The sequence below is a fragment of the Stenella coeruleoalba genome (assembly GCF_951394435.1).
Source record: "Stenella coeruleoalba genome assembly, chromosome: 13".
In the NCBI taxonomy this organism is placed as follows: domain Eukaryota; kingdom Metazoa; phylum Chordata; class Mammalia; order Artiodactyla; family Delphinidae; genus Stenella; species Stenella coeruleoalba.
The window spans coordinates 5,276,824-5,565,181 of record NC_137159.1 but is presented as its reverse complement, the minus strand read 5'-3'; the positions used below and the strand labels follow the sequence as shown (position 1 = coordinate 5,565,181).

General features: G+C 42.5%; 2 protein-coding genes and 2 pseudogenes across 8 annotated transcripts; 3 read left to right on the top strand and 1 right to left on the bottom strand.

Moving 5' to 3' along the window:
- The first annotated feature begins 65,923 nt into the window (after window positions 1–65,923).
- On the top strand, window positions 65,924–153,760 carry IL1R1 (interleukin 1 receptor type 1). 5 transcript variants are annotated; one of them, XM_079940945.1, is made up of 13 exons: window positions 65,924–66,218; window positions 81,698–81,821; window positions 117,968–118,118; window positions 123,802–123,868; window positions 130,883–131,117; window positions 131,215–131,404; window positions 132,167–132,335; window positions 134,221–134,286; window positions 138,184–138,301; window positions 139,029–139,180; window positions 147,685–147,828; window positions 148,567–148,734; window positions 149,247–153,759. In XM_079940945.1, the coding sequence occupies exons 4-13, from the start codon at window positions 123,808–123,810 to the stop codon at window positions 149,663–149,665; spliced, it is 1,722 nt and encodes a 573-aa protein (XP_079797071.1). In that variant the 5' UTR covers window positions 65,924–66,218; window positions 81,698–81,821; window positions 117,968–118,118; window positions 123,802–123,807; the 3' UTR covers window positions 149,666–153,759. The 5 variants fall into 5 exon arrangements, with proteins under 5 accessions (XP_079797071.1, XP_079797070.1, XP_079797072.1 ...); XM_079940944.1 differs by lacking the exon at window positions 81,698–81,821; XM_079940946.1 differs by lacking the exons at window positions 81,698–81,821; window positions 147,685–147,828 and having other exon boundaries at window positions 149,247–153,760.
- Window positions 95,055–96,158, top strand: LOC307195891 (protein LSM14 homolog B-like; annotated as a pseudogene). The gene has a single exon. The product of its transcript is annotated as a protein LSM14 homolog B-like (transcript).
- Window positions 153,761–163,246: 9,486 nt separating the features above from the next.
- LOC307196561 (elongation factor 1-alpha 1-like) lies at window positions 163,247–213,936 on the bottom strand (annotated as a pseudogene). Its single transcript has 2 exons — window positions 213,869–213,936; window positions 163,247–165,842 (listed from the first exon to the last, which is right to left on the bottom strand). The product of its transcript is annotated as an elongation factor 1-alpha 1-like (transcript).
- Window positions 213,937–234,262: 20,326 nt separating this feature from the next.
- On the top strand, window positions 234,263–282,512 carry IL1RL2 (interleukin 1 receptor like 2). The gene is made up of 10 exons (XM_079940741.1): window positions 234,263–234,552; window positions 235,349–235,580; window positions 238,537–238,732; window positions 250,809–250,968; window positions 254,461–254,535; window positions 267,149–267,278; window positions 268,053–268,189; window positions 271,918–272,061; window positions 278,871–279,032; window positions 280,640–282,512. Exons 1-10 carry the CDS (start codon window positions 234,495–234,497, stop codon window positions 281,056–281,058), a joined length of 1,713 nt encoding a protein of 570 aa, XP_079796867.1. The 5' UTR covers window positions 234,263–234,494; the 3' UTR covers window positions 281,059–282,512.
- Window positions 282,513–288,358: the final 5,846 nt, after the last annotated feature.

The window sequence follows — 288,358 nt, the reverse complement described above, 5'->3', positions numbered from 1 at the left end:
TGGTGAGCAGTGAGTGCACAGTTTAGGCCTTGATGCTGGGACTCTCAGGAAGGAAGGAAGGGAGGGAGGGAGGGAGAAGAAAGGATGGAAGGAAGGAAGGAAGGAAAGAAAGAGAAAGGAAGGAAGGAAGGAAAGAAGGAAGAAAGAAAGAGAGAGAGAGAAAGAAAGAAAGAAAGAAAAAAAAGAGAGAAAGAAAGGGAATCGAAGCAAAAACAACTAAATTGTACTACAGAGGAGAGCATAGTAGCCACACATTAGGACAGCAGGCTTTGGGAACACAGAGGGGAGGAATGACCTCCAGAGCGGTGGTGTGTGTTGCTTGGTGCGAGGCTAGTAGGATGAGAACAGGGTGTGCGTCACAGAAGAAAGACTATTTAGTTCCTTCGTTTATTTATTCATTCATTCAACAGATATTAGCTTTCCCTTCCTTAGCCAGACATGTCCCCTGCCCTGCAGGCGTTTAAGCCTCATGAAGACAAACAAAGATCGCGTGGTGAGTCGGCTAAGACGTGACCTTGTGGGAAGTGTAAGGAAGGAGCGAGATGAGGGGCTATAATCGAGGGTGTCACCCAGTCAGGGAGGTCAGAGAAGGCTGTTCAAGGGTGAGTGAGGTTTTGGCAAGGCTGGGGGAGGGGGAGGCATCCCATCAGAGGAACAGGCTGGCCAGTGAGCGGGGATTGGGGCAGTGGACACCAGGCTCTTTGCCAGACGTTCTGAACTTGAGTTTTTGCTTAGAACAGTCCTGCAAGGTGAGAATTCCCTTAGTTTTGGTTCCCCTGAAAGTAAATTCTGAGACAGAGTGTTGGTTGCTGGTAGTTTACAGGGGAGGAGATTCCAGGGAGCAGGTGTGAGGATCCCAGAGAGCGAGAGAGGAGTTAAGAAACAGCCGTGCAAAGGGTAGTTCATGGAGCTCACCTGCTGTGGACAGTGTGGATCGTGTCCACCAGGGCCTCCTGAGAGGTGCATAGAAGGTCTCCCACAACTTTTTCCTTGAAAGAATGACACAGATGGAGTGAGGGCCCCTGAGACATCTGCTCCAGGTGTTATATGCAGCCCAAATGTTCGCTGCAAATAAACGACAGGGCAGGGGTTTGAACAAGGTGGGCTGTGACTGCAAAACTTAGATTTTGCCACTGTCCTGTTCACTGTACATTAAAACATAATTATCAAGCATGCAGTGAATTAAAATGGATGTTAAGGTCAGTGTTGATGTGGTATTTTCCTTTTTCATTATTTTTTAAATTGAAGTATAGTTGCTTCACAATGTTGTGTTCATTTCTGTTGTCCAGCAAAGTGATTCAATTATACGTGCATACAAATATATATATGTACACGTTCTTTTTCAAAATATTCTTCTCCATTATGGTTTATCATAGGATAGTGAGTATAGTTCTCTGTGGCTGTGATATTTTTCTAAGCGCCGTTAATCTCCCCAGGCCTAGCAGGGATGCTGAATCTGTGGTGCTGCTACGGTACCAGCAGAAGAGGTATCGCCACCCTGGGTGGTAGTGAGGGATGACGTCACATAATCGACAGAGCGAACTAACTGCCCAGTGAGGATTTAACCCAAGCATAAAATAGTGAAAGGGGTGGCAGTAGGATCTCTGGGAGGTTAAAGATGGTCGCAAATTCTTTGCTGCTTCTCCCAACGAGAGGAGGCATTGAACTCTCCTCCCCTCCACCTGGTCTGGCCTTAGTGACTGGCTTGACCAGTAGAATGAGGCAGAAGTAACTTTCTGGGAGCCCCAAGGCTTGCAAGGGGGTCCCTGCCACTCGCAGGTGGGCTGCTTGGATGGGACGCTTGCTCTCGGAGCCCTGAGCTGCCATGGGAGCTGTCTAACTACTCTGAGGCTGCTTGGCTAGAGAGGCCCCAGGTGAGCGGTTCTGGCGAGATGGACAGGCTCCAGGTGAGAGTTTCAGCCAAGTCCAGCTGTCCAGTGTCTCTGCCAAGGTGCCAGACACGGTAGAGACCCACCAGACCAGGCAACCTTCCGCTGGTACCACCAAGTCAGCTCTACTGACGCCACATGGGATGCCCATACTCTGACCCACAAAACTGAGATCAAATAACATACTTGGTATTTTGAGGTTTCGTTGCTCAGCCAGATAACTGGAACACGACCTCTGCTTTCCATTTCCTGTAGTCACTGCAGTCTTACTCTTCTTAGAAGGATATGTAGCATCTTTAAATGGCAGGTTGAAATTCAGCTCTTTGGACTAAGCTCTAATCTACACACCTGTAGAAGTCAATGGGGAATTTGGGTATCTCTGTGTCTCTCTCTCTCTTTCTTTCTGTGATTCATGTGTGGGATTTTGGATCAAGCATCTGTGAACATGCCCCAAGGGGGTGAAAGCACTTTCCATTCTCAGCTCTGAATGGTAAGTGGCAGACATGAGCCTTGGGAGCCAATATGTAAACACAAGCATGCAAAGCAGTAGAAACTCCACACAGCGTGGGGAGCCCTCCCTGAACACATGTAAGTAAAGCAATGATTACGGATGTGCCTTCTGAGAGGAAGTAGAGGAAGTCCCCTACACACGCATGAGTTCCATTCCAAGAGCTCATTCGTAAGTCTAATTTGTTCGTAAGTCCAGCAAAGTTGGCTTCAGTACCCAACCAACACAATCGGCTATATAGTACTGTACTGCGATAGATTTCTAATACTTTTCCACAAATAATACATAGAAAACAAACAAAAAATCAAACATGTTGAATCTCACAGTACAATATCTTGAAAAGTACAGCAGTCCAGTACAGCAGCTGGCATCCAGGGGCTGGCATCGAGCGAACAGGCAAGAAGAGCTACTGACTGGAGGAGGGAGAGGAGGTGGGAGATGGCAGAGCTGAAGGATTGTCAGCAAGAGGAGATGGAGGGCGAGCTGCCATTTCACTCACGCCTGACGCTGACGGCACAGGTTCTGCTTCCCTGCTGGATTCAAGTCTATCTATCCTCTTGCTTCCGGACACCCTGGGCTTGAAATAAAGATACTGTACTCTATACAGTACTGTACAGTAAAGCACACAAAAGCACAAGCACTTGTAGAGGAGGCACGCACGTGACAATGTACACCAGACACATGAACTAACTTACGTGATTGGACGTGTGAACGCCATGTTTGCCTCTTTGAAAGTTTGCAACTCGAAGGTTCGTATGTAGGGGACTTACTGTAATGCAGAAAGTAGAAAATAAAACTTGGGGAGATGCCCATGTTTAAGACACCAGGAGTCAGAGGAGACCTAGCTGAGAGTTGGTTTGCAGAGTTCGTGTCACGCCAGAGGAGGATGCCAGCAGAAAGCACTGGTGTCCTGTGCCACAGGGAAATCTGGGAGACTGGGGTGCAGACACCATCCTCACAGCTCCTCGTGACCTCAGCTATGTATCTATTTTTGGAAGAAAGACATCTTCTTTCACTAACTGTGCGAGTAATTTAGTGAGGTGTCCCACCTCTTTGGGGGCCAAGGCATGACATGGTCTTATCTATTTTTTCAGTGACCACAGCCAGCTATGTCCTGAGCAGCTCCTTTCCCACTGGGTGGGGAATCTCCCTAAAGACTCTGCAGCCATTCCATAACTTTCCAATAACGCTGGGTTACTGGGAGAGTCAGGTTCTGATTTCTAAGACTTTGTCTTGTTCATATAAATATTTTAATCTCATGATATATTTCTACCTTTTATCCACTCTTGCGAGTCTGTGTGTGTATGGGTAAGTATTGGTATGTATGTGTATGAGTGTGTGTTGTGAAGAGTTTGTGTCGTATATGTGTGTATTTGTATGTGTATGAGTGCGTGTTGTGTATGTGTGTGGTGTGTGTATGTGTTGTGTGCGTGTGTGTCGTGTGCTTGCGTATAGGGCTGAGTCTGTCATCTCACACCGGGCTGGTTTGTCTCCCTTGAACTCACCCCTCTGGGCTGGTTGGGGCTGATAGGAGGGACAGCAGAGCCCTCGAGGGGTGCAAGGGTGGCTGCCTCTGGCCAGGCTGCTGTCCTTTTTCTACTGGCTGTCGCCGCTTTCCCATCTTGCCCTGAACTGGCCTGGGGTCCTTTCGGGTGCTTTCCACCAAGTGCTAGCCATCTGGAAGTGGGAGACAGAGGGCGCTGGTTGGTTTCTCAAGGGTCCTGGGGAGGGTGGTCTCATTCTACATCTCCCCCCGCCCCACCGGTTTTTCTGATCATGTTAATATCCCCAACACCTTGATCTTTTCTGCTCATCACTCTGGACCACCTTCCCGTAGCCTGCCTCCCACTAGAAGGAGAATAAGGGTCTTCCTGAGCCCTTAGTAAGTTCCAGCCATCCTGACTGTTGAATGCTTGAAGTTCCAGCCCTTTCCTGTACGTTCCCTAATCAAATCCCCTCGACCGTGGAGGGAACAGAGGCTGAGAAGGGGAAAGACTGCCCAGGCCACACCCCCAGCCAGCGTCCGTGCCGGGGCTTCCCCCCAGTCCTCTGCCCTCTGGTCTAGCGTTTATTTGCCGTACCACATACCCATGTCCACAGTCAATCATTTGTGCTTCTGAGAACTTCCTTGAGTCTCATCCCGTCTTTTTCAAGATGTGCTAACCCGAGGTTCACACAATTCCCAAATGCGGCTGAAATCCGGTTTTGTGCTAACACAGGATGACAGCTCCTTTTGACACAGTGGCTTTGTTGTCCGCTGCCTCGGTGGGACAGTGCGTGGGTGTCACCAAGAAGTGGTCACAGTCACATCTCTTCTTGTGGTTATAATGAATCAGTTGGGCATGTCTATCTTATAAAAATAGTATAGGTGGCTTTTCTAAGTCATTTTAGGGAAAAGTGTCATCATAAAATGCTCCCAGAGAACTACAGCTGTAAGTTCTTGCCCTACGGCTCACTACTTCGGTGGACCTTCTTGGAGTTTACCGACTTGCCGTTTGATGACCTGGAAGAGTTGAGAGTCATCTGCAAGGCTGGGGATTCCTCCGTGAACTCCCTCATTTTAGACCACGTAGACGTATTCATTTATCCTGAAAGTTGGTTTTGGCCCCCAGGTTTCCTGTCTAGACTCGCTAAATGTTGGCTCTTCTACTGACTGTATTTTGAAATCATCAGGTTAGATCTGGGGCAGGTCTGAAGTAGGACCAGAATCCAGGGAGGAGGATGACTCCCAGACCAAGCAGTTTATCAAAAGCTGGGATTTCCACTCAGGCAAGTTAAGAATAGGCACGATAAGCATAGAGAAGGTGATTTAAATCAGATTTACTCAACGTACTTAGAACGTACTGGGGGTGTCACCTGATGTTTCACAGGAACAAAGACAATGAAATGGGTATTTAAATATCATTAAGGAAATGTCTGGGAGTCATTCAGGAAGAGGTGGCACCTACTAAAATACCAAAGTTTCAAGTCGGGTCTGAGTTAATCTTTCCACATCAGTAAGTACATATCTACAAGGTACTATTTTTCGGTGGGGTAAATTAATTTTTAATAGTTTGAGATGTATGTATACTGTAAAATCGTGGCATACTACGGTCTTAAATAAACCAGACTTTCCTGTGGGGATAAAACATCTCAGAGTAAGCCCAAGTCCTGGGTTCCCATAGTCTGTCAAGATCATTTTTAATGGTGTGAAGGATACCCCTTTGTGTCACTCTGCTGAAAACTATTTAACCAATCCCTATCGTAGGGTGTCAAGTTGTCTCTCATTTTTAATTATTATGAACAATGCCACGATAAACATTCTTGCCCCTTCCGACACCTATCTAATTGTTTCCTTATGGAAAATTCCCAGAAATGAAGCTGCTGAGCCCCCCGGATGTGCATTTCAAGGGCTTTAAATAAAATACCTTCAGAAAGGTCCTACGTGTTTACATTTCCGCCAGCAGAGATGCAGGTGCCCGGTTCTCCCTACTCTTGACGTTGCTAAGAAGACACTCTTCTTCTAGGGAAATTCAAGGTCAACGAGCCACAAAGCCCAGGAAGTGGAATTCACTCAATAAGTGCTTTTCAACATGCACATCCTGAGCAGAGAAGTGGATAACATCCTTATTTCCTCCCAGTTTCTGGTGTTCGCTTTCTCACAGCAAACACAGATGGGCATAGATGGAATGTGTCCAGTGTTTGAAACCAGCTATCGAGCGGCTGTGGCTATGATGCCGTTTGGTGTTGCCAGGCCTCAGGGAACCCTCAGCCTCTGGGTTTAGAAGGATCCACTCGGCCGATGGGGACCTTGGGACAGGCTCCGAGGGAACGCTGCTCCGGGGGCCTGTGAACCTTACCTGCCCCGGGCAGTCAGGGTTTGGGAAGACAGATCACTCCTGAGTCAACTTTGTAGGTTCTCAGCAGCAAAGAGGCAGCAGAGCAATGCATTTGTACCTGAACAGGGATCTCCTTCAAATTCTGGAAGAACTTGAGGGCAGATTATAGATTTTAATTAAAATAGTAATTAATTAAAATGGTAATGTAAAATAGTAATTTATATTTAATATATTTAAAATATTAATTTCTTCTTGGTAGCAATTTCTATATGAAACATTGACCAAGAGTGGTTGACCAGAGCATGTCTGAGAAGGAGTGTTAGGGAAACTAAGGCTGAGATTTTATTTACTTTCCACAACACCTTTTGCTCTGGGATCTGTTCTCTCTGCCTCCTCCCGCTGCCTTAATTCATTTTATATTAAAAAAAATCTGGCAACAATTTTAGCCTCAAAAGTGTCCTTCACCTCCAGCCATCCCACTTCCTTCCTGGCTTTCTCCCAAATGCACCAGACCAGGGAGATGGTGGCGTCCTGTGGTGGTTGTTGAAGTACTAGGCTAGCCTGGGTTCAAATCCCAGCTCAACCGTTACCTCTCTTTGCAACAGTGGTTCCTTAAAATTTCTGTAAACTGGCAGAATAATGCCTATTTCATAAGGTTACTTTGGAGATTAAATTAAATGAGGTACGCTATGGCGAATATCTCCAGAATAATGCTCCTTAGATGACGATTTCCAACTGTGTGTCTCTATAAGCCTAGGTTGTGGGAATTTTCAGATTACAATGATCTCTTGGTTTACTGGTTGATTTCCCAGACTTCTGGGGAATTATCATTTCTCTTGTCTCCCCCAATATCCTGCCTAGCCTGAAGCCCCCCTTCCAGGCATGGTACCCTCAGCAGATGTTGATGTGTGCTACCCAGACCCAAGCCCTGCTTGCAATAACCTCAGTTACTCGTTGCAAACCAGTGGTGGGTTTATGTGATGAGCAGATCAGAGAGGGTGTAATGAGAGCAGGTCAGTGGTTAGAACGCGATGGCCTGGAGAATACAAATCTGTAAAACTACTATAAAAGATATTTTTAAAGTGCAGATGGACTTTGCCCACCTGTTTCTGAAGCAGGAGAAGCAGCACACCACCTTATGGCACGTGAAAGATTTTAAAAGGATGTATGTCCCCACAGAGCAGGGAGCAAGCTCATAGAATAGCTTGTCTCCACACATGGTACAAATGGAAGAGGGGAGTTTGCTAACGATCTAGAAGTCAGGGAGAGAGCATCACAGCAGCGTGTGCTTAGCAGTTATTGGGAACATCTTGAACCTTCGGGTTGCCCTCTGGGAGAACATTCAGCACGGTGTCTCACAGTTGTGTCCTGAAGCCGCCGCAGACGAGTCCGTTCCTGGGTATCTCACCTTGTCTCCGAGCATCTCCTTCCTTTTGGAACCTTGGTCCAGCTGGTAAGCCCCTGCAGTTCTTGGTCTTCCCTTCTCTTCTTTCCTATAGTCTGGCTGTAGGCAAGAAAACAGTGAGCTCATACTTTTATATAGTTTATACTGAGCTCAGTTCATCCTTGCCACAACCTGTGAGAATGGCAGGTGACCCTTAACTGCTCCCGTGTAACTGAGGTTTAAGTAGCTCAGGGGACTCAGATCCTCAACTCTGGCCATTTCTTCTCATTTTACTGTAAGTTCCATCTTGAGGTGTGCTGACGTTTTACTAGCTGATAAAGCTATGGATTGCCATTGGAGAGAGCATTTACCTTTAAGCAGGTGTCTTTAGTGATGGTGCTGGTAGAGTTTTAGACAACATGGCATGGGCATGAGAGAGAGATTTGGGAGAATTTCCCCGGGTCCTCAGATCACAAGACCGCTTACTCACTTCTGAGTAGGGTGATGAATTACAGGGGCAGATCAAGGGTCTGTATGGCTTCCAGGAGATCCAATAAATGCTACAGATCCTCCTGTGTGGGGGGATAGGTGGGACTGTTTAAATCCTTTTAAGTCAAGCCAAAAATTGGGCTTCAGGCCAACAGCTGAAGGAAGCCAGTAGCTTCTTTGATCAAGATGCATGAAGTCTTCTGGGATCTCCCATCAAATGGCATTGTTTTCAGAAGCTGTCCTCCTGCGGGCCATTGATACCAAACAGTGCTTTGAAGGCGACTGTTGAGCCGTGACTGGCTTTCATTGTTCAAAACAGACTTGTGAAATGAAAATAATTGTGCTCTACCGAAGCCAAGAAGCTTAAGTAGTCATTTCTTCCCTCAGTGGAAGTTAACAGGAGGTTATCTTTAACACTCATTTGAGGCAAACTGAAACAACAGGGGCGATTATGGGAAGGGCTGCTGGCGTGTTCGTGAAGGCAAAGCTTGGTTTTCCCAGGACTGGGCTTTCAAGAGCCCCAGCCTGACCGATCAGTGCAGGCTAGAGGGCCTGGTTGGAGGCTCAGGAAAGACGTAGGGCCATTGCCCTTGTGTGGTTGAGGCCACGGGAGTCTTCAGGGAGGCTCACACTGAGGCTAGAAACTCCCTTTTGCTGTCCAGAGATGTTCAGGCTCCCAGGGGTAGGCTCCTTCTAACCAAATTCAAGAGGCTGATGAATTCCAGAACATCCATTTGTTAATTACAGTAGGCGTGTCCCTTCCCAGTGACTTATGGAGGTGACTGGGGGGTTGAATTTGGGATCCTGAAGGCGGCTTGGGGAACATGAAACCAATTCCCGTGGGAATTGGAGGCCTGATGGAATGTTGAGGCAGTGAAGTAGCCAATGAAGAGCACGGTCCCTGCCCCAGACTTCCTGGGACTGGGTCCCAGACCATGTTACACCGGTGACATTGACATACAGTTGCTTGTAATTGTCTCTTATGGTCCTTTTCATTTCTCTGGTGTCAGTTGTAACTTCTTTTTCATTTCTAATTTTATTGATTTGGGGCCTCTCCCTTTTTTTTTCTTGATGAGTCTGGCTAAAGGTTTATCAATTTTGTTTATCTTTTCCAAGAACAAGCTTTTAGTTTCATTGATCTTTTCTATTGTTTTCTTCGTCTCTATTTTATTTATTTCTGCTCTTATGATTCCTTTTCTTCTGCTAACTTTGGGTTCTGTTTGTTCTTCTTTCTCTAGTTGCTTTAGGTGTAAGCTTAGGGTGCTTATTTGAGATTTTTCTTGTTTCCTGAGGTAAGCTTGTATCACTACAAATTTCCTTCTTAGAACTGCTTTTGCTGCATCCCATAGGGTTTGGGACACAGCAAAAGCTGTTCTAAGAGGAAACCTTAGAACTTTCTTTCTCTGTCTCTCTTCCTTATCTATGGAATTGATATAATTTCATCAGGTTTGGTGTGAGGGTTAAATGAGAGACTCCACGTTAAGCATGAACAACGTCAGGTGCATGGTACCCACTACGATGATCTGCCATCATCGCCTTCCAGAGCAGAGGGCGGCAAGCTTTTTCTGTAAAGAATCAGATAGTGATAATTTCAGCCTTTGCTGCGTACACCGTCTGTATCGCAACTACTCGATTCTGCTGTTACAGCACAAAAGCAACCGTAGATAATATTTAAACAAGTGGACAGGGTTGTGTTCCAGGAAAAATTTATTTGTAAAAACAGGTGCTGGGCGGGACTCTATCCTTGAACTGTGGTTTATTGACCCTTCATCTACAGGATCGCTGTGGTAGTGGAACGCCAGGTGGTATTACTGAATAGGACTGAGGGGCTAAGAAGAGGAAGGTTTAATATTTCTCCTTAATACAAGGACCACCCTACCCTTTGGGAGGAGGGTGTGGGCAGATAGGCTGAAGCACTCATTCCCGTATTGCGAAGGTGACAAAATTTGATTCCCTTGGCCCTCATGTTGGTGCATTTTCCCCAACCCTGGGCAGCCCAGTGTTCACATGGGTGGAAAGAATCCACTCTGCTCGTTTGCCTAGGAGGGAGGGACAGAATTCCAAACCAAGGCCTGGCTGCCAGGGAGGGATATTAAAGGATCGTGGAGGGTGGAATCTCATTAGAGGGGATATTAGTGGTCAACTGTCAGAGACTTCTCTTCCCTCAACTGCATCATATCCAAGAAAGGTGGTGAATTCATAGCCAGCCTTGACCAAGAGCATCTTCCAGGGATGCTGGAATCAGAGCTGTCCTTAGACCAGAGGAATAAGCAAAACCCAAAGACTTCTTTCTAAATGTCTTTTCAGTCTCATAATGTTTTTTGCAAGTTTGGCCAAAAATTGAGCCAAAAGGAATCGGAGAAAGTTGCTTGAACCAAACTGGACCCCTCCGAGCCAGAGGATGCTGGGCGGAGAGCCCTGAGTTTGCGTGGGGAGAGGAGACATCGCAGGCCTGCTCTCAGCATTCAAAGTTGCTGCCTTTCGTTCAAAGTTGACTGCTCCAAGTCGCCCAGAGCGGGGGTCTGGGCAGAGCCAGGCTCCCTGAACAATTATACTTCCTCCTGCCCCCTTTCTGGGAAGCTGTGGTTTGGGAACTGTCTAGAAATCTGAGTCAGAAAAGTGAGGTGTGGGATTGCAGGGGAATCTTTAGTTTTAGGGTCAGGGAATCCCCTGGTTGCTGGCTGCAGGCCCCAGACACACATAAGTGGAAATTCGGACCTCACATTCCTGGGTGTATATTAAATAACTCAGAAATATCTGGACACGTGGTATGAGGGCCCGTTTGCAGCCTCGTTTTCAGCTTCAGAAACGCCAGGAGTGAGGCTGGCTGAGCTCGTGGTTGACCTGTGTTCCTGGACCACTTGCTTTCATCTTCTGAGCACGTCCCTTCTAGATGCGTAATTAACATCCCTTTGACTTTAGTCAGAGCTGTCTCGGCCAGGGTACAGTCCTTTCCCTTAAAAGTGACCTTTCATGCCTCAAATTTTACCCATTTTCCATAGGGCCAAGTGGATCCCAAATTCCCGAAGTTCGTTAATGTTATAGTGTCTGGGTGTGTGTGTGTGTGTGTGTGTGTGTGTGTGTGTGTGTGTGTGTGTGTTGTATATATGTGCATGTATGTACACGGGTACACACACACATAGGTATTGTTTAGGTGTTTGGGTTTTTTTGCCAGAATTGTCTCCTGTATTTTCTACATAGGAGGAGAGTTAGGGTAGTGGGTGCACGGCCCTTCATTTGCTTCTCTCAGCTATTCAGTGGGCCGCAGGTGTTGGTGAGCCCAAAGGCCATGGCGCAAGTTGCGGTGCCTTTTCTGACCTGGTCTTAGGAGTCCCCTGCCATCATTCCTGCAGGCCTGTCCTGACTTAACAGTTGAGACAAAGGGGCGTGAATCTCTAGCAGAGGAGGGTCACTTTGGAAGCTGCCCGTTCTGGCTTTTGTCACATCCCTGCATGAGGTGCAGGACCGGCACAGCGGAATTGGCTCTGTTCAGCTCCCATCTCTGACGACACTGCTTTCTTGCACTGCCCTGTGTGTGCCCTGGGCTGACATGTTGCTGCCATCTGGTTCAGCCCCATCTCCTCATGAATACCTCAGGAAGGCCTTGGACTCGGGGCTTTACGACCCTAAAAACCAAATGCAGAGGGTCAAAAGCCTGTGAAATGTGTGCGTCCAATTAGGAGTAAGGCACATGTGTGTACACACGTGTATGGAAACTGCCTGGAGAACCGGTGACATCTGCTGCCCTTGGGAGTGTGGCCGTGTGTCTGTCTTGCCCTGATCCTCTCCTCTGGTTGCCCTGGGTTGCTTCTGCACCCACACAATCCAGTCCATCTCCAGCAGACACAGTGGTCAAAAGGTTCTGCCTTTCTCTGTGTTGCTCAAAGGACATCTCTAAAGGGCTGGCCTCTTCTGCAGAATCCCATCTGCTCCATTACCTGTATTTCTAGTGCTCTAGAGACTGTGTTCTCACTTGTTCCCTCCCTTCCCCCTCCCCCGTCCCCTCCCCCTTCTCCTCTTCCCTCCCTCCCTCTTTCATTCATTCAGCTGTGACCATGTATGACTGTGTCCGGGGCTGTGGGTGGAGCCCTTTGCTCTCCATTGGCTGTTGGACGCTGTGTCAAATGCCGCAGGGCTCAGGCTGGGATTTCCTTCATTAGATGCGGCTCTTTTTCTTTTTTTTTATTGAGATATAACATTGTGTAAGTTTAAGGTATACAATGTGTTGGTTTGATAATTTAGAGCCTGCAGTATGATTTCTGCAGTAGCGTTAGCTCACACATTTATTATTTCTTTTTTTTCTTTTTTTTTTTTTGCGGTACGCGGGCCTCTCACTGTTGTGGCCTCTCCCGTTGCGGAGCACAGGCTCCAGACGCGCAGGCTCAGTGGCCATGGCTCACAGGCCCAGCTGCTCCGTGGCATGTGGGATCTTCCCGGACCGGGGCACGAACCCATGTCCCCTGCGTCGGCAGGCGGACTCTCAACCACTGCGCCACCAGGGAAGCTCTCAACTGGCTTTTTAAAAAATTATTCTTATACAATTTTTAAAGGTGACACTGCATTTACAGTTATTACAAAATATTGGCTATATTCCCCGTGCTGTACAATAAAAATAAATCCTTGGAGCCTGTCTTACACCCAATAGTTTGTACGTCCCAATCCCCTACCCCTCTATTGCCCCTTCCCTCCCACTGGTAACTAGTTACACATTTTCTTTTTTTAAACAATTTTTACATGTTTATAAATGTCTTATGTTTGGAAATATTCTTTTATTTTTTCCTCAAATCGTATTAGTATAGTTTTCTTTTAATTATTTTCCTTTTTTTCTCCTTTTTAAAAATTGAAGTATAGTTGATTTGCAATGTCGTGTTAGTTTCAGTTGTAGAGCAAAGTGATTCAGTTATACATGTATCTATCCTTTTTCAGATTCTTTTCCATTATAGGTTATTATGAGATATTGAATAGAGTTCCCTGTGCTCTCCAGTAGGGTCTGCTTTGATGTGGGTTCTAGGAAGTCACCAAGGAACTGACATGTCACTTGAGTAATCTTCCCCTGGCCGGGGATGCTTTGGTGAGGGTGGTTGTGTGTGTCAGGGTGGCAGTGACCTGGATGCCCAGAATAATTAGCTTTCTACCCAGTTTGAACCTTACGAAGATACAAGAACCTCTAAGCAGAACTTTCCTACCCTGCCAAGGGAGGGAGAGTTATCTAGGCTTTCCCCACCCAGAGCACAAGGCCACTTTTACGTCAAGCACCAGAACAATTTTTTAGAAGTTCTAATTACCCGAAGAGAGCTCTTTTAAGGGGAAAACAAATACACTCTTTAATTAACATATTTAATTCCATGTTTGCCATGGGCCCGAAGGGAAGTAATAACATTATGAGTACAAACCATGAGGTTTCACGGACAGCTGCAGGCTCCCATGTGCTAGTTTTTTAATTTTTTTTTAAGTTTTTATTTTATATTGGAGTATAGTTGATGAACAATGTTGTGACGGTTTCAGGTGTACAGCAAAGTGGTTCAGTTATACATATACATGTCTCTATTCTTTTTCAAATTCTTTTCCCATTGAGGTTGTTACAGAATATTGAGCAGAGTTCCCTGTGCTCTACAGTAGGTCCTTGCTGCTTATCCACGTTAAATACAGCAGTGTGTACTTTTTGACAGCATGCTGCCTGGCTTTCAGATCAGAGACCGTTGTGTGAACCTAAAAGGCACTTGGTTACCAGGCACTCGTGTGGACTTGGTGACGCGGACAAGGAAACTTTGCATTTCTGTCTGGATTCCTCGATCCAGGCACCGTGCAAACCCCCTTCACTGGGACAAGTCCTCTGAGCTGCTGTCACAGTCGTGTCAATACTCCTGTTTTTACGGACAAGCAGCCAGCTTGACTCAGAGGCCCATGGGCATCTCCTGCTGCGCCTTGGAGAGATTCCTGTACCGTGAGCACGCGAAACTCACACACAGCCCTACAGCCCTTCAGGGTCCTTCCTTCCCCCTCATCCTACTTCACTGTATAGAAACAAGTCCCCTGACCCTCCAGAAAGCGAAGATCTTTGTTCATTCTGAGCCATTTTACAGGGCACTTTCCCCCTATTCTTATGGCAATGAATTCCTTCCCTTTTGCCAGTTGGCTCCTGCAATCCCAGCCTCTCTAATTTTGCACCCAAACTGAGCCCTGCTTTCCCTTCTTATTTGCCCTCTCGATTGTTCTAAGCTTGTAGTCGTGTGAAAGAGTTCAGCTAATGGGCAGAAAACCCGAAAGGAATTCTATCTGCTTGGCTGGCTTGGGCTTACCAGCTGGGAGCAGCCCTGCTCCCTGCTCTGAAGGTGATTTTAGGGCGGCCACAAGGAGCAAAGGGCACGACTTCTTCATTGTGAGACACAGAGGGGGATGTGAGCAAAGCTTAAGAGGCTGGGGAGGGGAGAGGACCAGAGTTTAACTACTGTTTTATGGGATATGATCTGCTGTGACTTTTCCTTTCCCTTCTATGTGTATTTACGTGTGTGTATATGTATATATATGTATGTGTGTATGTGCCTGTCTATCTATTATCTATCTATCATCTATCTATCTAGCTATTATCTATCTATCTATTTATACACACATACACAAATGAATCAAAACCACGTAATTCAAGCCCTGCTTTCAAAGTGATGTTTTTAGACTTATCAAAACATTAAAACCAACTTTTAAAACAAAAGGAAAATGAAAGAAATCCTATTTTACAAGTGCAAGGAGGGACTTCCCTGGAGGTCCAGTGGTTAGGACTCCGCACTTTCACTGCCAAGGACCCGGGTTCGATCCCTGGTTGGGGAACTAAGATCTCACAAGCTGCAAGGTGTGGCCAAAAACCCCCCAGAAAACAAAAAACAAGTGCAAGGAATGTCTCCAGAGTCTCAGGGAGTCAGGATCAGGCAAAGCCCCAGCCTGTCGGCTCGCATCCCGTCTGCCCACCTGTTGCCCTGCAGGGTAAGCGTGTGCAGCTGGTCCAGGTCCAAGCTGAAGACAAGCTTATGGGCGGATAGAGATGCTTATGAGGCAAACTGCTTCCACAGGTGAACACGATCTGGGCTCTGTCACCGGGCAGTGCCTGGGTAACCCTGGACACATCACTTCCCCTGCTGGGCCTCAGTTTTCCCTTCTGGAAAATAAGTGTCTCTGAGGGACCCTCGAGTTCCTCGCAGAGACAGTATTCCGTGACTTATAATCACGGGGCTAGAATCTGAGATCTGTGGTTACAGGACGAGTGTCATCCTGATGGCCCAAATCTCACGTCACCACGGAGGATGATCACGTGGTCTTGACTCTATTCTGACGTGCAGAGGTGAGAATGGCAGGGATTTGGGGCTACTACACTTGCCTCCTGGATTTTCTTACCATTTCCAAATGAGACCCAGAGTAAACTGGGCTGGGAAATCACCACTGGGTCCCTAATTCCAGCTCCTCCATTGAAGAGCTCTGTGATCTTGGACACAGAGCTGTCTGTCACATTTACCCTCCTGGGGTTTCTCTATCAGAATAGGTGCCTTACAAGGTCATAGTTCAGGCTGTGTCTGTGGCAGCATCGGCTCAGACTGTCGTTCAGTAACCAGAAGCCTGTGATCATGATAATGTCTAACATACTGCATAGTGACCGGGGGATGCCTTGAGAATCCTGGTCCACAAGTAACAGCAGACTATAACTTAACAGCCATGATTTAACAACCTCTTATTAATAAAACATCTTGGTGAGTGCAAAGCAGCAATTAGATTTTCCAGAAAACATGTGACTTCAGTTTCTTGGAAGTGTTTTTATAGCTTCACAGCAATAAACATTTTCCTCATCTTGAATTAAAGGGCTGAGTGGGTCCACTGAGCATTCTCTCTTTTGGAAGTATTTCCTTTGGATAGCGTTCAAAACAACACAATCCTATTATAGATCAACATTTGGAAAGCCCCTGTTTTGACTGCATTTGACCAAGGACTAACTTCAAGTTTAGGTGGAACGAGCAAGCAATTTCTGTCCTCAACATACTTATAAAGGTAATATTTCATGATTTCTAGTTTATATACTTTTCATTTAGGCCACTTTTTTTACCCCCTGAATCATGGTCAAAATATACAGATGAATAAAAATATAAAACTTTTTTTTTTTTTTTTTGCGGTACGCGGGCCTCTCACTGCCGCAGCCTCTCCCGCCGCGGAGCACAGGCTCCGGACGCGCAGACCCAGCGGCCACGGCTCACGAGCCCAGCCGCTCCGCGGCATGTGGGATCCTCCCGGACCGGGGCACGAACCCGTGTCCCCCGCATCGGCAGGCGGACTCTCAACCACTGCGCCACCAGGGAAGCCCTATAAAACTTTTTATACATAATCCCACTTCTTATAATTGAGAACTTGTATTAGTAAACTTTTTTTTTTATTTGCAAGTGACAGCCATTCTCAAAGTAGCATGTGAGAGAGAGAGAGAGAGAGAAGGAATCTATTGGCTCTTAATACAGTAAAGTTAAGCAAAATCCAGGAACATGACAGCTTCAGGTATGGCTGGATCCAGGGGGCCAATAAGGTGCCTTTTCTTTGTGTCTCTTGAATAGGTTCTCTTCATGTGGTGGGCATATTAGCCTCTGGTAGGTCGAGGGGTACCTTATATTTGAATAGCAACCCACATGAGAAAAGATCATCTTCCCTATATCTCTGGCTGAAAGAGCTCAGAGAAGAGTCTGACCCGTCCAGCTTGTGTCTTGTGCCCCCCCCTGCACTAGTCACCGTGGCCATAAGGATGGTAATAATCTGATTGATCAGGCCTGGGTGGCATGTCCTTATCCATTGTACAGCTCGGATAGTGTGCCGCTGTATTACTGTTTCCTCATTTCTAAAAACAGAAGAATATTCTTCTGGCTTATTTCTTAAGGCTGTCATGCAGGTAAATTGTTTGATGATTGCTTTCCATAATGTGCTTGATTTTCTTGGACAACGGTGTTGCATTTCAATCAAATATGGGTGCAGGCGCCTGCAGGGTAAACAGACTGCTGGCTGGTCAGAGACTCAGGCGGGTCATCCTTCCACGGGATTCCCGGAGGGAGGGGGATGTGGTCTCTCTTCCCTTCTTCTCAATTTATGAAGGGCTTTCTGCTTCTGGGTTGGGTCCAGGGTTGCCTCCCTCAATAGGAAAGCCCCCGAAAACTGGGATGAGTCATCACTTTCTCGGGGCAACGCTGGGAGCTCAGTGCTTTGGTGTTAATCGAAATTCTCCTTTTCGTGAGATTTTCCCTGAAGATGTGGAAACAAGTGACTGGGGGGAGGGTGCGGAGAAATGAATAACACGATAACTCCTGAAAGGCTTGAAATGATCCCATATGTGTCTTCTCGCTTGGAGAGGCAGACGGGCTCTGTCTGTAGTGGAGAAGCTGAGGTGTCCCCTGAGCCACCAGGCCAATGTCGCACGTTCGTTGGGGCCCACCTGGAACCCTGACTCCTCCTCTGGCGGCTCATAGCCTCAGACACATTTGCACGCAGCTTCAGGGGTGAATTGGGGTAATTTATTTCCGCATTCTCCTTAGGAAACAGGCCTTCCATAATCAACAGAACTTCATACCACATATCCTAAAATTAAAAAAAAAACTCCTCTAAGCCCAAAGACCTTCAGTTTTATTCCCTTGAATAGACTTCATGACCCCTGGACGGACCTTGTATGTCATACTCACCTCTGTACTTCTGAACAAATAGTCCTTCCCCCTGTAATCAAATGTCCTTTGACCTCTTTTCAAATGTACCTGATCAGTTTTCCCTTTCCAGCAGGCCTTTGAAGTTTGTTTACGTGAGTGCAAGGCCTTCCCTCCCCTGTGGCCACAGAGCAATTCCGGGAAGGTTGGTGGGCGGTGGTTCTCTGGGCATCTCTGTGCATACAAGGATGTGTACCTGTGAGCAGGTGGGCCAAGGCCTGCAGAGTGAGGCTCCCTGGCTTTTCGCTGGAGGGAGTTTCCTCATTGCTTCCCATATGAGGCTCCCCAGGAGACAATCACAGCCACACATCAAAATTCCGAGTCTAGGATGTTTTCCTACAAAAAATCGAGCCCCTTCTTTCTTGACTGCCTCCCTCCACCCCAGGGGTTTCTCTCTCCTTGGATTTTTTTCTTTTCATTTTTTTAAACAGCTTTATTGAGATATACGCCGCATATCGTACAATTCACTCATTTAAAGTATATAATTTAGCGGTTCTCCTGTGCAGCCACTGCTGTGCACCGATCACTATAATCCATTTGAAAAAGCTTTTATCACCACAAAATAAAACAAACCTGTGCTCGTGAGCGGTCATTCCCTTTTCCCATCATCCCCAGCTCTAGGCAACCGCTAATCTACTGTCTATCTCTGTATGTTTGCCTGTTCTCGTCATTTCATATAAACGGAATCATGAAATGTGTGTTTTGCAAATGGCTTCTTCCACTTAGCTTAGTGTTTCCAGGTTCATGCATGAGGAACATGTATTCGTGTGGAGATTCCATGATTTGTAATTCTTTCATCACTTGACAGCCGGGTTGTTCCCGCCTTTGGGTCCTTGTGAATAATGCTGCCATGAACATTCTGTACAAGGTTTGTATGGACCTGGGTGTTCAGTTCTTTGGGTATATACCTAGGAGTGGAACTGCTGGGACATACGGTAACTTTATGCTTAATCCTTTGAGGAACTTCCAGGGTGTTTTACAAATTGATGGTACCATTTTCCCACCCTGCTGGCAATGTACGAGAGTTCTAATTTCTCCACTGTTTTCACCAGCACTTGTTACTGTCTTTTTGATTATAACCGTGCTAGTGAGTGAGAAATAGGGTCTCACTGTGGTTTTGATGTGTATTCCCCTAGTGACTCACGATGTTGAGCACCTTATCACGTGCTTATTGGCCATTTGTATACCTTCTTTGGAGAAACGTCTATGCACATCTTCCGCCCATTTTTAAATTGGGTTATTTGTCTTTATTGTTGAAGAGTAAGTGTACTTTTAAAAAAATTTTTTTATTTCATATCAGAGTAATGCTGGTCAAGTGTTGGCTCCGGACACCCAGGGCACATCACTGACCCGGGTGGGACAACGGGGACCTCTTCCAGGGCCTGTCGAGGTGGTGACAGAGTGTGCTGTTCTATCTGTAACGTTGGGATCTGGAGCCTGCCCTGCATTTAATGGACTTCATTAACCTTCCCATCCGTAAAATGGGAATAGTGTGTCGTTCTTACCAAAGGGTGAGAGGATCGAATGAGAGAAGCCCATAGAACTTTAGAGGACCGTCGTCCTCACCTCTAGCCCCTCCGTGAGGCAAGGCTGGATGGCGTGCTGCCTGCCGGCGTAAAACCAACTCACTGTCTTACGGGGACTTCTAAGATCCAGATACCTCCCTTCGTTTGTTCCTCACGGTGACCCCGTGCGGACGTTACGGTGGTTATCCCATTTTTGCCAAGGAAGAATCAAAGGTCGAGGGGGATAAAGGGACTTATTTCCAAACCTGCCCTTTTCCCACTGTGGTGGCACCGTTAATAGGTAGGCTTTTTCATGACATGTTCCAGTTCTGCAGGAAACTATTCAAAGTGTCAAAGAGCTTGTGAAGACATAAAGGGCTATTCGTACCTTTAAGCCAATTGGGGCAAAGAGGTAGGGACTGAATGATAGCCTCGTCTCCCTGGTTTCCTGATGGGGACACCAGACTTGTCAAGATTTGGGTGCATCTGAGACAAGATGCTGGGGAAGCAGACTAGAGGTGCTCCAGGAAGTGATGTTCTAGCTGGGATAGAACTTGGTTCTTCTCGTAGCAGGTGTCACTTGAAGTGGGGAAGATGACCTTCACCTTCTCCGCTGGCCTGGCCTTGTGTAACACCGAGTGGGGAATACTCTGGGCGTGTTTAGTTTGGCCCTGAGGCATCGTGAGAGAGTGGGGAGAGCAAAGATTTGGGAATCAGACAAACCAGTTAGAGGACCAGAGCTGTCACTCTTTGAGCTTCACCTTTCTCTTTTGTAAAATGGGTTTATTATATCTACTTTTGCATGGTTCTCGTGAGGATTCAGTGAGATTAAGTATGTCAAATCCTTTCACAGAAGACAGTCAACAGATGATAACTGACATTTCCCAGCCTCAACCCCCAAGCTCCTCCCTGTCTTCCCTTTCCCTCCCCCGGTCTTTCCGTCTCTCTCCCCCCCATCCCAATTCTACACCCCTTGGACAATCATTTGGCATCGCTGGGTCTCCTCAACTGTACACGAGAAATAGTAGAGTCGCTTTAGCAGTCAGGACGACTAAATCGATGCTCTCAGCCCCAAAGTGCGGTTTCCCTGAGTTCTCCGCATGGCTGAACTGCGTTAGGAGCAGAGGGTCTGAGTCACGGTCACCATCTCCATGGCTTCTCAAAGAGGCTTTGTCCTGCTGCCAGACTGACTGTAGGTGGCCACCCCCCCAGGATGTGTCATAGCAGCGGCGTTAATTCAGTCCTGCCCCTTATCCAAGACTCCACTTTCCGTGGTTTCAGTTACCCTGGGTCCACCATGGTCTGAAAACATTAAATGGAAAATTCCAGAAATAAACAATTCATCCGTTTTAAATCATTCGCCGTTCTGAATAGTGTGATGAAATCTCGTGCCGCCCAGACGGGAATCATCCCTTTGTCCTGTGTGTCCAGTCCCTTGGTCACTTAGTAGCCACTGGGTTATCAGATTACCTGTCACGCTATCTCAGTGCCTGTGTTCAGTGACCCTTATTTCACTTAATAACGACCCCCAAGCGCGGAGGAGTGATGCGATTCGCGTGCGCCGAAGAAATGCCGTAAAGTGCTTCCTCTAAGTGAAAGCAGGAAAGCTCGCGACTCAGTAAGGACAGAAAAAAAAAAATCGTATGCTGAGGGTGCTAAGATCGAATGCGAATGAGGCTTCTATCTGTGAAATTATGAAGTATGAAAAAAGAAATTCATGCGGGTTTTGCTACTGCACCGCAAACTGCAGAAGCTATAGCCACGGTGCCTGATAAGTGCTTAGTTAAGAAGGAAAAAGCATTAAGTTTGTGCAATGAGATACTTTGAGAAAGACCACATTCACACAGCTTTCATCACAAGATGTTGTTACAGCTGTTCTATTTTATTATTAGTTGTTGTTAACCTCTTACAGTGCCTGATTTATACATTAAACTTTATCACAGGTATTTCTGTATAGGAAAAAGCATAGGGTTCAGTAGTATCCCCAGTTTCAGGCATCCCCTGGGGGTCCTGGAATGTATCCCTTGCAGATAAGGGGGGGATGGCCATCATGGTCACCTGCGGGATTAGCCCGAGAACCCCTTTCTCTCCAGTGAGGACTCAGAACAGTGAGAGGACTTAAGAACCAAAGTCCAGAGAAGGGAATTGACTTGTCGAAGACCCCAAAGCCAGTGGGTGCCTGACCTGTGATAAACAGTAGCGGGGGACAAACAGTGGCACCCCTCAATGAGTACTTGAAATGGTGCGCGTCTTCTTGGCTTCACCTTGACCTTGAGCTCAGTGTTACAACATCGTCTGTTTGGGCTGTGATGTGGCCACTGGGAGTCGCCCCCAGAGAAGGTTGGGACTCTCCTTGGGCTGCATCCTGATGGGTAGAAAGACCACTGAACAGGGTGGGAGCTGACGCCTGAAGGCCAGTCTTCCTTCTGCGCTGCTGCCTCTTCTCTGGCTACTGCAGGTTTCCCCAGCTATAAAATGTGTTGGACAGAATAGATGGCCCTCATGCCTTTCTGTTGTTCGCTATTTTAGAATTGGAGTCCTTTGGTCATCTCAAAATATAGAAAAGAAAATGCAAAGCTATTGTGGCTGAAGTCAGGGTGGGGGGAAGGCGAGAGCCTCTCCCCCCAGGCACCCCCTGGGCACGCCAAGGAACCCTAGGGTTCCTCAGAGCCCACCCAGTCTGAGAACCACTGGATTGGAGGCCCTATAAGATGTTCTGGTTGTGCAAGTGTGTGAAACATGGGGGTGAGGAGGTGTGCTAGCGAAGACCCGCCCCTCCCCAGGGTCCTCCAGGGAACATCCATTGGCCACAGGCCAGCGGATTCACTTTCCCCTCCATTTCCTACCGAAGATGGTAGGTTTCGGGGTAAACAGAGGGTTACGACTTGAGTCTTTTCCTCAAAGAACTTCTCCCTAAACCGTCACGGTAACTGCTCTGTGAGTACTTGATGGTTAGATGAGAACACTTCTTTTGAGGTTTGCAGAAGCCAAAAAGCATGCCTGGAGCCCAGTGCTCAGAGAGACCTTTGACATTGTACCCAGAGCACAGGTTCATACGCATATGGACACAGCTGCAAACCTGCATTTATTCCATTCTCTGTTTCATTTTTTTAAAAAAATGCTGGTAGTGAGCCACTGTGAACACTGTGGACCCAAACTGGGGTGTCCTCTCCACCCCTGCTCCCCACGCTGCTCCCAGCACCTGCTTGACCCTGCGCGTCGGGCTCCCAGACTGGGAGCTGGAGATGCCGTAACCTCACTTCCAGTCAGTTGCCCACGGGGAGCCAGCTGGCCTCTCCAGGAGGAGCAGGTCTGGGTGTCGCTGGCGAAGAGACATTGACAAACCCTGAAGCAGTCCCTGTCACCTCCCCGACCCTGCTGATCTGGCCCTCCAGGCCCCATCCCCCAGCAGGCTGCTTTTGAGACGATCTCCAGCCAATGCAGCTGGGCCCAAGGTGTGCCCACCACACAGGGCAAATTTGTGTCTGCTTCTTGGCCCACGATGTCTAAAATATTTACTATCTGGTATGTTACAGGAAAAGTTTGCCCACCCCGGGGCTCTATGATAACAGGCAGTACATTACAGAATCCTGTAAATACTCAGCCACTTTGAATAACAATAAACAGTAGTATTAGCTACCATTTATTGAGGCTAAGAAAGGTTAAGTAATTTGCCTAAGGTCACACAGCTGCAAGTGGCAGAGTGGGATTTTGCAGTGACCGTTTGGCAGGAGAAGGGAATGGAAAATGGACTTGGTGCCCTGACAGGCTGATGGCGTGTGACTCTCACTTCAGCTTCTCTGGGGACCACGCTTGCTCCAGAGCTGCTGCAGGGACGGTGTCCCATCCCTCCTCATGCACCGGCCCTGGGGCGGCTGCCAGTGCTTATTTTTAATGACCGTGGTCCCGCGTCAGGACACTGTGGCTAGAAATTTCTATCTTTCCGGCCTTTTCGTTCCTGTGTGGCCTCCCTGATTTAGTGGTTCCTTTGTGACTTGGCTAATTCCCCTCCGGAAACTTGGTTTCCTCTTAAACTTCACTTGTGATTCAGGGAGGAGACCACTGTTTTTAAGGCTGCCCGGCTCAATTTCTGGTGCGTCAGAGTCACCAAGCCCCCTGCCTCTTGCTCGCCCCTGACTCATCCTTATGGCGCAGACACATCTCACTGGGCCTCGTTCAGAAATGTGCTGTTCAGTGGATTTTCCGGGAATCAGAGCTCACGGCTCTGGACACCCGGCTTTGGAAACGTGTGACTATTTTGCATGTGAATCTTTCTAAAATAAATTACACTGTGCCTCGTGTTCTTAAGCAGATCTCATTGCCCACACCTAACCCTGATAACTTAGTAAACCCATTAAAAACATTGGTTATCGTCTGTGCTGGGGCAGAAAGGCAGCCTGAGGTGCACCTTCTCTATATTTTTTCCTTCATTCTCCATAAGACCTGGAATCTGCGTCTGTTTCATGCCTCCCAGGAGGTGCTCACGGCTGCATGAGCGAACAGCCCCCACAGGAAACCCAAACCTCAGGTTCCATCATTCTTCACCTTCCTCTTTACAGATGAGGAAACTGAGGCACAGACGGGCTAAACCGTTTGCCCAAGGTCCCCAGGAAGCAGCTGCTCCAGCCTGGGTCTGAGAGCTGGTCACTTGCAGCCTCCTGACTCCATCACGCCCACTGCCTGGAGAATCTCTGGCTCCACATGGGCTGTTCGGTCCCGGAAACCACTAATCACTCTTTCAAAAAGATTTGTGGGATGAGTAAATAAGCCTTGAGCCCTTAAGAAATGTTATTTCCTCTCCTCTTCCTGACGGACTAAGCCCAGTGATTATTTTTCAACAGATAAAACTGCTGGCTCAGAAAGTTTGAAGCTTCCCCTCTTAATTCTCAGCCCCATTCCCAGTCCTGCCGCTGTCCTGACCCCCCGCAGCGGAGACGTCACTCCCTGGGGGTCTGAGCCCATCCTCGCTGTCTCCGGCTGCTTCTTATTTGGCCGCAGGGTAAGATGGAAGGAAACAGAAATACCCCAGGGGCAGAGTTAGGCCTCCAGAGAGGGGTGGCCACCCTCCCGCCCGGCGGGAATCTGGCCGGGCTGCGGCCCCAACAAGCTGTGGACAGGTTCCCGGTGGGTGGGGGGGGGGGCAGGTAGGGGCCTCCCTGCCAGCCGGGGAGGAGGGTGTCTGAAGACGGTGGCGGGCTGGGTGCACACGGGAGGGCTGCTCAGCAGTGGGGAATCCTGAGTCGGGAGGGAAAGATCTACATGTTTCCTGAGAAGCCAGGGTAGACTCTGAGTCACTGCCCACGCTGACCCCAGCTGACACACTGCACCAGGGCTGTGTCCGGGGCTCAGGGTGACAGCCCCACGAGCAGCTCCTTAACCCCAATCCCAGCCCTTCTTCGAGAACCATTTGCCACGTGCAGGGGTTGCTTGTCCATTCCCCAGACGAAAGCAATGTGCTCATCTCAGAGCTTAATTTTATTGTCCGTGTACCCTTAAAATCATACAGGATCCATGTCCCAGAATTTCGTATCAGTTCTTAACATCTCCAAGAGGAAGGCTGGGTGTAATGATGGAGAAACAGCTATACAACTGCTGGACTCTGACCTGGCTTCCAGGAAACTCTGCGCTGGGAGGATCTGGTTACAGAAATCCCCAGCCTGCCAGGTTTCATTTATACAAACCCTGAAGCGAGAGCCACACGGTTAAGTACCCTACAGAATTGCTTCCTTCTCTTAGGACCCGTTGCCTGTCACTGAGCGGGGACTTTTAATTGGATTTCTTAAGAGGCGTAGGCCGGGTCTATGCAGCAGGGTGTGTCGATCAAGTAATTTAGGGCCGACCGTGTCGTAGGTGATGCGACTGGAGGCTGGTGAGAGGCTGTCTTGCCCGGGGGCACCTCTGTCACCTGGTCTGATGCATCATTTCTGGTCTCGAGTAGGTAGTGGGGTGCCCTTGGGAAGAGGTTATGTGTCCAGGAAGGCTGGAATATCGCAGATGTGCCCTGCAGAGCCCCAAGGAAAGATTTGTTGTGATGCTGGCAGAGAAGAGACAAGATCGTGAACACGGGCTACTGTTGCTAGTGTCACCACATGCAAAAACACCGGCTCCCTGACCCCAGCCCCCCTCTTCTCTGTCTTGTCCAGAGTCATGTTCTGGCCACTCACCAAGTCCAGGTTTTGTGGTTTATCCAGTCCTGGTGCTCTCAGTCTTACAAAGTGCTGGCGCATCTGCTCCTAAAATGTACCTTCAATTTGTACTCTTCCCTGTGTCGCCCCTGCCTTAACCCAGGTCCCTCTCATTTTGGGGGGACCATTGCCCCACCTACTAACTGGTCTCCCTGCTTCTAGTTTAGCCCCATTCCAGCCAATCCTCCCCTGACTCCTTGTATAGCACACGTCTCTTTCCAACCGTCACCACCAGCAGTGGTCCTTGACCATCTGTTACTCTGCAGCCTGGGGAGGGTCCCAGTCAGGGGGAGCACCCTCCCGTGGGTGCTCCTTGGCCCTGGACCCCTCCTTCTCCTCTCTCTCCTCCCTCACTTCAGAAAACACAACAGCCTGCACATGAGGGACAGGGTCATGGCAGGGGTCACCTTGATCGAGTCCTAATTAGTAACATATTACTTGTGCCACGCTGCCTAGCTGTACCCACAGTAAGATGGAGCCCAGAGGTAGGGGTCACCGTCCTTTGCAGGGAACAGGAGGCCGTTCCCGAACTCTCCAGACCTACCTTTCTTTTGTGTGTTGTGTGTGCGTCTGCTTTCTTTCTTTCTTCTTCTTTTTTTAAATTAAAGTATAGTTGATTTACAATGTTGTGTTAGTTTCAGGTATACAGCAAAGTGATTCAGTTCTACATATATGAATACATATAGTCATTCTTTCTCAGATTCTTTTCCCATATAGTTTATTGCAGAATGTTGAGTTGAGTTCCCTGTGCTATACAGTAGGTCACTGTTGGTTATCTGTTTTATACATTGTAGTGTTTGTATGTTAATCCCAAGCTCCTAATTTATCACTTCCCCCAACGTTTCCCCTTTGGTAACCCTAAGTCTGTTTTTGAAATCTGTGTCTTTCTGTTTTGTAAATAAGTTCATTTATATCATTAAAAAAAATCAGATTTCACATATGAGTGATATCATATGATATTTGTCTTTTTCTCTGTCTGACTTACTTCACTTAGTATTTTAATTATTCCTTTAAGAGTAGGTCTCCCCCATCAGACTTCAGTGCAAAGACAGCTCTATTCACCTTTGCTGGTTGAGTGAACACAGTCTGAATAGAATCAGAGTCCCTGCCCTCACTCACTTTAAGTCAAACTGGCACATCCTGGGAAGATGCTGCTTAGTACCAGGTAGGGCCACCAACTGTCCCGGTTTGCCCAGGACTGAGGAAGTTCTTGGGCCAAAGGACTTTAGGAGTTACACCTAGGACAGTCCTGGGCAAACGGGGATGGTTGGTCACCCAGGGGATGTGGGTAGCTGACAGATGGCAGGTGTGCCATTTAGTCACAATTACACCCAAATGGAACTTTCTCTCTGTATAACTGATCTTTTCTTTTTTTCTGCAAAGTGTTTGTTTTATCAGCAACATTTGCTAAGAACTAGAGCATAGGATATTAGCAACTAGGAGTTATTCTTACATTTAGCGGAGAGCTACGTTTGCTCTCCGTGTTTTCCCTTTTCCTGTAGCTCCATTGGGACACTGGGACCCAAGCCAGGAAGAGCAGCAACCTCCCTCTGCTGCCCAGTGCGCTTCTCAGTTACCAGGACGCTCGGGTGACCAGGAAGGAAGGAGAAGGTTAGGCCCCCAAAGGCTGTGTCTTGTCCTGGGTCACGCGGCTAATCACTGTCAAAACCAGGGTTAGAATCTACACGTACTGACTCTGGCGCTGTTCCCGTTTTATCATGCTGCCCTCCTTGGTACCAGGGCTCTTCAGACTCTGTGTAACTGATCTCAACTTCGTTCAGGAATCCTTCCTTCTGCCGATGGTGGGAAACATCGGTCCTTCCAGTTCAAGGTAACTCAGGTCCTTTCAGTATGACGTATGTCCACTCAAGGGTTTGAACTAGTTCAAGATTCTCCATCTGCCCCTCCTCCCCTCTTCTCTGCCCCTGCTGGGAGCTGCCCGGGGATGCCTGTTGACCTGGTCACTGGGCTGCTGATTTGCGAGTGGCCTGCCTTGCCCTTGGTCTCATGTTCTTGGCGGAGGTAGCCCAGGAACTTTCCAGGGCCATTCTGTAGCGCGCTGGGGCTACTGGACCTCTGAGGCTTCCCTCCCGTTCACCCCAGTTTCCTTGCTGCCCATTTACAGGTGCCACGTTGGAGGTGGGGCTTCGATATAAGGTTTGCCTGGAAATCGAGACACTGATGCCCCCTGGACATGGCTGCCTCCCACCTCCACCTCCACCTCAGTCCCGAACCCAGTCATGTTCCCTCAGTACTTCTTGTATTATGTGCTGGCTGGAATAGGTACTTTTCTTGAGCAGTTGCTCTCTGGTTTATGGCATAAACTCTGTGCCCCAGGTTCCTAAGCTTTGGGCTCTTGGTATATAAGGATGTATTTCTTGAATTCCACCAAAGGAAAGCAAACATAAAAACAAAACCTTCTTCCGGCTCAAGGGCCAGACTTAAAAATCAAGCCTTTTAAGAAGAGCCTTTTGAAAATCAACTGGCTTCTTGATTCAATCCCTCACCTGCCCTCTCTGTTAGGGGACATCTGGTGGGAGTTGCCTGCTGCCTTAGCGGGAGGACGGTGGACTTGGTGGGGGGGGGGTGACAGGAGAAGAGAGGCAGCTCTGGAGGGTGGTTTGAAGGCTTCTTGGAGAGATGAGCCTAGAGCCTACCCGCTCTACAGAGGGGGTGACGGGTGGAGGGCCTGGACACTTGTTCCAGAGGGGTCTGGCGTCAACCCAAGTGCAGAGCTGGCTGAGCCTGGGGCGTGGAAACGCTGATAAGGCAGCCTGATCGAAGGGGAGGATGTGGGTTCCCGGGGAGATGCGAGCAGAGGGTGCTTGTGCAGTTCCCTGGAACGTTTGCCTCAGGTCACCCGTTGGTTTCTGAGAGGCCCAGATGGATGCCAAGGGAGGCACCGCCTCCATCCCAGCCGTGGAGTAGGGGTGATTATCTCCATTCGCAGAGAGGAAAGCCAGGCCCAACAAAGGCAAGCCACTAGTGTCAGGTCCCAAAGCAAAGCCTTCGACCATCCCACAAATACTTGTTGAGCACCCCCTGTGGGTCACATGGGAGGTCCATGAATCCCTGTCTCTCTTGTACTTCATGACATTTTCAAATAACACCATAGGACATGGCCTCCTTCGGTGAAAATCTGCAAGGAACTTTGATATCTTTCCTAAGTCTCTGTTGCACACACAATACGCACAAGAATCTTTCTCAGATTACAGGTACGTACACAGATGCACATACACCTGGGCGGGGTAGCTTCAAAGCCCAGCCCTGTTCAACATTTTACTTACAAGAATTGCTAGCCTGATAACTGACAACAGTAATTGACAACAATTTAAAACTTTATTGAAGGCTCTTAAAAAACATCATAGTGTGTGGTGTGGTGTGTGTGTGTGTGTGTGTGTGTGTAATATTCCTCATTTCAGAGCTGTGGGCTGCGATGGCAGGAGGCCCCAAAGCAGGGCTCAGAGCTCTGAGCTGCAGGCATGGGGGGGACTGCAGCCCTGGCTGGCCCTGTTTCTCTCTCCCCTCCAAAGAAGGGAACTTAGCCCGGAGCCTCCTGGGGAATGTGGCCCAAGACCTCACTCGCTGGCAGCTCCTCACTTGCATTTTTTCATGTTGAAAATGGGGGGGTGACGTCCAGTTTAAGGAAAATTCCAAGAGATTTGTCTTCATTAATCATCTGAAAAATGAGTAGGGCAGCCAGCTTGTTTTTCCAAAGCTTCTTATCAGCTGGCTGGGTAATGAGGCCCTTACAGGGCCTTCCTGGTTTCCTTGGGGCGTTCACGGCCGTGTCATTTCCAGGATAGGAGGCCCAGCATGGCCCCTGAGCTGGACTCAGGGAACGGCTGTTGCTTCCAGGGCGTTTGAAGAAATGTAATGTCAGAAGAGGCTTCACTGACCTCTAAGCAAAAACAGATTTCAGGAAAGGCTCCCTTCCCTCCGAGAAAATTAAATAACAGTAAGAACTACCATTGATCGGTCATTTCGTGCCAGACCCTGTGAGATGGTTTTTATTTTTATTACTTTTAGCGATCAAGACACACATTCTATTTCAAGACAGACAAGAAACTGGAGGAAGTGATCAAAGGCTAAGTAAGCATCAGGTTATGCAAATTGATCTTATGTAGAAAACTGAGATATCTGGAGACTATGGCATTAAAATCTGCTTTTAAAATCTCTGTTTAAAGATCTGTTTTTAGTATTGTAATTGAAAAATGATGTTACCTAGAGCACTTCAGAGTTCCCAAACTGAAATATATATTTATGCATATATATATATATTAAAAGTAACACATACTTATTGCTAAACCCTTAAAAACTCAGAAGTGTACACAGGTAGAAAGAAAAGCTTCCTGTTCCTCTATGATTCTAATTTCTATCTCTATCTAGAGCTCAATTTACTTTTTTCACTGAACGGTTGATACCGCGTATATGAGTCCCCGCCATTTTCCTGATTAATAATACCTGATGGAGATCTGTGCCTGACAGTGCGTATGCAGCAACTTTGACTTTGTATCACGTGCACAGTATTTTACTATATGGCTGTGTCATAATTTATTGAACCAGTTCTCTACTGATGGCTATATCAGGAGACATTTGGCTGCAAGTATCCGAAAGTGACTCAGTTGGGCTTCGTAAAGAAAAGTATTGGCCTTTGTGGGACTTCCCTGGTGGTCCAGTGGTGAAGACTCTGTGCTTCCAATGCAGGGGGCATGGGTTTGATCCCTGGTCTGGGAAATTGGATCCCACATGCTGCGTGGTGCAGACAAAAACTTAAAAAAAAAAAGAAAAGAAAAGAAAGAGTAAAAAATAAAGTGTTGGCCTTTGTAACTGAAGTCATAGAAATGGCGGCTTCAGGGTGAGCTTAATCCAGTGGTTCTAGCTCCATTGGTTGCTATTTTATCATTGGCTTTTCCCTCTGATGTGCCCTCCTCTGCATGTCGGCTTTTTTTGTAGAAGGTTCTTCCCTTGTTGGTGGCAAAATAGTTATTACAGCAACACCAGGCTTTACAGTTTCATATCAGGGTTACAGAGGAGGAGAGGAAAACGCTGCCCCTCACGTGGTGAGCAAGAATTGTGCAATTCACCCTGGTCGGACCCCTTGGTGCACGTGTCCTTTTTTTTTTTTAGTTTTTATTTTTTTAAATATTTATTTATTTATTTGGTTGCACCGGGTCTTAGTTGTGGCAGGCAGGCGCTCCTTAGTTGCAGCTTGTGGGCTCCTTAGTTGCGGCAGGCAGGCTCCTTAGTTGCGGCTCGCCAGCTCCTTTGTTGTGGCATGTGGGCAAGTTGTGGCATGCGATATCTTAGTTGCAGCATGCATGTGGGATCTAGTTCCCTGACCAGGGATCACACCCGGGCCTCCTGCATTGGGAGCGTGGAGTCTTATCCACTGCACAACCAGAGAAGTCTCCCATGTCCCCTTCTTTTTTTTTTTTTTTTTTTTTTTGCGGTACGCGGGCCTCTCACTGTTGTGGCCTCTCCCGTTGCGGAGCACAGGCTCCGGACGCACAGGCTCAGCGGCCATGGCTCACAGCCCCGGCCGCTCCGTGGCATGTGGGATCCTCCCGGACCGGGGCACGAACCCGTGTCCCATGCATCGGCAGGCGGTCTCTCAACCACTGAGCCACCAGGGAAGCCCTCCCATGTCCCCTTCTTGACCAATGACTGGTCAAGTGTCATCTTCCATGGAAGAGTCTGGGCCATACATCCTCCACAATGGACCCCTAGACTCAGTCCAAATCCTTCAAAATTGCAGATGCTGTTTAAAAAACCAGCCTTGTACTGTACACACAGAGCTGTTTATTTGTGCAATGACCAGTTTAGGATAAACTCCGAGCTATAAAATTGCTGGGCAAATGGAGGGCAAGGTTTAAATTTTGCTTGCTGCTGACACTTTGTCCTCTAAAAAAGATGTCAGCAATTTACTCTTATAAGAGCTATGCCTGATTCCTTCTACCTCACTTACTTGGATATTAGGAATCTTTTAGTCTCTGCCAAAACACATTCTTTTTGTATTATGCTGAGTTATATTTCTTTGGTTATTAGTAATCTTGAACATATTTTTCATGTTCATTGGCCGTCGTTCTTCTTCTTCTGTGAACTGTTTATTCATATCCTTTGCCCAGTTTGGGCTTGGACTTGTGGATACTTGTTAATTTAGTATGAGCATTAACCCTCTGTTGGTAGTATATGTTGCAAACCTTTTCCCTAAGTTTTCATCTGTTTGTTAAACTTTATTTTTTTCCCTGCGTCCCCAGGTTTTCACTTTCATGTAGCTGACGTTTTAAGTTGTTTTCCTTTACAGCCTCTGAGTTTTATATCACGCCGAGAAGTTCTTCCGTTGAGGGTTATGAAAATGTCCTTCTAGATCTTCTCTTTTTTTTTTTTTCATTTCAATCTCTGATTTATCTAAAATGCATTTGTTGGTAAGGGTGAGCTTAGAAGTTGGGTTTGCATCCTGGCCTGCATGACTCTCCAGCCACACTGTCCTCCCTGTCCTGGCTCCTCAGACATACGGTTCCCCTGTTTCCCGCCTTTGCAGACCTGGCCTTCACACAGGAGTATAACGCCAGGGACACGGACACACACACACACTCTCCCTCTCCCGCTCCCTCTCCCTCTCCCTCTCCCTCTCCCTCTCCCTCTCCCTCTCCCTCTCCCGCTCCCTCTCCCTCTCCCTCTCCCTCTCCCTCTCCCTCTCTCCCCCTCTCACCCCAGGGCTTCACATGTCAGGACAAGACCAGGGCTTGTGTCAAAGAGCTGCTGGGAGGCTGTTTTCCCAGCCCAGGGACTGGGCAGCTCCCTTCCTGGCCAGACCTCAGCTTGAGCCAAAGGGGCTGATTGGTCTGTTTGGAAACAGCTCCTGGGACGGTGGGTCTAACACTCCCTTTCTCCTTGGGTCTGGAATGTCATGATACCTTTTCCCTCTTGTTGTTTTTTCTAAATGTTCGTGTTTGATCCAGGCAAGCTCTGATGGGTCTCAATCTTAAGAGTGCATGAAAATCAAGCACTTGGAAAACTTAGTAAGACGCAGATTCCCAAGGCCCCATTCCTGGTGCAGTGGGTCTGCGGCCAAAGTGTAGAGACTCTGCATTTATTCAGTGCTGTGGTTCCCTGCACCCACCCGCCACCCCGTCCCACCAATTCACATGCTGAAATCCTAACTCCCAGAGATGCTGGTACTAGTAGGTGGGGACGTAGGGAAACAATTAGGTCATGAGGTGCAGACTTCATGAATAGGATTAGTGCTCATATGAAAGAGGCCTCACAGAGCCCCCTATCCTCTTCCACAGAACCTTGGGGAAATGGCTTAAAATACTGTGCACATGAGAACAACCTTTGGGGCCCTTTCTTGGATGTCAGATGGATAAAATATTACCTCTTCAATAACCAAGGTCTGGCATCCTCTTGTCTTTCCAAGATAGGAGACAACAGTGTTCTCTTTTAAAAGCCACTGTTTGTGATCAGCAAATCTCTAAGCTCAAAGAAAAGAGGCAAAAAGCAACCCTACTTACCAGTAAAAAGCATCTTCCCGTACAGGGTTTCATCTACCCTTTCTCAGAAGCCCCGGAAATTGACATCAGCGATGCCCCTATTTTACGATGAGAGGATGGAGGAACAAATAGGTCGAGTGACTTATTCTTGAGGTTAAACAGCTCCTAAGTAGCTCAGTCAGTTCTTGTACCTGGTTGTACCACTTCAAACCCACATTCTTTTCGCTTCATCAGTGATGACCAGCATGTGGTCTGCAGCTTTGCGACTTAACTTCAGATTTCATTCTTGGATTTAGTTTTGACGCTTTGCAAAGAAGTTCACATCTGAAGATTTTTGCTAGCTGTCTTAGTTATCTACTGCTTTGTCATCACACCTACCCACTCGCCCCTTGCCCTGAAATCCATAAAACAACAACCGTGTTCTCTTCTGTCGTGATTTTGTGGGTTGGCTGGGATCAGGTGGGCATTCCTTTTGCTCCACGTGACATCAGCTGGGGCCGTGGTCACGTGAGGGCTTCACTGGGCCGGCTGGGTTCAATACGGTCCCCTCCCATGGCTGGCATCTCGGCGAGGGAGGGCTCACGTGGCACGCTGTGATGACAGAGTCTCCCTCTGTCACCGTCATCTCAGAGTCTCTCCATGGGGTCGTTCTCGCACATTCTCTCCAGCAGGGTGGCCTGTTTCTTACACGGTAACGTAGAACTCTCCAAAGTACAGGCGTGGAAGCTGCTAGGTGTTTGTGAGGCACCGGCCCAGAGCTGGCACGGCATCACTTCCTGCCTCCTAGGAGTAAAGCACTCATCCAGATGCAAGGGGAAGGAAAACAGACCACCCTTCTCGAAGGGGACAGTGACAGAGAATTTGCAGCCTTGTTTAATCCATGGCAATATCTAACAAGGAGGGACCATTTTTTCCTAGCCATTCTGCCAAGTGAAAAGGTGGGACTGGTTTTCACCATGGCTCTCGATCAAGTAAAGCCACAAAGGAAGGGATTTATCATGGAAGACATGGCCTGCTCCAGATGGTGGAAGTTTTGATGTTTTTTATTTTCTTCTTTCTAAACATTTCTACATCTCATGAAGTTTTTCAATGCATCATTTTTATAATCAGAAAAAAATGCCATTTGCCACTGTATGTATGTATCTATGAATATATGTCACGATGTGCGTATCCTTCATACATTTCTTTTACTCCTTTTCTGATTTGGACCTTGGCAAAGTCGGTAGTCAACGTGGATTACCTTGCACTGTCCTTAACCATGTCACGTGACCTTGCCCAAGCCCCCAGCCTCCCCAGGACTTGCAAATAAAACATGGCGGTGATAGTGGGAGTTGGACTAGATGACCTCTAACGACCCTTCCAGCTGACATAGCTTCAACTCTTTGACCTCATCCAATCCAGGCAAAAACTTCTTTACTAAATCTTCTCTGTTAATCAGTTACACAAGTAAATATGTGTTCATTCAAGAAAGAGGTATGATGAGCATGTCATGACACTGGCTTTGTCCTAGACATGGTTGGCGCTGAGAGGGTCTTGGTACAGGGATCCTACACTTAGGAGCCTGTGAGTTGGTAAGGGAGATGCAGTGACGAACAAAATTGTAACAGATTTTGAAAAGCACACCGATAAAGGGAGATGCAGATTCAAATGCTGCAGAAAAACCAGAGGTGAGCACCGTCTGCTTGAAGAGAAAAGACACATTTTACCTCATTCCAAGGAGACTAGATTTCTTTGTTTTTGAATTTATTTTATTGAAACACAACATTGTAAATCAACTCTACTTGAATAAAATTTAGAAATTGTGTTTTATTGATGTAGAGTTGATTTACAACGTGTTAATTTCTGCTGCACAGCAAAGTGATTCATTTATACGTATATATACATTCTTGTTCATATTCTTTTCCATGATGGTTTATCACAGGATATTGAATATTGTTCCCTGTGCTCTACAGTAGGACCTTGTTGTTTATCCATTCTATATATAATAGTTTGCATCTGCTAGTCCCAAATTCCCACTCCCTCCCTCTCCCACCTCCCCTCCCCCTTGACAACCACAAGTCTGTCAAGGGGACTAGATTTCTACCTGTAGGGAGCTTGTCATCTAATATATTTATGTGTGTGTATGTGTGTGTGTGTATTATATACGTATGATTTCCGAGTCCTTGATTTCAGGACACCACTAAAGCACGAGTAGAAACACACAAATATTACATGCAACTGGTTTGCGGAAATCACAGAACTCTAGGGTCAGAGCTGTCTGTAAAAAGAAAGATTTAATACGTACATTAGCAGAGGACTACTCAGTGTTGAACAGTTTAACTTGGATCCCTTTCCTTCTTAGCAACGTTCTCAGGGAACGCACTGACAGCGTATTCCCTGAAGAGGTCGCTAGGAAGGAGAAGGAAGTTTGTTGTCATTGTTTTTAAACTTGCTTCTGTCACCTCTCCCACTTTCATATCTCCTGTGTTTTTCCCCTTGCCTTGAGGCTGTGACGCCACTCGCTCTGTGAGGTCGGTAGCTCCGCGTGAGTCGAGCACCTGCTGCCCCACTGTGCCTCCGGACCCACAGGCACCCCGAACCTTGCAGTCCCCCGGCGCCTGCCTGGACGCTGCTGACGGCCAGTGTGACGGGAGGCTCTGGCGGTGCTTTGGGCCGGTCACTGTCACCAACCTTGTACCCTCAGTGTGTTCCTTCCAGGCATTCGATTCCAGTCTCATCCTCAGCTTCCCTTTTTTGGCTGGACTTCTGTTCAGGTTGTGGGGAGCCTTAGGTCTTTCTTCTGCTTTGGCTACAGCCTGTAGGAACAGCCAGGGAACTGTCATTTCGCTATTTGGGTTTGTAGCTTCTTTTCCAAGCAGTGTGCCCAACTGCATTCTCTAGTGAAGCAATTCTTTCCCTGTTACAAACCTTTGTGTTTCTATACCAAGGCGGGCTCAGCTGTCATCCAGACATTTGGGCATAAACCCCCTTTACCTGCAGTTTTCCTCTGCCTTTCCCAAATGAACGTAGCCAGTAGGGCCCGGGGCTTTTGACTGAATGCCTCTTAGGACTCAGTACGTGTGGTTGTCATAACTATAGAAAAGATGCCAACAGACTCCGAGACCATAACGTTCCTTTAATAGAAAAGGATACGCAAGTTAAAGGAGAAAATTCTATAAAGCAGGAACTAACACAGATGACTCCAAATACAGTTCCCAAGTCCTCAGCTAACCTGAGGAGATGTTCAACTGTACGTATTAGTTCCAGGGTAATGTGAGGATTCTGCCAGACATGAGGAGCTCTTTGCCATTCACAAAAAGGTTTACGCCCTCCTGGATCTCCTCTCACATGATGGTTGGAGACTCACTACATGCCTACCCACTCACCAGCTGCACATTTCTGGTGCAAAACCACCCTGAACATCCCTGATTGTTTACTGCAGTCCCCAGAAGTGTCTTAAAGAGGTCCAGATGCCAGAGGTTCATGTTTTCACAAGGTATGTAGAGGGTATCTTGACAGATAAGAATGGAAAGGCAGGTTAAAGACTTCAGATTTTATTGGGGAAGGCTACAGGAGCCATCTACCTTTCAAGCAGCAAAGGGTGGTACCACTGGCTTTCAGAAGACCAATCTACGGGCACTGTGGACAGTGTATGACAGAGGTTCCCAACCATGTCAGCCACGATCTGCGCCATGAAGGGATTTATCAAGCACGTCTGAAATTTAGTGTAATCTGCAGTCGTCTCTCATATCCATGGGGGATTGGTTCCAGGACCCGCCGTGGATACCAAAATTCGAGGACGCCCAGGTCCATTGGTCGGCCCTGCAGTTGCTCACCTGTGGATCCAGCCAGGCGCAGATTGTGTAGTACTGTATGTACAGTCGGCCCTCGAACAACATGAGTTTGCACTGCGCCAGTCCACTTAACACATGGATTTTTTCCAATAAATACAACACTACATGGTCTGCAGTTGGTTGAATCCATTCATGCTGAGCCCTGGATATGGAGGGCCGACTATGGGACTTGAGTATCTGTGGTCCATGTCTGGGTCCTGGTACCAATCCCCCACATATACTGAGGGACAACTATGCTTATTAAAAAAAAATCCATGTGTATGTGGACCCGACCAGTTCAAACCCATGCTATTCAAGGGCCAAATGTAATTTCAAGTGATGTTATACTACTTTATGTATAGTATAGGAACCTTATACCACTTTCATTTCTACCATTCTGACCTTTATACTATTAGCATCACACTTTTTTTTTTTCTACATGTTATAGGCCTCACAATACATTGCTATTATTTTGGCTTCAAACAATTATCTTTTAAAGAGATTTAAATAATAAAAATATTTATGTACATGGAGTAGCCATTTCTGCTGCTTTTCATTCCTTTGAGTAGTTTCAAGATTTTATTTGGTATCATTTTCCTTTTGCCTGGAGCACTTCCTTGAACACTTCATGTTCTGTAGGTCAGCTGGTGATGAATTCTTTTAGCTTCCATGTGTCTGAAAACTTCATTTCCATTTCCTTTTGGAAAGATATTTTTGCTGAATAAAGAATTTTAGGTTGACAGTTATTTCTTTTAGTGCTTAAAACATACTGATCCAAGGTCTTCTACCCTGCATCATTTCTAATAAGAAATCTGCTGACATGCTTATCTTTGTTCCTCTGTTCTCTGAATAGCTTTTAAAGTTTCCTCTTTATCATGGATTTTAAATAATTTTATTATCATGTGCGTTGGTGTGGTCTTCTTCATGTTTCTTGTGCTAGGGGTTTGTTGCATTTCTTGGATCTGTGGGTCTACAGTTTCCATTATATTTGGGAAATTTGGGGCCATTATTTCTTCAAATATTTTTTCTATTACCCACACTTCCACCCCTGCCCTCCCGCTTCGGGGACTACAATTACATGTGTATCTGGATGCTTTAGGTTGTTCCACAATTCATCAATGCTCTGTTCATTTTAATCCATCTTTTTCTCCCTGTTTCATTTTGGATAGTTTCTATTGTTATGTCTTAAAGTTTACCAATCTTTTTTGTTTTTTTTTTGCCATGTTGAATCTGCCATTAATGCCATCCATTAAAAAAAAATAAATCTCAGATATAGTAGTTTTTAATCTCATTAAATGTGATTTGGATCTTTAAAAAGATCTTTTTTTATGTCTCAAGATGTTTGATATTTATGCAATGTAGTCATAATAATTTTTAATGTCCTGTTTATTAATTCTATAATCTGTGTTATTTCTAGGTCAGTTTTGATTGATTGGGTTTTTTCTTATTATGGGTTATATTCTCCTGCTTCTTTACATGCTTGGTAGTTTTTGATTGGATGATAGATATTGTGAATTTTACATTGGTGGTTAGACCTAATAGACATATATGGAATACTCAACCAAACTACAGCAAAATATACATTCTTCTCAACAGCACATGGAACATTCTCCAGCATAGACCATATGTTAGGTCAATATATTTAAAAGGATTGAATACATACAAAGCATGTTAAAATTAAAAATCAATAAGAGAAAGAAATTTAGGAAATTCACAAATGTGTAGAATTAAACAACACACTCCTAAATAACAAATGGATCAAAGAAGAAATTAAAGGATAAATTAGAAAATACTTTAAGATAAAATGAAGACACAATATATCAAACTTAAGGGATGCAATGAAAGCAGTACATGGAAGGAAATTTAGAGATGTAAATGACTATATTTTAAAATATCCCAAATGAATAAGAGACTAGCAAAGAAGAGAAAACTAGACCTATGGCAAGCAGAAGGAAGTACATAATAAAGATTAGCATGGAAATAGATGAAATAGAAAATAGGAAAAAATCAACAAAACCAAAATAGTTTCCTGAAAAGATAAACAAAATAGGTAAAACTTTAGTTAGGTTGACCAAGAAAGAGAGAAGACTTACTTTGTTAAAATCAGGAATGAAAAAGGGAACTTTACTAGTGACCCCATAGACGTAAAAAGTATTACAAGATAATATTATGAACAATTCTATGCCAACAATGGTATACAATTGCCATTTGATGAAATGGGCAAATTCCTAGAAAGACATTACCAAAACTGACTCAAAAAGAAATAGACAATGAATAGGCCTACAACAAATATAGAAATTGAATTAGTAATAAAAGAACCTTCCTATGAAGCAAAGCCCAGGCCCAGATGGCATTCGACTTCCAGCAAATATTCACTTCTAGCAAACAGTTAAAAAGTAGTTAATATCAATATTTAAAAAAACTTTCCCAAAAAATAGAAAAGGAAGGAACACTTGACAATTCATTCTATGAAGCCACTATTACCCTGATACTAAAACTAGACAAAGGCATGATAAGAAAAGTAAAATAAAAATCAATATCCCTTATATGTATAGTTACAAAAATCCTCAGCAAAATACCAGAAAACCAATAGAGCACCATATAAAAGGATTATATGCCATGACCAAATGGGATTTATCCTAAGAACGCAAGGTTGTGTCAACATCCAAAAATCAGTCAATATAACATAACATATTAATGGAATAAAGGAAAAAACCACATGGTCATCTCTATAGATGCAGACAAAGCATTTGACAAAATCCAACACCCTTTCGTGATAAAATGAAAATCAACAGACTAGGAATAGAAGGGAATATCTTTAACACGAAAATGTGCATCCATGAAAAGAATCACAGCTAATGTTATACTTGATGGTAAACAATGAATAGTTTTCCCCTAAGATAAGGAACAAGAGAAGGATATCTGTTATTACCACTTCTGTTCAACATTGTATTGGAGGTGCTAGCCAGAGCAATAAGATCAGACAAAGAAAAAAAAGCCATTCGTATTGGAAAGGAAAAGTAAATCTATCTATTAACAGATAACATGTTTTTGTATATAAAAATTTTTAGAGAATCCACAACAATATTAAAACTAATAAGCAAGTTCATCAAGGTTGTAAGAAACAGGATCATTATACACAATTAATTGTATTTTTATACATTAGCCATGAAAAATCTGAAGATGAAATTAAGAAACAATTCCATTTACAATAGTATCAAAAAAGAATACAATACTTAGTAACATTTAAAAGAAGTGCAAGATTGTACACTAAAATATAAAACATGACTAAAAGAAATGTATGAAAACCTCAATAAATTGAAAGACATTTCATATTCATGGATCAGAAGAGTTAATATTTTTAAGAAGGCAATACTTACCAAAGCGATCTACAGATTTATCACAGTCCCTATGAAAATCCGAGTTGCCTTTGGTGCAGAAATTGAGAAGTTGATCATAAAATCCATATGGAAATGCAAGGTATCCAGAGTATCTGAAACAATCTTGGAACAAAAATACAAAGTTTAATGACTTACACTTCCCAATTTCAAAAGCTAGTACAAAGCTACAGTATTTGAGACAGTGTGGTGGTATCATAAGTCTAAACATAAAAATCAATGAAATAGAATTGAGTCCAGAAATAAGCACTTAAATTCATGGTCAATCAATTTCTACAAGAGTGCCAAGACAATCCAACAGGAAAAGGATAGTCTTCTCAACAAATGGTGCTGGGACATATGGATATCCACAAGCAAAGAAAAAATGTGCACATCTACCTCACACCGTATCCAAAAATCAACTCAAAAGGGATCGTAGACCTAAATGTATGGGCTAGAACTATCAAACTCCTGGAGCAAAGCATAGGTGTAAATATTTGTGGTCTTGGATTGGGCAATAGTTTCTTAGATATGACACCTAAAGCACAAGCAAAAAGAGGAAAATTGCACTTCATCAGTTGTTCTGAGGCACACTCTTTTTTTTTTTTCCAGTGCCTGTGGACTTCTAAAAAAATTTTAATTTATTTTTTATATAGTAGGTTCTTATTAGTTATCTATTTTGTACATATTAGTGTATCTATGTCAATCCCAATCTCCCAATTCATCCCACCACCACCACACCACTCCCCGATGCACACTCTTAATAAAGTGAAAATAGAACCCATGGAATGGGATAAAATATTTGCAAATTATATGTCTGATAAGAAACTTGTAGCATAATATATTTTTAACTTCTTATAAGTTAGCATTATAACCCAGTTAAACAATGGGCACAGGATTTGAACTGCCATTTCTCCAAAGAAAGATATACGAATGGCCAATAAGCACAGGAAAAGGTGCTCAACATTATTAGTCATTAGGGAATGTAAATCAAAATATAATAAGATACCACCTCACATCCTCTGGGATAAATAAAATAAAAAAGACAGGTAATAACAAATGTTAATGAGGAGATGGAGAAATTGGAACACGCGTTCATTGTTGGCAGAAATATAAAACGGTGCGGCCACTTTGCAAAATAGTTTGGCAGCTCTCCAAAATGTTCCACGTACGGTTACCATATGACTCAGCAGCTCTACTCCCAGGTACATACTGAACAAAATTAACAACACAAAAGCCTGTACACCAGTATTCATAGCAATGTCATTCATGGTAGCTAAGAAGTGGAAACAACCCAAATGTCCGTGAACTGATGAATGGACAAACAAAATATGGTATATCCACACAGTGGAATACTACTGGGCCACTAAAAGAAATGAAGTACTATCAACACATATTACAGCATGGATGACCTTTGAAATCATTATGCTAAGTAAAAGAAGTTGGCCACAAAAGGCTGTGTATTGCATGGAATTTATATGGAATGTCTACAAAAAAAAATCCACAGAAACAAAGTAGTTTAGTGGTTGCCAAGGGCTGGGGAAAAGGGGGATGGAGCGTGACGGTTAATGCACATGAGGTTTCTTTTTGGGGTGATGAAAATGATCTGAAACTGGACAGCAGTGATGGACGCCCACCTCTATGCATATACTAAAACTCACTGAATTGTACACTTTTAAAAGGAAGAATTTCATGGTGCATGAATTATCTCTCACTAAAGTTTTCTTAAAAATAGGACTGTATGAGAGTACCTGTTTCTAAATGCAGAGGCTTAAAAAACTCCTATAGAAATATGCTGAATTAGCTGAAACTGGTTGAGGTTGGGGGAGTTGGAACCACACCCAGTGGCCTACCTGGCAATCTCCCAAGAACCAAAGATGAAGTCTTCAACCCTGCAACACACCAGAGCATCTATCCATCTGGCTCCACAATGGTTTCAGCCATTTCCCTAGAGATGATCAAGTGTTCATAATAGAATAAGGATGAGGATTGAGTTAGACTAATTGTACCCAAGGACAGGAAATAACAACTCCTGCCCATTCTCGGGTCAGGGGTTTGGGAAGCACCTCAGCTCCCAGTGTGTAACCCAGCTTCCTGCCAAGGAAGAAGCCAGAGATCCTGCCACCCCTGATTAGAAGCTCAGGGCTAATTAGACATGGGTGGCAACTTGGTGCTTGTGGGAAAATCACGGTGAACATGCAGGGGACTGCTACCCCGATGTTGCAATGGCCTCAGGTGGTCGTGGAATTGGGCTCACTGGCCGGGTGGCCCAGGGGTTCCTCTCTTGGTTATCTCAGTGGCTGTAACACAACTTCCCTGCCAGTCACTCATCGTTATTAACGGCCCATTTGCCTGCGACATTGGGAGTCTTCAAAACAGAGAAAGTGTAGTACCGTCTTTTTTCTTTCTTTCTTTTCTTTTTTTTTTTGGCCATGCTTTGCAGCATGCGGGATCTTATTTCCCTGACCAGGGATGGAACCTAAGCCCCCTGCATGGAGCGCACAGAGTCTTAACCACTGGATCACCATCTTTAAAGAAGCTGAGATGTGGGTCACAGATTGCTCCAATCAGTGATTCTCACACTCGAGCCTGCCTCAGAGTCTCTGGCAGGCACAGAATGCTAGGGCCCACCTCCGGGGTTTCTGAATTAGTAGATGTGGGACAGACACCTTACCACTTTGCCAGCCACGCACACACCTTTTTCTTTCCCTTCCTCCTTTTTCTTCTTTAAATTTCCTTCCATTTCTTTTTGGCTTTATAACTGATCTTTGTCTCCGTTTCCCCATCATGCACGTTGCCTTCGCGACCTTTTATATCTAATCCTTTCATTTAAATGTTACTTCTGGAAAATGTCTTTTTATGTGGCCCATTTTGCGCACAAGAGAGGAAAATATTAATCGTATCTTCTCAAAAATGATCGTCTTTTTTGTCCTGAAGCCAAGGACACATAGTGCATCTCGGGGTGCTCGGGACCAAAGGATGTTCTTTTCCCAGACATCGTTTATTTACCTGATATAAAAACTTTGGAATCAGAGTAAAGTAAAAGCAGTTTCTTGGAAATGATGCCACGATTATTCCGCACACTCAGCTAAAGTTAAGTGATAACAAGGGTGTTGGTTTTCCTGCTTTTTCCTGTTCAGACTGCTAGGACAAAAAGAACCTCTGGGAGTTTGGGGGAGAATGGATACACGCGTATACACAGCTAAGTCGCTTTGCTGTGCACCTGAAACTATCACAACATTGTTAGTCGGCTATACTCCAGTATAAAATAAAAAGTTTTTTTTTAAAAAGATGTATATTACGATAGGAAACATGACGGCTAAGGGCCCTATTGCAGTAACCCTTTGGCCTGAATGAAATAGAGCTTGCTAATAATACCTGTACTATGCGAATCCTGAGAAAAATCTTTTGATAAATTCAATCATCACCCCCGATATATCTTTTTTTAAACAAACTTTTCATACACTAAATTAGTAAACGTACATATATGTTAAGATCCACTTAAAAAACATTCAAAAGTAATTTGGCTTTTCCCACCCAACTTAGAAATTTTTATCTCAAGAACTTTTAAAACTTCAGCTTTTTACGAAATCAACACTTTAGATTCTACATGTGTATCTCTAGTACACTCTAGAGATGTTTAGGAGAAAAATAATTATCTGACAATATTAATTGTTGAAATCTATAAACACTTGTGCTTTGTTATAATACAGATAATGGAGTCAAGTAGCATCTAAAGAGATTAAATATTGCTGTTTCTCTAAAAAAAAAAAAAATAGAGCCTCTGGGGACAGAGTCCTAGACTTCCTTGTAAAGTTGTGGCATGGTTTTTCTCTTTCTTTCTCTTTAAGTGCTTCAAGTGAGCATGCCATCAATGGGGCCTACTTCAGAGAAAGATTTAGTGCTGGGAGATGTTGCTTATAGCTGCCTGGTCAGCGCAAGTGAGAGCTAAGAGTCCGGGCTGTACGATCGACTGGGTACCTTCAGAGATGGTTAGAGTTTGTCAGTGTTTTCTAACAACTCACCACGTGTTGAAAGTGGGGCTCTGCTCATGAAGAGCCACTTCCTCCCAGGAACTGCAGTTGAGGTTGGGGTTTGGACCTGTGCCAGTTTTGTGAGAGCACAGGAATGATGTCAGGGTGCAGGAGCCCTGGGGGGCTCCTCCCCTGGGACCATGAGCTTCTGCAAGGGCCAGCACATGTCGGCTCAGGGTAGCAATTGCTGACTGTGTCTGAGGACATCTCGTCCTGCTCTGGACTCCACGATTTCTGGCTACTGCATCAGGAGAGTAAGCTTCATACACTGACTCATTTCCACACTTTTGAGAACACTTTCTTTGAGTGGGTGTTTGGAAAGAAAATGCAAATAGATGTAAGTTTCCTAGCCGTCAGCTGCTGACTTGGACTGACAGTACCTAGAATAGAATCTGTTCTTTTCTTTTGGGGAGTCACCTTCTCCTCAAATGGATGCTTTGTTCCCCAAAGTGCTGGGTGTATGCATACCTGGATGGAGTGACATCACCTTGTGTATAATCCTACTAGTTCCTTTTTTATAAAACAGCTAGAAGGTCTGAGTGGTCAAGGGTAACCCCTGAGTGAATCTTGACACCAGTAGGTATGGACTCTTCCATCCCAGGCTGCTCTGGTTCAGTGTCTGATGCAAGTATCAGAACAGTTCAAAAGATCTGAGCACGGTTGATGATTCATTTAAGGCCTTTCCTCAAGCACCTAAAACTATAGTTACCAGTTATCTAAAAAATCTGCAATATAGGCTAGTGCTTTGTAGAAATGGAAATATGAATATGTACTTTAGCCAAATATGAATATATTAAATTAATATAATGTTAATTACATATAATTATATATATAATGTTATATATAATTATATAAATTATATATATATATGTATATATATATGAATATTTTGTTTTGACCTTACTACTTAGCTCTGTGGCCTTGGCCCAGGTCTCCTTGAGACTCTAAGTCTCAGTTTCCTTGTTGGCAAAACTAAGATTTAGTAGCTGTAACGTGAGGCTCAAATGAGAAACCTGAGCTGAAAAGCCCATTTAAATGAAGCCCAATTAAATTAAACACAGTCTATTGATGTTACAGAAAAGGGACAGTTACAGAAAAGTGAACTTATTACAGACAACTCCATGAGTTTTCACAAAATCAGGTTTTGGGAGTATGCTGAGATTTATTCGTCCAGCGTACTGCTGATGGGCACAGGTAATTTCTGGTTTGGGGCTACTATGTGTAGAGCTGCTATGCATGTCTTGTCTTGTAGTGAACATTACTACACTCTTCCATCGGTCATAAGCCCAGGAGTGAAATTCCTGGGTCGGAGGATGTGCATATGTTTCTGGGTGGTAGCTAGTAGTAGATACTGCCTCACTGTTTCTCAAAGTGGTTTTACTCCTCTGTACTCCCAGCAGGAATGTTGGAGAGCTCCATTTGCTCGAGATCTTTATAATATTTGGTATTTTCTCTCTTTTCCACTATTCTGGTATTTTCTCTCTTTTTCACTATTCCGGTAGGTGTGTCCTTGTATCTCATTCTGGCTTAAACTGCATTTCCCTGATGGCTAATGAAGTCGAACATTTAAAAAACGTATTTATTGCCATTTAAATATTCTCTTTTGTGGAGTACCTGTTCAATCGTTTGTTTGTATTTCTATTGTCATTTGTATTACTCCCAGCAGGAATGTTGGAGAGCTCCATTTGCTCGAGATCTTTATAATATTTGGTATTTTCTCTCTTTTCCACTATTCTGGTATTTTCTCTCTTTTTCACTATTCCGGTAGGTGTGTCCTTGTATCTCATTCTGGCTTAAACTGCATTTCCCTGATGGCTAATGAAGTCGAACATTTAAAAAACGTATTTATTGCCATTTAAATATTTTCTTTTGTGGAGTACCTGTTCAATCGTTTGTTTGTATTTCTATTGTCATTTGTATTTTTCTTATTGACTTGCAGAGGTTTTTGATACGTTCCAGATAAGAATGCTTTGTCAGATATGTCGATTGCAAATCCGTTCTCCAGCTCTGTGGACTGGCTTTTCACTCTCCTAATGGAATGGATGAACTGATCTTGACTTATGAATATCATTTATCAATATTGTTTCTTTTTTGGTTCAAGTATTTTCTGTCTTGTTTAATGAATCTTTGTCTACTCCCAAGTCATGAAGATTTTCTTCTATGTTTTCCTTAAAAGGCTTTCTTGTTTTACCTTTCACATTTAGATCAGCAGTCTGTCTATAAATGATCTTTGCTACGGTGTTAGGTGGTGGTTTGAGGTCTGATCTTAATTTTTCCATTTGATTTGTTGAAACGATTCATTTGTAGAAAAGAACGCCTTTTTCCCACTTGACTTCAGTGTCCTGTTTGGCATAATCTAGTAACTGTGTGTGAAGGAGTCTCTTTCTGGACTGCTCCTTCTGTTGCATTGGTCAGCTTATCTATCCTTGCACTGATACAATACTGTCCTAATTGCTCTAGCGTTAAAATAAGATGATACCTAGTAGGGTAAATCCTCCAGATTTATTCTTCTTTAAGATTGTCATGGCTACCCTTTGTACTTTATATTTTCATATGAATTTTAGAATAACCTGTCAATTCTTACAAAAACCCTACAGTTTGACTAGGATTGCATTGAATTTATAAATACATTTGGGAAGAGCTGACATATTTTACATTACTGGCATATCTCATTTTATTGCACTTTGCTTTATCATGCTTCACAGATTCTGTCGTTTTTGTTTGTTTGTTTGTTTTTTTACAAATTGATGGTTTGTGGCAATTCTGCAATGAGCTAGTCTATTGGCACCATTTTTCTAACAGCGTTTGCTCACTTTGCGTCTCTGGGTCACATTTTGGTAATTATCACATTTCCAAATTTTTCCTTATTATTATATTTGTCCTGCTGATTTGTGATCAGCGATCTTTGATTACTATTGTAATTGTTTTCAGGTGCCAGTAACCGTGACCAGTTAAGCCAGTGAGCTTAATTGATAAATGTGTGTGTTCTGATTGCTCCACCGACTGGTTATTCCCACATCTCTCTCCCTCTACTCAGGCCTCCCTGTTCCCTGAGACACAGCAGTATTGAAATTAGACCAATTAATAACCCTGTATTGGCCTCTAAGTGTTCAAATGAAAGGAAGACTCACATATTTCTCACTTTAAACTATAAGCTAAACATGATTAAGCTTAACAAGGAAGGCATGTCTGAAATCTCGGCTTCTTGCGCCAAACAGCCAAGCTGTGAACGCAAAGGAAAAGTTCTTGAAGGAAAATAAAAGTGCTACTTCAGTGAACACACAAATGATAAGAAAGTGACACAGCCTTATTGTTGATATGGAGAAAGTTTTAGTGGTCCGGATAGAAGCCAGCCACAACGTTGCCTTTTGCCAAAGCCTAATCCAGAGCAAAGTCTTACCTCTCTTTGATTCTGTGAAGGCTGAGAGAGACGAGAAAGCTGCAGAAGAAAAGTCTGAAGCTAGCAGGTATGAATTTGTGAGATTTAAGGAAAGAAGCTGTAGTCACAACATCAAAGTGAGAAGTGAAACAGCAAGTTATCGAGAAGATCCAGTAAGATAATTAGTGAAGGCGGCTGCATTAAACAGCAGATTTTCAGTGTAGATACAACAGCTCTATTTTGGAAGAAGATGCCATCTAGAACTTTCTTAGCTAGAGAGAAAGCTGACTTCAAAGCTTCAGAGGACAGGCTGTCTCTCTTGTTAGGGGCTAATAGAGCTGGTAAATGTAAATTGAGGCCAGTGGTCATTTGCCATTCTGAAAATCCTAGGACCCTTAAGAATTATGTTAAATTTATTCTGCCTGTGCTCTGTATATGAAACGACTAAACCTGGATGACAGCGCATCTGTTTACAACAAGGCTTACTGAATATTTTAAGCCCACTGTTGAAGCCTACGGCTCAGGAGAAAAGATTTCTTTCAAAATATTACTGCTCGTTGATAATGTACCTGGTCCCCTAAGAGCTCTGATGGAGATGTACAAAGAGATGAATGTTATTTTCATGCCTGTTAATGCAAAATCCATTCTCTAGCCCATGGATCAAGAAGTAATTTTGACTTTAAATCTTACTATTGAAGAAATACATTTCATAAGGCTATAGCTGCCACAGATAGCGATTTCCCTGATGGATGTGGGCAAAGTCAAATGAAAACTTTCTGGAAAGGATTCACCATTCTAGATGCCACTCAAAACATTCCTGATTCATGGGAAGAGGTCAAAATATCAACATTCACAGGAGTTTGTAAGAAGTTGATTCCAACCCTCATGGATGACTTTGAGGGGTTCAAGACTTCCTGTCTGAAGTAACTGCAGATGTGGTGGGAATAGCAAGAGAGCTAGAATTAGTAGTTGAGCCTGAAGATGGGACTGAATTGCTGCCATCTCAGGATAAAACTTGAATTGGATGAAGAGTTGCTTTTTACGGATGAGCAAAGGAGGTGGCTTCTTGAGATGGAATTTACTCCTGGTGAAGATGTGGTGAAGATTGTTGGCATGACAAAAAAGGATGAGAATAAACTTAGTTAATAAGTAGGCAGGGTTTGAGAGGATTAACTTTAATTTTAAAAGAAGTTCTACAGTGGGTAAAATGCTATCACACAGCACTGTAGGCTACGGAGAAATCATTTGTGAAAGGAAGTCAAGCTTCAGTGTCGTCTTATTTTGAGAGATTGCCGTGGCCGCCTCAACCTTCAGCAACAACCCCCCTGAGCAGTCAGCAGCCACCGACATCCAGGCCAGACCCTCCACCAGCAAAAAGATTACCGCTCGTTGAAGGCTCAGATGACGGTTAGCATTTTTTAGTAATAAAGTTAAGGTATGTGTATTGATTTTTAGACATAATGCTATTGCATAATCACACTTAATAGACTAAAGTATAGTGTAAACATAACTTTAATACACACTGGGAAACAAAAAAATTCGTGTGACTTGCTTTCTTGTAATATTTGTTTTACTGCAATGGTCTGGAACCAAACCAGCGATATCTCTGAGGTATGCCTATCCTGAGTCTATCAAGTTTTGAAGATGAAGTATATATTCTTTAATTTCCCTTGGCAAGTTTTGTGATATTTTTCACTGTGGAGAACTTACATATTTATTAGATTTGCTTTTAGGTGATTCCTATTTTTAATGAGATTATCCATGATGTCATTAAAAAATTTCATTTACTACTTATCTGTTGATCGATTATGTGTAGATTTATTTATTTATTTTTGCGGTACACGGGCCTCTCACTGCTGTGGCCTCTCCCGTTGCGGAGCACAGGCTCCGGACGCGCAGGCTCAGCGGCCATGGCTCATGGGCCCAGCCGCTCCGCGGCATGTGGGATCTTCCCGGACCGGGGCACGAACCTGTGTCCCCTGCATCGGCAGGTGGGCTCCCAACCACTGCGCCACCAGGGAAGCCCTCGTGTACATTTTTGAGTATGTCTCACAGGCTTCATATGCTCTTTTTTTTAATTTATGCATTAGTTTAGATATTTCCTGTTAAAATTGTCTGCCATTTCACTAACCCTCTGCTCTGCTGTGTTTAATCAGTTGTTAACTCATCAATTAAATTTTTTATTTCAACTATTATAGTTTTTCGTTTTAGACTGTCTTTTGGATTGCCTTTTATAGATTCCTGTTCTTTGTTGCTATACTTTATCCTTTTACCTACTTAGCCCATATTTTTCTCCATCTTTTGATATTAATCATAGTTGTTTTATAGTCCTCATCTGCTAACCATAATTTCTTGACCATCCGTGAGTTGATTCTACTGTCTGGTTTTTTTCTTGACTCTTGGTCCTCTTGCCTCTTCAGTAAGTTTTTATTTTTGCCAGACAGTTGTGCATAAGAGGCTCAGATAATGTTATTATTTATCAAGAGTGTTCCCTCTTTTTTTCTGTTAGGCAGGTGAAATGTGTAAGCTCAATCCAGTCAGATTCACAGCTTCAGAGACAGGTTGGACCCTGGTCTAACCCTGTGTCACGGTTGAGGCTTTTCTGGGCTTTTTGTAGAGAGCCTTAGGAGTCTCTGTTTCCCTAGTCCTGAAAAATTGTGAGACATCCACATATGTTCCCCAGAGACTCACAGCCCTACTTGCCAGTGTTCAGTCCCCAGAGATGAAAACTCTGACAGATGTCTTGAGGGGAAAATGGGTTATGAGCATGAGACAGGCCTTGTCTGTCTGGGAGGTTTTGACTTGTAATTACTTCAAGACTTCAGGGGATTTCTCTCTGCATTTGAAAAGTTTTCAGCCTTCTTTCCCAGCTACCTACCCTACCCAGGCCTCAGGAGATGTTTTATTTGGCAAACTGTCATGTGTGTGAGAGTCCTCAAATTTCTAACCTGGCAGTTGTCATATGTAACGATGAAAAGCTTTGCTGGTTTCTCTTTCCCCAGCAGCATCCTCTGTCTGAGCCCAGCTCAGTTCTCAGCTTGCATTCAGAATTGGTAGATGTCAGAGAAAAAATGGCTGGCAATTATGAGTTTATATTGTAATTGTTCTCTGTTCTCCGAAAGTCTTTTTCCTACTCCTTATTGCTTTCACGGCTCTCTGATCCTTTTAAAAATACAGCTTCTTAAATTTATTCATATTTATCCAGTGATTACAGCAAGATCTAGTGTACCTTTTATCTAGTATATCTTCCCCAGAAGTAGAAGTTCCTGACAATCTAATCTTGATATTCATTTCCCAACTGGTTATATGAACCCATGTTTCTCAGGGTTCCTTAAACCAAGTTTTTTTTTTTTTTTTTGGTCTTCCTTATTCATTTCTTCATTAATGAGATAAATAACAATCTGGCCTGTGCTAAAAATAACACTGAAAATTCTACGTTGCACACCACATACGAAGTCAGATAACAGAGCATGAGGAAGCATGTTTGCAATACTAGTTCCTCTAGAAGTGGAGCTCTTGTTCATTAGATGTGGAGCTTAACTGCACATCGGGGTGGTTGAGAGGGAAGAATGGGAGGCTAAAGTCCAAGTGAAGGCCTGCGAGAGTATAGGGTGGAGAGAGTTGGGGTCCAAGGCAAGATGGTTTTCCACTCAATCATCCCCAGTTCCAGGACTATGATTTTTTTTGCCGGCAAAGAGTATCTTGTCAATAGGCTCGTATTTATTCACGATCAAGTGAAATTTTGCTAAGATGCACTTAGAAAAGGAAACTGAGCCCAGAAAGGGAGATAACCTTATACTTAAAGCAAAGCTCCATAGAGATGTTGCCTAGAATGAGCGCATTTTGGAATGAGAGCAGTTTTGAAACGAGAGACTGAGTATTAATTGGTTTCCACCTTTTGTTTACTAAGAGATTGATGAGAAAATGATATTTGGTGTGATGGACTTATTTGTGATTCAAGTAACTTGAGGTAGAAACTTTGTCTGGATGTAGGGTCCTGTGGTTCAAACTGCCCAGCGTGGGTGGTGGTTAAAGGTGGTGGTGGCGGGCAGTGAGCGGAAGGTCAAGTGAAAAAGAAAAAAGAGCCATCATTTTACAAGACAGAAAAGAAAACAGCACCAGTCTAACTTATCTTATTGATGAAGTGAGCACACCCTGTAAAACCCTCGTGCAACACAACAAGATGAACAAACAACACACATAAAGCCTTGCGCAAGGTAATGCACGCTCTACGTAGGGCAGTTGATCAACTCCAGTTTTGCCACCCGGTTACCTAGAAAAAGGTATTAAGTGATCACTTCCAAAATTTTAGAAAGTTCTGATGACCAACAAGGATCTACCGTATGGCACAGAAAACTGTTCTCAATATTTTGTAATAACCTATAATAGAAAAGAATCTGAAAAAAATATATATATTATATATATATAAGTGAGTAACTTTGCTGTACACTTGAAAGCAACACAACATTGTGAATCAACTATCCTTTAGTTGATTTCAAAAAGACGTTTTTCAATATTTCAAAAAAATAATTTTTGTAAAAGTAAAAGAAAGAAAGTTCTGTGTTGCTGGGTATTGAATTTAGGAAATGACAGTATGCATAACTACATCAGAGATAAGAATATATGAGTCGGCCCCATAAATGTGGATCACTGTGTCTGTGTGTGAGGAGACGCTACATTTATACTAAAATGATTAAGGTGACACAATTTTTACACTTGATTGATTTCCAAAGAAATCAATCTACAAGCCCAGCAGTGGAGCTATATAGAAGCATATTTCCTAGGATAAATACTTTATTTCGCGAAGTGATAGCAGACGGTTCTCTGATACGCACACACTAACACAGAGATACAAATAGATCAATGGAATAGAATAGAGAGTCAAAAACAGAGGTACACACATATGGAAAACTGATATCTGACAAAGTTTAAAAAGGCAATGGAGACAGGATAGTTTTTTCAACAAATCATGCTGAAACAATTCCACATCCATATGCAAAATAAAAGCACACCCCCCAAAAATCTTTTGATCCATATTTCACTCCATCCACAAAAAATGTCTCAAAATGGATAATAGAACTAAATGTAAAACCTAAAATGATAAAACTGTTAGAAGAAAATGTAAGAGAAAACGTTGATGATCTTGGGTTAGGCAAAGATATATGTGCAAAAGCTTTGGAGTTTCATTGGGTCCCATTTGTTTATTTTTGTTTTTATTTCCATTTCTCTAGGAGGTGGGTCAAAAAGGACCTTGCTGTGATTTATGTCGTAGAGCGTTCTGCCTATGTTTTCCTCTAAGAGTTTGATAATGTCTGGCCTTAATTTAGGTCTTTAATCCATTTTGAGTTTATTTTGTGTATGGTGTTAGGGAGTGTTCTAATTTCACACTTTTACATGTACCTGTCCAGTTTTCCCAGCACCACTTACTGAAGAGGCTGTCTTTTCTCCACTGTATATTCTTGCCTCCTTTATCAAAGATAAGGTGACCATATGTGTGTGGGTTTATCTCTGGACTTTGTATCCTGTTCCATTGATCTATATTTCTGTTTTTGTGCCAGTACCATACTGTCTTGATTACTGTAGCTTTGTAGCATAGTCTGAGGTCAGGGAGCCTGATTCCTCCAGCTCCATTTTTCGTTCTCAAGATTGATTTGGCTATTTGGGGTCTTTTGTGTTTCCATACAAATTGTGAAAGGTTTTGTTCTAGTTCTGTGAAAAATGCCATTGGTATTTTGATAGGGATTGCATGGAATCTGTAGATTGCTTTGGGTAGTAGAGTCATTTTCACAATATTGATTCTTCCAATCTAAGAACATGGTATATCTCTCCATCTATTTGTATCGTCTTTAATTTCTTTCATCAGTGTCTTATAGTTTTCTGCATACAGATCCTTTGTCTCCTTAGGTAGGTTTATTCCTAGATATTTTATTCTTTTTGTTGCAATGGTAAATGGGAGTGTTTTCTTGATTTCACTTTCAGATTTTTCATCATTAGTGTATAAGAATGCCAGAGATTTCTGTGCATTAATTTTGTATCCTGCTACTTTACCAAATTCATTGATTAGCTCTAGTAGTTTTCTGGTAGCAACTTAAAAGCTTTTGCACAGAAAAGGAAACCATAAACAAGACCAAAAGACAACCCTCAGAATGGGAGAAAATATTTGCAAATGAAGCAACTGACAAAGGATTAGTCTCCAAAATTAACAAGCAGTGCATGCAGCTCAATATCAAAAAAACAAACAACCCAATCCAAAAATGGGCAGAAGATCTAAAAAGACATTTCTCCAAAGAAGATATACAGATTGCCAACAAACACATGAAAGAATGCTCAATATCATTAATCATTAGAGAAATGCAAATCAAAAATACAATGAGATATCATCTAACACTGGTCAGAATGGCCATCATCAAAAAATCTAGAAACAATAAATGCTGCAGAGGGTGTGGAGAAAAGGGAACACTCTTGAACTATTGGTGGGAATGTAAATTGATACAGCCACTATGGAGAACAGTATGGAGGTTCCTTAAAAAACCACAAATAGAACTGCCATACGACCCAGCAACCCCACTACTGGGCATATACCCTGAGAAAACCATAATTCAAAAAGAGTCATGTACCACAATGTTCATTGCAGCTCTATTTACAATAGCCAGGACATGGAAGCAACCTAAGTGCCCATCAACAGGTGAATGGATAAAGAAGATGTGGCACATATATACAATGGAATATTACTCAGCCATAAAAAGAAACGAAATTGAGTTATTTGTAGTGAGGTGGATGGACCTAGAGTCTGTCATACAGAGTGAAGTAAGTCAGAAAGAGAAAAACAAATACCGTATGCTAACACATATATATGGAATCTAAGAAAAAAAAAGGTCACGAAGTACCTAGGGGTAAGACGGGAATAAAGACACAGACCTACTAGAGCATGGACTTGAGGATATGGGGAGGGGGAAGGGCAAGCTGTGACAAAGCGAGAGAGTGGCATGGACATATATACACTACCAAACGTAAAATAGATAGCTAGTGGGAAGCAGCCGCATAGCACAGGGAGATCAGCTCGGTGGTTTGTGACCACCTAGAGGGGTGGGATAGGGAGGGTGGGAGGGAGGGAGATGCAAGAGGGAAGAGATATGGGAACATATGTATATGTATAACTGATTCAATTTGTTATAAAGCAGAAACTAACACACCATTGTAAAGCAATTATACTCCAATAAAGATGTTAAAAAAAAGATATATGTGACTATAGCACAATCCATAAAAAAAAAAGTTGATAAAAAATTAAATTAAAAAAAATGTCCTGCTCTTCTGAAGACACTCAAGAGAATGAAAAGACAAGCCACAGGAAACATTTACCAATCTTATACCTGGTAAAGGACTGGAATATACAAAGAACCCTCAGGATATACAGTAAGAAAACAAACTATCCAATTTAAAAATGGGCCAATGATTTAAACAGATGCTTCATCCAGGAAGATGTATGAACGGAAAATAAGTACATGACAAGATGCTTAACATCATTAGTGCTCAGGGAAAAATCTGTTATAATGGCCAAAATGAAAAAGACTAACCATACCAAGTGTTGGTGAGAATGTGGCGGACAAGGAACTCTCAAATAGTGCTGGTGGGCATGTGAAATGGTACAAACACTTCGGGAAACAATTTGGTGGTTTCCCCCAAAGTTCAAAATATACCTACTATCTGATACAGACATTTTACTCCAAAGTGTTTACCCAAGAGAAATGGAAGCCCACAAAGATTGTATACAAATGTCCAGAACAGTTTTACTTGTAATAGACCTAAAATGGAAACTCTCCAAATGTCCAGCAACAAGGGAATGTGTGAACAGCGAGTGGTACATCCATACAATGAAATACCACTCAGCACTAAAAAGGAACCAAGTATCCATACATACTACAGTATAGATGAATCTTAAAATAATTATGCAGAGTGAAAAAAGACAGACAAAATGAGCATACATTGTATGAGTCCATTCATACACAATTCTAGAAAATGCAGACTAATCAATGCTAACAGAAAGGCAGATCAGTGGTGGTCCGGGAGGGGCAGAAGGGATGAGTTGCAAAATGGTGTGAGAAAATTTTAGTGGTGATGGGTATATTCATTCTTTTGATTGTGGTGATGATCTCACACGCTTACACATATGTCAAAACTTATCGAGTTTTCCACTTCACAGCTGTTTCCCAAGAGTTTAACCTTTGAACTTTATCCTCTCCCTCCACCACAGCGTCCTTTCTTATTGCTACCTCATGAACCAGGTATTTCCTCTGAAAGTCACATATGTACAGTTCTTGCACAGTAGTAGTGATGATGCCATTTTTTATAGTAATAATGGGGGAAAAACGCCCAACCCGACTTCTGTTGCGGTAGAAAGAGTTTGCAGTGATGACAAAGAATGCAGGAAAGGAAGCTGACTTCTCCACTAGGGAGAAAAATTCCACTCGTTTATATTGCTAACCCTAACCCAATAAATTCTGTTTTATGACATTTCACTACAACAGAGTTTTCTTTTTTCTTTAAAATCAAGAAGACAAGAGAGAAGCAATGATTATGTTTTCATTTTTAAATTAGGAAATATTTGAAATTTTTAATGGAATAGAAGTAACATATGAAGGAGTTAAGCTAAAAAACCTGCACCCTTAGCAGGTCAATTCTGCTCACAGCCACTTGTCCAGAACTAGTTGGCCCCAAGCATACCACAAGGGAAGTGGTGAAATTTGGGGGGCACGTACACATTTAATAAGCGTGCATTGCCTCTGCCTTGTCATCTCAGTGTGGGCCTCTTTCTGGGCCCTTTATTCTGTTCCTGGTCTGCTTGTATATCCTCACACCAATTCTTTAATTGCTATAGCTTTATAATAAGTTTTGATAGTTGCTTTATGCAAGTGCCCTGATCTGATTTCCTTTCCCAGTATTTAAGAAAAGCTAGTTTTGGTCCTATCTCTTCAATTTATTTAAAATAAGCCTATAAATTTCCATTAAAACTCCTGTAGGATTAAATCATTAATTCTATTAATCAGTTTGGAGAAGATTGAAATCTTTGCGATTACTGTTTCTCTATCAATTTACTTCAGTTTTCTTTAAGGTTTTCCATTAAAGTTATATGATATTTTTCTACAAAGGTATTGCTTGTATTTTTGCCAGATTTATTCCTAGGTCCTTATAATTTTTGTTGCTAATAAAGATTTTACATGTACAGAAATATAACTCATTTTTGGATAGTAGTCTTATAACCAAGAGAGTAATCTTATTTATTGCTTGAAAAATTGGAGAAGTCACCCAGAATATCATTTAGGCAAAGTGTTTTCTTTGTAGAAACAGTTTATTACGTGGATTAATATTGCATGGAACTATTCAGATTTTCTATTTTTTTCTCTAGTCGGTTTTGATAAATCATATTTTTCTTGGAATTTATTCCTTTCATCTAAATTTTCAGGTTTATTGGCTTGAAGTGGTTCTTGGTATTCTCTTATTTTTAGTTCTTGCCACATATATGTATCCCTGTTCATTCCTTCATTCCTAATAGATTATGAAGTTTCTTTTCTTTCATCAGGATTGCTACAGGCCTGTCAATTTTATTAGTCTTTTTTTTTTTTTTGGCCTGTGTGAGAGCCTTGCTGATCTGCTGTACTTTATTCTGCTTTCCATGTCATTAATGTCTGTTCTCATATTTAATATTTTCTTCTTTTCCTTTCTTTAAATTTTTCTGTGTTCTTTTCCTAATTTCTTAAGTAGGGTGCTGAGCTCATTAATTTTAACCCTTTTTCTAATATATGATCTTAAAGCTAAAAGTGCTCCCTTATATACTGTTAGTTTTTTTGTATACTGTTAGTTTTGATATGTAGTTTTTAAAAAGTATAATTTAATTTTAAAGTATAATATAATTTAATTATATAAATATAATTTAATTTAGAAGTGTATGTTTACCTTTCCGAATATGTGAGTGTCTTTGTTATTCTCTCTAATTTAATTGCACTGTAGTAAGAGAATAGGGTCTGTGTCTGATACCAATAATTTGAAATTTGTTCTAAACTTGTGGTCTAATTTCAGAGTCAATTTTAATAAATAGTGCATGTGTCTTTCTTTTAGTCAGCCTGAATATTTTTAACATTCTTTTACCCCTTACTATGTTTTGATTTCCTTTCAATTGTTTAAAACATGTATATATTTGCTTTATAGTCTATATTTGATCATTCAGTATTTGAAGGTTTTCTTTTGTCAGCCTGGTTCTCTTGTTTTTTTGGGTTTTTTTTCTGTGAATGCTTAATAGCTTATATACTTGTATGTTTTAAAATTTTTGATTGTGAAATCATGTTTGTTTGACATCAATCAGTGGAAATTTTTTGAGGTCCATTTCTAGTGTCTTCCTCCAGGGAGTATTTACATTTCCCTCAGCCAGGAGACTTAGGACTACTTTAAATTGCCTTATGGCTTTTCAGAACGTATAAAAGTGTGTACAGTCAGGCTCTAACCCCTCACAAAGGTGTGGCAGGAGGCATGTATTTTCATGGGAGATGATAATTCTTTGTCAACCTTCACTTGGAGACAAGACTGAGACAACCAGTTTTCTCTGCTCTTTGTCTCTGGGGTTGTCTTTTATGAGTTCATACTTCTAGAAAGTTTTTATCCTTTCTGTGTTCTGTCTTTAAGTGTGAGATGCTTTTAATCTTACTCTTCATTCCATGTGGTTTAAATTTTTTTCCTCAGTCTATTAGCAGAGAGGTTCCTGAGTCCATTTGGTGGAAATCCCTGGTCACTAGTTTTTGATATAAGCCACTAAATACATCAATATTTGCATATAGGCATATAATTTATATTATATATGATTATATATATAATTTCAACCTTCTAGCATATAAAATGTTAATGATGACTGAACAAATAGTTTCTTTTCTTTCCACCTCTTTAGAAGAAAGATTTTTAAGGCAAAATCAAGCCAATATTCATTGGCTATTTAAAGAACCAAATGTGAAGAAACAATGAAAGTAAAAGAGTTATGATGCCTGTATGGACAGGGTGAGGGGAAGTTAATAATTGTGCCGGGTGATGAGACTTAGGGGGACATGTGAGTGTGGAGTGAGTCTGTGGGGGGAGCTGGAAGGGGTGCTCAGGTAGCCGAGTTGATTTTGTGCTGGTCCCCCGTACCCTGCTAACATTGGACATACATCGCCCACGTCCTCAGGACAGGATTCTGGCCCACATCCTGCTGTCTTTGACTGCAGGGTTCCAGAAAGCAGGGTTTTCAGAGCTGTATCCTCAGGCCAGTGCAGTACTTGACACCAGTTTGCAATAGAGGAATGTTGAACAACCAGAGGGTGGAGTGCCCGGGGGACAGGTAAACTTGTCCTGAGCTGGGACAGGAGCCCGGGCTGGAGATGCAATAGCACCCATCTTCCCGGAGGGAGAGGGTTGAGGCAAAGAGGTGGGAGAAGAGCCTCAGTTGACTTGGCAGGTGTGATTCCTGAGGAGTCGTGGTAGCTAGAAGTTAGGAGGAAGATGAGGATTCAGAACATGGAAGAAATGTTCAGAGAGGGAGACATAAAACCAGGGTAGAAGGAGATTGTTCACTGAGTCAAATGTTCCCAAAAGCAAATTTTGTTTTAGTTGTATTTATGCAGCACATTGGTTTTTTTTGTTTTATAAATTTATTTATTTATTTTGGGCAGTGTTGGGTCTTTGTTTCTGTGCAAGGGCTTTCTCCAGTTGCGGCGAGCGGGGGTCCCTCTTCATCGCGGTGCACGAACCTCTCACTGCCATGGCCTCTCCCATTGCGGAGCACAGGCTCCAGACGCGCAGGCTCAGTAGTTGTGGCGCACGGGCTTAGCCGCTCCGCGGCACGTGGGATCTTCCCTTTGTTAACCCATAACTATGTTTAGAGCTTTTTATTTTTATGATTTCTAGAATTGAAACAATATTTGCAGTAAGCTGGAAAGTTAATGTTTTTTGCTCATGAAATCTTCATCTAGGAGGATATAGGTCTAATAAACATGGGAAATGATGCTTTCTGGCTACACACACACACACACACGCACACGCACACGCACACCTCCCAACGCATTTGATGGTAAAGGCTGTTAAATTTAAGTGAATCGGCATGCTCTGTTGATTTCCTTGCACTGGATGCAGCGGTGTTTGTGGGCCATTTGAGCGTCAGCTACAGAAGGGGCAAGCGCATCTGCGTGTTCCATTAGTAGTTACTGAGTCTGTAATGTATCCTATAGATTTTTAGAGTTTCTATTAGAAAGAATGCATACCTTTGGTAAAATATCTATAGCATGCAGAAAAATATAACAAAGAAATCAACCCTGTATTATCAACAGCTCCTTCCTTTCCAAACAACCGCTGTGGGTGCCATGGATGTGTTGTCCATCCAGACTTTTATTTTTAAATTTTTTCTTTATTTTTTCTTTAAGTATAGTTAATTTACAATGTGTTAGTTTCAAATGTACAGCCAAGTGATTCAGTTATACATGTGTGTGTGTATATATATGTGTGTGTATATATATATATATATATATATACACACACACATATATATTATTTTTCAGATTCTTTTCCATTATAGTTTATTATAAAACATTGAGTAGAGTTCCCTGTGCTATACAGTAGGTCCTTTTTGGTTATCTATTTTATATATAGTAGTGTGTATATGTTAATCCCAAACTCATAATTTATCCCTCCCCCCATTTCCTCTCATCCAGACTTTTCAAATGTAGTGTGTGGATACAGTCTTTTTTCTTTTTAAATGTAAAATGAAAGCAATAGAGTCAAGACTGTGAAAAAGGGGTAATGTGTCAGAATAGGAGGTGATATGCAGTACCTGGCACTAAAAACGATAGTGATAAAAGCCATGTAATAGCATAAAAAACCACTTGTGATGTAATGTTAAATCAGAAGAGATTACAAAGACATACGTGCCAAAAAAGAAGAGAGTAGATGGAAATATTCCAAAATGCCAACAGTGATGGGAATTTGGCTGCAAGATCATGAAGAATGTTTGTCTTTTCTTTTTTCCTTCTTATCTTCTGTATCATGGTTATATTTTTCATGACAAAATATTTTAAAAATCTGTACTAATTGGAATGTTTCGAACCTTCCTACAAACTTAGTGACACTAGTTAACTTGTGTCAAAGAACAACCAAAGACAGTGTTTTCATGTAAAATTTAATGGCACAGTAAGTTGGGCACATTTATTGGACTGTTATTCATATTTAGAACTTGACACATAGTAAATATATCATCCTACCTTATTAAAAAACAATGACTTCCTCATTCACTGAAAGAGCTGAAAACCTCACCCAAAGTTCACAGATATATACAGTGAGGCACTGTGAACAGAGTAACCAAGAAAGGTGTTGAAGTTTGCAGACCTGAATTCTAGTTTTGGATTTGTCCCTACTGGCCCTGGTTTCCTGTTTCAACATCTCTGCGGTAGGGTCTATGGTAGGGTCCCTTGGCCTGATGGCTTCCAGGTGTACAGATATCAATCCCCTCGACCTATGGGCAGGGTGGAGGGCTTGGTTGGTCTTCTCTGGCCAAGAGCAGCCCTTGTTCTCATTTTCTCTGAGTGCCATGGTGAGAGAACATTTGGAAAACATTTCTCTGGAGGACAATCTCGAGAGTGACCGCCCTCCTTGTATGAGAAGTTATGCTTCTACCAGGGCAGCTGAATTCGCAGTCTCCCATCACACTTAGGGTTCACAGAGGACATCTTAGTCAATTGAGACCCTAACATTTGTTTGGTTGTGTCCTCCACCCATGCTTTTGCTTTTTGTGTGCCTTGTCCTGTACTTACAAAATGAGGTTTGGGAAGTAAGAACAGGACTTTAGATTTGCCTCTGTTACATTTCCTATTGTTAGATTTGGCCATGGCTCCATCCTCATGGAATCTTTTGGGATCCTGATTTGCTCACTCCGTGAATTCAAAGTCCATTTTAAGTGCTGGTCTCCCATCATGTGGTGAGCTGTGCCCGCATGTTGTAGAACTCACTCTGCAGCTCCCAATTCCCTTCCCAATCTCTGGCTTGGGTTTGTGGCCCTCTGTTGTCCTGCACTCATGACCCCTGGAAATATTACCACTTCCACACTCTCTGGGGACTTTTTGCCCATGCTCACTTGGTAATTTTTTTTGGCTTCAGATTTCTGTTTTGCTTTTTAATCCTGAATTTGCTTTTTTTGGCGGGGGGTGAATATATCCCTTCCAACCACCCTTACCTCCTCTACTCTTGACTTGCTGTAGCTGGAGGGTGACCGTGAACTTGTCCACATCCATCCTAGCTGCCACTTTCCTGGGAGGGAACAAGTATGGCGCCCGAGGTTGTCCACTGGTGACCACTCTTCACATTAACCCATTTGTCATGGAGTATGGGCGTTTAGGAAGGTGCCCAACTCTACTAAGTGTATTCGTCATCTTGCTCACAAGAAAGAGGTTTGAAATGCTTTCGTGAAATCCTGATTCATTAAATTCGCAGTATTCTGCCTAATCTCCACCTCTCTAACCCCATCAAATACAAGATGAAATGAGCTTCACCAGACTTGGTTCATTCTTAGTCACTTCACGCTTTCTCTTAGTGATCATGGCTTCATTAAGTGCTAAAGACAATCACTGTAATAATTCATCTAGAATCTTTCCTGTTCACTAATCTGTGCTTGCACAACCCCTCAGACCCAGTGATGGATGTGGGAGCTGTCTGGAGGTAGGCAGTATTAAGGGTTAAGTATTAAGTATTCTCCTAAGAGGCTTGGAAGGAAGCTGGAAGACAGAGTGTGACTTAGTGGTCTGGGAGAGTCATGGAGATGATCTGGTCTGTTTATGTGTCATTGCCTGGAACAGGGGTGGAATCAGCCAGATCCCCCCGGGGCATAACCACAAAGGTCACAGGCAGCCATTGTGTATAGCATGTTAACTCTTCAGCTGAAAGGGATAAGGGTTAAACTAACAAAATGTGCCCCTGCAAGGCACTTCAGAGAACATTTAGATCAGTGCTCCTCAAGCTTTACCGCTCACACGGGTCACGTGGGGAATCTTATTAAAATGCTGATTCTGGGGCTTCCCTGCTGGCGCAGTGGTTGAGAGTCCGCCTGCCGATGCAGGGGACACGGGTCCGTGCCCCGGTCCAGGAAGATCCCACGTGCCGCGGAGCGGCTGGGCCCGTGAGCCATGGCCGCTGAGCCTGCGCGTCCGGAGCCTGTGCTCCGCGGCGGGGGAGGCCACAGCAGTGAGAGGCCCGCGTACCGCAAAAAAAAAAAAAAAAAATGCTGATTCTGATTCAGTCGTTCTGGGGTGGGGCCTGAGAGTCTGCATTTCTAGTGCATTCCTTGATGATGTCTCTGGACTGTGGCCACACTTTGCGTAGCAAGGATTTAGATTATACTGTATGTTTTTCCAGATGTAGAAACTGAAGTGCAGAGAGGCGAAGTGGTTTCCCCAAAACCACGTCCATGAAGTTAGAGCAGCCTCTTTCATCCAGGTCTCCTGGGGCCCAGGTCAGTGTCTAATTACAAAATTAATTACCAAATTGCTGGACCTAGTAAAGCAGGGTTTACCAGCCTTTCTTAAGGACCCGTAGTATGTGACAGGACAGGCAAGGTCAGATTCCAGGCATGGACATGCTTGCCTGAAGGCACACACGCACGCACACATATGCACATGCATGCACACACACACACACACATTGTATGTGCTTTGCATTCTCCTTTCTCATTGATTATGATGTGTAGGAAACACATGGATTAAGGAAACACATGGAGAAATGGGTTACAGTCACATTAAAGATATTCTTAAATGCAGATCCATTCTGAATGTGTAAACTTTTCCATAAAAATCTTACGGGAAAATATGTGAGCTATTTCTGACCTATTAAATATAAATACAGATGTTTCGGAGTTCTGCAAAGACCATGTCGCTGATAAAATCACGTCATAATGACGTCTTCTGAGAGTTTCCATGGTAGAAGCTGTGGGCTTGGCTCAGTGAGTGCTGTGCTCCAGACTTTGTAAAGGACTTTGGAGTTTGGAGATTTTCCATGAACTTCTGGTACTGAATTTTTATTGCCAACTCTGACAATTTGTTTTCCCTGAACTCTGTCGGGGGGGACTAAGCAACTGACAAAACCCAGGCAGGAGTGTGTGTGTGCATGTGTGTGCATGTGTGTCTCCTTGTTGAGAAGTGGGAAAGAGGAAGGGAGACATCTGGAGTGGAAAAGAGGGTCAGAAAAATCCTGGAAACAAAATCTTTCCTCTCCACTAAATGTTCAGTAAGGATAAACTGATTAGGGAAAACTTGGGAAAACAAACTCCTGTTTTGGGGCAAATACCTAGGGTGGGTTAAGCCTGCTGGTGTCTTGTCCATGGCCTCCCTATCAAGTGGGTAGGAAGTTTCTTGGGGACAAAAGCTGGGTCTTCCTGATCTTTTGTTGTTGTTCTTCCAAAGAGCATTGAGAGGGTCTTGCCTTCAGTGGAAGCCAGAAACATCTCTTCAGTGAAATATCATTCACCTTCCAGCATGAGTAGCACCTGGCCAGCAACGTGGGCGGTGCTAGTGTGTTTCTAAGGATCGAACAGCTCAGATCAGCAAGGCTGCCCCTGGAGCTGGGTGTGGGTTAGGCTCCAGCGGCCTCTGCTACTCCACGTTGGAGGAAGGGTGGAAAGTTCCCCCGGCCCCCCGACCTTTGAGGGTATCTCAGCTTTTTCAGTGAGGTTATTTCTGTAGCAGTCTGTTGACACACCAGATGGCCTAGGCCTGAATAGTCACATGTAGGTAGGTTAAAAATGTCAGCAAAACCTCTACAGGAATGTTGCCTTAACCTCAAGACCATTCTGCTCATTCTTAATGTTGAAAGTCCTGTCTACCACTCAGGTGGAAACATTTGATCTCTCAATTAAAGCCCATTAGTGTCCCAATTAGTCACAGCTACTTATAATCATTTAGCATTGGAAACCATTCCCGGAGGCCCTCTGGAAAGGATACCGGGAAGGGTGAGGAAATTGCACTCCCCCTGAGGACATACTCCCTGTTCACAAATATTGATAAATAGCACAGGTCCCTGGAAAGACTCAAAGAGCAAGGCCAGGTTGGGTTCCACCCGGGCTCCACCCTGCCTGGCTGAGGGAATCTTGGGGAAAGTACTTACCTTTTCCATGCCTCCATTGCCTTATCTGTAAAATGGGCTTAAAGAATTTAAAGTTCCTGGAAAAACGCCTGATACATAATAAGTGCCCGCCCTTGCTGTCTGTGTTGTTATCATGGAGAGAAGACTTGGATTCAGAGCACGGAGCATCACGCCAGGATGCAGTAGGGGGTGTGCATGAGTGAACGGTGGTGAAGACCGGAAGTGCGGGGAGGGGGACGAAGAGGAGGGGGACGGAGTGTTGTGCGTGTTGTGACATCACGTTCAAGAGGAGAAGGGGAGACGGGGCAGGGTGGTGGCTGCAGAGCACGTGCAAACACAGATTTGAACGTTGTCTTCTGGAGAGAGTGGTGGCCCATCCAGGTTGGCGCGGGGGGTTCTTTTAAAGGGCAGTGGGACAAGGTGGACAGGCATGCGGAGGTAGCTGCAGGAGGGCCTTGGGTGCCAGGAGAGGAGCTTTGGCCATTTTGGTCCTTGCGCTGCAGACTTTGAGTACAGCTCTGATAGGCGGTGCCCGTGCTCTGTTGAGAACATGAATCTGGATGCCGGGCGCGGGAGGGGCCATGAGAGAGAAACAGAAGAGGGGTGCGGCAGCACAGTCCCTCGGGGATGGATCAGGCCGCCGCGAGTGGCAGCCAGAAGCTCTGGCTACATTTCCCCGAATCCTCCCTGCCCGGATGGATTTTGAGCCCAGGGGTGACTCTTGGGTCTCCTCGCCTCCAGGATGCTGAGAAGAGATCCCTGCAGTGTCCCCAGGGCACATGGCAGGGGCGGTGGGCACAGTAGGAAGAGGCCCTGCGTCTGAAACATGCAAAGACCTGAATGAAAGGTCCTGCAGCATCGCCGGGAGCTCCCATCCGTGGGTGTCATTACAAGAGGCTTGGGAGGTTGGCAGAAGAGCGAGGGCATAGGAGACCCCAGGCCTGGCCTGGACTGGTCCAGATTCTGATAACAGGAACTGTGACAGACGAGCTGTCTGTGGGCCAGCCTTGCCCAGGTTTATGGCTCAGTCATTTGAGAAGAGAGACACAGCCTGTGAACTGTTAGGAGTGAATGCTCAGTGGAGAGCGTGGTATTTCGAAAGGGCTTGGCACGTTTTCTGAATGTTTCTGGCTGCCTGCCGGGCTCAGAGTTTCCTGTTTCTAGTTCCCCACATGTGTCACAGCTGAGGATTAAAGCCCTAAGAGGCATCACCGGAGCCCACTTTCTCCTTTCTCTCAGCCTCTGCACAGCTGGGTCTCCTGACAAGCTGTGAGGCGTCCCTCTCCTACGTACAGACCAGACCCAAAGCTCTTTGGGAAAGAAAAGTGCAATTAGCAACTCCATCCAGGACTGACTTCTAAATGCACTTTTGATTTTAATAACCACCGTCAACTCAGCGGGCTCCAACCAGGGACAGAAACCCTGCGGGCTGACCCTGACTTACCACCTCCCTTGGGGCCAGCCGTTCCCAAAGCCTCCAACCATAAGGAAAGGGGACGGTAAGATGATTGATTTGCACTTTGGTTTTCGTTTCTGTATTTTTTTCCCCTCCTTTTCCCTTTGTTTACTTATACACTGATGAATTATTTAAGAGGGGCCAATGGAATCTGATAAAACTGACAATGTCATGCTGTTTGTTTAGACAAGATGTGAAGGATTTCTTGGAGTTATGTGGCCCTGTGGCCATATTTAACCCTAAGTGTGTCTGTGAGCCCTATTAAAAGATCACCTATGATTACATATGTTTTATTCCATGGAAGATTAACTATGAAATATGTGGGAGATATATTTTATGACTATATACTACCTATAAGGCATCAATAGTTATGTGTCTTTTGGTAAATCACGAGGTTTAACCAAAGGATGTTGTAAAGTTCTTTTAAAATGCTGTAGTAGATGTTAGAATTAAGACATTTTATGACTTTCCTTCATGCTTCTACAGTTCTAGAGGGACATAACCTGGGCCTGTGTTTGGCTGAAGGCATTGCATTGCTATAAACAGATATCACCGATTGCATTTAAAATTATAATATATTGTTTTAGCAAGATTTGTGCATGCTTCCTCCCATAAGAGCTTACAATGGAATCTTTTTTTTTAACGTCTTTATTGGAGTATAATTGCTTTACAGTGATGTGTTAGTTTCTGCTTTATAACAAAGTAAATTAGCTATACATATAACATATACCCCCATATCCCCTCCCTCCCTCCCTCCTAATCCCACCCCTCTAGTTGGTCACAAAGCACCGAGCTGATCTCCCTGTGCTATGAGGCTGCTTCCCACTAGCTATCTGTTTTACATTTGGTAGTGTATATATGTCCATGCCACTCTCACTTCATCCCAGCTTACCCTTCCCTCTCCCCGTGTCCTCAAGTCCGTTCCCTATGTCTGTATCTTTATTCCTGTCTTGGCCCTAGGTTCTTCAGAACATTTTTTTTTTTTTAGATTCCATATATATGTGTTAGCATACGGTATTTGTTTTTCTCTTTCTGACTTACTTCACTCTGTATGACAGACTCTAGGTCCATCCACCTCACTACAAATAACTCAATTTCCTTTCTTTTTATGGCTGAGTAATATTCCATTGTATATATGTGCCACATCTTCTTTATCCATTCATCTGTTGATGGGCACTTAGGTTGCTTCCATGTCCTGGCTATTGTAAATAGAGCTGCAGTGAACATTGTGGTACATGACTCTTTCTGAATTATGGTTTTCTCAGGGTATATGTCCAGTAGTGGGATTGCTAGGTCATATGGTAGTTCTATTTGTAGTTTTCTAAGGAACCTCCATACTGTTCTCCATAGTGGCTGTCTCAATTTACATTCCCACCAACAGTGCAAGAGGGTTCCCTTTTCTCCACACCCTCTCCAGCATTTATTGTTTCTAGATTTTTTGATGATGGCCATTCTTACTGGTGTGAGGTGTTACCTCATTGTATTTTTGATTTGCATTTCTCTAATGATTAATGATGTTGAGCATTCTTTCATGTGTTTGTTGGCAATCTGTATATCTTCTTTGGAGAAATGTCTATTTAGGTCTTCTGCCCATTTTTGGATTGGGTTGTTTCTTTTTTTGATATTGAAGCTGCATTAGCTGCTTGTATATTTTGGAGATTAATCCTTTGTCAATTGCTTCATTTGCAAATATTTTCTCCCATTCTGAGGGTTGTCTTTTTGTCTTGCTTGTGTTTTCCTTTGCTGTGCAAAAGCTTTTAAGTTTCTTTAGGTCCCATTTATTTTTGTTTTTATTTCCATTTCTCTAGGAGGTGGGTCAAAAAGGATCTTGCTGTGATTTATGTCATAGAGTGTTCTGCCTATGTTTTCCTCTAAGAGTTTTATAGTACCTGGCCTTACATTTAGGTCTTTAATCCATTTTGAGTTTATTTTTGTGTATGGTGTTAGGGAGTGTTCTAATTTCATTCTTTTACATGTAGCTGTCCAGTTTTCCCAGCACCACTTACTGAAGAGGCTGTCTTTTCTCCATTGTATATTCTTGCCTTCTTTATAGAAAATAAGGTGACTATATGTACATGAGTTTATCTCTGGGTTTTGTATCCTGTTCCATTGATCTATATTTCTGTTTTTGTGCCAGTACCATACTGTCTTGATTACTGTAGCTTTGTAGTATAGTCTGAAGTCAGGGAGCCTGATTCTTCCAGCTCCATTTTTCTTCCTCAAGATTGCTTTGGCTATTCGAGGTCTTTTGTATTTCCATACAAATTGTAAATTTTTTGTTCCAGCTCTGTGAAAAATGCCATTGGTAGTTTGATGGGGATTGCATTGAATCTGTAGATTGCTTTGGGTAGTATATTCATTTTGACAATGTTGATTCTTCCAATCCAAGAACATGTTATATCTCTCCATCTGTTTGTATCATCTTTAATTTCTTTCATCAGTGTCTTATAGTTTTCTGCATACAGGTCTTTTGTCTCTTTGGGTAGGTTTATTCCTAGGTATTTTATTCTTTTTGTTGCAATGATAAATGGGAGTGTTTCCTAATTTCTCTTTCAGATTTTTCATCATTAATGCATAGGAATGCCAGAGATTTCTGTGCATTAATTTTGTATCCTGCTACTTTGCCAAGTTTATTGATTAGCTCTAGTAGTTTTCTGGTAGCATCTTTAGGATTCTCTATGTATAGTACCATGTCATCTGCAAACAGTGACAGCTTTACTTCTTCTTTTCCGATTTGGATTCCTTTTATTTCTTTTTCCTCTCTGATTGCTGTGGCTAAAACTTCCAAAATTATGTTGAATAATTGTGGTGAGAGTGGACAACCTTGTCTTGTTCCTGATCTTAGAGGGAATGGTTTCAGTTTTTCACCACTGAGAACGATGTTGGCTGTGGGTTTGTCATATATGGCCTTTATTATGTTGAGGTAAGTTCCCTGTACACTTACTTTCTGGAGGGTTTTTATCATAAATGGGTGTTGAATTTTTTCGAAAGCTTAAACCATTAGCCAGACTCATCAAGAAAAAAAGGGAGAAGACTCAAATCAATAGAATTAGAAATGAAAAAGGGGAAGTAACAACTGACACTGCAGAAATACAAAGGATCATGAGAGATTACTACAAGCAACTCTGTGCCAGTAAAATGGACAACCTGGAAGAAATGAACAAATTCTTAGAAAAGCACAACCTTCTGAGACTGAACCAGGAAGAAATAGAAAATATAAACAGACCAATCACAAGCACTGAAATTGAGACTGTGATTAAAAATCTTCCAACAAACAAAAGCCCACGACCAGATAGCTTCAGAGGTGAATTCTATCAAATATTTGGAGAAGAGCTAACACCTATCCTTCTCAAACTCTTCCAAAATATAGCAGAGGGAGGAACACTCCCAAACTCATTCTACGAGGCCACCATCACCCTGATACCAAAACCAGGCAAAGATGTCACAAAGAAAGAAAACTACAGGCCAATATCACTGATGAACATAGATGTAAAAATCCTCAACAGAATACTAGCAAACAGAATCCAACAGCACAATAAAAGGATCATACACCATGATCAAGTGGGGTTTATCCCAGGAATGCAAGGATTCTTCAATATAAGCAAATCAGTCAATGTCATACACCATATTAACAAACTGAAGGAGAAAAACCATATGATCATCTCAGTAGATGCAATGGACTCTTAAATGCTTGAGCATGGTTGCTGTTGTTGCTGTTTGTTTTTATTTTTATTGGGCTCTGGAAACTTATTCCCTTTGCTGGGCCTAGGGAATCACTCAGACATTGGGACTGTCCATCACCCCCAGAGCAGAGGCCTGTATAGCTCAGGGAGCCCTGGTCAGCCTTCACTGTTTTGAGCATGCTTCCTCAGAGGCTTTGAAAATGTTACATCTGGAATTGCAAGGAAGACTCTAGGCTCTCAGGGTTTGGTCAACATTGCCTTGTATTTCTTATTGGACACCCTTGACCTCTCTGTGTCCTATAATAATGTTGTTGTGTGAAAGAATAAGAAAATGGGACAGAATCTGAGATATTAAAGAAAGGAAGGAAGAGAACAAAAATGAGGTTAAGCATTCAATTCAATTCAACTTAAAACTTCCTCTTCTTCTTATGCCAAATGTGACTTTGCACTGTGCGTGTGAGGGTGTGAAGGGCTGGATGGTGGGAAGGACATTTCAAAAGGTGCAGTGAGTGACTAGCTGGTTTGGTGAATCACCATGTCCACCCACAGGCAACTGGAGGCCACCATGTGTGTGCTGGGGGCCGGGGGGAACTCTGTGCTCACTGAAAACGTGTGGATAGTTGGGGAAAGGGAGGAGACATACCATCTGGAAGGAGTAGGGACACTTCTCAAGATGAATTTGATCTTCTTAATAGTGATGATGAATTTTATTTTATTTTTATTTAAAAATGTATTTTTTAGAGTTTCTTCAACATTTATTCCAATTTGCTTTATATTATTATACTTCTAATAGTTTTTCACAGTTATTTAAATTTAAAAGTTAACTTATAAATTAGTGCATTTTATTTTTTAAAAAATTTTTATTGGAGTATAGTTGATTTCATGTTGTGTTAGTTTCAGGTGTACAGCAGAGTGAATCAGTTATACATATATCCACTCTTTTTTAGATTCTTTTCCTATATAGGTCATTACAGACTGTTGAGTAGAGTTCCCTGTGCTATACAGTAGGTTCTTATTATCTATTTTATATATAGTAGTGTGTATATGTCAGTCCCAATCTCCCAGCTTATCCCTCACCCCTCCTTCCCCCCAGTAACCATAAGTTTGTTTTCTACATCTGTGGCTCTATTTCTGCTTTGTAAATAAGTTCATTTGTTACCTTTTTTTAGATTACACATATAAGTGATATCATATGATAAAAATGTATTTTTTATTGAAGTGTTGATTTAGAATGTTTCAGGTGTACAGCAGAGTGGTTCAGTTATACACATATATCTATTCTTTTTAAGTTTCTTTTCCATTATTGGTTATTACAAGATATCCAGTATAGTTCTCTGTGCTGGAGAACTATACAGTAGGGCCTTGTTGATTATCTATTTTATATATAGTAGTGTGTATCTGTTAATCCCAAATTCCCAGTTTATCTCTCCTCCCCCACCACCTTTCCCCTTTGGTAACCATAAGGTTTTTTTTCTATGTAAGTCTGTTTCTGTTTTGTAAATAAGTTCATTTGTATCATTTTTTTTAAGATTCCACATATAAGTGATACCATATAATATTTGTCTTTCTCTGTCTGACTTTACACAGTATGATAATCTCTAGGTCCATCCATGTTGCTGCAAATGGCATTATTTCATTCTTTTCTTATGGCTACATAATGTTCCATTGTATAAATATACCACATCTTCTTTATCCTTTCATCTGTCGATGAGTAGTGATGAATTCTGAAAGATGCTTATGGCCTGTCTCTACTCAACATTCAGTTGTGTTTTTTTTAATTTATTTAATTTATTTATTATTTTTGGCTGCATTGGGTCTTCGTTGCTGTGCACGGGCTTTCTCTAGTTGCAGCGAGTGGGGGCTACTCCTTGGTGTGCTGAGCGGGTTTCTCATTGCGGTGGCTTCTCTTGTTGTGGAGCATGGGCTCTAGGCATGTGGACTTCAGTAGTTGTGGCGCGTGGGCTTCAGTAGTTGTGGTTCAAGGGCTCTAGAGAGCAGGCGCAGTAGTTGTGGCACGTGGGCTTAGTTGCTCCGCGGCCTGTGGGATCCTCCCGGACCAGGGCTCGAACCCGTGTCCCCTGCATTGTCAGGCAGACTCCCAACCACTGCACCACGAGGGAAGTCCCCACATTCAGTTTTTAATCTTTAACCTACAAACCCTTTGGGGCTCTGTTAACTTGCTGAGGAGAGAAACTCCACAGGCGAGGTCACGGAGTGGCTAGGATCCACTTCTGAAATATAGCCTTTAAAAACATACACAGACAGAACATGCTCATGGTCAAAAATAAAATTAAAAAAGAATACATAGAGGGCTTCCCTGGTGGCGCAGTGGTTGAGAGTCCGCCTGCCGATGCAGGGGACGCGGGTTCGTGCCCCGGTCCGGGAAGATCCCACAGGCCGCGGAGTGGCTGGGGCCGTGAGCCATGGCCGCTGAGCCTGCGCGTCCGGAGCCTGTGCTCCGCAACGGGGGAGGCCACAACAGTGAGAGGCCCGCGTACCGCAAAAAAAAAAAGAATACATAGAGATAAATGAAAAAGGTGAAACATAAAAACCTAACATTGTGAGATAAATACTGTTAGTGTTTTGGTGGGTATGGTTTTCTCTGAACACGTTTACATTTTTGACAAAACATGCTTGCACTGTACATGATGTTTTATCACCTGCTTTTCCCTTTCAGCAATATGCTGTGAGCGTTTTACCATGCTAATGTATTTCTTCCTACAAAAGCTTTTTAATCACATTACACAGATGATGTGTTAAATCATGTTGGTATATTTGATGTTTTTCTTTTCTATTTTTAACATTCCCCAAACTAACATTCCTATAGGGAAACCTATGCCTCTCTTCCTGATTATTTCCTTGGAATAAATTCCCAGAGGTCAAAGGGCACGAGCATATTTGAAGGTCTTGCTTCTCTTACTAAATTTTTCTAGGAAAGCACTAGTCGTGTATACTCCCTCCAGCACTGTATGGACACCCTTTTCTCACACTTTCACCAGCATTGGGTTTTTCACCTTTTTTTTTTCCTAAAGTGTACTAATCTGGTAACTGGCCAAGAGTATTTTGTTGTCTTAATTTGCTTCAAGGCCACTTTTTGTGAAACCTTCTGGCTTCCCATTCTGCCCCTTTAGGCTCAGCTTCTTGTCTTTTTTTGGTTACATTATCAAACCAATCCTCTCTCACAGTAACTTTTGCCAACCTAATTTCTGAGGCCTTTGACCTCATTTGATGTCTCTCAGCAAGTCCGCCCAGAGTGTGTGGGAGTCAAATGCTTTTGCTCTGACTTTTTATTTACCGTTTGAACAACTGAGCGCAAACCTCGGTCTTTATGATTTGATCTCCTTTTATCTCTACAATTTAGAGGTAAAAGGACTGACTTTCCACTCCACCACATGATCCTACTGGGAAGATAAAGAGAAAAGCTAGAGGAATGTTCTTTAAATAGAAACAAAGTAAAAATACCAAATGGTACTATTACTAGTGTTAATATGAAGTTTGCTTATATTATAGCCTTACCTTATAGAGCATCTAGTTTTGGGAGAGCTGCGTGCTGACATTTTGACAATGTCTTCTAATTCTAAACTTGGAAGGTTGTGCGTGTTACAACATGTTTCTTGGTTCCTAGATTCAGTAGCACGTGGACATACTTTAGATTAAAAGCAGGTTTTATTTTGTTGCTTCTTTATCTCACCTGCACATGGGATAATATGCCATTCTTCTCATATTGCATTTTCACCATCCACTTGCTTCACTCTGATCCCCAGTGAGAGCCTCTGAAAGGTAGGGGCTGGTTTGATGTGTTTCTCTCTCTCCTGGGCCTGGTTTGGGGTCTGACACCCTGTGAGGGCTTGACGAACGTTTCTCGCATGAGTCAGTGGAAGGGAGCTAGGAACGTTTTTACCCAACTCTGCAGGGAAATGAACATCCCCAAAAGGAATTACAGAGGATTTAAAAATGGAGCTTTATCTGGGACATATTGATTGTTTTCTTGGTTTAGTTTAGTGTGGGTTGGTTTCTCTTTCTACTGAGTAAGACTTTAAAGCTCTTAATGGATGTTAAGCAAATGAATACAAACCCAGGGTAGACTCAGGAAAACGGAGATCGCAGCTTTTGTTAGTGCGAGTCTCATGGACTTGGCATGTATGGGAAGCTTTGCAGGAGGTACAGAGTTTCACTCTGACCCTCAGCTCAGTGGTCGGTTGTTAATATTGGGATCAAATGAACATTTCGCAATCGTTTGAACCTGGTATTGAATAAGTAATGATGATGGCAAATAACCAACAGAGCACTTTCTACATGTGAGACCTGGTTCTAAGTGCCCTGTGTACGAGGTAGTCTTTATTATTATCTTACTTTGCGACTAAGAAATGTAAGTGCAGGGACATGATTTGCCTAAAGTCACATCAGTACTTAGTGCACGACTGGGCTTCATGACACGGTCTCTAGCGAGAATAAAAACACATAGCTTGCGTGCTTTTGAATAGATGACACACAGTTTAAAAGGCTTTAAAAAGGTTATTCAGCGAAGTCTTTCCCTCTTTCTCACCAATAGGTTGATAGTTAATAGTTTCTTCCACCTCTTCGACACTGTGTTAGTCAGGGTTCTCTCTCTGGAGAACCAATAGGAGATTGATATATATGTAGATATGTAGGTATCGATATAGCTATATCAATCTCCTCTTGGTTATATGTGTGTCTATCTGTCTATATGTATCTGTCTAGGAATAGACTTATTATAAGGTGTGGATTGGCTTATGCCATCATGGAGGCTTGAGAAGTCCCAGGATCTGCCATCTACAAGCTGTAGACCAAGGAAAGCAGATGGTGTAGTTAGAAGGTTGAGAGTTAGAGAGCAGTGGTGTAGACACCTGTCTCGTCTGAAGGCCTAAGAACCAGGAGTGCCAAGGGCAGGAGAAGACCGACATCCTCACTCAAGTTGTCAGGCAGAGTTCATTCCACCTTCCTCTGCCTTTTTGCTCTATTTAGGCCCCCAAAGGATGGGATGGAGCCCATCCACACTGGGGAGGGCCATTTGCTTTACTCAGTTCACCAATTCACGTGCTAATCTCTTCCAGACACACCCTCACAGACACACCAGCTATCTGGGCATCCCATGGTCCAGTTCGGTTGACACATAAAATTGATCATGACACATGCCAGTGATGTACACTCATCTGTACCTGGTTCCAAATCTGCGTCTAACGAGCTGCAGACTTCTAAGTTGTTTGCAGACTTCTGCCATTACAACCAATGTTGCAATGAATAACAAACAGCCATGCCTGTGTCGTTTTGCAGAAGTGCTAGCAAGCGTATTTGTTGGCTAAATTCCTAGAAGTGGCACTGCTGGCTCAGAGGCTTGTGTGCGTTTGTGATTTGCCCACCCACCTCCCATCAGGTTATAACAGTTAACAACTCTGCCAGGAATGTTTGAGAAAATGTTTCTCTACACGTATGTCGACGCAGTATGCTACCAAACTGTGTTTTGTTTTTTGTTGTTGTTGTTTTTTGTTTTTATTTTTTAGCTTTGGTGATCTTATAGGGGGAAGAGGTTAACTCTGTGTGTTTTCGAATTTTTCATATCTCATATCATTGCTGAGGGGTTTTTTTAGAGTATTTTTTTATTTTTTAAAATTTTTATTGGAATGTAGTTGATTTACAATGTTGTATTAGTTTCAGGCATACAGCAAAGTGAATCAGTTATACACATACATGTATCCACTCTTTTTTAGATTCTTTGCCCATATAGGTCATTGCGGAGTATTGAGAAGAGTTCCCTGTGCTATAGAGTAGGTCCTTATTAGTTATCTATTTTATGTATAGTAATATGTATATGTCAAGCCCAATCTCCTAATTTATCCACTCCCCCTTATCTCCTGGTAACCATAAGTTTGTTTTCTACATCCATGACACTACTTCTGTCCTGTAAGTAAGTTCATTTTTACCCTTTCTTTGAGATTCCACATATAAACGATATCATATGTTTGTCTTTCTGTGTCTGACTTACTTCACTCAGTATGACAATCTCTAGGTCCATCCATGTTGCTGCAAATGGCAATATTCCATTCTTTTTTATGGCTGAGTAATATTCCATTGTATACATGTACCACATCTTCTTTATCCATTCCTCTGTTGATGGACATTTAGGTTGCTTCCATGTCCTGGCTATTGTAAATAGAGTTGCAATGAACACTGACGTGTGTGTATCTTTTTGAATTATGGTTTTCTCCTGGTATATGCCCAGGAGTGGAATTGCTGGGTCATATGGTAGTTCTATTTAGACTTTATTTTTTAAGAGCAGTTTTAAGTTTACAGAAAAATTGAGAGGAAGGTACGGATATTTCCCATATACCCCCTGCTCCACACGTGTATAACCTGCTCCATTAGCAGTATGCCCCACTCCCCAGAGGGATACATTCGGTACAACTGATGAACCTACACGGACACGTCATTATCACCCAAAGTCCGTAGCTTACCTTAGGGTTCACTCTTGGTGTGGTACATTCTATGTGTTTAGACAAATACAGAATGACGTGTATGCATCATTATGGTATCATACAGAGTATTTTCACTGCCCTAAAGGTCCTCTGTGCTCTGCCTGTTCATCCCTCCTCCCCCCCGCCCCCTGGCAACTGCCGATCTTTTTATTGTCTCTATAATTTCACCTGTTCAGAATGTCATATAATTGGAATCATACGTTATGCAGCCTTTTCAGATTGGCTTCTTTCCCTTAGTATTATTCATTGAAGGTTTCATCATGTCTCGTCATGGCTTGATAGCTCATTTCTCTTTAGCACTGAATAATATTCCATTGTCTGGATGGACCACTGGTGATTCATCCATTCCCCTGCTGAATGGTATCTCGGTTGCTTCCAAGTTTGGACAGTTATTAATAAAGCTTCTATAAACATCCATGTGCAGGTTTTTGTGTGGATATAAGTTTTCGACTCCTTTGGGTAAATACCAAGGAGAGTGATTGCAGGATCGTACTGCAAGAGTATGTTTAGTTTGGTGAGAAACTGTCAGACTGTCTTCCAAAGCGGCTGCACTGTTTTGCAGCCCCTCCAGCAGTGAATGAGGGTCCCTGGTGCTACACATCTTTGACAGCATCTGCCGTCAGTGTTGTGGGTTTTGACCATTCTAATAGGTGTGTAGTGGCATGCAGATTGTTTTAAAACCGGCTGTGATCATGACGATTGTTTTCTGAGCCTCGTGGGTGTCCAGCCATGGGATGCTGCAGTAGGGCAGGGCACACAGAGGGGCCGGGCAGTAGCCCAAGTCGAGTGTGTGATGAGCGTCGTGAAAGACACAGATGGCTGCTGAGACAGTGGCTAAGGGGCTGGGTCTACGTTACCTGGTGATGGGGGGTCCTTGTGAGGAGGCGTGAGGTCTGAGGCAGAGGGAACAGCGGCACTTGAGCCCGGGGTGGGGGGGCAGGAGAATGGGGCCAGATCATGGTGGCGTAGACAGAGATGGGGCCATGGTAAGGAGCTTGGGTTTCATTCTGAACTTCCCAGTCACAGGCTGGGGAGATGGTGCCAGAGTGTGTACAGTCTTACCTCCCAGACCACAAGTGCTCACCTGTGTGATATTAGGGAAGCCCAATCCCTGTGCCCGAGCACTGGGGGCCGTCGTTGTATTTACCATGAGAGATGGTGGCAGGGCGGACATGTCCTGGCACGCAGGACACTGTGCTGTCTCGCCCAGCCCTGGATTCCTGGGTGTGTGACAAGCGACAGGTGCTTTGCCTGAACGTGGCCGTGGAGACATTCCACAGGCACGCACTCTGCCTCTCCCAGGAATGAAACGAGGTGTACAAAGGGCATTCTTACTCATCCCCTCACGCTTTGCTAAATTAACTGAGGGTTCTGAGAAATGATTCATGAGCGTGCAGTCCGGACTGAGCCCCGTGCTCGGTGCTTCCGGTGCCGAGAGGAGTCGGAGGATGGGAAAACACAGAGGAAGAAAGTGAGCAGCGGCTTCTTACTTTCTTACTTACAGTTTCGAGACAGAATTAACATCAATGATCAAAAGGCAGGCGGAGGGGGCAGCAGAGAGGCCCAGGCGCCTCTGGTTCCAGATGAGAACCCCGGCCTTGCAGACCACTGCGGGGGCCTGTTTGGTGCTGGGGAGTCCATGGGGCTGGAGCTTCTCATGTCCTTCTCTGTAGGTGCAGGTAGGGTGTTCCTTCTATGTTTAGAGGTGAAGAATCAAGAGCTTTCCTCAAGGCCACGGGGTGGGCCAAGGGTGGAGCTGGGACTAGCCCCTGATTCTGAGCTCCCTGAGGATGCTCTCCAGGCATCCCCAAATGGAGCAAAATTCCTCAGCCTCATCGCTGGGGAAGGCCTGGAGGAGAGGCGCTCTCTCTGCCCCGCATCCTCTTTCACTTTGGCCCCTCTGGTTCCAGTATCAATGGGCAGCTTGGCTTCCGAGCCTGTAGCACTGGCAGAGCCCTGCAGAAGGGCTGGGCCACACCCTCACGTGCCTGATGGTTCAGGCTGTAAGCCCAGAGTTGCTTCTATCTTGGGAAGGAACATAGGGGACCGAGGTCAAGTATTGTTGGTCGGGCTCTCAGGCCCCTATCTAGGGCACAACTGGTGATTAGAGTGGGGATTAGCGCGTGTGCGTGCGTGTGTGTGCGTAGGTGGTGTGTCTGAATGAAGGCTTCAGGACCTGCTGGCCCAGAAGATGTGTTCAGGGTTGCAGGTTTCCATGGAGATAGGACCACCTGGGCAGGAAGTGGGACAGCTGTGAGATCAGTTAACACCTCAGCTAGCTTTGCTTCCTGGTCCAGGGAGAAGAGGGCAGGCAGGGTTTGCTCTGGAGGAGGAGGGATTCCACAGATGAGTTCCAGATGCTCAACTCAGACAGAGTGGCCCAATCCAACACAACATGGGGTGGGGTTGGGACTTGTCTAGTGGTAATGATAAGGAGGTAAAAGAGGCACAGCCAAAGGGATACTTACAAAGGAAAAGCCCAGAAAACATATTTAGAAAACTTGAACGGGGCTTCCCTGGTGGCGCAGTGGTTGAGAGTCCGCCTGCCGATGCGGGGGACACGGGTTCGCGCCCCGGTCCGGGAAGTTCCCACATGCCACGGAGCGGCTGGGCCCGTGAGCCATGGCCACTGAGCCTGCACGTCCTGAGCCCGTGCTCCGCAGCGGGAGAGGCCGCAGCAGTGAGAGGCCCGCGTACCGCAAAACAAAACAAAGACAAAACTTGAACGGCATCTGTGCTAATTGTAATTAAAATAAACATTTCAGGATTCATAGATTTTTAGGCTCTTGGTTTTCCGATATCTGTGTTCAATCTGTTCATGACAATGACTAAAATTTCAGTGAGAATATTAGCAAGTTTGACGTCTGAAGGCTTCAGACATTCTCCGAATCAATGAACAAATGAATGATGATGTTGCTATAGAACTAGGCGATGGCGTGATTGTGTCTTTTGTGGAGGTTTGCCTTTTTTGTCACTTGAGGGGAAATTATTGGAAGTGGACACACTTATACATTATCCTCTTTTTTCTGAAGATGCTGAACTTCCTGGCTGAGGTAAGCAGTGTTGGTTTGTTTGACTGTATCCACTCAGCCACTTACGCCAACGATATATTCCAACATGGCTGCAAACCCAACACATTCCACAGCCATGAGTATGACCCCAGAGGTTGATGTGGTTTCCCTCATTCAATTCCTGGACTCAGTGAGAGGGCAGAACTTGACTGGAAATCATGGGACAACTCTTCTCAGATCATTTATTACCTGGATTTCAATTGCTGGTTCTTTGACCACATCGCTCTGGGCAGATCTGCCGCTGTCCTGAATGAACCAGGGTCAGCTGTCATCTGGCTCCTCCTGGCGGCGTCTAGGTGCTTTACAGACATTACCTGTGCTCTGTACAGAGGTTTTGCTGTTTTCAATTTGTCCCAAAGGAAGATGGGGGGCAGAGCTAGCAGATTTAGGCAGGTACCATCTCCAGATGGTGGCAGATGAATGACAGAGTCAGGATTTGAACCTGGGTCAGTTGGGCTCCCAAACCTCTTCGCGTTTCACTGTGCTGATATGATAACGGGACCCAAAGAAGGGAAGTGCTAGTCGATGAATAATTCTTTTTGAGATGTATTTGAACTCATATTTCTATGAGTGTCGAAGCTTTCAGAGTTCGTTCACGGGAGGAACATGATTAAGGCTCCCTTCTACCATTTCTTATGGGAATTTATCATCCAAGCTGGCACCTGGTACCTGTAAGCTAGTTTTTAAAGAAGGCGTTCTGTACAAGGGTTATTTTCCAGCCTCTGAAATGGTCTGTAGATAATATTTAAGCTACAACCAATACAATACATATTATAAAGTAAAAATTCAACTATAATAGGAACTCAACAGATATTTCTCTGGAAGGATTAAACATACCCTGCCTGAAATAGGTGGGAGAAACCTGGTTTCACAGATTGTATCATCTATCTGTTAATGAATGATCTGTACATCAATAAAAGAACAGATAACACATGTTAATGAGTATGTGGAGAAAAGGGAACCTTTGTGCACTGTTGGTGGGAAAGTAAATTGGTGTAGCCACTTTGGAAAACAGTGTGGAGGTTCCTCAAAAAATTAAAAAATAGAGCTACCATATGATCCAGCAATGCCACTTCTGGGTATATATCCGAAGGAAATGAAATCAGTATCTTAAAGAGATACCTACACTTCCATGTTCATTGCAGCATTATTCATAATAGCCAAGATATGGAAATAATCTAAGTGTTTGTCAACAGATGAATGGATAAAGATGTGGTACATACTGGACATACAATAGAATACTATTCAGCCATGAGAAAGGAAACCCTGCCTTTTACAAGAACATGGAAGAAACTTCAGGGTATTAAGCTAAGGGAGATAAGCCAGACAGAGGAAGACAAATACTGTACGATATCACTTATATGTGGAATCAAAAAAAGCTGAACTCAGAGAAACAGAGAGTAGAGTGGCGTTTGCAGGGGCTGGGGAGTGAGGGAAATGGGGAGATGTTGGTCAAGGTACAAACTTCCGGTTATAAGAATAACAAGTTTGGGGATCTAATGTTCCGAATGGTGACTGTAGCTAATATATTGTATTACATACTTGAAAGTCACTAAGAGAGTAGATCTTAAATGTTCTCACCACAAAAAAAAGAAGTGGTAATTATGTGATGGGATGGAGGTGTTAGCTAACACTCCATGGTGGTCATATCTGACAGTATAAAAATATATCAAATCAACACGTTGTACACCTTAAACTTACACAATGTTATATGTCAATTATATTTCAATTAGGCTGGGAAACAAACAAAAAAATAATAACCTGTTAAACAATATGCAAAAAGTCACAGCATTTCTTTCCTGGGGAGAAAATATATGATTCTAGCCAGGGGTGATAGAATGGGTTCTTTGACTTGTTGATTTAAAAAATCTCATGTGATACTTGCCATGACAACCTCTTTTGAACAAATTTCCCTCAAGGTTTAAGCACTTCTCTAGAATATCGCAGTGGTTTGCTGAGCTGACTCATAGGGAGAAGGAGAGGTTACATTTTTGCAATTGTAATCATGTGGGAAATTACACCCCACATCACTCAGCACACTTGAATATTTCTCATCAACCTCGAATTCTGAGATTTATTTAACTGCAAGATCAGAGTTCTAGATTTTCTTTCCCAGTTGAAATGTTTAAGAAATTTAGGTAACGTGACATAATATATAAAAACTAGGTTCATAGGAAAGTGAAAAATGTTGGGAGGGTGGCGGAGGAGGGGTGGTGGAGACAGACACTTCCTTTAGTCTGGAACTGATGTCCGGATCATGAATTATTGTTCCAGGGAAACCTGCTGTGTGTGAGTAAACCCCTGAAGTTGGACTCTCTTCCTCTGCCTGGCCCCTGTCGGCCCAGTCGGTGTAGAAAATGGTGTTGCTGCGTTAGGGGACCCACTCAGCTACGTACAGGTACCTACTATGGTCAGCCTCTGTGATCTAGGCCAGCCTTTGTCGATCTTGACCGCACGTTGGAATCACCTGGGGAGCCTTAAGAACTACCAGGTACCCGGGCCCCACCCCCCAGACGTTCTGATGGCATAGGTCTGAGATGCAGCAGACCTGGGCAGAGGGATTTTTTAAAAGCTCTCCGGGGGCAGGTGTTATAATGTGGCCTGAGAATCACTGACCCGGGAAATAGACAGCCATAATTTCCATAATTTACCCAAGTCAACGAGAAGCTGGCTAGAACAAGGCTGTCCTGAGTGATTGCCACATCCCTCTGCTGGGGGAATTTAGGTCCATTTCCCAGAATACTTTGTTCCTGAACATGGTCACAGGTTCTCTGTCCCGTCCGTGTGGTTTGAATTTTCTAAGGGACAGTGGGTGTGAGTAGTGTAAACGGAGCCGCTGTCATTTATTCGGCTAAGATTTAAACATCTGCTCTGCTCAAGCTACGGTCAGTAAGGGAAAGAGCTTACCTTTCAGCATGTGACGAGTATCAGGGAGAGAAGGACTCAGCCCTACGGAGTCCGGGGTGCTGGTGCCACCAGGGACGGGGAGGTGAAGCCAAGGGCTCACAGGAGGTGGAGATAGTCACCCGTTTCCCCTGGTTGGAGGGGTGGGAAAACCCTAGGACACCCTCTGAAAGGAGCATACAGTATTGAGGCTGGGCCTGGAGGACGAAGGAGGAAGAAGGATAACAGTCTGGGCAGAGGGAATGAGGGAACAATGGAGAAACTGGCAAGGAGGCTGCTTTGCGATTTGACCTCGGCCAAGAAGCATCGAGGCAAGGAGGGGAACTTGTCAGAAAGATGGAGTCAGGGAGGCCAGGAGGGTCTGGAATGAGAGCCAGTGGTCTGGGCTTCATCCAGGGGAGTGGGAGCCCTGCGGGGCTGGGTTCTGACTGCCAAAGCCCAAGCAAAGGGCAAGTAGGGGCTGGCCTAGCACTATTTATCCAGCTAATGTGGGTGCTTTGGAAGAAAAGTCTGTGTTGGTCTAACCATCTCATTTGACAAAGTGGGAAAAACACCCACGTAGGCTCCACACGTCAGTTTTGTGTCCACAGGGTGGTGGGTTATTGCATTAGGGTAGTTCAGACTTTTCCTGATTGCTGCCTTATTCATCTCTCCTTTTCTCTAGCTTTGAGCACTACTTCCTTTCTTCTTCCCCAGTCCTCCTTCTGAGGGGGAAATTGAAGAGCCTCCCACACATATAATCTTGTTGCCTCCAGTAGTGACAGTGAAACTCTGAGTATAAAAAGATTCTCTGGTCGTTAAGAGGCCTGATGGTTCGCACGGTATTTACTTCATTCTTGGCCACGTTGACTCTTAAGTAAATATGGTAACTGCTTGTTTAAAAATTCTTTTCACAATACAATAATAACATTGAAAGGTCAGCCAGGTTTTGGCTCAGATGGCCAACATGCTTCTGCCAGAGATGTTTCTGGATTAATTTTATTGCTTCTAAATGTTCTTCAATGCATTTTGAGAATTTTATTTATGAGAAAGTGCTGTTAGTGGTTCTGTCTAAAAGGGGAGAGGAGGGAGAGCGATTTCCCTATAATTGAGATCACTTTGTCTAAGTCTGATTTTGAATTATCTCAGAGGTAGAACAGATTGGTGGTTACCAGAGGCAGGGGGCGGGGAGGGGTGAAATGGGTGAAGGGGTCAAAATGTGCAAAGTTCCAGTTATAAAATAAATAAGTCCTAGGATGTAATATACAGCACGATAACCATAGTAACTGTGGGTGCTGATGGTGGTTCACTAAACTTATTGTGATCATTTCAAAGTATATACAAATATCCAATCATTATGTTGTACACCCGAAACTAACACGTCAATCATATTTCAGTTTAAGAAGCATTTATTTGCATTGTGTTGGACACATTAGAGGATTCCTCCCCTCCCCTCCAGCACACACACACACACACAGAAGGAGGATGTTTATGGTCCTGAAAACTCTCGGGTTCACTTTTTCTCCCATTGGCAGAAAAGGGTGAAATCACGTTAGCAGACTTTCTGTGCTGGGTCCTAGTGTTTTCTGTATGACAGGGCTAACATTTTTCTAGATAAACTTTGCATGTCTGTAGTTTCTCGGTTCTACTTCTTACTGTTCTCACATTAATTCATAACCCCATTGCAATAAGTGTTTGACCTAGTTTGAAAGAATCTGGTCATAAAGGAGGAAGGAAAAAGTCACTTCTTAAAGGTAAGGCTTGTTTATGTGCGAATCTTAGATGTGTGACACAGTCGGGAGGTAAAATACTGAAAGGTCTTAGTTTTCAACGTTGGGCAGTGTTGTCTCATAGCTGCACCTTTTCTCATCAAACCGCAGGTCCAGTTTTGGACTGGGAAGGCATCCTTACTCCAGGCTTGAAACTGTAACATGTCCCCTACCTATCTTGGGGGACCAAAATTAGCAGCAGAAAGCACCTACTATGTGCCAGCTACAGCAATAAGCACTTTACCTGTATGTTCACCGTCCTGGTCGGGCGGGCTCTGGTTTCCCCATGTGACGGATGGGGAACTGAGGCTGACGAAGCACCATTGGGATGGGTGGAGCTGGAGGCACCCTGAGCCTCTCCTGTCTATGGGCTACTGTTGCTCGCGGCATCCCCGGCACACACATTTGTGGCTTAGCTCTCCTGTTGACATAGCAAAGTAAAGTACCTGCATATGTTTCTGTTAGTTACCTCCAACTCTCAGATCTCTGAACAGCTGTCAACGTTTCACTTGTCACTTCTGCACTCACAGAGCCACCTTTGATTCTCCATCCTAACTTTCACCTGGCATGTTCCCTGCTTCTTTCTTTGTTTAGGTGAATCTCACCTTGTTCCAAAAAGGACTTGAGGCAGCTTGTTTAAATGTTTGTCCAAGTCTGTATGGCCCCTTGGGGATGTGTGAAATAACGCTTGTGTGCGGGGGACACTGCTGGGCAGAAAACATTTACTCTGAGCACTTGAGCTTCAAGAGTTAATCTCATTTATTCGACCTTGAGAAAGTGCTAACACTGCTACCTCCTGGGAGTTTTTCCTTACAATCGTGGTAAAGAATATGTTTGGAAAGTATCAAGAAAAGAAACGTATATATATATATATATATATATATATATATATATTCCTTTAAAGCTATACAATATATACTGTATATATGTGTATACACACACACACACACACACACACACACACACACACACATTCTTTTAAAATTGCTCAGAATAAGTATACAGCTCAGCTGGGACCAAAGAAACGTTTATCAGAGGGTAATGGTAAAAGCTGTAACTACGTGCCATAGTGAGATTGGAACTTTCCTTCAATCATTCAAGAATATCTAGTTAAAACATAAGCTCCTTACTGCACTTCAAAGATACGCCTTTGACCACAGAGGGTTTTTCCTCTCAAAACACTTTGTGCTGTCACGCAAAACGGGGATATTCACTATGGAAGCCAAATTGCACTTCCTTTGATCCGCTGAAAGTTAGAAAATAAATTTCATGCTGTCGGCAGGTTATTGTTTTAAACTTCACTGCATCAGACTAACTTCTGGACAGAAACCCCGATGACACAGTTGCACAATGTGACTGTAACCTTTACTGAAGCACCAGGTGTTGAGAGACACACAGGTACACCTGGTGCCAGGTGGTCCTCTCGGCCCTGCAGGAACAGAGTCTAGAGCATCTTAAAGAAATTACATCATGAGAGCAGACCCCGAGCTCTTGATTGTAAACAGCTCTCATGGTCATAAATCCCTCCTCAGAGCCTGCGGGGGGCGCCTGCGGGAACTTGGGACCCCCAAGTGTTGTCCTGAAGTGTCTTACCCGGGACCCCCCACCCCCACCCCACCCAGGTCTTGAGGCTTTCGTTCCGTTCACCACCTCCATGTGGGCGTATTTTGCCTGGTTGCTTGGCCCCATCAGCCTGCATCTCTGTCCTGGGGGCTTTAATGTGAAACGTGAGAACATTTCAGCACGGAGACTTGGATGCGTGTGTTGGGTCAGCACGTGTGTTGTGCGTGGCAGGTACTGTGTTTGCCGTGTGTATGTTGTGTGAGTGCGTGGTTTTGCGTATGTGGTATGTTGTGTGACTTTTCTGTGTGTGTTGTGTGAGGGTGTATTGTCTGCTGTATGTGTGTATTTTCTGTGTGTGCTGTGTAGGCCGTGTGTGCTTTGTGAATGTCTTGTGTGTTGTGTGAGTGCCCAGCGCCAGGCATGCATTTCACTGGGTGCTCGGTAAACATTTATTAAATGAAGGAAAGGACACAGTTCCTGCCCCGCGAAGCCCATGGTGCAAACTCACAGGCTGGGCTGTCAGGTCCTCGAGGACACGGCCTACCTCGTGTTCCTCCTTCTGTCCTCAGGGTCCTTCAGAGGGAGGCGACGCTGGCATACACAAGTGTAGGGGCGCCGGTGGGGATGGATATTGTGTACCTGGACATGGTTTTGCTCGCAGGCCCAGACTCCTTGAGGCAGACACTTATTTTCCAGGTTCGCGTCTCACATCCCGTGGAAGTCCCTTCTTTATTACGGTCACAGTGTACTATCGGTTCACCCCCTGCGGAATGTAGGCTCCACGGTAGGGCTTCTGTGTGATTCGTTCTCGTATCCGTCCCAAGTAGCTAGAACATTGCCCGGCAGGTAGTGTGTGCTCCGTAAATATTTACTGAATGAATACATGCCAGGATTAATGAGTTCCAGCATACTCGGTCCAGGTCAAGGTTTTTAGCCCAGGGCAGGCATGACTATGTCCGTCACTGAGTTTATTTTAAATCTCAGTAACTCTTAGGACCTGGCCTTTCAGGGCAACCCCTCCGGCTGCCACTGGCCCTCTCCCTTATGTTGGTGTGGCATCTGCAGGGGTTGTGGAGAGGTCCCAGCCTGCCCCCCTCAAGGGGAGTTGCCTCATCCTGCCGGGTCAGGTGGTAGCCCCCGTCCTTGGGTCCCTGTGGCCTCCTGTGTCAGCTGTGGTGTGACAGGTCTCACTGGGTGTGGGCCATGAAGCTGCTCGGTGCCAACAGCTGTGGGCCTTGCCATTGCACCAGATGTGAGGCTCCTGGACTCCAGCTTCCTGGTCCCAGGAGCTCTTGGTCGCTTCTCCCACTCTGCTGGTGCCCCCGGGCTCTGGGATCCTTCTGTGCCTGGCTGGAAGCCGGGTCTCACTCTGCGCCCACCTTTCTGGGGCAGTTGCCACCTCCCAGGCTCCCCCGGGGGAGGAAGCCACGAGCCCAGTGACCGTAGGTTTCTACCCCCGCTTCCAGACTTGACCGTCAGAGCCCAGCTCTTGCTTCGTCCGTTTTCTCTTTCTGCGGCTCTTCCCATCGGCCACAGGCCGTGCCCTCCTGGGCTGGGTGGAAGCCCTCCCTGTTCTAGTCCAGCCCAGCTCACTCTCTGGTGTGTGGGTCCACTCTTCCCCTCTGACTCTTGAGAAGTAAAGCCCAGTTTGAGGAGCTCCAATTAAATCCCTCTTGTCTCTCGGCAAAGCCTGGCACATTTTCCACCACATTTTAAGATACATCTTGCAATAGATGATAGGTCATAGTTACTTGTCAGCATTTTCTTTCTTCCTTTCCTACTGCACCTATGACAATTAAGGACACTTGGCATAGGCAATTGTCTGGCCATGGCCTTAAACTCTACTCTGGAGTTTTAAGACAAGCAGTACCTTCTTCGTTCTAGCCTCCGTCTTCTTCTCCCCAAGGTAATGGATGCCTCTCCTGCAAAGGTAGGAAGCTATCAGGCAACCAGAAACAATTAAAGGGTGACCCAGAAGAATATACATTGTTTAATACTTTCAAGAAATATAATTCCCTTTCAAGAAAGATCACCCTTTTAATCAGTATAAATGGCATTAGACCACCTTCATGCGATAGGCTGGCTTCCATGCTGTATCCTGGAATACAGCTAAAGAGAAAAAAGAGCCTGGGGCTGCCGTGGAGTAAGACGCACGGACCCCTGGATAAATGCGACAGTGCTGTGCACCAGTCACAGCCGCTGAGAAGTGCTGATGCAGAGTGGGGATGAAGGTCCCCAAGACGGACGCCATTAAACACTGGACCCAGCCTACTGTCTGATTCCTTGGTCATTAAGAACACTTCTGATGCGATTGTGGTTTCCCAATGTGTCCTTCCTGGAAGAAGAAAACGTGCTGTCAGTAAATAATAATAGCTTGTCCCTTTGGAAGTTATAGGTTTTATTTAAAGCTAAATAGTCAGAGTTCCTTTCTGGACTGACACATCTGCCTCACAAGAACAGTATGCGTGTGAAACACCACAAAGCCTGATTTCCTGAGTCTGTACAATGAGAGCCAGGCCCGAGGGCCCAGTGGATCCAGAGGTGAAGGCCGTCTTTCAGGACACTTTGGGGTTAGCTGGACGTCCTCTTTAGGAACAGGTTAACCTCAAACAGTGCCTTTCCTGGCAAACTTCTATACTTAGGTCAGAGCTTTCTATGTCAGTTCTCTCTCTGTCTCTGTCTCACACACGCAGACACACACATACACACAATAATGAATGAGTGGACATGAAGTAGAGAGGGACCAAACTGTGTAATAACAACCAAATCTGAGAAAAAATTCACTGTGAAGAGTGAGATGCACTCAGGTAGATGTTGGTGATAACAAGCGATAGGACTTGGCAATGGCAAGAACCATGAGCTTGTTGAAATGAGCTGCCTTTGCTCAAGCAAAAAAAAAGAGAAATTGTAGCCAACCTTCAGGGGTGCCACCTAGCTTCCGCAACAGCCTGGGAGGTTGCCCGGCAGAGCCTGAGGGGTCTTTCTCTCTTCTTATCTCCATTTCTTGCTTCTCTCTTTCTATGAAAACTGCCTTTCTTTGCATCTCTGGTTCATATAGAGGAAAACATAGCTGCCCCGCGTGTCCCAGATGAATTTCTAAGCAGAATAGCACCTTCTTTGTGTTGACTCCAACCGAGACTCATAGGATGTGTGTTTCAGGTTGGATGCAAAGTTCTGGGGAGAGAGAAAGTGAATGCTCTAGCTTTGGGCCTAGCAAACGCTCTTGGCCCAGCCAGCCATGGCCCAGGGTATCATCCCTTCATCCCTAGGGCCACATCTATAGACAGGAAGTGGCGGAACAGGGAAGTTGGTTCCCTTTCCTGAGAAATAGGTGTACACTGACTAGACACCAACCCAAAGACATTATATAAATGGAGCAAGGCTGAATGCGGCCTTGAGTTAAGTATTCGAGTACATTCAGTCTGTTTCCTTAAGGTGACACTGCATTCCAATCCAAGGTGTGTTGATTCAGAAGATAACCTAGTAAAACGCCAAATTTCATCAGTCAAAGATATTTAACCTCAGACATTCCAATGCCGTGCTATTCTTATTATATGTAAAATTGTATTTATATCTTATTGGGAAAAGCATCATCAGCCCCACTTTGAGAAGCAAGCTGAGTTTTCTCATAAATGCATTTAGCTTTTTCATAATGACGTATTCCCAGAATGCTAGGCTTAAAACAAATTTGAGTAAATCAGAGCAGAAGATACCATAAATGTTAATGGCAAATGAAAAGGCTGGGGGAAATCCTTATGAAGTATATCAATACTTTACGTATACACAATGATGTGAATCCCAACCTCCTAATTTATCCCCCCACCCCTTCCCACTATCCCCTTTGGAAACCATGAGTTTGTTTTCTATGTCTGAGTCTATTTCTGTTTGGTAAATAAGTTTATTTGTATCAAGTTTTTTAGATTCCACATATAAATGATATCACGTGATTTTTGTCTTTGGCCTACTTAGTACGGTAATCTCTAGGTCCGTCCGTATTGCTGAACATGGCATTATTTCATTCGTTTTTTATGGCTGACTGGTGGTTTGTTTTGAGGGATGAGTTAAGAGGTTTGGATCAGTGGTTCTTGGCTTCAACAGACTTAATGCTCCTTTCCTTAATGCATATTTTATAACATTCTCTTTACAAACTTATAATGAAATTCACTGATAACGTATTCTATCTATACATGACATTAAACACGTAACTATATTACACTAAGCATAATGTGAAGGAGAAATGAAAGCTATTCCATGTTCAGTTCAACATGGACATTTGTGGGCACCACTGAACAGGGAGACAGAAGCCGTCAGGTGTGCAGATACGCACAGACAAGTCTGTAAGGTGGTAGCCGCAAAGCCAGATGGAGATAGTCTGTCCCTCTCTGGAGCTTCAGATCTCATGCGTGGCGGGGCCATCAGTGACTTTTCCCATGATGAAAAATATTTTTTTTAATTTCAGGAAGAAAAGTTCTACTTCCCCTCAATTTTCATGGCAACTGCATTTCTGCAAAATTCAGTAGGTAGTAAAACTGCACAAAAATACTTCCTGTTTCTATGAAAAACAGAGTTAGGTTCCAGGCTCGGATTCTACCTACATTCAGGTTGTGTGGGATGTTTGAAAAGTTGGTAGGATGGGGGGCAGTTTGTTGTGCAGTGATGTCCTGGGTGTTGCAGAACCTCTAGAAGCCCCAGCTTCTGTCCACTAAACAAGGCACCCTCCCCAACACAGGCCAACCAAAGTACCTCCACCTCCACTTAAAACTCCCCTGGGCCATGTCCTACCTCTCTGGAGGTCTCAGAGTCTCGTAGTCATGGCTTGGAAGGGTCCTTAGTGGTCTTCTCGGCTTGCTGGTTACCAAGGGTTGGTCTGGGGAGCAGTTGGTAGCTCTTAAGACATACAGATAACCAGGCACCACCTGTAGAGATTCCACTCAGGAGGCAGGACTCTAGAATGTCCAGGAGACTCTGGTGCACAGCCAGGTTTGGCACCTCCTGACCCAGGTATCCCTCGCTCTTATTCATGGGGTCCCCTTCCCATATCTGGGGTCAGTGGCTGCCCAGCCTGGGCTTGAAGGTGCCATGCTTCAGTAAATAGCATCAAGAGAGTCACTTCTCTTCCCAGCCCACTTGTCAGCCCAGGAGGCAAGCCAGGATTGGAGCAGCTGGTCTGATGCACACATTCCTCCTCTGGGCCTTTGCCTGCAGCAGCCCTGGAGATGGTGATTCAGACTTCAGCTTTCTCTGCTCTGCTCATTCCCCCACTGAATCAAGGGTGAGAAACACTTTGCTCCAGGTCTCCATCCTTTGAAGTCCCATTGGCTGAGTCAGCTCCCCAGCTACCTTTAGAAGGATCCAATACAGAAAAGTTGTCCTAAAACTCAAGACCTGTACATTCATGGACAGTGCCCGGTGAGACAAAACAAAGAGAGCTGAAGAGTCCTATCAGGGCTGTGAAAAAGAGCTGGACAAGCAAGACAAAGTGTTGTTAAGTGGAAGGGATGAAAAATACTGAAATCAAGCACAAGAGTTTTCAAAGTGCAGAGTTAAATGATTGGTTCATTTATTCATCTTACATAATGCAAAATGCATCTACTACATATCAGGCTTTCTTCTAGATAATGATAGTACGACAGTGAATAAAACAGACCACATACTAGTAGAAGTAGAAGTACAAGTAGATGGTTAATAAACAAGATCATGACGAATATGTACAGTAAGTTAGATGGTGACATGCTGTGGAGCACCAGTAGGGACTTCAGTAGGGTAGGAACGTGCGTGCATGCGTGTGCCTGTGTGTGTGTGTGTGTGCACACGTGTGCACGTGACATCTTATGGCTTGGGATATCTATTTGGCAATGAGGAGGGGAATTTCTTTGACAGTGGTGATTGGGAGTTTAGTTGTGTAGGAAGAACGGGAAAGAGAGATTGCAGTTGTTAAGACAGGAAATGATTCAAGTTTGGGTAAAGTTTTTTAACAATGAGAAATGAAGAGAAACAGAACCACTTTAGCATGGCAATAATTACATTTCTGGGTTTGCGTAAGGGATGTTGAGAAACTTCTGGTTGCAAACCAACGTTTTGTTTCCCTGAAGCCCTTCGCAGTCTTGGAGTACTGTTTAGATTTCGGTTCCTTAGAGTTCTTCGTGATATGGACTAAATTCACCGTCCTATCCCATGGAGACCAAGCTGTTTGTACATCTCACACCTGATGACTTTAGACTGGAGTATTTGTGCAGAAAAACCCTGCTTCTTAGATGTGGTTTTGATTGGTGTCTTTGGAATGAGGGCCTTATCAGCTGTGGTGTATATACTAGTGTATATAGTCTTTTTGCCAGAAATATTGACCCACCCTTTACCAGAAATATCCCTATCCCAAAATATCACATTAGGAGTTTATGGATAATAATGCTTCAGTAATATTTGCTTATTTGTATAATATTCGGTTAAAAACACTCTCAGGCATATTCATTACCTGTAAGTCTCTCAGTAACTCTGTGGTTATCAGGGCAGGAATGTTATACCCTTTCCACAGATTCAAGGAGGCTGAGCGAGTTACCCAAGTGTGTATGACAAATAATGATCCTCTGTACTGTTGACTATGTATGTGTCAGACAGTGTTTAAATGCTTTTTACATATTAACTCATTCAGTCCTCACACACAGCTCAGTAAAGTGGAGACTGTTTATAACATCATTTTACCATCAAGGAAACAGACACAGAGAAGCTATGACTGGCTCAGCCACACACAGCTTGGATATGGTGGAGCTCAGAACCACCAATGTCTACACTCCGAACCACCAGGCTATACTCCTTTTGTTCTGGAAAGCAGATCTCCCAGCTGCTACCTATTTTAGGGAGTTTTTAACTTCACACACAACATCACCACAACGGTGACAAATGTTGGAGCAGTAAAGGGCAGCAGTGTGGATGGGAAAGACCAACAGTTTTGGAGAGTGACCTGAGCTCCAGTTCATTTGGTTATTTTGCAGTTGGGTGAGTTCCTTAAGCTCCCTAGAATGTCTGATTCTGTCTATGAAATAAGGGGATAGTGATGCCGCTCACAGCATGGTGAGCATTCGATGGGTGTCCTATTAAAGCATCTAACTTACTGTCGGACGTGTAATAGGTGCTTACTGCTTGTACATTTCCTTCCTACATGAAGGATCGTCACTAGGCTTGGGTCAGAGGAACAGTTAGGGACACGGTAGTGAAGTAAACTGTAAATGGCGCTGGCTGTTTTGCATAGCCTTTGAGAAACTCAGGGTGGGACTTGTGTAACCTAAGAGAGCAGCTCAGGTCGCGGTGGTGAGCGAGGGCACGGTTCCTCATGGGTGAGGCTTAGAGGGGCTGCTCTTCAGTGAAATATCATTTCAAAGTCTGGGTAACAGGTGAAGCAGCTGGTGCGGGGGTGATTCTCCCTTCTGACCTCTTGATCTGCCCTTGGTCCTTGCTCCCGGGAAGATGCTTCCCTGAACTACATGGTGGTCTCCATAGGGCTGCCCAAGCTTTAGGTAGAACAGAAGTTCTCAACTTTTGATTTAAGGACCCCTTTCACTCTTCAAAATTATTGAGAACTCTACAGAGATTTATTTACGTGGGTTAACTATTGATATTGACAGTGTTAGAAGTGAACACAAATTTTAAAATGAATTTTTATTGATCATTCAAAAATAATAACTTATTACCTGTTAACATAAGTAACATCTCTTTTATAAAATAATTAGATTTTTGGGCTTCCCTGGTGACGCAGTGGTTGGGAGTCCGCCTGCCGACGCGGGGGACATGGGTTCGTGCCCTGGTCCGGGAAGATCCCACATGCCGCGGAGCGGCTGGGCCCGTGAGCCATGGCCACTGAGCCTGTGCGTCTGGAGCCTGTGCTCCGCAACGGGAGAGGCCACAGCAGTGAGAGGCCCGCGTACCGCAAAAAAAAAAAAAAAAAAGATTAGATTTTTAAAACAAATAGAAAAAATAGACTTTTTTCTGGTATTATTTTACATTGTTTACATTGTTCTGGAAATCTCTTTATATCTGGCTCAACAGGAGACAGATGAATTCTCATGTCTGCATCTGCATTCAGTCTTTGAGGTATTATACATCATGTAGCTTTTTGCGAGAGAATTTGTGTGGAAAAGGCACAGATCATCTTTGAATTAGTATCAAAGTAGTTTTGACCTTATGGACCCCTTGGAAGGGTCTCAGGGACCTTTGAGGACCACTAATGTAGAATATCTTTTTCTCTTTAAACATCTTTTTTCAACATTCTTACAATTTCTTCTCAACGCCTCCCTCCTGATGCCTGTATTCAAGTGATCATGATGGATAATAATTCTTCCTTCAGCATTCTTGGCTTTGGCAAGACTGGAGATAGTGGATTCAGAGGTCTCCCTCCTTCTCTCCCTCCTTCCCTCTCTCCTTTCCTCTTCTCTTCCCTTCCTATCCTCCTTCCTTGCTTCACAACCTGGGGAGTTTTTCTGGTGCCTCCCGACTGGTCTCTGTGCGTCTAGAACCTGGCAGTTGCCAGGTTGTGTTTTGCTTGACATCATTCACAGTCTACTTCCTTCCTCAAAATTCTTGGTCTTGTCTGACATTTATTAATTCTGGCTTTTGTTTTATAAATATTTCAAAAATGTTTCCAACCCCAAATTTTTTTGAGATGTGTAAAGAATTTGTGGCATGTTCATGGCAGAGGGTAATATCTGCGAACTTCAGAAACTATGCGGCAGAATTCTGCTGCCAGCCAAGACTGAGTCACTGGGCCTGGATTTTCTTTCTCACCAGAGACAACAAGGAAAAGCACTCCATAAAATACATGAAACCAGAGGTTTTAAAATACTGGACATCAGCCAGTGAAGGACAGTGGTCCCTGAGAGGAAAACAAATGAGGTGGACCTTATGAATGCTCTTGGTCACCAACTGAGAGAATTTTCAGGCCATGGGAGGGTGTCCAGCCAGTTCCCTGGGGAAGGGGGATCCAGGGAGAGTTCGCCAACTTCCTGAATGGGTGTGATGGAGCTGAGAGCCAAGGGAGACCAAGGTGGCTACAGTTCACAGAAAGGATGCCAGAGGAGAGGGAGCTGGAGCAAGAGAGAACGTCAGATCTGCGGAAGGCCCCCTTTAAGAATCAGCAGAGGGCTGCGTGCCGTCGCCCAAGTGAGGTCCTTTGGTACTGAAGACCGTCCCACAGATAGGCCTGCACCCCCCTAGAGAGGAAGTTTATGAGTACATCATCTTCTGGGGAAGTGACATCAAAGACATTACTGTGGGGCTTCCCTGGTGGCGCAGTGGTTGAGAGTCCGCCTGCCGATGCAGGGGACGTGGGTTCGTGCCCCGGTCCGGGAAGATCCCACATGCTGCGGAGCGGCTGGGCCCATGAGCCATGGCCGCTGAGCCTGTGCTCCTCAACGGGGGAGGCCACAACAGTGAGAGGCCCGCGTACCAAAAAAAAAAAAGACATTACTGTGTGCGAACCTCCGAAAGCTCAGCACGCGCTCCCTGCTATTGTTCAGTCTTCCCTGGGCCCGGCCTCCTCCTTCCAGCCACATGTGCCTTCCAGCCCCTTCCGAGGGATGCCGCCCTACAGCCAGCTGGCCGCCAGCTCCCTGCTCAGCCAGCAGCCTACCGCTTCCTTGGGTTTAGGAGCTGGCTTTCCGGCTGTCTCAGTCAGCAAGAGCCCCATGGTGGAGCAGAGGCTGTCCAGACTGGTTCTCTTGATAACCTGAACACCGAAAAGCTGTTACCTGGCAAGGGCACCGCGGGGATGCAGCTCAACGGGTGCCCAGCCCCCCCAAGCAGCAAGGCTGCCAGCGATGTAGCTCAGCCGGCAGCTGGGCAGACTCAAGGGCAGGTGAATGATGAGAACAGAAGACCTCAGAGGAGGCGGTCGGGGGACAGACGAACAAGGAATGGGTCCAGAGGGCAAAGCCGTCCAACTACCGTCAAGGAAAACACAATCAAGTTTGAAGGCGACTTTGACTTTGAGAGTGCAAATGCCCAGTTCAACCGAGAGGAGCTGGACAAAGAATTTAAGAAGAAACTGAATTTTAAAGACGACAAAGCTGAGAAAGGGGAGGAGAAGGACCTGGCGGTGGTGACCCAGAGTGACGAGGCGCCTGCCTGAGGAGGACCACCTGGGGCCCAACTGCTACGATGACAAATCCAAGTCCTTCTTTGACAACATTTCCTCCGAGTTCAAGACCAGTTCCAGGCGGACGACGTGGGCTGAAGAGAGGAGGCTCAACAATGAGACCTTCAGGGTGTCGGGAAGGTTTCTTTGTGGCCGTAGTTTCCGGGGTGAATTTCGAGGGGGCAGGGGCAACGGTGCAACCCGTCGTAACCCGACTTCCAAAGAGCTGGGACTGGCCGGGTGTAAGGAGGCAGCTGAAGGCTCTTGCTGAAGCGGCACAGACGCCAGACTGTGTCTACGAGGATGCTGGAAAACGCTGCACTTACTGCGGGAGTCGTGGGTCACTTTGTTTACTGAGTTTGGAAAATTCCCATGCTACTGCTTATGTTTTGGACTGAACTGAACTTGGACGTGGTCTGAGTTACAACCACTTTTTTGGGGGGACGCGTATATGGGAAACCTCTTTGAGGTGTCTTGGCCTATTTTTCCTTTTTATTTGTGCACAGCCCGACTCTCAGGTTTTGGTACTTTGCAGAAAGGTTTCTAGAGCGAAAGCGTGATCCTCACTTTGTGACCTTTTTTGGACAGCTTTGGATTTTTAACGTGGAACCAAGTCCCATTTGGCAAATGTGGCAGCCAATCGCATCTCTGTAATCCAAGCGGCCTCTGGTGCTGCTGGCCTGGTACCCACTGCCACAGGCGGGGCCTAGGAGCCAGGCATGGCCGGCATGGGGGCATGGAAAGTGGGGTGTCCCACGATCATGTTGTAGAAGCAAACCAGACGACCCTGACCTCAAGGTAGAGGGCGGGGTCGGGGGTGCTGGAGGCGTAGGATGGGGCCCTGAACGGGAGGGAGCTGGGAGCTGTCACTTGGAGTGTGGCTTCCGTAGGAATCCAGGCTGGGGGTGAGCGCCCAGGACGAGCTCCTCTGCGGCGTCCCTCTCCCTCCTGCCCTCTCCCTGCCAGTCCCTGACCCAGGCCAGTCAGCGTTGGACTCTGGCCGAACACTGTTCGGTGTCTCATCCACTTGGAAATGAGCCAGTCGTTTTTGTTTTTTTTTGCAAGGTCGGTTGACCGAGAACATATTTCCTCTCCATTGTAAATAGTTCTGTGTTTTTGTTTTACTGGTGGGTGGGGAATATAAATTTGTGGCATGAGCAAAGGGATCAGACCTTCAGTAGAAGCGTGCGTCCCTCTGACAGGGCATTGTGGTGAGCATAAGTGCCTTGGTAACTAAATCCCTTTAAGTAGGCGGAACGGTTTTAGTTCTGTGTCGATTAAGTTACTGTAAAAGCTTAGGTTTATTTTTGTAGGAATTAATGGCTAAGAATTAGAACATAGCAACGCGGCTGCTCTGTTGGAGCAATGTAAACTTGTAATTATAAACAAACATGCAAACCTTTAACACTCTCTTCTTCTCTGCTCTGAAAATAAATAATCTTGTTGACTCTGTTAAAAAAAAAAAAAGAATCAGCAGAGTACCAATCTGCACATGTATGCGAGGAAATTACCTGAGGCCAGAAAAAGTACCGCTCTGAAAGGATTAGATGGTGCAGAAGGCCAGGAATAATTTCTATTCCTACCACCCAGGCTGGAAAACCTAATTTGCAGGCATTTGGTAGAGGACTAAGAAGGATCATGCTTCAGCAGTGGGGCAAAATGAACCCTAGACCCAATGCTGCTGTGCCCCTGCCTAACAAGGCACAAAGCAGCACCCCAAAATCATCAAACATTTCCAAGAACTCAAATGCATCCCAGAACACAAAAATACCCAGCGTCCAGCAAGTCAAAATCCAGAATGTTTGGCATCCAATAAAAAAAATTCACCAGGTATACAAAGAAGTAGGAAAATAATGAGGAGAGAGATCAGTCAATCAAAACCAGCTAAGAACTAACACAGGTGTTAGAATTAGCAGACGAGGACCTTAAAGCCGCTTTTTATAACTGTATTCCATATGTTCGAAGAAGTAAGTAGTGGATTGGAAGATATGAGAAAGAAAGACCCACCTCTAACTTCTAGAGATGAAAGCTACCATGTCTGAGACGAAAATATACTGGATGAGATTAACTGCAGGTTAGACACTGAAGAGAATAGATGAATACATTTAAAGACACAGCAATAGAAACTATCAAAGTGAAACAGAGGGGAAACAAACAAACAAAAGAACAGAGCATCAGTGAACTTGGAACAGTTTCAAGGAGCCAAATACACATGTAACTGAAGTCCCCCAAAGGAAGGGAGTAACAGACGAAATATTTGAAATTAGTGACCAGAATGTTTCCAAATTAGATGAAAATGATAAACCCATAGATCCAAGAACCCCAACAAACACAAAAATAGCGTTTCATGGTAACCAAATTGCTTAAAGCCAGTGATAAAGAATAAAATCTTAATAAAAGATTAAAGATTAAATTAAAATTAATTAAATTTTATTAAAATCTTAATAAAAGCCAGAGAATAAACACACTTGCAGAGGAATGAGGACGACAAAATGGCAGATTTCTTACAGAAACCATGCAGACTAGCAGACTTTGGAGCCTTATTTATAAAGTACTGAAAGGAAAAAAAAAAACAAAAACCCTGTCAATGTAGAATTCTATACACACTGAAATTATCTTTCAAAAACAAAGTTAAACTGTTTCGAACATAAAAGGCTGAATTCATCACCAGAAGATCTGAACTACAGAAACATTAAAGGAAATCCTTTAGGCAGAAAGAAAATGATGATAGATAGAGATATGGATCTATTCAGAGGAATAAAGACCATGGGAAATGGCAATGGAATTATTACTTAAACTTCTTTAGAAGAAAATGGACTGTTTAAACAAAATAATAATAGTACAGTGCAAGGTTTATAACATATGTAAAAGCAAAATGAGTGACAAAAATAGCACAAAGGCCAGGCAGGGAGAAATGGAAATGTAGTATCGTAAAGAGAAATTTTCATCACAAAATGTCTATTTAAAAAAGAAGAGGGGGCTTCCCTGGTGGCGCAGTGGTTGGGAGTCCGCCTGCCGACGCAGGGGACGCGGGTTTGTGCCCCGGTCCGGGAAGATCCCACATGCCGCGGAGTGGCTGGGCCCATGAGCCGTGGCCGCTCAGCCTGCATGTCCGGAGCCTGTGCTCCATAACGGGAGAGGCCACAGCAGTGAGGCCATGTACAGCAAAAAAAAAAAAAAAAAAAAAAAAAAAAAACAGAGAAGTGTCAAATCATAACTTCAGCTTCCACTTTCAGGAACTAGAAGAAGAAACATTACACCCAAAGCGAGCAGAAGATAAGAAATAATAAAGAACAAAGCAGAAAGCAATTAAGTAGAAAACAGAAATACAGTAGAGAAAATCAATGATACTAAAGCTAATACTTTGAGATCAGTAAAACTGATAAAGCTCTAGCCAGAATGATTAAGAATAAAAGATAGAAGACAGAAATATCAATAGCAGAAATTAGGTGATATCACTGCACTACAGTAAAAATATTAAAATGATAATAAAATATTAGGAACAAAATTATGCAAAAAATATTGACACTTAGATGAAATGGACAAATTCTTTGAATGACACAAACTACCAACCTCACTCAAGAAGCAGGAGATAACTTGAATAGCCCTCTATCTATTAAAGAAATTGAATTTGCAGTTAGAAATCTTTCCACGTAGAAAACTTGAGGTTTAAATAATTTCCCTGGTAAATTCTACCAAACACGTTAGGAAGAAATAATATCAGTTCTGCATAAACTCTTCCAAAAAATTGAAGGGGAGTAAATATTTCCCAACTCACAAGTTCGTCCCAACTCTAAGAAGCTAGTATTACTTTGGAATCAAAACCGAAGTGAGAGAGTGACTTGGACATATATACACTACCAAATGTAAAATAGATAGCTAGTGGGAAGCAGCCGCATCGCACAGGGAGATCAGCTCGGTGCTTTGTGCCCACCTAGAGGGGTGGGAGGGAGACGCAAGAGGGAGGGGATATGCAGATATATGTATATGTATATCTGATTCACTTTGTTATACAGCAGAAACTAACACAACATTGTAAAGCAATTATACTCCAATAAAGATGTTAAAAAATAAAAACACCTTAAAAAATATACCAGCACAAGAAAAGAGAGCTATAGATCAATATTCCTCATGAACACAGATATAAAAGTTTTAAACAAAATAAAATCTAATCCAACAATGTATAAAAAGGCTAATACACCATGGCCAAGCAGGCTTTATCCCAGGAATGCAAGGTTGGCTTAGTATTGGAAGATCAAGAAATGTAATTCACCATATTAATAAAACTAAAATAGAAAAACCATATATCATCTCAACAGATGCATAGAAATCATTTAACAAAACCCAATGTCTATTCCTGATAAAAATTATCCAAAAATGAGGAATACAAGTATACTTCCTCAGCCTGATGAAGGGCATCTATGGAAGATCTGTAGTTAACATCATACCTGATGGTAGAATACTGAAAGCTTTCCCCTAAGATCAGGAACAAAGCAAGAATATCCACTTCCCTCATTTCTATTCAACATTGTACTAAAGGATGTAAAAGGTCAAGTAAAAGAAACAAAAGGCATCCAGACTGGAAAAGAAGAAGTAAAACTATATTTGCAGATACCATGGTGGTCTATATAGAAAAGCCTATGGAATCTATTTTAAAATCTACTAGAACTAATAAGCGAGTTCTGTGGGCCACAAGATCGATGTACAAATATCAGTTGTATTTCCATACACTAGCGTTGAAGATCCAGGATTGGCATTTAAAAGCAATACCCTCTACAGTAGGATCAACAGTATGAAAACTTTGAGATAAAATAGAAGACTTACAAGACCAGCATGTGAGGTGGTAGCCGTGGGAGGCTGTCCTTCCCTTGAGCCCATGGTGGGCGAGGCACTGCTCTTGTCTTCTGTCCCTGCTCCCTGCCCTCCCTGGCTTATGCCGCTCTCTCTGCAGAGACTTTTTCAAGATCTTTCCCAAATCACTGGCTTTTCCCGGGTCTTTCAGGTACGTAGCTCACTTCTTCTATACATGGAGCAGGGAAAGCAGAAAAAGCACTTGATCCTTTTCCAGCCATCACCAGTTCATTCCTGAGATGCTTTCCTTTTCATGAAACAGCATGGGGAAAGAAAACTCTCATCCCAGGAAACTTAGGGCTTTCCTCTGCATTCAAAACAGGATGCCCTGGGACCCCTTCTTCCTGCTCTTAGGAAAGCCTGGGTTCTAGGTGGGCACCTTCTCTCAGACTGTTTCTCTGTGTCATTATTCCCATGGCCAGGTTGAGTTGGGCAACACCAAGTTACTTGATAAACACATGGTTAATATGTCAAAGCAACAGGAAAGCACTGTAAGTGATTATTATTTCTTAGAGAATAACAGAAAGGAATGACAAAAATATAGAGTGTGGTAAGACTTTTCAATTTCGTTTACTAGCATACTTGCATTTAAAATCTTTGGCCTTTTTATTTTAAATTGAAAGGTAATAAATGTTCTGCTGATTTTATGATCCTGTGAGTAGGGACTACAGTGTTGCCTCTGCTAGAATTCATTGCGGGGCAGTAGAAGTATGGAGTGATACTTGCTATAAAAACTCTCCACCCTCCTCCTTAGCTGGTCTGTTGACTACTTCTGACATTCAGGGTATTGCTATGGTTGATGTGAGTGTTTTGGGACAGGGGGTGGAGGGATTCCCTTCCTCCCCCACAAAATACATGGTTTTGTATTTTTTATTTCTCTAGTAAATATAAAATCTTATATTTACTAGAGAAATTAAAAAATACTTATATTTACTAGAGAAATAAAAAAATATAGATTGGAAATGATTATGGGCAAAGCATTATATTGGTGAATGTCATGTAGTTATAACAGTATACAAACTGAGAACATGAAATATAGAGGGAAGGTGTGAAGAGGTAGGGTTGAGCTGAGCCATGAAAGGCAGTCTAAATGATGACCTGGCTGATTGAGAGGAAAGACGGACGTATGAAGAGGTTTCTTGCTCAGGTATAGATTTAAAATGAGCAGATTGTCTATTTTGGATGAAAACCAGCGGGCCAGAGAAGGAGCCCCTATTCCAGAGGCCTTGAATTGTCTAGGCTTTAGAGCAGCAATGTCCAATGGAATATTTTGCAGAGATGGGAACGTTCTATGACTGTGCTGTTCAATATGGCAGACACTAATGATGTGAGGCTACTGAGCTCCTGAAATGTGGCTAGTACATCTGGGCAACTGGATTTTTAATGTTATTCAATTTTTAACTATTAAAACAGCTTCATGTTTCTAGAGGCTACACGTATTGGATAGCACAGATCTAGAGGAATACGAGAGGGAATCTTTAGTCCTGAGAGCCCATGCAGAAGTCACACTCAAGGGATCTTCTGTGTCTCCTGCCCAGGACTGGTACCAAGTCTGGATCCTGCATCTTTTATGCCGTGATTGGGAGATTGGGATCGTAGGCTTCTACCACTGTCACTCTCAGAAAGACTCAAGGCTCAGTGACATTGGCCTCCTCCGAGGACAGTACCAGCTATGTTCTTGACCATAGGCTGAGCTCATCAGCGGGTCTAACCATCCCAGAGTTGGGATAGCTCAGCATCCACCATCAAGGCTCTCAATTCAGTGACTTACTAGTAAGGACGCAAGAGGCAAAGAAGGAATCAGTGGTACCAGGGCCTCTTCTCCCACCCCTTGGACACAGCTCTCCTCCTGCCTCAGGGGAACAGTGATTATTATTGGAGTAGCTCACCAGCTGCCGGGTTATTGCCAAATTGTTTGTTCTGAGGAAAGACAAGAGCAATGAATAGGTGAGTGTTAATACAATCTTTGGATATTAGAGAAATGGTTCAACAGCTCTGGCGCTCCTGAGTCTGCCCAGATTTTCTTTCTGCTTCTACTGTCAGAAGTCGTGGCCTGCTCTCACTCTTGCAAGTACCTTTGCTGGCAGAGGCTTACTTCCCACGGGTCACACTATTTCTTGGAAAACCATTAAAGGACAACACTAGAAACTAAATCATTCTTGCAGTTAGCATTTGCAAAGTACATGGTTACCTCTTTTACCCAAGATGGTATAGGTAAAGCTAAACCTATTTGACTATCTCGTAACTCTCATTTTTCCTTTATTTGCTGGTGAGACAGTCATCATCTTAAGGAACCCTGTAACTGGGTAGTGTTCAGAGGTGAGGCTGGAGAAGGGAGATAGGCATCATTTTAATTCATGGAGACTTTGCATGCTGGGCTGACTCTACATGGTGCAGGATGGGCCATGGAGAATCATAACACATTCCTGAGTGTGGTTATTGCTTTGCCTGTCTGTTATTGTGCTACAAACTCAGTGACTTAAACAACAGCGTGTTATTATCTCTCACGGTTCTGTGGGTTGATGGGACTCAGCTGGGTGGTTCTCCTTTGGGGCCTTTCCTATGGATGCAGTCAGAGAGCAGCTGACTAGGGTTACTGGCTTAACATCCAAGATGGCGCTCCCATGGCTGGGGTGGGTTCTGGCTGTCAGCCGGAGCTGTGGACTGGGGTGCGTCCATGTGGCCTTTATGAAGCTTAGTGTTTCTAATAGTGTGGCCGTCTCAGGAGAGTCATACTTCTTACCAGGTAGCTTTGGGCGCCAGGAGTGAGTGCTCCAAGAGTCCCAGAGAGAAGCTGAAAGGTGTTTGATGCTCTTGCCTCAGAAATTTCAATTCCACCTTATCCTATTGGTTGGCATTGGTTAAGTCACTGGTTCGGGGGGGCCAGAGTCAAGGGGAGGGACTCTGACTTCGCCCCTTAATTAGAGGAGTGAAGAATTTGCAGCCATCTTTAATGTACGATAGCGATCCTATTAAAAGGAAACCACTTAGAGAAATGAAATTGGCAGTTATATTCAGGAAGTATCAGAGTTGAGAGGCTGCAACATGAAAATCTGGATTTTGGAAGGTGCTTGGGGAAGAGGGAAAGTGACAAAATTTAGGGATGAATTATAGAAATTTGCAGAGCACCAATGGTGGTGGGACCACGTAGAATTACCAGGAAAGACTGTTAGATTTAAAACTGTGTTTAAGGAAAGCAGTACTTTTGTTACATAGCTTGCACCTGACTAAGCACAAAGGTTTCAATTGGCCCTGCTTGGATGACGTGGGAAGCTGGTAATGGCTGCCTTTTGGATGGGGATGGATGATTTGGTCATTGGTGCCTTCAGTGTTCTGTTTTGAAGCAATCATCAAATCAAAGACAGCTGGTAGAAAAGAAAAGGCCTGCCAGTCTGGTTCTGTTAGGTTACTAACAGTTCTTGGAAGTTACTAAGTCTACCAGCCTCTGGAACTTGCTGTGCACTTTCTGTGTTAACATGGGAAAAACCGGGTACAAGGAGCCTCTGTGGTCATTTGCCTTCATTGAACAAGATGAAAGCTGTAGTTGGAACTAAGGCTTGGCAGGGCAATGTCTATCTTTTCTTCTTCATAAAAGAGGTTAAGAAATAGTTTATTGTCTGTGGAAGTCTTATGATAGTTTATACTTTCTCCCCAGCTCTCCTCTCTAGTTCACACGTGGCTGTCTGATTGGTAGAGGTCTTACAAAATCAGAGGAACTTGGGCAGAAAGATGATCACAGAAGCCCACACAAGACTGCATAGAGAACGATTAAAACTGCGAAGTATTACATGGAAAGAGACATAGGTTTAAAAAGTGATTATTTGGAGCTCAGTGGATGGAAAATGTGTGAAAGGAGCAAAAAACTAGACCATAGAAGGAAGTCCATCTAGGACAGTGGTTTTTAAATCTATCTCAGGGAACGCTGTGGTTCTGTGAGCAGTTACTGGCAGTTCCATAAATAACAAAAAGATAGGCGTAGCCAGAGTCACAGAGGCGCAAATGTAATTGAAAAAAAAATTTCCCACAACTGAAGTCAACTTAGCTCATGAATCCTCATTTGCATCTGAGGCCAGAAGAAAATCTTGCCAATGCAGAGTTGTTTAGTCTCTGCTGGGTCAAGGCTCCGTCTCTTTGGGGAAACAGCACAATCTATTCAGAATTTTCCCTCTTCAAGTGGCTTTTTTTTCTCTGGACAGTAACTGGGGCTCTTCAGGGGTGGTGGAGATGGAGGTATGGACTGCTTGAGGCTTGTCCTGGCATCTGGATACGGCTTCTGCCTGCTGGCCAGTCCTCTGGACTTACAGCCCTCAGCTGAGATCCTGCTTGCCCTACTGGTCCCCAACTGCAACGGCTCATCTCAGTCCGTCTGAAGCCCCCTTGGAGGGTCTGGGACTCTGAACATTCGAGGATACACTGGACTTAGTGAGGCAGCCTGGCCCCAGGTTCGGGCAGTTCCGCTGTCGGGCTGCCCCTCGGAACAGGCCATGCTGGACCCCGGACTTTGCCATGACATGGGCGGTGTCCAGGGCTACGCCAAGGGGAGCCCAGGGATGCCTCTCTCTTCCAGGGTCCCCTCAGTCTCTTCTCTTGGGAGGAGGCTAGGGTGTCTCTTGTTTGGCGGTGGTGGAGAATGGGGGTGCTGGACCCCCTCTCAGCGACCTTCCAGGGTCAGTAAACACCAGGGGTCTCCCCTCTGCTTTCCTTCTCACCTGCTGGTTAACTCTGCTTCTTTGGGTGGGAAAAATACCTTTCATTCTTGACATGACCGTACATCCTTCTGAACTTGATGGTTTATGATATAAACTCAAGGCTCAGAGTTCTCCAGCACTTTGGCTTTGGGGATTCAAGGAAACAATCACACAAATGCTCCCTCTTTAAAGCTGCCAAAGCTAGTGGGAATGTTTATAATGGACAGTCCTTCAAAGCGTCATGCCTCATAGGCCGTGGGGAATGCCTTGTGTTTCAGATCACCAGAGCATGCTGTACTGGTCAGTGGGGTGCTATTTCGTGTGCATATTAGCTATTCCTCCAAGGAGGGTCATGTGATCTGAGCAGCTTGACAGGTCGGGGAGAGGCTGAAAATCCTCAGGGATATGGTCTCTCTTAAGGAAGGTGGCCCGGGGTGGCAGACGGTCAGGTCTCCCAAAGGATAAGTTTCAGAGGTGGGAGGGTAGTGAGGGACACACACTCCAGGAGGGGTCCCGAGGCTCTGGGTGTTATTTCTGTTCCTCGTACGGTTTTGTCGAACACACCTGTCCTCATGTTCATGAAGTGGTCTCTGAACTGAAGCACACGCCCGCACCCAGAGCACTTGTGCGGTGCTGAGACCAGAGCAGAGAGTGATGTAGGGTGACAGTCTCCACCCCGTGAAGACCCTCCAACCCAGGGTGGAGTGAGGCAGGTGGACACACCTGTTACCTAGGAGAGGAAGCAGAGGGAGGAGAATCCAGGGAAGGTGGTCAGCATCGCTTTGTGAGGGAGGAGATGAATTCATGGTCCCAGTAGAGCAGTGGCTATAGGTGGGAAGGTCAGGTCTTCAGATCCCATCCCTATAACGGGGGTGTGTTTGAGGGTCCCACCTGGGTTTAGGGGCCCCGGTGTCTAGTGGAACAGCTGGGGTAGGGGTAGGTGGGAAGCATCGAGAACATAAAAGAAAAATAAAAGGAAAGTATAATTTTTTACTTCTACATTATTGCACAAATCAATTTTTCTTTCTACTTGTGAACTATTCAGAAATCTTCATTGTATAACGAGTAAGACAGTTTATCGCTTGTGAGATAGTTCTGCGGTGTCGAACTGTGTTAGTTTCATTCATTGCCACTCGGACACACTCACTGAAGTATTTTCAGGTGGAGGATACGGAGGGAGGGCATCACTGTAGGAGCTTGGACGCACACTTGTTCACAATCCTGCGTGCGCGTTGGAATCATCTGGGAGGTTTAAAAACCCTGAGGTTTGGGCCTCGGCTGCAGAGTTTCTGAAGGGACTGATCTGAGCGTTGGGAGGTCCAGATGCCCTCGGTGATTCTAACATGTGGGCCAGGTTTAGAGAACGGCCACCTAAACAGGAATAAACTAAGAGATGGGACATGTGATGAGTTCTCATAATACTATGTCACCAGCCCCAGATGTGAACCAGTTCCTCTGAGAAAAAGGAACCATACATGTTCTAGGACCAGCTAAAATAAAAAGTGAGAAAATGTCATCATTCGAGAGGTCGCAAGGCAGCATTAGGGCAGAGGCGCTGTTGCTGCTGTATCGTTTATGCTTTTTTCCATCGCAGAATTATCTGGGGTAGCTGAGGCCCAGGTTATCTCAATTCTTGAGTTTCTTGGATATCAAGGGATGGGTTAGGGAAAGGAGTGCCTGCCCAGCCTGGAAGGGATACAGGAAGGGGTGGTGTGTTCTATTAGAAAGGAAACAATCATCATTTACTCAGTGTCTCCTGGAAGGATGGCCTAGGTGGTTCTCAAAACAAGCTGGGGTCCAGTCACTTGCTGGAGGTACGGCCTGGAAGGGGAAGGGCCGCTTGGAGCCAAGCGCGCGCTGCCAGGACCCCAGCATCCTCCCCTCCACCCCCCCCCCCCCCCGAGGTCTAGGTGTGACCCATTCACTGCATTCCTCTGAGTTCAAAACGAACCGGTGGGGTAAGTAGGTTTTAAGCTTAAAAGCACACGAGGTCTGGCCAATAAGTCTGGTATCAAGACTGTACCACTTGCACTGCTGCTTGCCCATTCAGGCGCTTAACTGTAACAATAAAAGTAGCAGGTGATTCGTGTAGTATCAACTCCGCGCCTGGCCCAGGTTTACAGCATTAAATCCTTTAATAGCCCCAACCGCTGCACGAGGTGCATGCTGTTAAAATCCCTTTCGCAGAAGAGGAAACGGAGGTTCGCAGAAGTTCCGACTCGACCAAGTTCACAAAGCTCCGGAGGCTGGCCGCCGGTCAGGCTCGGGGACAGAAGTGTGAGTGTCGCTGGAGCCTGGGAGCCCGGCGGGTCGGCAGCTCCGTTAGAAGTCGTGCCCAGGGACCCCGCCGTGGAGGGGGGCAACCGACTGGCGAGGTCTCGGTGAGTCGCTCCATCTCAGTCCGGGGGGAGCGCGCAACAGCCGTCCGGGGCCCCTCGCGGGGACGCCAGGGGCACCGGAAGGGGCTGGCGGTCTTCCCGTCTCCCGAGTGGGGCGGGGTGGGAGCCGTCCGCCCCCGCGGAGCCCGAGCCCGAGCCGGAGCCAGAGCCGCGCCCGCGCTTCCCGGGCGCGAGGGCGGAGCCGGTTGGGGCGCACAGCCCGGCCCGGAGCGCGGGGATGTGATTCTCGCCCGGCTCCCAGGGTGCCCCCGCCCGGCCGGCCTCCCCGCTCGCCGCCCGCGGGGCGCCCAGGTAGGAGGACGCTGGGGCGCGGGGCCGGAATTCAGGCGGGTAGGGTTTGCGGGGGGGCGGGGGGAGCGACTGTGGCCTTGGCACCTTCGCGGAGTCCCCTTTCCCTGTGCAGCGCGCAGAAAGCGTCCTTTCTGTTACTCTTGGTTGTCAGTTTGTTGTGTAAGAAGGTGATGGTAGTTTGATTTGTGGGTTTATTTTTATTTTTTGGGGGGGGGGGTTTGTTTTTATTCCTGTGTGAAGCGGGAGTAAAAGTTGTTCAAATCTGTCTTTGGGGAACTTGGCAATCTTTCTGGAGGGTTGTTCTAGGGTGTGTCTGTAAATTGCATCCAGGCGTTTTAATCCGGCCAAATTCAACTGATTTGGGAGTGGCCCTCTTTGGGGTTTAGGGTCAAAAGTGTTGTCTTCTCAAGAAGATAAGGTATGAATTCCCTAAACACAGTGGGGAAGGGTACCTTGTGGCCCCTTCAGATGAAGGATGATGCTGGGTGGTGTAGCTACGGACACCAGGAAGACACTCCTTCACAACAGGCACGTCCGGCCCTTTACAGTTTATAAGGCCCTTTACACTTTTTTTTGACTTCAGATCTTTTTATTTGAAAGTATTTTGTATTTGATTTGTGTTACCAACACCCTAAGTAAGTTTCTAATGTAAAGACAAGTTTGAAAAGGTACATTATTACATAGGAAGGGAGCTTTAAAAAGATATGGACCAATCCTGAAAGTAGCATGGCATGGAGTAGTTATTTGACACTTCCTAGTTTAGCACGTTGTCCATTTTATCCATATATATTATTTATAAGGTGCCCCAAATAGAAGGTTTAAAATTAGGTTAGTAATTATTTGTTTTAATAGTTCACATTTATTTAATGAAAAAGTAGTTACACTAGATGTCTTTGTATGTGTTTAGGTACATTTGCACATCTGCATGTGTCTGGAACTATTATATGTATATACACGTGTATAAAGTTCCTGACACAAACCTGAATTCTAGGTGTCAACCCTCCACTTTTTAAATAGGAAGAACCCGGGGCTTGGAGCGAATATAGCGCCACAGAATGACGATTCCAGTCGAGACCTGCGGGACTCCAGAAGCTTCTAAACCGCACCACTTTCTTCTTGCACGCCTGGGGGGTCACATCCGCTCAGTGTGGTCACACACTGTACGGTTCTTTTAGATTTACTTAAAAGACAGATGTGGAAATAGATAGAACTGGGGTCTAACTGGTGAATAGGGAGATCCCATTTCTGAGCTCACATCTAGCCAGTGGGTGGGAATCCAGTGTGGCCTCGCCTGACCCGGAGGATAGAACTGGGGGGACGCCCGGCTGCAGCCCCCAGGGGGCTTGGCTGCTCTGCCTGAAGCAGAAACCAGCACATCTGGGGCCTGCAGGTCCGCTCTCTGCTAGGAGCCTCCGGGTTTGGGAGCCTCCTCGAAGCCCCTTTACACTTTCTGCTCTTCTGTCCTCCCAGCAGTCTTGTGAGAGACATGCAGTTATCACCCTCATGCTCCGGCGGAGGAAGCAGAAGCTTAAACAGGGTGGTTAACTTGTTGGAGGGCTGGCATCTGGAAGGAGACAGAGGCCTCTGGACTCCACACCCTATGGCTTCTACTTTATGGCGTGATCGTTCCCAGTGGTCCTACCTTCCAGGGCGTCTGGAAGGTGGATGTGCAAAATGGGACTCTGGGACCGTTAAGAAAATGAGGAGAACTACGGGTGGTGCTGGGGAAGGCGGCTACCATTTCCCCACCCAGTCTGCTATGCAGCTCCAGGCATCTTCTTCTCTCTGGACTCCTTTCAGTTTCTTATCTAGTATATCCTAGTTAGTATTTCATTTAATGTTCTGTATTCGTATCCTACCTTAAGTTTTGTGCTAGACAGAAACGTGGGGCCTTTGGGATGGGATTTGATGGAGAAGGGGTGTGGCCGTTGTGTGGGAGCCCTGATTTATTGTGTCTTGTTTGGCTGGGTGCCATTCTGCTGTGTGTGGAGCATCTCGCGCACCTGAATGTCCTCAGGGGGCCTCCCTGCGGTTCCAGGAATGATTGACCTGAATTCTCACGTGAACGTGGCAGAGGCAGGAAAAACCCTCCCTGTTTCTAATAGGCTCTGCGGGGCCCTTTGTGGGCTTTCTTTTATGGCTCTGAAACACGCAGCATCTTGAGTAATTCCTTCACTGTTGGTGAAACACTATTCAATTTTAGATTCACTTAACAAATGTTTATCGGAGGTCTACTGTGTGCCGGGGACCGTTCCATGTACTGAGGATAGAGCAGTGAACAAGATAGATGCAAATTCCTGTCCTCTAATGGATGGGAGTCCTCTGGGTGAAGTCACAGGACCTTGGAGGTCTCTCTGCATAATGAGGTTCTTGGAACTTTGCCCCCTTGGACAAAGTGTGGGGAAACGGACTGCCCTCAGGCAGGACGTCGGTTGATATACTCTGGCTCAGCCATGGCCTTGGACCAGGACAGATGGAGAGCCTGTGACTGGGATGCATCGGTGGGAGGTGTGTCCACCTGGACGTAGGTAGAGAGGTTGTGGAGAGAACATGTCATTGATCCAAGTGGCGAAGCTGGACAATTGCAGTGAAGCTACCATAGCATAGCGGGTAGGGGAAAGCAGAGGTTATTATTACTGTGGTACGTGATGGACTCAGTGTGCACTTGCCGCTTTGAAGGACAGAAGTCATCAGGGGCTCTGCCCCATGATGCTCCCCATTTGCTGCTGTCAAACTTGCTTGCGTCTTCCTCCCTTGGAGGTTAGGTGGGCCGACAGGATCTGCACTGTCAGCAGCTTTGCTCCCTCTCTGCACCCACCCGCCCCATTGCCTGCCGGGGCCCCAGGCAGCGCTGCTGCAGCCTCCTGGCCGTGGCGCGCGGGGGCTTGCAGAGTGATCTCCCTAAGTGTGGGAAGGGGCTGGGTTCCTCGAGGCTGCGGGTCGCCGGTGTACCTTTGGATTCGGCGCTGGCCTCTCTTTTATGCGTGCGGCAGAGTAACAGACAAGTTTTTCATTCCTACCTGTTCTGGAAAGGATTTGTAAGATGCTATGAGTTAACAGTGGGAAGAAAGTAAAACAAGAATGGAGACAAAGAGGAGTCTAGAAATGTATAAAAGGTAAAGCTGGATGACCTATGTGCTTGTTTTTATTGGAGTTGACTTACAATAATTCAGGTGTATAGCAAAGTGATTCCGTTATTCATATATATAGATATTCTTTTTCATATTATTTCCCATTATGGGTTATTACAAGATATTGAATATTGTTCCCTCTCCTTGTTGTTTAACTGTTTTATACGTAGTAGTTGTGTATCTTGTAAGGTGACCCAAGCGGGGCTGCAGGGGCAGAGGAAAGCACAGTGCCCGTCCCTGCTGGCTCCTCTGCACCCCCCAGGGCCCTCCCACTGCTGCCGGACCGACGGCAGAGCAAACTAACGAGCATCTCGGGGTGCGCCCGGGCCCTGGTGTTTCTAAAGCCCCCAGGGTGGTTCTAGCGAGTAGCCAAGGCCGACAGCAACAACACACTTTCCTGCAGGCAGTGGGAGTGGGGACACCTGGCAGAGAACAGCTGCACGTGTCTTCGAGATGAAAAGGAAGTCCTCAGGGGATGCAAAAGCATTCCTGGTAGAGAGAAGAGGGAACTCTCTCCTGAAGGTCCCCATTTAAGAGGTACAAAGAGCGAGTTTCAGGGCATCTCTTGAGCGACCCCCGCTAAAAGTGCAGTTGGGTGCATTTCAGCGGGACTCAGGGTGCCGTCGATGGGGGTGGAGGAGCATCTTGGCACGCCGGGCTCTGCGCCTCTGGCTTCCCGAACCAGAGAACGCATGGATCCCTGAAAATACAGCCGATGGCTCCTGACCAAGAGTCAAATTCAGAGTTAGCTGCTGTCGCTTTATTTTTATATATATATATTTTTAACATCGTTATTGGAGTAAGTTGCTTTACGATGGTGTGTTAGTTTCTGCTTTATAACAAAGTGAATCAGTTATACATATGTCCCCATACCTCTTCCCTCTTGCATCTCCCTCCCTCCCACCCCTCCAGGTGGTCACAAACCACCAAGCTGATCTCCCTGTGCTATGCGGCTGCTTCCCACTAGCTAGCTGTTTTATGTTTGGTAGTGTATATATGTCCATGCCACTCTCTCACTTCATCTCAGCTTCCCCTTCTCCCTCCCCATATCTTCAAGTCCATTCCCTATGTCTGCGTCTTTATTCCCGTCTTACCCCTAGGTTCTTCATGACCTTTTTTTCCCTTAGATTCCATATATATGTGCTAGCATACCTAAGTGTCCATCGACAGACGAATGGATAAAGGAGACGTGGCACATATATACGATGGAATATTACTCAGCCATAAAAAGAAACGAAATTGAGTTATTTGTAGGGGATGGACCTAGAGTCTGTTGTACAGAGTGAAGTAAGTCAGAAAGAGAAACAAATACCGGATGCTGTCACTTTAGACCAGTGCTTGTCACCTCATTCGAAACCCAGCACCCCCTCTGAATGCGAACACGGTAAACACCCTTTTTACAATTCCAAAATGATACAGTCAAACTTACCTACAACATAATTTCCAAATAATCAATATAACAGTAGATGTAAAGAATAAGTAAAGTAATTTGGGTTAAAATGGTGTGTTCTGGTGTGCGAATGCTTGGGCAGAGCCCCACCAGGACTTGTGGGGTCAGTGGTGCTTTATGCAGACCGAGCGTGAGGACATGGGGCGCTGCCCATGATGAGGTCTGACTCCTGATCAAGGTCTAAGTGGAGGTCAAAGGCCAGTCCTCCCTCTGTTATCACAGTGGTTGCATCCCCCGGAAAATTCAGGGGGATGCAACTGTGCCAACAAAATATATATTATCTAAGTGGAGCGTGGAGTGGGGTGCTAGGCCCCCAAAGCGGTAAACGATGCTGCTGTCGCCACGAATGTCTGCAGGACCCTGGAAGCCAAGGAGGATGAGGGACAGGTCTTCGCTGGGTAGGGCCGTTCCCGATGTGTAGCGTCCATTGTCTCCGCCACTAAATGGCTACCCAAAGGGTCCCCTTCCCCACATTTGCAAAATGTGCTCCCTCAGGGGAAATGCTGGCCCCATGGAGAACCACTGCTTTCACTGCATCACTAGGTGGTAAGCGATGAAAACGCCAATGCAGGTGTGCACCCTGAAATAGCAGGGCACTCACAGTAGCAGGTGTGAGCTGGCCAGTGGGGGCATGCGCGTGAACCGTCAGAGGGTCGCGGAGGAGGTGATAGAAATCAGACCGGTGAGGGCCGCATGCAGCAGGGTGGGGGGGTGGGGTGAGTGCTTAGAGGTACCCGGGAACTTTAGGAGGGATGGAAACGGTCTATATCCCAGTGGAGGTGCTCCTGGTATATACAGTTGGCACAGTTTCTGGAATTGTACACTTAAGATTTGTGTGTTTCATCATATGCGTGCTTTACTTCAATTAAGAAAACCCCAAAAGAGTGAAAACACTGGAAGATTCTTGTAGAGACTGTCTGGTCCTCTGAGACTCACCTGTAGTCGCCACTCTGAGAAGTAGGACTTCTCAGCCGACGAGAAGGCAGTGCTCGGGGCATTCTGTCTCTCACAGTTGACTTTTTGCAAGTCCTGTGTGGCCGGACTCAGTTCAGAGCCTTTGGCAAGTGTCTGCGCTGGGGCTGTGCTTCAGGGTGAGATTCTGGAAGGGGCAAGGCAGTGCGCTTAAAAGGTCACCAGGGGTGGAGACCAGAGTCACTCCCATCACCGGGTCTGGTTTCTCTTGTCCAGGAGCCCAAGGAAGGCAAAGTGGAGACCTTGTCAAACTCCAGCCTAGCGGTCAAGCCCACTCCTGTCTGTAGCCCTCTTGTGATGGTGATCACTCCCTCTCTGCCTCATTTTCCCCTTTGCCCTTAAAACCCACGTGACACCACCAATCTGGTGGCTTTGAGCCGTGTAAGAGCTGAATAGCTTAGATTTCCTAGCAACACCAGAAACCTCTGTGGCTATTTTTACTTTATCTTCATGTCCTGTATGTGATACCCTTATGATGAAAAAAAAAAAAAAAGCAACTTTCCTTGCCCCGTTTGGGTAAATAAGTCAAATAGTTCTGTGAGCTAGGCTTTTGGATCTGTCCCCCGAGAGGAAAATCACCAACATTTCAGGGTTTTTTGGATTTTTTGAGAGGATAAGTGTTCCTTTTCCCTCTGTGGTGGGAGTGGTTTTGTATGCTCAGAGTCGTGGAAAGCTTTTTCTCGGGGGAAGATCCGTGACAGTCATGCCGACCACATAGTCAGGGTTTAGGATGTCTGTGTGTTTTTCATCTCTGCAGAATGGGAACAGTCATCATGTCATGTCAGGGGGCACACCGTGGCGACCACCAGGTGGTCACGTTCACGTTCTCCTTCCCCGTATGGAGCCGTCCTGGGGCCCCGTCCATCCTTGGGGCTGGGCTGCTCTGTGTGTCTGGGCTGGTGGGTGTGAGTCTGTGGGACCCCAGTGCTTCTGTTTCTCGTGGTTGGGACGGAATGGAGATGACCGTGGTGCTTCCGTAAGATAGTGCCTCGCCGAGTTTACCTCCAAAATGCTCCTCTTGGGAAGCGAAGAGTAGACGCTCAACCCAGCACTCCACAGTATCACCTTAAGAGAGAGTTCTTTGCCTCATGTTTTATCTCTTGGAGACCTTTCTTTCCTCTTCATGACATAGCCCTGCATCCTCTAATATAAAAATGATAGCTCCCCCTAGAAAAGCTTCAGGGAGAATCCTTACCCCTGGAAGACGGGCTCTGAGATCCCTGGCCGTCTGCAGCTTCTCTGGGCAGGTATTCATGGCTCTAGTTTAAAAACACAAGGACTTGTGTAAGCACAGAATTCTAAAGTATTTCCCACCATCGTGTAGTTCCCTGGCTTTATGAGTTCCGAAAACTGACATTTTTGGTCTGAATAATATCGACTGTTTTATAGCTGGTTGAATGCTGTAACAGGTGAACATCATAATCATGAACTTCATTTTAATACCGTCATCCATTCCCTGTGCACGTCTCCACTGATTTTCAATAGAACATGTGGGTGGTGCCATTTCACGAGCTGAAGAACCTGCCTTACAGCCCTTGCTTTCCCCATGGGCTCATCCACTGTGCCTTCTTAGTTATAGGTGAATCAGTTGGAACGTCATTCTCTGAATATTTTCCCATGATGTCCGATATACATGGAGGCCACGTTGATTAATGTTTGGGATGAGAAGTTGTAGGAAATAATGCCGTCCGTGTCTTTACGCGGCGCTCAGTGTGGAGAGTGAGTAGGCGTGAGGTGGAAACGTGGAAAGTACCGTTAGGATTTCCTTTTGTATTTAGGAGGCGGGGCTCTGCTACTTAAGGTCCCTGGAAGAGGATGGGGCCCCTAGTGTTGTCATGTCTCTCCTTGGGTTTCTCCAGAAACTTCCCTTAGACCTGGCAGGAGAGGTCCCACCCAGGCCCTGTACTTTGGAGGGTTCTGTTCTGTTTCTCAGAGCCGGCTGCTGGCCTCGGCATGGCTAGGAGTCTGTAGGGCCAAGAGGATGGTCCAGGGGCCCAAGAGCCCTGGAATTCCCTGCCCAGATAACCTGGACTTGGATTCCAGGGCGTGTGCAACCCTCTTTCCTGGGTTGTCCACTGGGGACTCCACCGCCTGAGGGCCTCCCTGGTCTGCAGAGTGGCCAGGGCCAGACGGGAGGATGTCTGCCTGTATGCACACTCAGGGCCCTCACAGTACGGGATGGAGCTGGGGGCAGGCCGGGGAGTCAGGCTTGGAGGTTACTGTAGATAGAACTGCTCAAGCCCCACTGGGCACTGCCCCCCGTAGACCCTGTGTGGGACGGTGCAGCCCGGACCCTGGGCCCACGCAGCAGTGTGTCTTCATGCATCTGGAGTGCATCTGCTGTGCGCCACCTCAGTCCTCTGCGTGGCTTCTGTCCTGGAAGGCAAGAGTCACAGAGAGGGGGAATTCCTCAGAAACACGAAGGAAATTCCTTAGAAACAAGAAGGAAATTCCTCAAGAATAGGAAGGCCTTACTAGATGCTCTGTGGCCACGAACTAGGAGCACATGCCCTGCCCCGCCCTTCACGGGGGCTCTGGGACTTGTGGAAATCCCTCGGGTTCTTAGGACAGCACCCCACCCCCATGTCTCTTTTCCTTTGTCTGCACTGGGTGTGGAACTTCTTGCAGTGACAGGAAGGCGCTATGGATAAAGTCAGTCCTTCCCGGAAGGGGGGCTTTGGTTGGGGCCAATACACTCACTGTAAATTCTGATGCTTAATCTCTGTTCTTATAAATGAGCTCACGTTGAAGTTTCTCATTCTGGGTCTAGGAGGAAATGGCTCTGTGCCTCACATTTGTACTTTTGCTTTGTCTTTAATAAGCCACTAGCTTTCTATGTATGTTCCATGTACCACATAGGCATGCTGTGATGTACTAGTTTCCAAACGGTATCACCAAAAGGCAATGGGAGCTGGGCTTGGGGCGCTCACAAGGGCTCACTTTTGCAGCGAGCGTCGTAGAAAGTCGCGCCTCGTGTTTCCACTCCACGGTGCACTGTCGTGAGCGGGCCAGGCTGCTGGAGGTGGGGTGAGTAGCCGAGGCCTGTTGACCTAGGCCCCCCACGACGGCCCTGGGTCGGGCAGCGGGGTACCTCAGTGCACTGCTGCACCCCTGCGCATCAGCTGGAAGCTGCTGTGGAGAGGATGTTAGCAAGTCTGGGAAACTTCATACGTGGCATAGGCATCGCTGCATCGAGGCAGGAAAGGGGTTAGAGGGCTGTGGGGTGTCCTTCCCTGCAGAAGGTTTCCTGGACCTTCCAAACAAATCTGGTCCGCTTGCCCATCCACCCCTCCCCCAGTCTGTTAATTTCTCCCAGACGTCGTCCACGGGACTGCCATCAGCTGCGGTCATTCTGGGCCACACGGCTAGAGGTGGGGAGGGCCCTTTGCTGGGCCTGCAGACGGGAATATCTGGGAGGCTTGTCTTTGATCTTGTGTCCTGTTATGATTCATGATGGTGAGCTCTGACACCCTGATGGGACGCCCTGTACTTTCTCTTAAGTCCAAAGTGAATAACAAGGGTGGCAATTAGCACATTTAGTCTAAGAAGAATGTTTGGCGTTGAATTAGGCTGTTTTATCCACTGGGCATTAAAAGGCCTTATAAGCTTCTCAGAGGCCTAAGGAAATGATTCAGACCTGAGAAAAAAATATGACACTCCAAAACACTAAAAGGAAGCTGCAAAACCAGGGAATGAATGGTGAAACTTCTAGAGGATATCACAGTAGGGCATTCCCAGCTCAGCTTTTTAGAAGTTATCTTAAGTTATGTAATTTGGAATGCCAGTGTGTTAATATGCTTGGTGCAAAGGAAGAGTGAAGATTCTGAGGGGATGACTGTTACTAAACAGGGCCTGGAAGGTTTTCCTGGCATCTGGTGTGTTTCCCTGAGCATTATTCTCCAGGTGCGTTAAGTGGCCAGGTGCGTTAAGAGGTGGTTTGACTCATCCCTGTGTGCAGCAAAGTGCCAGGTGTGTGCGTTTAATCAAAATGAACTAGAGGTTGTCATATAGATGCTATAGATACTACGTATAAAATAGATAACTAATGAGAGCCTACTGGATAGCACAGGGAGCTCTACTCAGTGCTCTATGCTGACCTACATGGAAAGGAAATGCAAAAGAGGCGATATATGTTTACGTAGAGCTGATGTACTTTGCTGTACAGCAGAAACTAACACAACATTGTAAAGCAACTTTACGCCAATAAAAATTTAAAACAAAACAAAACTAGGGGTTGTCAGCCTCCGTATTCTTCACCCCTGACTTGATTTTCTCAAAGGACTGTGGAACACGTGCTCTTTAAACAGGTGACTCACCTTTGTAAGCCTGTTTTGTTTCGTTGGACCCTGTGAGATCCGTGTGGTGGTCGGGGACTTGACGTTCCTTGTTCCAGCTCATGCCTGTGTGTGCATTTCCTTCCCCAGGTAGATGCGCCCCCTGAAGATGGTGACTCCTTCCTAGGGAGCAGGTCACTTCCTACGAGACAAGGCCTCCTCCACAGTTACTGGGCTGATTCACCCCAGGGGCCCGCCGGCCTTTTCTCGTCAACAGCTGAAGTCCTCCACTCTGTTTCAGGTAGTTCTGGACTATTTCCCATTGTATACAAAATATTTTGGTTTTGGCGGTACATTTTTCTTTGGGACATCTCTGACTTCTGAAGGGGTCTGTGAAGCCATTAAGAAGCACTGCTGGGCTTCTCTGGTGGCGCAGTGGTTGAGAGTCCGCCTGCCGATGCAGGGGACGCGGGTTCGTGCCCTAGTCCGGGTAGATCCCACATGCCGCGGAGCGGCTGGGCCCGTGAGCCAGGGCCGCTGCGCCTGCGCGTCCGGAGCCTGTGCTTCGCAATGGGAGAGGCCGTAACAGTGAGAGGCCCGCGTACCAAAAAAAAAAAAAAAAAAAAGCACTGCTCACCCGGTTTCTCAGGGTTGCCTCCCCCTCAGCTTCAGCTGTGACCATGTGACGGTGGCTCCCAGTGCAGGTCTGAGCTGCCTCAATTCCAGATCGTCCCGGGTTCCATGCCCACGTCACTGAATTTCCACCTCACAATCGAATTCTTGATTTCTGTTACATGGTCTCAGGAGACCCAGGCCGGTGGTGCCGTGAGCGACACCCCCAGGCATCTCCTCGGCTGTGTGGGTGCCGGAACCTTCCCTCCTCACCTGCCCTGCCCTTGCTGGTCCCACCTGAGGGAATCAGGGCCGGTGGGTCCCAGACCCCTTCTCTGGCTTGCCTCTGAGTGGGACTCAGATATGCCCCCTTCCGTCTGTCTGTCACTGCTGGCCACTCATGCCTGCATCCCTGCTCGTCTACAGCCCTTCCCCAGACACCTCTCCCGTTTATATTCCACATGAGTGCCAACATTTCCTTAAAAGATGAAAATCTGATCGCGTACCACTCTGTGGCTTAAAACCATTACGCGACTGTCTTGCCACCTACAAACGGCAGCCCCAGCTGCTCAGCAAGGCTCTTCGTGTCCTGGGCACTTTCCATCTCTCCAGCTTTGCCCCTTGGCACCTCACTTTTTTTTTTGGCCGCACCCAGCACGTGAGATCTTGGTTCCCCGACCAGGGATCGAACCTGCGCTCCCTGCAGTGGAAGCGCAGAGTCTCAACCACTGGACCGCCAGGGAATTCCCGGCGCCTCACCTTTGACTTATGCTCCGGAACATGATGAATCTCCCCCATGCTCTCCCCACCGTGAGGCTCACCTGGTCCAGAAGCCCTCCTGCAGGGCGCATTAGGCCCTGTCTTCCCTCCTACCCAGGGCGTCTCTCTCCCCATGGACAGTCAGTCCCGCATTGTGGTGTAACTCTGCAGACATGTCCACTCTCCCTGCTGGCTGGGGAGCTCCTCGAGCCCCTGGGTCATTATTCCTAGTTTTGTTCCCAGGACCGAGTGTACACACAGGCATGTAGTAGATCTTCAACATACAGTTGTGGTTTGGCAGCAAATGAATAAAGAAATGAATGGATACCTGAGAACATTTTACCAAAACTTACATCTCTCATCAGAGCACAGGGTGACTTAACGATAACTAATTCAGAGTGTGACCATTTGCCAATGTTCTAAACCCTTCACGTGTGACAACTCACTTAATCACAGCCTTCAAGGACAAATACTGTTATCATCATCCCCATTTTGTCCAAAGGGGGAACTGCGACACAGAGGCTGAACTTTTATCCAGTGTGCCACTGATGGCTATGTGGGATGTATTGCGTGATCACATGTGGCTGACGGCTGAATTGTGACCATCTTGAAGAGCGGGCTCTTGTTTTATATTTCACTTTATTTATTTTGAATTTTAAAAATTATTTTTGTCTCTGGCACTAGCATATACAGCCTGGTATACAGGCTGTATAGGTTGGTATACAGCAGAACACAAATGTCGCTGAGGGATTTTCTGATTTGCCCAGCCTTTCAAGGACTAGCAGGGTGAAGGCTAGTCAGGTTTGGCTTCACCCTTGGAATTTTGTATCATTTTGGGACCTACAGGGGGTTTTGTTCATTTTTTTGTTTAGTTTGGCCTTGGATGGTACGTCTTTACCTGCTTCCTCTACACTGTCCGCACTCATGGGACTCTTAACCCCCATCCCATGGCCTGGAGCCAAACCCCTTGCCCTAGGATCCTGGAGACTGACAGGGATTCAGAAGGTCCCCTGCTGAGGGGAAGGGGCTTCTCTCACCCCCCTGCTTTTTTCCCAGAGCAGTTCCAGGGCAGGCGAAGTAAAACCTGGACCCCTGGGGCCGGGCTCCTGCATTCTATGGACTATTAGATAGGAAGGGGTCTATAGTCACCCAGCTCATTGCCAACTGTGCAGACGAGGAAACCGAAGCTCAGGAGGAATTGTGTCCAAGGTCGCACCGTCCTTGGACTTGCAATTCTTAAACGTTGTTTGCCCACAATTAATTTGGAATTACATCTCCAGACACACTCTGTATGAATTCAGCCTGGCACCTTCCTTGTCTTCTCCCCCGCCCACTCATCGAACAAGCCAGAGCTTGTGACTAAATGAACAAACACCTGGCAGAGTTCAGTTGATTTTGTGGTGTCTTTAATAAACTAATGTGAGTAATGGATTGGCCTGGAACAGGTAATCGGGAAATGTTTTAACCCTTTATTTACTTCCTTCTATCATAGAAATTTAAAATACACCTCCTCAGGGTTACAGAAATAGTTAATAAGCCAGACTGCAAGACGTCAAAGCCTCCCATCTTATTTAATAATCTGAATACAGGGTTCAAGGTAAATATGATAATAATACTCTTAATCTAGACTAATTTGGGAGAAGGCTAATTTATGTGAGTAAAACGTCAGAATTACAGGATACTTAGGGAATGTGGTCTCATGGCTCTGAGGGAGGTTTCAAGGCTTGAATCAGGTATAGGGATCACTGCACTCATGCTGGGGGTAAACTGAGGAGAATGCGGATGGGGGTGTCTCTCACGCTTAGATTGTCTTCTTTTTCCCTGCATTTGCAGGCAGACCTCAGAGATACTGTGGGTTTGGTTCTAGACCACCACAGTAAAGCTTATATTGCAATAAAGTGAGCCACACGTAATTTTTGTTTCCCAGTGCATATAAAAGTTATGTTTACACTATACTGCGGTGTGTTAAATGAGCAATAACATTATGTCCAAGAAAGCAATGTACATACCTTCACTAAAAAATACTTCATTGCTAAAAAATGCTCACGGTCACCTGAGCCTTCAGCGGGTCATCATCTTTGTGCTGGTGGAGGGTCTGGCCTGGATGTCGGTGGCTGCTGACTGCTCAGGGTGGTGGTTGTTGAAGGTTGAGGTGGCCACGGCAATCTCAAAGTAAGACGACACTGAAATTTGCCACACTGATTGACTCTTCCTTTTGCCTGGACACTTAGAGGCCATTGTAGGGTTGTTAGTTGGCCTGATTTCAATAGTGTTGTGTCTCAGGGACTAGGGAGGCCCAAGGAGAGAGCTGGGGGTACAGCCAGATGGTGGAGCAGTCAGAACACACACACTATTTATCAGTTAAGTTTGCTGTCTCATATGGATGTGGTTCGTGGTGCCCCCAAAACACATTACAGCCGTAACATCAAAGATCCCTCATCACAGAATAACGTAAACATGAGAGTAACGAAAAAGTTTGAAATATTTTGAGAATTACCAAAATGTGACACAGAGACATGAAGCGAGTGGGCGCTGTTGGAAAAATGGTGCCGATGGACCTGCTCAATGCAGGGGTGCCACAAGTCTTCCATTTGTTAAAAAACACAGTATTTGCAAAGTGCAGTGAAGCGAAGCGCAATCAAACGAGGTATGCCTGTATTTAAAAAACACACTGTCCCTTTTTTTTTTATACCTTTTAATACCACTTCTTAAGTAGAACATTTTCCAGCTAATATTCAAATGATTGCATGTTACTAATATCTGGGTTTGTGATGTCTTAGTTAAAATATTTTGTTTGCAATTAACTTACGGCTACAGAAAAGAATATAGGCAAATTTCATCTTCTGTAAAATGAAAAGGACAGCGTTTTTTTGAAGCATGAAATTATGCGGTCTGCCCTGGACATTGCCCCTGAGGTCGGGTCGCGGGGATAGCTGTTTCTTTAGTTCATTTTTTCACTCATTCTGTGAGCACTTATCAAGGGCTTCTGAGTTCCCAGCACAGTTCTGGAAGCTGTGAGTGCAGTGATAGGCGGGTCATGGTTCCTGCCCACATGAGGCTCCCTGTCCTAGGGTAACTGCAGTGAAAAGTGCGAAGGCATTAACACAGGTTGCTGCAGGGGCCCAGAGAGAGACGGTCTGGCCAGGCAAGGGTTCTGGGGGCTCCCTGGAGCTGGTGGGAGGAGGGTGACCCCGGCTGAGACCTGCTGGGTGGGGAGGTACCTTCACCACCAGGTGAAGGGTGGAGGGAATAGCAAAGGCAAGGGCTCTGAGGTTGGAGAACTGGGCAAGGTGAAGGCTGACGTATGAACTGGGCATGGGGAGAGGAAGGTGGAGGGTTGAGCAGTCAGAGCCTCAGCACAGAGGACCCGTGTGCTTTGCTGAGGGGTGCGGACTGTTTGGGGTGCACTGGGGAGCTGGTGAAGGTGCTTTGAACCGATCACTTGGTAACTATGAGTTTGTAAGATCCCTGGATTGAATAGAAGCAGTAAGTCCATAGGCAGAGAGACTGATAAGGAGCTAGTTGGCATAATTAATCCAGGAAGGAGCTGGTGATTGTTGAGCTAAAGAGGCATCAGCAGTGGGTATGAGTGAACCGGGCTGGTCTGGTGATCTCCGGAGCCGGACTGTTCAGGGCTGGTGAGAACAGCTCTGGGGATGGCGGGTGTCAGGGTCACTGAGCCTGGGTCGCTCGTTGGGTGGGTGGGAGTGTGGCAGTGCTGTCCCCGTCACTAAGGTGGGGAGCATGGCTGGTGCAGAGAATGAGTTTGGTTTGAGGCCTGTGGAATACTAGGAATTCATAGGTTGTTGAATAGACTTGTGCATAAGTTCACTGGAAGCACGAGATTGGAATTTATTGCATGTAGTTGTAAGGTCCCCCTTCAGGAGCACTGAACAGGAACGTTCAAAAAGGTAAAGGGGGCCGTACTGAACATTAACTTAATTTGGGCCTGAGAAGTTTAGAAAGGTAGGCAAAATGGAGTGCTTTTTTCCTTTTTCATGCTTATTATAGAAATTTTAGATAAAAAGCCCCAGAGAAGGGGCAAACCAACCAACCACAAGAAGCAACCCAATTTTGATATACTGTTATTATTTCTTTTAGTCTTTCTGGTGCATTTCCATGCAGCTCTACCATTTCGTACAAACGGTTTAGTGTCTTACTTTATAAAGCGAAGGTGTGAGCTTTCGCAGGATCTAGAAGTATGGGGAGACTTTGCAAGTGGGTCCTGGCAGTGGGTACATTCCAGGTGGGGAACACATCCATGTAAATAGAGGCAAGATGGTTTAGGGTCTAGTGGGTAGTCTATTTTGGGTGTAGCATAGATTAGATTTGGGGGAAATTTAAATGGAAATGAACGTTGGGACAGTTGATGGAAGTTTTGTTGATCTTAAGTTGTGTGAGTTCGTCCCCAGTTCTGTTAAAAATCTTCATTCCCCTTTTCCCCAGTTTGCGTCCAGAAGCATGATCACATTAAGTGATGTAGGGAGACTAACCCATCAGTGTGACTTGCGGGTACGGGTGGGACCGGGGGGGGAGTCCGTGTGTGTAGTTTTAGAGATGTTTGGGGGAATAGTAACATTTAAAATTTTTCTTTCATTCCTCTGTTTCTCCAGGAGAATATGAAAGTATTATTCAGGCTTGTTTGTTTCATAGCTCTACTGACTTCTTCTCTGGAGGCTGGTGAGTTAAGCATTTCCTTGTGTTCCTGTCTGCTAAGAAAATCTGTTATTTAGAATACATGAAGTACCTTGCTGAACAGAGTCATTTTTCTTACGTGTGTCTGTGGATGCCCAAGTCACAGAACTGTATTGCTGGATGTCCTTTCAAGATCTTTACTTTTCATTCTCTCATTTATACATCGGGAAACTGAAGCCCAGTGAGGTTAAGAGCCCAAGGTCATGCAGCTAGTTTCAGAGCAAAAGCTATAGTCCACGTCACCAGTGTCTAGTCCAGGCCTCTTCCCATTTGGTTGCTGCTTGAAGAGTGTAATATGGGAGATCCTGGCTTTCATTCAGAAGAGGTGTTAAAAGCAGTCTTTATGAACCACAGCTGGCAGTTCTGTGTTTTCTCCATTCATTCATTCTTTCTCTTCCCCTCTCCCTCTCCTGCTGCGAACGTATTTAGCTCCTGCGCCAGGCACTAGCTGCTGGGGCTACAGTGGTGAATAATCCAGACAGAAATATCTGCCTGGGGTTTACATTCCAGTGGGGGAGAGAGACAGTACATTACATAAGTAAAGATATATTGTGTCATATGGCGATAAGTGTGGAGAGGAAAAGAAGCAGAAAAGTAAAGTATTCACTTTGGGGATTTTTTGATAGTGTGGCCAGAAAAGGCCTCACTGAGAAGTTGACTTTTGAGTTGAACCTGATGGAGCGGGAGGAGGGAGCTATATAGAGATCAGGTTGGGGGTGGGGAAACATTCTAGGCAGCACGTGCCAAGGCCCTGAGGCCGGGAGTACTGGCATGTTCCAGGGGCTGAAATCTGCTGTGGCTGGAGCAGAGGGAGTGGTGAGGGATGTGATACAGGGTGAGGTCATTCAGGTAATGGGGGGCGGTGGAGGTTTGACTGTGTAGAGAGAACCTTGTAGACCTCTCTAAGGATCTTGGCTTGTACTCTGAGGTGGGAAGACTGTGTAGGTTCCCTGTTTAAAACCAGAGAGGTGATCTAACTTTCCTTTCTGTTTTTTTTGGCCATGCCGTGCGGCTTGTGGGATCTTAGTTCCCCGACCAAGGATCGAACCCGGGCCCTCGGCAGTGAAAGTGTGCAGTCCTAACCACTGGACCGCCAGGGAGTTTCCATATTTTAAAGGCTCATTCTGGTTCTTATTACTGTGAACAGATCCTAGGGAGGCAAAGGGAGAAACAGAGAGGCCAGTTAGGAGGCCATTACGGTGATCCAGGCAAGCTATGATGGTAACTTATTCAAGGGTGACAAGGAGTGAGTCGTCGGAGTCTGGATATACTTTGAGGACAGAGCCAGCAGGATTTGCAGAGATTGGATGTGGGTGTGAGAAACAGAGAAGAATCAAGGATGACTAAGGGTTTCAGCCCAAGCGCATGTAAAGTGGAGTTGCCGTTGATGGGAGGGGGGAAGGTCACGTGTTCAGACTGAACATGTTAAAGTTAGCTGTCCATTAGATGTCTAAGTAGAGATGTTGACTAAGCAGTCTGGAGCCAGGGGTTGGAAGTATAAAATTGGAGACCTTGGCAAGCAGCTGCTATTAGAACCCTGAGACTAGATGGGTCTACCTGGGGAGTGAGTGTGGTTAGAAAAGAACTTCAAGGAGTGAACCCTGCAGCCCTCCAGGGATGGGCGGTCAGGCTTCCATTCATCCAAGAACCAGTGAAAGACTGGCCTGAAAGGTAGGAGGAGAACCAGACAAATGTCCTGAAAGCCAAGTGAAGAACGTGTTTCAGGGATGAGAATAACACGTGTCCAGTGCAGATGTGCTAAGTAAGCTGACGTCCGAGAGTTGTCGATTTGATTTAGCAACTTAAAAGTCATAGGTGACTTTGATCAGAGCAGTTTTGATGGAGTGGTGGAGCAAACCCCAGATAAATAGGAGAGTGTGTTGAGCTGAGACCTTAAGGTTTACTCTTTTATCACTGTTATTATTGCTACTGTTACTCCTCGGAGCTAAATACTTACCAGTCCTCCATCAGTGCAGGTACCTTGCTGAGTGCCTAGCCACTTTTATTTCCATTTCTGTTTTTAAATAGCTTTATTGAGGTTATAATAGACATAAAATAAACCACACGTTTAAGGTATACAATTTGATGTGTTGACATACATATCCACCCCTGAAACCATCATCACAAGATAATATTGAATTGAGTATTAATTGGTTTGGAGAGAACGGGGCAGCTCAACAATATCAAGTCTTCTGATCCATGAACAAAGTATAGACGTCTTCATTTTTTTAGATCTCTTAAAATTTATTTAAATAAACTTATTTTGTAATTTTCATTGGATCAGTCTGATGCATCCTTTGTCACATTTATCCTAAATTATTCATATCTTGATGCTATTGTAAAAGGCATTTAAAAAAATCCAGTTTCTAATTGTTCTTAGGTAATATAGACACACACATTCAAATTTGCATATTCATATTGTATCCTACAACTTACAAACCCTGTAGGTCTTCGGTAGATTTCCTAGCATATTCTGTATAGAGAATCATGTTGTCTGCAAATAGAGACATTTTACTTTTCTCTTCAATCCGTATGCCATTTCTTTTTCTTGCCTAATGCACTAATTAGATCTGCCAATACAATGTTGAATAGAAGTGGTTAGAGTGGATATTCTTACCTTGTTTCTAATCTTGTATATGATAGCTGTAAGGTTTTTATAGCTGTCCTTTATTAGCTTTAGGAAGTTCCCTTCTATTCCTAGTTTTGTTTTATTGTGGTTTTTGGGGGGGGATGTTGTGTACATCAATGCACTGTCCTTTTTTGATATATTGTAGCATTCAATTTGCTAAGATATTTTAAAGAAATTTTGCATCTATGTTCACGATGAAGACTGTTTTGTGGTTTTCTTTTCTTGGAATGTCTTTGTTTGGTTTTGGAATTAGAATAATACTGACCTCTAGAGTGAACTGGGAAGTGTTACTGACTCTTCAGTTTTCTAGAAGAGTGTGTGTAAAACTGGTGTTGGTCCTTCTATGAATATGCCAGTGAAGCCATCTAGGCCTGAAATTTTTTTTGTTGTTGGGAGGTTTTTAACTACACTTTCCGTTTCTTTAATACCTGTAGGGCTATTCAGGTTATCTGTTTCTTCTTCAGGCAGATTTTATAGTCTGTACTTTCAAGGAATTTGCCCATTTCATTTAAGTTGTTGAATTTATTGGCATTAGGCTGTTCATAATATTTCCTCATTACTCTTTTAAAATCATTTGAATGAGAGATGTCACCTCTCTTTTTTTCCTGATCAGTATGGCAGGAGATTTATCCATTTTATTGATTTTTCTGAAAGAACTAGCTTTTGGTATCTTTGATTTTTTTCTCTATTGTTTTTGTTCTCCATTTCATTGGTTTTTCTCCTGGATCTATTACTATCCTCTGCTTACTTAGAGTGTAATTTTTTTAAAAATTTCTTAGATGGAATCCAAAGTCATAATTTGAGATCTTTTTTTTTCTTATACATTTAGTGCTATCAATTTTCCTCTAAGTATTGTTTCCTTTTCATGCCGTATGTTTTGATATGTTGTGTTTTCTTTATCATTCAGGTCAAAAGACTCATCTCCTAATCTCCTCCTTTATTTCTTCTTTTTTTTAAAGTTGATTTATTTATTTTTGGCTGCGTTGGGTCTTTGTTGCTGTGCTTGGGCTTTCTCTAGTTGTGGCGAGCAGGGACTACTCTTCACTGTGGTGCACGGGCTTCTCATTGCGGCGGCTTCTCTTGTTGTGGAGCACAGGATTTAGGCATGCGGGCTTCAGTAGTTGTGGCACGTGGGCTCCATAGTTGTGGCTCACAGGCTCTAGAGCACGGGTTCAGTAGTTGTGGTGCATGGGCTTAGCTGTCTCGAGGCATGTGGTATCTTCCCGGACCAGGGCTCGAACCCGTGTCCCCTGCATTGGCAGGTGGATTCTTAACCACTGTGCCACCAGGGAAGTCCCCTTTATTTCTTCTTTGATGCATGGGTGATTTTTTTGTTTGTTGGTTGGGTTTTTTTCAGCTTTTAAATACATGGGTGAATTACTAGATATTTTTCTGTTACTGATTTCTAATTTAATTTCATTGTCAAGAGAGAACATACTTTGAATTCTTTTAAATTTGTTGACTGTTGGGTTATAAGCAGGAATATAGTACATCTTGGTAAGTTCTTTTGTGTGCAGTTAAAAAGAATGTGTATTCTGCTGTTGTTGGGTAGGAGTTTTTGTAAATATTGATTATGCCAAATTGGTTGATAGTGTTGTTCAAATCTTCTATATCATTACTGATTTTCTGTCTAATTGTTGTACTTGTTCTACCAATTATTACGAGGAGACTGTTGAAATCTCAGACTATAATTGTGGGTTTCTCTATTTCTTTTTGCAATTCTATCAGTTTTTGCTTCATGTATTTTGAAGCACTGTCAGTAGGTGAGTAAATGTCTAGGATTACTGTGTACCTCCTGACAAATTACTCCTTTATCATAATTTCATGACTCTTTTTAATCCCTGTTAATATTTTTCACTGTAAAATCTACTTTGACTGATAATAATAAACATTCAAACTTTCTTTTGATTAGTGTTAACATGATATTTCTCTCCCCTCCCCGTTTTTACTTTTAACATATTTGTGTCTTTACACTTAAAGTGTGTTTATGAGTGAGTTCGTGTGTATGTTAGCATATAGTTGGATCCTTCTTTCTTTATCCGGTCTGACTATCTCTGCCTTTCAACTGGGTTGTTTAGACCATGAAAAAAATATGATAATATGTTCGGGTTTTATTTTAGGATCTTGTTTTATTTTCACCTTGTACCATTAATTCTTTGTTATGTGTTTTCTCTTTTCTGCTGCCTTTTGGATTGAGGATTTTCATGATTTATTTTGTCTTCTGGGTTGGCTTATATTAATAACTTAAAAAATAACTACTCTAGTGCCTATGGTATCCATCTATGACTTATCACTGTTTACCTTCAGGTGATACTATACCAATTCACAAATAGTATAAAAAACTTAAAACAGTATATACCTGCTTCTCCCTTCCTGAACTTTGCCTTATTGTTTCCATACATTTTACTTCTTTATATGTTATAAATCTCAAAAGACATTATGTTTGCTTTAAATATTCTGTTGTTTTTAAAGAGACTTAAATAATAAGAAAATTATTTTATGATCACCCAGGTAGTAAACATTTCTGGTGCTATTTATTCGTTTATGTAGATTCATTTTTCATCCGATGCTATTTTCTTTCTTTCTATAGGACTTCCTTACATGTTTTGGCAGTATAGGTGTATGGGTGATAATTTTTGTAGCTTTTATAAATATGAAAAAGTCTTTATTTTGCCTCCTTCTGAAAAATTCTAGGTAGATGATGTTTTTCCTTTTAGTACTTATCTTTATTCTGCCCTCTTCTGGCTTGTATTGTTTCTGGCAAGAAGACTGCGTCATTTTTGTCTTTGTTTGGTGTGCTTTTCTTCATGCTTCTTATGCTTGGGTTTTATTGTGATTTTGGGGTCTGTGGCTACATCATTTTCATAAAATCGTGAAAAATTTCAACTTGTATTTCTTCAACTATTTTTCCTGTTCAACCCACCTCTCCTATTCTTCAGGGATTCTCATTACATGTATTGAAGTTGTGCTGCAGCTAACTAGAATCCTGTTTATTTCATTGTTATTTTTCTCTCTGTTTAGTTTTGAAGAGTTTCTAATGCTATATCTTGTAATTCACTAAGCTTTTCTTCCTGCAGTGTCAAACCTGCCATTAATCACATCCTTTTTTTTTTTAAAGCCAGCATTGTAGTTTTCATCTCTAGGGGTTTGATTTAGGATTTTTAAAATAATCTCTTTCATTTCTCTACTCAACATGCTTGATCTGGCCCCTTGAACAAGGGGAAAACAGTGATAATAACTATTTTAATTTTTTCCATCTATTCTCTGTGTCATTTATGGGTCAGTTTTGATATGACTGATTTTTTTTCTCTTTATTATGCTGCCTCTTTGCATGCCTAGTAATCTTTGATTGGATGCTAGATATTGTAGATTTTACCATGCTGGGCATTGGATATTTTTTTTATTACTAAAAACGTTCTTGAGCTATGTTCTTTTACAGGGTTGTTACTTGGAAATAGTTGATCCTTTTAGGTCTTGCTTTTAAGCTTTGTAAGTCAGGAGCAGAACAAGGTTTATTCTAGGCCTAACTTGCTCCATCTACTGAGACAAAACCCTTCTGGGTTCTCTACCTGGTGCCCCATGACTGATAAGATTGTCCATTCTGGCTGTTGAGAACAGCCACCATTCCCGGCACGTGTGCGCTCCGGGTATCATCCACTCTAATTCTTGTGGCAATTTTCACTCTGGCCTTGGGGAGCTTTCTTTCATGCTTCTGCTAATTGATACTCAGCTGAAAACTTGAGGGAGATCCTGTAGACCTCCAAAGCTTGCTTACTCTCTGTGTGCAGCTGTAATCTCGCTGGTACTCTGCCCTCCACTCTCTTGGTTGACCTGGATTCCCTGCTCCATCTCCTCAACTCAAGAGAGAACACTGGGTTTTGCCTGCATTTCCTCCCAGCAATGTCAGGGCCTAGAATTGCTCTCTACACAGTAATTTGGGAAAACCCTAGGGCTCGCCTCCTTTGTGTCTTTCATTCCCTGACGTTCGATGTCTTGAACATTGTTATTTCATACACTTTGTGCATTTTTTAGTTGTTCAGGTGGGAGGGTAAATAACGGTTATTCCATCTTTTTACTGAAGCAGCCAGCAGCCAGTGTCCTGCTACCTTATCCCCAAGTTTTAGCTGAGTAAAGAGGGGAGGAGAGAGGTTAAATAACTTGCTCAAGGACACAAGTAGTAAGTGACATCCTGGATTTGACTAGAAATCTTTTAGACTTCCAAGATGATTCTCTCAATCATAAGGCTACTGACACTCTCACGTATAACACAAATTAATGTATTTAATAGTTGGTGTGTTTATATTTAGATATTACATTAAGAAACTGACTAATTTCTTACAGAAATGACTTTCCCTTTCTCCCTTTTAAAGATAAATGTGTGGAACGTGAAGAGGAAGTTATTTTAGTTTCGTCTGCACATGAAATTGATGCTCGTTCATGTCCTCTTATCCTAAGTGAACACAAAGGCCCTATAATTTGGTATAAAAATGACAGCAAGACACCTGTATCTACCGAAAGAGACTCCAGGATTCATCAGCACAAAGATAAACTTTGGTTTGTTCCTGCGGAAGTAGAGGATTCAGGATATTACTACTGTGCAGTGAGGTAAGAAAGGAATTAATATGTTACAAACGTGCGTTGTATGTACCTGCAATAGTTAAGGACAAAAATCTTCTAATAAACCTATTTTGATTTATTTTAGCAATTCAACTTACTGCCTCAAAACTAAAATAGCTGCAGAGTTTGTACAGCATGAGCCTAACTTGTGTTACAATTCACAAGCCGTCTTTACACAGAGACTACTGATTCCAGGAGATGGACAACTTGTATGTCCTTATTTGGATTTTTTCAGAGATGAAAACAATGAGTTACCCCAAATACAGTGGTATAAGGTAATTTTATATTACATATGGCATTCTACTCATCTAGCAAATAAAATAGTTTTCTATCACAGACAATAGGATGAATCTGCAAAGCGCTTTTTCCTTTGGCATGTTATTTTGCCTGAGTGGTGAAATTTAATAGGATGTTTTTAAAAGGTTTTAAGACTGTACACATTTAATTTGCAGCTTAACTAAAAAGACGTCATTTTTGTTTAATAAGGTAGAGCTGAGAAAAGTATAGTAAAAGATGTTTAAAGATAAGGATGATTATAAATTTAGGGTTTTTAAGAAATAACTATTTGTTACAAAGATACTATTTTGTGTTTTATTACAAACATTAAGTGGTCCTTGGATAACCTAGTGGTTCCTCTAACTGTCTGAAAGGCGACTGGCCAGCACTCCATGGAATACATCATATTCTGGTATCTTTGATCTACCTGGCTTGTTGGAGCTTACATGGAGAGTCATCTTGTAGAGGTTAAAAAATACAAAATAATATCAGTGAAGAATGGAAGTATAGCATTACTAAGCAGCTATGGTGTTAGCATTCTTTCCTCAAATGTGTTTCTCTTGCAGAGTAAGTTTGTCTTCACTTGTCTTCAAAGTGCAAGCCTCATAGGCATAAAAATGTAAATCCTGGGAATGTAATTATGACTTTGCAAAAAAATGCAGTATTAAAACTTGTATGCAAGGAACCTTTCTATTCGTATACGTACGAATATAAATATGAATTAGTGGTTTTCAATACTTCCTTCCTCTCCCTCTGTTTAGGACTGCAAACCTCTACTTCTTGACAATATAAACTTTGTTGGAATAACAAATAAACTCATCATCACGAACGTGACTACGGCGCATAATGGGCACTATACGTGTCATGCATCCTACGCACACTTGGGAAAGCAGTATCATGTCACCCGGGCGATAAAACTCATTACTCTAGGTGAGTCAGAGCTCCAATCCTAGGATTTTAAATCCAGGAAGGCCCAGAGACCATAACTCTAATATCACCTTCACTGTGTATGGAGGGACTAAATCCAAGAGAAGCTTGATGACTTGCCAGAGGTCACCTGGCTTTAGTTTAGTTTTTGTTGTTACGTGCTATGTATGTGTTTCTCATTCCTACTTCAGAGGCAGTGCTGATCAAACAGACAAGGATGAGCTATGTGTTCCAGCTGAACTCGGAGCATGTTCTTTGGCCTGGCTAGAGCTGCTTCTCCAGAGGGTTCTCTGGAGAGGCACTGGAGGAACGACAGTTCTGAGATCCCTCACTTGGGCAGTCTGAGTGTCTAGCCATCACTGGCGTGATGGATGGATGCTAATGAACTTTGGCACAAGCTACACTCTTGTTAGATCTCTGTTAGTCCAGTCGCTTAACTTCTCTGAGGCTGTTTCCTCCTCTGTAAGAAAATTCAAGCTTCCAAGCTTGCTGCAAAAGCGAGAGATCAAGTGTGCTCAGCTTGCGGTCCTGTGCCTGGGGCCAAACAGATGAGAAATGAGTAGGTGCATGACGATTATTCTTGTTAGTCTTCCTGAGGCTTCTATTAACCATATTCCATATTAAAAACTACAACAAAATAAAACCAAGGCACTCCTACAAGTTACCCGGGGATGGGCAGAATGCTCAACCTTTCTGTAAATACCAGGGTTTTCTAAGCTTTCAGTAAGATAAGAACAGAGTTCGTTTAACCAGGACTTTGAAAGTCAAAGCAGTCTCTATCAGTAATTACTCTGGGGCAACAGGGATAAACAGGGCCTATCCCAGGTAAACCCAGATTATGATCACTTTTCAGAGAGCTATGTTTTCTCAATTCTACAATAATTCATTTTTTCTTCAAAGGTTAATTTTATTGTCTCAGAATCAATTCCTTCCCTACATCCTACAAGCATCAATGACTCGTAAATTTCAGGAGTCCTTGAATCACAGCCATCCTGAGTTCCTGAGCAGCCCCTCTCTGGTCATTGTGGAGCTCTGATTTGTTTTCCTTGGGGTACTGCAACCAGACCAGCAGACCAAATTTTAGGGAAAACAGGCACTACAGAGTTTTAAAAATAGGCCAAATGGGTTTTAAATACTTTCTGCCATCCTTTCTGATCCCTTAGAATCCCATAGAAATAATATACTTAATCAGATGTGAGGTTGTATTTTGTTTTCTTCTAAAGGTGGATTTAGAAATATTTATTGGGCATCTACTATGTTTCAGGCACTGTTCTAGGTATACATTAGGGAACAAAGGAGACAGTATCCTGCCCTGATGGAGCTAACATTTTTTTTTTTTTGACTGTGGCAGAATAAATACTGGGCATTCAAATTCATAGTTTCTCAGGCTTGGCCCCAGATAGGTCAGATTAATTTCTGGAGCTCCTTAGTATTTTTATGCTTATTTTAATAAATTATGCCAAAATGTTTGGCATTCTTCAATAATGGTGGCTTTCACTCTTGGGTCATTGTGAAAATTACTAAGTACAAGCACGTCTACCAATAGATGGCCTTCTGGTTAATAAGTCCCTTTCCACAACGACTCGTTTTTCCTGATTTGCATGAAGAGGGGCACTTGTCTGGAGCCCCAGGGCCTGGTGACGTGCGGGGTGTTTTTTGCAGCACCAAACTCTGGGTTCAGAAGGGCCAACTCTGTGGGTTCTGCTGTGGTCTCTTTGTCAGCCTCCTACCTTCACCTCTGGCCTTCTGTTTCCTGCTATATATGCTTTGGCCAGTAGAGGGAATATCGGGCAGATGCCTTGTAGTATATTTTTGGTAGATTTTGCCAAGTGTGGTCATCACTTGAGATTCTGGTCTATGAGAGACCTTATGGATGTTTTTCTTTCAGTGAAATCCAGGAACAAGAGACCTGAGATTGTGAGTCCAGCTAATGAGACGATAGAAGTGGTCTTGGGTAAGTGGGCTACAATCAGGATATGCTGAAATCAGTAGTTGTTGCACTCGAGATTAAGATAAACTACCTTTACTGCACACAACCTAAGCTGTTTAGTGGATATATATCTAAAGTTAGAGGGAAAGTGGCACAGATTATGTCTTAAATGTTTCTTTGGATTTCTTGCCTCTTACGGCAAACATCTAGCCATGTCTGATTGGCCCACCCTTACTTTCCTATGGACGCTTATTACTGGTGAAGCCATCAGCCAAAGACCAAGTTCAGGGACTTCCCTGGCCGTCCAGTGGTTAAGACTTCGCCTTCTAATGTAGGGGGTGCGGGTTCGATCCCGGGTTGGGGAACTAAGATCCTACATGCCTCGCGGCCAGGAGACCAAAACATAAAACAGAAGCAACTTCAATAAAGACTTTAAAAGCAGTCCACATCAAAAAAATCTTAAAAAAAAAAAAAAGACCAAGTTCAGTAGGCCTAGGAATAGGAAATGTAACTTACTTGGATGGAGTTCTTATGATCAGAGTTAAGCTTTTAGGTAGAAGAAGAGGACTACAGGCCAAAAAGACAGTTATTCTAGAAAATTATTTTTCCAAGTTAGTGATAATGTTCATTTTAAGAATGAAGATGTAACACGATAAGCATTCAGATCTAAGCTATGCAATATGATAGCCACTAGGCATGTGTGGCTACATACGTGTAAATTTAAGGAAATTTATTTAGTTTAATTAAAAATTAGTCCCTCAGTCAAGGGCTGAAGAGTGACATGTGATTAGTGACTACGTATGGGACAGCACAACTACAGAACATTTTTGCCAACGCTGAAAGTTCTGTTGGAAACCACCGGTCCAAACATAAAAACAGATTTTTGTATCAGAGGATCCAAAATGAGGCTGGCATATAGAAGTCTGTAATAGTAACTGCATGAAGACAAAGAGCAATTGTACAGAGATTAGAAGGTAAAATGTGTGACCTCTGAATTCTGTACTTGGCCAAGTTGTTCTTCGTGGTGGAAAGTAATGTAAAGACATTCGTAGATGTAAACAAAGATGTGAAAATTTTAAATATTGTCCCGTAGAATCCAGAGCAGTGTTTCAACCCTTTTTTCCCCCATTGCTCCCCTGTAGCACCTAACAAGCCGTTTTTTCCCTCATACTCGTTAGTTGCTCAGGTATTTAATACCCAGATGTGCACTGTGGCACTTTGAAAGGCCACACACCACTGCAATAGCTAAGCTTCTCTTGCTCTCCTCGCCAAGACACACATTTCGCCCTGTTGAGAAAGCATGCTCGAGGAATGTACACGTAGAGCTCTAAAGCCTAGATTGGATCTACAAGTCTAAGAAGTTCACATTAGGAAATAATAATTTTCATATATCACATTGATCAGAGGCCTGATCACCGTGGCATATGAGTATCCTATAATCAGACATTTATTTGATAAGATTTCATATTAATTACCAATAAAATGACTTAGAAAAATAGGAATTGAGGGATACTTTCTGCACTTAATAACATCAATTCAAACCAATCGTCACCAACATTTTTAATGGTGAAACACTATATAGTGTTAAACCTTCTACAGGTCTAGGCCTTGACGTGTTCCAGAAGTGCCCACTAATGCAAAGATAAAAGAACCAAGGCATGCTGACTGTAGGGGAGAAAAGAACTGTATTATTTTCAGATCATATAATGATGTATCTACAAATATTATTGTATTGACCAGATATAAAATTAATATTCTAAAATATGCCATAGACATGTCTATAAGATAGCTTAGCAAAACCTTTAAAAATTATATTGGATTTATAAGGAAGAAAAAACCAACCAAACAAAACCCCCACAAATTCTGACCTATAAATCTCAAAAAACTGGGAGATTTAAAGCATACATTCTTAAAGGGATGGGGAGATGTTGTCGGCAATGGGGAGAAAATTGGTTCTTAGGAGGTGAAAAAAATCTAAATCAATAGATATAGTGTATATCTGTGGTATTAAAAATTCACGGAGAGTTAGGCAACTGGGATAAAAAAATCCAAAAAAGCTCCAAAGGGAGCAATAAAAACAATCTCTCAAGAAACACAAATTTAAGAAAAACTGTAATAAGGATGTGTGTTTTTCCTATATGAAAAACTGGAAATTGTAAAGATATGGACTCTCAACAGTAAGTTACAGTTTTAATGGAATTCCAATAAAAATATGAATGGGCTTAAAAATTGTCAAGTGATATTGAAATTCACCTGGGAGAATAAAATGCTGAGATTACTAAGATAATACTGGGAAGAAAAGCTAAATGATATGAATATTTACCCTAAAACTGCAATAATTAAGAGTGTGGTACCCCTGGCGCCAGTATACACATTCAGATCAACCTAGAAAGTCCCAAATAATTATTTTATAATTCTTACGTAACTGAGGAAGAGATTTATTATTCAGTAAGAGATTCTGGAATTATCAGTCAACTATTTGGATAAAAACATTAAGTTAAAGCTTTCTCTCATACCATACCCAAGTTATATTCTAGACAGATTAAAGAACTAAAACACTCAAACTACAGCAATGCAAACATCATATATACCTGAAAGAAAAAAGTACATGGAATATTTTCCTGATTTGATGGTAGAGAGCTTTTCAACAACAAAAAAAAATACTGAGGACGTAGTATAAAACAATTGTAAATTTGGCCAAATAATAAAAATATATACACTAAAGAATTTCCATAAACAGTAACAAAATGAAAACAAGCTCTGAAAGATATTTGCGGTAGTTTTCATGTATGATAAAGAGTTACTATCCTTGATAATTAAAGAGCTTCCATGCATCATAAGGTTAATAATATGAGAATGCAGCTTAGTAATGGCCATTAGGAATAATAAGCAATTCTTTTCTTAAAAATTTATTTGTTCTATTTATTTTTGGCTGCGTTGGGTCTTCGTTGCTTTGCGTGGGCTTTTCTCTAGTTGCAGAGAGCAGGGGCTACTCTTCCTTGCGGTGCACAGGCTTCTCACTGCGGTGGCTTCTCTTGTTGTGCAGCACCGGCTCTAGGCACACGGGCTTCAATGGTTGTGGCACATGGGCTCTAGAGCACAGGCTCAGTAGTTGTGGCGCACAGGCTTAGTTACTCCGTGGCATGTGGGATCTTCCCGGATCCTGCATTGGCAGGTGGATTCTTAACTACTGTGCCACCAGGGAAGCCCATAACAAGCAATTCTTAAAAGAAGGGCAAATGAACACTAATTCACCATGAGCTCAAGAAATGCAGATGAAAATTTAAATGGAATTTTTTTCTTCTCTCAATTGGCAATGACTAACCAAAAACACTTGGTATCTGGGGCTTTCGGGGATAAATGACTCTTGCATACACTGCTGGACAGAGTGCAGACTGGTGTAGTCTCCCTTGGGACAGGGCGTTTGGCTTTTAAAAGTATGTCTCTCTTTTAACTCAATTCTTCCAGATTTTTATTCAGAGTAATACTTCAGGATATGTACAATGTTGACGTACAGGAACATTCATTGGAATGTTAATCATAATAATGGAAAATAAGAAACATTATGTTTAGCAATAGGAAAGGAATTCATCATAGTATGTCTGTATGATGGAATAGTAAACTGTCATGAAATAGCCTATTTTGGAAGGCTAATCACGTGAGCCGAAATTCTCAATGTACAATAATTACAAATAGTAGACAACGACACCCCATTTTAAAAACTGCATACGTACACAGAAAGGTAAGGAATGAGCTACGTAAAGTTACTAATAGTGCTTATCTCTCGGTGGTGGATATAAGGGCAATTTCTGCTTTTTGCTTTCCTGTAATTTAAAATTTTTGTTCAACAGTCATTTATTAATCTAGATAGATCAGGTGAAAGTCCATTAATGTTACGATTCAAAATCCATTCCTTTGCAGGATCCTGGCTCCAACTCATCTGCAATGTTACCGGCCAGTTAAGTAACTTTGTCTACTGGAGGTGGAATGGGTCAGGAATTAAGGAATATGAGCCTATGATGATGGAAGAGTTTACATAGTAAGTATGCCAAGAGCCAGACATTTTGGTATTAAATTTGGTATTAAATTCCATGTCATACGTTATATAACCGTTATGATTGAATCTAGTGGCCGTGATCGAGTTGGTCATTGATTGGTCCTTAACCCTTTGCTGCCCATATTGAGTTTTGCTAAGCTCAGCAGGATTCATAAGATCTTGTCCAATGAAGGTGACGATACATGTCATTACGGTACAAATTCCAGACCCCTTGGAAGGCTTTCTCTTAAATTCAGTTAAAAATGTTGCAGCATTCCCATGAAGCAATTGTCCTGAATTATCCTTCATGTCATTCCATTTTTAAAGTAGTTTAGAAAAGACCCATTAATTGTGGCCAAGAATCAGGCACTCCCCTGCTCAGGTCTCTGACGGCGTCCTATTACTTCTTAGCATCACCTGCAAACCCTTTCCCATCTGTCCCAATCTACCCTTGTTTCATATATTCTTCGTGCCCCATGGAGACCAGAATGCCTAGGTCCCCATTTTCCTTCTTGGAAGCTGGTAATTTTAATTTTATTTCTCTGTGCTACTGAGTCTTTTACTAACAGTGGTCTTAGGGCTATGAAACATCAGATCAGTCTTGCTAAAAGCCTGATTCTTATACCTGTGCTTAGGGCTGGTGATTATTTCTGCTGTAATGATAAACCAGGGATGCTTATCGTATCTATAATTGATGCCATTTATACAATTTTGTTACTCTTTTGAACAGCGTGCAGAATCCTTTAAACAAAAGAAAGAGTGCGGTCATCGCACGGCTTAATATTACAGCAGTGGAAAGTAAATTTTTTCTACATCCATTTATCTGTTTAGCCAAGAATACAGAAGGAAGGAGTACAGCATATATCCAATTAATACATCCAGGTAAACAACACAGCTATTTATTTGAAATGCAATTTTGTTTTCCTGTAGTAAGATTTCATGACCTTGAGGTTTACAATGCTATTTCCTCTGCCCAGAATGCTCTTAGATTCCTCTTAACCTGGGGACTGCCGTTCCTTTTTCACTTCCCAGCTGAACTATATCTTCTTCTAGGAGGTTGTGCTGTCCTGCTGCCTACTCTTAACCCCTCTCTCTGCCCCGTAGAGCCTCTGCTATGCATGTCCATATCTATCTTAGTTTTCTTTACTTGAATATAAATTCTGTGATGTTGCAGATAATTACTAATCGTTCTATTTCCAGAGCTAATAGAGCTAATAGCAACTTAAGTCTGGTCATCCTCGGTACCTAATCAATAGTTTTAGGTAAAGCACTACATGATGAATGCACAGGGGAAGCCTAAATATCCACTTTCCAGACAGGATGTCAGAAGTTACTGGTTTTCATGAATTCTGTAATCAAACACAATATTGGCAGTATTTGTGTTTCTGCTCACTGATTCATTTTTCTGCCTCACTTATTCTGCCATTGATCCCTTCTACTGTATTTTTCATTTAAAGTTATGGTATTCAACTCTGGTTGCCTCTATATTTTCTAACTTTGTGTTCAGAACGTCTTATAGCTTTTTGCTCTGTGCATCCATTCTTTCCCCAAGTTCTTGGATCATCTTTACTATCATTATATTGAACTCTTTCTTGGGTAGATTGCCTGTCTCCACTTCATTTAGTTGTTTTGCTGGGGTTTTATCTTGTTCCTTCGTCTGGAATGTATTCCTTTGCTGTCTCATTTTGTTAACTTTCTATTTGTATTTTTATGTATATGGAAGATTAGTTATGTTTCTTGGTCTTGGAGAAGTGGCCCTCTGTAGGGGATGTCCTGTGTGTCAGTACACTCCCCTCTTGCTACCCAGTGGCCTGGGACCAGCTGGTCCCAGGGTAGCTTCTGACCTGTTTGTGTACTCAGTTCCACAGGCTGTGGGATGATAGTTTTCTTGCTTCTGGGGGGTGAGGCTGGTTTAGGGGCTTATGCAGGCTTCCTGGTAGGAGGGGCCAGTGCCTGACCACTGGTGGGTGCCGCTGGGGCTTGGCCCTCTGGGGGGCAGGGCCATGTCAAGGGGAACATCTAGAGCTGGCTGTGGGCTCAGGAAATCTTTAGGCAGCCTGTCTGCTGATGGGTGGGGCTGTGCTCCTGCCCTGGGTGGTCGTTTGGCCTGATGCAGCCCAGCACTGGAGCCTACAGGCTGTTGCAGGAGGCCAGGTCTCGGTGCCAAAGACCCAAGCAAGATAACTTCTCTATCAAGAGTTCACGCAGATGAACACTCCCAGATATGTCTGCCACCAGCTTTTATGATCCCAGAGAGAGCCACAGCTGCCGCCTGCCCAGCAGACCCTCCAAACCAGCAGGTAATGACTCCTATGGAGTCACTGCTTTTGCCCTGGGTTTTGGTGTGCACAAGACCTTGTGTGCCCTCCAAGAGTGGAATCTCTTTCCCCCAGTCCTGCGGAGCTCCTGCAGTGAAGCCCCATGGGCCTTCAAAGCCAAATGCTCTGGGGGCTCTTCCTCCTGATGCCAGACTCCTAGGTCAGGGAGCCTGATGTGGGGCTCAGAGTTCTCATGCCTGTGGGAGAACTTCTGCAATATAATTATTCTCCAGTTTGTGGGTTGCCCACCCGGGTGGTATGGGATTTGATTATATTACGAGTGTGCCCCTCATACCATCTCATCATGATTTCTTCTTTAATTCCTTGGATGTAGAATGTCATTTTTGGTAGGTTCCACTCTTTTATAGATGGTGGTTCAGCAGTTAGTTGTGATTTTGGTGTGCTCGTGAGAGGAGGGGAACTCAAAGTCCTTCTACTCTGCCATCAAAGGCTTCAGTGATTCCTCATGGCCTACTGGATATTTCAAGCCTCTTACAGACTCCTTCAAGTGTTATTCAGCTTTCTCCCCCTCCTCATTTCACTGATACTCTGCAGCATTTGCCAACTCTCCTTAAAATTCTGCTCTTTGCTTCTTGTACTTTCTCTTACTTCATTGTACCCTTATTTCCTTTGCTGTCTCCTTTTCTTTTTCATTGCACTAAAATTATTTTCCTCACAATTTCACCATTAGAGTTCCTTATTTGCCCCATTAATAGTCTGTAAAATTGGTCTTGAGACCACTTATTTTCAGAATCATATAGGTTGCTTTTAAAAGTTCAGACTTATCAACCTACATGGGGCTGCAAAGTTAGATTAGGAAGACCCAGTGGTGGAAGCCACTGCTAAAGAACAGAAAAAAGAATGAGAAATATGAGGACAGTTTACAAGACCTTGGGGACAATGTCAAATGCACCAATTATAGGGGTCCCAGAAGAGAGAGAGAAAGGACCTGAGAAAATAATTGAAGAGATAATAGCTGAAATTTTCCCTAACATGGGAAAGTAAACAGTCACCCAATTCCAGGAAGCACAGAGAGTCCCATACAGGATTAAAATCAAGGAGGAACATGCTGAGACACATGGTAATCAAACTGACAAAAATTAATGATAAAATATTAAAAGCAACAAGGGAAAAGCAGAAAATAACATACAAGGGAAACCACATAAGCTTATCAGTTGGTTTTTCATCAGAAACTCTGTAGGCCAGAAGGGAGTGGCACTGTATTTTTACAATGATGTAATGGAAAAACCTACCACCAAGAATAATCTACACAGCAAGTTTATTCTTCAGATTTGATGGAGAAATCAAAAGCTTTACAGATAAGTAAAAGCTAAAAGAATTCAGTACCACCAAGCCAGCTTTACAAAACATGCTAAAGGAACTTCTATAAGCAGAAAAGGAAAGGCCACAACTAGAAACAAGAAAATTATGTAACGGGAAAGCTTACCAGTAAAGGAAAACATACAGTAAAGGCAGGAAATCATAGACACACAAAGATATGAAAACCAGTAATCATGAGGAGAGTACAAATGCAGGATATTTAAAATGCATTTGAAATTAAGAGATCAGCAACTTAATACAACAATGTATATATATAGCCTGCTATACCAAGACCTCATGTTAACCACAAACCAAAAATCTACAATAGATATACACATAAAAAAGGAAACTAACACTAGAGGTAGTCATCAAATCACAAGAGAAGAGAACAAAAGAGGAAAAGAAAAAAAAAGTCCTACCAAAACAAATCCAGAACAATGAACAAAATGGCAATAAGAACATACAGACTGGCTGAATGGATACAAAAACAAGACCCATCTATACATATATCATCTACCAGAGACCCACTTCAGATCTAGAGATATATACAGACTGAAACTGAGGGGATGGAAAAAGATATACCATGCAAATGGAAATCAAAAGATATCAGACAAAATAGACTTTAAAATAAGGACTGTTACAAGAGACAAAGAAGGACACTACATAATGATCAAGGGATCAATCCAAGAAGAAGATTTAACAATTGTAACTATATATGCACCTAGCATAGAAGGAGCACCTCAATATCTAAGGAGAATGTTATCAGCTATAAAAGGAGAAATTGACAGTAAGGCAATAATAGTGGGGGACTTTAACACCCTACTTACATCAATGGACAGATCATCCAGACTGAGCATCAATCAGGAAACTCAGGCCTTACATGGCACAGTAGACAAGATGGACTTAATTATAAGAGCATTCCATCTGAAAGCAGGGAATACACATTCTTTTCAAGTGCACATGGAACATTCTCCAGGATAGATCACATGTTGGGCCACAAAGCAAGCCTTGGTAAATTTAAGAAAATGGAAATCATATCAAGTATTGTTTCCAACCACAACACTGAGATTAGAAATCAACTACAAGAAAAAAACTGCAAAAACCACAAACATGTGGAGGCTATATAATATGCTACTAAAGAACCAATGGATCACCTGAAGAAATCAAAGAGGAAATAAAAAAAAAAACCCTAGAGACAAATGAAAAAAACATGTCCATCCAAAACCTCTGGGATGCAGCAAAGGCAGTTCTAAAAGGGGAGTTTATAGTGATACAATCTTAGGAAACAAGAAAAATCTCAAATAACCTAATCTAATACCTAAAGTAACTACAGGAAGAAGAACAAACAAAACCCAAAGTTAGTAGAAGGAAAGAAATCATAAAGATCAGAACAGAAATAAAGAAAATTGATAAACCTTTAGCCAGACTCATCAAGAAAAAAGGGAGATGGCCCAAAGTAATAAAATTAGAAACAAAAAAGAAGTTACAACTGACACTGCAGAAATACAGTGTCATAAGAGGATCATAAGAGACTACAACAACTAGCTATATGCCAATAAAATGGACAACCTAGAAGAAATGGACAAATTCCTAGAAAGGTAGAGTCTCCCAAGACTGAAACAGGATGAAATAGATAATATGGACAGACCAATTAAAAGTACTGAAATTGAATCTGTGATTTTAAAACTCCTAACAAACAAAAGTTCAGGACCAGATGGCTTCACAGGTGAATTCTACCAAATATTTAGAGAAGAGTTAATGCCTATCCTTCTGAAACTATTCCAGAGAATTGCAGAGGAAGGAACACTTCCAAATGCATTCTATGAGGCTCCCATCACCCTGATACCAAAACCAGACAAAGATGCCACAAAAAAAGAACATTACAGGCCAATATCAGTGATGAATATAAATGCAAACATCCTCAAAAAATACTAGCAAACCAAATCCAACAATACATTAAAAGGATCATACACCATGATCAAATGGGATTTATCCCAGGGATGCAAGGGTTTTTCAGTACCCACAAATCAATCAGTGTGATACACCACATTAACAAATTGAAGAATAAAAACCATATGATCATCTCAAAAGATGTAGAAGAAGCTTTTGACAAAACTCAACACCCATTTATGATAAAAACTCTCCAGAAAGTGGGCATAGAGGGAACATAATAAAAGTCATATATGACAAACCCACAGCTAACATTATAATCAACACTGAAAAGCTGAAAGCATTTCCTCTAAGATTTCCTCAGGAACAGTACAAGGATGCCCGCTCTTGCCACTTTTATTCAACTTAATTTTAGGATTCCTAGCCAGAGCAATCAGAGAAGAAAAAGAAATAAAAGGAAACCAAATTGGAAAAGAGGTAAAACTGTCACTGTTTGCAGATGACATGATACTGTACATAGAAAATGCTAAAGATGCTACCAGAAAACTACTAGAACTCATCAGTGAATTTGGTAAAGTTGCAGGATAGAAAATTAATACACAGAAATCTCTTGCATTTCTATACACTAACAATAGATCAGAAACAGAAATTAAGGAAACAATGCCATTTATCATCACATCAAAAAGAATAAAACACCTAGGAATAAACGTACCTAAGGAGGCAAAAGACCTGTACCCCGAAAACTATCAGACACTGATGAAAGAATTTGAAAATGACACAAACAGATGGAAAGATATACCATGTTCTTAGATTGGAAGAATCAATATTTTCAAACTGACGGTACTACTCCAGGTAATCTACAGATTCAATGAAATCCCTATCAAACTACCAATGGCATTTTTCACAGAACTAGAACAAAAAATTTTTAAATCTCTATGGAAACAGAAAAGACCCTGAATAGCCAGAGCAATCTTGAGAAAGAAAAACAGCTGGAGGAATCAGGCTCTCTGGCTTCAGACTATACTGAAAAGCTACAATCATCAAAACAGTATGGCACTGTCACAAAAACAGAAATATAGATCAATGGAACAGGATAGAAAGCCCAGAAATAAACCCACACACCTGTGGTCAATTAAACAAAGGAAGCAATAATATACAGTGGAGAAAAGACAATCTCATCAATAAGTGGTGCTGGGAAAACTGGACAGCTACATGTAAAAGAATGAAATTAGAACATTCTTTAACACCCTATACAAAAACAAACTCAAAATGGATTAAAAACCTAAATGTAAGGCCAGATACTATAAAACTCCTAGAGGAAAATATAGGCAGAACATTCTTTGACATAAATCACAGCAATATTTTTCCCGATCCATCTTCTAGATGCCAATAAAAGCAAAACCAAATGAGACCTAAGTAAACTTTAAAAGCTTTTGCACAGCAAATGAAACCATAAACAAAGTGAGAAGATGACCTATAGAACTGGAGAAGTTATTTGCAAATGATGCCTCTGACAAGGGATTAATCTCCAAAATACACAAATAGTCATACAACTCAATAATAACAAAAAAACCCAATCAAAAAATGTGCAGAAGACCTAAATAGACATTTTCCCAAAGAAGACGTACAGATAGCCAACAGGCACATGAAAAAATGCTCAACATCACTAATTATTAGAGAAATCAAAACTACAATGAGGTGTCACCTCATTCTTGTCAAAATGGCCATCATCAAAACATCTACAAATAATAAATGCTGGAGAGGGAATGGAGAAAAGGGAACCCTCATATGCTGTTGGTAAGATTGAAAATTGGTACAGCCACTATAGAGAACAGTATGGTGGTTCCTTAGAAAACTAAAAATAGAGTTACCATATGATCCTGCAATCCCACTTCTGGGCATATATCCAGAGAAAAGTATGATTCAAAAAGATACATGCACCCCAATGTTCCTAACAGCACTATTTAACAATGGAAGCAACCTAAATGTCTATCAACAGATGAATGGATAAAGAAGATGTGGTATATATTTGCGATAAAATGTTACTCTGCCATAAATAGAATAATTCCATTTGTATCAACATGGATAGACCTAGAGATTATCATACTAAGTGAAGTAGACCAAACAGAGAAAGACAAATATATGTTATCGCTTATATGTGGAATCTAAAAAAAAAAAAGATACAAATGAACTTGTTTACAAAACAGAAATAGACACACAGACATAGCAAACAAACTTATGGTTCCCAAAGTTGGAAGGGGAGGGGGGGATAAATTAGGAGTTGGGGATTAACATATATATACTAATATATATAAAATAGATAACCAACAAGAACATACTGTATAGCACAAGGAACTATATTCAATATTTTGTAATAACCTATAAGGGGAAAAAATCTGAAAAAGAACATATATATATATATATATATATATATATATACACATCTAACTGAATTATATATTTTATTTGTATATATAACTGAATCACTTTGCTGTACACCTGAAACTAACATGACATTATAAGTCAGCTATACTCCAATAAAAAAATCTTAAAGTGTTTGTGAAATATTTTAAGGTAATTTGTAGTTGAATTAAAATACGGTATTTATGAACGTGTACATGGAAGAAAATCTAAAAGAACCTATGGACAAACTATTAGAATTAATAGCTAAATGAATTTAGCACGATCACTAGTGTATATGTTTAATATATAGTATTTCTATGTATTTCTGCAAATACCAACAACAAATAGAAATTAAGTTTAAAAAATAACATTTACAGTAGCATCTAAAACTATCAAATATTCAGTATATAGGAATAAATCCAGCAACAGCTGTTCAAAATCTGTGATACAAACTAAAAATACATTATCGAGATAAATTAAAGACCTAATAGATGGAGGGATATACGATATCCACGGATTGAAAGACTGAAATACTCAGTATTATAAATATGTTAGTTCCCTTCAAATTAATCTACAGATTCAAAACAGTTCCAGTCAAAATCTCAGCAATATTTGTACAGGTGTGGGTGGGCATTTGTGTGGGCATGTTGTTGTGGGCACGTTTATCCTAAAGGTCATATTGGAAATGTAAAGGGCCAAGACAAGTCAAGGTGGTCTTGAATAAAAACAAATCGCGAAGATTTACACTTCAGATATCATGATCTTGTACAAAGCTACAGTAATTAAGACTGTAAATGTGAACTATCAGTTGGGCCAATCGGATATTGATCTATCTTGAGTTCCACTTCATAGCCAGTTCAACTGCAGAAGGATCAATGACTGAAATTGGAAAAGCAAAATAACAGAGCTTTCTGGATGCCTCCTTGGCCCTTGACATTTTGAAGGCTCCTTCCTTCTCTCCTCTCCTCCCCCTTACCTCTCCGCATGAACTCCTCTGCAGTCATCAGATGAATAACTAGCCTGTGAAGCTGGGAGGATGTGGAAGTGTGAAACACTGTCTGGCATCCCTAAACCCTTTTCTCCTTTCCTCCTGTCTTCAGCTTGCTCCACCTGACTCTCCTACTTTTGTAGGTTCTTGAGTGACTCTGACTTTACTCATAGTCCTATGGAGTGCTCTATCCTATGGTCTTTGGTATTTTTTCTATGTTATTACATACGACTTATGTGAAGATTTAATACAACGCACCTTAGTTTTATACAGTATCCATTCTCAATGCCTTTGTACATTAGTATTCATTAATAAAAGATGATAATGAATGGGTTAATACTGTCTGGGATTTGGGATTACAGGCCAATCCCAAATATGGTTTCTCTGGGATGATAATGTTTAATTTGCTATGCTCAATTTTTAAATTCTTTGGGTTCTAATATTTTTTCCCCTCTTTTCTGCTGTAGTCCCTGACTTCCAGACGCCCACAATTGGTATATTTGTCATGTTAACATTGGTAATTACATGCTCTGTTTTCATCTATAAAGTCTTCAAGGTTGACATTGTGCTTTGGTACAGAGATTCTTTCTATGATTTTCTCCCCAAAAAAGGTACAATTTTGTATTCTATGCAGTATTTTCTTGTTGGGATAGTTAAGAGATGTAAAAGCTAACTAAGAGGGGTTTTATTTAAATTTTAAAATGAAATGTGGCATATACAAAATAACATAATTATACATAAATATAGTTTCTTAACCAAATAGACTGAATAGTATTATTTTCTAAGTTACTGCTCTGGTGTTCATCATGGTGGGATAAACAGGCATTTAGAGCATCTGCTGATAAATCCAGTTATTCAGAAGCTGTGGTTGAGGACTTGCTCTGTGCTGGGTAGAACACAGATCACCCCATGATTTGCCATCAAATGGAAGAAATGATGTAATTTTCAGGCATCAGGGAAGCACTCTCTCTTTTGTTTAAACCTCACAGAAAACTAATACTACACTAATATATAGAAGGAAGAATGGATAGCATTCAGGGCTTAGACGTTTGGGGAAGATGAGAACAGTGAGATAAGGGTAGAGGGTAGTTCCATACTGAGGGGTAAAGAATGTTTGCATATGAGGGGACCATCGAATAATATAAGAAGAACTTTGTAGTAAAGCAGAATAAATGTAAACTTGTAAGAAGATGAACACTTTAAAAAGGCATTATACTTTTGGTGTTGTTGCTTCATACCATTGCACACAAAATTAATAATTCACTATGAAATGCATGTTTGCGATACTGACTTTACCAAATCTCATTTTTTTTTCTTTTGGTTCTAAATATATTGCATTTTCTCTTTAGCTTCAGATGGAAAGACGTATGATGCGTACATACTATGTCCAAAGACCCCTGGGGAAGGGTCCACCTCTAACTCAGATATTTTTGTGTTTAAAGTCTTACCTGAGGTCTTGGAAAAACAGTGTGGATATAAGCTCTTCATCAGTGGCCGAGATGACTATGTTGGGGAAAGTATGTATGCAGTGGAAAAAGTAATAGTCTTGTAAAACTAATTTAATTACTAAACTTGGGTTCCCTCTTTCTGGGTGTACATATCTGACAATTTTAAGAGCCTCTTAAGTGGTGCATGATGACGACTTTCATATTAAATGCAAAGTGTTTACTTTTCTCATATTCTTTTGGGGCAACAATTAACTGAGTTTTATTTCATTTTGGAAAACGTAACTAGTTAGATCCAGTAGTTACTTTACAGCTGATGGTAAAATAGGAGTGATATAGATCCAGTGGTTTAACAAGAAAGTTTATAAATTTCTACTTAAAGTACTCTGACCCCTGCTCACCTTTTGTGGGTCAGTTTTTGATCTATTCTATAAAATGAGAAACTCCTTCAATCTTAGGTAAGGCAAGAAAAAAAGAGCATTAGGAGACATAGGCCATGGGGTGGGAAGAACCTTGAGGGGTTTTGGTTCTGGAGGGAATGATTGTAAGTTGAAAGTTTACTTGCTGTGCTCCGTGTTTTTCAGGCATTGTGGAGGTTGCTAATGAAACCATAAAGAAAAGCAGAAGACTGATTATCATTTTGGCCCGAGAAATATCAGGATTCTGCTGGCTGGGGAATTCATCTGAAGAGCAGATAGCCATGTACAACGCTCTCATTCAGGAAGGAATTAAAGTTGTCCTGCTGGAGCTAGAGAAAATCCCAGACTATGAGAAAATGCCAGAATCCATTAAATTCATTAAGCAGAAACAGGGGGCCATACGCTGGTCAGGGGACATTAGAGAAGGGTCGCAGACTACGAACTCGAGGTTCTGGAAGAAGGTCAGGTACCACATGCCGGTCCAGCGGCAGCCGCCTTCAGCCAAGCACAAGCTGCTGTCCCCGGCCACTCAGCGGGACTCTAAGGAGAAACGGCCACTGGAGGTCCACGTGCCCCTCGGGTAGCAGAGAAGCTTGGTCAAGAGTTCCTTGGTGATTCCTGTCTTCAGGCATTGCAGGCGGGGCTGGGCCTCACTGACTTGTACAGTCATACCACACACCTGTGTAGTCCCTTATCCCTGAGGTCACCTAGAATTGGATTGTTAAGGGAGCAGTAAGTGGTGACAGTTGCCCTGTGGCCAGGGCAACTCAGAGCAGAGGGCTTGGGAAGTCCTTTAACAAGGCAGCAGATGCCCTGTCTGAATGTTTGAACTGCTGAGAAAAGGCACTGAGGCGGCAAACAAGAGGAATGAACGTGCAGGAAATCCCTTCTATAGACAGCTTTAGGAAGTCACCCACAGTCTGAGGGCAGGGCTGTGGCCCAGTCTGGGGACAGCAGGGTCACTGGTCCTCGAGCGGTTCTCTTGGACATTGCTGCAGGCACAGTGAGACCCGTACTTCCCAGGGAAATTAGACGCATTCTTGGAGAACTTTCCATTTGCCTTGCACTTCCCATACCCCTTGACGGCTGGCAGTCACTTTCCAAAGATGGAATTTTACTTCACAGACCTTTAAAACTGTCATTTCAATGAACAAAGGAATTCTCCAGTATTAGAAGGGTTTGCAATAACCTTAGCTTTCTGCAGGAGAGAGAGAATTTCAAGAGCAAGAGTTGCAAAGAATTGATCCACCTCTTAATGCCTTCCCCCTGGAATGACCATTCGGTTCCACCTTATTCTTCTGCATTTTACTTGACTCGTACCTTCTTTGGAAGGACAACTTCCAAGTCACCTCCTCCTTATACTCTGTCATACACACACGGCCCCAGATGAACCATCTTTCCCACAATGCTGCTGTGATCTCATCCTGTCCTTACTAGAATACGTCCACCGGCTCCTCCTGGTTCAGGAGCTAAAGCCCATGTTCTCCCACTTAGCATCTCACCACCCCAACACAGCTGGACCCCTCTTGGTCCTGCTCTGCGAATCCAAGTTGTACACCTTCATACCTGCCCCCAGTGCCCCTCCATCTCTGCCTCTCCTTCCTGTCTCCTCACATTTTCTCCAGCTGACCAGAATTTTACTGAAACTCAAAATTTACTCCAAGTCACTTCCTCCAAGAGATTTCCCCAAGAAACTGCCCTAAGGCACTTGCTCTCTTTTTCTCAGTCTGATTGTACTTATTGTTGGCTGTCACTTTATGGGAAGTTTGTTCTGTCTCCAGCTAAGGAGCCCTGCTCTCTGCAGGAGAGGTGTGGGTGTGTCTCTTTGTCAGAGGTGCCTTCAGAAGTAATTTGCACATATAACAGATTTGTGTAGTGCTTTATTGTTTAAAAATGTCCGCAGATTATCTTATTTAATTTTTGAAAATCTCTTTTAAGGTTTCCTCTAACCTCTTTCCTTTCAGGCCTTGCCCATTAATTAGATTTTACTGCACTATCTGATGGTAAATTTTTTGTTTGTTCTGGTCAGCCTAACTGTTTAAGTTTGCAAATGCAATGAAGTGTTTCATTTCCAGTTGTTAAAACTGGCTTAGCAGAATTTTTATTTTCCCCCTTCTGCCTCTATTTTATTTGCAATGAAAGAAAGGGTATTGAGCCATTTTTTCAATGATATTTTTTGTAAATTATATTTGTACTGGTTAATGATGAAGGGTTTTTAAAAAATTTGTTTGTATAATTCTGTAGCAGATACCAAATATTTTTATATAGTAAGATGCCAGATTCATGGACAGCACGTATCATTGATCAATGGACTGTATTTATTTTCCAATAAAATTGTCAAAACCTGGTATTGACCGTTCTCCTTCAAATCTGTTCCTTTGCCGGCCCTCTCCTGAGTTTACCTGCACACTCCCAGGTCCCATAGAGGGTGAGGACACTCTGCCTGGGGAGGTCAGAGACCATTAGCTAACCAATGAGGGCTGATTCCCCTTTGTAGCCCCAGCTGTACTCCATCTGTTTGCTTGCTCCTAAAATGGATTAAAATGTGAGTCTTATTAACCCTTTACCAGTCCAAAAACTGGTCAGGGCAACCATTGTATAGACTTTTACATTTTCACCAGAAGGCCAAGACCCAGCTCTGCCCACCAGTGGGCAGACACTGGCCCCTCCCACCCAGAAGCATGAACAAGCCTCTAGACGAGCCTCACCCACCAGGGGGCAGACACCAGATGCAAGAAAACTACAGTCCTGCAGCCTGTGGATATGAGTTCCCCAAGCACAGGTCAGAACCTACCCTGGGACCAGCTGATCCCTGGCCGTTGGGTGAAGAAAGGGAGTGCACTGATGGGACACATAGGACATTCCCTACAGAGGTCCACTTCTCCAAGTTTGAGAAACATAACTAACCTTCCACATACATAAAAATGCAAACAAATTTAGATGAAATGAGAAGGCAGAGAAATATATTCCAGATGAAGGAACAAGATAAAACCCCAGAAGAACAACTAAGTGAAGTGGAGATATGAGAAGTAGTTCAGAGTACTGATCATAAAGATGATCCAAGAACACGGGAGAAGAACAGATGCACAGAGTGAGAAGCTACATGAAGTTTTTAACAAAGAGTTAGAATGTATAGAGACAACCAGAGCTGAAGAATACAAAAACTGAAATGAAAAATGCAGTAGAAGAAATCTATAGCAGAATAAATGAGGCAGAAAAACAGTAAGTGAGCTGGAAGACAGAGGGGTGGAAATCACTGCCACAGAACAGAAAAATGAAAAGAAATGAGGACAGTCTAAGAGACTTCTGGAACAAGGTCAAATGCACCAACATTTGCATTATAGAGGTCCCAGAAGAGGAGAGAGAGAAAGGGCCTGAGAAAATATTTGAAGAGATAATAGCTAAAAACCTTCCGAACCTGGGAAAGGAAACAGTCACCCAAGTCCAGGAAGCACAGAGAGTCCCATACAGGTTTAACCAAAGGAGGAACATTCCAAGACACACAGTAATCAATTGAACAAAAATTGATAAAGGAAAAATATTAACAGCAACAAAGTAAGATATAAAGGAATCCCCATAGGGCTTCAGCTAATTTTTCAGCAGAAATTCTATGCCAGAAAGGAACAGCATGATATACTGAAAGTGATGGAAGGGAAAAACCTACAACAAAAATACTCTACCCAGCAAGGTTCTCATTCAGATTTGACAGAGAAATCAAAAGATTTACGAACAAGCAAAAGCTAAAAGAGTTTAGCATCACCAAAGCAGCTTTACAACAAAATGCTAAAGGAACTTTTGTAAGCAGAAAAGGCCACAACTAGAAATGAGACAATTAATGAAATGGGAAAGTTGCCTGGTAAAGGCAAACAAACAGTAAAGGTAGGGAGTCATCCACACACAAATATGATATGAAAAACAGTAATTGTGAGAGGAGAGTACAAATGCTGGATAGTTAAAATACATTTGATACACACTACTATGTATAAAATAGATAACAATTGAGGACCTACTGTATAGCACAGGGAATTCTACTCAGTACTCTGTAATGACCTATATGGGAAAAGAATCTAAAAGAGTGGATATATGTATATGTATAACTGATTCACTTTGCTGTATAGCAGAAACTAACACAACATTGTAAATCAACTATACTCCAGTAAAAATTAAAGAAAATAAAATGCATTTAAAATTAAGAAGTAACTTAAAACAATCATGTATATACAGAGATTGCTATACCGAAATCTCATGGTAACCACAAACCCAAAATCTATAATAGATATACACACAAAAAAAGAAAAAGGAATCCAAACACAACACTAAAGATTATCAACAAATCACAAGAGAGCAAAAGAGGAAAGGAAAAATAAGACTTACAAAAACAAATCCAAAACAGTTAAAAAAAATGGCAATAAAAAATACATATTGATAATGACCTTAAATGTAAACAGATTAAATGCTCCAACCAAAAGACAGACTGGCTGACTGGATACAAAAACAAGACCTGTATTTATACTGCCTACAAGAGACCCACTTAAGATCTAGAGATGTATACAGACTGAAGGTGAGGGGATAGAAAAAGATATTCCAAGCAAATGGGAATCAAAAGAAAGCTGGAGTAGCAATACTTATATCAGACAAAATAGACTTTAAAATAAAGACTGTTCCAAGAGACAAAGAAGGACACTACATAATGATCAAGGGATCAATCCAAGAAAAGGATTTAACAATTGTAAATATATATGCACCCAACATAGGAGCACCTTAATATATAAGGGAAATGTTACCAGACATAAAAGGAGAAATTGACCGTAGGGCACTAATAGTGGGGGACTTTAACATCCCACTTACATCAATGGATGGAACATCCAGACTCAATATCAATAAGGAAACTCAGGCCTTAAATGACACAGTAGACCAGATGGACTAAACTGATAATTATTGAGCATTCCATCTGAAAGCAGCAGAATAAACATTCTTTTCAAGTGCACATGGAACTTGTCCAGGATAGATCACACGTTGGGCCACAAAGCAAGCCTTGGTAAATTTAAGAAAACTGAAATCATATCAAGCATCATTTCTGACCACAACACTATGAGGTTAGAAATCAACTACAAGAAAACAAAACTGCAAAAATCACAAACATGTGGAGGCTAAATAATATTCTACTGAAGAACCAGTGGACCACTGAAGAAATCAAAGAGAAAACTCAGAAAAAGCTAGAAACAAATAAAAACAAAAACGTGTTGATCCAAAATCTTTGGGAGGCAGCAAAAGCGGTTCTAAGAGGGAAGTTTATAGCAATACAATCTTACCTCAGGAAACAAGAAAAGTCTCCAACAACCTAACCTTACACATAAAGTGATTATACAAAGAGGAACAGGCGGAGATCACCTTCCTCCCCACAGATACACCAGAAATACATCTACACGTGGAACAACTCCTACAGAACACCTACTGAATGCTGGCAGAAGACCTCAGACCTCCCAAAAGGCAAGAAAGCCCAGACGTACCAGGGTAGGGCAAAAGAAAAAAGAATAAACAGAGACAAAAGGATAGGGATGGGACCTGCACCAGTGGGAGGGAGCTGTGAAGGAGGAAAGGTTTCCACACACTAGGAAGCCCCTTCGTGGGCGGAGACTGCGGGTGGCGGAGGGGGAAGCTTTGGAGCCGCAGAGGAGAGCGCAGCCACAGGGGTGAGGAGGGCAAAGTGGAGAGATTCCCGCACAGAGGATCAGGGCCGACCAGCACTCACCAGCCGGAGAGGCTTGTCTGCTCACCCACCGGGGCGGGCACAGCTGGGAGTTGAGGGTTGGGCTTCGGTCGGAGCGCCGGGAGAGGACTGGGGTTGGCAGGATGAACAGAGCCTACAGGGGGTTAGTGCGCCACAGCTAGCCGGGAGGGAGTCCAAGGAAAAGTCTGGACCTACCGAAGAGGCAAGAGACTTTCTCTTCCCTCTTTGTTTCCTGGTGCGCGAGGAGAGGGTATTAAGAGCGCTGCTTAAAGGAGCTCCAGAGACGGGCGCGAGCCGCGGCTAACAGCACGGACCCCAGAGACGGGCATGAGACGCTAAGGCTGCTGCTGCTGCCACCAAGAAGCCTGTGTGCGAGCACAGGTCACTATCCACACCCCACTTCCGGGGAGCCTGTGCAGCCCACCACTGCCAGGGTCCTGGGATCCAGGGACAACTACCCCAGGAGAACGCACGTCATGCCTCAGGCTGGTGCAATGTCACGCCAGCCTCTGCCACAGCAGGCTCGCCCCGCACTCCGTGCCCCTCCCTCCCCCCGGCCTGAGTGAGCCAGAGCCCCCGAATCAGCGGCTCTTTTAACCCCATCCTGTCTGAACGAAGAATAGATGCCCTCTGGCAACCTACATGCACAGGCGGGGCCAAATCAAAAGCTGAGCCCCTGGGAGCTTTGAGAACAAAGAAGAGAAAGGGAAATAACTCCCAGCAGCCTCAAAAGCAGCAGATTAAAGCTCCACAATCAACTTGATGTACCCTGCATCTGTGGAATACATGAACAGACAACGAATCATCCCAAATTAAGGAGGTGGACTTTGAGAGCAAGATTTATGATTTTTTTCCCCTTTTCCTCTTTTTGTGAGTGCATATGTGTATGCTTCTGTGTGAGATTTTGTCTGTATAGCTTTGCTTCCACCATTTGTCCTAGGGTTCTACCCGTCCATATTTTTGTTTTGTTTTGCTTTGGTTTTTAATTATTTTTTCTTAATTGTTTTTTATTTTAATAACTTTCTTATATTTTATCTTACTTTATTTTATTTTACTTTATCTTTTTTCTTTCTTTTTTCCTTCCCTCCCTCCCCCTCCCTCTCTCCCTTCTTTCTTTCTTTCTTCTAATTCTTTCTTTCTACTTTTTCTCCCTTGTATTCTGAGCCGTGTGGATGAAAGGCTCTTGGTGCTGCAGCCAGGAGTCAGTGCTGTGCCTCTGAAGTGGGAGAGCCAACTTCAAGACACTGGTCCACAAGAGACCTCCCAGCTCCACATATCAAATGGCGAAAATCTCCCAGAGATCTCCATCTCAACACCAGCACCCAGCTTCACTCAACAACCAGCAAGCTACAGTGCTGGACATCCTATGCCAAACAACTAGCAAGACAGGAACACAAACCCACCCATTAGCAGAGAGGCTGCCTGAAATCATAATAAGTCCCCAGACACCCCAAAACACACCACCAGACATGGACCTGCCCACTAGAAAGAGAAGATCCAGCCTCATCCACCAGAACACAGGCACTAGCCGCCTCCACCAGGAAGCCTACACAACTCACTGAACCAACCTTAGCCACTGGGGACAGACACCAAAAACAATGGGAACTACAAACCTGCAGCCTGCAAAAAGGAGACCCCAAACACAGTAAGATAAGCAAAATGAAAAGACAGAAAAAAACACAGCAGATGAAGGAGCAAGATAAAAACCCACCAGACCTAACAAATGAAGAGGAAATAGGCAGTCTACCTGAAAAAAATTCAGAATAATGATAGTAAAGATGATCCAAAATCTTGGAAATAGAATAGACAAAATGCAAGAAACATTTAACAAGGACCTACAAGAACTAAAGATGAAACAAACAATGATGAACAGCACAGTAAATGAAATTAAAAATACTCTAGATGGGATCAATAGCAAATAACTGAGGCAGAAGAACAGATAAGTGACCTGGAAGATAAAATAGTGGAAATAACTACTGCAGAGCAAACTAAAGAAAAAAGAATGTAAAGAACTGAGGACAGTCTCAGAGACCTCTGGGACAACATTAAATGCACTAACATTCAAATTATAGCGGTTACAGAAGAAGAAGAGAAAAAGAAAGGGAATGAGAAAATATTTGGAGAGATTATAGTGGAAGACTTCACTAATACGGGAAAGGAAATAGTTAATCAAATCCAGGAAGCACAGAGAGTCCCATACAGGATAAATCCAAGGAGAAATACACCAAGACACATATTAATCAAACTGGCAAAAATTAAATACAAAGAAAACATATTAAAAGCAGCAAGGAAAAAACAACAAATAACACACAAGGGAATCCCCATAAGGTTAACAGCTGATCTTTCAGCAGAAACTCTGCAAGCCAGAAGGGACTGGCAGGACATATTTAAAGTGATGAAGGAGAAACACCTGCAACCAAGATTACTCTACCCAGCAAGGATCTCATTTAGATTTGACGGAGAAATTAAATCCTTTAAGACAAGCAAAAGCTGAGAGAGTTCAGCACCACCAAACCAGCTTTACAACAAATGCTAAAGGAACTTCTTTAGACAAGAAACACAAGAGAAGGAAAAGACCTACAATAACGAACCCAAAACAATTAAGAAAATGGGAACAGGAACATACATATCGATAATTACCTTAAATGTAAATGGACTAAATGCTCCCACCAAAAGACACAGATTGGCTGAATGGATACAAAAACACGACCCATATATATGCTGTCTAAAAGAGACCCACTTCAGACCTAGAGACACATACAGACTGAAAGTGAGGGGATGGAAAAAGATATTTCATGCAAATGGAAACCAAAAGAAACCTGGAGTAGCAATTCTCATATCAGACAGAAGAGACAAAGAAGGACACTACATAATGATGAAGGGATCAATCCAAGAAGAAGATATAAGAACTGTAAATATTTATGCACCCAAAATAGGAGCACCTCAATACATAAGGCAAGTGCTAACAGCCATAAAAGGGGAAATCGACAGTAACATATTCATAGTAGGGGACTTTAACACCCCACTTTCACCAATGGACAGATCACCCAAAATGAAAATAAGGAAACACAAGCTTTTAATGAAACATTAAACAAGACAGACTTAATTGATATTTATAGGACCTTCCATCCAAAAACAACAGAATACACATTTTTCTCAAGTGCTCATGGAACATTCTCCAGGATAGATCATATCTTGGGTCAGAAATCAAGCCTTGGTAAATTTAAGAAAATTGAAATTGTATCAAGTATCTTTTCCGACAACAACACTGTGAGACTAGATATCAATTACAGGAAAAGATCCATAAAAAATACAAACACATGGAGGCTAAACAATACACTACTTAATAACGAAGTGATCACTGAAGAAATCAAAGACAAAATTAAAAACTGTCTAGAAACAAATGACAATGGAGACACGACGACCCAAAATCTATGGGATGCAGCAAAAGCAGTTCTAAGAGGGAAGTTTATAGCAATACAATCCTATCTTAAGAAACAGGAAACATCTCGAATAAACAACCTAACCTTGCACCTGGAGCAATTAGAGAAAGAACAAAAAAACGCCAAAGTTAGCAGAAGGAAAGAAATCATAAAAACCAGATCAGAAATAAATGAAAAAGAAATGAAATAATGATAGCAAAGATCAATAAAACTAAAAGCTGGTTCTTTGAGAAAATAAACAAAATTGATAAACCATTAGCCAGACTCATCAAGAAAAAAAGGGAGAAGACTCAAATCAATAGAATTAGAAATGAAAAAGGAGAAGTAACAACTGACAATGCAGAAATACAAAAGATCATGACAGATTACTACAAGCAACTCTATGCCAATAAAATGGACAACCTGGAAGAAATGGACAAATTCTTAGAAAGGCACAACCTGGCAAGACTGAATCAGGAAGAAATAGAATATATGAACAGACCAATCACAAGCACTGAAATTGAAACTGTGATTAAAAATCTTCCAACAAACAAAAGCCCAGGGCCAGACGGCTTCACAGGTGGATTCTATCAAACATTCAGAGAAGAGCTAACACCTATCCTTCACAAACTCTTCCAAAATATAGCAGATGGAGGAACACTCCCAAGTTCATTCTATGAGGCCACCATCACCCTGATACCAAAACCAGACAAGGATGTCACAAAGAAAGAAAACTACAGGTCAATATCACTGATGAACATAGATGCAAAAATCCTCAACAAAATACTAGCAAACAGAATCCAACAGCACATTAAAAGGATCATACACCATGATCAAGTAGGGTTTATTCCAGGAATGCAAGGATTCTTCAATATACACAAATCAATCAACGTGATACACATTAACAAAGTGAAGGAGAAAAACCGTATGATCGTCTCAATAGATGCAGAGAAAGCTTTTCACAAAATTCAATGCCCACTTATGATTAAAAACCCTGCAGAAAGTAGGCATAGAGGGAACTTTCCTTAACATAATAAAGGCCATATATGACAAACCCACAGCCAACATCGTCCTCAATGGTGAAAAACTGAAAGCATTTCCACTAAGATCAGGAACAAGACAAGGTTGCCCACTCTCACCACTCTTATTCAACATAGTTTTGGAAGTTTTAGCCACAGCAATCAGAGAAGAAAAGGAAATAAAAGGAATCCAAATCAGAAAAGAAGAAGTAAAGCTGTCACTGTTTGCAGATGACATGATACTATACATAGAGAATCCTAAAGATGCTACCAGAAAACTACTAGAGCTAATCAACGAATTTGGTAAAGTAGCAGGATACAAAATTAATGCACAGAAATCTCTGGCATTCCTATGCACTAATGATGAAGAATCTGAAAGTGAAATCAAGAAAACACTCCTATTTACCATTGAAACAAAAAGAATAAAACACCTAGGAATAAACCTACCTGAGAAGACAAAAGACCTGTATGCAGAAAATTATAAGACACTGATGAAAGAAATTAAAGATGATACAACTAGATGGAGAGATATACCATGTTCTTGGATTGGAAGCATCAACACTGTGAAAACGACTCTACTACCCAAAGCAATCTACAGATTCAATGCAATCCCTATCAAACTACCACTGGCATTTTTCACAGAACTAGAACAAAAAATTTCACAATTTGTATGGAAACACAAAAGACCCAGAATAGCCAAAGCAATCTTGAGAAAGAAAAACGGAGCTGGAGGAATCAGGCTCACTGACTTCAGACTATACTACAAAACTACAGTAATCAAGACAGTATGGTACTGGCACAAAAACAGAAATATAGATCAATGGAACAGGACAGAAAGCCCAGAGATAAACCCACACACATATGGTCACCTTATCTTTGATAAAGGAGGCAGGAATGTACAGGGGAGAAAGGACAGCCTCTTCAATAAGTGGTGCTGGGAAAACTGGACAGGTACATGTAAAAGTATGAGATTAGATCACTCCTTAACACCATACACAAAAATAAGCTCAAAATGGATTAAAGACCTAAACGTAAGGCCAGAAACTATCAAACTCTTAGAGGAAAACATAGGCAGAACACTCTATGACATAAATCACAGCAAGATCCTTTTTGACCCACCTCCTAGAGAAATGGAAATAAAACCAAAAATAAACAAATGGGACCTAATGAAATTTCAAAGCTTTTGCACAGCAAAGGAAACCATAAACAAGACCAAAAGACAACCCTCAGAATGGGAGAAAATATTTGCAAATGAAGCAACTGACAAAGGATTAATCTCCAAAATTTATAAGCAGCTCATGCAGTTCAATAACAAAAAAACAAACAACCCAATCCAAAAATGGGCAGAAGACCTAAACAGACATTTCTCCAAAGAAGATATACAGACTGCCAACAAATACATGAAAGGATGCTCAACATCATTAATCATTAGAGAAATCCATATAAAAACTACGATGAGATATCATCTCTCACTAGTCAGAATGGCCATCATCAAAAAATCTAGAAACAATAAATGCTAGAGAGGGTGTGGAGAAAAGGGAACCCTCTTGCACTGTAGGTGGGAATGTAAATTGATACAGCCACTGTGGAGAACAGTATGGAGGTTCCTTAAAAAACTATAAATAGAACTACCATATGACCCAGCAATCCCACTACTGGGCATATACCCTGAGAAAACCATAATTCAAAAATAGTCATGTACCACAATGTTCACTGCAGCTCTATTTACAATAGCCCAGAGATGGAAACAACCTAAGTGTCCATCATTGGATGAATGGATAAAGAAGATGTGGCACATATATACAATGGAATATTACTCAGCCATAAAAAGAAACGACATTGAGCTATTTGTAATGAGGTGGATAGACCTAGAGTCTGTCATACAGAGTGAAGTAGGTCAGAAAGAGAAAGACAAATACTGTATCCTAACACATATATATGGAATTTAAGGAAAAAAATGTCATGAAGCACCTAGGGGTAAGACAGGAATAAAGACACAGACCTACTAGAGAATGGACTTGAGGATATGGGGAGGGGGAAAGGTAAGCTGTGACAAAGTGAGAGAGAGTCATGGACATATATACACTACCAAACGTAAGGTAGATAGCTAGTGGGAAGCAGCCGCATAGCACAGGGAGATCAGCTTGGTGCTTTGTGACTGCCTGGAGGGTGGGATAGGGAGGGTGGGAGGGAGGGAGACGCAAGAGGGAAGAGATATGGGAACATATGTATAACTGATTCACTTTGTTATAAAGCAGAAACTAACACACCATTGTAAAGCAATTATACTCCAATAAAGATGTAAATAAATAAATAAAACGAAGAGGAACAAACAAAACCCAAAGTTAGTAGGAGGAAATCATAAAGATCAAGCAGAAATAAATGAAATAGAAACAAAAAGAAAAGCAAAAATCAATGAAACGAAAAGCTGGTTCTTTGAAAAGAGAAACAAAATGGATTAATCTTTAGCCAGACTCATCAACAAGAAAAGGGAGAGGATTCAAATGAATAAAATTAGAAATGAAAAAGGAGGAATTACAACTGACAACACAGAAATACAAAGGATCATAAGAGACTACAACAACTAACTATATGCCAATAAAATGGACAACCTAGAAGAAATGGATACATTTTTAGAAAGGTACAGTCTCCCAAGACTGAAACAGGATGAAATAGATAATATGAACAGACCAATTACAAGTACTGAAATTGAATCTGTGGTTTTAAAAGTCCCAACAAACAAAAGTTCAGGACCAGATGGCTTCACAGGCAAATTCTACCAAATATTTAGAGAAAAGGTTATGCCTATCCTTCTGAAACTATTCCAAAGAATTGCAGAGGAAGGAACACTTCCAAACTCATTCTACGAGGCCACCATCACCCTGATACTAAAACCGGACAAAGATACTACAAAAAAAGAAAACTACAGGCCAATATCCCTGATGAATATAAATGCAAACATCCTCAAACAATACTAGCAAAACAAATCCAGCAATACATTAAAAGAATCATACACCATGATTGAGAGGGATTTATCCCAGTGATGCAAGGATTTTTCAGTATCTGCAAATCAATCAGTGTAATATACCACATTAACAAATTGAATAATAAAAACCATTTAATCATCTCAGTAGATGCAGAAAAAGCTTTTGACAAAAGTTAACACATATTTATGATAAAAACTCTCCAGAAAGTGGGCATAGAGGGAAGCTTCCTTAACATAATAAAGGCCATATATGACAAACCCACAATTAACATCATACTCAGTGGTGAAAAGCTGAAAGCATTTCGTCTAAGATCAGTAACAAGACAAGGATGCCAGCTGTTGCCACCTTTATTCAACAGTTTTGTAAGGTCTAGCCACAGCAATCAGAGAAGAAAAATAAAAGGAACCCAAATTGGAAAGGAAGAAGTAAAACTGTCACTGTTTGCAGATGACATGATACTATACATAAAAAATCCTAAAGATGCTACCAGAAAACTACCAAAGCTCATCAATGAATTTGGTAAAGTTTCAGGATAGAAAAATTAATACACAGAAATCTGTTGCATTTCTATACAGTAACAATGAAAGATCAGAAAGAGAAATTAAGGAAACGATCCCATTTACCGTCTCATCAAAACCAATAAAATACCTAGGAATAATCACACCTAAGGAGGCAAAAGACCTGTACTCCAAAAACTGTAAGATGCTGATAAAAAATTGAATACAACACAAACAGATGGAAATATAGCATGCTATTGAACTGGAGGAATCAATATTGTCAAAATGACTATACTACCCAAAGCAATCTACATATTCATTGCAATCCCTATCAAACTACCAATGGCATTTTACACAGAACTAGAAGAAAAAATTTGTATGGAGACACAAAAGACTCCAAATAGCCAAAGCAATCTTGAGAAAGAAAAACCGAGCTGGAGGAATCAGGTGCCCTGATTTCAGACTATACTACAAAGCTACAGTAATCAAAACAGTATGGTACTGGCACAAAAACAGACATATAGATCAATGGAAGAGGAAGGCCCAGAAATAAACCCATGCACCTATGGTCAATTAATATACAACAAAAAAGGGAAGCATATACAATGGAGAAAAGATATTCTCTTCAATAAGTGGTACTAGGAAAACAGAACTGCTAGATGTAAAAGAATGAAATTAGAACATCCTCTAACACCATATATAAAAATAGACTCAAAATGGATTAAAGACCTAAATATAAAACCAGTTAACCAGTTACTGTAAAACTCCTAGAGGAAAACAAAGGCAGAACACCCTTTGACAAAAATTGCTGGAGTATCTTCTTGGATCTTTCTCCTAGAGTAATGAAAGAAAACAAAAATAAAGAAATGGGGACTAATTAAACTTAAAAGCTTTTACACAGCAACAGAAACTGTAAACAAATGAAAAGACAACATACAGAATGCAGAAAATATTTACAGTTGATGTGACTGACAAGGGATTCATCTCCAAAATATACAAACAGCTCATACAACTCAGTATCAAAAGGCAAACAGCCTCATCAAAAATGGGCAAAAGATCTATGAAGGTATCTCTCCAAAGAAAACATACAGATTCCAAAAGGCACATGAAAAGATTCTTAGCATGGCTGATTATTAGAGAAATGCAAATCAAAACTACAATGAGGTATCACCTCACACCAGTCAGAATTTCCATTATTAAAATGTCTGCAAATAACAAATGCTAGAGAGGGGGTGGAGAGAAAGGAACCCTCCTACACTGTTGGTGGGTGTGTAAATTGGTGCAGCCACTATGGAGAACAATATGGAGATTCTTTAAAACTATAAATAGAACTACTACGTGATCCTGCAGTCCTGGTCATCTATTTGGAGAAAACCATAATTGAAAAAGATACATGCACCCCAATGTTCATAGCAGCACTATTTACAATAGCCAAGACATGGAATCAACCTAAATGTCCATCAATAGATAAATGAACAAAGAAGATGTGGTGTATATACATACAATGAAATATTACTTGGTCAAAAAAAAAGAATGAAATAATGCCATTTTCAGCAACACGGATGGATCTAGTGCTTATCATACTAAGTGAAGTAAGCCAGACAGAGACAAATATCATATAATATCACTTATATTTTAAAAATCTTTAAAAAAAAGATACAAAACAAAAATAGACCCACAGACACAGAAAAATTTAGGGTTACTAAAGGGGATGTGGGGGGACAGGTATAAATTACGATTGGGGGATTAAGATATACACAGCACTATATATAAAGTAGATAACCAACAAGGACTACTGTATGGCATATATATTTATCTGAATCAACTGACTGTATACCTGAAACTAATGCAAAGTTGTAGTTCAACTATATTTTAATTTAAAAAAAGAGGGTATTGGGGATAATATTCATTTAGCTTTCTGAACTTTCTGGGCAGACCTGGTGCCTTGTCAACTCCAGCTGCCTTCTCGTCTGCTGCTTTGATGACATCCACAGTTACTGTCTATCTCATGTCATGAACAGCAAAACAAACAAGAAGGATAGTCATAGAGGTTCACAACACACATGGGCTTGCCAAGAAGCATATCAACAATGGCAACATCACCAGATTTCAAGAATTTGGGGACATCTTCCAGCTTGTTTTTCCAGACTGATGATCAATCTTCTCTTTCAGCTCAGCAAACCTGTAAGCAATGTGAGCTGTGTGACAGTCCAGCACAGGTGAATATCCAATGCTGATTTGTCCTGGATGGTTCAAGATAATCGCTTGAGCTGTGAAGCCAGATGTTTCCACCGGTGGGTCATTTTTGCTGTCACAAGCCACATTGCCATGACAAACATAGTTGACAGACATGCTCTTGACATTGAAGCCCACATTGTCCCCCGGAAGGGCTTTACTCAAAACTTAATGGTGCATTTCAACAGACTTTACTTCAGTTCTAACAATGACTGGAGCAAAGGTGACCACCATGCCAGGTTTGAGAACGCAAGTCTCCACTCGACCCAAAGGGACAGTACCAGTAACACCAATTTTGTAGACATCCTGGAGGGGCAGATGCAAGGACTTGTCAGTTGGACAAGTTGGTGGCAAGATGCAATCCAGAGCTTCAAGCAGTGTGGTTCCACTGGTATTGACAACTTTACAGATGATTTTCCATCCCTTGAACCATGGGCACGCTAGCACTTGGCTCCAGCATGGTTCCACCATTCCAGCCAGAAATTGGCACAAATTCTACTGTGTCACAGTTGTAGCCAATTTTCTTAATGTAGGTGCTAAATTCCTTAATAATTTTCTTGTATCTCTTCTGGCTGTAAGGTGACCAGTGGAATCCATTTTGTTAACTCCGGCAATTAGTTCTTTCATGCCCAGAGTGTTAGCCAGAAGGGCATATTCTTGGAGATACCTGCTTCAGCAACAATCAGGACAGCGCAGTCGGCCTGGGATGTGCCTGGAATCATGTTTTTGACAAAGTCTCTGTGTCCTGGGGCATCAATGATGGTCACATAGTACTTGCTGTTCTCGAATTCCCACAGGGAGATGTCAATGGTGATAACATGCTCATGTTCAGCTTTCAGTCTGTCCAAGACCCAGGCATACCGTAAGCAGCTTTAGGCAGGAAAGAGCTCTCTGCAGGAGACACCTCTTGTCCTGTCCCTAACCTTAAACAAAGCACCTCCAGATTCTACGCATCTCCAGCCCTAGCACACCTTTCAAATCTTTGGATCACATAATACCTTCCTAATCTGTTAGCTCTTTCCATAGAGCAAAGAAGTAGAAATGAAGAATAAGTAATTAACAGATGATGAAATCTCTTCCCTGGCTTTCCCTTCAGTAATCTTGTGAAAAAGCTGCGTGAACAAGATAGCATCTAAAGAAAAATCACAAGAAGTCTATAAGCCTGCAGAAGAGCCTGCATACAGAGGGGCATGGTGACCATTCTGATCCCCTATCTCAGTGATTAACTGAGATTACACCCTTTTACCCTTTAAAAACTTTCATGGTCAAGCAGAATCTTTGGAGGTGGGTTTTGGGGGACACTGAGTCCACCATCTACCCAGATAGCTGGCATTCTGATGAAAAGCAGCTTTCCTTTCTACCAACATCTCTCTCTCGTGTATTGATTTTCGAGTGGCGAGCAGCTGGATCTGATTCGGTAACAGATGTTTTGGCACCCAATGTGGAGCTGAACTCTCATGATATTTGGGTCCTCTGGGCTTCCTGGAGTAAGGCCACCAGCCACAGCCATGCACCAGGACAGTAGTGATGAGTCAGCTGCTTGTGGCTAGCTGGCCTTCGTGGGGAAATTTCTGGGGAGGTCTCGGCCGCTGACTAAGCCAATTTTTTAGACTCTCCTGGTCTCTTTCCTGCCTGACACCAGCTGCCTTTTTACTTCCGGTTGATAGAAATGAAACTTGCAACTTTAAGAGCTGATGGGCTCTAGATCTGGGTAAATCTGCTGGAGCTAGCACCAGCCAATCTCTCTTACCTGTTCTGTGGCAGCTCGCTGCCCTTTGACCTTGATGAGTGTCAGTCTTCCCTGCCCTAGAGTGTCAATTCTTTAAGGAAGCAAAAAAGGTGAGATTCCAAATTGGTCTCTCCACGGGCTTGAGGAGGATTTGGGTTTGTGACCAGTCTGGTTTGTGAATTTGTGTTTCGTGTCTATCTTTTGTCTTTTGAAATGGGAAAGATTTTTGTTATGAAACGATGACTAAGAGAAAGATGGTATTTTATTGTAACATTGTGTGGCCACAATACTCTTTAGACTCTAGAGAAAAACTGGTTAACATGAAACTCTTTTTTTTTTTTTTTTTTTTGCGGTACGCGGGCCTCTCACTGCTGTGGCCTCTCCCGTTGCAGAGCACAGGCTCCGGACACACAGGCTAAGCAGCCATGGCTCACGGGCCCAGCCGCTCCGCGGCATGTGGGATCTTCCCAGACCAGGGCACGAACCCATGTCCCCTGCATCAGCAGGCGGACTCTCAACCACTGCGTCACCAGGGAAACCCAAGATGAAACTCTTTTGAAACTCCAAAACAGATTCCTTTCCTTATATATGCAATTAGAAAAATCTAGCTTGGAAAAATATCTCTTTAAATTCTGATCCTTAGAGAAGGGCCTTTCTGGGAGAAGTTGTTTTTACCCTTCCTGTGCCTTTGAGATGTAGATGATCTACCTGGGCTCTTAAGAGCTTATATAATCAACGTGTGATCCTTGGACTGAAGGCTTCATCAGCCAAAGTTTAGTTCATAAGCCTTCTAAGGGTTTATCAAGAACAAATAGTAAAGCCTTTATCATCTGAGCAAGCAACGTTTATTCCTTTGTAAACTAGTAAGTTTATATTGTAATACCTGATTCATAACTGAGTTTTTAAATTTATTTTTAAATTTTTAATTTTTAAATGTATTTATTTTTGGCTGTGTTGGGTCTTCATTGCTGCACGCTGGCTTTCTCTAGTTGCAACAAGTGGGGACTACTCTTCATTGCGGTGCGCGGGCTTCTCATTGTGGTGGCTTCTCTTGTTGCAGAGCACGGGTTCTAGGTGTGCGGGCTTCAGTAGTTGTGGCTCGTGGGCTCTAGAGCACAGGCTCAGTAGTTGTGGTGCATGGGCTTAGGTGCCCTGAAGCATGTGGGATCTTCCTGGACCAGGGCTCGAACCCATGTCCCCTGCATAGGCAGGTGGATTCTTAATCAGTGCACCACAAGGGAAGTCCCATAACTGAGTTTTTTCAAGTGAACCATGAGAGCTCTAGTGTTGTCTGTTTATATGTCTGAACACATTATACATATGAAATATATCTACCTCTGGAAAATATTATCAAAATTGAATCTATAAAGAGCTCTACTTAACTGACTTAAAAGTAAGCAAGCACTTACAAATTAAATATAAAAGTAGCTAGACAAAATGGCTTTCAGGTTCATGTGAACTGGGAATTATTCAATATTAAGTTGATATCTGGTATTAAGGTTAGTTTAAGTTTGCTGATCTAATGTAGAAATGTCTTTAGAGTCATGAACATTAAGTATAATACTTTTATTATACTTGGATTTAATAGAAATAACAAACAAGACCTTGTTACATCTGTTGCAAATTTGTCAGCAAGAAAATTAAATTATTGTGATAAAATTCTTATAAGTAAATTGAATGCAAATGAGGCAAGAGTTTTTGGGTGAATTGTTTAGAAATGATGTTTTAGACATGTGTACTTAAACATAATAACTCCACATATTTGGTAAATTGAAATCTTAGAGTTATGCCAAATTGAGTTAAATGATGGAAGTTTAATAACTAGGTCATTCCCTCCCAAAAAAGAAATATTGAAATATTACCTGACATTGGCTTCCCTTTTTGGAAAAACTAAAAGTGTTCAGAACTATCGATGAATATGTTTGGTCCCACCCTTAGATATTCTCTATAAGAAAGCACCTATATTTAGAAATTATTATTGGTATTTATGTTTGCCAATCTATTGAATGCTAATGTAGAACACAGTTCATAATTACTTATTTCTTAGTTTTCACTGGAAACTAAGATTTTAAGAGTTGAGGATTCTATCTTAATCATGTAGCTAAGGCTACTGGAAATAATAAAGAAATACATTTCAGTATACAGTAGGAAAGTAAGATGTGTGTTTTAAAAAAGGAGGTATAAAGGATGGAATTACATTTCATTAAGGAAAAAGTAATTTTGTCTTAGAGCTGGTTGTCTCTAGATGGGAAAAATAAGGGACAAACTATTTGGATACAGAAAGTGATGGAAGTTTTGTGGAAAAGGAATCCTAAGAAAAACGGTTTGTGCATGGATAGAATTGACCAAATTTAGATTTAATTCAATTTAGTAAGCAGATTTTGTTGTTAAAAGTAAGCTGGGGGCTTCCCTGGTGGCGCAGTGGTTGAGAGTCCACCTGCTAATGCAGGGGACACGGGTTCGTGCCCTGGTCTGGGAGGATCCCACATGCCGCGGAGCGGCTGGGCCTGTGAGCCATGGCCGCTGAGCCTGTGCGAACGGAGCATGTGCTCCGCAACGGGAGAGGCCACAACAGTGAGAGGGGCCTGCATACCGCAAAAAAAAAAAAAAAAAGTAAGCTGGTACAAGACTGGAGTTTAATTTTCTCTCTGTTAAGGGAAGAAGGTTTTCTTGGAGTGTTGCTCTTGATAACAGATTGTGTGAGTTTCTGTGCCTTTAAGTAATTTTTTTGAAAACTTTCTTAAAGCCTTTAGTTAAGTGAATAAGTAATATTTCAGAGTGACCTCATGTGTTTTAAAACCTTTCTGATATATTTAACAAACTTCCCAAATATCAAATTCTAACTAAACTTCTTTTAACCTCCAGCTAACTCTGAGATGTGCTTGCTTCAAAGGAACCCTGAGACATATCAGAGAGGAATGTAAAACTAATTAGGCTTATTTGGTATGTTAAAATTACTTGAGAAACATTCTCAACTGATTGGAGATGAACTTTAGGTTATATAAGTAAATGTCATTAATATAGATATTCCAAAATTTATATGAAATTCCTAAAATCTGCTATGCCCTGATATGTTGTCATAATTCTAGGTGTTATCTTAAAATGTTGCATGTCACAACATCTTGGTTAAGCTCCTTTGTAAAAAACTTTGTAATTATATCTCTAACCTTGCATTTTTAAGCCAGTTGCCATTCATAGACAGTTATGTTTTGCAAAGCATCAGCTTCTTCATCTTCAGGAAGATTCATGGAAAATGACTTTGACAAGTACAGGTAACTGAAAACTTTAAAGCATACAGCTAAAATGGGTAAGAAATTTTAAAGAGTCTAAGGGAAACTGATTTCACAAAACTAAGCAAAAAAGATTACATAGAGAGGAACCATGATGGCGGAGTAGAAGGATGTGCTCTCATTTCCTCTTGCGAAAACACCAGAATCACAACTAGCTGCTGGACAATCATCGACAGGAAGACACTGGAACTCACCAAAAAAGATACCCCACATCCAAAGGCAAAGGAGAAGCCACGATGAGATGGTAGGAGGGGCGCAATCACAGTAAGATAAAATCCCGTAACTGGTGGGTGGGTGACTCACATACTGGTGAACATTTATACCACAGAAGTCCACCCACTGGAGTGAAGGTTCTGAGCCCCATGTCAGGCATCCCAACCTGGGGGTCTGGCAACAGGAAGAGGAATTCCTAGAGAATCAGACTTTGAAGCCTAGTGGGAATTGACTGCAGGACTTTGACAAGACTGGGGGAGACTCCACTCTTGGAGGGCACACACAAAGTAATGTGCGCATCGGGACCCAGGGGAAGGAGCAGTAACCCTGGCGGAGACTGAACCAGACCTACCTGCTAGTGTTGGAGGGTCTCCTGCAGAGGCGGGGGGTGGCTCTGTTTCACCGTGGGGACAAGGACACTGGCAGCAGAAGTTCTGGGAAGTACTGCTTGGCATGAGCCCTCCCAGAGTCTGTCATTAGCCCCACCAAAGACACCAGGTATGCTGCAGTGTTGGGTTGCCTCACACCAAACAACCAACAGGGAGGGAACCCAGCCCCATCCATCAACAGTCAAGTGGATTAAAGTTTTACTGAGCTCTTCCCACAAGAGCAACAGTCAGCTCTACCCACCACCAGTCCCTCCCATCAAGCCTCTTAGATAGCCTCATCCACCAGAGGGTAGACAGCAGAAGCAAGAAGAACTACAATCCTGCAGCCTGTGGAACAAAAACCACATTCACAGAAAGACAGACAAGATGAAAAGGCACAGAGCTATGTCTCAGATGAAGGAACAAGATAAAACCCCAGAAAAACAACTAAATGAAGTGGAGATAGGCAAACTTCAAGAAAAAGAATTCAGAATAATGATAGTGAAGATGATCCAGGACCTCGGAAAAAGAATAGAGGCAAAGATCGAGAAGATGCAAGATATGTTTAACAAAACGTAGAAGAACTAAAGAACAAACAGATGAACAATACAATAACTGAAATGAAGACTACACTAGAAGGAATCAATAGCAGAATAACTGAGGCAGAAGAATGGATAAGTGATCTGGAAGACAGAATGGTGGAATTCACTGCTGCTGAACAGACTAACGAAAAAAGAATGAAAAGAAATGAAGACAGCTTAAGAGACCTCTGGGACAACATTAAATGACACAACATTCGCATTATAGGGGTCCCAGAAGGAAAAGAGAGAGAGAAAGGATGAGAGAAAATATTTGAAGAGATTATAGTTGAAAATGTCCCTAACATGGGAAAGGAAATAGCCACCCAAGTCCAGAAGCACAGCAAGTCCCATATAGGATAAACTCAAGGAGAAACACACCAAGACACATAGTAATCAAACTGGCAAAAATTAAAGACAAAGAAAAATTATTGAAAGCAGCAAGGGAAAAATGACAAATAACATACAAGGGAATGCCCATAAGGTTAACAGCTGATTTCTCAGCAGAAACTTCACAAGTCAGAAGGGAGTGGCATGATATATTTAAAGGTATGAAAGGGGAGAACCTACAACCAAGATTACTCTACCCGGCAAGGATCTCATTCAGATTCGATGGAGAAATCAAAAGCTTTACAGACAAGCAAAAGCTAGGAGAATTCAGCACCACCAAACCAGCTCTACAACAAATGCTAAAGGAACTTCTCTAAGTGGGAAACACAAGAGAAGAAAAGGACCTACAAAAACAAACCCAAAACAATTAAGAAAATGGTCATTGGAACATACATATCGATAATTACCATAAACGTGAATGGATTAAATGCTCCAACCAAAAAAAATAGGCTTGCTGAATGGATACAAAAACAAGACCCAAAAACAAGACAAGTCTCTACAAGAGACTCACTTCAGACCTAGGGACACATACAGACTGAAAGTGAGGGGATGGAAAAAGATATTCCATGCAAATGGAAATCAAAAGAAACCTGGAGTAGCTATACTCATATCAGATAAAAGAGACTTTAAAATAAAGACTGTTACAAGAGACAAAGAAGGACACTACATAATGATCAAGGGATCAACCCAAGAAGAAGATATAACAATTATAAATATTTATGCACCCAACATAGGAGCACCTCAATACATAAGGTAACTGCTAACAGCTATAAAATAGCAAATCGACAGTAACACAATAATAGTGGGGGATTTTAACACCTCACTTATACCAATGGGCAGATCATCCAAAATGAAAATAAATAAGGAAACAGAAGCTTTAAATGACATGATAGGCCAGATAGATTTAATTGATATTTATAGGACATTCCATCTAAAAACAGCAGATTACATGTTCTTCTCAAGTGCGCATGCAACATTCTCCAGGATAGATCACACCTTGGGTCACAAATCAAGCCTTGGTAAATTTAAGAAAACTGACATCATATCAAGCATCTTTTCTGACCACAGCACTATGAGGTTAGAAATGAATTACAGGGAAAAAAACGTACAAAACACAAACACATGGAGGCTAAACAATACGTTACTAAATAACCAAGACATCACTGAAGAAATCAAAGAGGAAATCAAAAAATACCTAGAGACAAATGACAATGAAAACATGATGATACAAAACCTATGGGATGCAGCAGAAGCAGTTCTAAGAGAGAAGATTATAGTTATACAAGCCTACCTCAAGAAACAAGAAAAATCTCAAAACATTCTAACCTTACACCTAAAAGAACTAGAAAAAGAACAAACAAAACCCAAAGTTAGCATAAGGAAAGAAATCATAAAGATCAGAGCAAATAAATGAAATAGAAACAAAGAAAACAATAGCAAAGATCAATAAAACTAAAAGCTGGTTCTTTGAGAAGATAAACAAAATTGATAAACCATTAGCCAGACTCATCAAGAAAAAGAGGGAGAGGACTCAAATCAATAAAATTAGAAATGAAAAAGGAGAAGTTACAACAGACACTGCAGAACTACAAAGCATCCTAAGAGACTACTACAAGCAACTGTATGCCAATAAATGGACAACCTGGAAGAAATGGACAAATTCTTAGGAAGGTATAACCTTCCAAGACTGAACCAGGAAGAAACAGAAATTATGAACAAACCAATCACAAGTAATGAAATTGAAACTGTGATTAAAAATCTTCCAACAAACAAAAGTCCAGGACCAGATGGCTTCACAGGTGAATTCTATCAAACATTTAGAGAAGAGCTAACACCCATTCTTCTCAACCTCTTCCAAAAAATTTCAGAGGAAGCAACACTCCCAAACTCATTCTATGAGGCCACCATCACCCTGATACCAAAACCAGACAAAGATACTACAAAAAAGAAAATTACAGACCAATATCATTGATGAATATAGATGCAGAAATCCTCAACAAAATACTAGCAAACAGAATGCAAGAACAAATTAAAAGGATCATACACCATGATCAAGTGGGATTTATCCCAGGGATGCAAGGATTCTTCAATATATGCAAAATCAATGTGATACACCATATTAAAAAATTGAAGAATAAAAACCAGATGATCACCTCAATAGATGCAGAAAAAGCTTTTGACAAAATTCAATACCCATTTATGATAAAAACTCTCCAGAAGGTGGGCATAAAGGGAACCTACTTCAACATAATAAAGGCCATATATGACAAACCCACAGCAAACATCTTTATCAATGGTGAAAAATGGAAAGTATTTCATCTAAGATCAGGAATGAGACAAGGATGTCCACTCTCACCACTGTTATTCAACATAGTTTTGGAAGTCCTAGCCACAGCAATCAGGCAAGAAAAAAATAAAAGGAATACAAATCGGAAAAGAAGAAGTAAAACTGTCACTGTTTGCAGATGACATGATACTATACATAGAGAATCCTAAAAATGCCACCAGAAAACTACTAGAGCTAATCAATGAATTTGGTAAAGTTGCAGGATACAAAATTAATCCACAGAAATCTCTTGCATTCCTATACACTAATGATGAAAAATCTGAAAGAGAAATCATGGAAACACTCCCATTTACCATTGCAACAAAAAGAATAAAATACCTAGAAATAAACCTACCTAGGGAGACAAAAGACCTGTATGCAGAAAACTATAAGACACTGATGAAAGAAATTAGAGATGATAACAACAGATGGAGAGATATACCATGTTCTTGGATTGGAAGAATCAATACTGTAAAAAAGAGTATACAACCCAAAGCAATCTACAGATTCAATGCAATCCCTATCTAATTACCAATGGCATTTTTTACGGAAGTAGAACAAAATATCTAAAAATTTGTATGGAGACACAAAAGACCCTGAATAGCCAAAGCAGTCTTGAGGGAAAAAAATGGAGCTGGAGGAATCAGACTCCCCGACTTCAGACAATACTACAAAGCTACAGTAATCAAGACAATATGGTACTGGCACAGAAACAGAAACATAGATAAATGGAACAAGATAGAAAGCCCAGATATAAATCCATGCACCTATGGTCAACTAATCTATGACAAAGGAGGCAAAGATATATAATGGAGAAAAGACAGTCCCTTCAGGAAGTGGTGCTGGGAAAACTGGACAGCTACATGTAGAAGAATGAAATTAGAACATTCCCAGCACCATACACAAAAATAAACTCAAAATGGATTCGAGACCTAAATGTAAGACCGGACAGCATAAACCTCTTAGAGGAAAACATAGGAAGAACACTCTTTGACATAAATCACAGCAAGATCTTTTTTGATCCACTTCCTAGAGTAATGGAAATAAAAACAAAAATAAACAAATGGGACCTAATGAAACTTCAAACCTTTAAAGCTTTTGCATAGAAAAGGAAACCATAAACAAGATGAAAGACAACATTCAGAATGGGAGAAAATATTTGCAAACGAATCAACAGACAAAGGATTAATCTCCAAAATATATAAACAGCTCATGCATCTCAATATTAAAGAAACAAAAATTCCAATCCAAAAATGGGCAGAAGACCTAAATAGACAGTTCTCCAAGGAAGACATACAGATGGCCAAGAAGCACATGAAAAGCTGCTCAACATCACTAATTATTAGAGAAATGCAAATCAAAACTACAATGAGGTATCACCTCACACCAGTTAGAATGGGCATCATCAGATAATCTACAAACTACAAATGCTGGAGAGGGTGTGGAGAAAAGGGAACCCTCTTGCACTGTTGGTGGGAATGTAAATTGATACAGCCACTATGGAGAACAGTATGGAGGTTCCTTAAAAAACTAAAAATAAAATTACCATATGATCCAGCAATCCCACTACTGAGTATATACCCAGAGAAAACCATAATTCAAAAAGACACATGCATCCCAATGTTCATTGCAGTACTATTTACAATAGCCAGGTCATGGAAGCAACCTAAGTGCCCATCAACAGATGAATGGGTAAAGAAGATCTGGTACATATATACAATGGAATATTACTCAGCCATAAAAAGGAATGAAATTGAGTCACTTGTAGAACCATGGATGGATCTAGAGACTGTCATACAGAGTGAAGTAAGTCAGAAAGAGAAAAACAAATATCGGATTCTGAAGAAGATGGCAGAAGAGTAAGACACGGAGATCACCTTCCTCCCCACAGATACACCAGAAATACATCTACACGTGGAACTGCTCCTATAGAACACCCACTGAATGCTGGCAGAAGACCTCAGACCTCCCAAAAGGCAAGAAACTCCCCACGTACCTGGGTAGGGCAAAAGAAAAATGAAAAAACACAGATAAAAGAATAGGGACAGGACCTGCACCAGTGGGAGGGAGCTGTGAAGGAGGAAATGTTTCCACACACGAGGAAGCCCCTTCACGGGCGGAGACTGCGGGGCGGTGGAAGGGGGAGCTTCGGAGCCATGGAGGAGAGCACAACAACAGGGGTGAGGAGGGCAAAGCGGAGAGATTCCCGCACAGAGGATCGGTGCCGACCAGCACTCACCAGCCCGAGAGGCTTGTCTGCTCACCCACTGGGGCGGGTGGGGGCTGGGAGCTGAGGCTCGGGATTTGGAGGTCGGATCGCAGGGAGAAGACTGGGGTTGGCGGCATGAACACAGACTGAAGGGGCTAGTGCACCACGGATAGCCAGAAGGGAGTCCGGGAAAAAGTCTGGAGCTGCCAAAGAGGCAAGAGACTTTTTCTTCCCTACTTTTTTTTTTTTTTTTTGCGGTACGTGGGCCTCTCACTGTTGTGGCCTCTCCCGGACTCGCAGGCTCCGGACTCGCAGGTTCAGCAGTCATGGCTCACGGGCCCAGCCGCTCCGCGGCACGTGGGATCTTCCCGGACCGGGGCACGAACCCGTGTCCCCTGCATCGGCAGGCAGACTCTCAACCACTACACCACCAGGGAACCCCTTTCTTTCCTCTTTGTTTCCTGGTGCGCGAGGAGAGGGGATTAAGAGTGCCACTTAAAGGAGCTCCAGAGACGGGCGCGAGCCGCGGCTAACAGCGTGGACCCCAGAGACGGGTATGAGATGCTAAGGCTGCTGCTGCAGCCAACAAGAAGTCTGTGTGCGAGCACAGGTCACTATCCCCACCTCCCCTCCTGGGAGCCTGTGCAGCCCGCCACTGCCACGGTTCCGTGATCCAGGGTCAACTTCCCTGGGAGAATGCACGGTGCGCCTCAGGCTGGTGCAATGTCATGCCGGCCTCTGCTGTCGCAGGCTCGCCCCATAACTGTACCTCTCCCTCCCCCTGGCCTGAGTGAGCCAGAGACCCCGGCGCAACTGATCCTTTAACCCCATCCTGTCTGAGTGAAGAATAGACGTCCTCAGGTGACCTACACGCAGAGGCAGGGGGATATCCAAAGCTGAACCCCGGGAGCTGTGCGAACAAAGAAGAGAAAAGGGAAATTTCTCCCAGCAGCCTCAGGAGCAGCGGATTAAAGCTCCACAATCAACTTGATGTACCCTCCATCTGTGGAATACCTGAATAGACAATGAATCATCCGAAATTGAGGAGGTGGACTTTGAGAGCAAGATTTATTATTTTTTCCCCTTTTCATCTTTTTGTGAGTGTGTATGTGCATGCTTCTGTGTGAGATTTTGTCTGTATAGCTTCGTTATCACCAATTGTCCTAAGGTTCTGACCGTCCGGTTTTTTTTCTTAAAAAATGTTTTTTTCTTAATAATTATTTTAATAACTCTATTTTATTTTATCCTACTTTATTTTATCCTCTTTCTTTCTATTTTTTCTCCCTTTTATTCTGAGTGTGTGGTTGAAAGGCTTTTGGTGCTCCAGCCAAGAGTCAGTGCTGTGCCTCTGAGGTGGAAGAGCCAACTTCAGGACACTGGACCACAAGAGACCTCCCAGCTCCACGTAATATCAAACGGTGAAAATCTCCCAGAGATCTCCATCTCAACACCAGCACCCAGCTTCACTCAACGACCAGCAAGCTACAGTGCTGGACACCCTATGCCAAACAACAAGCAAGACAGGAACACAGCCCCACCCATTAGCAGAGAGGCTGCCTAAAATCATAATAAGTCCACAGACACCCCAAAACACACCACCAGACGTGGACATGCCCACCAGAAAGACAAGATCCAGCCTCATCTGCCAGAACACAGGCACTAGTCCCCTCCACCAGGAAGCCTACACAACCCACTGAACCAACCTTAGCCACTGGGGACAGACACCAAAAACAAAGGAAACTACAAACCTGCAGCCTGCGAAAAGGAGACAGCAAAACAATAAGATATGCAAAATGAAAAGACAGAAAAACACATAGCAGATGAAGGAGCAAGGTAAAAACCCACCAGAGCTAACAAATGAGGAGGAAATAGGCAGTCTACCTGAAAAATAATTCAGAATAATGATAGTAAAGATGATCCAAAATCTTGGAAACAGAATAGAGAAAATGCAAGAAACATTTAACAAGGACCTAGAAGAAATAAAGAGGGAACAAGCAATGATGAACAACACAATACATGAAATTAAAAATACTCTAGAAGGGATCAATAGCAGAATAACTGAGGCAGAAGAACGCATAAGTGACCTGGAAGATAAAATAGTGGAAATAACTACTGCAGAGCAGAATAAAGAAAAAAGAATGAAAAGAACTGAGGACAGTCTCAGAGACCTCTGGGACAACATTAAATGCACCACCATTCGAATTACAGGGGTCCCAGACTAAGAAGAGAAAAACTAAGGGACTGAGAAAATATTTGAAGAGATTATAGTTGAAAACTTCCCTAATATAGGAAAGGAAATAGTTAATCAAGTCCAGGAAGCACAGAGAGTCCCATGCAGGATAAATCCAAGGAGAAATACGCCAAGACACATATTAATCAAACTGTCAAAAATTAAATACAAAGAAAACATATTAAAAGCAGCAAGGGAAAAACAACAAATAACACACAAGGGAATCCCCATAAGGTTAACAGCTGATCTTTCAGCAGAAACTCTGCAAGCCAGAAGGGACTGGCAGGACATATTTAAAGTGATGAAGGAGAAACACCTGCAACCAAGATTACTCTACCCAGCAAGGATCTCATTCAGGTTTGATGGAGAAATTAAAACCTTTACAGACAAGCAAAAGCTGAGAGAGTTCAGCACCACCAAACCAGCTTTACAACAAATGCTAAAGGAACTTCTCTAGGCAAGAAACACAAGAGAAGGAAAGGGCCTACAATAACAAATCCAAAACAATTAAGAAAATGGGAACAGGAACATACATATTGATAATTACCTTAAATGTAAATGGACTAAATGCTCCCACCAAAAGACACAGAATGGCTGAATGGATACAAAAACAAGACCCATATATATGCTGTCTACAAGAGACCCACTTCAGACCTAGAGACACATACAGACTGAAAGCGAGGGGATGGAAAAAGATATTTTATTCAAATGGAAACCAAAAGAAAGCTGGAGTAGCAATTCTCATATCAGACAAAATAGACTTTAAAATAAAGACTATTAGAAGAGACAAAGAAGGACACTACATAATGATCAAGGGATCAATCCAAGAAGAAGATATAAAAATTGTAAATATTTATGCACCCAACATAGGAGCACCTCAATACATAAAGCAAATACTAACAGCCATTAAAGGGGAAATCGACAATGACACAATCATAGTACGGGACATTAACACCCCACTTTCACCAATGGACAGATGATCCAAAATGAAAATAAATAAGGAAACACAAGCTTTAAATGATACATTAAACAAGATGGACTTAATTGATATTTATAGGACCTTCCATCCAAAAACAACAGAATACACATTTTTCTCAAGTGCTCATGGAACATTCTCCAGGATAGATCATATCTTGGGTCAGAAATCAAGCCTCGGTAAATTTAAGAAAATTAAAATTTAAGAAAACTGAAATCATATCAAGTATCTTTTCTGACCACAACGCTATGAGACTAGATATCAATTACAGGAAAAGATCTGTAAAAAATACAAACACATGGAGGCTAAACAATACACTACTAAATAACTAAGAGATCACTGAAGAAATCAAAGAGGAAATCAAAAAATACCTAGAAAAAAATGAGAATGAAAACACGATGACTGAAAACCTATGGGATGCAGCAAAAGCAGTCCAAAAGGGAAGTTTATAGCACTACAATCCTACCTCAAGAAACAGGAAACATTTCAAATAAACAACCTAACCTTGCACCTAAAGCAATTAGAGAAGAACAGAAAAACCGCAAATTTAGCAGAAGGAAAGAAATGATAAAGATCAGAGCAGAAATAAATAAGAAATGAAGGAAATGATAGCAAAGATCAATAAAACTAAAAGCTGGTTCTTTGAGAAAATAAACAAAATTGATAAACCATTAGCCAGACTCATCAAGAAAAAAAGGAGAAGACTCAAATCAATAGAATTAGAAATGAAAAAGGAGAAGTAACAACTGACAATGCAGAAATACAAAAGATCATGAGAGATTACTACAAGCAACTCTATGCCAATAAAATGGACAATCTGGAAGAAACAGACAAATTCTTAGAAAGGCACAACCTGCCAAGACTGAATCAGGAAGAAATAGAAAATATGAACAGACCGATCACAAGCACTGAAATTGAAACTGTGATTAACAATCTTCCAACAAACAAAAGCCCAGGGCCAGATGGCTTCACAGGGGAATTCTATCAAACATTCAGAGAAGAGCTAACAGCTATCCTTCTCAAACTCTTCCAAAATATAGCAGACGGAGGAACACTCCCAAGTTCATTCTATGAGGCCACCATCACCCTGATACCAAAACCAGACAAAGATGTCACAAAGAAAGAAAACTACAGGCCAATATCACTGATGAACACAGATGCAAAAATCCTCAACAAAATACTAGCAAACAGAATCCAACAGCACATTAAAAGGATCATACACCATGATCAAGTGGGGTTTATTCCAGGAATGCAAGGATTCTTCAATATATGCAAATCAATCAACATGATACACCATATTAACAAATTGAAGGAGAAAAACCGTATGATCGTCTCAATAGATGCAGAGAAAGCTTTCGACAAAATTCAACACCCATTTATGATAAAAACCCTGCAGAAAGTAGGCATAGAGGTAACTTTCCTCAACATAATAAAGGCCATATATGACAAACCCACAGCCAACATCGTCCTCAATGGTGAAAAACTGAAACCATTTCCAGTAAGATCAGGAACAAGACAAGGTTGCCCACTCTCACCACTCTTATTCAACATAGTTTTGGAAGTTTTAGCCACAGCAATCAGAGAAGAAAAGGAAATAAAAGGAATCCAAATCGGAAAAGAAGAAGTAAAGCTGTCACTGTTTGCAGATGACATGATACTATACATAGAGAACCCTAAAGATGCTACCAGAAAACTACTAGAGCTAATCAACGAATTTGGTAAAGTAGCAGGATACAAAATTAATGCACAGAAATCTCTAGCATTCTTATACACTAATGATAAAAAATCTGAAAGTGAAATCAAGAAAACACACCCATTTACCACTGCAACAAAAAGAATAAAATATCTAGGAATAAACCTACCTGAGAAGACAAAAGACCTGTATGCAGAAAATTATAAGACACTGATGAAAGAAATTAAAGATAATACAAATAGATGGAGAGATATACCATGTTCTTGGATTGGAAGCATCAACATTGTGAAAACGACTCTACTACCCAAAGCAATCTACAGATTCAATGCAATCCCTATCAAACTACCATTGGCATTTTTCACAGAACTAGAACAAAAATTTTCACAATTTGTATGGAAACACAAAAGACCCAGAATAGCCAAAGCAATCTTGAGAAAGAAAAACGGAGCTGGAGGAATCAGGCTCACTGACTTCAGACTATACTACAAAACTACAGTAATCAAGACAGTATGGTACTGGCACAAAAACAGAAATATAGATCAATGGAACAGGATAGAAAGCCCAGAGATAAACCTATGCACATATGGTCACCTTACCTTTGATAAAGGAGGCAAGAATATACAGAGGAGAAAAGACAGCCTCTTCAATAAGTTGTGCTGGGAAAACTGGACAGGTACAGGTAAAACTATGAAATTAGAACACTCCCTAACACCATACACAAAAATAAACTCAAAATGGATTAAAGACCTAAATGTAAGGCCAGACACTATCAAACTCTTAGAGGAAAACTTAGGCAGAACGCTCTATGACATAAATCACAGCAAGATCCTTTTTGACCCACCTCCTAGAGAAATGGAAATAAAAACAAAAATAAACAAATGGGACCTAATGAAACTCCAAAGCTTTTGCACAGCAAAGGAAACCATAAACAAGACCAAAAGACAACCCTCAGAATGGGAGAAAATATTTGCAAATGAAGCAATTGACAAAGGATTAATCTCCAAAATTTACAAGCAGCTCATGCAGCTCAATAAGAAAAAAACTAACAACCCTATCCAAAAATAGGCAGATGACCTAAATAGACATTTGTCCAAAGAAGATATACAGATTGCCAACAAACACATGAAAGGATGCTCAACATCATTAATCATTAGAGAAATGCAAATCAAAACTACAATGAGATATCATCTCACACCAGTCAGAATGGTTATCATCAAAAAATCTAGAAACAATAAATGCTGGAGAGGGTGTGGAGAAAAGGGAACACTCTTGCAGTGCTGGTGGGATGTGAATTGGTACAGCCAGTATGGAGAAGAGTATGGAGGTTCCTTAAAAAACTACAAATAGAACTACCATATGACCCAGCAATCCCACTACTGGGCATATACCCTGAGAAAATCATAATTCAAAAATAGTCATGTACTACAATGTTCACTGCAGCTCTATTTACAATAGCCAGGACATGGAAGCAACCTACGTGTCCATCAGCAGATAAATGGATAAAGAAAATGCAGCACATATATACAATGGAATATTACTCAGCCATAAAAAGAAATGGAGTTATTTGCAGTGAGGTGGATGGACCTGGAGTGTGTCATACAGAGTGAAGTAAGTCAGAAGTAGAAATATAAATACCGTATGCTAACACATACATATGGAATCTAAGGAAAAAGTAAATGTCATGAAGAGCCTAGGGGTAGGATGGGAATAAAGACACAGACCTACTAAAGCATGGACTTGAGGATATGGGGAGGGTGAAGGATAAGCTGTGACAAAGTGAGAGAGTGGGATGGACATATATACACTATCAAACGTAGGGTGGATAGCTACTGGGAAGCAGCCGCATGGCACAGGGAGATTAGGTAGGTGGTTTGTGACCACCTAGAGGGGTGGGATAGGGAGTGGGGGAGGGAGGGAGACGCAGGAGGGAAGAGATATGGGAACATATGTATATGTATAACTGATTCAATTTGTTGTAAAGCAGAAACTAACACACCATTGTAAAGCAATTATACTCCAATATAGATGTTAAAAGAAATCTCATATATTAACGCATGTATGTGGAACCTAGAATAATGGTACAGATGAACCAGTTTGCAGGGCAGAAGTTGACACAGATGTAGAGAACAAACGTAAGGACAGCAAAGTGGGGAAACCGCGGTGGGGTCGGGATGGTGGTGTGCTGAATTGGGCAAGTGGGATTGACACGTATACACTGATGTGTATAAAATTGATGACTAATAAGAACCTGCAGTATAAAAAACAAAGAAAACAACTGATACTAAACTTTCTGTGGGTTATTTGTATGGAAATATGTTAATATAAATGTTTCAGACATTACATGAAATTTCTAAAAATCTTATATGTTCTGGTATAATGTTATGTCATAATTCTAGTTATTACTTTAAAATGTATATCTCAAAAATAACTAAATTTCCTTGTCAATTGCATTATTATGACCTTTCATCAACTCTTTAACCGTGGTCATTTTTAAGTCTTTTGTCATTTACAGAGAGTTCTGGGTGTACTCTGATGCTGTTGCAAGTATGTTCCTATAAAAGGGTTTCATCTTCAAGGAATTCATGGAAAAGACTCTGACAAGTACAGGTTTCTGGTAACTGACTATACTGCTGAACTGAATAAGTATTTTCCGAACTCTAATGGAAAACTGATGAATTCATAAAAGTGCTAACAAAAGATCAAGATGAAAAAAAATTACATGGGAGTGAGTGAACTGATGAGGATGATTATAATTTTTATGACTTTCTGTTTGGAAAAAAAAAAAATCCCACAAGGACTCAGAGGCAAAAAATATACAAATCAACTTTCATTGCAAAGTAAAGGAGCTATTACAGTGGAGGATTACTGGACTGAATGTCAATATTATGACATAGTATGAGTGTGTTTCATGTTTGGTAACTGCAATCATTGTTGCTTTTGTTGTGATCATACATTTACAATGCTTGGTGTCAGTTTATTTATTTTTTGTAAAAATAAAATACAGTGTGTGTGTGAAAAAAAAAAAGAGATAAAACAGTCTGAGGGGCTTCCCTGGTGGCTTCCCTAGTGGTTGAGAGTCCGCCTGCCAATGCAGGGGACACGGGTTCGTGCCCCGGTCCGGGAAGATCCCACATGCCGCAGAGTGGCTGGGCCCGTGAGCCATGGCCGCTGAGCCTGCGCGTCCGGAGCCTGTGCTCCGGCAACGGGAGAGGCCACAACAGTGCGAGGCCCGCGTACCACAGAAAACAAAGAAAAAACAGTCTGAGGAAAGGGTAATGATTAAAATTTTATTATCAGAAAAACAAAGAACAAACAAACCAAAAAAAAAAAGAGATTACATAGGAGTAAAGTGATGAATGTGGTTATATTTTTGGTTTTGTCTAAAATATTACTGGCTTTTAATCTGTGTTTTTCCAGGTAAAAAGAAAACTTTCTCCTTAAGGTAATTATGACTTACGGGAATTTGGTAAATTATACCTTTGTAAGGAAAACTGAAGCAGTTTTCTCTCTACCTGATCCCTCCTGAAATTGGAAACTCTTAGTTCCAGCAGCTTTATCAGATAAATTAGGAAGGCCACCTCCTAACAGGTTCAGAAATCTCAAGGTATTTGGGGGACCTCAAAAAGGAAGGAATTCACCCAAATTTGTAAGATAAAACCTGTGACTAGCCCTTGGTGTGGTTTTCCTAAAGGCCTTTTCGAAGGTTCAATCTGAAGACTCCTTATGGAAAGTTTCAGCACAATCAGTTTAAAAAGAGCCTATGTGATCAATTAATCACTCATTTTGCAAACAAATAATTTTAGTTTGGCTGTATTTGGTAGAAATGAGGATAATTTTAGAGAGAAGATTATGTTTCAGTAGATATTAAAGTCTAGTTTTGTTAATTGTGGTCTGTATTTACTAAGATTCACATCCCAGATAGTTCCTTGCTGTTAGGTTATATTGTTGCAAAGTTTAATGGAATTAGTAAGAGGACACTCTAAGTTTGTTTCTGAAGCTTATCTCAGTAATCTGTCTTTGGATGGAGATGAGATGCCCCATGACCTGCAACCAGATGATTATGCATAATTTAAAGGACTATCTCCAACCTAGATGGAAGGACTTTTATCAGATACTCTTAACTAGCTCATGCACAGCAAAACTGAAAGGAATTGAGTCTTTGATTAATATTTCCACTCAGAAAGGGCCTCTGCACTGGACTGGCCTATAGAGAGGATTGTTGACGTTAATATCACCTTAAAACAATGCTCAGAGAGAGGAGAAACTATCAGACCAGGATAGGAAGAAGATGACCTCTGAAGTGGAGAGCTGACCCAAGATGCTGGACCAGGCTTATATATCAATTACTTTGATAATTGCTCACACATTTGCTTATGAACCAACTGTATTTCACAATCTTATGCAGAGCTAAATTTGACCCGATTGGGAGGTTTATAGTCAATTAACTATACCCAGTACTTCTTGGTTACCTTGGTGGATTTTTCCACTCCATGGCTCTTACTGGCTAGCCCTTAGGGAATTTATTCTAGGAGAAAGAAATTATAGTTCTGTTCAGGCCACTGTTGACATTATTGGCCAATAAATAATACCTGCTTTGATCCTGGTCATAAATGTAAATTTTCTTCTAAAGTTACTCAAGCTCAATCACAGCAACAAGCAAAATTTCAGCCAAAGAATAGAACCTCCCACAATTATGGGATGGATTTATGTGGTTAACCCCAGGCTATGGTCATTGAAGTTTAAAGGCTCCCTTATGCTGGGAACAATTAAACCACACTAAGGATATCCAGCCTAGTAACATTAGGAAATTGGGCTGGGTGCCCTATGGACAATGCCAAGATATAATTTCCCTTAAAGATAAGGTTTGGTACAGAATAGACTAAGTCAGATGACCTGGGGATATATTGGGCTGCACCTAATGGAAGTTCTTAACTTAAATTCTTACTTATGACCTTAGTAATACTGCTAGCTATATTGTTTTCTATATTTCCTATTTTACAAAATTCTTGCTTCTCGTATTACCAAATGTATGACAGACTGATAAAAATAATGATGACTAGGCAACTTGAAACAGTTGATCAGATATATAGTTCTATGTAAGGTCAGTGATTGTAATAGTGTAACTCTAGATATGAGAAGAAGCAACAAGAGGGAATTCTTTCCTGGGCCGTAACAGACTAGCAGGACAGGTGGTCCAGAGACTTTTGGCTACTGTTAATAAGGCCTAGTCCAGTAATAGCACATTGAGTGGCCTATTAACAAAATCCTCGCCTGACCTAGGAATGAACATTCCTAGCACCATGGGACGAAATGGTCATGAAATGCCTTCCAAACCATGGTCGAACTTATGACCATGAGGGGGCCCTGCGACCAAAACTTGGCACTAGGTATCTGCCTCTGCAAGGATTGAGTCACAAGCCACTGCATTTGCTGCCCTTCAGCACACCCCGAAGGGAGTTCAGGGTGGAGATCAGCAACGAGGCACTCCGTGTTCTGAGAAGAACTGGCAGGACAGGCCTTCAGACAGTGAGATATTCTCAGGAGAAGCTTTCATGAGCCCAAATTCTTGCATCTCCTCATATCTAGAAAAGCACTAAAATCATTAATGGTGACACCTGCTTTGTCCATTAAGGAGAGAAATGTATTGTACAGTCAAAATGGAGTAGCTGTGGTTCAGACATCCAAGGTAAAACTGGGTGGCCATTGTGGATGTCATTTCATATACAATTCTGTATTGCCAAGAACTTGAATTCCCTGAGTTGTGTCAGACTCAGATACCACCAGCCATTCTGAAAGCAGTATCTGCTGGTGAAACTGAACAGGACCCTGTGGGTTCCTCGGTCAAGTTTATGATTAACCTCTCTATCCAAAACGTTACTCCTTTTTTTCGGTCTGCGCCTGTCCCTCCTCAGCATTGAGAAGTATCAGAGAAAAGGGGGGATTAGAACTGAGTAGAACCCTGCGGGCCCCCCATCCAGTATGGAGACCTCACCTTGTCTCCTGACTCTTGTTTATAGAAAAGCCGAAGTCTCCCAGGCCTCACTGAGTCACAAAACAGCAGGTTGAAGCAGCTAATGATTAGGAAGATTGAGTCACAGCGTCTGACGCACATTCCTGAGTTGTTTTACAGATACTGTAACTGCCAACAGAGGGAAAAAGCCAACTGCATGATGACCAGACTGCAGCCATGACATAAACTGCTCTATCTTGAGCAGTACTGAGTCTAGGGCTAGCACAATTCCAAGAACGGCCTTAAGAAAATGGGATTAACACTATTGCTCATAATAATCTATACCTTTGTGGGCATCAAAATAATCGTAGCTTGTTCTTCCAGTATATGTAAACGGGCAATTACAACTGTGAGCAAAGAGATGCCACAGACCCACGTTGACATCTTCCATGCTAAGAATACCGCGCCCTAAATCGGCAGGAAGAAGTTACAGAAGATGGACTTTCACCCACAATCCCATAGAAATGGAATAATGTTCTGACAAGGGGGATTTTTGAGCAGCTTTTGGCAGGAAAGCTCTCTTTGCAGGAGGTCCCTTCGTCTTGTCACTAACCTCAAACCAGGCGCCCCCATGCTCTACTCATCTCCAGTCCTAGCACACCTTTCAAATCTTTTGATCACACAATATCTTACCTAATCTGTTGGTTCTTTCTGTAGAGATCAAAGTAGAAATGAAGAATAAGTAATTAACAGATGACCAGATCTCTTCCCTAGCTTCACTTTTAGTAATCGTGTGAACACACTGTGTGAACAAGATAGCATATGAGAAAAATCACAAGAAGTCAACAAGCCTGCACACCATGGGAGACGGCGACAACTCTGACACCCTATCTCCATGATTAACTGCGATCACTTCCCTTGTTCCTTTTAAAAACTTCCATGGCTGAGCAGAATTTTCAGAGGTGGTTTTGGGGGGACACTGAGTTCACCGTCTACCCAGATTGCTGGCGTTCTGATGAAAAGCAACTTTCCTATCAATCTCTCTCTCATTGACTGATTTTCGAATGGCAAGCAGTCAGATCAGATTCGGTAACAGCACTATTCAGACCTTTTCTGTCCAGGTGGGATATACCTCTACCTATCCTGAAGAAATGGTCACGAACACCAGCAGGAATCTGAAATTTCCTGCAGCTCAAGGCATTCGAGTCCAGTCCTTGGTGGTGCAGGTTCCTCTGAGGAAGCTTAAGAGCACTCTTTGGGTTCTTTTTAGCACAAATCATACAATTCTGAGTGACTGGCTGGCTGGTCTGTTGTAGGTTAGGCCCCATTATCTATTTTTGAATCCATTAAGGTGGCATCTCTCCCAAAATAGGTACAGCACAGTGTCCAAGAGTGCCTCAGGAATCAGAACAATCGTACACTACATTTTCAGCCAGGTGAGGTGGGAGCCAAGGGAAACCCCACTCTTTGCCCTTTTCTGACTCCACTGGCTGGTATTTTGACAAGTCAATCTGTGGGAGAAGTGATCCCCTTGCCTCAGAGCATATTGTTTTTGATTAGGTGTCCCAGTGTCCCTATTTATTTAATGGGTTTCGTACTGGCCGTGTGTTTTTGGCCCTCCCTTGGGCGTTGTTAGCACACACATCTGTTCTTACCTTTTCACAGACCTCGGAGGAAAGTGTTCTCTCTCTTTTCCTGGGGTTTTCATGAGCACCATCTGCAGGCTTAAAGCGTGTTTGGGTGGGACTCTGATGTCAAGCTGCTCTGGTGAAAAACTTCAGGGTGAGGTCTATCAGAAAGCTAATCACCTCGTTCTCTACGGGCAGTTTTACCCTGGACTCCTACAGGGAATCAGGTGCCTCAAGTCCAAGGGAGCCCCTGGACCTCTGAATTCATCAGAGTGTTCCTCTCTTCCTACCCTGTGAGAGGCTCTCATCTTTTATTGTTTTTCATCTTATGATTTCGCCTAGGGTAATCTGATTTCCAGCGTTCATGCAGTAAGGAACAGGAAGTGCACTGCTCCTTCCCCAACAGTGGCTACCTCTCTTCGGGTTACTCACCCTCTGGGAATCCGGTGTTGCTGCCCAGAAAGTGCATTTTGTTTTGCATCTTCTTTCTTCCGTTGTTATTCCCTATTGAACACTTTAAAAGCAACGTCTACCAATTGAGAAGGGTTCACTCCAAATGTACCATCTAATTTTTGCAACTTTTCTCCTGATATCTGAGGCACTTTACCTCCGCCCCCCGCAAAGAAGGTCAAATGTACCATTCTAATATTTCCAGGGGCTTTGGGATCTGAGTTAGTATAATGTCTGCAGTCTTGATAAAGCTCTTCCAAAAATTCAGAGGGGTCTCCTTTTTGGGCTGAGTTTCTTGAATTTTTCCAACGGCTTTTGCTTTGGTTCCCCTTTTTCAAAGACCTGCACTAATAAGTAGTTCTCCAACAAAGGCATTCTTCCTTCATTGGCGTCTCAATTTGGTTCAGCTGTCAAGTTGGCTTCAGGTGTAGAGGATCCTCCCTATAAGGAGGGTTGCGATCTTTCCAACTAAACGAGTCTGAGAAACCCAGCCAGCTGGTCATTTGCATTTAGGTCCCTATGAGATGATGGCATAAGGGACATTATTCTGCCCCAGGAGTGTCTCCTGGCCAAAACTGGGCGCCCTGTTGGATCTTAGATGGTAATACCAGACACCATATCCCTGTGCTCCAGGAACTAACACAGGATTTTCTAACTGATCCCTAGAAGGAGGGATAGTCCTGATTGCCAGGGTCAGGAATTGGGGCTGGATAGACATGGAAGGTAGTGGAAGGGTTGGATATATTGGAATAACATCTGGAGTGGCAGGGACAGCTAGCTCAGCTGGAGGAGTTAAGGTTTGAAGCAATATACCCTCACTCTCACTACCTTCCCTTTCTTATTTTCCCTGATGTAATATGATAGCAGAAATGCTTGTACATAAGGAATTTCATCATTCTTTCCCACTTCATTACAGAATAGCAACCATAAAACCATAAACAGCAATTGATAATTTCTAACCATTAAAAGGATGCCTTTTTGCCTAGGCATCGACCAACTGGGTTGAATTCTGGGCTGGGACTTTTGGAGATTTTAGGAACCAAGTGGAACCTTTCTCTTCTCCTCAGGAATGTCCCACAGCCAGGTCTTTTTTCCTTTTCTATTCCTTTCCTCCATTTGACATCAGTAAAAGTTTTAAACATCACAAAATTGATTTGGCTATAAATGGAGAAACAGTACCAAACAAAATGAAATGAAGAAACAAAAAGACAAACAGAAAATACTAAATAAACCCTCAAGTTTGGTCTTGGGGTTTTCCAGATACCAATGACACAGGAGACCATAACAATGTAATGAACACAGCAAGGGTAGCAGTAAATGGTGCACAGGGTCCCAAGATAACCCCCTAAGCCTCCTGTGGAGATCCTAACTGTGGCCACACATTATTACAATAAAATATCATCTTCTAACTCATGGGTTCATGGTTATAATCAGATCACTTATCCAAAATGCACATCAGAGTACTTTCTTTAGAGATGGGGAATGTTTCACCTACCTTTAAAGACAGAAATTCAAGAGAAACACAAATGCTAGCATACAAAGAAGCAAACTAAAGGCTCCAATCAAGATGGCAGAACAGAAGGACATGGAGCTCACCCCCTCCCACAAATACATCAAAAATACATCTACACGTGGAACACTTCTTACAGGATACCTACTGAACACTGAAAGAAGATCTCAGGCACCCAGAAGTGTAGGAAAGATCTCCCCGTAACTGGGAAGGATGAAAGAAACAGCAACAACAAAAAAGGAGGAAGTGGGATAGGACCTGAGCCCCTGGGAGGGAGCTGCAAAAGAGGAAAGGTTTCCATATCTTGGGAAGCCCTTTCACTGGCAAGGAGATCAGCCGGGACAGGAATGGAGTTTCAGAACTAGGAAGAGGGTGCAGCAGCCAGTGTGTGGCAGGCAGAACAGAGACAGACTGGCCCAGGGGATACTTGCTAGCTCACTGCAGTCTCCGGGCCTAGATGCGCACCTTTCGGTATGTGCTAGGGCTAGGTGCTAAAACCTGGGTTTCAGAGAACAGACCTGGGGAGAGGACTAGGGTTGCCTGCTCAGAGCTAGCCTGAAGGGGCTGGAGTGTGGTGTGTGCCCTGACTGGGTGTGTGTGTGTGGAAGAAGCCGGGGCCTGCCATAGAAGTGAAGCGCCGTTGTTAAGGGGAGCATGAAGGGAGGCGTGGGGTTTGCTTTAGCAGCCTGTGTCTGGGTGCCACCTCTATGAGCTCTGGGAGTGCACACGTGCCAGTGGTTTGCCCAAGCACAGAGGTGGGCCTGAAATCAGAGTTGAGCCCCAGGGGCTGCATGACTTAGGAAGCAGGGCTGAAATCTGAGTCCTATTTCTCAGCTGTATGATCCGAGGACTTATGCCACTGCCACAGGCTTTGTAAACTCCGCTCCTGTGGGACATCTGAGTGGACAAAGTGTGCTCCCGGGGCTGGGATGGGTCCAGCCTTAGCATTCGTAGGCTTTTTGGGTGCATGTTCACGGTGGCAAGGCTGTAGTCTGGGCTACTTCCATAGCTCCCTAGGTGGGTCCAGATGTGCGACTACTACGGTCCTGATACCTGACTTCAGTTGATTGGTGCCCACAGATCTATGCTGGTGGCTTCTGAACACAGCACCTGAGGGACACCAGGGCTGATTTCCTGAATTCCCACAGTGGAGGCAGGGCTGAGGGCAGTACCAACATCAAGGGACTTTGTGAGCCCACATAACAGGCTACAGGTGACACCACAGAGCACACTCCCCTGTGGACAGCTCCTGTGGAGGAATACTCAGTGGCTCCTCACCCAGTAGGAGTGCTACAATCCTGCCTACCTCACATTGCAGCTTAGAAACAGATCTGGGGGCTCCTACTCCAATATCTAGGGAGCACACCCTGAAACTGACAGGGCAGTGATAACTGCAGAGCCAAGAGGAGGTCCCACTCAATATCCAGTGAGAGCTCTGGTCACTACAACACCAGTCACACAACCTGATGTAATGGAGGTAATGGCTAGCACACAGGGAAGATGCAGCAGGTGTCCGTACTAAAAACAACCCTTGTGACAAAACAGTAAACCCACAAAGGCTATACAGGGATGCTCTCACATAAAAATAGCCCTCCAAGACCAGAGTAGATAATTGTTTCTTCTAAACTCGGAGTAAGAGAAATAAGTAAAATGAAGCAGATGAAACACTCCCAATGAAAAAATCAGGAGAATTCTCCTGAAATAACAATGAAACAGACCTCTTCAGTATAATAGATATCGAGTTCAAAAAGGAGATAATGAAAATACTGAAGGATTTAGGAAGAGCTTTTGACAGAAATACAAATTACTGTAAAAAAGAGCATAGAAACTATAAAGAGTAACCAAGAGAAATTAGAAAACTCTTTTGCTGAGACAAAAGCTGTGCTGCTAAAGGCAATAAATAGCAGATTGAATAATGCAGAAGAATAAGTGATCTAGAACATAGAATAATGGAAATCACCGAATCAGAACAACAGACAGAAAGCCAAATGAAAAAAAAATGAAAGCAATATAAGAGGCCTATGGGATAATATAAAGCATGCCAATCTATGCATAATAGGGATCTCAGAAGGAGAAGAAAGAAAAAAGGGGATCAAAATGTATTTGAAGAAATTATGGCTGAAAACTTCCCAAACATAAAGAAGGAAACAGATATTCAGGTACAGGAAGAACAGATGGACCCAAACAAGATGAATCCAAACAGACCTACACCAAGACATTATAATTAAAATTGCAAAAGTTAAGAATAAAGAGAGGATTCTAAAGGCAGCAAGAGAAAAACAGAGCTCATTACAAGGGAACCCACATAAGGGGGTTTCTCTACAGAAATCTGCTGATTTCTCTACAGAAACGTTGTACGACAGGAGTGGCAAGATATATTCAAAGTCCTGAAAGGCAAAAATCTGCACCCTAGGATACTGTACCAGCAAGATCATTTAAAATAGGAGAGATAAAGAATTTTTCAGACAAACAAAAACTAAAAGAATACAGCAATACTAAACATACCCTAAGAGAAATATTGAAAGGTCTTCTTTAAATAGAAAAGAGGCAAGAATCTATAGGAAAGAGAAAAATCACAATTGGAAAGTAAATCACTTAAATGAGCCAGTAAACAGATTTAAAAAAATGTTTTTTAAGTTCTGTGAAAGTGATGATAACCACAATAACAGCAAAAGGATAAACATGAAGATGTAAAAGAGGACATCAAAATTAAAAAATGTGGGGGAAGAGAGTAAGAAAATGTAGATTTTTTTTTTTCCGGAATATGTTTGAGCCTATATGACTATCAGTCAAAACAAGTAGACAGGGCTTCCCTGGTGGCACAGTGGTTGAGCATCTGCCTGCTAATGCAGGGGACACGGGCTCGAGCCCTGGTCTGGGAGGATCCCACATGCTGTGGAGCAACTGGGCCTGTGAGCCACAACTACTGAGCCTGTGCGTCTGGAGCCTGTGCTCCGCAGCAAGAGAGGCCGCGATAGTGAGAGGCCCGCACACCACAATGAAGAGTGGCCCCTGCTTGCCACAACCAGAGAAAGCCCTCGCACAGAAACGAAGACCCAACACAGCAAAAATTAATTAATTAATAAATTCCTACCCCCAACATCTTCTTTAAAAAAAAAATAGTAGACATAAGAAGGGGTTAACAAACTTGAAAAACAGGGTAACCACAAATCAAAACCATACAACAGATTTACAAAACCCAAAAAGAGAACACAAGCATAGTACAAAAGAAAATCATCAAACCACAAAAGGAAAAAGAAAGGTAGAAGAAACTCAAAATCAATGGGAAGACAAGGTTTAAAATGGCAACAAGTACATATCTATCAATAATTACCTTAAATGTTAATGGACTAAGTTCTCCAGTCAAAAGACAGAGTGGCAGATTGGATTAAAAAAACCCAAGAACCTAACATATGCTGCAGGAGACTCATTTTAGGGCAAAGGACACACATAGATGGAAACTGAAGGGATGGAAAAAGATATTTCATGCAAACGGAAATGACAAGAAAGCAGGGGTCACAGTACTCATATCAGAAAACAGACTTTCATACAAAGGCTATAAAGAAAGACAAGAAGGACACTGTATAATGATAAAAGGATCAATACAAGAGGATATTATACCCATCAACATATATGCACCCAATGTAAGAGCACCTAAATACATAAAACAAATACTAACAGAAATAAAGGGAGAAATTGACAGGAATGCAAAAATTGTAGGAGATATTAACACCCCACTCACATCAATGGACAGATCTTCTAGACAGAAAATAAATAAGGCAACAGAGAGCCTAAATGATACAACAATAAGACTTAATTGAAATTTTTAGGACATTACATTTTTAAAAAACCCAGAATACATATTCTTTTCAAGTGCACATGGAACATTCTCTAGGACTGACCACATATGAGGGCACAAAAAAGCCTCAACAAATGTAAGAGAATGGAAGTTATTTCAAGCATCTTTTCTGACCACAACAGCATGAAACTAGAAATCAACCACAGAAAAAGAATCAAGAATAATAAATGATTACATAGAGACTAAACAACATGTTACTAAAAAACCAATGGGTCAATGATGAAATCAAAGAGGAAATTTAAAAATATCTTGAGACAAATAACAATGAAACACAACCATATAAAGTCAATGGGATGCAAGAGTTCTTAGAGGGAAGTTCATCTTGATACAGGCCTTCCTCAGGAAACAAGAGAAATCTCAAATAAGACAACCTAACCTACCACCTAAAAGAATTAGAAAAAGAACAAACAAAACCTTAAGTCAGCAGAAGAAAGGCAATAATAAAATCAGAGAGGATATAAAATAGAGATTAAAAGAATAGAAAAAAAATCAATAAAACCAAGAGCTGGTTCTTTGAAAGGGTAAACAAAATTGAAAAACCTCTGGCCAGGCTCACCAAGAAGAAAAGAGAGAGGACCCAAATAAGCAAAATAAGAAATGAAAGAGGCAAAATTACAAATGATACCAACCACAGAAAATTTAAAAAAAAATAATACTATGATCAATTATATGCCAGTAAACTGGACAGTCTAGAAGAAATGTATGGACAAGTTTTTAGAAACACACAGCCCACCAAAACTGAATCAGGAAGAAATAGACAATTTGAACATACTGATCACTAGAAGTGAAACATAATGTGTAATAAAAAAAAAACTCCCTGCAATCAAAAGTCCATGACCAGATGGCTTCACTGGGCAATTCTACCAAACATAAAAAGAAGAACTTTTACCAATCCTTCTTAAACTCTTCCCAAAGAAGAGCAAATGCTGTCAAAGATATTCTATGAAACCACTATCACCCTGATACCAAAACCAGACAAACACCTAAAAAAGAAAAATACAGGCCACTATCTTTGATGAATATAGATGCAAAAATTTTCAGCAAAATATTAGCAAGTCAAATCCAACAGCATGTAAAAAAGATCATACACCATGACGAAATTGGATCCCTTTTAAAATCACATTAAGAAGGATGTCCAAGGACAAATTGGCAGAGTAGAAGGACCTGAGTTCACCTCTCTTGAAAACACCAAAATCACGACTAACTGCTGAACAACCATCGACAAAAAGACTGGAACCTACCAAAAAATTATTCTACTTCCAAAGAAAAGGAAGCCACAATGAGACAGTTGGAGGACCGAATCTGTAATACAATCAAATCCCATACCTGCCAGGTTGGTGACCCACAAACTGGAAAATAATTATATCACAGAGGTTCTCCCATAGGAGTGAGAATTCTGAGCCCCACATCAAGCTCCCCATTCTAAGGGTCTAGCATCAAGAGGAGACACAGAGCATCTGTCTTTGAAGGCCCGCAGGGCTTGATCACAGGAGCTCCACAGGACTTGGGGAAACAGAGACTCCACTTCAGGGGGGCACACTCAAGGTACAGTGCATATCAGAACCCAGAGGAAAAAGTAGTGACTTCATAGAAGACTGGACCAGACCTACCTTCTGGACTTGGCGGGTCTCCTGGGGAGGCATAGGGCTCACTGTGTACACAAAGACAGTGGTGGCAGAGGTACAGGGGAGTACTCATTGGTGTGAGCTGTCCTGGAGGCTGCCATTTTGATGCCAAGACTTGACCCAACCCAAGAGCCCATAGGCTCCAGTGCCAGGACACCTGAGGCCAAACAACCAACAGAGCAAGAACACAGCCCCACCCATCAGCAAACAGGACGTTTAAAGTCTTCCTGAGTCCCCAGCCACCTCTAAACACACCTCTTGACATGGTCTTGCCAACCAGAAGGACAAGACCCAGCTCCACCCACCAGTGGGCAGCACCAGTCCCTCCCAACAGGAAGCCTGCACAAGCCTCTTAGACCAGCCTCACCCACCAGGGTGCAACATGAGAAGCAAGAGGAACTACAATCCTGCGGCCTGTGTGACCACAAACACAGGAAGTTAGACAAAATGAGATGGCAGAGGAATATACTCCAGATGAAGAAAAAAGATAAAACCCCAGAACAACTAAGTAAAGTGGAGATAGGCAATCTATCTGAAAAAGAATTCAGAGTAATGATAGTAAAGATAATCCAAGATCTCAGAAAAAGAATGAAGGCACAGACCAAGAAGATACAAGAAATATTTAATGAAAAGCTATAGCATATAAAGAACAGATGGAGAATACAATAACCGAAATGGAAAAATACACTAGAAGGAATCAATAGCAGAATAAATGAGGCAGAAGAACAGGTAAGTCAGCGGGAAGACAGAATGGTGGAAATCACTGCCACAGAACAGAACAAAGTAAAAAGAATGAAAATAAATGACAACCATTTAAGAAACTTCTAGGACAACATTAAATGCACCAGCATTTGCATTACATAGGTCCCAAAAGGAGCAGAGATAGAAAGCCTTGAGAAAATATATGGAGAGGATAGCTGAAAACTTCCCTAACATGAGAAAGGAAACAGACACCCAAGTCCAAGAAGCACAAAGAGTTCATATAGGATGAACCTAAGGAGGAACACGCTGAGACACATAGTAATCAAATTGACAGAAATTAAAGACAAAGAGAAAATATTAAGAGCAACAATGGTAAAGCAACAAATAACACACAACGGAATCCACATAAGGTCATCAACTGATGTTTCAGCAGAAATTCTGCAGGCAAGAAGGGAGTGGCACGACATATATGAAGTGATAAAAGAGAAAAGCCTACAACCAAGAATACCCAACCCAGTGAGGCTCTCCTTCTGATTTGATGGAGAAATCAAAAGCTTTACAGACAAGCAAAAACTAAAAGAATTCAGAACCACCAAACCAGCTTTACAACAAATGATAAAGGAACTTCTCTAGGAGGAACAGAAAAGGCACAACTAGAAACATCAATTATGAAAGGGGAAAGCTCACAGGTAAAGACAAATATACAGTAAAGGTAGAAAATGATCCACATGCAAATATGATCTCAAAACTAGCAACCCTGAGGAGAGGAGAGTACAAATGCAGGATATTGGAAATGAATTTGAAATTAAGAGGACAGCAACTTTAAAAATCTTGTATATATATCAACTGCTATTTCCAAACCACATGTTAACCACAAACCAAGAATCTACAATAGATACATACACCAAAAAGAAAAAGGAGTCCAAACAACACAAAAGACAGTCATCAAATCACAAGAGAAGATAACTAAAGAGGAAGGGAAGAAAAAAGTCCTACAGAAAAATCCAAAACAACTAACAAAATAGCAATAAGAACGTATATACTGGTAATTACCTTAAATATAAATGGATTAAATGCTCCAACCAAAAGATACAGACTGGCTGAATAGATACAAAAACAAGACCCATATGTATGCTGTCTACAAGAGTCCCACTTCCGATCTAGGGACACATACAGAATGAAAGTTTGTGGATGGGAAAATCTGTTCCATGCAAATGGAAATCAAAGAAAGGTAGAGAAACAATACTCCTATCAGACAGAATAGACTTTAAAATAAAGACTGTTACAAGAGACAAAGAAGGACACTATATAATGATCAAGGGATCAATCCAAGAAGATTTAACCGTTGTAAATATATATGCACCCAACATAGGAATACCTCAATATATAAAACAAATGCTAACAGACACAAAAGAAAAAATTGACAGTAACACAATAATAGTGGGGGACTTTAACACCCCACTTACATCAAAGGACAGATCATCCAGACAGGACAGATCATCCAGACAGGACAGATCAATAAGGAAACAGGTCTTAAATGACACATTAGACCAGACGCACTTAATTGTTATTTATAGAGCATCCTATCTGAAAGCAGAATTCATATTCTTTTCAAATGCATGTGGACAATTCTCCAGAGTAGATCACATGCTGGGCCACAAAGCAAGCCTATGTAAATTTTTAAAAAACTGAAATCATCAAGCATCATTTCTGACCACAACACTATAGGTTAGAAATCAAATATAAGAAATAAACTGCAAAAAAACACAAACACACGGGGCCTAAACAATACGATACTAAACAACCAATGGATCACTGAAGAAATCAAAGAGGGAATAAAAATACCTAGAGACTAGTGAAAATGAAAACACATCAATCCAAAATCTATGGGACGCAGCAAAAGCAGTTCTAAGAAGGAAGTTCATAGCAATACAAGCTTACCTCTGGAAACAAGTAAACTCTCAAAACTAACCTTACACCAAAAGCAACTAGACAAAGAAAACAAACAAAACCCAAAATTAGTAGAAGGAAAGAAATCATAAAGATCAGATCAGAAATAAATGAAATAGAGACTAAGAAAACAACAGAAAAGATCAATGAAACTAAAAGCTGGTTCTTTGAAAATATAAACAAAATTGATAAACCTTTAGCCAGACTCATTAAGAACAAAAGCAAGAGGGCTCAAATCAGTAAAATTAGAAATGAAAAAGGAGAAGTTACAACTGACACCACAGAAATTTGAAGGATCATAAGACTACTACAAGCAACTATATGCCAATAAAATGGACAAACTAGAAGTAATGGACAAATTCATAGAAAGGTACAATCTCCCAAACTCAACTGGGAAGAAATAGAAAATATGAACCAACCAATCACAAGTACTGAAATTGAATCTGTGATTTAATACTCCCAACAAACAAAAGTTCAGGACCAGATGGCTTCACAGGTAAATTTTACCAAACATTTAGAGAAGAGTTAACACCTGTCCTTCTGAAACTATTCCAAAAATTGTAGAGAGAGGAATACTTCCAAACTCATTCTATGTGGCCACCATCAGCCTGATACCAAAACCAGACAAAGATACAAGGAAGGGAGAAAGGGAGGGAGGGAGGAAGGGAGGAAGGGAGTGAGGAAGGAAGGGAGGGAGGGAGTGAGGAAGGAAGGGAGGGAGGGAGTGAGGAGAGGGAGGGAGGGGGAGAGGGAGAGAGAGGGAGAGAGAGGGAGAGAGAGCGAGAGAGCGAGAGCGCGAGAGAGAGCGAGAGAGAGAGAGAGCGAGCGAGAGAGAATGAGGGAGAGAGCGCGAGCGAGAGAGCGCGAGGGAGAGGGGGAGAGAGGGAGAGAGGGAGAGAGGGAGAGAGGGAGAGAGGGAGAGAGGGAGGGAGGGAGGGAGGGAGAGAGGGAGGGAGGGAGAGAGAGAGAAAGAGAGAAAGAGAGAAAGAGAAAGAGAGAGAAAGAGAAAGAGAAAGAGAGAGAAAGAGAGAGAGAGAGAAAGAGAGAAAGAAAGAAAAGACAGAAAATTACAGGCCAATATCACTGATGAACACAGATGCAAAAATCCTCAATGAAATACTAGCAAAATGAATCCAACGATACGTTAAAAGGATCATACATCATGATTAAGTGGCATTTATCACAGGGATGCAAGGATTTTTCAATATCTGCAAATCAACCAGTCTGATATACCACATTAACAAATTGAATAAAAACCATATGATCATCTCAATTGATGTAGAAAAAGCTTTTGACAAAATTTGATGCCCATTTATGATAAAAACTCCCCAGAAAGTGGGCATAGAGGGAACTCACCTCAACATAATAAAGGCCATATATGACACCCACAGCTAACATCATACTCAATGGTGAAAAGCTGAGAGCATTTCCTCTAAGATCAGGAAAAAGACAAGGATGTCCACTCTTGCCGTTTTTATTCAACATAATTTGGAAGCCCTAGCCATGGCAATCAGAAAAGTAAAAGAAATAAAAGGAATCCAAATTGGAAAAGAATAAAAACGTCACTGTTTGCATATGACATGATATATACATAGAAAATTGTAACGATGCTATCAGAAAACTACTAGAGCTCATTAATGAATTTGTTATAGTTGCAGGAGACAAAATTAATACACAGAAATCTGTTGCATTTCTATACACTAACAACAAAAGATCAGAAAGAGAAATTAAGGAGCCAATCTCATTTACCATCGCATCAAAAAGAATAAAATATCTACGAATAAATGTACCTAAGGAGGCAAAACACAGGTACTCCAAATATCATAAGATGCAGATAAAAGAAATCAAAGATGACACAAATAGATGGAAAGGTATACAATGTTTCTGGATTGGAAGAATAAATATTGTCAAAACGTCTATACTAGCCAAAACAATCAAATGACTCAGTGCAGTCCCTACCAAATTTCCATGGCATTTTTTGCAGATCAAGGACAAAACACTTTAAGATTTGTATGGAGACCCCAAAAACCCCAAATAGCCAAAGGAATCTTAAGAAGAACAGAGCTGGAGGAATCAGGCTCCATGACTTCAGACTATACTATGAAGTCAAAGTAATCGAAAGAGTATGGTACTGGCACAAAAACAAAATTATAGATCACTGGAACAGGATAGGAAGCCCAGAAATTAACACACACATCTATGGTCAATACTCTATGCAAATGAGGCAAAAATATACAATGGAGAAAACACAGTCTCTTCCTTCAATAAGTAGTGCTGGGAACCTTGGACAGCTACATGCAGAAATATGAAATTAGAACATTCTCTAATGTTCTTAAAAAAAAACACCTCAAAATGTATTGAAAACCTATGTAAGACGAGATACTATAAAACTCCTAGAGGAAAACATAGGCAGAATATTCTCTAACATAAATCATACCATTGTTTTCTTAGTTCAGTCTCCCAGGCAATAGAAATAAAAGCGAAAATAAATAAGACCTAATGGAACTTATCAAATTTTGTACAGCAAAGGAAACCATAAACAAAATGAAAAGACAAGCTACAGATTGAGAGAAAATATTTGCAAATGATGAGCCTGAAAAGGGATTAATTTGAAAAATATACGAACAGATCATTCACTTCAATATCAAAACACTAACAATGCAATCAAAAAATGGGCAGAAGATCTAAAGACATTATACCAAAGAAGATATAATGATGGCCAAGGAGCACATGAAAAGATGCTCAACATTGACAGTTATTAGAGAAATGCAAATCACAACTACAATGCGGAATCACCTCACAATGATCAGAATTTCCATAATTAAAATGTCTGCAAATAAATGCTGGAGAGGGTGTGGGGAAAAAGGAACCCTTCAACACTGTCACTGGGAATGTACTTGGTACAGCTAATGTGGAGAAGAGTATGGATGTTCCTTAAAAATTACAAGAACTTTATTTATGAAAACCAAATAGAATCACAAACTCAAAAACTAAGAAAACAAACTTATGGTTAAAAAATGGAGAAAGGTGGTGGGTAGGGATAAATAAGGAGTTTAGGATTAACATACACACACTACTATATACAAGATGGAAAATCAACAAGGACCTACTGTATACAACAGGGATTCAACTTAATATACTGTACTAACCTATATGGATAAAGACCCAGAAAAAGAATAGACATATGCTTATGTATGAGTAAATCACTCTGCTGTACAACTGAAAACAAAACATTGTAAATCAACTCTACTCCAATATAAAATAAAAATTAAAAAATGATTGGAAAATGTTATGTTATGCATATTTTACCACAATCCAGAAATTTGATAAAAACACATAAAAATAAATACTTCAAAATAAACATGAACACATAGGTGAAAGACTTATATACTGAGAACTATGAAACATTAATAAAGGAAATTGAAGATAATTCAAAGAAATGCAAAGATATTTCATGCTCTATGACTGGAAGCTTTAATACGGTTAAAATGGCCATACAACTAAAAGCAATCTAAAGATTTATTGCAGTCCATATCAAATTACCCATGACATTTTTCACAGAACTAGAACCATTAAGCCTAAAATTTATATGCAACCATGAATGACCTAGAATCGCCCAAGCAATCCTGAGGACAAAGAACAAAGCAGGAGGCATAACCCTCCCAGACTTCAGATAACACTATATAAAGCAACAGTATTCAAAACAGTGAGGTACTGGCACAAAAACAGACCTATGGATTAACGGAGCAGAATAGAGAGCCCAGTAACAAAAGCACACAGCTATAGTCAATTAATCTTCCAACAAAAAAGCACAAACATACAACGGGGAAAAGATAGCCTCTTCAGCAAGTGGTGTTGGGAAAGTTGGAGAGCTGCATGTAAATCACTGAAATTAGAAACCACCCACACACCATACAGAAAAAGGAACTCAAAATGGCTTAAGGACTTAAATAGGAGACATCACACAATAAAACTCCTAGAGAAAAATGTAGGCAAAACATTCTGACAGAAATGGTACCATTGTTTTCTGAGTTCAGTCTCCCAAGGCAATAGAAAGAGAATCAAAAATAAACAAATGGGACCTAATCAAACTTATGACCTTTGGAACAGCAAAGGAAACCATTAACAAAATGAAAAGACAACCCACAGAATGGCAGAAAATATTTGCAAACGATATGATTGACAAGGCGCTAATCTCCAAAATATACAAACAGCTCATTCACATCAATATCGAAAACACTAACAACCCAATTAAAAAATGGGCAGAAGATCCACGTTTCTCCAAATAAGACAGATGGCCAAAAAGCACATGAAAAGATGCTCAACATCAATAATTAACAAAACGCAAACTAATGAGGTACCACCACAAGGATCAGAATTTCCATAATTCAAATGTCTACAAATAAGAAATGCTGGACAGGGTGTGGAGAAAAAGGAACCCTCCTATGATGTTAATGGGAATGCACAGTGGTACAGCCACTATGGAGAACAGTAAGGAGGGTCCTTAAAAATTAAATGAACTTATTTACAAAACAGAAACAGACTCAGAGACTGAGAAAACAAATTTATGGTTACCAAAGAGGAAAGGTGGTGGGGATAGGTAAGTTAGGAGTTTGCAATTAACATATACACGCTACTGTATACATAAGGCATATTCAACAAGTACCTAATATATGGCATAGGGAACTCAACGTAATACTCTGTATAAACTATATGGGAAAAGAATCTGAAAACGAAGAGACATAATTGTAAGTAAGTCACTTTGCTGTACAACCGAATCCAACACAATACTGTAAATCAACTACTCCAATAAAAATTTTAAAAATTAAGATCATAAATGTTATATTATGCATACTGTAATACCACAATAAAGAAATCTGCAAAAAGTAAAATAAAATACAAAAATATTGCATCAAAATGAATAAAATACTTAGGAACCAACCTCACAAAGGAGGTCAAAAACTTATATGCTGAGAACCATAAAACATTAATAAAGGAAATTGAAGATGATGCAAAGATATCCCATGCTTCTGGAATAAAAGCATTCATATTTTCAAAATAGTCATACTACCCAAAGCAATCTACAGGTTTAATGCAATCCCTATCGAATTACCCATGACATTTTTCACAGAACTAGAATCAATAAGCCTAAAATTTATATGCAACCATGAATGACCCAGAATCGCCCAAGCAATCCTGAGGACAAAGAACAAAGTGGGAGGCATAACTCTCCCAGACTTCAGACAGTACTACAAAGCAACAGTATTCAAACCAATGAGGTACTGGCACAAAAATACAACTATGGATGAATGGAACAGAATAGACAGTCCAGTAACAAACCCACACAGCTACGGTCAATTAATCTTTGACAAAGAAAGCAAGAATATACAATGGGGAAAAGTATCTTCAGCAAATGGTGTTGGGAAAGTTTGACAGCTGCATATAAATCATTGAAATTATGACACACCTCTCCCCCATACACAAAAGGCAACTCAAATTGGCATAAGGTCTTAAATAGGAGACCTCACACCAAAAAACTCCTAGAGAAAAACATAGGCAAAACATTCCCTTACAGAAATTATACTGTGGTTTTCTTAGGTCATTCTCCAGAGGAAATAGAAAAGCAAAAAAAAAAAAAAGAGGACATAATCAAACTTCTGCATCCTTGCACAACAAAGGAAACCACAAACAAAATGGAAAGACAAACCACCAAATGGCAGAAAATATTTGCTAATGATGCAACTGACAAGGCACTAACCCAAAATATACAAATACCTCATTCACATCAATAGCAAAAACACTAACTACCCAATGAAAAAATGGGCAGAAGATCTTAATAGACATTTTTCCAAAGAAGACATACAGATGGCCCAAAAGCACATGAGAAGATTCTCAAAATCAATAATTAGAAAAATGCAAATCAAACCTACAATAAGGAATCACCTCACAATGATCAGAATTTCCATAATTAAAATATCTACAAATAAGAAATGTTGGACAGGGTGTGGAGAAAAAGGAACCCTCCTATACGGTTGGTGGCAATGTAAATTGGCATACCCATCAAGGAGAACAGTAAGGAGGGTCCTTAAAAATTAAATGAACTTATTTACAAAACAGGAACAGACTCACAGACTGAGTAAAGAGACTTATGGTTACCAAAGGGAAAGGAGATGGGTAGGGTTGAATTAGGAGTTTGGGTATAACATATACACACTACGATATACAAAATAGATAATCAACAAAGAGCTACTGTATACCAGGGAACTGTTCTCAGTACTCTGTGTGTCTTATATGGAAAAAAAATCTGAAAAAGAATATATATATATATTTTTATATATATATGTAAATCACTTGGCTCTACATGTGGAACACAATATTGTAAATAAACACTATTCTAATATAAAATAAAAATCTTAAAAAATGATTAAGATGATAAATGTTATGTTATGCATATTGTACCACAATAAATTTTGAAAAAAATTGAAATGAAATTTTAAAAAATCATATCAAAATAAAGTACTTAGAATTCAACGTGACCAAGGAAGTGAAAGACTTATATGCTGAGAACTATGAAACATTAATAAAGGAATCTGAAAAAGATTCAAAGAAATGGAAGAATATCACCTGCTCTTTTATTGGAAGCATTAATATTGTTAAAATGGCCAGGAAATCTACAGATTTAATGTACTCTCTATCAAATTATCCATGACATTTTTCACATAACTAGAACCAGTAAGACTAAAATTTATACAGAACCATAAATGAGTTAGAATTGCCAAAGCAATCCTGAGGACAAAGAACAAAGCAGGAGGCATAACCTGCCCAGACTTCAGACAACACTGCAAAGCTACAGTAATTAAAATAACGTTGCACTGGCATAAAAAATAGACCTATGGATCAATGGAACAGAACAGAGAGGCCAGCAATAAACCCACACACCTATGGTCAATTAATTTCCAACAAAGGAAGCAAGAGCATACAATGGGGAAAAGCCGGTCTCTTCAGCCAGTGGTGTTGGGAAAGTTGGTCAGCTACATGTAAATCACTGAAATTAGGACAACCTCCTCACCCCTCCACACACCATACGAAAAAGGGAACTCACAATTGTTTAAGTACTTAAATTGGAAACATCACACCATAAAACTCCCAGAGGAAAACATAGACAAAATATTCTGACAGAAATCTTAGCACTGTTTTCTTAGGTCAGTCTCCCAAGGCAATAAAAATAAAAGCAAAAATAAACAAATGTGACCTAGTCAACTCATGAACTTTTGCATGGCAAAGGAAATCATAGTTAAAATGAAAAGAGAATCCACAGAATGGCAGAAAATATTTGCAAACGATGCGACAGACGAGGCACTAATCTCCAGCTCATTCTTCTGAAATGGAAAAACAACCGAATCAAAAAATGAGAAGATCTAATAGTTATTTCTCCAAAGAAGACATACACATGGCCACAATGCACATGAAAAGATGCTCACCATTGATAATTATGAGAAATGCAAATCAAAACTACAATGAGGTATCACCTCACAACGTTAAGAATTTCCATAATTAAAATTTAGACAAATAATATATGCTGGAGAAGGTGTGGAAAAAAGGAACCCTCTTACACTGTTGGTGAGAACGTAAATTACAGCCACTATGGAAAATGGAATGGAGGTTCCTTAAACTTTTTTTTTTTTTTTTTTACCGAGTCCAAACTTGTAGTACTGTAGACAGGCCAATAAATCAAGCTGTGTGTTGTTTGGGCAAGAAACAGGGACTTTATCTGGAAACCAGCTGACTGAGAAGATGGTGCAGACTGGTACCCCAAAGAACCACCTTGCCTGAGTTAGAATTCACGCTTCTTTTATACAAAAAGGAGAGGGAGTAAAGTCAAACAATTCCAGGTCAGCCTCCAGAGGGGATGTGTTAACTTCTCCTGTCCTGTAGGCATTCACAGGTGGGCCTGGTCAGGATGTCTCCTGTGAGCTGACCAGAGATATTTTTAGCTTAATGATCATTACCTGGGAGGCAGGGTTCCCAGAAATGGACCATGATGTATAATTAACGCTTACAGGCAACACCTATTTAGTGATTAACTTAGAATACAAAGGATTTTCCCTATGACAGAAAGTCTGTGTCCAATATCTGAGATAGAATCTCGAAAGATATTTTCTTAATTTTACCTCTTGATCAGTACAAGTAAGAGTAAATTCGTTTAATCCAGAAATGAATCTTTTTCAAATTCTGGGGATTGGGGAGTGGAGGGAGAGGAGGGCAGATCGTCCTGGTGTCAGCTTCTAAAAATGATAATAGCTTCCATTTAATCCAAGTTTAGCAAGTCAGGATCTGGCTTGGTGTTTACGATACAGCTGGTTTCCCAAACATTCATTGAAGGGCTAAGTATAAATAGCATACAGTTAGAAAATCAGAGATTCCCATAAGCGAGTTTGTCAGAAGAAAACCTTTTCCCCTTTGAGGCAAGAATCTGTGAGTGTGGTGACTTTGGCTTAATGTGGAGGCCACAGAGAGGGTAGCAGGTGGGGAAGAGAATGATCTGGGGGTAGAAGGGGGAAGTCCTTTCTTACTAAAATAAAACGCCCAAGTGAATCATGACCGTAGTAAGAATTCAAAAAAGAGGGAAAAAATAGACCACCCCTGAAAAAATGTACATGGGGAGATAGCTGGGAGGGACTATTTTTGGTGTACTAACATTTACTTTAACAGCCAAAGAGAGTGTGTGTGTGTGTGTGTGTGTGTGTGTGTGTGTGCGTGCGTGCGTGCTGGTTTTAGGGAGGAGAGCTACAGGAAATAGATGACAATATTTAAAGTGAGTATTAATCTTTTAAACTGAAAACATGCTCATCTTAACATGCACGGCTCAGATTTCTTCTAAGGAAGGTCTGGCTGTTTAAAGTTCATAGATCCTGTAATGTTCACCTTAAATCTGCAGCCCGAACACATGGCAGCAGTCACTAAAAACTGCAACTGTCAGACCAGTTGAGCTTGGAGCACCTGAATCATGGAGACTCACAGGATCCTGTTGACTTGCTCTGGGCTCAACCAGTGGGGAGATGAATTTACTCAGAGTGAAAGTCAAGGAAACTCATTTTTCTCGGAGGCCTTGACCAGAAGTCATTCAAGTGTCACTTAGTTCCTGCTTCTGGGTCTGGGATGAGCTGCACTGATACCAGTCTGTGGTGTTCACTGGCTTTCCTTTCATTTAACACATCCTGGAATGAGATTCCTCGGACGTCTTCAGTGAGAGTGTATCACATGTTTAATGGCCCTCGTGTGAACCCATTTCTGCCTTTGCTCGCGTGGTGAATCCTGTCTGGCTACCCACATTTTTCCCTCCTCAGCCATCTCACATCGCTTATCCCGCTTAGCCTGAGACACACTCCTTCTCATTTGCCTCTGTAGCTGTCGACAGTGGCCATCTGTTGAAAGACTTTATTGGTGCATGCTATCCCATAATCCTACCTTCCACACTACGCTTAATTGCTTCTGAATTCTTAGTTGCCTAAAACTGGACCCCAAATTCCTCCCTCAAATTCCAAAACAGGGGAATATATTTGCTTTCCAGTTGAAGTTTGATTGTTTTAAAAGTGCTAACGATGTGCCTAACATATTAGACACTGAGAAAATTACAAAGTTGCAAAACCCTTAATCTCTCTAGTCACAGAGAAACCAACTCATTATGATAGAGGGTCTTAACTCCCCGACTGAAATACTGAGACTTTATTATTTGGAGTTGGTATATAGAAGCTCTTGGATATTTTTGAATGGAAAAACACTAAGGCATAAAGAAAGTGTTAACAGAGGGGCAGGCATTATTATGCAGGCAAATTAGAAGGGAGTAAAGGGTCAGAAAGAGAGGTCTTGAGGAAGCTGGTATAGTAATCCTTCTGTGAGCTGACTGTATTAAAAACATTTTTCTTAAATTTTAAAAACCCTTTTTATATTGTAGAAGCAATACTGGCTTGAGAGAACATAGAAATTCCTGAATATTGTGAGGGAGAAAAATTCACCCATAACCTCACAAGTTAAAGATAATTATTAACATTTCATTGTCTTTCTATGGATATAATTGAGACCATATAATACATGCATTTTAATCCCTAACTTTTTTTAACTTAGTAACAATATTCGCCCACATTATCTGAAATATGATCTATGAATGATCACTTTATCGAGTGGATGCTCTATACTTTAGCTTTCCTGCTTTGGTTGTACATCTAGATTATTTCCAGTTTGTAGCTATCAGGGGTCAAAATGAAGTAGTCATCTTTACCCAAATATCTCTGTCCACTTCCCTGATGATTAGCTTAGCATAGATTCTTAGGATCAATGGGCCAGAGGGCAATGGACCTTTAAGTTCTTCACTAATTGTGTCCATGGAGACATTTGCTTTGCCTTCCCACAGGAAGCGTGACACTGAAAATAGTCACTGTGAAGTCTTTGCCAACTTGATAGGGTATCGCTATGATACATACTTTTTTCAAATTAAATAATTCAGCTCAAAGTTTCACTCAACACTGACAGTTCCTGGGGGGCAGCCCTTGCCCCCAAATTTGCCATAACTCTCAGCTAATTAGCAAGAGGGCTGAGAAGGGAGCCCAGATGTTTTGCCTCCCAGATAAATGACCTCTTTCACCAACCATTGTTATGAGATGACATTGACTAAGGATAAACCTAAGACCCTTCACTTACAATAAGGAACATGCCTAAGCACAAGTGCAGAAAATACGGCTTAGAGGCTAGAAATGTGGAAAAAAAAAGATTAGTGTCTTAGTGCACAGTAATGTCAGAATGAATGAATGTGGAAAAGCAAATCAAAACACTTACAAGCCCAATGAGACCACAGGTGATTTTAACACAAGCCTAACATTTAGAATGTCAGGGATGAAGTTCCCGTGTCCTCCATGTCTGAGAGGCCAGCAACGGAGTGGCTGTGAGGCCTGCTGAATCCTCTGGCTGCAGGTACTAGGTCTGGAGAGAAGGAATGTTGCAGGATCTTTGACAACACTGGATGCGTCGCAATGTAGAAGACTGGGTTCTTCTTTCTATGGACCCAAAGGGTGGAACAAGAATCCCTACGTGGCTGAGATCTCCCCTTCCTGTTAGGAAGCAGTGACTTGCTTCAGCTTGTAATGGGCTGCCTTGGAGGGAATGAGTTCCCTCAAGCCTAAGCTGAGTCAACTCCTGCAGGACTCTGAAGAGATCTGAACACTGGATGTGAGATTAAACTAGGTGATTTGTGGGCAGGACGTCTCTAGAGGGGAGCTGTCCTGAGCCAAGTCAACTGGTGCTGGTAGGTGGATGGGGTTGCTGTGATGGCTGTGTGAAACACAAGTCGTTAAGTTGTAAGGGTTGAAAAATGTTGGTTACTGCCCCGTGTGTAGGAGGGTGCTCACTACTCTACACAAGTCATAGCCAAACCTTCGGTTCTATTCAGAACCTCTGATGTTGTGAATTTGATTTAAGATAGATTGATATGAAGAACTCTAATGTATCCCAAATGTATCCCAAATGTAATCCCTCTAATGTATCCCAAATGTGTCTCCATGTGTGCATGTCCACTGTCATCAGGCTACACCTGCCACATCACCTCTTCCTTGGTCTACTTCAGTAGCCTCCTAACTGGGGCCACGTTTCTCCTCTTGCCATCTCACCCCTCAGGACCAGTTCTTCATACAGCATCCAGAGTGAACTTTCTTTGAATTTTTATAACCTACATTTTAGAAGAGAGCTCATAAGTGAATAGCTCCTTGAAGCTTCACAGACACTCCCATGCCACCGGCATCGAAATCAAGAAAGGGAGATGATCAGCACGGAAACATCACTGTCATGTTCCCACAAGTTACTTATTACCCCTGCCCCAAGGGAAACCACTGTTCTGACTTTCAACAGCATAATTTTTCCTGTTTTCGAAATTTATGTAAATGCAACCAAGTAGTATGATCTTTTTTCTGTTTTCTTTTGTTGTACATTTTATCTGAGATTCATCCATGAAATTCATCCATACTGTTGCTTGTGTTTGTATGTAGTTGTTTCTCATGGTGCTATAGTATTCCACTGTGAGAATCTACCACACCTGTTTTATCCATTGTATTGTTGATAGGCATTTGGGTAATTTTTACTTTTTGACTCTTATGAGTACTATTCCTATGAACATTCTAGCAAATGTCTCTTTTGGTGAACGTATCTATGCATTTCTATTTGGTGTATCTGTCAAAAATGGACTTGCTGACTTAGCTTTAGTAGAAATCACCAAACAGAGTTCCTGAGTGGTCATGCCAATCTGTACCGCCACTGGCAGCATATGACAGCTGCAGTTTTTCCATATCCCCATCAACACTTAGTATTGTCAGCCTGTAATCATAGCCATTTTGGTGGATTTTTAACGGTCAGAGTGACATTTTAAAACTGTAGATAACATTATCTCTCTGTTCTGATCTAAATCTTCTAACAGCTTTCAATTTTGCCTAGAATAAAATCCAACCTTCTTCCTATTGCCTACAGGCCCCTGTACGGTACAGCCCTGGCTACTCTCTGACTTTATTTACCCAACGCTTGCACATATTCACTGTATTCTGGTCACTGACTTCATTTCTGTTATTTAGAAATTTCCACACTCTTTCTTCCTTCAGATATCTTGTCACAGTGCTCCTTCTATGAAGAGAAGTCTCCCTCAGATGTCTACCTGGGGATCTCCTTGTCATTCCTCAGGCCACAATCACTTCTGCAGTGAAGCCTCCCCCATCACCCTCTCTACCTCTTCATCGTATTTCATATCCTCATGGCTCTCACCAACCTGAAATCATCTAAGTGCTCTTATTCAGTGCTTTTTCCCCCACATCTCTCACCTCCCCCCACCCCCCCCCACACACACTAGCCACTATACTGTAAGCTCTGAGATTGTCTGTCTTCTGTCCAGCTGTTTCCAACACTTGGAGTGTCATCTGACACAAAGGAGGAGACTGGATAAATATTTGATGAGTGAGTGAATGAACTGAGGACTGGAGCTGAGGACCCCAGGAAACTAGATGTGTTAGCATCTCCCTCCTGTCACCCCTGTTGCTTCTTCCATCTCTAGAAGTTCATTTTATTCCAGCAACAAAAGTCAACTGCAGAATTGCTGCTGTGTATTCTCAAGCCTCCCAGAGAGAAGGAAAAAAAAAAAGGTAACACGCTTGAAGGTATAAAGATCTTGGTAGGACCCCACTCCCCCACACTGAGTTTTGGAACATTTGGCTATGCCCTGTGGACACATTTCTGCTTCATTCTCACTGGGAAACTAGTTGAACATTATGTTTAATGGGAAATCAGTAATTTAGTTAGAAAAAAAGTTAATATACATTATATTAAATATACATTTGTATATGAAAGCTTTGAAATATGTTGCCTTGCTACTCTTCTGAATATGCATCACATCCTTGTCTGAATATCAAATGAATTGAATGTAAAATTCAACCAATCCAAAGTCATCGATGCCTCCATCACATACAAACCATTGCTTCACACCTGCTCTCAGGATGAGGTAATGAATTAGTAGAGGAATTGTTTCAGGTGATTAAAAAAACTCAAAGAGTCCATTATCTATGGCTTGTGACTAATGGTATGAAGTTCTAAGAATATTCTCATTGCAAAAATATCTGCAATATTAAATACTGTGGCATGGAAGTGTTGGTTGTAGGATGATGGTAAAGAACTCAGTACTCATCAAGTATCTATTATTGTCAAGCACTCTTCTAAGGAGTTTTTACAATTACCACCCCTGAAAAGTGGGTCTATCATTGCTATGTTATAGATAAGTGGTACTGCTGGGTTTGAACTCCCTTTCAGGGAGAGAACAGTGAGCTACAACTGTGCCTCCCTTTGAAGGTAACCACATAAACTATCAGAGGTCGAATATAACAAGTTCTCTACAAATTGATGAGAGGAAGACAAACAACTAGGTGGGTGAAAGGGAAAAACATAAGGAATTTCAGAGGACAAAGGTGAACATAGGCAAAGGTGTTCCATCTTCCTAGTAATCAGGGAATTGTAAAATAAACGCACACAATAGCTTTCCCATCATTGGACTGGCAAAAGCTGGCACAGTGTGAAAGTCTGACATTACCAAATATTGGCAAGAACATGAAAAAATGAAACGCTTATCCTCTAAAGGATACTAATGTAGAGAAAGCTAGGGATCCCCTAATACAGTCAAAGGTCCATCTACCCAGTGTTCCTGCATTTTCACTCATCAGACAAGCTCTCAAAAACCCACACTAGAATTCTAGAGAAGATGACAGAGTAGAAGAACCTTGAGCTCACCTCCCCTCATGAGCATAACAAAACCACAACTGCTCTACAACCATCGTTAAAAAAGACTGGAACCTAACAAACAAGATACTCTATACCCAAAGATGATGAAGAAACCACAATGAGACGGTAGGAGGGGTACAATGACAATATAATCAAATCTCGTAACACATGGGTCAGTGACCCAAAACTGGAGGATAATTATATCATAGAAGTTCTCCCACAGGACTGAGTTCTGAGTCCCACGTCAGGATCCCCAACTTGGGGTTCTGGCATTGGGAGGAGAAGCCTTCAGAGCATCTGGCTTTGAAGGCCAGCAAGACTTGGTTGCAGGTGCTCCACGGGACTGGGGGAAACAGACACTCCACTCTTGCAGGGTACACACAAGTTCTAGCATGTACCAGTCCCCAGGGAAAAAGCAGTGACTTCATAGGGACATAGGCCAGACCTACCTGCTGGTCTTGCAGGGTCTCCTGAGGCGGCAGGGGGTAGCTGTGGCTCACAATGGGGAAAGGACACTGCTTACAGAGTTATCAGGGAATATTTATCAGCATGAGCTGTCCCGGAGGCCTACATTTTGCACAAGGACCTGACCCCACCCAACAGCCTGAAGGCTCCAGTGCTGAGATGCTTCAGGCCAAACAATCAACAGGGAGAGAACAGTCCCACCCATCAGCAGACAGGCTGCCTGAAGACTTACGAGCCCACAGCCACCTCTAGAAGCACCACTTAACAGGACCCGGTCCACAAGAGGGTCAAGACCTAGCTCCAGCCACCACTGGGCAGGCACCAGCACCCTCACACCAGGACGCCTGAACAAGCCTCTAGACCAGCCTCACACACCAGGGGGGCAGACACCAGAAGCAAGAAAATTATGATCCCACAGCCTGCAGAAATGAGTCTGCAAACACAGGTGAGAACCTACCTGGGACCAGCTGGAACCTGGCCCTTGGATGACGAGAGGGGAGTGAACTGCTGGGACACATAGGACATCCCCTACAAGAGGGCCACTTCTCCAAGGACAAGAAACATAACTAACCTTCCATATACATAAAAATACAAATAGAAATTTAGACAAAATGAGACAGCAAAGGAATATGTTTCAGAAAGTGGAACAAAATAAAACCTCAGAAGAACAACTAAGCGAAATGGAGAAAGCAATATACCTGAGAAAGCGTTCAGAGTAATGATTGTAAAGATGATCCAAGAACTCTGGAAAAGAATGGAGGTATAGCAAGAGAAGTTATAAGAAGTTTTTAACAAAGACTTAGAAAATATAAAATACAAACAAAGAGAGTTGAAGACTACAGTTACTGAAACGAAAAATACACTAGCAGGAATCAACAGCAGAAAAATTAGGCAGAAGATCAGATAAGTGAACTGAAAGACAAGAGTGGTGGAAATCACTTATGTGGAACAAAATAAAGGAGAAAGAATACAAGGAAATGAGGACAGATTAAGAGATCTCTGGGACAACAAACACACCAACATTTGCATTATAGGGGTCCCAGAAGGAAAAGAGAGAGGGAAAGGCTCAGATAAAATATTTCAACAGATAATAGCTGAAAATTTCCTAATGTGGGAAAGGAAAGAGTCACCCAAATCCAGGAAGTACAGAGAGTCCCAAGCAGGACAAACCCAAGGAGGAATACACCAAGACACATAGTAATCAAATTGACAAAAATTAAAGTTAAGAGAAAAGACTAAAAGCAACAAGGGAAAAGCAACAAATAACAAAGAAGAGAATCCACATAAGACTATGAGCTGATATTTTCGGCAAAAAGTGCAGGCCAGAAGGGAGTGGTACAATATATTTAAAGTGATGAAAGGGAAAAACCTACATCCAAGAATACTCTAACCAGCAAGATTCAGGATTCAGATTTGATGGAGAAATAAAAAGCTTTACAGAGAAACAAAAGCTAAAAGAACTCAGCACCACCAAACCAGCTGTGCAACAAATGCTAAAGGAACTTCACTAGGCAGAAAAGGCCAAAACTAGAGACAAGAAAATTTAAAAATGGGAATGCTCATCAGTAAAGTCACACATAAAGTAAAAGTAAGAAATTATCTACAAATAAATATGACATATAAACCAGTGCTCATGATAGGAGAGTGAAAATGCAGGATATGAAATGCGTTTGAAATTAAGAGATCAGCAACTTAATACAGTAATGTATATATATAGAGAGAGACTGCTATATCAAAACCTCATGATAACTGCAAACAGAAAATCTATAATAGATACACACACAAAAGGAAAAGGTATCCAAACACAAAACTAAAGAAAGTCAAATCACAAGAGAACAAAAGAGGAAAGGAAGAAATAAGACCTGCAAAAACAGGTTGAAAACAGTTAACAAAATGGCATTAAGAGCATACATATTGATAATTACCTTGAATGTAAACAGATTAAAGACTCCAACCAAAAGACACAGACTGTGTTAATGGATACAAAAATGAGACCCGTATATATGCTGTCTACAGGAGATCCACCTCAGATCTAGAGACACATACAGACTGAAAGTGAGATGATGGATAAAGCAATCCTAAGCAAATGGAAATCAAAAGAAACCTGGAGTAGCAATACTCACATCAGACAAAATAGACTTTAAAATAAAGACTGTTACAAGAGACAAAGAAGGACACTTCATAATGATTAAGGGATCAATCCAAGAAGAAGATATAATAGTTGTAAACAGAGACGCACCCAACATATGAACACCTCAATATATAAGGTAAATGTTAACAGCCATAAAAGATAAATTGACAGTAAGACAATAATAGTTGGGGACTTTAACATCTTACTTACACGAGTGGAGAGATCATCCAGACAGAAAATCAATAAGGAAACACAAGCCTTAAATGACACATTAGTCCAGAAGGAATCATTGATATTTATATAGCATTCCTTCAAAGGCAGCGGAATACACATTCTTTTCAAGTGCACATGGAACATTCTCCAGGATAGATCACATGATGGGCCACAAGCAAGCCTTGGTAAATTCAAGAAAATTTAAAGGTATCAAGCATCTTTTCTGACCACACCACTATGAGATTAGATATCAACCACAAGAAAAAACTGCAAAAAACACAAACACGTGGAGGCTAAACAATATGCTACTAAACAACCAATGGATCACTGAAGAAGTCAAAGAGGAAATCAAAAAAATACCCAGAGACAAATGAAAATGAAAACAGAATGACCTAAATCTATGGGATGCAGGAAAAGCAGTTCTAAGAGGTAAGTTTAGAGCAATACAAGCTTACCTCAGGAAACAAGAAAAATCTCCAACAACCTGTCTTTACACCTAAAACAAGTAGAGAAAGAAGGAAAAACAAAACCTGAACTTAGCAGAAGAAATCAGAAAGCTCAGAGCAGAAATTTTAAATGAAACAGAGATGAAGAAAACAATACAAAAGATCAATGAAACTAAAAGCTGGTTCTTTAAAAAGATAAGCAAAATTGATAAACCTTTAACCAGACTCATCAAGAAAGGGAGAGACTCAAATCAATAAAATCAGAAATGAAAAAGGAGAAGCTACAATGGACACCACAGAAAGACAAAGGACCATAGTAGACTACAAGCCATTATGTCAATAAAATGGAAAACCTAGAAGAAATGGACAAATTCTCAGAAAGGTACAATCTCTCAATACTGAACCAGGATGAAAGAGAAAATACAAACAGGCCAATAACGAGTACTGAGATTGAATCTGCTGAAAACAATCTCAACAAATAAAAGTCCAGGATCAGAGGCCTTTACAGGTGAATTCAACCAAACTTTTAGTGAAAAGATAACACCTATCCTTCTGAAACTATTCCAAAAAGTTGCAGAGGAAGAACACTTCCAAACTCGTCCTACGAGGCCACCATCACCATGATACCAAAACCAGACAAAAATACCACAAGAAACTACAGTCCAATATCCCTGATGAACATAGATGCAAAAAATTCTTCACAAAATCCTAGCAAACCAAATTCAACAATATATTAAGAGAATCATACACCACGATCAAGTGGGATTTATCCCAGGAGTTTAAGGATTTTTCAATATGCACACAATATTGTGGACGTGCCTGCACGTCCGGAGCCTGTGCTCCACAACGGGAGAGGCCACAACAGTGAGAGGCCCGCATACCGCAAAAAAAAAAAAAAAAAAAAGAAACAACCCAATCAGAAAATGGGCAGAAGACCTAAATAGACAGTTCCCCAAAGAAGACATACAGATGGCCAAGAAGCACATGAAAAGCTGCTCAACATCACTAATTATTAGAGAAATGCAAATCAAAACTGCAGTGAGGTATCACTTCACACCAGTCAGAATGGACATCATCAGATAATCTACAAACAACAAATGCTGGAGAGGGTGCAGAGAAAAGGGAACCCTCTTGCACTGTTGGTGGGAATGTAAATTGATACAGCCACTATGGAGAACAGTATGGAGGTTCCTTAAAAAACTAAAAATAGAACTACCATATGATCCAGCAATCCCACTACTGGGCATATACCCTGAGAAAACCATAATTCCAAAAGACACATGCACCCCAATGTTCACTGCAGCACTATTTACAATAGCCAGGTCATGGAAGCAACCTAAATGCCCATCAACAGATGAATGGATAAAGAAGTTGTGGTACATATATACCATGGAATATTACTCAGCCATTAAAAGGAACGAAATTGAGTGATTTGTGGAGCCATGGACATATCTAGAGACTGTCATACAGAGTGAAGTAAGTCAGAAAGAGAAAAACAAATATCGTATATTAACGCATGTATGTGGAACCTAGAAAAATGGTACATATGAACCAGTTTGCAGGGCAGAAGTTGAGACACAGATGTAGAGAACAAACGTATGGACACCAAGGGGGGGAAAACTGCGGGGAGGTGGGGATGGTGGTGTGCTGAATTGGGCGATTGGGATTGACATGTGTACACTGATGTATATAAAATTGATGACTAATAAGAACCTGCTGTATAAAAAAACAAACAAAAATCAGCTTGAATTTTACATCTGCTTTTGCATTTGATCTGGTGTATTTCCACACATCATGTATCCTCTGGAAAACCCTGCTGTACACTTACGAGGTGAGAGTAAAAAAAGGAAAATATCGTCTTAGTATTACCACAACAATACTTTTGATCTCAGGCACCTCCTGAAGGTGCCTATCTCCATGGGGTTCTGGACCACTCTTCCCAAACTGTTTACGTGTAGGATAAAAGAAGCAAAGGAGTTATCACCATTGGATAAAGCAAAACTTTCCATGTGTTTAACCAGTACTGGCTGTTTAACCTAGTATTTAAGCAGTGTTAACAGTCAGACTCCAGAACTGAGGTGGGTGGGATGGCCAAAACCTCCAAGCACTGAACTGGGAGTCAGTTCCAGTTCATGTGCTTTTTCAAAGTAGTTGTTGTTCAGTGTTTTTGTGTGCCATTGTCAAGCAGTGGGAGAAGAAAGTTGAGCCGTATCCCTGGGGAAGAACCAAAGAATTTGAGAGATAAAAATGACCTTTAAAAATAATCTAGTCGTAACATTTTAGACTTTTCAGAATTAAAAAGTACCTGAGAGGTCATCTGATCCAATCCTTACGCTTTGTAATTATTAGTAGTACTTGTGATGTACAGCCTAAGTGCTTTACGTACAGTCAGCCTCTCTTTCTCGTGTTACTTTGATCTTTACTGTTTCTTTTGAATGTTTTTTATAGTAGACAATGTCAAACATGTACCCCATCACCCACCTAGTACTACCCCTACTCCAGCCTCCTCCCTAGATTATTGGATGCAAATTCTAGACATTTTATATCTACAAACACATCCATATACATCTCTAAAAGATAAGGGCTTTGAATAACCATAATTCCATTCTTACACTTAAAAATTTAACAATAATGCTTTAATAGCATCAAAACCCAGTGAGTGTTTGCATTTCCCCAATTGTGTCATACATACATATATTATTTTCTAGTGTGTTTGAATTGGGATGCAAATAAATTTGTACAGTACAGTTGGTTGCTTTATCTTTTAAGACTGTCCATCTCTTTCTCTTTTTTTCTTTCGCAATTTCTTGTAAAAACTGAGTCATTTGTCTTGTCGAGTTCCCTTGAGTCTGAACTTTGCTGATCACATCTCTGTGGTGCCTTTTAGCATGTTCCTTTCCCTTCTGCATTTCCTTTAAATTGGTACTTAAGTTTAGAAGTTTGCTCACACTTCAAGAGTGGTAAGTACTTCTATCAGGAGGTACTGACTCTCTTTTTGTGATGTCAGTAGCTATTAATGATCTTTGCTTAGATCCATTAAATCATAAAGAGCTGCAAAATAGTGATGTTCTAATCTGTTATTCTTTATTTATTAGATGGAATTCTCCTATAAAGAGAAACTCTCCCTTATCTACTATATGATTACCCAGTGGCATAGTTCATATAAGAAAGTCAGGATGAATGCTTGATTCTTTCTTCTGAGTCATCCATTTTCAGAATAGTGAACTGGTTCACTAGCATTCGTCAGTGGTGACCGGTTAGGGTTTTTTGTTTTGCTTTGTTTTTGGTATCATTATGAATGCCTATATTTAAACATTTTTTAATATGCTTCAATCCATTGCTGTTATCGTTGTACATTATTCCTTACCTAGTAATTTCACATGTTTGTTCTTCTAATAGAGTAAGCTTGAAGATGAGCACGTCTTAGCTTTGTGTCCCTGGTGCCTAGCACATGGCTTTCAATGTTAAGTGAAAAAAATATATATATAACCTCCCACAATTACGGGATGGATTTATGTGGCTAACTAACATCAGGCTATGGTCATTAAAGTTTAAAGGCTCCCTTATGTTGGGAACAATTAAACCACACTAAGGATATCCAGCCTAGTAACATTAGGAAATTGGGCTGGGTGCCCTATGGACAATGCCAAGATATAATTTCCCTTAAAGATAAGGTTTGGTACAGAATAGACTAAGTCAGATGACCTGGGGATATATTGGGCTGCACCTAATGGAAGTTCTTAACTTAAATTCTTACTTATGACCTTACTAATACTGCTAGCTATATTGTTTTCTATATTTCCTATTTTACAAAATTCTTGCTTCTTGTATTACCAAATGTATGACAGACTGATAAAAATAATGATGACTAGGCAACTTGAAACAGTTGATCAGATATATAGTTCTATGTAAGGTCAGTGATTGTAATAGTGTAACTCTAGATATGAGAAGAAGCAACAAGAGGGAATTCTTTCCTGGGCCGTAACAGACTAGAAGGACAGGTGGTCCAGAGACTTTTGGCTACTGTTAATAAGGCCTAGTCCAGTAATAGCACATTGAGCGGCCTATTAACAAAATCCTCGCCTGACCTAGGAATGAACATTCCTAGCACCATGGGACGAAATGGTCATGAAATGCCTTCCAAACCATGGTCGAACTTATGACCATGAGGGGGCCCTGCGACCAAAACTTGGCACTAGGTATCTGCCTCTGCAAGGATTGAGTCACAAGCCACTGCATTTGCTGCCCTTCAACACACCCCAAAGGGAGTTCAGGGTGGAGATCAGCAATGAGGCACTCCGTGTTCTGAGAAGAACTGGCAGGACAGGCCTTCAGACAGTGAGATATTCTCAGGAGAAGCTTTCATGAGCCCAAATTCTTGCATCTCCTCATATCTAGAAAAGCACTAAAATCATTAATGGTGACACCTGCTTTGTCCATTAAGGAGAGAAATGTATTGTACAGTCAAAATGGTTCAGACATCCAAGGTAAAACCGGGTGGCCACTGTGGATGTCATTTCATATACAATTCTGTATTGCCAAGAACTTGAATTCCCTGAGTTGTGTCGGACTCAGATACCACCAGCCATTCTGAAAGCAGTATCTGCTGGTGAAACTGAACAGGACCCTGTGGGTTCCTCAGTCAAGTTTATGATTAACCTCTCTATCCAAAACATTACTCCTTTTTGTTGTTGTTGTTCTGCATCTGTCCCTACTCAGGATTAAGGAGTATCAAGAAAAGGGGGGATGGAACCAATCGGAACCCTGCAGGCCACCCTCTCCCCGCAGTACAAAGGCCCCTCCATGTCGCCTGCTTCTTGTTTATAGAAAAGCTGAGTCTCAAAAGAGCAGGCTGAAACCACTAATGATTAGGAAAACGGGGTCACAGACTCAGTGTCTGATACATGTTCCCGAGTTGTTTTATAGATACTGTAACTGCCACCAGAGGGAGAAGCCAACTGCATGATGACCAGACTGCAGCCGTGACACAAGCTGCTCCACCTTGAGCAACACTGAGTCTATTGAGCACAATTCCAGGAACCGGCCTTCAGACAATGGGATTAACGCTATTGCTCATAATATATATATTTGTGGGCGTCTGAGTAATTGCAGCTTGTTCTGCCCATACATGTAAGTGGGCAACTACAACTGTCAGCAAAGAGATGCTACAAACCCACATCGACATCTTCCAGTCTAAGTATACGGCGCCCTACGTCAGCAGGAAGAAGTTAAAGATGGACCTTCATCCATAATCTCATAGAGATGGAATGAGGTTCTGACAAAGGGGATTTGCAAGCAGCTTTCGGCAGGAAAGCTCTCTCTGCAGGAGGCACCCTACTGCCTTGTTACTATCCTTAAACCAAGTGCCCCCACGCTCTACTAGTCTCCAGCCCTAGCACATCTTTCAAATATTTGATCACACAATATCTTGCCTCATCTATTGGTTCTTTCTGTAAATCAACGTAGAAAAGTAATTAACAGATGACCAGATCTCTTCCCTAGCTCTCCCTTCAGTAATCTCAGGAACAAACTGTGAAAAAGAAAGTATCTAAAGAAAAATCACCAGATGTCGACAAGACTGTACGCAACCCTACACACAGTCTGTGCTTTTCGTAGACCTCAGGGGGATAGAGCTATGACTCCTTTGCAAAGGTTTTCATGAGCACCATCTGTGGGCTTAAAGCATGTTCTGGTGGGACTCCAATGTCAAGCTGTTCTGGTGGAAAAACTTTAAGGTGGGGGCTTCCCTGGTGGCGCAGTGGTTGAGAATCTGCCTGCTAATGCAGGGGACACGGGTTCGAGCCCCGGTCCGGGAGGATCCCACAGGCCGCGGAGCAACTGGGCCCATGAGCCACAGCTACTGAGCCTGCGCGCCTGGAGCCTGTGCTCCGAGCAAGAGAGGCCGGGACAGTGAGAGGCCCGTGCACCGCGATGAAGAGTGGCCCCTGCTCGCCGCAACTAGAGAAAGCCCTTGTACAGAAACGAAGACCCAACACAGCCAAAAATAAATAAATAAACAAATGTGGGGTTTTAAAAAAACACACAACTTTAAGGTGAGGTCTATCAAAAAGTTAATCAGGGGGCTTCCCTGGTGGCTCAGTGGTTGAGAGTCTGCCTTCCGTTGCAGGGGACACTGGTTCGTGCCCTGGTCCGGGAGGATCCCACATACCGTGGAGCGGCTGGGCCCGTGAGCCATGGCCGCTGAGCCCGCGCTCCACAACGGGAGAGGCCACAATAGTGAGAGGCCCGCGTACGGCAAAAAAAAAAAAAAAGTTAATCAGGGACTTCCCTGGCGGCCCAGTGGTTAAAACCTCACCTTCCAATGCAAGGGGTGCAGGTTCAATCCCTGGTTGGGGAGCTAAGATCCCACATGCCTCGTGGCCAAAAAACCAAAATATAAAACAGAAGAAATATTGTGACAAATTCAATAAAGTCTTTAAAAACGGCCCACGTTAAAAAAAAAAAATCTTACAGAAAGAGAAAAGTTAATCAGCTCATTCCCCACTGTCATTTTTTCCCAGGGCTCCTTTGGGGAATTAGGCACCTCATGTCCAAGGGAGCCCCTGGACTCCCTGTTCATTCAGCAGAGGGTTAGTCTCTTTCTACCAGGCGAGAAGCTCTCATCTTTTGTTGTGTTTCCTCTTATGTTTTAGCCTAGGGCAACCTGATTTCCAATGTTATTTCTCCCGACCGTGAGCGCATTGTTTCTTCCCCAACAGTGGCTTACCTCTCTTCGGGTTACTTGCCTTCCGGGAATCCAATGTCACTGCCAAAGAGGGAAGTTTTTGTTTTGTTATTTTTCTTCTGTGTCTCTTCTCTGTTGAACACTTAAAAGGAACATTTACCAATTGAGAAAGTGCATTAGGTTCATTCCAAATGCACTAAATTTTGCAACTTTTCTCCCAGTATCTGAGGCACTTTGCACCCCTTCCACAGAAAAGGTCAAATTTGCCATTCTAATATTTTCAGGGGCCTCAAGATCTGCATTAGTATAATGTCTGTAGGCCTGATAAAGATTTTCCAAAAATTCAAAAATGTCTGTTTTTTTAATTTCTTGACTTTTGTTCAAATTCTTGCCTTGGTTTCCCTTTTCAAAAACCTGCCACCATGCACTTCTGGGAGTACTCTAATAAGGGCATTCGTCCTTTATTGGGGTCCCAACTCGGTTTACCTGTGGGCACTGCTAAGTGGGCTTCAGGTGTAGAGGATCCTCCCTGTAAGGAGGGTTTCGATCTTCCCAATTAAACAAGCCTGAGAAACCCAGCCAGCTGGTCATTCACATTTAGGCCCCCTATGAGATGACAGCATAAAGTACACTATCCTGCCCCGGGAGTGACTCTTGGCTCAAACTGGGTGCCCTGTTGAGTCTTAGAAAACGATACCAGACCAAATCCCTGTGCTCCAGGAACTAACACAGGATTTTCTAATTGTTCCCTATAAGGACGGACAGTTGTGAGCCCCCGTGTCAGGAGCCGGAGAGACATGGAAGGCAGTGGAGGGGGTGGGTAGAGTGGAATGATGGCTGGAGTGGCAGGGACAGCTAGCTCAGCTGGAGGAGTTAAGGTTTGAAGCAATATACCACTCTCATTACCTTCCTTTTCTTATTTTCCCTGATGTAATAGCAGAAATGCTTGTACGTAAAGAATTTCATCATTCTTCCCCGCTTCTTCACAGAATAGCCACCAGAAAACCATAAATAGCAATTGATCATCTCTGACCATTAAAAGGATGTCTTTTTGCCTGGGCATCAATCAACCTGGCTGATTTCTGGACTGGGGCTTTTGGTGATTTTAGGAACCAAGTGGAACCTTTCTCTTCTCCCTGGGAATGTCCTACAGCCAGGTCTTTTTTACTTCTATTCCTTTTCTCTATTTGACATCTGTAAAAGTTTTAAATATCATAAAATCGATTCAGCAATAAACGTGGAAACAATACAGACAAAATGAAAAGTTAGAACACACCCTCACACCATACACAAGAATCAACTCAAAATGGCTTAACTATCTAAATGAGACATGACACCATAACACTCCTACAAGAGAACATAGGTAAACACTGTCGAACATAAATTGTACCAGTGTTTTCTTAGGTCAGTCTCCCAAGGCAATAGAAATAAAAGCAAAAATAAACAAATGGGAACTAATTAAACTTGTAAACTTTTGCACAGCGAAGGAAACCATAAACATAATGGAAAGAACTTAAGGAATGGGAAAAAACATTTGCAAATGATGTAACCGAGAAGAGATTAAATTCCAAAATACACAAACAGCTCATACAACTCAATATCAAAAGAAAAACCCAATCATAAAATGGGCAGACGACCTAAAAGACCTTTCTTTAAAGAATACATACATACAGATGGCCAATAGGCACATGAAAAGATACTCAACATCGCTTACTTTCAGAGAGACACAAACCAAAACTGCAATGATGTACCACCTCAATCTGTTCAGAATGGCCGTCATTAAAACATCTACAAATAACAAATGCTGGAGAGGTTGTAGAGAAAATGGAACCCTCCTACACTGTTGGTGGGAACATAAATTGGTGTAGCCAATATGGAGAACAGTATGGAGGTTCCTCAAAATACTAAAAATAGAGTTGCCGTATGATCCAGCAATCCCACTCCTGGGCATATTACCCGGACAACACTCTAATTCGGACAGATACACGCACCCCAATGTTCACGGCAGCAGTATTCACAATAGCCAAGATATGGACACAATCTAAATGTCCATCAACAAATGAATGGATAAAGAAGACGTGGTACATATATATACTGGAATATTACTCAGCCATAAAAATGAATGAAATGCCATTTGCGGCAACATGGATAGAACTAGAGATCATATTAAGGGAAGTAAGTCAGATAGAGAAAGACAACGTGTGATATCACTTATTTGTAGAATCCAAAATATGACTCAAATGAGCCTATCTATGAAACAGGAGAACTCACAGCTGTAGGGAACAGACGTGTGGTTGCCAAGGGATAGGGAGGTGGGGGAGGGATGGATTGGGAGTTTGGGAGTAGCAGGTGGAAACTATTATATATGGGTTGGATAAACAACAAGGTCCTACTGTAGAGCACAGGGGACTAAATTCAATATCCTGTAATAAGCCATAACGGAATGGATTATGAAAAAGAACATATATATATGTACACACACATATATGTATAACTGAAACACTTTGCTGTACAGTAGAAATTAACACAACATTGTAAATCCACGATACTTCAATAAAACACATTTAAAAAAAACCAAAGAAGCAAATGAACTGGTTCACAAATTGGGTAAAAGCCCAGCAACTCTTTCCTCTCTCCAACAGGCTGCCCCACTCAAATGCAAAAACAACTGGCTAATTCCGCGGAATAAAAGCCCCACACGGAGAGGTTTCTGGCTGTACACACCAGAGCAACTTACCCTACTGCGTGCAGTCCTTCGGCTCCCAAATATTGATTCCTTGCTCCAATTGCCAAGCGCTGGGGCGGCCAGAATGTTGAAGGGAAGATCCTCGGACAAGCGGTCCCGGCAGCGGCCAAGACCTTACCCCGAAATTCCCAGGCTGGGATCAGCTAGCCAGGAGCAGCGAGGCTCATCAAAATCAGTTGCCGGGGCTTCCCTGGTGGCGCGGTGGTTGAGAGTCCGCCTGCCGATGCAGGGGACACGGGTTCGTACTCCGGTCCGGTAAGACCCCACATGCCGCGCGGAGCGGCTGGGCCCGTGAGCCATGGCCGCTGAGCCTGCGCGTCCGGAACCTGGGCTCTGCAACGGGAGAGGCCACAGCAGTGAGAGGCCCGCGTACCGCAGAAAAAAAAAAAGGAAAAATCTGTTGCCAAGTCCAAACCTTACTACTCACCACGTGACAGGCCAATAAATCGAAAGTCGAGCTGTTGGGGAAAGAACTAGGGACTTTATTCGGAAAGCCAGCACACCGAGAAGACGACAGACTCCCACCTCGCAAAGACCCACCTCGCCTGAGTTAGAATTCACGCTTCTTTTATACTCAAAGGGCGGGAGTAAAGTCAAACACTTCCTGGGTCAGGTGAGCTCCAGGGGGGAGGTGTTCACCTCTCCTGTCCTGCAGGCGTTCACAGGTGGTCCTGGTCAGGATGTCTCCTGAGAGCTGAACAGAGATATTTTTAGCTTAATGATCATTACCTGGGATCATTAGCTTAATGATCATTACCTGGGAGGCAGTGTTCCCAGAGATGGGCCATGATGTATAATTAACGCTTACAGGCAACACCTATTTAGTAATTAACCTGTAATAGAATACAAAGGTTTCTCCCTACGACAGAAAGTCTGTGTCCAATATCTGAGATAGAATTTCAAAATATATTTTCTTAATTTTACCTCTTGATCAGTACAAGTAAGAGTAAATTCGTTTAATCCAGAAATGAGTCTTTTTCAAATTCTGGGGATTGGGGAGTGGAGGGAGAGGAGGGCAGGTCGTCCTGGTGTCAGCTTCTAAAAATGATAATAGCTTCCATTTAATCCAAGTTTAGCAAGTCAGGATCTGGCTTGGTGTTTACGATACAGCTGGTTTCCCAAACATTCATTGAAGGGCTAAGTATAAATAGCATACAGTTAGAAAATCAGAGATTCCCATAAGCGAGTTTGTCAGAAGAAAACCTTTTCCCCTTTGAGGCAAGAATCTGTGAGTGTGGTGACTTTGGCTTAATGTGGAGGCCAGAGAGGGTAGCAGGTGGGGAAGAGAATGATCTGGGGGTAGAAGGGGGAAGTCCTTTCTTACTAAAATAAAACGCCCAAGTGAATCATGACCGTAGTAAGAATTCAAAAAAGAGGGAAAAAATAGACCACCCCTGAAAAAATGTACATGGGGAGATAGCTGGGAGGGACTATTTTTGGTGTACTAACATTTATTTTGCAACTAAAGTACGCGCGTGTGTGTGTGTGTGTGTGTGTGTGCGTGTGTGTGTGTGTGTGCTGGTTTTAGGGAGGAGAGCTATAGGAAATAGATGACAATATTTAAAGTGAGTATTAATCTTTTAAACTGAAAACATGCTCATCTTAACATGCATGGCTCAGATGCCTTCTAGGGAAGGATTGGCTGTTTAAAGTTCGTACATCCTGTACGTTCACCTTAAATCTGCTGCCCAAACACAAAGGCAGCAATCACTAAAAATTTCAGCTGTCAGACCAGTTGAGTCTGGACCACCTGAGTCATCAAGACTCACAGGATCCTGTTGACTTGCTCAGGGCTCAGCCAGTGGGGAGACTAATTTACGCAGAGTGAAAATCAAGGAAGCTTGTTTTTCTCAGAACCTTTGACCTGAAAGTGATCCCACGTGTTCCTGTTTCTGGGTCTGGCATGCGCTGCACCGATACCAGTCTGCAGTGTTCGCTGATTTTCCTTTCATTAAACACATACTGGAATGAGATTTCTCGGATGTCTTCAGTGAGAGTGTATTGCATGTTTAACGTCCATGGTGTGAACCCATTTCTGCCTTTGCTCGCGTGGTGAATCGTGCCTGGCTACCCAACTTTTCCCTCCTCAGCCATCTCACATCGCTTATCCCTCTTAGTCTGAGACAGATTCCTGCTTCCCATGTGCCTTCTAGTTGTGGACAGTAGCCGTTTAAGTACTTTATTGTTACATGATATTCCATAATCCTTCCTTCCACACTACACTTAATTGCTTCTGAAGTCTTATGTTTCCCCCAAGTGGATCTCAGCCTTTCCTCAAATTCTAAAATAGGGGAATATTTTTGCTCCCGAGTTGACTTTTGGATTGTTTTAAAAGTGCTATCTATGTGCCTAACATAATAGGCACTGAGAAAATTTCCAAGTTCAAAACAATCTAGTCATAGAGTGTAGTGTGGAGAGAAAGCAGCTCAGGAAACGAACTCATACAATAGATGGTCTTAAATCCCTGACTGAAACATTTGGACTTTATTATCTGGAGTTGGTATATGCGTGCTCTTGGAGATTTTTAAATGGGAGAACACTAAGGTATAAAGTCTTGATGGAGGGGTGGGTATTTTTATGAAGGCAAATTAGAAGGGAGTCAAGTGTCAGAGAGATCTTAGAACGTTGGGACAGAAATCCCTCTGTGAGTTGATTGTATTAGGAACATTTTTCTTAAATAAATTGAAAATACTTTTTTGTATGATAGAAGCAATGTAGGTTTGAGAGAACACAGAAATTTCTGAAACGTATAAGGAAGAAAAAACTAACAACTAGAGATAATTATTGACATTTTATTGTAGTTTTATGGATATAATTGAGATCATATAATATATGCAGTTTAACACCTTAACTTTTTAAACTTAGTAAAAATATTTGCCCACATTATTATTATTTAAAATATGATCTATGAAGGAGCATTCGTTTTATCGAGTGGATGCTCTATACTTTAGCTTTCCTGCTTTGGTTGTACATCTAGATTATTTCCAGTTTGTAGCTATCAGGGGTCAAAATGAAGTAGTCATCTTTACCCAAATATCTCTGTCCACTTCCCTGATGATTAGCTTAGCATAGATTCTTAGGATCAATGGGCCAGAGGGCAATGGACCTTTAAGTTCTTCACTAATTGTGTTCTGTAGAGACATTTGCTTTGCTTTCCCATAGGAAGCGTGTGACACTGAAAATAGTCATTTAAAAATCTTTGTGAACTTGATAGACACAAAGGGTATCACTGTAATAAATATGGTTGAAAGGTTCAGTCAACATTCACTGTACCTGTGGGGGGCAGCCCTTGCCCCCAAATTTGTTACAATTCTCAGCTAGTTAGCAAGAGGGCTGAGAAGGGAGCCCAGATGTTTTGCCTCCCAGATAAATGACCTCTTTAACCAACCATCTTTTACCAGCTGACATTGACTAAGGATAAATGTAAGACCCTTCACTTGCAATAAGGAACATGCCTAAACCCTGGTGGAAAAAATATGCTTAGTGGCTACAAAAGTGAAAAAAAAAAACATTTAGGATGTTGGTGTGCAGTAACCCCAGAATGAATGAATGAGCAAAACCAAAGCAAAACAAACAGGTACAAGCCCAACCAGACCACCATCCCTTCTAATTTGTGTTGCTAACACAGGCCTAACACTTAGAATGTCAGGGATGAAGGTCCCACGTCCTCCATGTTTGAGGGGTCAGCAGCTTAGTTGACTTGCAGGCTGCTGGAGGCCCTGATTTCAGGCACTAGGTCTGGAGAGATCAGTGGTTGCAGGAATTCTGGCGACATGGCATGTGTGGCGATGTGGAAGACTGCGTTCTCCTTTCTGTGGATCCGAAGGATGGAACAAGAATCCCTACATGGCTGCGGTTTCCTCTTCCTGTTAGGAAGGAGGGATTGGCTGGCAGGCCTACAATCTGGAATAGGTTGCCTTGGAGGGAATGAGTTCCGTCAAGCCTGATCTGAATAAACTCTTGGCAAGAATATGAAGATATCTGAACACTGGGTGTGAGATTAAGATGGGTGACTTGTGGGTGGGATGTCTCTAGAGAGATGCTGTCCAGAGCCAAGTAGACCGGTGCTGGCTGGGTTGGGGGTTGCGATTATGGCCGTTTTGTGTGTGTGTGTGCGTGTGTGCGTGTGTGTGTGTGTGTGTGTGTGTGCGCGTGCGCACGCACGTAAGCTGTGAGGCCTGAAAAGTGTTAATTATTGCCCCATGTGTAGGAGGGTGCTCATTACTCTGCTCAAGTGATAGCCAGACCTTAGGTCCTATTCCAACCCTGTGATGTCGTGATTCTCCGAATTTGATTTAAGATAGACTGATGTGAAGAAGGAACAGAGAGACCCTCTAATGCATCCCAAATGGGTCTCCATACGTGCATGTCCACTGACATCGGCCTACACCTGCCACATCACCTCATTCTTACTGGGAAACTAACTGCAGGTTATGTTCAATGGGAAATGACCAGCTAGTTAGTTAGAACAAATAATATTACTATGCATTATATTATATATACATTCGTATATGAAATCTTTAATAAAATGTATTGCCCTGCTACTCTTCTGAATGTACATCACATCCTCGTCTGAAGATCAAATCAATTGAGGGTAAAATTCAACTAGTTCGAGCTGAGCAATGCATCCGTTGCACTCAGAGCATCGCTTCACACCTGCTCTCAGGATGAGGTAATGAATTGGTAGAGGAATTGTTTCAGCTCATGAAAAAAAAAAAAATTGAAAGAGTCCATTACCTATGGCTTGTGACTAATGGCATGAATATCTAAGGATATTCTCACTGCAAAGCTATCTGCAATATTAAATACTGTGGCAAGGAAGAATTAGTCATAACATGATGGTAACAAACTCTGTGCTCATCAAGTTTCTATCATTGTCAGGCACTCTGCAAAAGAGGATTTACAAATGTCACCTCTGAAAAGTGGGTCTAATCATCGCTATTGTATAGATAAAGGGTGCTGCTGGGTTTGAGCTCCCTGTCAGGGGGAGAACAGTGAGGTACACCTGTGCTTCACTTTGAAGGTAACCACATGAAACATCAGAGGTAGAAGTTAATGAGTTCTCTACAAATCGATGAGAGGAAGACAAACAACCAGGTGGGTAAAATGGGAAGAACATGAGAAGTTATTCCACACAGAGGACACAGGATGAACATAGGCAAAGATGTTCCACCTTCTTAGTAGTTAGAGAATTGTAAAATAAATGCACACAATAGCTTTCCCATCATTGGACTGGCAAAAGCTGGCAAAATATAAAAGTCTGACATACCAAATATTGGCAGGAACATGAAGCAATGACATACTTATCCTCCAAAAAATATCAAATGTGGAGAAAATCAGGGTTTCCTAGTATAGTTGGAGATGCATCTACCCAGTGATCCTGCATTTTCACTCACTGGACAATCTCTCAAAAACCCACAAAAGGGCTTCCCTGGTGGCGCAGTGGTTGAGAGTCCGCATGCCGATGCAGGGGACACGGGTTCGTGCCCCGGTCTGGGAAGATCCCACATGCCGCGGAGCGGCTGGGCCCGTGAGCCATGGCCGCTGAGCCTGCGCGTCCGGAGCCTGTGCTCCGCAACGGGAGAGGCCACAACAGTGAGAGGCCCGCGTACAGCAAAAAAAAAAAAAAAAAAACCCACACAAGAGGACATTACAAGAATCTTCACAGCAGCACTATTTTTAAAGCAAAACATAAATTTGATATTTAAATAGCCAACTTAAATATCCAAAGGAGATAGATACATAAATTGTGGAATATTCATACAATAGAATACAATATAGTAGTTACCTTGAGTGAACTAGAATTACACTTCTCAAAATATTTGAATGTCACAAATATAATATTGAATGAAATAAAACGTTGCATAAGTATATAGTACTTTTTATATAAACGTTAAAAAACCCTACACAACAATACATTGCTTAAGGAAGACACACACACACAACACACACACACACACGTCAGAATGATAAACAAGTTTAGGTTGGTGAGTCTGGAGGGTGGGAGAGATGTACACAGGAAACTTGGTAATTATGATTTCTGAGGCTGGGTCTTGCTTATATGACTTATGACTTATTGAATTATTTAGCTGTTAGCTATTGCTGACGCCCATTTAAATAGAAAATTTAAAAAGTGAAAATCAGAGAGGAAGAATAAAGTGAATGAATTGAGGAAGTTTTGGCATAAAGCAGCATTTCTCGTCGCCAGAACAAAGCAAACCTGTTTGGATTCCTTCCTTCCCCTTTCTCATTAGCAAACAATGTTCTCCAGTTTCTCTGATTTTTCAGAGTAGTTGAGAACCTGCAGTAAAGGTTTTGATTTTCTATTGTTTTTAATCGCAAAGGTTGCAATCCCCAAGTCAGTTCTGCCCTCAGAGCCAAGCAGTTCATTCCGCCAGTACCGGGAAAGACATTTGGTACAGAAACCATCTCTGGAAGTGCAAGTTTCGCGACCATAGCCTCACCGACAAAGTGAAGTGTCAGCCGTGTCCCATCAGAGGGAGGCATGCAGGAGGGCTGGCACGCCCGTCTTAACTTCCTAAGCTTTGGAGCAACTATACTGATTGGACTTGGCATGCAAGTTTTTCCTCAAACTATACAAAACAGGATAGGACACAGATTCCTCTATTTATAAGGTAGAAACTGAACAAGACAACAAAAAAGATTTAGGAATAACTTTCAACACTGCTTGTAACAATAGTTCTGTATGCGAGTCACTTGGTATCTTTTATAGTAATGCTAGTTTGGGGGCATAAACCTTGCAAAACGTGTAAGTACGGAGGAACCTCACTTAATGCTGATGCCAGGGGAAAAGTAATAAAGATCTCCACTTCTGGCTTACCAAGGGGGCCTCAGAGTAGAGAGCCCTAGGGCTCCCTGAGGTCTTTTAAAAAGATCCCTGAAACCAAAACCATTTTCATCGTAATATTAAGACCTTCTCTGTCTTTTTTACTCTCATTCCCTCACCAGTGGACAGTGGACTTTCTCAGAGGCTACATGACATGTAACATCATAAGAGACTGGATATGAGAATCCAACTGTCTTCTGTTAAATTAAACATTAAATAAGAGATTTCCAGACACTAAGTATGGGTATGTAGAGGTGTGTAGAACAATACCACTTGTCTCAATAAGTCTGTTTTGAAAAGTAGAGTTATTTTTCATAAAATGTATGAGATTTATATTAATGTGTAGAGAGTTTATTGTTATTTTAAGTAAATAAGAAAATAAATGTTTCAAACGCTTTCCAGTTTAATTTCTAACATAGTAAATATCGACAGATATAAACCACATAAACAAAACCACTTTGGAATCCTCAATAATTTTTAAGAGTGTAGAAATTTGCAAACCACTGGCTTCCAGCTGGTCATAGAAAGCTTTGCTGTCATCTCCCCTTGCTGCTAATGGCTGCTTTTCTCGCTGTTGGGAATCCCACAAGGACCACCAGAAATAGCTTGGCCAGAAACCTGTTGAATGGAGATTACATTTTCTATTTTTTTCTAAGTCTCAGTGTCCTCCGGGATGTCTCTGGGTGTCTCCTGATGGCCAGGGCAACAAGTCCCTGTTGATGTTGTCAGAGTTGGAAGTTTCAGACAGGAAGAGTTTTCCTGCTCCGGGTATTTGAGGATCCCCGTGGGATGCCTGCTTTACAGAAGTTAACAGCACGACCCAGGCAGATAAATAATATCACTTAAAAGCCATCTGGGTCGGCGTCTACTCCGGGGGCATTCTATACAGGCCAATGCAGGGCATGTAATAACTGCTCGAATGGAGTTCGGAAAGGAAGGAATAGTTCATTTGGTGGCACAATTTGGAATAGATTTCAGCAGACAATTAATGGGGATGGAGGACTTCTTAGCTGCCAGAAAATCCGGCACAAAGCCTTCTTCCTAGTGCGATGAACTAGAACCCACTTCCTAGCGCGATGGCACGCTCCTTCCTAAGCTAGCACCGGGAAGGTAGGGCTGCCCCGCCCATCGTAGTGAGGAACTAGCCTGGTACGGAAATGCCACGACAGGACTCAGTCCCGGGCTGTCAGTCTCCACTTTCTACGAGTTCCTGCGCGCTCCGATCCAGTTCTGCAGGTACACACCCGGCTCGCGGAGTCTGCAGCTGAGCAGGGCGCGGACGGGACGAGGAGGTGGCAAAAATGTGCGCGACTGGGCGGGGGGCGGCGATCGGGACTCCCGGGCGGCCCCTGACCGGCTGGGCGACCTTGGGGGAGCGGACTCCGTCTGTGGAAGAAGGTGTGGAGCCCGCGTCCACTGCCGGCCCGTCTTCCTCCCTCTTTTCCTGCCGGCCTTTGCCATATAGGCCTAAGCTGCCTTCTCCCGAGTGAGCAGGTTTCCGTTTAGACGGCCAGGCCCAGGAGGAACCTGAGGCCAAGGACGCGCAGGGAAGGCTACGCGCGACGCACGGTGGGCACTCGGGCGCCACCACGGGGAACAGGGGCCGCGGGCTGAGGCGGGCCGGGCGGCGAGCTGCGTGGCAGAAGGGGATGTCCCTGCGCCCCCAAAGGAGGCGACCGGGCAGCCTGGAAGAGGGTACCCGCCCCGATGCCCACACTGCGCCTCCGGCCCCTCCCGACCCCTCCCACTGATGCCTCTCCTCCCGGATTCTGGAGGTGGGCGCTCGGAGCAAGGGTGGGGCAAGGGAGGGAGCCGTCTTTGGGGGCGCGTCCGGATACATCTGGGGCCAAAGTTGGAGGTCTCCTCATGGAGCAGGAAAGGTCAAAAGCCTAGCTGGGATCTCTAGCTGAGATTCAGAGGTCGCAGAACCCTGGCCTCGTGCCGCGGGAGGGCGCGCTCCGCCCGCTGCGCCCCTTTCCACGCCTCCGTCTTTCTTCCTCGCAGCCTGTAGGGGAATGCCATTGTTGCTGCTCTGCGTCGTGTGCACCGCTCTTCCACGATTTATCAGAGCAGGTACGTTCGGTTGGTTCGGGTCTCAGTGGCCCCCCTCCCTCTCTGCCACCCTGCCGCTCTGGGCGAGCCCCTGTGCAGACCTCCTGGGGGATCACGTGAGACCGGAGCCTGGCCGGTGACACTCGCCCCAGGGGTCCAGGCAAAATCCCGCGGGAGACGCTCAGCCCCAAGCATCCCCTTCGAGCTTTGAAGTGACTTGAAGAGGGGTAGGAGATGGGCAAATTTGCAAGTCAAGGCTCGAGTTAAAATGCTCAAATAGATCTATAATACCGTCTACTTTATATGACAAACGGACATGTTAGACCCAAGGTAATAGCAAAGAAACCAGCCACGGAACAAATTACTTCCAAGAAACACTAAGCAATTTGTTAGAAACGAACTTTAAAGCGAGCGGAATTGTTTAACAATCCTTTGGGGGAGGAGATACTTACACCTTTTATTGGGGACGGACGAATTAACCGGGTAGCAGAGCAGAAGGAAAACAGGTCAAGTGGGGCTCAGAATAGGAACGTTTACACTGAAGGAGGAAGATGAAGGAATTGAGGGTCTTAGAAGGGAAAGAGGGGACTCATTCCAAATGGGGAGATCACTTGTTGAGGGGGAGGACCGAGTAAATTCCCTCTTATGGACAGATGTGAAGGACTTCGGGTCATGCTTTCACATCAGCAACTCCCATACTGAGAAAACTCTCACATAAAATTTCAAATCAGCAAGAAAATCGAGGTGTTTGTGGAAACTAATCATAACCGACACTAGCGCTCTCGGTTGTGATTATTTTTTTCCTTTCTTTCCCTAGATGCTTGCGAGGACGTGAGTATGCAGGATACTGTGTCAGTGGGCCAACCTACGGCTTTTCACTGCATATACCCTCTGCCAACATCTGGGAAGGTAGATGCAACATGGTATAAATATCCTAGAAAAATCCCAGTATCCAAAAACATACAGTCTCGAATCCACCAGGACCAAAACTGGATTTTGTTTCTCCCTGTGAAAGGGGAGGACTCTGGGATCTACTACTGTGATACAAAGTAAGTTCCTCATTCATGAGAACTGTCTCTCTCATTTTTATATATATATATATATTTATATTTATATTTATATATATATGTATATATATATAATATGTATAATATTTATATAATATATAATTCTTTTAGAAAAACTCTTGATAAACTCTTAATCAATGTAGAAAACAATGAGAAGAATATAGTTTTGTAATTGTTACGAGGTGGTTTCAATGAACAGACTTTTAAGCAGAAGAGATTTGTAAATCAGTTGCTGGACCGTGAAATGCATCTTTTCCTATTGAGATGATGTCCAAGGCCAGCTTACGAAGCCTGTTTAATTCCAACATGATTGCTGCCTTCTTTCTTGGAATGCCAGAAGTTTTTGCGACAGGTGGTACATCCAGATAGGTATAAGCCTTCTTCAAGCACTTTTTGTAAGGGTTCTGCTATAGGAATTTAACAGTGACCAAGCACCCAGTATGTTCTAGACCCCATGCTAAGCCTTATGCTAGTAATGTAAGTAAGTGACAAAGGTCTGGTGGGAGATAGTTGAGCCTGGTTGGCACTGTGGTGAGCCAGAAAGCGTATGTCACACCAAAGGTGGCAGTCTATGCAGCAGTTCAAGTCCATCTTCCAAAATTTCAAGGTAACCTGGAAATTGGAATGTGTCTGTATGGGTGTGTGTGTGGTTAACTTTCCAATAAGCTTTGTGCATGTGTCCTAATTAAAACACATCTGTGGACCACATTTTGGCTGAGGGCCCCAATTTTCTTATCCCCCTTTGCTAATGTGCATGACCTTCATGAGTCATTTGACCTCCACGAGCCTTGGCTTGCTTATCTGTAAAGTGGGAGTAATGTCAGCCAGATAGGGTAGAAGTTAAAATGACCCCAGCTCATGTGTGAAGTAGGTACTCCAGGAACGTAGCTGCATCCTCCCTCTCTTGCGGTTCCTCGGTATTTGCCAGCCTCTTTCTGTGTTTCAGGATGGCCATGTCCTTCTCTGATTCCTGCCAGATTCCTCATTTCCGTGTGATTGACTCGAAGTACTCAGTGGCACAGGTGGAAGTGCCAGTAGCCCCTTCCCCAAAATTTCACTCACTCTGCAGACCGGCTGCTGACGTCTTGAGGGGGTCTGCTCTCCTCTTTCCTCCAGGTTATTCATTAACCAGAGTTGGAGATCGTATGCCGCACAAATCTGTCTGGACGTCCAGGCTGGATTTATTTATTTTTTATTCTAACTGGGACTTCATTTTTATTTATCTTTATTGGGGTATAATTGATTTACAATGTTGTGTTACTTTCTGCTGTACAGCAAAGTAAATCAGTCATACGTATGTCCACTCCTTTTTAGACTCTTTTCCCATATAGGTCATTACATAGTATCGAGTAGAGAGTTTCCTGTACTATACAGTAGGTCTTTATTAGTTATCTGTTTTATATATAGTAGTGTGTATATGTCAATCCCAATCTCCCAATTTATCCCTCTCCCCCCCTTTCCCCTGGTAACCATAAGATTGTTTTCTACATCTGTAACTCTATTTCTGTTTTGTAAATAAGTTCACTTGTACCATTTTTTTTATATTCCACACATAAGCAATATCATATGATATTTGTCTTTTTCTGTCTGACTTACTTCACTCAGTATGACAATCTCTAGGTCCATCCATGTTGCTGCAAATGGCATTATTTCATTCTTTTTTATGGCTGAGTAATATTCCATTGTGTGTGTGTATGTGTGTGTGTGTGTGTGTGTGTGTGTATAGCACATCTTCTTTATCTGTTTCTCTGTTGATGGACATTTAGGTTGCTTTCATGTCTTGGCTTTTGTAAATAGTGCTGCAATGAACACTGGGGTGCATGTATCTTTTTGAATTATGGTTTTCTCCGGATATATACCCAGGAGTGGGATTGCTGGATCACAGGCTGGATTTAAAATATTTAAATATGGGAGCTGTGAAATGGGGCAAAATAATCTTTCCTAGAACGTAGACATCAATACTGTCTGTCATGGAAGAAAATAAACATGAATTCTCACAAATCTTTAATATATAGATATGATACATGTTTAGTAAACTGTATATTTTTACTTTGAAATAATTCAAATTCATATCACATTTGCAAGAATTGTATAAAGGGCTCCTGCCTACCCTTTATCTAGATTTCTATTATTTAACATTTTGCCACATTTTCCCCATCATCCCCTGTGTATGTTACACACGGTATTTTTTCTGAACCATTTTATTCCAAATCATCTCAGTTGTATGCATCACGTCCCTTTACCCCTTAATATTTCAATGTGTCTTTCCTCTCAGCAAGAATATTCTCTTAGTTATATTAGAATAGTTATCACATTCAGGAAATTTAACCATCACACAATACTTTATCTAGTAACCAATTTGTATTCTAATTTTCTCAATCTTCTCAATGATGACTTTTATAAATGTTTTTCTTCCTTTTCCTGTGGAAGATTGAATCCAAGATCACTGCATTGCATTTGGTTGTCATGTACTTTTAATCTCTTTTCATCTGGAACAGATCTTCAGCCTGTTTTGTGTGTGTGACATTGACATTTTTAAGAAGTACAGACAATTATTTTATATTGTATCTCTTAATTTGGGTTTGCCAGATATTTCTTCATGAGTCGGTTCAGGCTGAGCCTTCTTGGCTGGAATGCTATGGAAGTGGTTTGCATTCTCTTCAGACAGCACACTCAGAGATACCTAGCATCCGCGTGTCCCTGCTTGGTGATGTTCATTTTGACCATTTGGTTAAGATGTCCTCCCGTGTTTCCACCATCCAAATACATCGTTTTTCCTTTCATAATGAATGACTTGTGAGATGTATGCTGTCTTGTTTGAGGCAGAGGGTTTCCACAGTGCTTGGAAGAGGATTTGGAAATATTTGGAGATAAACAGAATTATTTGGTTTTGTGACTGTTTGAGTTTATGAGGTTTCAATCTGTTGTTTTCTTACAGTGATACAAACACCTGTCCCAGAATGCAAGTCAACCTCACTGTATTTAAAAAACATTGGTGTGGTACTTCTGGAAACAGTCAACCGCATGTGCCAGATGAGTACAAACAGATTTTATACGTTGGAAGAGATGACATTCTTATATGTCCTCTGAACTTCCCAAACAGTTTTCATTTGGATTCAGTAAAGTGGTATAAGGTAAAACAAAAAAAATTTCCTATTGATATTTTCCTTCCTCTTCTTTAAAACCTACTTGTTTTTTTAGTTTAAGCTGTACCTTTTGAAGCAGAACTGGTAAAGAGAGAGATTTGTGTACGTAAGATTTGTTAGCTAATTGCTATGGATAATTTAACGCTGTTAATTACTTATTTTTTTAATTTGTAGTTATTAGAGCTTGGTCATAGCTTATTATTGGAATCCACCCCTCCCCCAATTATTCTTACTTTTCAGACTATCCTTCATTATTCTTTTTAATTAAGATTGATAAGTAGTTTCTTTGAATGGGTAGTACACACATAGGGTTCAGGAATCACGAAGTATCAGAAGGCATGCCCCGGAAAGTCCCCTTCCCACTCCTGATTCATATTTGCCCAGGCCCATCTCACCTTCCATGACATGTGGCTGCTGTAATTGGTTTCTTGCAGACCTTGCATTATTCTTGTGTAATGCCATGCAAGCAAATAAAACTATACCTCCTAGTCCTTTCTTTTTTTATGGAAACAGGGCATCCTATACTCACCTTCCTGCACCTTGTGTTTTCACCTGCAAACCTTCTCTTTGCTTGATTGCACTGGCAGACAATAATGGCAAAGGCATAATCCTTGGCACAGAGGTGCACAGGCGAGGTATTTAATATCTGAATTAGTTCTCTCCCAGCTCTGCTTGTTAGCATTTGCCAGTACAACCATCTGGGTCTTGAGTACTCTTTGTGGGAAGGTTTCTATGTACTGTTTCAATTTCTTTAACGGTGATAGGATTATACAAATTTCTTATTTATTCTTGAATGGGTTTTTGTAGGATGGTTTTCTAGGAAATTGTTCATTTCATTAAACGTTTCAAAGGCTCTGGCATGAAATGGTTTATCATTTCTCTGCTTTTAATGTCTGCTTGTGTAGTAAGGTTCATCTTTTATCCCCATTACAATATGTTTCTCTCTGTCTCTGTCTCTCTTTCTCTCTCTCACACACACACTCTCTTTCTCCTTCTCACTTGATTAGTCTTATAAAAGATTTGCAGTCAGTTCTATTACTCCTTTCAAAGCACCAATTTTTGCCTTTGTCAGTCCTCTCTGTTATGTATTTCACATTCATTTAGCTTGTTTCTGTTTTCCCCTCTCACAAGGAAAGTGTCAATGAATGCCCTTATCGTGTATTTTATTTTATGCTAATTTTTTTCTTTCCCATTATGGTTTATTACAGAATATTGAATATGGTTCCCTGTGCTCTACAGTAGGACATTGTGTATCTCTTTTATATATGATCGTTTGTATCCGCTAGTCCCAAACTCCTAATTCATCCCTCCCCCCACCTCCCCACCCCTCTTTCCCCTTTGGTAACCATAAGTTTGTTTTCTATGTCTGTGAGTCTCTTTCTGTTTTGTAAATAAGTTTGGTTGTATCATGTTTTAGATTCCACATATAAATGATAGCATACAATATTTGTCTTTCTCTGTCTGATTTACTTCACTCGGCATGATAATCTCTAGGTCCATCCATTTGCTACAAATGACATTTTTTAATGGCTGAGTAGCATTCCATTGTATATATGTACCACGTCTTCTTTATTCATTCACCTGTCGATGGGCATGCTTTCAGTGAAATCCTCATGTGGTGAATCAGCTGGAAGGGCTTGAGTATGGTGCCACGTTGATCGTTAGGCTATTTCAGAAATTGAGTTAGGAAGCGGGGATCATCAAGAGAGCATGTGAAGTAGAACGGGGATAGAATGGGGGGGAAGGGGAGGGTGAGCAGGGGGAGGGAGCTCATTCCTGCTGCCCCTGATTGTCCCTGTCAAGTGGAAGGAGATGTGATGTGGAGAGTGTGAAAGAGCAGACAGGCGAGCAGGTGGGAGAGAGAGTTGAAGGAGATGCAAAGACTTTCTACGGTGAGGACCATGGATTTGTTTATGTTTGTGTGTTTAGCTCCTGTCGTGCTCATCCGGTTGTAGGGGTGTAGGAGAGGGATGGCAGGATGAACTCAGCATGGGGTTTCTCTGGATAAATACACTGGAAGGATGAAGGGTTTCCTTAATCCTTGACTTGAGGACTTAAAAGGAGATCATTCAAGTGATGGCCACGTGAGTCTAGGTGGGACAGGAAAGGAAATGATGCCTGAAGGATACTGGTGATTAGGAGAAGTTAGAGGGGTCCAAGGACTGATCCAGGTTAAGATGGAAAAATGGGCTGGATAGCTAGAAAGTTCACCATATCACATGATGGATGTGGTGGGTACAGGCTCCCCATCCACGGGGAGGCTCTTCATATTATAGAGGTTGCAAGGCTATTGATAAAAAAATAAGAACAAAGCACCCAGAACCACACCCTACGTTTTCCTAACCTATAGCTAAGGTTCTGGATGTGGTACAGTTTCTCCAGCTGGCTTCACTGAAAAGCTGAAGTGAGTATGGTGATCTGCTTTTCTACTGGATGTGGGCTTTCTGCCACAGTGTTCCGGGGCCCAGTCTCCAGCTTCGTGGGAGCTGAGAAGCAGTAGGCATGTCTTCTGACTTATTGTTGTTGTGGCTCCAGCAAACGTGCTGGGACTTCACTTGCTGCAGTTGTGTAAGTGGCAAGTCCCGGTCCCTGACTTGCAGGTGGTATATCTCAAAGTCTCGATTCCCACCATCAGGATGGTGGTGGAGGAAGCAGCTATCATGCGAACTCGTTCTGCATTGTGCTTCAGCGCCTAAGGTTCTGTTTTAAATCCTTTTCTGCTTAAAAGAGCTAGAATTTTTTTTTTTTCGAAACAAATCCAGTCTGGGAGACATGGCCTCATAGAATTGTTTGGAAGAGTAATTGAAATAATCTATCCACTAAGCCCTTAGTTCAGTGTGGGTACATAGTAATTACTTAATAAATAAATACTAGATATTATTACTTAGTTAAAATAAAAGAAAGAAACAGGTGGAATAATAAGAAATTATCATCAGAATGGTATATTTTTTCTAAATTAACAATGTTTTATTGTGCTAAAATATGTATAACATAAAATTTAGCATTTCAATGATTTTTCAGTGTACAGCTCTGTGGTATTAAGTACATTCACCTTGCTGTACAACCAGAACTTTTTTATCTTCCCAGATGGAAACTCTGTACCCACTGAACAATAACGCCTCATTTTCCTCCCCACCCCCAAGCCCCGGGCAACCACCATTCTATTTTTTGTCTCTAGGAATTTGACTATTCTAGGAATCTCATATAAGTGGAATCTTACAGTATTTACACTTTTGTGACTGGCTGATTCTACTTAGCATAATGGCTTCAAGGTTCATCCGTGTTGTAGCATGTGTCAGGATTTCTTTCCTTTTTAAGGCTGGATAATATTCCATTGTATGTACAGACCACATTTTGTTTATCCATTCATTTTTCAATGGACACAGATTGTTACCATCATTCGGCTCTTGTGAATAATGCTGCTTTAAACATGGATGTACAAATATCTCTTTGGCCCCTGCTTTCAGTTCTTTTGGATATATTATCAGAAGTGAAATTTCTGGATCATATGGTAATTCTATGTTTAAGTTTCTGAGGGATTGCCATAATGTTCCCTTTTCTCCTCTCTTCCTCCCTTCCTTCCTTCCTTCTTGTCATTCTAATGATAAGAAGTGAGTTTATGTGTTCAGCACTTATTCTGTACATGGTACATTACTTTCCCAATAATGCTTTCAGTGGTGTGTGTGTGTGTTTGTGTGTGCAAGACAGACACATACACATGAGCTGTCTGGCTATAAAGCCACGGAAGGGACTGTGTATTATTTATTACTCTCCCCCTAAGGTCTATCGTAGTGTCTTCACTCTATTAAAAAAAGAATGAGGTCTTCCTGATTTCAGCTGAAGAGTTTGATTGATGTTTCTTCCATTGATGTTTGAATGATGTCTCCAAGTGACCGTGTCAGTGTTCAGACAAATCACATTTCACTGTTCTCACCAGACTGGATGAGGCACCAACGTGTGAGTGCAATGCAGTGAGATTTGTCTATACAGTGACACAGCGACTTGGAGAAAGTATGTGACCATATGGTAGTTGCTATGCTCAGTATGTCTGAGTTCCTGACATTTCCAGTTTCTATTCATTCCCAGCAGAGATAAGAACGGCATGAGGAGGGAGAACCACAGCAGTGTGTCCGAGTTCCTCCTCCTGGGGCTCCCCACCCTTCCAGAGCAGCAGGGCGTGTTCTTTGCCCTGTTCCTGGGCATGTACCTGACCACGGTGCTGGAGAACATGCTCATCCTCTGCTCATCAGGCTGGACTCTTGCTTCCACAACCCCATGTACTTCTTCCTCAGGCACTTGGCCCTGACTGATGTCTCCTTTTCATCTGTCACTGTCCCAGAGATACTGATGAACCTGCAGATTAATACAAATCTATCACATAGACAGGGTGCATTTCACAGGTGTATTCTTATATACTTTTTGGTTCTGTTGATAATCTCCTCCTCGCCGTGATGGCATATGATTTATTTTTGTATACAGCATTAGGAAGTGTTCTAATATCTTTCTTTTACATGTAGCTGTCGAGTTTTCCCAGCATCACTTATTGAAGAGGCTGTCTTTACTCCATTGTATATTCTTGCCTCCTTTGACAAAGATAAGGTAACCATATGTGCATGGGTTTATATCTGGGTTTTCTATCCTGTTCCATTGATCTATATTTCTGTTTTTGTGCCAGTACCATACTGTCTTGATTACTGTAGCTTTGTAGTATAGTCTGAAGCCAGGAAGCCTGATTCCTCCAGCTCCATTTTTCTTTCTCAAGATTGCTTTGGCTATTCGGGGTCTTTTGTGTTTCCATACAAATTGTGAAATTTTTTGTTCCAGTTCTGTGAAAAATGCCATTGGTAGTTTGGTAGGGATTGCACTGAATCTGTAGGTTGCTTTGGGTAGTATAGTCATTTTCACAATGGTCATTCTTCCAATCCAAGAACATGGTATATTTCTCCATCTGTCTGTATCATCTTTAATTTCTTTCATCAGTGTCTTATAGTTTCTGCAAACAGGTCTTTTGTCTCCTTAGGTAGGTTTATTCCTAGGTATTCTATTCTTTTTGTTGCAGTGGTAAGTGGGAGTGTTTCCTACATTTCTCTTTAAGATTTTTCATCATTAGTGTATAGGAATGCAAGAGATTTCTGTGCATTAATTTTGTATCCTGCAACTTTACCAAATTCATTGATTAGCTCTAGTAGTTTTCTGGTAGCATCTTTAGGATTCTCTATGTATAGTATCATGTCATCTGCAAACAGTGACAGTTGTACTTCTTTTTTGATTTGGATTCCTTTTATTTCTTTTTCTTCTCTGATTGCTGTGACTAAAACTTCCAAAACTCTGTTGAATAATAGTGGTGAGAGTCGGCAACCTTGTCTTGTTCCTGACCTTAGAGGAAATGGTTTCAGTTTTTCACCATTGAGAACGATGTTGGCTGTGGGTTTGTCATATATGGCCTTTATTATACTGAGATAGGTTCCCTCTATGCCTACTTTCTGGAGAGTTTTTATTATAAATGGGTGTTGAATTTTGTCAAAAATTTTTCCTGCATCTACTGAGATGATCATATGATTTTTATCCTTCAGTTTGTTAATATGGTGTATCACATTGATTGATTTGCATATATAGAAGAATCTTTGTATTCCTGGGATAGAACCCACTTGATCATGGTGTATGACCCTTTTAATGTGCTAGTATTTTGTTGAGGATTTTTGCATCTATGTTCATCAGTGATAGTGGCCTGTGGTTTTCTTTTGTGTGTGTGTGACATCTTTGTCTGGTTTTGGTATCAGGGTGATGGTGGTCTCATAGAATGAGTTTGGGTATGTTCCTTCCTCTGCTGTATTTTGGAAGAGTTTGAGAAGGATAGGTGTTAGCTCTTCTCTAAATGTTTGATAGAATTCTCCTGTGAAGCCATCTGGTCCAGAGCTTTTGTTTGTTGGAAGATTTTTAATCACAGTTTCAATTTTAGTGCTTGTGATTGGTCTGTTCATATTTTCTATTTCTTCCCAGTTCAGTCTCGGAAAGCTGTGCTTTTCTAAGAATTTGTCCATTTCTTCCAGGTTGTCCATTTTACTAGCATATAGTTGCTTGTAGTAATCTTTCATGATCCTTTGTATTTCTGTAGTATCAGTTGTTACCTGTCCTTTTTCATTTCTAATTCTATTGACTTGAGTCTTCTCCCTTTTTTTCTTGATGAGTCTGGCTAATAGTTTATCAATTTTGTTCATCTTCTCAAAGAACCAGATTTTAGTTTTATTGATCTTTGCAACTGTTTCCTTCATTTCTTTTTCATTTATTTCTGATCTGATCTTTATGATTTCTTTCCTTCTGCTAACCTTGGGTATTTTTTGTTCTTCTTTCTCTGATTGCTTTAGGTGTAAGGTTAGGTTGTTTATTTGAGATTTTTCTTGTTTCTTGAGGTAGGATTGTAGTGCTATAAACTTCCCTTTTGGAACTGCTTTTGCTACATCCCATAGGTTTTCGGTCATCGTGTTTTCATTGTCATTTGTTTCTAGGTATTTTTTGATTCCCTCTTTGATTTCTTCAGTGATCTCTTAGTTATTTAGTAGTGTCTAGTTTAGCCTCCATGTGTTTGTATTTTTTACAGTTTTTTTCCTGTAATTTATATCTAGTCTCATAGCATTGTGGTCGGAAAAGATGCTTGATACGATTTCAATTTTCTTAAATTTACCACAGCTTGATTTGTGACCCAAGATATGATCTATCCTGGAGAATGTTCCATGAGCACTGGAGAAGAAAGTGTATTCTGTTGTTTTTGGATGGAAGGTCCTATAAATATCAATTAAGTCCATCTTGTTTAATGTGTCATTTAAAGCTGTGTTTCCTTATTTATTTTCATTTTGGATGATGTGTCCATTGGTGTAAGTGAGGTGTTAAAGTCCCCTACTATTTTTGTGTTACTGTCGACTTCCCCTTTTATGGCTGTTAGCATTTGTCTTATGTATTGAGGTGTTTCTGTGTTGGGTGCATAAATATTTACAATTGTTGTATCTTCTTCTTGTATTGATCCCTTGATCATTATGTAGTGTCCTTATTTGTCTCTTGTAATAGTCTTTATTTTAAAGTCTATTTTGTCTGATACGAGAATTGCCTACTCCAGCTTTCTTTTGATTTTCATTTGCATGGAATATCTTTTTCCATCCCCTCACTTTCAGTCTGTATGTGTCCCTAGGTCTGAAGTGGGTCTCTTTTAGAGAGGATATATATGGGTCTTGTTTTTGTATCTATTCAGACTGTATGTCTTTTGGTTGGAGCACTTAATCCATTTACACCTAAGGTAATTATTAGTGTGTGTGTTCTTATTACCATTTTCTTAATTGTTCTTGGTTTGTTTTTGTAGGTCTTTCCCTTCTCTTGTGTTTCCCGCCTAGAGAAGTTCCTTTAGCATTTGTTGTAAAGCTGGTTTGGTGGTGTTGAATTCTCTTCACTTTTGCTTGTCTGTAAAGGTTTTGTTTTCTCCATCAAATCTGATTGAGATTCTTGCTGGTTAGAGTAATCTCGGTTGTAAGTTTTTCCGTTTCATCACTTTAAATATGTCTGCCTCCCCCTTCTGGCTTGTAGAGTTTCTGCTGAAAGATCAGCTATTAACCTTATGGGGATTCCCACCACAGCGGCTCAGGCCTGACACCAGGCTGGAGCAGCAGGACCCTGTCAGCCACACAGCTCAGAAGAAAAGTGAGACAAAAAGGAAGAAAAAAATAAATAAATGAAAAAATTATTTAAATAAAAATATTAAAAAAAAATAATAATAATAAAGGAGAGAGCCACCAAACCAATAAAACAAGTCCACCAGTGATAACAAGGGCTAAAAACTAAACTAAGATAAACATAAAAATCAGAAACAAATCAGTCACAGATAGTAAAACTCAAGTTTACAGTTGCTCCCAAAGTCCACTCCCTCGATTTTGGGATGATTCGTTGTCTATTCAGGTGTTCCACAGATGCAGCGTACATCAAGTTGATTGTGGAGATTTAATCCGCTGCTCCTGTGGCTGGACAGGGAAATTTCCTTTTCTCTTCTTTGTTCGCACAGCTCCTAGGGTACAGCTTTGGTCTTGGCCCCATCTCTGCGTGTAGGTCACCTTCAGGCATCTGTTCCCGCCCAGAGAGGACTGAGTTAAAGCAGCAGCTGATTAGGGAGCTCTTGCTCACTCAGACCAGGGGGGAGGGAGGGGTAAGGTAGTTATAATTGGAATGCGGGGCGAGCCTGCAGCGGCAGAGGCCAGCATAACGTTGCAACAGCCTGAGTCGCACCATGTGTTCTCCTGGGGTACTTGTCCCTGGATCACGGAACCCTGGCAGTGGCAGGCTACACAGGCTCCCGGGGCGGAGGGTGGTGGTGGTGGTGTGGATAGTGACCTGTGCTTGCACACAGGATTTTTGGTGGCTGCAGGAGCAGCCTCAGCATCTCATGTCCGTCTCTGGTGTCCATGCTGATAGCCGTGGCTTGCGCCCGTCTCTGGAGCTCATTTAGGCAGTGCTCTGCCTTCTGTGGGCAGCGGGGAAGGAATCCCCTTTCCTCAAACACCCCAAAACAATGGTCTCTCACCTCTTAGGCAGTTCCAGAATTTTTCCTGGCCTCCCTCCCAGCTAGCTGTGGTGCACTAGCCGCCTTTAGGCTGTGTCCACGCAGCCAACCCCAGTCCTCTCCCTGGGATCTGACCTCCGAAGCTAGAGCCTCAGCTCCCAGCCCCCACCCACCCCAGCGGCTGAACAGACAAGGCTCTCAGGCTGGTGAGTGCTGGTTGGCACCAGTCCTCTGTGTAGGAATCTCTCTGCTTTGCCCTCTGCACCCCTATTGCTGCACTCTCCTCCGTGGCTCCAAAGCTTCCCCCCCGCCACCCCCCGTCTCCACCAGTGAAGGGGCTTCCTAGTGTGTGGAAACTTTTCCTCCTTCACAGCTCCCTCTCCAAGGGGCAGGTCCCGTCCCTATTCTTTTGTCTCTTTTTTTTCTTTTCTCTTTTGCCCTACCCAAGCATGTGGGGATTTTCTTGCCTTTTTGGAAGTCTGAGGTCTTCTGCCAGCGTTCAGTAGTTGTTCTGTAGGAGTTGTTCCACATGTGGGTGTATTTTTGATGTATTTGTGGGGAGGAAGGTGATTTCCATGTCTTACTCCTCCACCATCTGGAAGGTTCCCCCCAGAATGGTATATTTTTATTTTTAAGAATTTAGGGACAGAGTAGTTCTGGATAATGACAAAATCTGGCTTGTGGCAGGGAGAATTGAAGACTCATAGGAGTAGAGGTGGTCCTTGAGATTGGAGGTGTTCCAGAGGAGAAAGTTCAGGTGTTAGAACATCCATGCTCATAGACTCTGAAGTATCCACATTTGGAAAAACAGGAATGTCTCCTTTTTTTTTTCAATTCCAAATTACTCCTCAATACAATGGTTTCTGCCCTATCACCATACTGGATCTATAGTTGCTGAGTTACTACTGGCTTCCCAGCTGCTAAATTTAACATTCATTTCCAATCCTGATCCTGATTTTGATCTCTTGTGGTGTCCATCGCTGCTGGACGTGCCCATGAGCTGAGAGCTTCATCTTCTCTCCCTTCTGAAACTTACTCATTCTTTATCTCCCCACCCCCTGGCTTTTCCTTAGTAATCATTACTGTGTTCTCATTCTCTGGGTTTGGGTCTTAGATTTTAGGGGTTCCCAGTTTCAGCCATGGTCATCTTCAGTTCTTGCTTTGATTGCATTCAGGTGGAAGGCTCATAGGACCATCGCACACAGATGGCTCCAAACTCTCCTTTCTCCCATCTCCAGATACTTCATCCAACAACCTAACATACATTCCATGTAGACATTCCCATCACACAACTCACCAGATTCACCATGTCTAGAGCCACTTTTTAATCTTAACCTCAAATCTGATCATTCTTCTGTATTTTCTTTGCATTCCATCTCCTATCTAAGGACACTTTTGCATCCCTAAGCTGGGACCATACCGGTCCTGTTCCCTCTCCATAGTCCAAATTTGTCACTAAGGCTGTGAATTAGAACTGCTTAAAATCACTGTTTTTTGTTCCCTTCTGGTTATCCCCAGTGTACTGCCTTAGTTCATGTTCTATTCAGCCTTAGTGTGTGGAAATAACTTCCTAAATTGTTCCCTAGTCGTTAGGATTGCCCCCATTTTAATCCTTTCCCACACAGCAACCAGACAGATTGTGCTCCAAGGCAAATATGCACACCTTGGTCCCTTGCACAGACAGCTTCAGATGCTCCTCCCCTTTTCATGGTTTTCTATGATTGGGCTCCTGACTCCCTCACCAGTTTCATCTTCATCACTCTCCTATGACCACTACAGCTTAGCCAGGATGCTCTTGTCTATTTTGTACCTGTGAACCATTGTACATGCTGGGTCAGAATTGTTCTTCTTGGTGCTAGAAAGACAAAAATTTTCAAATGTTGGCTGCTAATATTACTAATTAAAATCTTATTAGTGAGATATCACCGCTCACTTTTAACTAAAAATCAAAGTGTTCTGAGAATTAAAACTCTAAAATAATGCAGCGGATTACAATAGAGACAGTTCTAGTTACTGAAAAAGGACAGAATGGCTCTTCAGCTGTCCAGGGTAAACTTTAATATGATTAAATATTTGTATGTCTTGAATGAGTCAATCAGAAAGGGGACTGATCAAGATCAGAGCATAGAAACAGAGTCCCAGAGATTGCGCCCACACAAGCCCCACCCAGGAACGAGGTTTCCATAATCCAAACGCTCACACTTTTTGTTTGTCCCTATTCTAAAGAAGGCAATCACTCATATTATCAGCATCTGACTCTTACTAGTAATTCCCATTCTACTCAGTAAGCAATTATCTGATTATAATTTGGTTTCCCCTATAGAGTGTTTACAGAAAAAATAATATAAGACTTCTAGAAAGTTATTGTTCACATGATAAATAAATAAACAAATGTTCATTTTGGCATTATTGAGTTTCACCTTCCACGATGGAAGCATTCACACTGTTCCAGTGGTGGAGAGTGAATTCTGACCATGGTTGACTCAGTGAGGATAGAGCTCAAAACTTGAGCGATTACGTCTTTATATAATTAGGGGTTGTATGTTTGTCTTCTCTATTATAAGGATTGTGAGCTCTGAGGGACTGCATCTTATTCCTGCATGACCAGGGCCTCTCACAATGCTAGCAAAGAGCAAGAAAAATATTTGAGTGAATAAATGGACTCAATTATCCCAGATGTTATTTTGTAGATTGGCACTTCCTGAAGAAACGGGAAAAGGTTTGAGAAAGAGTTCAGGAGTGGGCCTCTGAGATGGAAAAAACGATTCACATGAGAATGTGAGCTTATGACAGGACAGATGAATGGTGAGGCTTGCCCTCTGGGTGGAAACTGAGGAGAACAATGAGAAAGGCCTTCCTGAGACTAACCAGCCTTCAAGGTGGTTTTGTGTGAGGCCGTTTCTTTGTTGATGCAGTGGAAGCCTGGGTGACTTAAGAAGTGACGTGATATCTGCTCCCCTTAACCTTGCCACGTACTTTGACTATTGCTCAGGCCTCCAGATAGAAGGTTGGTGAAGTTATTTTGGACCTCGGCAAAGTCCAACCCCTGATAGGTGGAGAAGGTGTGATTGGACCTGTAACACAGAGGACGCAGTCCTTATTCACCTGGGCTTGCAGTCTTGCAAAGGGGCTTGGTGCCATTAGACGGTGGTCCATTGAGAGACGTGGAGGACCTTCCTGCTTGTTCACATCCTCCTACCAGACTCCTTTATGGACCAGGTCCAATCCTTCTCCATAAGGTCCTCCTTCCAGCCTTCATAGGCCTCTCTCCTCTCAACTCCCCGTATACCTCATATTTATAGCCCTCACTGTAACCTGTAGAATATTCTTTATCAGTTTTCTGGGGAGATATGTACATATCTTATATAAATATACATATGTCTTCAATTAGATTGTAAATTACCTAAGGTCTAGAGATCACATAGGTTTCTTGTCTCCCCATGGTTGATAGAATGGTGCTAACTAGGAATGTAACTGATACCCCAAAATACTCTTTGAAATGAAAAATATATTTTTAAAATTTAGGACTGTAAAGAGATTGAAGGAGAACGATTTATTTCTCGGAGAAAGAAGCTTTTAGTGAAGAATGTCTCGACAGAGGATGGAGGGAACTACGCGTGTCAAGCCATGCTCACATACGCAAAGCAGCAGCACACTGTTTTAAATAGCATTTCTGTGAACATCAGTAAGTACACTCTTACCCATCCCCTTGACTGCCTCTTGGCTTTGCGTGAGAGGTTGGCTTTGGGCAGAAGGGATTCCCGATCTTGATTTTCCTGAGGGTTAGCAGTCCCTCAAACACGTCATTATTAGAATCAGAGGGTAGGAAGAGTGGGGCAAAAGGGCATGGGCTGTTTAGTTTTCTCATCTGAAAAAAAGGAATACTAAAATTATTGGTTTATTCATGAAAATTAAATGAGATCATGTCTATGGAGTAGCACCCAGGGTGCCTGGCGAAGTATAGGTATTCAGTAAAGGGCAGACATGAATACCTCAATGATCTTATGCTCTAGTCTTACGTTGGTGGCTGAGGGAATTCTTTATAAGATGGAATTTCAAAGGCAAAATGAAGAATACCTTAAGAGATCATTGAGTCCAATAATCTGTATTTTATGTCATTGCAATAAATGTTTATTTATAATCTGCTATATGCCAAAAATTGTTAAAACCTATAATTAAAAAATTAAAAAAATTCTTTCTTGTATTTGAGAAGCTCTCAGCCTGGTTGTAGTGGTGCTAGAAATGTAAATGGGTCATCTTAACATTATGTGGTAAGGAGAGTGTTATAGACAGTGTCCAGGGGAGCAGGAAAAAAAAAGCAGAAGTAGCTGCATAGGTGGCAAGTAAATAAATGGTCTTGGAAGCTTTCCAAGAGGAAATGTCTTCTCAGCTGAATTTTGAAGGACGAGCAGGGTTTACAGAAGTAAAGAAGAGGGAGGAGGGGCAGAGAGAAGTGTCTAAGACAAAGCATAGAAGTGTCTACCATGATAGTTTATGTTGGATCTAAAAGTAATTTTGTTAGAGCATAAAAAGCTGTGAGCTGAGGAGTGGTGGGAACTGTAGTCATGGAGTTAAACAGGGGAAAGGTCAAGGGGTCTGATTATACGCAGGTTTTACCATGAAGCCCTGAAGAGCCCTTGGATGAGTGTAAATGCAGAGCCATGAGGCTGCATTTGTGATGGATGAGATCAGTCCTAAGATGGTTTGAAAAGGAGTTGAAGGAGGTCTTGAGGCCTGGAGACCACTTAGGAGGCTGCTGCAACATCTGGATGTAACCATCTGAACTTCGCTGGAAGTGGTAGGAGATTCTTCAGGCAGTAATTTAGTGACCCTTTACTGAGTGCCCATCAAGGTCAGGTCCTGTGCTGGGCAGGGAGAACATGATGGTGAGGCAAACAGCCATGACCGCTGCCTGGATGGAGCTTTGGAGTCTGAGCAGAAAGGAAAATGTGATATCAAACAGACAAGGATCTGTTGAGAAGGAAGTGGGTCAGGGAAAGCTTCCCAATAATAGTGATGCTGATGGTCAGGAAGCATTAACTGCTGAAACGAGTGAGGTTTTTTCTAGACTGAGGGGGCAGCCAAAGTGAAGGCCCTACAACAAGTCAGACCATGGTTGTCTGAAGGATGGGAAGTAGGTAGGTTGGTGGGATGATGCTGAATAAGGGAGATCACAGTAGGCAAAGAGGTTGGAGAAGCAGTCAGGGGCCAACGTTAGGTAGGAACATTCAGTCCAGTGTGGGAAGCATGGATTTTCTCCTAAGAACAATGGGAAGCAGCCAGAGCAGTTGAGAGCAGGAGAGTAGCATGGTGTAACATGTTTCTGAGAGCTCACTGTGGCCACTGTGCACAGAACGATCCCTATAGGTAAGAATGGCAGTTAGGAGACAGGTGCAGAAATGCAGGTGAGACATCAGCTAGGCACAGGTGGATGGACTCCAGGCATTCTAGGAGGTAAAATCCACAGGTCTTGGTGTCAGATTGAATGTGGGGTGAGAGATATGGCAAGATCCAGGAAGCTAGGCCTTTTGGATGGTGATACGATTCAAGGAAAAAAGATAACTCTGGAGGAAAACTGGATTTAAGAGTGAGATCATGAGTTTGGTCATGGGTGAGCTGAGTACTTGGTGACTTGAGACGTCAAGTAGGTCATGGCCTATATGGGTCTGGAGCTTAGAGTTACACCTTGCAAAGTCATTGAACTTTAGACGATAATTGAAGAGGTGGATGTGAATGAGAGTGCCTAGGGAAAGAGTAGAGAGTAGAAACTAGGGTTTAGGTGTAAAGAAAGAGGCACAGACTGAGAAATGCTAAGAGGTAAAATTAGTTTGGCTGGGTGATGATCATATGAAGAGGGTGGGAGGAAAGCTGTTACTTAGAATGACATCTAGATTTTCTATGTGTGTGATTGAGTGGGAGATGGTATATTAACTGGCTGGTGATGACTTCTGTTTGGGACATACAGTAAGTCCCCCACATAAGAACAAGTTCCATCCCAAGAGCATGTTTGTAGGTCCAACAAAGTTAGCTTAGGTACCCAACTAACACAAGCGGCTATATAGTACTGTACTGTAATAGGTTTATAATAATTTTCACAAAAATAATACGTAAAAAACAAACACACAAAATAAAGAAAACACTTTTAATCTTACAGTACAGTACCTTGAAAAGTACAGTTGTACAGTACGAGAGCTGGCATACAGGGGCTGGCATCGAGTGAACAGGAAAGTACCAGCTACATCACCGCTGCTTTTACACTTGCTTCTGGACATCCCGGGCTTGAAATAAAGATACTCTACTTTACACAGTACTGTACAGTAAAGTACACAAAAGCACAACCACTTGTAGAGGTTGCACACATGTGACAGTGTATGCCAGACACATGAACTAACTTATGTGGACACGCAAACGCAAGTTAGCATCTTTGAAAGTTCACAGCTTGAAGGTTTGTATGCAGAGGACTTACTGTACTGAATTTGAATAGTTTGTAGAATGTGCAACTCTTATTGCCACCACAAAGGACATATGGTTTTGCATTTTTATAGCTTCCCTCTTATAACTTTTTCACCTCGCACCCCAAATGGAGAGGAGAAATGTGGGATCCAGAGGGTGATTGCTAAATATTGGTAGACAAATGGGGGAGGGAAGGTGTGGAGAAAGACAAAGGGGTGGGGAGTCAATACAAGGAAGGCAGTTATAAAGTGGGGGGGAGGGATGAAAAAGCTGAAGAATAAGGAAGGTCTGCGAAGAATATGGAATAGCAGGGCTGGAGGATGGAGGAGTGGAACTGAGGGCAGACCATTAGGGTCACTGTTTCTTTCTGTCTAGGACCCAGGCCAGAGCTTTGCTTATCACCAGTGCTTAAGACGTGTACTGAATGACTAGGCAATGAGAAGTTATTACACAATCTCATCAGTTTATATTTATGTCAAATATATAATGATGATGTGAACTCTCTTGGTAGCCCAGCTTTTAGATTTTCCCCTTAGCAATTCAATTATTTCTGGTTGAAAACTATGCACTTATGGAGAGATACTTTGTCACATCATGGGTATTGTTTTTTCTTGACCAATGTTTATTGAAGGTCTGCTCAGTACCAGGTTTTCTTTATGTTATTACTGCATTCAAGTAGTTGGGAATGTTTCTAATACAATTTCATGTGGGTATGATTTCTTAGCAGAAAAAGTGGGAAATGGAAGAAGAATCCCTAAGATCATTTATCCAAAAAATAATTCAATTGAAGTAAAACTTGGTGAGTAAACTTATTGAAGCCACTGAAATCCTAAGGGCAGGAATCAGTAAGTCCACACATCCTTGTGAATGTTTTTGAATTTCAGGAAGGAAGACAAATCCCACACAGGTGTATCCAGTTTCCAGCTTTGGATATACCTGAGTTCATCAGGAGAGGTATCAAAATAAAAAATCACAGAGCAGAAGCCTGGGGAGGTTGTGCTATGAAAGGTCTGGCTGCAATCACTATGCGTCTGAAAGATTACTGTAAATCTGTTCACGCAAAGACAAATCCTTCCTGAAAGACATGATATGTAATATCAAACTACTATTAAGTAATGTTGATCAAGAGTCCTGGGTTATATTATCTCACACTAGGAAAGATATGAAAGGAGTAGGGGAAGTTATCATGTTATTTTCCTTATTTTACATAGGCAGGGATCAATAAACACTGCCTCAGTTTGTGATCTAAGTGGAGAAAAAGGGACTCAAATAATTTTTTAAAATTTAAAGGTAATCACTAGTAAGGTAAAAATGTGTTGAGTACCTTCTAAAGAAAAAATAAATTAAACAAAGTTTTTATTAAAAGACAGATGCTCGGGACTTCCCTGGTGGTGCAGTGGTTAAGAATCCTCCTGCCAATGCAGGGGACACAGGTTCAATCCATGGTCTGGGAAGATCCCACATGCCATGGGGCAACTAAGCCCATGTGCCACATCTACTGAGCCTGAGCTCTAGAGCCTGTGAGCCACAACTGCTGAGCCCACTGTGTACAACTACTGAAGCCCACCCACCTAGAGCCCATGCTCCACAAGAGAAGTCACTGCAATGAGAAGCCCGTGCACCACAACGAAAAGTAGCCCCCACTCGCTGCAACTAGAGAAAGCCCGCGTGCAGCAACAAAGAGCCAATGCAACCAAAAAATAAAAAAATTTAAAAAAAAAAAGGCAGATGTTCAGGTTGAGTCAAATATTAAAATCCAATTATATGCTCTCCTCAAAATACACAGATCTAAAAATACATGTCCTAGAAGGTTAAAAATCAGTGCATAAGCAAGATATGCATAAGATTTGCATACAATAGCAATACAAAGAAATCAGATTCGCAACATTAATCTTTCAATCTGATAATATATCTTTCAATGCAAAAAATTAAATGACAAATTGAATCATTTTATACTAATAAAAATTATCCTTCCCCAAATAAAAATGTTTATGTGTCAAATAGCCATGCATCAAAATAAAATATATAAAGCTAAACTCTCAGAGATACAAGGACAATACAACAAGACAGTACAATAGTTTCAGTTATAGTGGGAGATTTTAACATGCTCTGACTTTGACAAATTTGCTAGTCAAATAAGGATCTAAAATACTCTAGTAATACATTAAGAATAATGTATTTAATGGATAGCACTCATAAACATCTATGAGAAACTCAGAGACCCAAAAAAGGAAATTATACAGACCACGTGGTATAATCCCCATGTAGGTAATCTAGAAATTTACAGCTAAAGTCAAAACAATGATAAACCCAACAAAAAATAAATCCACTAATTAAAAAAAATAAGCAACAATAAATTTAGCTTCTAAGTATTTACTTTCTTGGTTAGATTAAGCCAAAGCCATTGGTACAGAATATTTAGAAAATAATGGCAGAGAGAACATATCAAATGGAATGTGACCAATGGTGAGTTCTAAACAAGCGTGTATCTTTAAATATCATTATGATTAATAATAAGTGTAGAAAACATTAAAATCCATCATCTAACCATTTAACTCTATAAAAAAGAGCAACTAAACAACTCCATGGAAGGAAATAAAAAAGATAGGCGTAAAAAATTATAAAGTTATCATAAGGAAAACAACCAACAAATAGAATTGATAAATTCCAAAGTTGGTTCTGGGATAGAAGGGTTGGGGCGGGGGTGGGGTGGAATAGAAAAAGAAGATAGAGGAACCTCCAGCAAATCTAATCCCCCCAATGCAGAGAAACTCAAACATTAAAGACAGAAATGAGAAAGCTTACAAAGCAACACATGGAAAGGAGATGAAATCTACTCAGTACTTAAAAGGCTCTGGACCCACAAGTTTCAAGGAGAGTTCTTTAGTTCTTCTGAATTTTCAAAGAAATAATGCTGCCCATAATAAAAGATAGTTGTCTACATATCACTCACCATGTGAATACCCTAGTGGATTTCATAAACACCTAGAAAGGATAAACATACCTGTTATTAACTCTCTTAATTAACGTTGTTGCCCTCTCCTGTCTTTGAAAATTCTAGCCATTGTGTTTAATTAGAAAGAAAATATAAGCCATGAGAGAGGAAGATAATCATATAACTATTAAATAAATTTAAAATCTTCCCACAAACAAAATTCCAGATTCAGTTGGTTTTACTGGTGAATTCTACAAAACATTTAATAAAGAGATAACATCAATTTTCAACAAATTGTTTCAGGGAGAAGTAAAAGAGGAAATAGTCCTTATCTCATTTTATAAGGTCAGGAAAACCTTGACACCCAAACCCAACAAGGGCATTATTAATTTTTTTAAAATTTATATTTGGTTGCATTGGGTCTTCATTGCTGTGCACAGGCTTTCTCTAGTTGCGGCGAGCTGGGGCTACTCTTCACAGTGGTGCATGGGCTTCTTACTGCGGTGGCTTCTCTAGTTGTGGAGCACGAGCTCTAGGTGTGCAGAGTTCAGTAGTTGTAGTGCACAGGCTCTGTAGTTGTGGCTCACGGGCTGTAGAACACAGGCTCAGTAGTTGTGGTGCATGGGCTTAGTTTCTCTGTGGCATGTGGGATCTTCCTGGACCAGGGATCGAACCTGTGTCCCCTGCATTGGCAGGTGGATTCTCAACTACTGCACTACCTGGGAAGTCCAGGACATTATTACAAAGGAAAATTTCAGGCCAACTCTCATTCATAAACACAGATGAAAAATGTAAGCAAATTAATTTTAACAACATGCATAAAAGACTAAATTGGGGTTATACAGAGCAATACAAGGTTGTTTCATATTAGATAATTCACTCTTTTATTTTGCATAAACAAACTAAAGGAGAAAAATAATACACTTACCTTATAGATACAAAAAAGTCATTTAGAAAACTTGAACTAGGAATTCATTATTTTAAAAAAACAACTCTTTTATTAAGAATAGAAGGGAATGTCCTTAATCTGATTTTTAAAAATCTATTTTTAAAAACCTATAGAAACAACACAGTCAAGACTGAATTATTGAATGCTCTTTCTTTGTTTTGAGGAAGAAGACAGTCAAAATCTTAACAGATTTTGGTTTTTGCAGAATTTGATATATTGATTATAACATTGGTATGAAAACTCAAAGATTGAATAATAGTTAAGACTCTTTCAATGAAGAAGAACTGAATGGGAGGATGAGTGACACCAGATTTCAAGATTTGCTAAAAAGCTATGGTAATTTAGACACTCTAGTCCTGGTATGAGGATCGACAATAGAACAGAATTGAAGGCCCAGAAATAGATCCATTCATGCAAAGCACTTGGTTTTGACAAAGCTGACACTACAGAGGAATAGGGAAAGTGCAGTCTTGTCAATAAATGGTCCTAGACAATTAGATGTAATATAGAATAAGGCAAAACTTTCCCCCTTTCTCGTGCCTTTTATAAAAATAATTTCAGATGAATTGTAGACCTAAATATGAAAGTCAAAACCACACATTTCTAGAAAAATACCTTTATGATTTGGGGTAAGGAAAGATTAAAAAAACGAAGACCATACAAATTACTAGTATTGAAGGAAAAAATTGGTAATGAGGCTACATTAGAAATAAGAACTTCTATTTATTCAGAGAGTGGAAAGACAAGCCACAGAGTAGAAGAAGATACTTGAAATAAGTGAGCAAAGGTCTTGTATGCAGGGTCTAGCCCAAGCTCCTCCAAAATAATGAGAAGAAGGCCACCCGGTAGGAGGACAGACAAACCGCTTGGACCGACAGCTCAAGGAGAGGATATCAACACAGCCAATAAAAAGGTTAAAAAGGTGCTCGATCAGGTGCAATCTAGGGAGATGTAACTTAAGTTCGCGAGGTGATATCAGGACACATACATAAAGATGACTAAAGTAAATAGACTGACAAGCCCAGGCATCATGGTGTCTGTGCAGTAACAGGAACTCTCACACTGCTGGTGGAAGTGTCAGGTGGTACAACTATTAGAAAACAGCTTGGCATGTCATTTCAAGTTGGAGCTAGGCATAATCTATGATCTCCCAATTTTACTGGTAGATAATTCTGTATTCTCATCATATACACGGGTGTATACTCATCATGTACACGGGTGTATATACACATGTGACCTGGGAGACATGCAGAAGAGAAGAGAGTTCAAATAGGCCATAGGCATAGGAGGTAAATAATAGAAACCATGCCAGTGCGTTTGTAGCAACAGTAAGAGAAATGAATAAGAACTAGTATGTTGGAGACCTTCAAGATGGTGGCAGCGTGAGATGTGGAGATCACCTTCCTCCCCACAAACACATCAAAAATACATCTATGTGTGGAACAACTCCTACAGAACACCTACTGAACGCTGGCAGAAGACCTCAGACTTCCAAAAAGGCAAGAAAATCCCCACATACATGGGTAGGGCAAAAGAAAAAAGAAAAAGAAGAGACAAAAGAATAGGGATGGGACCTGCACATCTGGGAGGGAGCTGTGAGGGAGGAAAAGTTTCCACACACTAGGAAGCCCCCTCACTGGCAGGGATGGGGTGGGGAGCTTTGGAGCCACAGAGGAGAGCACAGCAACAGGGGTGTGGAGGGCAAAGTGGAGAGATTCCCGTACAGAGGATCGGTGCCGACCAGCACTCACCAGCCTAAGAGGCTTGTCTGCTCACCAGCCGGGGTGGGCGGGGCTGGGACCTGAGGCTCAGGCTTCGGTTGGAGCACAGGGAGAGGACTGGGGTTGGCGGCGTGAACACAGCCTGCAGGGGGTTAGTGCACCACGGCTAGCCGGGAGGGAGCCCGGGAAAAAGTCTGGACCTACCGGAGAGGCAAGAGACCATTGTTTCGGAGTGCATGAGGAGAAGGGCTTCCTACTCCGTGAGACTGCAGACACTGCAAAGCACTGCCTAAGGGAGCTCCAGAGATGAGCACGAGCCACAGCTATCATCTTGGATGTCAGAGGTGGGCACAGACTGCTACCTCTGCCACCACTGCCATCAAGAGTCCCGTGTGCAAGCACAGGTCACTACCCACACCCTCAAAGGAACCTATGCAGCACACCACTGCCAGGCTCCTGTGATCCAGGGTCAACTTCCCCAGGAGAACACACGGTGCACCTCAGGCTGTTGCAACATCACACTGCCCTCTGCCACTGCAGGCACTCCCAGCATCCCATTTGTGACTACCATACCCCACCCTCTCCCCGGCCTGAGTGAGCAAGAGAGCCCTAATCAGCCACTGCTTTAATCCTGTCCTGTCTGGGTGGGGAACAGATGCCTGAAGGTGACTTACATGCAGAGGCGGGGCCAAAACCAAAGCTGAACCCCAGGAGCTGTGTGAACAAAGAAGAGAAAGGAAATCTCACCGTGCAGCCTCAGAAGCAGTGGACTAAATCCCCACAATCAGCTTGGTAAACCCTGCATGTGTGGAATACCTGAATAGACAACGAGTGTTCCCAAAATTGAGGCGGAGGACATTGGGGGCAACTGTGGACTCAGGTTTGCTTTCTGCATTTGATTTGTTTTTGGTTTTATGTTTATCTTAGTTTAGTTTTTAGTGTTTGTTTTCATCTGTGGGTTTGTTTATTGGTTTGGTTGCTCTCTTCCTTTTTTTTTTTTCTCTTTTTCTGAGTGTCTGTGTGTATGTTTCCTTGTGTGATTTTGTCTGTTTAGTTTTGCTCTTACTGTTTGTCTTGGGGTTCTGTCTGTTTGGGGTTTTTTTTTTCTTTTTGTGAGTGTGTGTGTGTGTATGTATGTTTCTGTGATTTTGCCTGTTTAGTTTTGCTTTTATCATTTGTTTTGGGGTTCTGTCTGTTCTTTTTTTTTTTAACCTTCCTTTTATTCTGTGCTGTGTGGCTAGCAGGGTTTGGTGCTCCGGCTGGGTGTCGGCCCTGGACCTCCGAGGTGGGAGAGCCGTGTCCAGGATGTTGGACAACCAGAGACCACCTGGCCCCATGTAATATTAATTGGTGAGAGCTCTCCCAGAGATCTGTCTCAACACTAAAAACAAGCTCCATCCAATGGCCAGCAAGCCCCGGTGCTGGACATCCCATGCCAAACAACTAGCAAGACAGGAACATAACCCCACCCATTAGCAGACAGGCTGCCGAAAGTCATACTAAATTCACAGACCACCCAAAACACACCACTGGACACGGCTCTGCCCACCAGAAAGAGAAGATTCAGCCCACCCACTAGAACACAGACACCAAACCCCCCCACAAGGAAGCCTACACAAGCCACTGAACCAATCTAACCCACCAGAAACAAGAGGAGCCACGAACCTGCAGGCTGTGAAAAGGAGACCCCAAACACAGTAAGTTAAGCAAAATGAGAAGACAGAGAAATATGCAACAGATGAAGGAGCAAGGTAAAAACCCACCAGACCAATATATGAAGAGGAAATAAGCAGTCTACCAGAAAAAGAATTCAGAGTAATGATAGTAAAGATGATCCAAAATCTCAGAAATAGAATGGAGAACATACAAGAAATGTTTAATAAGGAATTAGAAGAACTAAAGAGCAAACAAGTAATGATGAACAACACAACAAATGAAATTAAAAATAGAAGGAATCAATAGAAGAATAACTAAGGCAGAAGAACGGATAAGTGACCTGGAAGACAGAATAGTGGAAATAACTTCTGCAGAGCTGAATAAAGAAAAAAGAATTGAGGACAGTCTCAGAGACCTCTGGGCCAACATTAAATACACCAACATTCGAATTATAAGGGTCCCAGAAGAAGAGAAAAAGAAAGGGTCTGAGAAAATATTTGAAGAGATTATTGAAAACTTCCCTAATATGGGAAAGAAATAGTCAATCAAGTCCAGGAAGCACAGAGAATCCCATACAGGATAAACCCAAGGAGAAACATGCCAAGACACATATTAATCAAACTATCAAATATTATATACAAAGAAAAAATATTAAAAGCAGCAAGGGAAAAGCAACAAATAACATACAAGGGAATCCCCATAAGGTTAATAGCTGATCTTTCAGCAGGACTCTGCAAGCCAGAAGGGGGTGGCAGGACACATTTAAAGTGATAAAAGGGGAAAATCTACAACCAAGATTACCCAGCAAGGATCTCATTCAGATTCAGTGGAGAAATAAAAACCTTTACAGACAAGCAAAAGTTAAGAGAATTCAGCACCACCAAACCAGCTTTACAACAAATGGTAAAGGAACTTCTCTAGGAGGGAAACACAGAGAAGGAAAAGACCTACAAAAACAAACCCAAAACAATTAAGAAAATCGTCATAGGAAAATACATATAAATACTTACCTTAAATGTAAATGGCTTATATGCTCCAACCAAAAGACACAGACTATCTGCATGGATACAAAAACAAGACCTGTATATATGTTGTCTACAAGAGACCAACTTCAGACCTAAGGACACATACAGACTGAAAGTGAGGGGATGGAAAAAGGTATTCCATGCAAATGGAAATCAAGAGAAAGATGAAGTAGCAATACTCATATAAGAAAAAATAGGCTTTAAAATAAAGACTATTACAAGAGACAAAGAAGGACATTACATAATGATCAAGGGATCAATCCAAGAAAAATATATAACAATTGTAAATATTTATGCACCCAACATAGGAGCACCTCAATACAGAAGACAAATGCTAACAGACATAAAAGGGGAAATTGACAGTAACACAATAATAGTAGGGGACTTTAACACCCCAATGGACAGATCATCCAAAATGAAAATAAATAAGGAAACACAACTTTAATGCACATTAGACCAGATGGACTTAATTGGTATTTATAGGACCTTCCATCCAAAAACAACAGAATACACTTTCTTCTCAGTTGCTCATGGCACATTCTTCAGGATACATCATATCTTGGGTCCCAAATCAAGCCTTCGTAAACTTAAGCAAATTGAAATACTATTAAATATCTTTTCCGATGGCAATGCTATGAGACTAGTTATCAATTACAGGGAAAAAACTGTAAAAAATACAAACACATGGAGGCTAAACTAGACACTACTAAATAACTAAGGGATCACTGAAGAAATCAAAGAGGACATCAAAAAATACCTAGAAAAAAATGACAGTGAAAACATGACGACAGAAAACCTATGGGATGCAGCAAAAGCAGTTCTAAGAGGGAAGTTTATAGCACTACAATCCTACCTCAAGAAACAAGAAAAGATCTCAAATAAACAACCTAACCTTACATCTAAAGCAATTAGAGAAAGAAGAACAAAAAATACCCAAGGTTAGCAGAATGAAAGAAATCATAAAGATCAGATCAGAAATAAATGAAAAGAAATGAAGAAAACAATAACAAACATCAATAAAACTAAAAGCTGGTTCTTTGAGAATATAAACAAAATTGATAAACCATTACCCAGACTCATCAAGAAAAAAGGGAGAAGATTGAAATCAATAGCATTAGAAATGAAAAAATAGTAACATCTGACACTGAAGAAATACAAAGGATCATGAGCGACTACTACAAGCAACTATATGTTAATAAAAGGGACAACCTGGAAGAAATGGACAAATTCTTAGAAAAGTACAACATTCCAAGACTGAACCAGGAAGAAATAGAAAAAATGAACAGACCAATCACAAGCACTGAAATTGAAACTGTGATTAAAAATCTTCCAACAAACAAAACCCAGGACCAGATGGCTTCACAGGGAATTCTATCAAACATTTAGAGAAGAGCTAACACCCATTCTTCTCAAACTCTTCCAAAAAATTGCAGAGGAAGAAACACTCCCAAACTCATTCTACGAGGCCACCATCACCCTGATAACAAAATCAGACAAAGATGTCACAAAAAAGAAAACTACAGGCCAATATTACTGATGAACATAGATGCAAAAATCCTCAATAAAATACAAGCAAACAGAATCCAACAGCACATTAAAAGTATCATACACCATGGCCAAGTGTGGTTTATCCCAGGAATGCAAGGATTTGCAATATATGCAAATCAATCAATGTGATACACCATATTAACAAATTGAAGGATAAAAACCATGTGATAATCTCAACAGTTGCAGAAAAAGCTTATGACAAAATTCAACACCCATTTATGATAAAAACTCTCCAGAAAGTGGACATAGAGGGAACCTACCTCAACATAATAAAGGCCATATATGACAAACCCACAGCCAACATTGTTCTCAATGGTGAAAAACTGAAAGCATTTTCTCTAAGATCAGGAACAAGACAAGGATGTCCACTCTCACCACTATTATTCAACATAGTTTTGGAAGTTTTAGCCACAGCAATCAGAGAAGAAAAAGAAATAAAAGGAATACAGATTGGAAAAGAAGAAGTAAAACTGTCACTGTTTGCAGATGACATGATACTATACATAGAGAATCCTAAAGATGCTACCAGAAAACTACTAGAGCTAATCAATGAATTTGGTAAAGTTGCAGGATAAAAAATTAATGCACAGAAATCTCTTGCATTCCTATACACTAAAAATGAAAAATCTTAAAGAGAAATTAAGGAAACACTCCCAATCACCACTTCAACAAAAAGCATAAAATACCCAGGAATAAACCTAGCTAAGGAGACAAAAGATCTGTATGCAGAAAACTACAACACTGATGAAAAAAATTAAAGACAATACAAACAGAAGGAGAGATATACCGTGTTCTTGGATTGGAAGAATTAATATTGTGAAAATGACTGTATTACCCTAAGCAATCTACAGATTTAGTGTAATCCCTCTCAAACTACCAATGGCATTTTTCACGGAACTAGAAAAAAAATTTTTTCACAGTTTGTATGAAAACAAAGAGAACCCAAATAGCCAAAGCGATCTTGAGAAAGAAAAACGGAGTGGGAGGAATCAGGCTCCCTGACTTCAGACTATACTATAAAGCTACAGTAATCAAGACAGTATGGTACTGGCCCAAAAATAGAAATATAGATCAATGGTACAAGATAGAATGCCTAGAGATAAACCCACACACATATGGTTACCTTATCTTTGTCAAAGGAGGCAAGAATATACAATGGAGAAAAGACAGCCTCTTCAATAAGTGGTGCTGGGAAAACTGGACGGCTACATGTAAAAGAATGAAATTAGAATACTTCCTAACACCATACACAAAAATAAACTCAAAATGGATTAAAGACCTAAATGTAAGGCCAGACACTATCAAACTCTTAGAGGAAAACATGGGCAGAACATTCTATGATGTAAATCACAGCAAGATCCTTTTTCACCTTCCCCCTAGAGTAATGGAAATTAAAAAAATAATAATAATAAATGGGACCTAATGAAATTTAAAAGGTTTGCACAGCAAAGGGAACCATAAACAAGATGAAATGACAACCCTCAAAATGGGAGAAAATATTTGCAAACAAAGCAATTGACAAAGGATTAATCTCCAAAATATACAAGGAGCTCATGCAGCTCAATATCAAAAAATCAAACAACCCAATACAAAAATGGACAGAAGACCTAAACAGACATTTCTCCAAAGAAGATATGCAGATTGTCAACAATCACATGAAAGGATGCTCAACATCACTAATCATTAGAGAAAGGCAAATGAAAACCACAATGAGGTATCACCTCACACCGGTCAGAATGGCCATCAACAAAAATTCTACAAACAATAAATGCTGGAGAGGGTGTGGAGAAAAGGGAAACCTCCTGCACTGTTGGTGGGAATGTAAATTGATATAGCCACTATGAAGAACAGTATGGAGGTTCCTTAGAAAACTAAAAATGGAACTACCATATGACCCAGCAATCCCACTACTGGGCATATACCCTGAGAAAACCATAATTCTAAAAGATACATGCACCAAATGTTCGCTGCATTTACAATAGCCAGGACATGGAAGCCACCTAAGTGTCCATCGACAGATGAATGGATAAAGAAGATGTGGCACATATACACAATGAAATATTACTCAGGCATAAAAAGAAATGAAATTAAGTTATTTGTAGTGAGGTAGATGGACCTAGAGTCTGTCATACAGAGTGAAGTAAGTCAGATAAAGAAAAACAAATACGGTGTGCTAACACATATATACGGAATCCAAAACAAAAATGGTTCTGAAGAACCTAGGGGCAGGACAGGAATAAAGATGCCGATATAGAGAATGGACTTGAGGACACAGGGAGGGGGAAGGGTTAGCTGGGAAGAAGTGAGAGTGGCATGGACATATATAAACTACAAAATGTAAACTAGATAGCTACTGGGAAGCAGCCGCATAGCACAGGGAGATCAGCTCGGTGCTTTGTGACCACCTAGAGGGGTGGGATAGGGAGGGTGGAAGGGAGGGAGATGCAAGAGGGAGGGGATATGGGTTTATATGTATACATATAGCTGATTCACTTTGTTATGCAGCAGAAACTAACAGAACAGTGTAAAGCAATTATACTCCAATAAAGATGTAAAAAAAAAAAAAAAAGAACTAGTATGGTCCTTTGTCTGTATGGACTATGGTGACAGTATCGGTGTCATGCAACAGCATGGGTGAGCATCACCAACTAAACATCGATCATTGGATGCCAGGGTTCAGGCATGAGTAGGAAGTGATAAAATATAAAATAAGGACAGCAAGTGGGCGGCTTCTGGCGTTTTGGCAATATAGTATTTTCTTGATGAGGTGAAGGTGATATGAATATTTGATTTTTAATAATTCAGTAACTTTACACTTATACTCTATACTTTTTACCATAACTGTGTTATATTTTACAAATTAAAAAAAAATACCACCTAGAGTAAAGAAACTTAAAGTAGACTGTTAGAAGTACAGTAATTTTTTTACATGTAGTAAATAGATCGAATTTATTAGGCTTTGGGGTCAAAATAAGATGAAATGTAAATTTATTTAATATGATTTTTGAATGCGTGTGGAGGCAGGATAAAGAGAAGAGGGAAAGGGTAGGGGCCACAAATGCTAAAGTAGAAATATCACTGGATTCGGAATTAGGAAACCAGAGTCACATCTCGTTCCTTCCTCTAAGGTGTGACCTTGGGCAAAGCACTTGATCTGTCTGAACCTCAGTGTTCTCATCTATAAGATGGGGATAATAGCTCTGCCCCTTTTCTGCCTTGTAGGAGTGTCTGAAAGATAAGAAGACTGAATGAGAATACATGTGTGAAATACTTTGTAAACTTTGCTAAGTTTACTGAGAGTAGAAGCAGTATGTGTGCCCCGATATTGTGGGGAAATTGGTCTCAAGCTGGTGACGTTTGACAGCTTATTCCTGTCTCTGTACAATAGGCATCCTGGAAGATCATGTGTCCTTGTTCTCTCCATCCAGGGAGAGAATAATGTACAGTAGATGAACATTGACCTCAGGGGGACATTTTTGGTCATTGAAATATATTCAAGGCTCAGAAGCAAGGTGCCTTTGTTAAGCAGGTCACTTTGGTAGTGTTTTCATTGTGTGTTTACGAATTTGCTTGCACAGGCTCCACCCTCATCGTGGACTGCAATATAACAGACGCATGGGGTAACACAAACCCGCGCTGCTGGAAGGTCAATAATACATTGGTCGATGTTTACTACAAGGAATCTAAACGAATTCAAGAAGGAATCGAGTAGGTGTTTTGCTTTTCTGGCTTCCCTAAAACCTAGCAAGAATTTCTCCATCTAAATGATTTTGGTGAGGGTACTGCTTTATTTGAGGTGGATTTCACTGTCTCTCCCCTCACTCCTTTTGGTTGTAGCTTTCAAAGCCCTTTTCAGTACGGTGGGGTCAAGCCTCTGGTTCAGAGAAGATGCTCATGTTATTAATCCTGCTTGGATCATAGAGAGAGGAGGCAAAACAACAAAGTATGGCTTCAAGCAGCAAGATCGGTTTCTCTCCGCTACTCCTTTCAATGAGTCTCATCCCTATTTAGGAAGGCCATGGGCCTTCAAGGCTTAAATAGCAAAATGGCCACAACATGGGGATTCTTGGGAGAGACGATGCATGATCGTTAGCTAACGGAGTGGCGTAAACCCAATTTATGGTGGTTTAAGTGGAGTGGTATGAAACGAGACTGATGAAGCCAAAAGGCAGAAGAACTTGTGTTGGGCTTTGCAGTGGAGGTAGGTTAGGATGAGTGGAGAGGGATAGGGGAAGGCCCCTTTGGGCTGAGGATGGTGTCTCTAATTAAAAGGACTACACTTCTGCATCGCCGTCCAGAAGAAAATGCAAATTTGGTGTTACACAATCCGTCACCTCATTGAGCCAGCAGGGTGTATTTAGGGTGAAATGATGGCCCCAAGTGTTCTCCAGGAACGAACTTTATTCTCCAGACAAAAGGTTATAAAATATGTTGGTTAAATACAACTCATGTACATATTAATGACTGGCTCTTCTTTCATAGAAACTACACTGTTTCTCAAGGACACATGTTTTACACAGTGAACATAACCTTCTTAGAAGTGAAAATGGAAGATTATGGCCGCCCGTTCACATGCCATGCTGGAGTGTCTGCAGCTTACGTTGTACTAAAACTCCCAGGTAATACTCTAGTGGGATGCAGTCTGCTCAGTGTTACAGGGGATGGCAAGGAAACACAAATGAAAGAGGAGTGACTTTAAATGTTTGGTGTGAGGCAGCAGAGTGGTATTAAATAGGGAAACTCAATATGAAATCTAGATAAAAGCTGATACCCTGTCTGATCATGTTCTTGGGGTCAGGCTGTGGCTTCACTCCAGTGTCATTAGAAAGCTCCCTATTAATATGCATTGAGATTTTAGGCATCAGACCTCTAAAAAACAGAAGTATTCCTTTATTAAACCCACTTGCTCAACTTTTATAATCATGTACTTGTGATTTTCAGCTTTTAGGTTGTTTATTATAAACCATGTGATGTAAAAATAAAGTGCTAACGTATATTTTTATCATGTAACTTTGTAAAATTATCTGTAGAGGCTGAATTCTGATATTGGAGCAGGAAGGCTTCCAATTCCATGTGCGTACACAGATTGTGCACTTAACACTGTACAGAGTGTGTTGATTATCCATTGGAGGTGATGGAACCAGAGAGTAAATAGTGGAGGATGAAATCATAATCTCGAGAAAAACTTTCAATTCTTAAATGTATCGGGAAAGGTCATAGAAAGTCGTTTGGGATCACTTTCCCCCAATCAGTCATGTGCATCCCATCTCCCTCTATGGTACATCTGGGTGATTCTATCCTCAGAGCCACTCTTTCTATACACTCCTCTCTGATATTATCCCTTTTCCTCATGGTTTCAACGGTCATCCCTGTGTGTGTGAAACAAATTCCACATCTCCAATGACATTTTCCCTTCCCATGTGGCACCTCTGCATTTCCAACTGCTTACTGGACAGATTTTGAACTTTCTATAAAGAGAGTTACATAGTAGGTTTTCTTTGATGTGTTGCTTCTCTTCTTAGGTTTACAGGGTTCACTGAGGCAACGGTGATGTAGCGTGTAGCAGAAGTTCATTCATTTTCAGTGCTGAATCCTGTTCCGTTGAATAACTAGGTTACAGTGTATCCATTCTACTGTAACTATGTGGTCATTTGAGTTGTTTCCAGTTTGGGACTGTTAACAAATCATGATGCTATGGAAATTCTTGTGTGTTGGTCCTGGTGCTTATGAAGAAGCATTCCTTTGTGATACATCATTAGGAGTAAAATTGCTGGAGCGAGTGCCTCAGGGTCCACACCAGAGAAAAGAGGGGAACCTGATTGTGGGAAGCCTTGAAAATTGCACAAGACCTGAAGTGGTTATAACTGAAGTCTGCCCCAACCTAGACTGAGGAAGACCAGTGTCAATTTCTATGTCAATACTGCCTTATAGGTAATAACCACGTGGAAGCACTGTGTTCAGAAGGATTCTGAGGCAAAGTCCAGGCTCAGAGCAACTAATGATGTTATCAATTAACACCTGCTGATCGTACAGGAGAGGGGACATGTCCTTAATCTCCTTTGTTTTAGGTTAGTTAGGAAACCTACGCTTACTAAATTCATCTTTGTTCCTATCAACACTTATTTCATATCTCACATGCAATGTATATTTGGACATGTGCACTCTGTTTTGTTTTCCCTAAATTCTTAGGAACAAACCCTCTTAAATCCAAGCCTCTTGGGCTTCCCTGGTGGCGCAGTGGTTGAGAGTCCGCCTGCTGATGCAGGGGACCCGGGTTCGTGCCCCAGTCCGGGAAGATCCCACATGCCTCAGAGCGGCTGGGCCCGTGAGCCATGGCCGCTGAGCCTGCGCGTCCGGAGCCTGTGCTCCTCAACGGGAGAGGCCACAACAGTGAGAGGCCCGCGTACCGCAAAAAAAAAAAAAAAAATCCAAGCCTCTTGTTGGTTTCCTTGGGACCTGAAGTAAGGTTACAACTTCTCCATTGGACTTCCTGATTTTTGTTGAAGACACCTTCAGATGTGAATCCTATTTGGATTATCGGAAGCAGGCTCTCTAGAGAGTTGTCTGGGTTGGGTGTGCTCGTCTATGAATTTCCTTTAATCACTTGTTCTCAGCTGCCATCTCAGTTTGAGGCTGGTGGTAGCCATGTGGACCCAAGAGGTAAATACCCCCTTAAATAGGGCCTTCAATAGGACACCTGATGTCTCAACAGAGAGTTTTCCATTTATTTCCGTTTCAAAGCCAATACTTCCTTTGAACTTATTCGTTAACTTCCTGGTTGGAATTTCATTGTCTTTTAGCTCAATTATAGAGCAGAGGGTGTCGACACTCCTGAATGCAGCGAATGATCAACCCAAGAATTTCAGGCCAACGCTCCTGTTTACTTACCAGAGGCTTTTTGAATCTCATGAATATTGTGGCCATGGTCTTTTTATCATGACCATTTGTAATGCCAAGATCCCCGATGTGTACAGTAAAGGTCCCCAGACACAGGTCTTCCCGAGGGGAGAGGTGGCACCGTTGCTCCAAGAGCTGGTAAAAAGCATGGAAGTGGGAGGTGGCAGTGGGGAGGAGGTGATTCCGTCCAACAGATAGAAGCTAGAGGGTCAAACACACGGTCAGGACCAAATGGGCATCAGCGTGCAGAGCAGATCCACTTGGCTATGCTGCGACTTAATCAATGGATTAATTTGGGGGACACAGAGTGTGCTTTCAGTTATTGTGCTTTATTATGCCATGTATTTGAAGACATACAAGCACGCATAGAGATTTCTTTGCAAAATGTTTGCAACGTGGTGTGGCCTAGGGCAGGTTGTGATCAGCTCTTTAGTAAGCTCCCCTCCCCCCTCCCGCCCACCCTCCTACACACACGCACTTTCCAGTGGGGACCGGAGGACCAGGGAGGGGGCCAATGAAGGAAGTGGTGGATGTGCGGTGGATTCTAAGAATGGGGAGGATTTCTCTTCCGCTTTCCCACTTCCTCTTTTCTAGTTCTCTCCTTCCTAGAGCCTCCTTCTTTGACAGCAGCGCTCTGGGCTGTGGTGAGGCAGAAAGCTGTGCTGTCCCTCTTTTCAGATAGGTAGGAGCATGCTTTGAGGGGACTTGGAGTCGCAGAGAAACTGGTTCTTCTCCTTGGTCATCTCTTGCCCACTGCTTTTGCTTTAATTGCTTGGCAATGTGCTCACAAAAGAGAGCAGGGTGTAAACGCCCTTCCTGAGACCATGTCTTGCAGACAGGGGCCCAGCCTGGCCTCTGCTGGCCCAGAGGGGATGAGGTGGGAGTCTGGCTCTCGGCCAGTCTTATGAAGCCACGGAGATGGCTTCCAAGGGAGGCAACTGAAGGTTCTTTATTTATGACAGGGGTCCTGCTGCTCAAGTTTGAGTAACTGGGAAGGCGGTTATAACAGTAGTATAATCAAGAACATGCAACAGAACCACCTGGGGAACTTCCCCAGTAAAGGTTCTCAGGCTCCACCTACGGAGAGTCTAGTGTTGAGTAAGGAGGACCTGGCCATGTGTGCTTTGATAGGTGAGCAGTCTTCCTGCGGTCAGAGCCATGCCACATCCACCGTCTGGAGCTGGGGGTCTGCAGAATTTCCCTCTCCAGATTCCCAAGAGCACATTTTCTTCCCCAAATTCAAGGTCAAGGTCAAATTATTCTACCCCCCCATACCTATTACTTAACTGTAAAGGAATAATTAAGTGTTCCCCTCTCTGCCATCTAATACCCATTTGGCGTATGTAATGGGACTTGTGTAAGTTAAGTGTATAATTGACTCTTTGTAGTATTATTATTTTATTATTTATTGGGGTTTTTTTTTTTTTTTTTTTTTTGCTGTCATTTGTAGTTCCAGATTTTCGCGCTTACTTGATAGGAGGGCTTCTTGTTTTGACCAGCGTGGCGGTGTCTGCAGTGTGTATCTACAACGTTTTTAAGATCGACGTTGTACTTTGGTATCGAAGTGCCTTGCATTCTGCAGGGCCCATAGAAGGTGAGTAGCCATTGAAACGTGCATCGTCCTGGAATCTGCTCGTCCGCATAACGGTTGTAAATATACTTGACCATCTTTACTAGCTTGCCTTTCGTGTTGTCGGCAACTTTAGAGGAGAGCATCTCCCTGGGGCTTCTCGTACTTTAGAGAAAGGATTTGCCCGTAGCCACCAGCACTGTACAATCGCGTAAGGCTTGCAAGCTAGGAGTGACCTGGCAGATCGTCTTCTGGCTCCCAGTGCAACTGTTTTAGGAAGGTTCTCACGTCCACTGGTGTAGGCAAAAGACAAAAATTTCTCTTGGAGCAGCGTGGGCTCTGTCCACGGTACGTTTTCAACACAGCACACGTGCATGCAGAATTTATGTCACAGAGAGCAAGGAGTTGCCTGTGTTTGCAGCTCCTTCTGGGCCTGGGCCTGGGCTGGGGGCCCAAAAAGATTTATCTCCAACTTTCAGGTTTGGAGAGAGACAGACCTGGGTTTGAATTTGAGTTCTCCACTTACTCCCTGTGTGATTTAGGTATTTAATTCTCTTCTCTTTCTTAGGTATAGGTGGAAAGGAGGGAGGGAGGGAGGAAGGGAAGAGGAGGGGAGGGGAGGGAAGGGGAGGGGAGGGAAGGGAAGGGGAGGGGAGGGAAGGGAAGGGGAGGGGAGGGGAGAGGAGGGGAGGGAACCATGATCAGAGCCTGCCTCACAGAGTCCTGTAGGAATAGCAGAGTTGAAGCTCAGGAAAGCACTGAGGGTCCTGGGGTGCAGGGGTCTCCCACGTCTGAAGGTCCAGGCAACCTGCCCCTGCTGCTCTGCCAGGGGGTTCACTTTGGCGTGGGGAGCCGCGTCCTGCCGGCACTAGTCACCGGAGAAGTGCCCGTGTGGTCCCGAATCTGAGGATCCGGCATTTCCCATCACTGTGCTGCTTTTTTTTTTTTTTTTTTTTTTTTTTTTGCGGTACGCGGGCCTCTCACTGCTATGGCCTCTCCCGTTACGGAGCACAGGCTCCGGACGCACAGGCTCAGCGGCCATGGCTCACTGGCCCAGCCGCTCCGCGGCATGTGGGATCTTCCCGGACCGGGGCACGAACCTGCGTCCCCTGCATCGGCAGGCGGACTCTCCACCACTGCGCCACCAGGGAAGCCCCCCATCACTGTGCTTTTAACTCTGTGCTATTTTCTTTGTATCTCAGAATAGATGTGATCAGTCAAGGCCTCACACAAAAGTAATGCGTCTGCTTTAACGTGTCCTAACTGGATAAAAAAGTCACACATGGCTGAGAGAGGTCCGTGCGGCTTTCCTGCACGGAGATGCACAAACGCGTCCCTTTCAAGTCCATAGACTTGCAGTGTTGCTGGGAACTCAAGGAGGTGGGGCGGGTCCCAGCGCGTTTTAGGAATCCCTATTACACAGAAGGGTGGTAGTCATACTGAGTGCCTGGTTGGCATATAAAACCACGTGTCTGCCCACATGTTTGATAAACCGTAAGTATCCTAACTTGGAGTTTAAGTGAAATTTCAGAATTCAGAATTGGCGGCCCTTGAGCAACCTGGAAGGAACCAGACTCTGGTTTTGTTTTTGTTTCTTTGACGGCACAATTCACTTGTGGAAATCGGCGTTGCATGTCCAATGCAGCCTGAAGCTCTTTCAGCGTTGCGGGCGCTGAGCTGGGCCCTGGCCCCTGTAGCGCCTACTCTGCGTAAGCCCACCTCTGCCTGTGGTCCTCCTGCATCTGTGTGAGAAGACACCTCAGGGCAGCACGGCTGCTTGTCTTTTCTGACACAGAGATGCTTCGTTTGTTGACTGACAGGGGACTGCGTGGGTTCAGTGTTGTCCCCGGAACTCCCTCCCTGACCTACCGGGATCCCCGGAGCGTGAATGCCGAGTGTGTGGTGAAACCACCACGAGTGAGGTCAAGTGTAGCAGGAAGAGAAAAAAGGAATTGTGCCTCCCCCTGAGCAGGGGAAGCTGGACAGTTGATTGACTCAGGGAGCCCCACCCTCTGCTCAGACTGGGCTGCTGCCCAGATTTGGTACCGGCGGGCTGAGGATTTGGAGATGGGAACCTACAGTCAGCCAGCGGTCTTCTTCCTTTTAAGTCAGAAAAGTACACGCACGCTTGGTGATTAAATTTCCTCCAGCTCAGGCTCTGAGAACTGCACTGTGAGTCCTCTTTGAGTGTGACTTCAACAGTGAGTTAGTGATGAGACCTTGAGATGAGTCCCAGATGCTGTTTCCAGTTTTGTGTCCCTTGAGGATATTTTCTGGTTAGTTGAGAACATGTGGAGTAATGGACAGCAAATACAAGTGAGGGAGAGAGAGAACATGTGTCCTTCTCGTGATAAGTTGTTTATTCCAACCAGATTCGTCAAGCCGCAGCTGTGATTAATAGTGAGGTGTGTATAACTCACAGTTTTATTGAGTCATGGACAGGCCTGGCTAAGTCCAGGAGCTCTGTGTATTGTCTGTTAACTCACAGGAGGGAGTTTAAAAATTCTTATCCCACGTGTGCATGTGTGTACACGAATCTAAGGATTCGTTCACAAATCTACGTGAGAGATGTGTCTATGCCTCACCTTATTCCAAATGGGTTTGTGGGGAATGCACCTGTAGAACAGATGATTAAAAACAAAAACAAGGGCTTCCCTGGTGGCTCAGTGGTTGGGAATCCTCCTGCCAATGCAGGGGACATGGGTTCGAGCCCTGGTCCAGGAAGATCCCACATGCCGCATAGCAACTGAGCCCGTGAGCCACAGCTACTGAAGCCCATGTACCTAGAGCCCATGCTTGGCAACAAGAGAAGCCACCGCAGTGAGAAGCCCGCGCACCACAGCAAAGAGTAACCCCCCGCTCGCCGCAACTAGAGAAAAGCCTGCGCGCAGCAACGAAGACCCAACGCAGCCAAAAATAAAATAAATTAAAAACAAAAACAAAACAGGTACAGTGAACAAAGGGTAGAATGATAACATAAGCAGGGCAGGGGACAGTTAATGACCCACCTTGGATGGTTTTTAAAGATGCTCTTGCTTTAAAAGTGAAGGCAAAGCCATGACAAGGTTCACAGCGCTGTTTACACAAACTTTTCATTCGCTCAGGAGAGCACATGGCTTTTTCTGGGCCAATTCCTCAGGAAAATTGTTTTGTAGTGAGATCTTGTTTTTAAAGCATGTGATGTAATGAGCTTTGCTTGCAACAAAATTCCTATGGTAAATGTAAAAGCTTGTTTAATGTGCCTTTTCTCCAGTGTCTTCATGCTAGGGCAAAATGCCAAAAACTCGTGCAATTCAGTTAGCGCGCTTACCTGAAGGTCAAATTGATTCCGTCTGATTTTTCCACGGGACCAGTTTGATCAGGTTTAAAATTTAACAACATCGTATTGAGAGAAGTAGGGAATCAAATCATCTTTAGGCAACTTTCATAAACATTAAGTTGTGCAAACAAATGACTGTATTTTTGCCAACAGCCAATGAGGGTGTACACAGATGCTTTAACATCAAAAGTAGGGATGAATCTCCTTAGAAAATGAAAGGGACTTCACCAGAACCTGGGTGCCCTGTTTCCCCACCATTCCACAGAGAGAGCAGGGCCCACTTTCCTTAGGAAACTCACTAGTAGGTCTGTGTCTCTGTAATTTTCTTGATGATGTAGACAGTTGCGGGGAGTGGTCCCCCTCATTGTTATTTGTTGCTATTCATTGTTATTTCCCCAATCCCGGCCCAGTTACTGTGGCTGGGAATCAAATTACCTCAAAACTTTACGGCATAAAACCACCACTTATTTTGCTTATAGATTCTGTGGGTCAGGGGTGCGGACGGGCAAAGCGGAGGTGGCCTTTCTCAGCCCCGTGATGCCTGGGGCTTCAGCTGGAAGACAAGCAGCTGATTTGGGCTGTTGACTGGTGGCCTGGGCTCCTCTCCAAGTAATCGCTCAATGGGGGCTACTACACTGGGCTTCCTCACAGCATGCGACGGCTTCCAAGGACTAGTGTTTCAAGAACAGCAGAGCTAGGTAGAAGCCATTATTTTTTTGATGACTCAGACTCTGAATTTCTAGTATCAATTCTACCTTGTTCACTTGTCAAGGCAGCCGCAGAGTCTTACCCAATTCTAAGGAAGGCGAAACAGATTCTGCCTCTCTGTGGGGTGTGGCAAAGTGCAGAGAGAACATATGGGACTGGAAATACTGCTGGGGCTATTTTTGGAAACTACCATCTGACACAGCTGCACAGGATGAATCAGGGATGAGCTTTGTGAAGCTTCCTTCTCCTCATTTAACCAATCGAGCCTGTGTAATGAAGCCTCCATAAAACCTGGAAGGACAGGCTCTGGAGAACTTCTGGGCTGGTGAGCAGGTAGAGTTTGGGGAGAGTGGTGCCCCCCAGAGAGGGCGTGGATGCTCTATCCCCTTCTCCATCCGTTGCCCTGTACATCTCCTCATCTGGCTGTTGATTTCATACCCTTTAAAATCCTTATATAATAAGTCAGTGGTCTAGTAAGTAACATGTTTCTCTGAGTCTGTTCTAGCAAATTAATCGAACCCAAGGAGGGGGTCGTGGGAATCTGGTTTATAGCCAATTGGTCCGGAGTACAGGTAACACCCTGGACTCGCTCCTGGTATCCTGAATTAGTGTTACCAAACTCGCTCGAAAGCCAATACTCGAGAGACAAGGGTTGGGTAGAAAAGGAAATGTTGCTTTATTCAGGAGGCCGGCAACCAGGGGAGAAGGAGAACTGGTGTCCCAGAACCAACTCCAAAGATTCTGCGTGGCCATGAAAGTGTTAAAGGGAAAAGGGGAAATAATCTCAGTTAATCACTGAGAAAGGGGGTCAGATTCTTCACCATCTCCCACTGCTTGCAGGCTTGTTGACTCCTCATGATCTTTCTTTAGACGCTATCTTGTGCACACAGTCTGCTTGTGAGATTACTGAAGGGGAAGCTGGGGAAGAGATGTAGTCATCTGTTAATTATTTATTCTTCATTTCTACTTCTAAGAAAAGAATCAACAGGTTAGGCGAGGCCTTGTGTGATCAAAAGAGTCGAAAGGTGTGCTTTGGCCAGAGGTTAGTTAAGCATGGAGGCACCTGGCGTAAAGGTTAAGTTAAAATATAGCTTTGCTAGAGCGACAGGACAAAAGGGCCTCCTGCAAAGAGCTGCTTCCTTCAAGGAGCTGCTTACATTGGGGTGGGTCGGGGGGAGTCGTTGGAACCTCCAGTTTGGAGCGCCTTGGTCAGACGCACAGGTAACAACTGGGCGTCTGAAGTGGAATGTGATCTTGTGGGACTGAGCCCTTTCCCTGTGCAATCTGATTCTATCTCTGGGTAGAAAGTGTCAGAATGGAGTTGAATTCTTAGACACCCTGCTGGCATCCAAGAATTGCTTGTTGGTGTGGGGAAACCTCCACACACACATATTGCAATTGGGTCTGGGAACCCTCTTCAGGGACTCAATCATAAAGGGGCCCTCACACTTTTGTGAGTTTTACTTCCAGGAGCCTGACCAAGCTCTGATGGTAAATATCAGAGAAAAATTCCTTTATGTGCTTCCAGCAGGGAGAGGGGAAAGGGGAGAGGGAGAGGGGAAAAGACACCAGAGCATTCTGTTCTTAACAAGGACTGCCCTCGGGATACACTAGTTAATGAGAGCCTAACCTGCTGGGGTTTTATCAGGGGCCTGACTGGCCTGAGCAAAGGGAAATAACAAACTCCAGCCCTCTCTAGCCATCCTGCCCAACCTAAGGGCGGAGAAAACACTGAGAAACATTTGTGAATTTCATAGTCCAGAGGCATAGGCTCACTAAAAGACTGAGATCTAATCATAGGACTAGAGAATACTTCCCCTCTTTCCATTCCTCACCACATGTTGCTAAAGACCTACTTAGAGCAATTCCTTTTACCTGGTAGATCACATCCAGCTATCAAGAAAAACTATAAGGCCTATTAGAGGACAAAAAACCCCCCCACAATTTGAAGAGACAGAGCAAGCATTAGAACTAGATATGGTGGGGATGTTGGAATTATCATACTGTGAATTTAAAACAACTATGATTACTATGCTTAGGACTCTAAAGGATAAAGTAGACAGCATGCAAGAACAGATGGGCAATGTAAACAGATGGGAATAGTAAGAAATAACCAAAAAGAAATGCTAGCAGAAAACAAACAAAAATGAAGAATGCTTCTGATGGGCTTATTACTAGACCAGACACTGCTAAGAAAAGAATCTCTGGGCTTGAGGATACCTCAGTAGAAACCTCCAAAACTGAAAAGCAAAGACGGGAAAAAATAAAAAAACAGAACAAAATATCCAATGACTGTGAGACAACTACAAAGAGTGTAACATACATGTAATGGGAATACCAGTAGGAGAAGAAAGAGAGGAACAGAAATATTTCAAACACTAATTACTGAGAATTTCTCCAAATTCATGTCAGATACCAAACCACAGATCCAGGAAGCTCAGAGCACTCCAATTAGGATAAATACCAAAGACAAACAAACGAAACTACACCTAGGCATATCATTTTCAAACTACAGAATAAAAAATTCTGAATGAAGCCAGGGGAAAAAGACACCTTACCTCTAGAGAAACAAAGATGAATTACATTCAACTTATCCTCAAACAACCATGCCTGAAAGAAGAGATTGGAGTGAAAATTTAAAGTGTTGAAAGAATGAGATGCAGTGCTTGGCAATGAGTCAGCCAACGAGGCACCCGGAAGTCATTGAACCCAAGGAAAAAGACACCATGAGAGCAACTCAGATGTTCACTTTGTGCACATAATTTGGTAGGAATAATTTCACGAGCTTGTCCCATTTCCTTTTCAGATGGGAAGCTGTATGATGCATACGTCTTGTACCCCAAGCCTCAAAGAGAAAGCCACAGCCATGATGTGGACACTCTGGTGCTGAAGATTCTCCCCGAGGTGCTGGAGAGGCAGTGTGGATACAAGTTATTTATATTTGGCAGGGATGACTTTCCTGGACAAGGTATGTTTTAAATGAGGTATAAAAATAAGAAATGAATAAAATAGAAAGGAACTGAAATTCCCTGCTGGTCCAGTGGTTAGGACTACGTGCTTCCACGGCAGAGGGCACAGGTTTGATCCCTGGTCGGGGAACTAATATCCCGCATGCTGCAATGCAGCCAAAAAAAAAAAAGGAAAGGAACCTCTCTCTTTTTGACTTTACAAACAGAAGGAGCTATGCTTGCCTTTCCCACAGAACCACAGGGAGCCTTTCACTCCCCTGCCCACAGCCCCAGAGCTGAGGAGGTAAGACCAGGCTCTCTTCTCTCATTAGGCTCATCCCTACAACAGGATAACGGGGATTCCTGGTTGAAATCATGTGACTTTCACTTTGGGTAAGGATGTGGTTGACCCATTTGTATGAACCGCTGGATGATGACATACACAGCCTTGGCCAAGAGACGAAAAAGGGACAACTGGTCATTTGCTGTCGCACCCTTGAGACTAACCGCTGAGTATTTTCTGTCAAGTTGAATTTGTAAAAGAGCTCATGTTTAAGGCTGGTTTTATAAACTTCAACTCTCTCCAGCCCTGCCCTACCTAAATAAAATAGAAGTTATTTATTTCCCCCTTTTAATAGGAGAGTAGCTTTGGGAAATGCAGTTAACATCACTGAACCTCAGTTGTCCCATCTGTCAAATGGGGTTGAGAATGCTTCCCTGACTCAGTTGAGAGAATTAAATGAGGTAAAACCTGAGTAGGGACCAGTATGGAGCTTAGCACATATCAGATACTCAACAGATGAAAACATCCCTCTTATCCTATACCTTCTCTTTCTTAGACAGCGATACAGTAAACAGCTCATATTTGAAATATCACCAGGAAACCAAGATTACTACCTAGTGGCCTGTTCTGGGTCATTTTAAAAGGTTTCTAAGAACTTTGGATTTGTAGGCTGCTCCTATCCATAGCTTATCACATCTTTTCAAGTTACGAAATCATCCTCCATGAGGAAATGAAAATGTGATCCAGTGCTTGTTATAAACCTGCAGAAGAGCTCTCATTTCATAAGCATATCAATATTTATTCATTCATTCACTTCTTCAACAAATATTTATTGAGCATCTGCTATGTGCCAGGTAATGTTGTAGGCACTAGAAATATTAAAATAAACCAAAGAGAAGAAGGAAGTGCTCTTGGGGTGGTTACAGTCTATTCTTATATCCTAAGCATAAGGAGGATATAAAACTTGGCCTTTGTTTTGAAAAAAGACCAAGTTTTATCCGTAGTTGGATATTTCAAGAACTTTCCCCTCCCCTTCCCAAGAAATCATTAGGATATGTTATGTGGTTTCAAGTTAGTCTTTTAAGCCCTGGTCATTTAAATAGCTATGAAGCACAAGAGGAAAACACAAATAAAGATTAGTACAACATTTGAGCTAACTACATGTGTCCTATCCTTTAAAAGTCTGTTGCTTTTTAAAAAGTATTTATCCTCTAATATATACCAAACCTTTAGCTGAGTTTGGAGATACAAAGTTAGACATGATAAGATCCTTGTTCTGAGTAGTGCATGGTCTGTGGCTCTTTTCATCATGAGATGTCCTGCATCTTCTTTCTTTATTTCCAGCTGTGGTCGATGTCACTGATGAAAATATTAAGCTGTGCAGAAGACTGATCATCATCATAGTTCCCGAAGCGCTGAGCCTTGACCTATTAAGGAACATGTCAGAAGAACAAATCGCAGTCTACAATGTTCTCATCCAGGATGGGATAAAGGTCATTCTGATTGAACTGGAGAAGGTCAAGGACTATACAACCTTGCCAGAGTCCATTCAGTACATCAAACAGAAGCATGGGGCCATCCAGTGGAGTGGGGACTTCACAGAGCAGTCACAGTGTGCAAAGACCAAGTTCTGGAAAAAAGTGAGGTATCACATGCCACCCAAAAGGTGGCCACCTTCTCCTCCCGTCCGGCTGCTAAAGCACACGCCCTTCGACCTCATGGACAGCAAGCGGGAGGCCAACGTGGGGTTCATCACCCCGTGATGGAGAGTTGGTTGTCATGTGGTGGCTCACACTTAAATTAGGATGCATTGCATTTGGGCCATTCGCTTGAGGCTTACGGTTGGTACTCGTGGAAAGGACTGTGTTTATTTGCTCATTTTGGTCAGAGCTACTTCTTTAGGGAAAGACATTACCTCTCCCGAAGCCCTCGTTCACTGACTGGCGCTGAACACTCTTGAACACTGATGAGCCTGGAGCATTAGCGTTTGAGCCCCTGGGGATGGGACGTGGAGGGTTGTAGAGCGACAGTTCAGATGTCAGGTGGTTTGGCATGTGGTGTGGCCCTGGTGGGGCTGGGTAGCCAGGATACAGGAGGGCAGTGTGGGCTTGGGTAGGGCTGGCAAAGGTAATGGCCCTCACTCTTCATGCCTGACCAGTTGTGCAAGGCCCTTGTCCTCAGGGAATATTTGCTGTGTCTCTGAGCCCCTCACTCCTCAAATGCAAATAAATACCTGTGACCCCGCAGTCTGAGCACCTTGGCACTGGAAGCAACTTTGGGGTCCCCTGTGGGGACCAACTCTGGTGCCACTGAGATTGCCCGTGAATCACCCTGCTGGTGGGCCCCATGCTTTGAAAGACTCTACCTGTCAGACCAAAATAAGTAATAACTCACTTAGTTTCCCAGCTGGCCTACGCCAGCCAGAATTCTGAGCCACACATGATAGATGCAGTTACCACACCAAGAGGATGTACTTCTAATCCAAGCAAACAAAAGCCGTCTTTCAGTTAGCCAGCATACTCTCATCACAGGTCAGTTTATGATTTAGCAAGTCACAAAGATTTCTGACACTAAAATTGAGCTGTAAACTCTTATCATTACTTTCAAAGACCCAAACTGTTGGAGCTTAGATATAGTCCAACTCTCTTATTCTGTGGTTGACAACAACAGCATTCAAAGGTGGCTGCTGTGGTGAGAACGTTCCTGTCCGCAAAATTCATATGTTGGAATCCTAACACTCAACGTCATGCTTTAGGAGGTGAGGCCTTGGGAGGTGATTAGGTCTTGGGCGAGGAGCCCTCATGGATGGGATTGGTGTTCTTTATTTTAACACCTTTATTGGAGTATAATTGCTTTACAAGGTTGTGTTAGTTTCTGCTGTATAACAAAGTGAATCAGCTATACGTATACATATAGCTCCTCCGTCTTGAGTCTCCCGAAGCACTTTGAAAAGCCAGGTGAGGGAGGGGTGTGGCAGGGGCTGTGATCAGCTTGTGCACAATTCTCTGATTAGCTGATGGTAAGGTAGCAGGGTGGTGTCACAGGGGTTAACACTATCAGTCTTGGGACTTCCCCGCTGGTCCAGTGGTTAAGACTCCGTGCTCCCAATGCAGGGGGGCCAGGTTCGATCCCTGATCAGGGAACTAGATCCACATGCCGCAACTAAGACCCTGAACGTCCAAATAAATAAATATTTAAAAACAAAACAGAACAAAACATTATCAGTCCTTAGGCTCCAGGAGGCCTGGGGCTATGTGCTCACGGTCATCGGTTCACATCTTCCATTTGTTGGAGAGGGGGAGGTTTTTTACATCTGTAACAACAACTGAGGAAATGTGCCTCAGATACTGTTACCTGGGTGCTTCAGAGAGGAGCTACGGCGGAGGATATGATGGCGGGGGAGGTCTGTCCTGGGAAGGCCCCATGGGGTCCTGCTCGGTTACAGTGAGAGGTGAATAGGTCAGAGTGAAGGTGAAATACAGGTGCTGCGCCCCTCATTACCTTTTGGTTCACCTTCCTGTAATGACTGAGCTGGCCACAAAACCCACTTCCTTTGGTCTCCCACCTCAAACGCCGTGAGTCTGCCCATGAGAAAGGGCAGGGTGAAGGCTGAGTCACATCATTTAAAGGGTCCAGGAAGGGCTGGTCTTTTCCCAAAAGACTGAGATGCAGATATGCACGTGTAAGCGCTTGGCACGCTCTGTGGTTCCACGAGGCACTGACTAATGGGGGGAGTGGGCAGCGGAGCCCCTGTCCCTTCGTGCCTCCTGCCATCCCCCATGCCCCCCCGCACACTGACTCACAAGGCTTCCTGCTGTGTCCCAGGCCGCTGACCTTTCCTCAGCTCTCCATCCTGCTTCATGTTTATAAACTTTCCTCCAACACTCATTTGTGTGGTTGATTTATCCAGGGCTGTGTCTGGAAAGTTAAGAAAGTGGATAATTCCTCCCTGGTTTCCTTTTTTAGAGACTATTCTATAGACGACAAAGCCACAACATCTGGAATAAGTGACGGGCTGGGTCGGGTGGTGACCCGGGCTCTCAGAGCGGCAGGACATTGGGCCTGAACTGCTGGAAGCCACAGATCTCAACAGGAATTCTTCTGGGGTCCTTCAAGGAGGGAAACTCTGAGCGCGTCCATCCCTTCTCTCTTGCCGAACCCAGGCAGCTTCTAAGGGAGGCTGACGTTGTCGTAGTGAAACTGAACCCTTGTCCCGTCCTCTTCCTCCTCTGAGAGGAAGGGGAAAGCAGACCTTGTAGCCCTGGGTCTTGTCCTGAGTCACCTCTCCCCAAAGGCTCTTTTATTGGTATTACTATTTTTTAACTCAAATCCACAAAATCGAGAAAGCCAACACAATGCCTGCCTGTGAGTGGTAAAGGGAAGTGTGGAACCCATAATCTGCATGTTTGCCGGCACAAAACCAATCCATTTAGGTAGGTGTTTCAGTAATGTGTCTATTTTTTCCTAGATAATCTGTTGGTTTGGGTCAACCATTGACTCAAACTCTGACAAAACACAAAAATTAGCTCTTTTCTACTTTGGCAGGGTGTAAGCAAGCTGCTTTAATATGACAAGCAGCTGTTTTGTTTTTCCTGCCTCTCTTGACTGCTGGGGAAGGGTTTGCATTCTAAGCGGTCTTTGTCAGAGGCTCTCTTGTTAATGACAGTGGCCACCGCTCACCCTTGATGCTCTGGCCTAACCATTCTTAGGAGCAGAGCTGACACTTATCTGCAAGGACCAAAAAACTTTTACCGAAGGAGAAGGGAGAGCAAGAGAAAAGGGAATCCACCGGGAGACACCATCAGATGATTGGACCACAGGGTGGAGGTTTTCTTGTCTTTATCAGGAGGCTGCCCAGCCCCCATCTCCCACCCCCCTCAGAAGACACATAAGTGCATCTTTTCGGATTTCAGGCCCAAAATGGGGCCAAGGGGGTTAAGAGTGCACTCACACCAGCTGAAACAGGCGGCACTAAAGTGTTTCGCTGGATGGGTCATGCTGTGTTTTGGTCTGTCTCATCTTCTCTGCCTGCTTCCAATTTCCTGCTGCAGGAGGGGCTGGGGGTGGGATTCTGGAGACCCAGCTGGGCTCAGCCACAGAGGAGAGCTGGATGGGGTGAGAGCCTGGGGTCTCGGTGGGCAGGAAGCCTGTGCCTGTGCCCCTTCCCCTCTGCGTCCACAGTGAAATAATAAGCTATAACTGTTGCAAATGTCAGCAGACCAGGAAGAAAATTTCATTCTCAATTTTGAAATATACATAATAGTTGTATTCGTTGAGCACTCATGAAAGTGATCAAAGTTCTTTTTTATCCATTGAGAAAATTAAAACCTATTTCTATTACATCTAAGTAACCAGCTGGTCACCATTTAAGTATTTATACCTTGGCGCTGGTGTCAACTGAAAAACTGGCAAAACCCAAAGTGTGGTTACAGTTATAGAAAAATGTGAGGATAATGTGCAAAAGAAAAAATGTTCCCCCTTACTCAGTGGATGTGTTATTTCTTAATCTGCATCACTGGGATCTACTGTTTTATTGATTTATTCATGTTGTCCCTGAACTTACCTGGAAAACCCTGGGGATGGAAGATTCATATGGTGATGGTGCTGTGGTTCCCGCGGGCCCTCTGACCCCCATTTCCCCCCATTTCCCTCTGTTTTTAGTGCTGTATCAGCGGGATTTACTCGCCCTCCCCCCAAACACCACCATCTCTGCCGTCACTCCCCTTAGCGTCTTTCTGGAAAATAAAAACATTAATAAGGACTGAGGCTTGGGCAGGGGCTGGATGATTTTTCAAAATATCTATCAAACATGGCCAGCTACCCAGACCAAGCCACGTGCAAGACAGACCAGGGCTGCAGAGCCTGGATTCCCAGGATTTGGCTGAAGGACTTGCATCATCTACCAGCAGCTTTCACATTTTTTAAACTGCGAACTACAGAATTAGATATGTTTTACATTGCAACCCAGTAAACACACGCACGCACACAAAAGAATGAAAAAATTTTCTGTTCTATTATTGGTTCTATTCTATTCTGTTTAGTTTTGCTCATTTTTTTCGAAATGTGGAGCCCAGTCCCTCGATTGTTTAATGACCCACTTACGTGTTTCCAAAGTAATTAGACAAACACAGATCCAGCTTCCCAGCCTGCGGGTCACCACGCAGGAATGATAGTCCGCTTTCTTCAATCGACAGGCTTTACCGAGTAGCGATTTCGGCTCTTCTTTGATTGCCTAACTTCTGGGTCAATTCGTTTTATTTGTTGTTTTGTGACCGCAGGGCAGGAGAAGTCTTCCCAACAGCCAAGTGAACAGAACTTCCTGCCTGTGTAACAGGATGACATCGAGAGGAAAAGAAAGTCGCCCCGTGGGTGAAGAACCTTGGGAAAGAGAAAAGCATTTCCTCTCTTGAGACCCAGGGAAAGCGAGGTTCACCCCCCCCCCGACTTGGAGACATCAGACGACACGTGGGTCCTCCCCACGGCGCCACTGCGCCCCCTGCTGGTGGCCGAGACGCTGCTCTCCATCCCTCGGCGCGGAACCCCCTGGGCCAGGGGCTGCATCGCTGGGCCGAGAACGCATCCTCTTCTTCGCTGGCGCTCGCGTGCAGCCTGTCGGCGTCTCCACCTTAAGGCCAAGAGTCTCCTTCTTCTTCTTAGGCTGTGGCAAACGTTGAGAGAGTGCCATTTTCTAAATCTGTCACTGTGTTCCTAATCCTTGGGCTTCCGAGACTGTAGCCATCTGTCCACAAGTTGTGACGGGGAACAAGAGGTCCTGATTATATGCCCACAAGGCAGGGATCTAAGGTGGTGGTCCCAGAAAGGTAGCCCTGCCATCAGCCTGCCTGGATTCCAGTCACAGCTCCACCACCTACTAACTGAGTGCATTTGCTAAACTGGTGATGTCTTAGCTTCTCAGGCAAGTCACAAACACTGTGCCTCAGTTTCTTCCTCTGTAAAAAGGGGATAATAAAAGTACCTACCTTGTAGGATAACCAGCAAGTAAAATGCTTCCTGGTGCCTAGCAATACCTCAGTGAACATTGGCTTTTATTATTATTATATTGTAATAATTAATAGTATTTATACTCTATTCGTTTGCACTTATTATTTTTGTTACTACAGTAATGATGACGAAGATGAAGGGTAACATTTATGGAGCGCTCACAGCATTTCAGACGCTCTTCTGCATGCTTTATACTTATTGACTCATCGTCAGCTCTTTGAGGTGGCCCCCTAAGGACCTTCCTCACTTTGCAGGTGAGGAAGGAGGCATAGTCTGGTGTTCGAGGGGCTTGGGAGGCAGATAACCTGGGCTCAAGGTAGCTAATCTCTCTGTTCCGTTAGCCCAGTGTTCCATCCCTAGAATCCAGATGAGAATAATACTTCCTTGATAAGAGGATGGTACGTATTAAATGCAATATGTGGAAAGCACTTCAAGCCCTAGACAAAACGGCTAGTTGGTATTCCTGTGAATATGGTAAACCCAAGATTACCTTATATCACTGAGTACATATTTAGAGTAGTTCCACCTTAAGAAAAACCTGATTCTACCAAAAAATATATAAGCTCATGAATTCAGAGAGTGATTATATTTTTGCTTTTTTAGTGAAAGTATAGATTACAGGGCTCATTTGATGAGTGATTCTCAAAGTTTATATGAACCAAATTAAAAAGACACGAAACCACAAAACACTGAAAAAATATAGATGTATGTTAGATTGGATCCAAAGGAAAGGAAGGACACATTTTACTACATAATCACAAGTAAAGTAGAAAAGTGTAGAATAACCTGAAAAAGAATGTGAGCAAGCATATGAAAGATAAACGTTGCCATTCTTAATGCCCCCTAGAAAAAAGGCCAAAGGATATGAACAGGAAATTCACAAAATAAGGGCTAATTCGTGCAAATGCCTAGTGAATGAGAAAGTGGAAAACATCGCAAATCACCCGTTGCTACTAGTTTAGGACAGTTACAATGTGCCAGACTCTATGCTAACCTCTTTAATATACTCTCTCATTTATTACTCTCAATGATCCTATATTTTCTCCACTTTAAAAATGAATTAATTAAGGATGGAGGAGATCACCCAGGGGTAATGCAGTTGTAAGAAATGCCCTAGGAAAAGTATCACTAAGTGTTTCATGATACTGTAACATTACCATTAAATTTTTTGGTGTGATAACAGTAGCATTGTTAAGTTTCCAAAAGAGTCCTTGTGTTTTAGATGTGATATAGTGAAGCATTTATGGATGAAATACTAAGATGTCTGAGATTTGCCTCAAAATAATTCAGTGTAGGGAGAGGAGGAGCCCTTTAGAAAATGGAGGAAACAAGATGGCCATGAATGAGGCTCATGGGGGCCCATCGTATTATTTTCTCTATTTTTGGATACGTATGAAATCTTCTCCAAAGTAAGCTTGAACGTTAAAGTAGTTAAAAAGATTTTTAAAAAAACAACTAACTCTCAGACACTTGAGCAAATTTGCCTATGAAAAAAGAAACACATTTTTCTTTTCTAGCTAGGGAAAAAGGCATTTGGTTGTCTTTTGTTTTCAAAATATAATCAGCTTCTTCCTTTCCTGATTATTTGCTCATTGGAAAAATTCATAAAAACATGAAATTATTTTAAAAACAATATTTATTTGCATTTCGGTGTATATATGGCTATTTACATGGGTTTGATCTTGCAATACATATCTAATTGTTCCCCAATAAAATACGAATATATCAGCATAATAACATATCATGGACATAATTACAAGCCAGTAACAGAACTACATCCTTTTTTGTTGAAATATAATTGACATATAGCATTATGCTAGTTTCAGGAGTATGACATAATGATATAATATTTGTATATATTGTGAAATGATCATCACAATAAGTCTGGTTAACATCCCTCGACATACATAGTTACCATTTTTTTTCTTGTCATGAGAACTTTTAAGATCTACTTTCTTAGCGACTTTCAAATGTACAACACAGGATTATTAACTATGGTCCCCACACACCATTTTTAATGGTTGCATAGCATTCCCCTGGATAGATGTATTATCATTTTTA

Bases quoted from the DNA above. Each gene is read 5' to 3' on its own strand.
- IL1R1 (XM_079940948.1), top strand. From the start codon at position 123,808: ATGAAAGTATTATTCAGGCTTGTTTGTTTCATAGCTCTACTGACTTCT. The intron at 132,336-134,220 runs GTGAGTCAGAGC...TTTTTCTTTCAG, and splicing joins GATAAAACTCATTACTCTAG to TGAAATCCAGGAACAAGAGA. The intron at 138,302-139,028 runs GTAAGTATGCCA...TCTTTTGAACAG, and splicing joins ATGATGGAAGAGTTTACATA to CGTGCAGAATCCTTTAAACA.
- IL1RL2 (XM_079940741.1), top strand. From the start codon at position 234,495: ATGCCATTGTTGCTGCTCTGCGTCGTGTGCACCGCTCTTCCACGATTT. The intron at 235,581-238,536 runs GTAAGTTCCTCA...GTTTTCTTACAG, and splicing joins ATCTACTACTGTGATACAAA to TGATACAAACACCTGTCCCA. The intron at 279,033-280,639 runs GTATGTTTTAAA...CTTTATTTCCAG, and splicing joins GGATGACTTTCCTGGACAAG to CTGTGGTCGATGTCACTGAT.